Source organism: Typopeltis vanoorti, chromosome 9 (genome assembly GCF_054136105.1).
Source record: "Typopeltis vanoorti isolate ZY-2024b chromosome 9, IOZ_Tvanoo_1.0, whole genome shotgun sequence".
Taxonomy (NCBI): Eukaryota; Metazoa; Arthropoda; class Arachnida; order Uropygi; family Thelyphonidae; genus Typopeltis; species Typopeltis vanoorti.
In genome coordinates this window covers 126,097,297-126,382,410 of record NC_143557.1, presented here as the reverse complement: position 1 = coordinate 126,382,410, position 285,114 = coordinate 126,097,297, and the positions used below count along the sequence as shown (strand labels likewise).

At 35.5% G+C, this 285,114-nt stretch overlaps 2 protein-coding genes across 2 annotated transcripts; one reads left to right on the top strand and one right to left on the bottom strand.

Annotated features, from left to right (window-relative positions):
• Positions 1-103,001: 103,001 nt before the first annotated feature.
• On the bottom strand, positions 103,002-153,128 carry Pabp2 (poly(A) binding protein nuclear 1). The gene is made up of 8 exons (XM_090398255.1): positions 153,094-153,128; positions 152,760-152,929; positions 143,784-143,889; positions 143,494-143,561; positions 141,846-141,952; positions 136,004-136,091; positions 120,225-120,346; positions 103,002-103,112 (listed from the first exon to the last, which is right to left on the bottom strand). Exons 2-8 carry the CDS (start codon positions 152,904-152,906, stop codon positions 103,109-103,111), a joined length of 642 nt encoding a protein of 213 aa, XP_090254381.1. The 5' UTR covers positions 152,907-152,929; positions 153,094-153,128; the 3' UTR covers positions 103,002-103,108.
• Positions 153,129-153,224: 96 nt separating this feature from the next.
• LOC150103512 (uncharacterized) lies at positions 153,225-262,369 on the top strand. Its single transcript, XM_090398253.1, has 7 exons — positions 153,225-153,480; positions 167,917-167,993; positions 205,846-205,915; positions 226,706-226,820; positions 233,865-234,155; positions 249,065-249,169; positions 260,596-262,369. The coding sequence occupies exons 1-7, from the start codon at positions 153,415-153,417 to the stop codon at positions 261,465-261,467; spliced, it is 1,596 nt and encodes a 531-aa protein (XP_090254379.1). The 5' UTR covers positions 153,225-153,414; the 3' UTR covers positions 261,468-262,369.
• The last annotated feature ends 22,745 nt before the right edge of the window (positions 262,370-285,114 follow it).

The following is a 285,114-nucleotide window of genomic DNA, read 5'->3' as shown; positions in this document are numbered from 1 at the left end:
TCCGAGGTTTCTGACCTAATGTCCAACCTTCACGTTTCTCTGGTGCACCCTGTTTAGTATCGACATGTATACTGAACGAACGAGGATGGACTGACAGTTTGGAATTTGGCGGATCACATTGTACTATTATTAGCTTAAAATCTTAAAATTATTATTAGCAATAACCTCTGCTGTTTTAGTCAGGGAACTAGGACGAATAGTGAAAAGGCAGCCACTGACACAAACTCCACGAACTCTAAATCATCATCATCACCAGAATTCAAGATCGGCATCATCAACATAAGTGGTATCCACGGGGGAAAAAAAAAAGTGGAACTGGCAGAAAAAATTAGAAGAATCGATGTTTTTGTCTTCGTCTTAGTTTTTACTAAAGTATCAGGTCGGAATAATTAGAACAAAGAAGACAAAAACACATTGGATTGTTTAAAATTAAAGGATGTTATATTCAGACAATAGCGATCAAGGAAAGGAAGAAATAGGTACTAAATACGAGAGTAATCTCCTTGAAAGGCAGGAAATATCAATGATGTAGGCAAATCAAGATTGGGAATTGAAGTAACACTTACTCGTGCTTATGGTCACACAGAAGAAGGTTCTACTAAGGAAGAAGTGGAGGAGATTTTTAAGGCATTGGTGAAAGCAAATAACAAAAAAAAAAGATAATAAAAAGAAAGAAAGAAAAGAAAAGTGAGTCTTCATGGAATCTTAAAATAGGAAAATCAATATCAGACATATAGAAATGTTTTGATAAAACTTGGACTAATGATATGTATCTGTTGGATTTCTGTTTAGGACATGAACCAAACATTACTTACATAAAAATGTGTTCCACCATAAAAATGTGCACAAATTCGCGTGAAGAGAAGATATAAGAAATAAGAGAGTCTCACTGACGATGTTATTGTTGATAGCGATATATTCAAAGATAATTCAGGAGATTTTAAATAGGAAGTGACCACCAAGTTTTGAGAAGAATAATATCAATTTGAAAAGAAAGGTGTCTATGAAAGCTTTGCAAAGAATATAATTGAAGTTACTTTCAAAAGTACCATGGAAATAGACAAATATTATTATTTTTGAAAAATGAAAGAGTTTGAAGACAAAAAAAAAAACAATCATTGAAGACTCGTTGGCGAACGCTGAAGAAAGTATTTCTTGATTGAGTCAGGGAAGTACGTTATAAAGTTGTCTGTAAGTATAGAAAATCAGACTCCGTGGTGGACTCAAGAAGTGAAAGAGGTAGTCCTGGTAAAGAAGAAAGGATATTGAAAGTTCCTACCGTAAGTAGGTAGGTTATGGGAAGACTTTGGTAAGAGAATAAAAAGATACAGTAAATTGAATTAGAGAAGGTTAATGTCATAAAAAAATTGAAAATAAAGATATTCTTGATGTTCAGAAGCCCTTGTCACAGAATCGAATTCCAAATGATTGAAGTAGAACTCTTATAGCAAACCATTTATAAAAAGAGAAATAAAATCTGATGTGAGTATTGCAAAGGAATTTTTGGATTCGGGCTAAATAGAGATTTTCACTTTAAGATGAATAGTTGACTAATCATGGCAATATAACTAGCATTAGGTTTTCTAGATCTGTAAAAGGATACAAGAGAAAAGCTGTTCAAATCGCTACAATTATAGGACGCAAATGCTACGTTATATCAAGCAATGCACTGTCTATATCGGACTTGTAAGTCAGTAATTACAATTGAAGGAGGTAGAGGAAGATAGTTCGATGTAAAATCACGTGTGCGAATAGGGTGCACATTATTTTTACTTTTATTGATCATCTATATGGATCACTTTATGAAGGAAAGTGATCGTAAATCTGATATCAAAATTGGGGATGTTAATCGCAGCTCTTTACTTTGATGCACGCGATGTTGTACGGAAGTCTTTAGGATTCTCCAACTAAATATGGCAACTTAAATATTAGATCAATGTTATCTTATAACAAATATGTTTTTTTCTTATTGACTATCAAATAAAAATTGATGTTTGTTTGTTTTTTGTGATTTTTAATATCAAGTTGAAGACTTTTAATCAAACTTGATATACTCTACGAAAACGTGTGATATATTCTAAAAGTTCTTCTTCTTATATCTCAGGGCTGTCCAAAACACTGCCCGCGGGCCGGATGCGGCCAGCGAAACGATTTTGTGCTGCCGCCAGTGGAATTTGATTTTCATGAGCGAAAAAAAGAATTAAATAACAGTTAATCGAATGCGTATTAGATATTTTACTTCTATCACTAACCGATAATCTCGATGCTGGTAATTTTATTTGGTGTTTTTACATCACCCACGTGTTTTATAAATATTAGACGTGTCAAAGAAGCGTTCTTATACTGCTTTGTTCCAACGCGCATGCTCCGGTTAAGTTGTTCGTCTGTTCAACTATCGAGGTTGTGTCGGTGCTGCTCACCAAATTACTAGATACTCCTTATGATGCGGTCCTCGAATTATTTTTTTTTTTTCTAATGCGGCTCTCGGATTACCTAAGGTTGGTCAGCCCTGTTATATATTCTATCTTATACATTGTAAAAGTTCTTACAAGGAAGATAAGAAATCAGTCTGTGTGTTGAGGCTTAAGTACTGTGAAGAATTCATGTTGGAGGTTTAATGGAATATTAAAAGCACTGGGAAAGGATTAAAACTAATTTTAATGCTTCCAATATTTTGTCTCCATCATGGAGACATCTTCAGGGATTACAAGAACTTTTTGTAACAACACACAAATACAATACACTAGTGAGTGAAACTAAAGTCCTATCTAGGAGGTGCGCCCTCTATAGGCATTTGTAGGTGGCCTAGGATGTCAAGAGGGATCTCTGATAATTAATGTTTCCCAAATTTTCGGAAGTTTAATGCAACCATATTTGTTTAAAATAGCTTGATTCCTGAGTCCAGAAGCAGATTCAACGAACAGTCTTTCTTTTTTGAATTTACTATGGTGGAGCATAGTGGTTTTTTTCAGGAGACCCTGTGAGTTGTATTCAAAACATGGTCTGCAAGACCAGATTGACCATAATCGTGATTGCAGATGTATGACTTGTGTTCTTCTAACCGGATGGATGCTGATCTACCTACTGTCCAAAGTAAGCCAGTTTACAGGAACAAAGAACTTTATATACTCCAGGCACTGAAAGAGGAGGGAGCTGGTCTTTGGTGGAACGGATAAGGGTAGCGAGTTTACGGTAGGGGTTAAAAGCTGTATGGAGGTTGTACTTTTTTTAATGATCTGGCTATTTTTTCTGAAGTACCACGGATGTAACGAATGGGGACGGCATTTTTGAAGTCCTTCTGAAGAGATGGTCGGGGAATGGGAAACGACTTGATTGTTTTTTTTAATTCTGTAGTCACTTATTCATTATGGGCTTACTGGTTAGAGTTTTAATAATGCCATATTGCTGAGAGGGCTGGTGGTGGTGGGAGAGTTTGTGAATGTATCTACCTGTGTGAGTAAGTTTTCTATATATAGAGAAAGAAAGGCTACCATTAGGAAGGCGTGTTACTAAGGTGTCTAGGAAGGGTAAACTATTGTTATTTTCCTTTTTCCATCGTAAACTGGATTCTTGGATTTAGACTATTGAGGTGACTGAGGAAGGAATCTAATGTGTCTGGGCCATGAGGCCAAATAGAGAATACATCGTTTACATATCTTAGCCAGATAGAAGATTTTAGAGGGGGAAGAGTCTGTGGCTAGTTTTTCAAAATTTTCTATGTAAAAATTGGCAAGAGGGGGGGAACTCATGGCAGTTCCTTTTATCTGTTCGTAGATTTTGTTCTTCCAAGAAAAATAACCAGAGTTGATGGCAAAGGAAAAGAGATCTAAGAAATCAGAAGGAAAAACGTTTTTTAAGAGTGTTAAGTTGTCAATTAGGGGAATATTGGTAAACAGTGAGATGATGTCAAAGCTGACCAATATGTCTGTATAATTTAAAGTACGATTTTCAATTAAATTTTTTAAGTGGGTAGAGTTTTTTTACATAGGATGTGGTAAGACCATTGAGGGTGGTCAAAGAGTTAGCTAGCTGTTTGGATAATTTGTACCAAGGTGCATTGGTGGCATCTACTATAGGTCTTAAGGGAGAAATCAATAGGAAATGAAAGGTGTTTTTCAAAAGATTGCCAAATTTAAATAAATTTATTTAAACTACACTTTTTTTTATAACCTATATGAGTGAAGCAAAAATACTTTTCATATTCCCCGTTATCTGTAAAGAAAATGTATGGATAGGGTAATACAGCGCTATAAGCTCTGATCGTGGCAGGAGGATAATAGCAATGGCCGAGCCTCAGTTAAAACTTCATTGGTTACAGCATTGTCATCCATTACCCTCTCTGGATACCCATTTTAGTTGCCCCGTACGACATGCATGGGTTACAGCGGGCTGGTATGTAAGTAAAATCCTTTCTTAAAATTAAGACGATCCCCGGACCGCTCCTCACGAGTAGTCGAAAGATCGTCCAAATCAGCGTTGGTTCCACTCAGTGGTGGGGGGACCCATCACTGAGTTGTTCCACTCAGTGATGGGTCCGTCTCCCCACCACTGAGCAGAACCGCTCATATTCCAGGGAAAAGCATCCTCCGACAAGGCCTCTCACGGGCCACGCCGGAGAACACCCTCTCCAGAGACTCAAAATACTCTCTCGGGGGGAACCCCCCCCCCCTTACCGGGAGCAAAATTCCGGAAGAAACCTAAGAGAGCGAAACTCTGCGTCCCATTTTGTCGACTCTTACGACGTGCATGGGCTGGTATGTAAGTGAAGCCCTTTCTAAAAATTAAGACGATCTCCCGGAACCCCCCCCCCCTCCCCCGCAGTTTTTCTGTTTCGTGTGCTGTTATCCTACCATTGTCTTATTGGCAGGTGAGCTTCAGCGAGATAAAGGATTAGACCCGACAATATGGGCGATTTCCATTAGAACTACCTGTAACATTACTATAAAATAAAAATAAAAATTTTAAAATGGCGAGGTGACTGTGTTCAAGGTTTAAACGTGGCATTAAAAATTACGGAAAGAATAAAGAACAAATGTCCATTTTTTTATAATCAATAAGTATAAGTAAATTATAAAATCCACCACACGCGATGAGACGAATTGTTTTTTTAAAAAAATATTTATTTATAATATTTTAACAATAAAGATTAATGGTGTGTATTTATTAAAGTGTTTTACTAACTTTAGTACCAACATATTTTATTTATTTAATTTAGTATAAAATAAACATAAATAACCATTAATATTTTATAACCTATTTATTGATTATAAAAAATGGACATTTGTTCTTTATTCTTTTCGTAATTTTTAGTGCCAAGTTTAAGCCTTTTGTACAGTCACCTCGTCTTTTTTTTTTTTTTAATTTTTTATTTTATAGTAATGTTACAGGTAGTTCTAATGGAAATCGTCCATGTTGTCCTTTATCTCGCTGAAGGTCACCTGCCGAAGAGCTGCAGATAAGACAATGGTAGGATAGCAGCACACGAAACAGAAATACTTGGTGGGGGGTGTTCAGTAGAGCAAACTTGTAATATAAAAGAATAATTTTAAATGAAATACAAAAAATAAAACTGTATTTAAAATATATTGATAATTCCTGAAACGACGTAATGTGGTGACGTCATCATATTCATAAATAAAAACTCCATCCACAGAGAGATTAATTTTATTGATCGTGTCATCACTGCGCTCATCGAGGACTGAATAAAAATACAAAAACAAATTGTAAAAAAATATAAACCAATTGAAAAATATATAAAAGCCAAAATAAAAAAAAAATTAGATACTGCTTTTTATTTCTCAAAGAGGAGTAGGCGGGGCCGTTTATCCATATGTAACTTATGAAGGCTGGGAAGAGGGGCAGGCCACCTTTCACCCATAGGAAATCTCAGATAGCTGGCGCAAGGCTATAAGTGATTTTATTAGGTATCCGGGAGGAAATTATGGAAAAAAACTGCCTCCATATCTTAATCTCTAACCCTAATACTGAAATTATGTGAATTCTACTTTCGATTTTCATGAGTGGGATCTATATACATGCAATATTTTAATAATCTTAGCTGCAGTTCGACAGTCATATTGGTCTCAAGGTAGTTCCCGGTTAAAGTCTTCTCAGTCGGTTCCAAAGATGCCCTATAGATGGAAAGATCTTGGCTCCAATTTCGTCTGGGATAAATAAATAAAGGTACCAAAATAAAAATTATTCCATGGGAAAAAATTTGGAAACCAAAACGTTTTTGAGGATGACTGATTTTGGAGATTAAAAATATGTGTACCTATATAAACAGTTTTAACATTTTTTAAGATATATATTGAGAACTAATGCCAATGATGTGATGAAACCACCCTCCGTAGCTCAGCCGACCAATGGGTTCTTTAACTGGAAACATCTAGGTTCTAAGACTCGCACAACTTTTATAAGAAAGTGTTCAACTGAAGATGAGTAGGTAGTCTTATAGGAGATCTCTGTTTTTTTTTTTTTTTTTTTTTTTTTTTATGAAAAAGTAGGTAAAGCATCTGAAAACACACGCCATTACCACACATAATACACTGGCTTCATCATAACCTCCAACTCTTAAGATCTGAGATGCGAGCGCTTTTAGCTACATTTGAAGCAGGCCACTATCAAGCGAGAACTTATCAATCTAATATTATCCTCTTTCATTGTAAACAACATAAGGATTTTGTTTTCAATAAAAATGTTACGTACAGCTGTAATTATTCTTTAAGAGTACCTGTTTTTTGTTTGAGGTACAAACTAATTTTTTAGATAGAGTTATTGAGAGGTTGGGGTTCAAGTATTGATTGCGTTTAGATTTTATTCTAAGTAAAGGAAGCGGACTTCTCCTTCAACTTTATAGTGCTACGGCCATCTGTAGCTCATATAAAATTAATTTTGATATACTTGTAGAGAGAAATGTAATGCTATTTTTTCTTTCATTCGTTCAGTATCCTCAGAACGGACGTAGGATTTTGACATGTCAAAATCCTACGTCCGTAAAAGTAAAATAAAAATAATAATAATAATAACATACGAAAAAAAAAAATGAATGAAAGCGATGAATATTAGATTGTCTTAAAAGAATATATTTTTATTTTAATTAAAGGAACTTGTCTATAAATAAAATCACTACAACTTACAATGATTTGGAAATAATAAAAGCATACAGAAACCCGTCGAAAAGAAAATCACTGCACAAAATTGATCTTTCCGTCCTCAGTTAATATTTCAACCGGGCTCGATCCTCCATGGTGGTTACTAGATGATCATCATTGCTTTTGTTACTGGTGAAAAAGAAAAAAAAAAAAGTGTGTATATGTGTAATGGGAGTCCTCGATCTAACCGCAGCTATCAGAATGTCACTTGCCTTTGCATTTACGAAGTCTCAAACAAATAATTTTTAATATTGTAAAGATTTTTCTTTTAAGATTACTGTTTTTTATATCTTCAACCATCTTGCGACGCAGCTAAAAGATGAACAGAAATATTTTCCTCAAATGGAAATGACCTGAGTTTGAGTCTTATTATAGCTACCCCGTCATGAGGAGACTTTCGGCATTGCTTGCCATTTCAAGACCAAGTAGAGTGATGTGGGCACACACACACACACACACACACACACACACACACACACACACACACACACACACACACACACACACACACACACACACACACACACACACACACACACACACACACACACACACACTGTAATAATGGGAAGTACCTAGTGGGTTTATCTTTGGCACATGGATTAATCATTAGTAATATCAAACTCCAACATAAAAATGTGCAAAAATTCACACGGGGAGAAGATGCAAAGAAATGAGAAAGTCTCTTTGACTGTGATACTGTTGACAGCGATATCTTCATTCTACCACATATCGGCCACTGAATGAGAAACTTCGTAGAAATCCGTGGTTTCCGTTTAGGCATGCGACTGTCACTACCGATCCTCTTCAATTCCCTGCGCATATTTCGGTGAGATATGGATGGGGAACAGCCTTCAGTCAATTGCTGCACAGAGGAAGTTCTGTTTGTCATTATCAAGCGTTTTCAGACAATGAGGATCACGTTTCTGAGAGACTGTCTTAGAGCAACAGTTACGTCTCTTAGACAAGAATTTGGTTTATTTTTCCACTGATTAAACACAGGGGTTACCTCACCATCTGAGAAACTACTCAGCTCCGTTGTTTTTAAAATCTTAGCTTCAGCCAGACTGGCACCGACAATAAGCCGTTTATCGAACTCCGAAAGATCTTTTGTTTTTCCCATTGTGATCAACACTGTTGACGAATACTGATTCAGTAGCATTCGTAAATAATATCCCAGAACACGCCAAATACTTAGTGACTCCCAAGTATTTTGTGTGTAGTTCCAGATACAAGTTTTACAGAGAATTTGAAATCGGAAAGATTTATCATTTAGTTTTGAACAGGATCGTATTAAATACGATATTGAAAAGAAAACGATGTAAGAAAGTTTTTTTTAAAAAATTTAAGTCCAGATGCTTTCGGAGATGACCTGTAGGATCATATATACAAATATTATTCAAGACAAAAATGAAAGTTTGAAGACACGAATCAAACCTTGTAGACTCATTAGTAATCTCGGAAGAAAACATTGATTGACTCAGCTAGGAAAGAATATCGTCAAGTTATCTGGAAGGAGAGAAAAATCAGACCTCCATGGTGGACTCAGGAAGCTAAAGAGACAGTCCTCAAAATGAAGAAAACATACGGAAAGTTCATTGAAATTAAGTAAGTAGGTTATGGGAAAACTTTGGTAAGAATTCAAAAGATAAATATCACAAATTTCAATCATTTGCTCAACTGATGTTGGAAATGTATGAAACGAGAAGTAACAGATGAGTAAAAAAACAGTCAAGAGGAACAAATCAAGAATGATTTATCAAATATTTGTGGTATAAAAAGTCATCAAAAACTTGAAATTCCGAAAGCCGGATGGAGTAGATGAAGTTTGACCAGCAATACTCAAATATGGAGGCATAAAACTTTTACAGTGGTTGGATATTTCAAAATGCCTGGTCAGAAAGTCGAATTCCCGATGATTGGAGGAGCCCTCATGAATCCCATCGATAAAAAGGGAAATAATGCTCACTGAAAATTACAAATGAATTTTCTTACTGAGTATTTCACATAAGATTTATCATGCATATTTGAGAAGAGGCTAAGAAAAATTGTGGAAGAGAAACTTGGAGAAGAAGAAGAAGCTGGGTCCACGTTTTGTTGAGATTGTCAAGATCAGATTTTCAGTTTAGACAAATGATTCAGCAATCATGACAACATAATAAAGATCTGTATTCAAGTTTCTAGATCTGGAAAAGACATATGACAAGGTGTCAAGAGAAATGTTCAAAATGCTACAAAATTGGGAGATTAGATCGATCAGTGCATAGCCGATATGTTAATTGTAAGTCAGCAGTTAGAATTGAAGGAGATACACGGAGATGGTTTGATGTTAAGTCAAATGTGCGACAAGGGGGGTATATTATCTCCACTATTATTCATCATCTATATCGATCACATTGTGAAGGAAAGTTGTATTAAACCTGATATCAAAATTGAAGATGTTAATCTCAACTCTTTACTTCATGCTGATGATGTTATAATCATATATCAACCCAGGACAAATCTGCAGATTCCGTAACAAAAAATGGAATAATTGCTGTGATAAATATGGTATGAAAATCAGTAATAAAAAGACAAAGCCTGAAAATATTTAGAAGCACTGAAAATACGAACTGCATTCTTAGTTTTTAGTGAAGATGGCAAATTAAATACGGAAATAGAGAACAGAGCTAACAAACCTATGTGGCAGGAAGTCAACTGAATAAATTTATAATAATAATAATAATAATAATAATAATAATAATAATAATAATAATAATAATAATAATAATAATAATAAAATAATCAATGCTTTTTGGGGTGGTACGGCGTACCAGCACCTCTGTTAATCAGAGACTTTTGACACACGGATTGCGGCACATTTAGAAATTTGTAATATTCAGTAATTTTTATAGGTTTATTTATTATTCAAATAAGCTTAGTTACTTAATGAAATTTTAATTTTTACTACGCCTATTGTGAAGATATTTATTTTTAGAATTTTAAATTACTTTCATGTTTATATATTAACATGTTCACGCCAGGCTGTTTCTCGCACAAGTTACACCTCAAGTAGGACTGGGTTTTAGTGCTACAATAAAACCTTTACTACAATAATTATACTAAATACTCCAGTCACTCAATTTTTCACTAAATACAGTATACATTAATTGTATGTTGTTTTTAATGCAACAATAAAAATTTACTTTGTTTTGCTTGTATTTATGCAGTATGATGCTTTTAGAGGAGTCTCAATAAAAAAAGGATCTTGAACTGTCAAGTAAAAAATAAAAAGGATTACTAATTTCTTTTAATAAAAAATAAAAAGGATTACTAATTTCTTTTAATAAAAAATAAAAAGGATTACTAATTTTTTTTAATTTTATATCAGCTTACAATAGCAATAACCGGCTTGGATGAAAGACCATTATTAGATCGAATCAATCCACTCCCTTACTGCTATTATGGATTTTCCTGGTATCAGCCCATCAACTGTTATGGCATATGCCGTCCCTAAATTCAAGAAAACATAACAGTTTTATTTAATGGTGTAATTTGACTATATATTTTTAGAAACTTTCTTTTTAACTTAATACACTATTTTCTTTCTATTAAAAAACTAAAATTAAGATTAAATATTATTTTATAGTTAACTTAAAGTTTGCTAGAATGCATCGATTTTGGGATTCTAATTTATCAGGAGTCAGAAGAGAACAACTTATTATACAGAAATGGAGGAGAGAACTGAAAAAAAAATCAAAATTAGTAATACAACATCTTGTAATATAAAAAAAAATTTCTAAAAATACTTTCTAATTCTTCCTTAGAATTTAGGCCACTGTTAGCCAAATATTAATTTGGCAACTTAACACTTATACTAATTTCACTTCCTCGTTTTTGGAAAGAAACCCACATTTTCGTGCTATTTCACATTATTATCATTCTTGTCAAAAATATAGCACCATTAAGACTCTTGTAAATTGAGCTCGCCCTTTGTGCTCTGCTGAAGTTGCTGGTTAGAAATAAATTGCAGATATACCTTGCAGACATACCGGCCACGGAATTAAAAACTTTCATGTGGATACAGATAAACGTAAACGTCATTTCCGCAGCTTATATGCAAAACACTAGGTCACGTCCCTGTGTTCTAGGCAACTATTGAAGAATGTTGCTGGTAAGTAATTGTCAATAGTGTTGATCACAATGGAAAAACAAAAGAATCTTTCGGAGCTCGATAAAATATTTTTAAGAAACCGGTCATCACAGCTGACCGGTTTCCCAGTCATCCTTAACTGGATAAAATAATTGTATTCTCAAAGTTTTTAACTCAAAATTATTTCATTTTATTTTATTTTAAGCCTAATAGTTTGTAACCAGTGTAGCTCAGTGGAAGTGGCGCTTGCATCCTCTGTGCTAGGCCGCCCGAAGATAGACTTATAGTTCAATCTAGTCGCCGACTGGAGGAATTTTTTCTAAGCCTTTCTTCAACTGGTTCCTAAGTTAGTCAATATCTACGAAGGGACAAGCAGGTTTATTTCTCCTGGAAACTCGGGTTTTTCATTTTATAAACTCAAGAAAATCGACCGTAGAATCCACATTATTTCAGATAATAAAATATCCTGTTAGGGTTATGTATCAAGAGATGAGTGCACTTCTTTGCCTGTCTCTTCATCAGTTACCACTTATAATTACTGATAATCTTGAGTATGATTCTATATCCCACTGGTTTCATTATATAGAAAATTCCAAAAGAGTCATGTAATAATCAAGTTCAACTATCTTTGAAGTTATGCATTTCAAATGAATGCATCATTTTGATTTATTAAAATTTTGGCGCTTTTTAATAAAATCTTAGTAGCCAGTAAAGTAACTTCCTTTATTAGTTCTTCCCGAAACGTTTTTTATTGACGAAGTGTTGTTTACTGTGGAACACTTCCATTTAAAATTCTTAAGGGGAACTGCTAACTGTACTCATCAAGTCGGTACTTCTAGCGATCGATGAAGGTCTGGAGAATGATGATAAAAATAAAAATTTAATACCACTTTAGGTCATAATCAATGGAATTTGGGATGTACTACTTAAAATGTAACGAATGGTATTGTCGTATAATGCGTAATATAAAAAGAACTGAGTTGAGCTATCAAGTTAATGATTTGTTATTTTCTATCTGGAGCAAATGAAGCTGCAAACTTTTTTAAAAAATCAAAATCTTGTAAACCCCATATTACTTTATCATAATTAATTAGGTTAAGCAACTACAACTATGAAGGCAGTATACCCTAACAATTGCTGTTCTCTCCGGTGAGTTTGCCTGTTTCGCTGGCATAGAAAACTAGTTACCGAAAGAAAAAAGAGAATTGTTACCTCAATAGGAGTGAATGAACGATCCTTAGTTCAAAATTTAGCTCAACTCATTCGTCAACACAATAATTTCCAGGATAATTTTTCATTTTACGATACGAGGAATCTCATGTACAGAACGAAAAATGCGCTGCATTTTTGAAGATAATTGATAATAATCATCAAACAGAAATGTGTCCTTTTGGAAATAACTCGAATTTTCACGACAAAAGGAATTTTTGTACGGACTTTTTCAACTTAAGGTAAGTTAACATAACAGGGAAGTCGGCTACAGACAAAACTTCTATGTAGCTGACGGACAGACAGAAAATTATGTAACATAGTGTGACGTCATCTCGGACTTCAAAAAGGTATCAAATAATAATGATGTCGCAATTAAACAACAAAATGCTACGTCCTCAAACAGAAGTTTACCAATTTAGACTCAAACTCCTTTTTCCAAACATATCCTTTAACAATATCAATTAATAATGATGTCGCTATTAAACAATATCATACTTCTACCTCAAACAGAAGTTTACAAATTTAAACTCAAACTCCTTATAAGGACTGGCTTAAAGGGGCGAAGCAGAATGCTTTTCATCTTACCCGTTATCTGTAGAGGACAGTGTAGAGATAAGGTGTTATTGAGCTATTAAAGCTCTGATCATGGCAGGAGGGTATCAGCATTAGCCGAGCCTCAGTGAGAACTTCATTGGCTACAGCATTGCCATCCATTACCCTCCAATTCTAGTCTTCTCCAACTCAAATTCTTTTTACAAAACATATTCTTTAATAATACTTTTATTATAAAATTAATGGTGTGAAATTTATTTTTAAATTAAATTTTTTTATTAAAGTAAATATTCTTTTTTAAATTTATAAAGAAAGAAGTATAAATATCCAATATTATTTTATAATACAGTTGATATTTGTTTAGTGTATTCCATCTAAAATAGAATTATATGTTTCTTGTTCTTTCTTTCATAAATTTTAGTACCAAGTTGAAGCCTTTTGGATTCTTTTCCGCTGAACATATAGTTTGATTATTTTATTCCTTTATTTAAAACAGGCTTTCAACTTTTTTAAAGGTACAGCTAGTTCTAAAGGAAATCAATCTAGTTCTCAGTTATCCTAATCTCGTTGAAGTCATCCTTAAACTTCAGAGAAGACAACAGAAGATAATCAGCATATAATCCTAATTTCGTTGAAGTCAACCTTAAACTTCAGAGAAGACCACAGAAGATAATCAGCATATACAGAAATGCGAAAAGATTTAGAAAAGGAGTTTTATATATAATACATAAATAACACTCCAAGCTTGATCTAATGATCTAAGTTTAACTATTATTGAACTTATCATTATCGAATCAACGAATAAAGTTTTCGGCTTTTTTTTATATATGTTTTAATTCTTAGTATCTAACAAAGTAGCTTGTTCCTCATAGTTCTTATATAAGGTAAGGACTGGCTTAAAGGGGCGAAGCAAGAATGCTTTTCATCTTCCCCGTTATCTGTAGATACAGTGTAAGGATAAGGTGTTATTGAGCTATTAAAGCTCTGATCATGGCAGGAGGATAACAGCAATAGCCACAGCATTACCATCCATTACCCTCCAAGGGTACTGATCACCGCATCTCACGGTCGATCATCCATCCATTCAAAGTAGCTTGTTTTAATGGAAATGATAATCTTCAATAATATTTTTATTATAAAATAAATGGTGTGAAAGTCTAAAATATATTTTTTAATTGTTTGTGTAAAAAAATTTATTTTATTTAATTTAGTAATATAGCAGTATAAATATCCAATATTATTTTATAACAAATAAGCTTCTAAAAGAGCAGAAATATATTATTATTGCCTAAACAGTTCTCAAGAGAAATCCTTGTTTAGATTCATCAGTGACTAGTTCGGTTGAATTTTTTTCATTACTAGAGCATTTTTGAGTAAAAACTACTACCATAATACCACTCTTTTTTTTTTCACAAAAATTCATACTCACAAAAAACACTGACATTTAATGCGATGGTTGCACTTGAATCTGGGCAACCAGTTTCAAAATTAGTTGCTGAGTGTTTTTTTTTAAAGCCAACTTCATGTCAACTTCAAGATTCAATCTGTTTCTTGTCTTTGTTTTGAGATGTTCATCCAGTTCATCTTCAGATTCCTCTACCACACTGCAGAGTTATTCAAAAATGGCAATGTTTCCAAGATTTACTTTCCGATGCCATTTTGCAGCTTGGATACAAATGCCTGAAGATCGAATGATAATACAGCAATCCCTCGATTAGTGCGCCTAATGCGTTCTTTAAAACAAGCACATTAATCGATAACCCACTAATAGAATATAATAACCTATGGGTAAAAGTATAATTCGTTCCTCAGATTTCTTTTTTGACCCTTAATTTTTTTTATAAAAGAATTAGGGTATGTCTCAGGGCCTAGTTAATGGAAAACCATGAAGCTGAACGACAATAAAACGTATTCGGAATATAAATTTATTGTTCTGCTTCTTAACAAAGAATTGAGATAACGTAGTTTGGCGAGCATTGTTTCTTTTTTTTTTTTTCATACAACTGGCGGTATGGCCCTATTGCCTCTTCTGCAAATTTTACTGCTTTTCTCTTCACCAGGGTCAGTCTCTAAGAATTGCTGCTTAAAAACTTCGATTGTACGAAAACTATTTTCACTGACAAGCCCAAAGAGGTTTCAGTGATTACATTTTCTTCATATTCTTCAGGATCTTCCCGCTGTGTATCTAAATTTAGCAGGTTGGAATCACTCAACTTCTTATAATGAGATTTAATTAACATAGGTTCATTTGAAAAGCCTCTAAAATCATTTGCACAATGTGGAAGAATGTGCTTCCAAACGGCTCGCATATTGCTAGCAGTAATTTCATTCGACTTTGCGACTTTATAACCAGGCTGAGATTTCTCTGATTTGGCCAGAAAAATCTTGGAAGGAATTCGCTTCCAAAAAAGGTCGGTTTCATCGATATTAAATATTTGTTGATCAAAATAGTCTCCTTCTTACACCAATTCTTTTACTCATGATTAAAGGTTAGGAAAATAATTTAAAATAAAAAAAAGTAAGGAAAACAATTGCACGAGACATGATTGGCAAAATGCTATGTAAAGCAGATGACATAAATTTTGGCGGTAAATTTGGAACATAGTGTACATGGAAATAGTGTAGTATGCCATTAAAATATAACTTTGTAAAATGTTTAAAATCGGTAACTAAATTATTTCATCCTGGTTAGTGTATATAGGCACACTAATCGAATTTTAGAGGCGCGCTAATCGAAAACGCACTAATCGGGGGCGCATTAATCGAGGGATTGATGTATGTATTAACACGACAGGTCTTTGATATTTTTTAAGTATCCCCGCGGTGGACCTTAAGTCACTTCCCTTCACTTATCAAAATTCAGTGTCACAACCACTAATAGGATATTGCACTGTAGCCACATTGAAATAAATGTTGAAAACCTTCTTGGTGAAATTTCCTATAAAATAATTGCTGCTAAAAATAACCGTGGCGATCCCGTAGAAACCACTTCGTGATCCCCTTGGGGATCGCGACCTACAGGTTGGAACCCGGACCTTAGTGCGTTTCACCTTAGTATTGCACCTTAGTACGTTGGTTAGTATGTACCTTAGTATGTTGCACACTGAGACGTTGACGTTAACGTCTGTTAACAGGACTTGTTAGAATGGGCTGGGTCGTCTTGTGAGCATGCGCAGTACATACAACTAGCGCCTCTGCCTGTCAAAAGTAATATTTGAGTAACTAACTACGTCTCCTGACAGTGTTGTTGCTACTTTATTTACAACCCTCGTATTATTATTATTATTATTATTATTATTAGTTTAACAATAATAATTCAATACTACTTTAGGCTAAGAAATGGAATTTGGGATTTACAACTTAAATGTTATTGGCGTATTATACGTAATATAAACAGAGTTGGGTTTCACGGATTATACAAATCTGGCCATCAATCTTATGATTTGCTACATCTGGAGAAAATGGAGCTACCAACTTAATAATCCCCAGATTTCGAAAACTTGGAGATCACTTCATTTTGCGTTGCTATTAGTTGGTTATAATTAAAGGTATGGGGCCAGTACATTAGGCTTAACAACGGCTGTGCTCTTTAGTAGATTTGTCTATTTGTCTGGAGGGAAAAAACAGCAGTTTCATGACTCATTAATGTATATAAAAAAAGGTTTTTCGAGTTCTAGGTTGGGATTTTAACTCGGGGCTTTTCCAACTGCAAGAGAGATGATTATGTTGTCCTCAAGACTCCAAGAAGGCGCGTTCTTACATAAGCGAAAAAGAAATGAGGAATAAGATGTATTTAATTTGTAACAAGCTGTTAGTGGCGAATTATTACATATTGCCTAAAACTCTGTCTAAGCGTTTCTCGCAAAATATTCGCCCTAACCAATTCGTCAACACGATTAATTCGAGAGAAAATTTTCGCTCCACGATGGAAGAACCCGAGTGCAAATTGTGAAACTCGAAAGTTTTGCGCGTTTTCAGATGATAAATGTGTGGAGAAATAGTCCAAGTTTGAAACAGAGTGACATAAGTAATAACTGCAAGAGTACGTGCTCCCACTGACGACGTTCCATGATATATGTTGGAAAAAGCATGCACCGTCAAGCTATGTAATCTTGGAGAAAGCTCCAGAGCAAAAATCGACAACAGAAAACACAAAATATTTACGAGATGTACCTGTAAGAATGAAACTAAATTGTTCGTTGCGATGAATACACGTATTATGCAAATAACCAAGACTTTAATGACAAATCTCGTAATTATAAAGAATGCATTAAGAATATTGCAGAATTTAATCCTACGTAGTATATTACTTGCGGAAATAATTATGTGTGTGTGTGTGAGAGAGAGACGGAAATGAAATATCTTGATTTTTATCCAAAATTAACAACAACAATATTTTTGGTGTTTTTTTTTGTCTTATTTGTCTGAAATGAATATAAAGCCTTTTGTCCATTTTAGTAAGGCACAAAATTATTTGTCAATTTCAAAAAAAAATAAATAAATAATAAATGAGAAGTCGATTACATGCGGTAGAGGGCGTTATGTAAAGAACCGTGAAATCGACTTCTCTTTTATTTCTTCTATTTTTTTTTTTTTTTGAAATTGACAAATAATTTTGTGCCTTACTAAAATGGATAAAAGGCTTTATATTCATTTCAGATAAATAAGACAAAAAACACAAAAAAATTTACTATTTATCAAGAATTCTTTACAATTTTTTTCCAGAAATTCATTTTAATTATTACTATTTGACACCTCCAGGGAGTCCAAGGACTCATCGAGGGAGGACACCTGCTCTACAACTCCGTCTCTACGATTCCATCACGAACTGACCGCAACTTCATCTACCTCCTACCACCAGTATTTTCACAGATAATCATAAACATCCATGCCCACGGCGGGATTCGAACAAGCAGCCTTTTAGGTGGAGAGCGGATACGCTAACTACTCGGCCAACTAGGCAGGCGCAGTTATATATTACTTACGGTAATATATATTTATATATTATTATATATATATATATTATATATTATATATTACTTACTGTAATAATACAAAGATATATTACTTACTGAAATTAAACTATGTGTTTGCATATACAACCTCCTTCTATATACAACTTATATATATAATCTCTACATTTGGGACAAATATATTTTTGTCCATTTTGTTTATTTTTAGTATTTCGCCAACTGTCAATTGAAAAGAGAAATTCAGAACATACGAGGGGAGGGTGCAAGTCTGCTCCCGATTAACTTAGCATACTGTCAGATTTAACTGCGGTGATGTTTCATCATCCCAATGACAGTATGCAATTCCTTTAAGGCTTTTCAGGTCACTTTCCCAATTCCCAGTTACACACCCTCTGTCCCTTTTGCTGTCCAAACTGATGTGTTCATACGTTCGCTTTGGTATGCATTGTTACAGCGACTAACTTAGAATTTCCTCTGTCTATTTTCAATGGCCAAAATATGCTTTAGATTTTTTTTTTGTCAAAGTTCTATTCACGACTGCATTTTATGCAGTTTAAATATGTTTGAAAGACTAAAAAAAGAATCTAAAATTTCGTATTCTCCACAGAGAAATTCAACGACGCATGTGGGAGAAGCAAGAATGTTTATTCCCAGACTGAGCGTAGAGCTATCAATAGGATGCAAACACGAAGGATCGCTCTGGGTACCAATGCTTAATACCTTCATGTACGCGAAACCAACTGCTTATGAAACGGTATCGCAAAACTGCAGTAATTTTCAATGTTAGGGTCTCTCCGTTTCAAGTTTTGCAGCTAATCATTCGATTGATAAATCGAATAATCTAAGTTACTGGTGGTTGCTCAAATTAATTTTACTTTTTTGGTACGACTACCTGTGTAGCTCTGTGCAGATGACGTTTGGATCCATATCGCTAAGCAGACGCAAGAAAGAACGTTCTAAGTTCGATTGTAGTTGCCAACTAGAGGAATTTTTGTAAGCCTAGTTTCGACCAATTCCCGTGTTAGTCGATCTCTCGAAATAACAAATAGGTTTTCCCTCTTAGAAGGGTTTTTATTCCCATAAACTCAAAAAACTCGACTGTCGAATTCACACTATTTCAGACAATAATCTGAAATAATCTGAAATAGCTTCACACTTGTAAGAGAAAACTAAATAAGCTGTTATTTAAATATTATACAAAGTCTAACACTCACGTCTCTATTAAACGTCTATTAACTATGGTGTTAGGGTTAGGAATCACTAGATGGCGGCAGTTGTCAGTAGTAGTCTTATCCTTGGATGACAATTAACATTAAAAGGCGTTAACGGGTTTATTAATTTTTTGGTGCTGGTGGTGGTTGTAGGTCTCGCTTTTTTTAAGTGCTCAATGTGGTACAGTAGACGAATGACGGACATCAAATGTGATTCTCTGTCCTGAAAAATTTTCCCTCTTTCTTCTCTCTCTTTCTCTCTTGCATCCAAAAAACACTTCAAGAACAATGCCCAATAGATACCATTTTTAAAAAAAATGACAAATATGAATTTTAAGTAAAAGCAAAATCCCGTTTGGCTGGAAAGCCTTGGGTTTTCAATCCAGTTTAGCATGCCAAGAAACCTTTATCATGATTTTCAATTGAAGGCCAGTGTGCTGGTCTCATAACGAGTTGGAGGGATTTTTTTTTTCTGCCAAAAACTCGGGTTTTTCATCCCACAACAGTGAGGTGAATACAAATATTACATAGAAAGTGCACTTATAGGCATAATGCTGTGAACCACTTTATCCTGGAATTATGATTACGAAACACCAGAGTGCATTGGAAGATTGTGGGCCCTTAAGTGCCTATTCAAACCACTGATGATGAAAATTTTAAAAGTTGTGGCTGGGAAGAATTTTATCACTATGCAAATTTTTTAACGTGCTACTAACATTTTTATCAGTCCTTTACATTCAGTATGAACAGTTGTTTGACATATTCTACTGAAAATGTGTCTCAAGCGATATCCTTGATGCCCTTGGTCTATTGGTAGAAAGAACTAACTTCGAATTCTATCTAGGACTCGAAGATTGGTTACAATTTTATTCTCATCTAAAGGGGAATCAGCCAGTCATATACTGCTGTAGTTCTGTTTCTCCTCCCAGAAAACAGGAATTTCATCCCAGAAGAGTAGGGTGCCCTTCCGCGATGAGCCTTTGGACTCCCTGGAGGTATCACGTAATAATAATAATAATAATAATAATAATAATAACTGACCTCCGTCTCCACTGACAACCACTCCATATGGAATCTCATCCGAAAGATTGAAAACAGAAATAAACCTCTTCCCCCCCGCCTCCAAACAGATTCTGATCTCATCCACACGGATGCTGATAAAGCTGAAGCAATAGCAAATCATCTTGAAAAACAATGTAAACCTGCATACGATCACCTCGATTTTAACCATATATACAAGATCCACCGTAACGTCAGATGTTCACTCAATTCTGCTGTCACATATTCCACTCAAATTACACCCACCTCACCTGCTGAAATATATGATATTATTAAGAGGTTTAAGAACAAAATGGCTCCTGGACCTGATGGTATCTCTAACAACGTAATAAAGCTTCTACCACGTAGAGCCATTGTCCATCTGACAAATATAATTAACTCCATCCTTCACTCAAACATTTCCCTTCCTACTGGAAACTGGTGGACATAATACCAATCCATAAACCTGGAAAAGATCCCGGATTGCCTCAAAATTACAGACCAATCAGTCCCATCTCAAATCTCGGTAAAATTGCCGAGAAGGTAATTCTTACCAGACTCCAAGATTTAGTACTCCGACTAAATATCCTGCCTGAGGAGCAGTTTGGTTTCCGCCAATCTCATAGTACCACGCAACAAATACACAGATTAGTGGAACACATTATCACGGGTTTTTACTGGCGTCAATGCACTGGGGCTGTTTTCCTTGACATAGCCAGTGCATTTGACAAGGCTTGGCATTATGGTTTGCTATACAAACTGATATTATCTGGTGTACCAATCGGAATCATTCATCTTATAAAGGCATACCTCTACGATAGGCGCATGCAAGTCAGGTTGTGTGGGGTAGTCTCGACACAGAAACGCATCTTGGCTGGAGTTCCACAAGGATCCTTACTAGCACTAATCCTATTCTCCTTAGACTTGTATGATATACCACACAACCCATTATCTTCAATTAAAGCCCTATACGCTGACGATAATACAGCGATATTAGCGAGATCTTTAAAACCTCACCTAGCCATCAAGAAACTGCAAGAAAACCTATTGCTAATCGAACAATATTTCGCCGAATGGCAACTCCAAGTGAATCCCCAGAAAAGCGTTGCCGTCCTAGTCACCAGAAGATCTTTCCTTCCTAATGAAGATCTCCTCCTATTCAACACAAAAATCCCATGGCTAACTGAGATCAAATATCTTGGAGTAGTATTAGACAGAAAACTGACTTTCAGCTTCCATATCAAGACTCTCTGTGCAAACACATCAAAAACCATAGCCCAGCTCTATCCGCTAATTAACAGAAACAGTAAACTGAGCACCAGAATCAAACTACTCATATGTAAATTGATGGTTCGTCCAATACTCATCTATGCTTCACCAGCCTGGAGTCATACTGCTAATACTAATATTCGTAAGTTACAACGTGTGCAAAATAAATATCTCAGAATGATCCTGGGTGTCCCGTGGTTCATCCGAACTGTCCAGCTTCACCCGGACTCAAATGTTCCCTACATTTACACTTTCATGCAGACTATAGCAATCAAATTCTCAAAAGCATCTGTGCACCCTAACAAACTGATCCAACTGGCTGCAGATTATGACGCAATGGATTATTTCAAACATAAAAGACCTAAAGCCATCCTAAACTTCAACACTGAGGACTAATCTCCCTGCCCACTCAGGGCGAGCAATTAGCTCATAAACTTTCTCCACTCACAGTTTCTCTTAAGATGGCGGGGAATATGAAAAGCTTCTGCTTCACCCCTTATGTCAGTAAAGTTGAAAGTAATTAAAGAAACTTGAAGCCATGAAGTGAGTCTGATATCTGTGAATTTAGTTTATTCAACGGCCAATTTGTCTGTTTTGTGGAAAAGGGAACTGAGTTTCCAAAAAGAAAATTTCTGCTACATCCATCGTATAAAACTGAATGAAAAAATAAAGTCTTATGAAAGTACAATACTTTTAATCCTATTTTGCACCCCATTACTTTCCAACTAAAAAAAAAAAATAAGCGTCATTCTTCCAACTAACAGCAAACTCAGTCAATTAATATGCGACTATTTCTGGTGCAAGACGAAATATTTCAGAATATGCCTCGACTCACGATTTTTCTATTCACAGCAAACAAAATGCTCAGTCAAATCAGTCTACGTTCTGAGCTTTAGGTAGGTTTGTCTGTTTCGAATCGTGACGAGGCAGTCAACAGAAACCTCTGAGCTCATTCGGTATTGATGATTCTCTTTTGATTGAAAAGACCTAGGCTCGACTCTCGCCTTTCAGTTTCAGTTGAATTAACCAGTCTCGTACGGGTCAGAGAACAAACGCAATTAACACGTACAATATATTGGCCTCATAGCTTTAGATGCTTGCTTGAGGTGTAATTGAAACAACGACAAAGTGTTCAGAGTACGAGGCAAGTGTATTACGTCTATTATCCAGATAGAGTGGATACGCTAACTTGTGCCGGCCAGTTCGGTCTATATACTACGAAGATATGTCACTTTTATTCTACCTAAATTATGCCAGAGATAGTACTAACCTTCAGTAGGTCGTAATCATATAAGAAATAAAATAATAATAAATAGTAAAAATATAAAGCAACCGGTTTCAAGTCCTTGCTACATTCTGACAGTGCATCACACTTCCAGTTAGTCTCTTTTTCTCAGTACTTAATTAAAATGACTTTTTATAGATGACGCTATTACGTATTCTGCAGTTCCACGTGAGCTTGGTGTTAAGGAGAACCTGTGATGGAGCGAAAAGCGTTGCCACGACATTTCCGCACCTGCTTTGGCGATAATCGGATCAGGCTGTTAATTGAAGGTTAAGGAGGCCTCAGGATGAAGTTACATCCGTCTTTCAAGATTACAGTTGAAGATTTCATTTCCTAGAATTGTTAGGATGCGTCGACTAAAGAGTCGTAAATGATTTCCAGGTTGGCGATGGTACAGGGGGAAGCCAATACGTGACTTTTATCATCCCTTCCTGTCCTTGCTCTTCTGCTGCGCGGTTCCATTTCCTCTGAGACACTTTCCGTCCAGTTGAATGTAGTCTATTCTGTCGTCATGACAACCGCATCCGTTGCTCGCTCCTTATTTGTCGAATATCATACGAGCAATGCGAAGTTCGCTTTAGATTATTTCACCCTTTCGTCATCCGGTGTAACAGAGAAGCCACCAGGGGGATGATGACATTTTATACGAGGGCAGAAAAGTTTGATTACGGTGCGTGTTTTATGGTTTAGATGAGTCATTTTGCAGGAAAACCCCGATGGGTATTGCATGCAATGTTAGAATCGCAATTAGGAAATGAGAAAGAGTTTAAACGATTTGGAAATTGCGATGGAGTGATGTGATATTGAGAAATAATTTAAGAGCGTAAGAAAGGTCACGCAAAAGGTTATTAAAACTCTATTGCCTAATGTGAAACGAAGAGCAATGTGGATTAGAGATATGGAGGAAAGCCTATATAACAGAAAAATAAAAGGAAAAAATACTCACTATAATTCTTTCTTTTCTCTTCTGTTTAAATACATTTTACATAGCGTTCTGAAGTCACACACGCACACATACACTACCTAAGACTTATTTAAAGTAGTCACTCTCTATTCCTAGTCATCACAGGTTACTGGTAGTTGAATTCAGGGTCACAGACAATTTCACCACTTTGAAAGGAAATAACTGCCACCATATTGTGATCCTAAATCTTAACCGGTGTATTACTGCCTAAAATAATAAGAGTTCTATGATTGATTTTTTTTCCCTAATTAATTGGTTAAAAATCCAAATTCACGAGAGAATCCCTGCCCTTATTACCTGTCCCAAAGATGGATTAAAAAAACTGAAGTTTCTTTAGTCGGCGGCGAGAATCGACTCTATAGCGATCTTCATTCTAGCAGTTAACGATGGAAGCAAAAAGATTACCATAAGGCTACAGACGTACTCAGGTGTATTCGTATATACATATATGGGGGATATCGATCATGCTTAATTAATATTCTTTGAATTACCACAGAAGTATTGCTACTAAGAGCAGACTCATTCAGTTAATATGGAATTCACTTTCTAGACTTTATTGCAATGATTACTAATCTTTTGTTGAAATATTTTTCTCCCAACGTCTATCCTATACAGTAACTCTTTATGATTTAGAACTATACCTTCCCTTGTGCGCGAATTTTTTGAAAATATAAAACTATTTCCTATAATTCAACTTATCTTTAAATTGAACTCATTCTTAAGAATAGCCAGTCGTGTTAATCTGATTCTTTCGCTAAAAAAAAAAGTGCCTCGTGAAAATGTTTTAAAAAATCAGTTAAAAATCATAAAGGAATAGGATGTATCTTACATTTTCAGCTATTAAATCTTTAACTCCCAACTTATGTTTAGGACAGGATCCATCAACCTTCTTTTTCCCAACACGATTTACTTACTATGCTTACATCGCCTTGGAATCCTTACATGTGCAAAATGGCAAACCTCTCAGTTATTTACAGGATGGAAGAACTACGTATTTTTTTATTCCCTACCACACCAGCATCGACTCAGATATACGCATCTCCCATTCTCAGGATAAGTGTGGAGAGGAAGCGGGATTTATGAAGTTCTGATACTCAGCTGTAATGTGAAAAGAATTACAAAGAATTCCAGCTGTAATGTGAAAAGAATTACTTGTTCACAAGTAATTTCACAATTACTTGTGAACAAGTAATTCCACCTCTGGAATTACTTGTTCAAGATGAACTTTGACTTTAATTTAAATGCCCTCTCGCTTTTGTGACACAATCGATGCCTACTAGGATGGTGAATCTGTTCACATAATGCAGTTTCTCTAACTAATGATTAAAGGTGTGTTTAATGTCTTGAAATATATCTTATCGAAGGAAATTGATATTTGCAAACGTAACAGTCAAAGCAACTTCGTTGTATAACAGCATCGCGTGCCAATTCGCAACTAATCCTGTTAACATTCTCTACCTTCCTAATTGAATGGAATTTCAGTTCAGTAGAAAGCCTATTAGCAAAGCAAATAATCCAACTGAGTACTCACAAGACTGATATACCCAATCGAATTGTGCTCGCTAAGTTCAAAACATGCTTTGCTCAATTACTAGCAAACTAGCAATCCCTGAACATAAATATCGAAGTTGGTTGATTTTCTTTGATTATTTTTATTGTTATTAAAAAAACACATTTAGTACGAATGTTAAGTATTATATTGGGTCTTAAGATATGAGTGTGAAAAAAATCTTCCAAAGAACTATCGGCGAATCCAAGCGTAAGTGACCACTTGGTAGTACAACACCAAGGCAACTCGAAGCAAAGGTGGAGCAAGCGCCTTCACTATCCTCACTCTCTCCCTATTCTTCGGAATGAAACTCGTAGATCGTAGTTTTCGATCTTAGAGTTTCGCATACTGGCTGTAAAATAATAAGGGATTTTTTATCCCTTTAATTTAACTAACTTCGCCAGAAAATATAGCCGTTTGGCTTTTCATCTTAATTATGATGTACTAAGGTATTAGTTAATCCAGAAACTGCACTGGAGGAACCAACATGGAACTTTTTCAAATCACTTTAATCTCCCACTAAGATGATTAGCAGTTTTACATCGCGCTACCTCAAAATATTCCGAGATATCCATACGATTCAAACTCGCAGCGTAAAGGTCAGTGTTGAGTCGTAAGCTACTAAGGCAGTTTATCAACATCATAATCAAATTCCTTATATGTACCTCAAGGTGGTGTACAGGATATTATGTCAGTACCGCATGAAAAGTCTACAGCTTGTACAGGAGAATTTGCAAGAGTATGTCATCACGAAATATCTGATGAAAATCTCATCGCATCATCAGAGTTGAATACACAAAAATCACAGAGTTAGACGAAGCGAGAACGGAATGGCAACATTAAAGTACATTATTTCCGTTCTACTGCTCTCTGGTCAGTCACATGATACGTTTAGGAACCCGTGGGAAATTGTAAACATAGTAATCACTAAAATAAAGAGCCAAAAGTCTTCATTTCGGGATGCCGTGAATGTATTCCCTCAAGCTCTCTGGTCCACTTACGAAACTTTCATAGTTTCTACATTTGGCTTTGAAATAATGCTGGATCTAATATTCACTTGGATTATGTAAACATAGTCATTAACACAGCAATGAATTAACTTAGCCAATGGGAAAGCACCATTCGTTACAAGTATGTAAACGTACAGAGACTGTGTAAAACGAAGAATTTAGTAAATTAAAACGAAATAAATTTTTATGAAAATGAAAGTATAATATAATATTTGCGTTAAAACTGTATATAGAATATTGATGTTAAGTGAATGTAAAAAAAAAAAAAGGCTATTTTGACAATAGCCTTCAGCATTTATATTTTTTTCCGGAGGGTTTGCTATGTCCAAGTGAAATGAAACTTGAACAGTAAATCACACTGAACCCAGGAAAATTAAATTTACAAATCTAAAACCGAGAAAGGTGTCTAGCAAAATGACTAATTGTATCATATATATTATAGTTAATCATGAAATTTTTATTACAAATTTATGAAATTATTTATTAATAAATAATTATTTATTAATGACTGCAATATAATATTATTTGTTACTGTATTATTTTATATGTAGATCTGTGTTTCTTTCTCTTAACTATAACACAATAATATTATTATATGACTAAATCATTGCAACGAAACTGTCATAAGTAAGAGACATTTTTTATTTTTTTTATTTTTATTTCGGCTCGATTATTTGCCTCAGAATTTCTTTTAAAATAATAACTTCACCATACTGTAATGTATGGTGAAGTTATTATTTTAAAAGAAATTCTGAGGCAAATATAGAACCTTCAAGTAGTTCGACAAGAATTAAGGATGATTAGTGAATATTTTGTAAAACAAGAAAATTAAGTGAGATTGTATCCAGCTTGCACGCCAAACATGGAATCTTAATTCGAACAACTGCCAACAATTCTATTTTATGCATATCAATTGCAAATTAGAATCACGTGTTACTAAAGAATTTACACACTTATATATTTCTCCAATAACTGTCAGATATCTTAAAATTAATTTGTGAATAGATGTTGCACAGGAGGTGGTCAATCGACCGTGAGATGCGGTGATTGATTCATTCAATCCAATACCCTTGGAGGGTAATGGATGGCAATGCTGTAACCAATGAAGTTTAACTGAGGTTCGGCTGTTGCTGTTACCCTCCTGCCATGATCAGAGCTTTAATAGCTCAATAACACCTTATCCCTACACTGTCCGCTACAGATAACGGGGAAGATGAAAAGCATTCTTGCTTCGCCCCTTTAAGCCAGTCCTTATAAGGAATACATGTTGCACATTATGCGACAATCAGTGTCTCACAGGTGGTTGTTAAGGTATTGGAAAGGTCAGTAAAGACAGAAAAAATTAGGACTGAGTGACAAACCGACAATAAATAAATATATAAATATAAATATACCGAACCTACAGAAGTTAAAACCATTGTGGTAGCAATTACGACCAGACTAAGACTAATTGACATCTTGGTGAATTCTGTCCTTTTGCAAACCCTAGAAGGAATCGTTCCGGGATCAAGGGTTAGTGGCCGAGCTCGATTAAAATGGACTGATAACATCAAGAAATGGACAAATTCTTCCCTTTCTCAACTGACATCAAGAACAAGAGACTGAGACGACTGGAGGAGGCTAGCAAAGAGTATCACCTACCAGCCATGAATGACCCAACGGTTCAATTAGGACTATGGGAGAAGAAGAACAGAATTATGGTACTTTATAAGGGTAACATGGTTTCGTGAAGGGTAAGGCTTGCTGTAGTAATTTGCTTACTTTGTTTTTATAATAAAGTTATAAAGGGGTTGCATAAAGGTTATTCAGTGATACTGTTGAACTTTGCAAAGGCAATTGGCAGAATTTCACATAGAACTGTGTTGAATTAATTGGTACAAATGAGGATCGATATGAAGTTGTTGAGTTGGATTAGATGGTGGATAATGGACAGATATCAAAGAGTAGTTTACGGAGGAGTTGAGTTCGGGAGAAGGCAAGTGACTAGTAGTGCACTACTGGGTTTAGTTGTTGGTCGTATTCTGTTGTTTAATTTGTATATCAGTCATGTAGGAAATTATTTCACTGGAAATATTCAGTTGTTTGCTGATGATACAAAACTGGAAAGAGCAATAGTAAGTGAAGATGATGGAAAGATCCTGCAGAATGACTTAAATAGACTGACAGTATGGGAAAAATGAATGGTTACAGTTTAACGTGGCCAAGTGTAAGATGGTGCACTTTTGGAAGAGGAGATCACAACGTATACGTATTATATTGATAGAACTGAACTGCAGGAATAAACTGATGAAGTCAGAGACTTGGAAATTGATTGTGGACAAGGAGTTGAAGATCGGGGCATATAGCAAAGGTAGCCAAAACAGGACATCAAATTACATGGTTATTGAGGAACACAAGCAGGGATAGGTAGATTATTGTTTCCCTATAATGTATAAAACTTTAATAAAGTCACATCTAGGCTTCTGCACGTAAATCTCGTCACCTGGATTCCGTGGGGATGTGGAAGTAGTGTAGAGGATCCAGAGGGCGAGTGACAAGGATTGTGACCAGTCTATGGAATGCTCCTTATTTGAATAGATTGAAGGTCTATGGGCTCTCCATTAAGAGAATGGTTAGCAAAGGTGTTAGGACTACATTTTTTGCTTGGAGGATAGCGAATGGGTAGAATGTGTTGCCAGAGGTGGTTGTGGGTGCTTCATCAGTGACAGTTTAAGCAGAAATTCGATATGTGTTATGTAAATAAAGACTAGTGTGGGAATAATGGGTCTCCTACGATAAGTCTTTTCAATGGCGTTCAGAAGAAAATTTCAAAAATCGAAGAATGGATGTAATCCACACTTTTAGTCTTATTTGGATGAATGAGCCAGTATTGGAAATTAAAAATATTTCAATATTGTTATTCATTCAGATGACGCAAGCAATTTTAAGTGAGGTTAGTTCGTATATCCTGAAAAATGTTCGTAAACTGATATTCAAAATATTGATGACTCACGAATGAAAAAAAAACAACAACCGGTTTTAACGAAAAGTTCATATTTTGTAGCATTGCAACCATCTGGAATAAAGTGACCCATTTGCTGGTTTCAAAAATGAGCTGTGAACAAACAGCATTTACGTTATAATAATTACACACTCACGTGTTTCATCATTGGGTGTTTATTTATTGCGTGATGTTTTGTTTTGCTGAATTAGAATGAAATGTCTATTTTCTGTTGGTTATTTACCGAAACAATAACAATCTTAAAATATCCTTCCTTTGCTTGGTTTATTTTTCGCAGTCATTGCCATAATGACTTCTATAAACTTGGCTGACCATGAATCGTTAAGTTAGATTTTAAAAAAATATATCACGTAAAAATTATGGAAAAAAATGCATTTGAAATGTTTAATAAACTATTTTTATTAATGAGTATAATTAGTAGTATAATTTCGCTACCCAGAAATGTATTATCTTCATCCTATTGTGATTCGAATAATCATGTGACAACTTCGTTCTCAAGACTTATGGCGCCATTTTGCTAATGGTATTTTCTGTGGTATGTTTGCATATATAGCAATTTATTCAGATTAGAATAAATTATTATATACACAAAACAAAATAATAAAAAATGAACATACAGATTAGAAAGATTAATTTTTCAAAATTATTAAAAGTTATTGATTGCTAATTTTAAAAAAGCAGTGCAGTACACACCTATATATTTCTCCAATAACTCTCACTTAAGTTAACTCTTGATAGATATATCACATCACACAAAAAAAAAAAAAAAAAAAAGCTGATCCAGGGTAACAAATGGCAATGCTGTAGCCAATGAAGTTTTAACTGAGGCTCGGCTATTGCCGTTACCCAGCCATGACTAGAGATTTTTAGCTCAATAACACTCCATCCACACAGATTTACTTCATTCAGATGACGGGATAAAGAGTCAAGGACTCAGTCCATCGCCCAGTTCTTATAAGAACTATAAGATATCACATCACAAAGCCAGGAAAAGATACCACAACACAAGTGCCCCATAGGACAAGAAAACTCTGAACAAGTTGAACAACCAAGTCAGAAAAGCACTTCAACTCCACAGTAACCAGGATTGGGACAATAAATTATCATCACTCAACCCAGAAGATCACACAATATGGAAATTTCTAAAGATTCTGCGCACTAAACACAATCCCCTACCGCCCATGCAAACTGCTCAAGGAACGGCGCACACGCATAAAGAAAAAGCAGAAGCAATAGCAGAAAACCTAGAAAAACAATGCAGCCCGTCATATGATAATATAAACATCACCCACATATATAAAGTCCACCAGCAGGTCAAGCGTACCTTAAATCAGTCCGAAGACAAACCAGCCAGCATCACCCCCACTACTCCAGTTGAAATAACCAACATCATAAAACATCTAAACAACAAAAAAGCTCCAGGGCCAGATGGAATTACTATCAGAATCATCAAATTACTTCCTAGAAAGGCTATTATGCACCTGGTTAACATAACCAATGCAATATCTCTACATGGAAAACAGCAGACATCATACCAATAAAAAAGCCAGGAAACAATCCGCAACTCCCGCAAAGCTACCGTCCAATAAGCCTGCTCTCCAACCTGGGAAAGATTGCTGAAAAAATTATCCTTTCAAGACTACAAGAAAAATCAGACCAATTAGGAATAATTCCAAACGAACAATTCGGCTCCCGCCGTATGCACAGCACACACTAGTGGAGCATATCACTCAAGGATACAACTGGAACCTTCACACAGCTGCAGTTTTTTTTTTTTTTTTTTTTTTTTTTTTGGAGGGATTGATTCATTCAATCCAATACCTTTGGAGGATAACGGATGGCACTGCTGTAGCTAATGAAGTTCTAACTGAGGCTCGGCTATTGCTGTTACCTTCCTGCCATGATCAGAGCTTTAATAGCTCAATAACACCTTATCCCTACACTGTCCTCTACAGATAACGGGGAAGATGAAAAGCATTCTTGCTTCGCCCCTTTAAGCCAGTCCTTATAAGGACTAAGCTGCAGTTTTTCTGGATATTGCCAAGGCCTTTGATAAGGTATGGCATCAAGGATTACTCTATAAACTCATTCAGACCAACATTCCAACAAACCTTACCCGTCTAATAAAATCATACCTCACTGACAGATCCATGCAGATAAAAATAAATGGCACCATCTCAACTAGGCGCAAAATCCTGGCAGGATTTTGCGCCTAGTACCTCAGGGATCTCTTTTGGCTCTTTTACTTTTCACAATCTACGTGGCTGACATTCCACAGAACCTGAGGACTACCATCACAGCCCTATATGCTGACGACACAGCCATAATGACAAGATCTCTCCGCCCACACCTGGCGATCAGTCGTCTCAAGGATACTATCACAAAACTAGAGAAATGGTTCTCCGACTGGAGGATACAAGTAAACCCCGTCAAAAGCTCAGCTATACTGTTCACCAGACGCAAAGCCTTCATCCAAGATGATATTGAACTTCTCGGAAAAAAGATACCATGGCAGACAGAAGCCAAATTCCTTGGAGTACAGCTAGACAAAAAGCTAAATTTCAACAGCCATATCAAGCTCATAGGCACAAAGACATCCAGAACCATAGCCCAACTCTATCCCCTGATCAATCGCAACAGCAAATTGGATAAACGCAACAAGTGTTATTATATAAGATGGTAATTCGACCAGTAATCACATATGCATCCCCGGCATGGAGTCACACATCCAAATCTAACATCCAGAAACTACAGAGGATACAAAACAAATGCCTGCGGATGATCTTAGATGCCCCATGGTTCGTCAGAAACACGCAGATCCACAGAGAAACCGGAACCCCTGACATCCGTTCTCTCCTTCATGACCATGCCGAAAAGTTCTTCAGCAGGGCACATTCTCATCCTAATCCACTAATCAGACAAGCTTCCAGTTATAGTGAACATGACTATCAAAAACACAAAAGACCCAAGGCAATCCTGCTTTCAGCAGAACAGAGCTAACTCCATATTGACAAAGTGCGAGCATAAGTCTCACAACCTCCCCATCAAGCTTCTCCACACAGATAAAGGGGAAAATAAAAAGCATTTTATACTTCACCCAGCAAGCCAATAACGTTGTTGTTGTTGTTGTTATATCACATCACACATCAAAGTGGATTTGCCATGGATATAAACATCCCGGTACTTTTAGAGCTTCTAGGGTAGCGGATGGCAATGCTGTAGCCAATGAAGCTTTAACTGAGGTTAGACTATTGCCGTTACCCAGCCATGACTGGAGATTTTAGCTCAATTACACCTAACCACACAGATTAGGACTCAGTCCATCTCCCAGTTCTTTTAAGAACTTATCACAACGAAGCACAGGTAAGGGTACTCGGACAAATGAATCGACCGTGAGATGCAGTGATTAATACCCTCGGCAGGTAATAGACGGCAATGCTGTAGCCAATGAAGTTCTAACTGAGGCTCGGCTATTGCTATTACCCTCCTGCCATTATCAGAGCTTTAATTTAATAGCTCAATAACACCTGTCTTCTACATATAAATAATAAATAACATCTGTCCTCTACAGATAATGGGGAAGATGAAAAGCATTCTTGCGAAGCAAGAATGCTTTTCACCTTCCCATTTGTAGAGGTTGTCGTGTCCTTATAAGGACTGGTTTAAAGGGTCAAAAGCATTCTTGCGAAGCAAGAATGCTTTTCACCCTTTAAACCAGTCCTTATAAGGTCACGAAGCACAAGGATCGGTCGTGAGATGCGGTGATTAATACCTTTAGAGGATAATGGATGGCAATGCTATATCCGATATCCAATGAAATTCTAACTGAGGCTTGGCTATTGCTGTTACCCTCCTGCCATGATCAGAGCTTTAATAGCTCGATAACACCTTGTCCCTACATTGTCCTCTGCAGATACAGATAACGGGGAAGATGAAAAGAATTCTTGCTTCACCCCTTTAAGCCAGTCTTTATAAGGACAGGGAGCACAGGGGGAAAGAAGGAGGAGACGACTGGTTTAAGCCAGAAAGTCCTTTTTAGGACTTCCAGGGTAATAAATGGCAATGCTGTAGCCAATGAAGTTTTAACTGAGGCTCGGCTATTGCCGTTACCCAGCCATGACTAGAGCTACTTAGCTCAATATCACTCCATCCACACAGATTTTCTTCATTCAGATGACGGGATAAAGAGTCAAGGACTCAGTCCATCGCCCAGTTCTTTTAAGAACAGGAAGCACAGAAGCTGAGGCTCGGCTATTGCTGTTATCCTCCTGCCATGATCAGAGCTTTAACAGCTCAATAACACCTATAACACCTTATCCCTACACTATCCTCTACAGATAACGGGGAAGATGAAAAGCATTCTTGCTTCGTCCTTTTAAACCAGTACTTAAGGACAGATTAATAATATTAATATTGCTGCTATCCTCCTGCCATGATCAGAGCTTTAATAGCTCAATAACAATCCTTATCCCTACACTGTCCTCTACAGATAACGGGGAAGATGAAAAGCATTCTTGTTTCGCCCCTTTAAGCCAGCCTTTATAAGGACATGAAGCACAAATAGAGTGAACGAGAAGAGAATCGACCGTGAGATGCGGTGATTAATCCCTTAGAGGATAATGGATGGCAATGGTGTAGCCAATGAAGTCCTAACTCAGGCTCGGCTTTTGCTGGTACCTTCCTGCCATGATCAGAGCTTTAATAGCTCAATAACACCTTATCCCTACACTGTCCTCTACAGATAACGGGGAAGATGAAAAGCATTCTTCTTCGCCCTTTAAGCTAGTCCTTATGAGAACTATAAGGACAGGAAGCACACTGTAACATTTTGCTCTTCTTGGATTCGAATTATCAGTTAGTAATTTCTTTCTGTCTTTTTTTAAACTTAAGTTGTAGTTTTAAAATTGTAGATTAATATTAATAGAATCTCGTGTTCATATTTCAGGAAAAATTGGAATTGCTGTTACTTGACTGATTATTTGTTTATTTGATTTTAACAAGTAATTTTTGAGGAATAAGTCGCATTTTTATAGACACATTTTGTTGCTAACATTTTTCTAGTCAAGAAAAACTAAGACAAAAAGGACTCCGATATAAATAATATCCATTTATAGAAGATAATACAATAGCAAGTGTTTGCATTAAGAACATAATTTCAAGTAGCGTTCTGACATCACTTATATTGTTAGAAGATGAGTTCATGTTACTGTCACAAGGAACTAGACGTCCGGAAACAGAGTGTCAAGGTTTCAGTAGAGGTTGTTATCTCTCACGGGATACGTAAAGTTCTCTGAAGCCTCTTTACATCTGTCTAAAGCTGTCACAGACATCATCACCCACTTCTAGAGACAGAGGAATGATCTGACCTTGTTTGTATCGCCCCGTTTTGGCACACGTGCATTAAAAGACATGCGTCATTTAGACGAAGTAACTGGTTTAAATATATTTCGCCACGATGACCTCAATTTCAGTATAAAACGTTAGTAAACAACAGTTTTTTTTAACAATACGGAAACAAATAAACGAATGATTTATACGTGCGGTAACCAAGTAGTCTTATGTGTGTGAAATATACAAAGGTCTACTTAAAAACAACTTCTTTGGTTTAATTAATAGATTGCTATTTTATAAATGTAGACAGGGATGAATTATAGAATGTAAGTAGGGAATCTTACGCTGGTGAAACATACAGTCTATCAACCAAGATAAATTTTTAAAAACATTTTATTCGAAATTTATTGCTATTTTATAAATCTATCTATAGAATTATATTGCTTTGTATAAATAAATGAATAATAAATAAATAAAGTATTTGCATATGTCATAACAGATACTCAGTGAATTATACGGTCCATCAAAAACAGTTCATTGAGTATTTATTGCTCAATATGTTAATATATTAATATTTTTTAATCTTTTATAAATATGTGTACATATGTATATAATTAAATTGCACTTTTATAATTATATAAAAATACAGATTGATATTTAATAAATATACCAATATTTATAAATATTTAATATAATTACAAAAACACCCAAAATATAAATTTATAAATAAAATATTTATAAATTTTTATTTATTAATTAGATTGAAAACCGTATTCTGAGATCCCCTCGGTCGTTTCGCTAAGATCAAGTGTATAGTTTCTGTTCTTAACCGTTAATATCGGTACGAGTCCCATCGGGTTGCACGATATTTAACCGGAAATTTACAGAACTTCCTAACTCCCGGACTGGGGAAATATCAAAAACACTTGGTGGTGGGAATAGTTTGTCTCCCCCCATCTGATTATGCCCTCCATTCTGCCGCGTGTGCGTACCCTCGGAATTGAGGTTGACGCTACAATACCGGCAAGGGCGATGGACTGTCATAGACTGCGTCGGCGTAGAAAACATTTTTGGATTTACCCCTTACGGGGGTAAAAGATACCAGGTAGTGACCAAAAACATGGAGACCAGAGAAAAGCTTCTCCAAGGGTTTGACTGTTGTAAAGTAAAAGTATCTCCTTTTATGGTTGGGAGCATCCTGAGAACCCTTAAGATACCACGATTTCCCCTAGAATATGCAGAGAACAACGATATAATTCATAGCGTATTCTCTAAGTGGGGAGTTGTACGGGAAATCCAGGTTCACAATGACGCAGACAATCCTGAGTGGAAGTCAGGGGAGGTAACCATCTCTCTTGAAATGAGGACCGAAGCTCCTAACTTTGTCCTCATATGATCTGCCCAGGTAATGGTAAATTACCCAGGCGTCAAAAAGCAATGCTTTAGATGTGGTGCCTTCAATCATCTTGGGGCAGACTGCCCTCGCATAAAAAGCAAGAACTGCCTAAAAATTGGCCGCAACCAAGAAAAATGTGAGGCAGCCTGTTTGAAATGTGGGGTCACTGACCACAAAGTCGACACCTGCCCATCCAGAACCCCTGCAGAGAGGATGGATGGTGCAATCACATCAGCAACAAAACCAAGTAATGAAAAGGTCACAACACAGGAAGAGTTTCCGCCTCTTGAAGCCACTCCTGATCATGCCGCCATGTCTATGACAACGAAAAGGTCCCGTAAGGGAGGGAAACCTACCAGAATTGCAGAGACCAGCAATACGATCCCAACAGAAGAGACTGACAATGCAGAAACCATCATGGTAACTCCCACGGACGAAAGCGGAGCTACCACTGCCAATATAGACATCGCCAATTCAGATACAGTAGAAGAAACTGAAGTAGAGATGGAGACGAACACCAAAACTTCCAAACGGCCATTAAGTCCGCAGGAAGAAGAGCTGACAAATCTCAAAACAGCAAAAGTATCTGAAACCGAACACCCAGAAGTCCCTCATGCAAAAGCAGGGGAGACTCTAAAACATCTCCTTAGAGATATTCCCGGGTTGGCAGAAAAGTTTAAAGAGGCAATAGATAAAGTAGGAGAACCTGAACTCTTCCTCACAGGGAAATATGGACCCGACATCGTCAATGCAAAATGGGGAGACCTCTTCGTTGATGACATCAGCAAAATCACCCCTGAGCAAGTAGAGGTAGCCCTGGATATAGACGAGGAGGCAGCTTCGACGTTCTACATAGCTCTCTGCAAACTAGACATGGCCAAGGGAAGTGAGGTGGCCAAAAGAATCATAACAGCCCACAACAAAAGAAAGGAACAGTAACTACCTTGTGGATTTCTGTACTCAGCTTCACTGGTTTTTAGCTCACACAGGTGGGGGAGGACCTGAAAACCCGAGCAGCGAAGGCTTACAGCGAGGCGGTGCAGTTCCTTGTGAGCTGCATCACTCGGGCCAGATCCTTCCTCCTCCTTTAAGTTTACCTTTCCATTCCTTCTCCAGATTTATTCTCTCTTTGTTTTGTTACATGTTTCCTTTTTAGGATTTTTCCTTTTTTTTAAAGTGAAAAATCAACGACCGTTTTAGAAGCGTCCCTGGGTGGAAAACAACTAAAACAGGTCAACTGAGGCCTCTTTTACCTATTCTACCACTATGCACTCTATCTTCATTTCCTCTCCTACTATCTGCTGACTCTCAGCCTATCTTACTCTACAGGCCAATGATGAAGTTTGTTGAACTCACAAAATATATATTCCGTATGGTCGTGGAAATAGTGTAGTATGCCATTAAAAAATAACTTTGTGAAATGTTTTAAATCGGTAACTAAGTTATTTCATCCTGGTGAGTGATTTATAGCAAATGAGATATAGCAATCCCATTGCACTAGAGAGATGCAAGAAGTCCTATAAAATTATATGAATTGAGAAGTGTTTGGCGTTTCGAAACAGCTGTTTGATCTTGGGATCAGTTAGGTTGAACATCTACTTTAGGTTGCATGGGTTAAATATTGGAGTTGTTATGATTAAAACCTCGCTACTTCCTTAAATTTTCATTCATGCCGAAGTTTGGTCAAACGTACCAAAATGTTCATGGAACAAGTGCATGATTTGAAAGGTCCAATTTCCATATTTATTATTATTATTATTATTATTAGTGATGTGAAATCTGAAATACATCACCAAATAGAAAAGATGAACACGAAAAGAGTAATCATGATGGGAGACTTTAATTATCCAAATATAGATCGGGTAGCAGTAGAATCTCATGAGAAGAATGAAAATGCATTTAATGAGTTGTTGCGGGACAACTTCCTCACGCAGCACGTGACAGAAGGAACTCTATGTCAAAGAGTGCTAGATTTGATTATAGTGTCAGATGACGTTTCAGTTAAAGACGGAACTATTCTTCCTCCAGTTGGTGACAGTGATCATGCGGTACTCACTTGGGAACTGACTAAGTTTATGAATGTTCCATTCAGAAAAGATTACATACTGAACTATAAAGCAGGAAATTATGACCCACTGAGGAGTTTACTGAGTGCAGTGGAACGGGATCGGATGCTGGATGGAAAGGATATCGACAGTGTATGGGAAGCATTTAAACAATATTTAAATGATGCAATATCATAATGTGTCTCCCGAGAGTTCGAGAGATAAATAGAGTAGGAGTCAAATGGATGTGTAATCTTATTAAGCGAGAAATTCGTAAGAAAAGAACGACGTGGAAGGAATATCGGATCATGTATGTTATGAATATTATAAGCAGCAGGCCCGAAGAGTCACAACTAGTATGGAAAGCTAAATCTGAGTATGAAAAGAAACTGGCTCTGCGTGCTGAAGACAATCCACAAGAATTCTATCGATATGCTGCAAGTAAAAGAAAGAATGAATATGAAAGAATAACTACTGAATGCAGATGGTATGAGGGTCACCGATGCAGAAAAGGTTGCTCAACTAATAAGTGTACATTTTGCTAAAAACTATCAACCTGGTGTGCATAACATTGAGTTCACTGTTGCCTCTTCACTAGATGAAGAAACTCAGGTGTATGAAGAGGAGGTATTAGAGTTATTGGATAAACTGAATACGAATTCAGCAATAGGGACTGATGAGATATCAGCACGGGTGCTAAAAGAGTGTTAAGCTGAAGCAGGCTATATAATTTGAGTCTCAGAACAGGGCAGATTCCCAGGAATGAAAAGAATGTATAGTAATCCCATTGCACTAGAGAGGTGCAAGAACTGATGTATTCAACTATCGAACAATCAGAATCTCAGGAGTGGTGGTGAAGATTTACCACCGTTGTTATCAGATCACCGAACCACCGTTGTGATTCTGATACATTGGAGAGAGTGCAAAGTGGTGAGAGTGTTATCAGTGAATCTCTACTTTACAGTGAACAGCATGGGTTTACTAAGGAAAGGTCATGTTTTAGCAACTTGCTGACAATCTATAACAATGGTACCATTGAACTAGACAAGAGGAATGGATACACCGCGATACTTTTGGATTTTGCTAAGGCTTTTGAATATAGCAAGGATGAGTGTTGAATAAATTGGAGAAAATGGGCTTGGGTTATAGAATATTAGCATGGATAAGAGAATGGCTGACTGACAGATATCAAAAAGTGGTATATGGGGGGATGTGAAAAATGGGGTCTGCAAGATTTAAGGTAATTATGGCGTACCATAAGGATCAGTGCTTGGTCCACTGTTATTCAATGTGCACATTAATGATATTGGGAAGGATTTGACAAGCGACATACAGCCATTTGCTGATGATGCAAAGATAGGTAGGGTAACCAGGAAGTTCCAAATGCAGTACTTGCAGAATGATTTGAATAGATTGGAACTGTGGGCATGGGAAAATGGATGTCAGTTCAATATCAGTAAATATAAAGTCATTCACTTTGCCGTGATTAGATATCCAATGTCGTATTATATTGGTGGGATTAGGCTAGAAGAAACTGATTAGGTTAAGAATCTTGGAGTGTTAATAGATAGGTTGAAGTTCAGAGACCATGTGGCCAAGATTGCAAATACAATTCAAAAGATGATTGCAATGATGAAACGAACGTTCGCATGTAAAGATAACGATGTTATTTTGCCTCTTTACAAGGCCTCACTTGGACTATTGTGCGCAGGTCTGGTTTCCGTTGTGATTCTGGTATATTGGAGAGAGTACAAAGGAGAGGGTTAAAATGATATCAGGATTGTGGAATACTGATTATGAAGACAGATTGAGAATTTGTAGACTGCAGACACTAGCAAACAGGAGAAAGAGGGGTCACATAATTGAGACTTCCAGACTTCTGAAGGAGTCATAAAGGATTTCAATTGATGGAATTTTTCAATTTATGGAGGGTGGAGAAAGGACGAGAGGGCATCCTTGGAAGCTGAGAATGAAGGCCGCCAAGAAGGGGGTGAGGACTAGATTTTTCTCTCAGAGGGTGGTGCGTGATTGGAATGGATTAACATTGGATGTTGTATGCAAGCAGTGTGAATTCAAGAACAAGTATGATATTTTTCTCTCAGAGGGTGGTGCGTGATTGGAATGGATTAACATTGAATGTTGTATGCAAGCAGTGTGAATTCAAGAACAAGTATGATATTTTTCTCTCAGAGGGTGGTGCGTGATTGGAATGGATTAACATTGAATGTTGTATGCAAGCAGTGTGAATTCAAGAACAAGTATGATATGTATGCAAGCAGTGTGAATTCAAGAACAAGTATGATATGATATATGGTATGTGTGTCGAATGTGATCTCCCTCGATGAGTGCCTGACTCCCTGGAGGTCACTCTCTCTCTCTCTCTCTCTCTCTCTTAATCATATTAAATATTATATAAATATAATATATTATTAAATTATTGGTGTGTGTGTTCTTTTATATTGATATTTTACCTATTCACAACTCTTTCAAGAGATTAAACATCTAGCTGGTTTATTAATTAAAAATAATAATAAACATATAAGAGATAATAAGTGATATAAAATATTATCGAAATGAAAAAAAAATGTAGCAATGTTTTATAGTAAGCTATGGCGGATAAAGCGTGTAGTGGCGATTTGCAGATAATGCAAAGCCATAATTGGAAGGATAGCGAGGTGTAAAGATGTTGTATTTCTAAAGGACATATCGCAAAAGTGGCAACAATAGCACAAAGAGCCATGTAAATAATGAAGACATTTCCAAATAGAGAACGAAGTGTTTGCACCATGATTAAACTGCATATGAAACTTCTTACTCTGCACAATTAAGCCTTAGGTTTTTGAGAGATAAGAAAAGTTTTGGAAAGAGTTCAGGGTGGAGTACAATTTAGTTTTCGGTTAAAAACGGAAACAATTTATTTTTAATTACAATTTTTTTAATTTTATATGATTTTAAAATTAAAATGGCATTTTTAATTATATTAAATTTTATATTACAATTTTAAATTAAAATGTTTATTTTCTAATTAATTTTTAATTTTTTAAAAAATTGTTAACTTTTTTTTATTCATTTTTTAATTCATTATTTTAAAATATTTTTTTAATTTTTAAATTAAAAATTTTTTTTTGAATGTAAAAGATATAGATATATATATTTTTCATTTATGGAATTTGGAATTGTACATTACGAATTCGTTCCCAAAGTTTAAAAATATTGAACCAACATTTCTTTTATACTGAACCAACATTTCTATTAAGATGTTTTCTGGGGTCTACTTGAAGATGCACCGGAAACGATCCTAAACATAGGCATCGGATTTGACAGTGTAGCAACTGCTGGCTCCAAATAGCATGACTATTGTTCTGCATGTGATTTTCCTTGTTTCAAAATCCAAGTTATCATTGAAGAGGATGGTTTGACGCAATCATCCTTATTTGGGTTAGAAGTAAAGATTATCCGATATTATAATTTAAAAGAGGTGTGCGTCTTCTGCACAAAACATTGAAAACAAAGAGAAACCAATAATCTTCCTATCAAATATTTCATGGTAATTTCGAAACCAAATATGCGAAAAAAATATATAAAATAATATATAAATATTATTTTATAATAAAAAAAAAATCAGCTAACGCCTTTTTTATTCCCGTATACGGGGAGTAGGCGAGGCCATTTAGCCGTATCTAACTTTTGGAGACTGAGTGGGCAGTTCAATCTCCACTGGTACCAATCAGAGATAGATGGCCCAAGGCTATCACTAATTAAGCGGTACTCAGTGAAGTGAGACGGCTCAAATGTGCCGCCATCTCGTGGTCCCTAACCCTAACACAATATATTTAATGTCTGAGATAATGTGGGTTCTATGGTCGATTTTCTTGATTTTACAGGACGAAAAACCCGAGTTTCCGGGAGGAAAAACCTGCTTGCCCGTGCCAGAGATCGACTAACTCGGGAACCGGTCGAAAAAAGGCTTAGAAAAATTTCCTCTAGTCGCCGACTAGACTCGAAACCAAGTCTTCCTTGGTGCGGCCAAGCGCCGTGGTTGGCAAACGCCACATCCACTGAGTTACACAGGCTCTTTATTTTATAATAATATAAAATAAAAAAAATAAATAAAGAACTGAAGTGTGCCTTCGAAATATTCAATTAGCAGGTGTCAGTAACGATTGATATTTAAGCCAATTGTTATGTATTAATACTTACATTTCTCTTTTCACTAAAAGCAAAACAGGATCCCGTTATAGAATGAAGAGTGTTGATTGGGGTTTAATTCAACAAAAGTGTTAAAACAGAACAAAGCCTAAGAGATTCTAAATTTCAAGCGTTAACTGCACTTAACGAAACAGCTAGAGCATTTTGAAAACAGCCAGAGACTAAAATAATAATAATAAAAGGTGGACGGGGTCTGCTGCAAGTGAGACAGACTGAGGAAGAAGAAGAAGAAATTAGCTTAAAAAGTTACATCGACAATAGCTCTGAGCCAATGCTTCAAGCAATTACACAAGAAGGCTTTCTAAAAGCAACAGGAAACAAATCCGATTAGAAAAAAGGAACAGCAAAATCACAGACGTGATTTTGCTATTTTGTAAACCCTTGAATGGCCAATTTCTTCGAGATACTGAAGACAAAATTGACGTCAATAAGACATGGCAATGGCTACAATATGGACATATTAAAAAAAGAATGGTTTATTCTAGCAGCTCAAGAACTTGAGCTGCTAGAATAAACTTGACTGTGTATCAATTATGTGAATAAAGTAATAATAATAATAACCTTCACCGCTAAAGTCCAAGCCAGAAATTCCAAAGTGCATTGATTTCGACCAAATTTCGGATATAATTACTCTTAGATATTACAGTGTTATAATAATTTTGCCCAATAGGAAAAAATTAAAAAAAAATTAAAAATTAAAAATTAAAAAAATTAAAATTATATATATATATATATATATATATATATATATATATATATATATATATATATATATATATATATATATATATATATATATATATATATATATATATATATATATATATATATATATATATATATATATATATATATATATATATATATTATTTAATTGTATATACTCGATATATAGATATACATACTATTTAATTGTAAAAGGAAAGGACACCATAGAGATACTAACATAATTGGAGAAGAAATATACGTTCTTTCTATAGAAGCAATTAGATTTTGCTCTCTTCTATCTAAACACAATTTTTATTGTCAGTTTCCTGAATTCGCAATGACAAATCGCCAAGGAAATATTGATATTGATCGGATGCACTGGTATCTGTATTTTCCAATCTCCATTTTTTTCCAATTGGACATTTATGCACAGTTTTATTCTAGAATGCCATCACTTCCATGTACAATTTGTACATGATGGAAGCGATTTAAAGAGGTTGAAAATGAAAAGTTTCAAAAATAAATCCACATTAGATAACAGTTGAAAACTTTCTGTTCAATATCTTCATCACAGGTCCCTGTGTAATCTTCTTTATGCTAGACTTTCAGAAGAAATACTGTTATAGATGATTTCAGTAGCCTATTGCACTAACATTTTACAGCAGGTTTAATCGAACTTTGATATAAACAAATTATTATTTTTCTTTTTCTCACCTGGAAATTGATTTTTAATCTCCAACTCACACTGTTTCAACTAATCATACCAGTGCGCGTTTAGGAACACGAGTTGGCTGTAGCTGTCTGCCGTACTATCTTTCGAAAGTCTTCAAAATCATCGGTATCCATAAACTCAATTGCTGATAATGACTAAGTATGTGTGTAAACCGATTTCTAAAAATCAGTTAGGACCAAAACAGGTACACCTACTGCCTTAAGGAAAAAAAAAAGATATACGATACATAGTTTTTTTTTTTTTTAATTTCATCTTCAATATTTCATGTAATAAAAAGGAAATGTGTCCGTGGGCTTTATTAATGAAAAACCTCACAGATTCTTAGACGCTTTACTCACGTGTTCAGCAGCAAAAATGTGCTTGCCTTCGTATTCATATATTGTTGCTGATTGTGCAAAGGCAAAATAAAATGGCTGTATACCCTGCAAGTCGTAATCAAATACATGGAATTATGAACATCGGTGGTCACTTACAACTAGAATGCATGTGTTGATTTCTTTTACTTTTTTTTTTTTTTCAGTTGCTACGCAACCACTTCCTCAGTCATGTTTACAATATTGGGTTTCCATATTTTAGGAATGTCTGGCATGTTTTGATTATTCTTTTAGTGCTTTTCTACTTCGAAATTGTACAACACACAAGTAGTAAAGTTGGTGGATTACGTCTAGCAAATCACCCTTTTCTCCAATGTACCACGATAAAATTTATATCCAGAATTTCATGAGAAATTTTACTGTATACAGTGAGGAAGTATTCTTTAGCTATTGTACGTGTCCAGAATTTAGAGACCACGATTCAGAAAACTTCTTATAGACAAACATCTCCTGTTTCTTTATGGATCCCATAAATAAGAAGACTTTGTTTTAAAACTGGCAGATTTTTTTTTAAATCGAATAAAGTATATTCTCATATCCTGTGAACGAAAAAAAAAAAAAAAGGAATGATCGTAAAAACTTTATCATAAAGAAGCCTGGAATCTGTGATAAAAAGTAAAACAGAATGAATACCATTTCAATATTTTAGGGGGATAATATTTCTAGGGGGATAATTATTTCATGTTATTCTAAACTAAAGCTTACGACTATTTTAATAGTGTGCCATCTTCATACGATTCGTAGTTTTTATTATTATTATGATTGTTGTTGTTCTGGTAATAGGAATTAGTTTCCAACAGGGGCAGCTCGTGCATAGGCACTGCGGAACTGTAGCACCTCCAATTATTCTCGATATATAAATATATTTATTAATTTTTTATATTTGCTTGTAATATTTAATTTTATCATCAACAATCCTATACAATTCTCTTATTTTGTATAAAAAATAATATATATTATAAAATAAAAATATAATTTATAAAATTTAAAAAAATAATAATATAAAAATACAAAAATCCATTTTGTAGCACTTAGGAGGGTCGCTAGCAGCACTGTGTTTACCGCAGTGTCATATTGCTACGCGCGCAAGCATATGCACGTCATAGTGAGATGCGAGCTATTAGCGTAATGCGGCACTGTCCGTCGAGCAGTTCCACTGTTGTTTATGTGCAGTTTGCGCCAGTAGTAGAGTGTTCGTAGTGCTTATCGTGTTTACTCCGTCTCTTTAAATATTTGGACATTACAATTAAAGACATAACATTTGTTATAGTTTTTATTTTAGAACATTATTGGGGTTATGATAATGGATTTTATTTTTAAGTAATTTTGAATTATACCAAACTGTATAATTTTATCGATAATAAACAATATTTTTCATGTTTATTTTTTTAAAATATTAATTTGATATTTTATCCAAACATGCATGCACTGTACTTACAGTATGCATGTATATTTCGAAAGTTGCACCCCCCCCCCCACGATTTCAAGCCACGAGCCGCCACTGCTAATGATATTTTTCTGCTTCATTGGTCCGCTTAGTTGTCTAATTTAACATAACTAAAGAATTATGGAATAAAATAGAACCATTAGGGGCATTGAACTATCTTTTCCATAATCCTACAATTAAGTAATGCTGTATTGTCTTCGAAGAGTAGAATTTTTAAAATTGCATCTGTTATCATTGGAGTCAATGTTGAAGGGATATTTTTAAAGGCAATCCAACTTATTCACTGAATGCATAGTAGAACAGGTATGCGACAAGCATAACCAATGTTGTTTTAATAGCAATTCCAGGCCAATAAAAACTATAAACTATCATCAGACGTATTTCAAACCATTTAGTAATTAAAGAAATAAAAATTAATGACGATTTGAGAAATTTATTGATTAAATCGATGTTCTCACACTACCATAAATTAATTCTATGCAAGGATTAATTTTGTTTCCAATTGTATCAGACAGCGATTGTATATTTATTTTTGTTTCAGTACTGTATTATTATAAAAACAAAGAAAAGTATTGTGGTAGTGAAAATGAGCATTCGTGGCGCCATCTATTATCATTTACCAAACGTTTTTGTAATCCAGTTGAATGTGCTCGTATATATCGTATTTATAATTTCGAAAACTTCATATTGAGTCATGCAAGCTAAGCAAAAACAATTGTAAATGTTCTTTAGGGATCATAAATAGGCTGCAATCTAAGTTATTAAGAAATAGATTAGCGTTCACACTTTAAATTTCTTACAGTGCATTTATCTGTTATTTAACCTGCGATATGATGTTGTAAGTATTTTTCGTTACTAATTTGATGATGAGTTAGCGGTAATTGCATGCATTATATATATATATATTTTTTTTTTTTTTCGCAATAAAAAGGAAATGTCATTTACTTGTTTACTGTGGTTAAATTTCTGACACTGAAAATTGTAGCCATATTTCAACGAATTAATGATGTGAAATAAAATGCGACTTACGATTTCCATTAAGGGAGCGATTGTCAAGGTTTTGGTAGTGTTGGGATAAGGGGGCAGAGATTTCGAATTCAGATTTTTAGTGGGTTAGTTTTTCAGATTAGAAATGGCAGCTATACATATTTTTTTAAAAAATATTTGTCTAATTTTTGTTTAGAATTGTTTAGGTAATTAATTCATAGAATTAATATCATTGCCATGTTATAGTATGCCCACCGTTTATAGATCTCTCCTTAGCATTTTGCCAAGAATAGTCGATTCATGCTGAAGGGAAGAAAGCAATGAAGGATGTACGAATTGGTCGCCAACATGCGAAATCACGTGCTTTCTTGTCAGTCGCTGTACTAGTACTAGCTTGATTTTTGTTGTCGCTTTTTTGCATTATTTTTTTCTTATTAATTTGTATGATGGATCCAGTACAGTCAACAAGTTCTGTTGTTAAACGTTTCAGTAGCTCTTGCAAAAGAATATTGAATAATGTGCTGACATTCTGCGAAAAAAAGAATCGTCTCCTTGTTCCCCTTTCTCAAGTCATAAAACGTGCAAGTGCAATTGCGGGCGTATCGGGGTCGACTGTTAAAAGAATTCGTAGGGAATCAAAAGGTGAAGGGAAGCCAAAATTTAAATCTCCTAAAAAAAAGCGCCTGTGAAAGAAAACCATCCAAACCGTAGCCTTGAATGATTTTGATGTAAACGTTATAAGAAGAACTATTCACGAATTTTACGTGGTCGAGAAAGGAGTGCCAACAGTTCCGAAATTGATTCCTGCGCTTAAAGAAAAAATTAATTTTCCTTGGAAAAGAGAAACTTTAAGGAAAATACTTCATGAAATCGGATTTTGTTTTAAAAAGTCCCAGGATAAAAGGAAAATTATCATGGAGCGAAGTGACATTGTTTTGTCTAGAACGCAGTATTTGAGAGCAATAAGACGTTTCAGGGAGGAGAAAAGACCGATTGTGTATCTAGATGAATCTTAGATTGATAGTAATTTAACTCATGGAAAATGTTGGCAGTCTAAAGAAGAATGTGGAGTGGTACAAACCGGAAATGCCTCGCGGCACATAATAATTTTGTGTGCGGGTGGAGAAATGGGCTTTTTACCGAATTCAAACTTACTATACAAAGCCAATTACCATAGGCAAATGAATTCTACGATCTTCGAAAAGTGGGCAGAAGAAAAACTGATTCCAAACCTTCCTAAAAATGCTGTTGTTATAATTGATAACGCTTCGTATCACTCTATTCGATCAAACAAAGTTCCAAATTGGTCTAATAAGAAGCAAGTTCTTATGGATTGGCTCTCTGCAAATAACATTTCTCATTCCCCAGATATGCGAAAAATTGAATTGCTTAATTTGGTCAAAAGAAACTCGCCCACAACCAAACTATTTAAATTCGACACGATGCTCAAAGAGCATGGATTTCTAGCTTTCAGGCTACCACCATATCATTGCGATATTAATACTATCGAGTATGTTTGGGCAGAAGTGAAAAGTTTCATTCGCCATCGCAACGTAACTGGGGATATTGACATGTCGAAACTTTTTAAGCTTTCAGAACAGGCGATTGAAAGTATTACAGTTCAAACCTGGAGAAAATATTGCTTTCATGTCACCTCATTGGAAAATATGTATTGGGACAGAGACGGAATTATCGAAGAATTATGCGAACCTTTGGTGACCAGTTTAAGTGAAAGTGATGGCGATTCGGACACCGATTCAGATGACTATGAATATGAAAAGGATTTGATAATGGTATTTTTCCAACTTTTTTTGCATGGGTTTGTTAAAAGAGTCACAACAAGTCATAAATAATTAATCGGTTTAGGACATTAAAGTGTCTCAGTTCTCTCAACTGTAAGTTTAGAATATCTAAGTTCATTTGAAAAAATTTCTGTTTTTCTGTATAATTATTTTTATTTTATAGAAAACTTTCTTAAAAATAAACTTAGCTACATATTTGTTTTATGCTATACCTTTTTTAATTTTGTTAATACTCTACGTACATTTTCCCAACTGTTATACAAGCAAAATAGTTACACTTTAAAAACAATGTTCGTAAAAGAAAAGCTAAATTTTGCGACCTGTAATAATAAACTCATCCCAGAAGACGGATTGATTACCCTATTATCGGAATGGATTCTCCTTTTTTGGGACATGCGCAGAAGTGTCGGAGGATCTCTAATCGGTGGGCGAAAGATTGGAATTATGTATCCTAGTGGAATAATAATAATAATAATAATAATAATAATAATAATAATAAAACAGAAAATCTGGCAGAAGAACACATGCATTTAATAGACATAAATGCGATTATGCATTCGATAAAACAAGGCATATTCTGTGTGATTAATTACAATCTTCTTTGCATAAATACAACTGCTGATTTTGACACATTTTTCACCTTTTCTGTAAGCTGTATTACGCATTTAGAAAATGGGAATGTTGCTTGCACACCTGTGCAAGTATATACACCGCCTGTCCAAAAAGATACCGAACTTTTCGAAACTAGAAGAAACTAGTGGCGCCACCTGTTGTATCTTTTTTGTTGTCGAAAGCGGCAACCTTCATTAGTGTTGTATCAACTGTTTATGACATTTGTTTCATTAGAAGCCGAGTTGTAGTGCCAAGAGCGACAGTGTGTTTTGATGAACGGTCGGTCGTCACGATATTCATGCCGTACGCGACAAATTCTCGTTATCAATTCGTTCAAAACTTCGAGATAAAACTCACCATTGACCGTTTGGCCAGGCGGAACGAATTCTTTGTGGATAATGCCCTTGGAATCATAGAAACAAATCAGCATGGTCTTTACTTTTGACTTCTCCAAGCGACTTTTTTTTCGGATGCCCCTCTTCTGGTGGTCTCCACTCAGCACTCTGTTTCGGGCTCATACTCAAAACACCACGTTTCGTTACCAGTAACGATCGTTTCAAGAAAGTTTGAGTCCTTAAGGGCGGTTTTAATGAGGTCCTTGAAGTGTTCAATTCGATACATTTTTTGGTCATCGGTCAACTTGTGGGGAACAAATCGCGAATTCAATTTACGAAGGCCCAAACTCTCGGTCAAAATGTTGTGGACAGTTGATTTTGGAATCCCCAATTCATCTTCAATCAATCTGACGGACGATTTCGGGTTTTCTTTGATGAAATCATGCACTTTTTGGATGTTAACTTCGCTCAGTCCAGTTTTTGAACGGCCCGGCGTTTCGTCGTCCTCAAGCGTCTCACGCCCACTTTGAAATCGCTTAAACCACTCGTAAACTTGAGTACGGGATAAGCATTCATCACCGTATGCTTTTTGAAGCATTTGCTGCGTTTCGGTCAAACTTTTACCAAGTTTAACATAAAAGTCAATCGCAGCTCTCTGTTTGAAACTCATTATCCTACAGTTCGTCAAAACACCCTTGGCACTATAACTCGAATTCTAATGAAACAAATGTCGTCGTCGCTCCACTAGTTTCTTCTATTTTCGAAAAGTTCGGTTTGTTTTTGGACAGAGGATATAACGCTCGGTAAATTATACTAAACCCTACTTATCACACGAAAAATTTACCCGCCCCCAACTCCCCCTATCCACTTTTCTTAAGTGGATGGGGGGGGGGGAGTATTAGGAAGATAAAGGAGATATCCCAGGAAGTCAATGGGAGTTCCGCAAAATGGTTAACAGCGCTGTACTATCGTTGGAGAAGTTATTTCTTTTATTAAATAAAATATATTCTATTTTGTTCCAGTCTTCGGCTATTCGCATCTAGGAAAATCTACTCGAGTGGGAGGATCGAGCCTTGATGTGGTAAAATAGTGTTTTTCCGATAAGCTGAAAAAAAGACAGAAAGAGGCTAAATAAACGAAAAATTAAAAAAAAAGTTGTGGAGGGGTAGCGATGTTACCAGGGATGATCTGCTTGTTCACAGCATCTTTGCCGCGGTAACCAACCATGGCATGCAACTGTCTGTGAACAGTTCTAGTTCTGACAGATTTCCCTGCAGCATTCTCCAGATTGACTGAGAGATTGACGTGCGGGATGCTAGAACATTCCGAGACAGCTCTTCGATCTTGATCAGTGAATGTCGGTGGCCTCCTAGAGCGTTGTCGTCCTGTGGTAGAACTTCCATCTATGAAAGACAAGTACAGGTGGATTTGTCATTTCGGTTGAACGTACCATCTTCACATCGATTACAGTCCAAAACATGCAGTGCATCCTACCTTTTGTAACCTGATTTTATTACCAAGCCTACGTGTTCGGCAAATTGTTGATAAATTGACACCATCCCAGGTCAACAATCCGTGATACCACACTAAGGTGGAAGCGCAAGGAGGCAACTGCAAGTGCTGCCCACAATGGACAACCAACCACCCTCACCGGACCTAACCGTAAGGTGGTACGAATGATAATACGTAAAAAATGCCATCGTCAGCCGACACGTTGAATACGGAGTTCCAGGTATCGACTGGAACACGAATCTGCACAAAAACATTCAGAACCGATGCTAACAACGATGGGTTTCTGTGGTGGGATCGCAATATGCAAGTCCTACATTACCCTAACCAACATGCAGCGTCGTCTTCAGAGGTACAAAGAGCGTGCTAAGTGGGACGTAGAAGCTTGAAAAGTTGTGTTATGGAGCGACGAATCATGCTACAACCTCTACGGAGAAGATGGACGGGTGTGGCGGATTCCCGGTGAAAGTCTCTTTTCAGAGTGCGTAACCCCAACTATAAAATTCGGAGATGGCGGTGTGTGGTATGGTCCTGGTTATCATGGTTTGGCCTCGGATCTCTGTTTGTGGTGCACGAACATTGAACTCTGACAGGAATCTGAACATTCTGAAAATGCAATGCTTCTTACTTTATGGCATTTCTACAGAAACACCTGTGTGATGATTCCCTACCTGGAGGTAGGGAATCATTACACAGGTGTCATACCAAAATCTAGTCGAAACTTGCACTATTAAAATAATATATTTGGCTATTTTTAAATTAATGAATTAATTACAGGATTAATGCAAAAGCACATATTTTCTCACTAAATAACCCAATATTATAAATCATCGCATTTTACGATCGATCCCGTCTCAGCACTGACTTTTAGTTAGATGGCTCATCTTATAAAAGTTGTTCATAATAAAATATATGGTGTGTAATGTATTTCTTTAAATTTTTAAATAGATTTCAAACTATTTACAATTTTGAATTAGATTTTCATTTTATATATTAGAAATTCAATAATTTTTAATAAAAAATATCGCTCATTTATATTAAAATTAATATTAATAATTAGCTATTTCAATATTCACTATACAGCGACAGAAGATGCTGAATGCGAAACCACGTGTTACAAGAGGTTGACTGACTTGTAGCGACATCTATCGAAAACTATCGATATTGTTGGACAGATTTTGTGTTCAGCGGAGCATTATACTCATTGCTATTTATATTTTTTCACTTTAATAGAGGAATGGATTCACTCTAAAGAAATGTTGTAATTAAAATATTTTCACATCAACTTTTATCGTGTTTTTACAGAAAGGAATGAATAATGCAAAGTTTGAGAATTATAAACTTTGAAGACTAAAAAGTAATTGGTCTGAAAAACAGCAGGGTTCTCACCAATTCATATCATGTTTTAGTTTAGTCGAAATAGGTTCCTAATTTTCTTTATAGTACTTATATATATTATTTAATATATTTTTATACTGATGATATAATATATCTTTTCTAACAAGTTGCGAGCCAATTTTTTCAGCAAATTATCTGTTTCGGTTTAGATATAGTTTGAACAAACGAAACTGTCGAAAATGACATTAACGAATGAATTAATTTTTATTAATTAATTAATTAATTAATTAATTAATTAATTAATTATATTAATTCATTATATATTATTAATTCTATTATTTTTAGGGAACAGTTTAATAACATTTATTATTTAGTTGTCTGATCGATAAAATATATAAAATTATATTGCTATTTAATGACTGGATTATTAAATATATTGTAATAATTATATATTTCGTAATTAAGTATTCATGTAGTGGTACAGAATGGCTAACCAGCCGGCCTGGGTAGCCGAGCGGATAGAGTATACTTGCTTTTCAGCCAACAGTTTGTAGATTCGAATCGCTCCAAAGGTATGGGTGTTTGTGAAAGCTGCTCTGGACGAGTTTGTATAAGCCCCTTCAGTTTAGAAGGCGTCTCTCTCTCTCTTTTTTTTTTTTTTTTTTGTGGAGAACGTATCCACGGAAGGTTGGTCAACATACAGTACGGTAGTATTGTAGATAAGTTTGTTTGGAGTTAAACTGTCTAAGCATGTTGATTTGCACGCATTTGCAGTTACCGCACTGCGGTCATCAAAGTATTTATAGAAGATAAAAGCAACGGAAACTGAACGACAGTGCGCGGGATATATTCAATCTGTCCTTTTCTGTATAAAATCCAGTGTTTTTATGGAGCTTTTATGGGGCACTACACCCCAGATGTGAATGCAATATCCATTTATTGGGCATATTTGTGATTTGACAAAAGGGACTGTTTGGAGTTAAAGCTACGCTTCGAGCGAAAGAGAAAAACTTTAAAAAAAAAGTGCTTCGGTTTTCATCTCACAAATCTAAAACTGAACTTGAACATATTTTGGTTTTACATCCATGTATATCTCGCGTCCAAAATCCCTGGTGTCTTTTAAAGCAGAAATTATTCTTGCTCTTGGGATAGGATATGGGATGTACAATTTGGTGGTAATACCTACTACCAAACTGTACATCCCCTACACTTATAAAGACTTTTTCCCAACAAATGTTCACCTCTTGGGTGAGCTAAACTGCTGTATGAAATGAGAAAAATTTTGCAATCTACCACTAGAGCAACAGATATGCAATAGGACCGAGCTCCAGGCACAACAAAGCGTAAGCGCAAGTCTATCAATGGGTTGAAGTTTTGAAATGACTCAAAGGCACTCAGTATTCGTCCCTTTCGACGGTGTGCTTGTGTTATGAAAAATATCCTCAGCTGCAACAATTCTTACAAAATCATTTTCAATTTTAGTGTTGAGTTCCACATATTTACCTTTAAAAAAACAAAGTTAAAAGATGCTCTATACATATGTAATTTATTAATAAAATTAAAAGGTAATTTTGAAAAAGACAAAAATAAAGTAACTTTGCTCTCAAATATTTTATAATACAAAAAATTTTAACTGAATATTAAGATTACATATTTATTTCATACAAAGTTTCTCAAGTTCTATCCATTTAATTAATCTGAGATTTAAAATTCGTAAGAACCCTTAAGTATATCCACTTGTAAAGGAAAATTATTAGCTATTAATTGGAGCAAAGGTAGATCGTTAACTATTTTGATTACGCGTAAAACAAGAAAATACGCAGCCAGAAAAGCATCTCTGAATAATGTCGACTTCCCTGTTTTAATCAGAATTGATAGAAAAGCAAAAAGATAAAAAGGTGTACTCTTTTCCCCACCACCTCAGAGGTCGAGTACCAGGCGCGCTTTTTTTAACGTGGTATCCCCAGTAGGCCTAATCCACGAATTGATAAATTTAAAAAATTGTCAATTTGTTTTATGACAAAAGAGATGAATATCATTTTTAATATAAAAAAAATGATATCATTAACATCATCATCATCATCATCATCAAATTCCTGCCATGTACCCTCAAGGGGTGTACAGGATATGACAGTACTACATGAACAATTTACATCATTACTAACTTCCTATCTACAATTTTCCTCCATATCAGTCTGTTACTTGTCAAGACTCCAACATTATCAGATCTTATATTTCGATGGCGCCGTACCTTCCCGTAAAAGGGGCTTACGGCCGTTGAATCACCATACGAAATGAATGAATGAATTAAAGAAATTATTCATTTTCATATTAATGAAAAAATCTATATTACGATAAAATATTATCATAATTATGATATTTTATAAGAAGTTATAACAACAGTAATTTTTGTGTAGTTTTGTAAAAAGGCTTAAGAACTATGGGAAAATGCACATAAAGCCGGTGCTTTATGTGCATTTTCCTTTATGTCCATAAAGCCGGTGCTAAATGCACATAAAGCACCGGCTTTATGTGCATTTAGCACCGAAAAAAAAAAAAAAACTTAAACCTACACCAACTTAATGACAGATTAGGAAATAAATTAAGCAAAATAAGTATTTATAAATGCTACACCTGTGGCCTCGAAAGAAGTTTCAAAACAGGTAATACCTTCATTTGAGGAATTTAATAAGTTCATCTCAACATGTTAATTCTGTAATTCTGACTTTGGTGGAAGGAAGGACTTATACAAGGCGGGGGGGGGCTTCATTTGAATGGATTTGAGGATCAAAAGTCTTGATAAAGTGTTGTTCCTTGAGAGTATGGAAGTGCGCAGTCAGGGATGTATTATGTTTAGAAGGGGAGATGCAGGTTAGCAGCGGTCCACGCAACCTTGATATTAATAAGCGGGTGAGTGATCACATGACTAAATCATCTTCGGTCAACGAAGTCTCACTGATGCCTATAACTTTTGGCCAAATTTGGCTAACCAATGAATGAGCGTTAGTAGATAGGAAGTTGAAGTTTAGGAGCCATGTGGCAAAGATTGCAAATACAACTCAAAAGATAATTGCAATGCTGAAACGAACGTTAACATGTAAAGATAAGGATGTTATTTTGCCTCGTTACAAGGCCTTGATAAGACCTCACTTGGACAATTGTGCGCAGGTCTGGTCTCCTGGTTTCCGTTATGATTCTGATATAGTAGATTGCAAAGGAGAGTTAAAAATGGTATCAAGATTGTGGAACACAATGAATATGAAAACAGATTGAGAATTTGTGGACTGTAGACACTAGCAAAACAGGAGAAAGAGGGGTGATTGAGACTTACAAACTTCTTGAAGGGTCATACAGGATTTCAGTTAATGGAAGTTTTCAATTTATGGAGGGTGGGGAAAGGACGAGAGGACATCCTTAGAAGCTGAGAATGAAGGCCGCTAAGAAGGTGAGGGCTAGATTTTTCTCTCATAGGGTGGTGTGATTGGAATGGATTGCCATTGGATGTGGTGAGTGCAAGCAAAGTAATTAGGCCGTTATGTCTAACGACTTTCCCCTCTTCGCTGTAAAGTAGAAACAGAACTCAGATTTGTTTCCTACTGTTTCAGCTTGGTCGTGTTGTTATCACCACTGGTTATGCTCCTATTGTAGAACGACTTTTGCAGATTTTAGTTAGATTTTAATGAAAAGGTGTACTCTTTTCCACTCCACCTTTTACGCGCTTTTTAACGTGGTATCCTCGTTGGCCTAATCCAGGATTTGGCAGTAGCAGTGAATAAAATTTGAAATATATTAATTTATTTTGTGTCAAAAGAGGTGAATATCGTTTTTATATGAAGAAGAAAAAATGATATGATTAAGATAAAGGCTGATTAGCAATGGATCAAAGACTGATCCCAGGAGTCTTCTCTGGTCACCTTAAATCTGTAGAGTCACATCTCCTGTACCTCCTTTGATATCTCTACTCAGGCATCCTCATCCAAAATGGTAATTTTTTTTTCAATCCCATATTGTCCAGGAGAGATTTGTCTTGATGTCTCAGAGGTCAGATGAATCGGAATTATTGTATCAGGAAACCGCCGCTTGTTTTTAGCGTTCATAGCAAAGCGATTTCTGTTGTGACATCAATAAAGCCCATCTCATCACCTCATTCGACATTAAAAAATGCGAAAACATAGTTCATCGTAAATATCAAGCGCGTGTTGAGCAATATAATAATAAACTGAATAGCGAGAAAAACAAATCATCTCGCTGGGAAGGAAAGAAAATTACTCTTCCCAAGAAATTCTACTCTTGTTTCAATCCTTCTCTATTGAGATCACGTTCCGCAATGAAGCAGACCTTCCCTCCAAGACTCTTTCACCTAATAAATTAAGAAATGGTTTTTCCTAATTTATTACAGAGAGATTTCCTAAGAATGAGTTCGTAAATTCTTCCAATATCTTTTTCTAACTTGATTGAACCACTTCCTACGATTTCAAGGTGGGAAATGATGAAAGTAATAATTCAAATACAGTATTCATTCATTTCCGACCATTTTGGGTAAACCGCGCATATGGAAACTATCCATAACGTTCCCAGTAATTGTCTCGGTACTGAACTACTTAAACGCACGCAACCGCAAGTTTCTATTGAAATATTTTTCCACGTTGAAACTTCTTCATTTGAGTAGAATGAATTTCAAAATAATTCACTGGCTAATTCAGCAGCAAATGTAAGAACTGCTCATCCGTATGTGTCTCTGATTTATAAAGAATTGAGATCGGTTTGTTTAATTCTGAAAAACTTTTAAAAGCACTTTTCACTTTATTTGTTGATATCATCGGAGGCGGATTATATCTAGTGTATGCTGAGAAAATGAAATGGAAAATACTTAAAAAAACAAAACAAAAAACGCGTGTTGATAAGAAATATTTGGCAAACTTGAACATACTGCAAGAAGAAAGATTAATAACGAAATTCGAACCACAAACACAACTGTAGTTCAATTTAATAAATTTGCATGGTTTAGAGTTAAACACATCAATGAACCTTTTAAATAATATAATTATTTTATTAAAACATTAATAATAATAATAATAATAAATTGTATAAAACTCTTATTAAATTATTTAGAAGATTAAAATTTATTAAATAATTAGAATTTTATTAAAATTATTGAATAAAACAAATTATAATCAATACATACCAATTGTATTTTTCCATATCTTTCTTTAAAAGTTGGAGTGGAACAATCACTTGTTGCTATTTAAATGAAACTGATCTGAGCAATGCTTGCTCGGATTATAAGATTGTAATTCTCGGCCTAAGTGTGTAGTTATAAGTTCTTTTTAGGACTTCCAGGGTAACAAGTATAGTTTCTGTTCTTAACCGTTAATATCGGTACGAGTCCCATCGGGTTTCGCGATATTCAACGGGAAATTTGAAGAACTTCCTAAACCCCAGACTGGGGAAATATCAAACACTCGGTGGTGGGAATAGTTAGGCTCCCCCATCTGATCATGCCCTCCATTCTGCCACGTGTGCGTACCCTCGGAATTGAGGTTGACGCCACAATACCGGCAAGGGCGATGGCGAAAGCTATCATAGACTGCGTCGGCGCACAGAACATTTTTGGATTTTACCCCCTTATTGGGGAGGAAGATACCAGGTAGTGACCAAAAATATGGAGACCAGAGAAAAGCTTCTCAAAGGGTTTGACTGTGGCAAAGTAAAAGTATCTCCCTTCATGGTTGGAAGCATCCTTGAAGATGCTCCCAACCCTTAAGATCCTAGAACCCTTAAGATACCACGATTTCCCCTAGAATACGCAGAGAACAACGATATAATTCACAGCGTAATCTCTAAGTGGGGAGTTGTACGGGAAATCCAGGTTCACAATGACGCAGACAATCCTGAGTGGAAGTCAGGGGAGGTAACTATCTCTCTTGAAATGAGGACCGAAGTTCCTAACTTTGTCCTCATAGGATCTGCCCGGGTAATGGTAAATTACCCAGGCGTCAAAAAGCAGTGCTTTAGATGTAGTGCCTTCAATCATCTTGGGGCAGACTGCCCTCGCATAAAATGCAAGAACTGCCTAAAAATTGGCCACAACCAATAAAAATGTGAGGCAGCTTGTTTGAAATGTGGGGTCACTGACCACAAAGTCGACACCTGCCCATCCAGAACCCTCGCAGAGAGGATGGGTGGTGCAATCACATCAGCAGCGAAACCAAGTAATGAAAAGGTCACAACACAGGAAGAGTTTCCGCCTCTTGAGGCCACTATTGATCATGCCGCCATGTCTAAGACAACGAAAAGGTCCCGTAAGGGAGGGAAACCTACCAGAATTGCAGAGACCGGTCATACGATCCCAACAGAAGAGACTGACAATGCAGAAACCATCATGGTAACTCCCACGGACGAAAGCGAAGCTACCACTGCCAATATAGACATCGCCAATTCAGATACAGTAGAAGAAGCTGTAGTAGAGATGGAGACGAACACCAAAACTTCCAAACGGCCATTAAGTCCGCAGGAAGAAGAGCTGACAAATCTCAAAACAGCAAAAGTATCTGAAACCGAACACCCAGAAGTCCCTCATGCAAAAGCAGGGGAGACTCTAAAACATCTCCTTAGAGGTATGCCTGGGGTGGCAGAAAAGTTTAAAGAGGCAATAGATAAAGTAGGAGAACTTGAACTCCTCCTCACAGGGAAATATGGACCCGACATCGTCAGTGCAAAATGGGGTGACCTCTTCGTTGATGACATCAGCAAAATCACCCCTGAGCAAGTAGAGGTAGCCCTGGATATAGACGAGGAGGCAGCTTCGGCGTTCTACATTGCTCTCTGCAAACTAGACATGGTCAAGGGAAGTGAGGTGGCCAAAAGAATCATAACAGCCCACAACAAAAGAAAGGAACAGTAACCACCTTGTGGATTTCTGTACTCAGCTTCACTGGTTTTTAGTTCCCACAGGTGGGGGAGGACCTGAGAACCCGAGCGGCGAAGGCTTACAGCGAGGCGGTGCAGTTCCTTGTGAGCTGCATCACTCGGGCCAGATCCTTCCTCCACCTCTAAGTTCACCTTTCAATTTCTGCTTTTCTCTGTACTTTTTTTTTGTTTGTCTTGTTACATGTTTCCTTTTTAGGATTTTTCCTTTTTTTTTAAAGTGAAAAATCAATGTCCGTTTTAGAAACGCCCCTGGGGGACAAACAGCTAAAACAGGTCAACTGAGGCCTCTTTTACCTACTCTATCACTATGCACTCTATCTTTATTTCCTCTCCTACTATCTGCTGACTCTCAGCCTATCTTACTCTACAGGCCGATGATGAAGATTTGTTGAACTCACAAATTATTTATTATAATTTGCTCATACATATAATGAAGTCGACTTCAATCTGAAACCCATGTGATGCTTCAAGATAATATCTTCGAAAACAGGTATCATATAGAGTAGCCCTCCCTTATTCGCGGGGATACGTTCCTAGACACCCTATATTATAACATAACATAACATAACATCATTGACCAGAAGGGTGAAGCAAGATGCTTTTATTCCCCGTTGTCTGATAGGTAGGATGAATTGAAGGAAAATTCATGAGCTGAGAGCTCGCCCTGGGGGGAGGGGGGCACGGAGATTAGTCATTGTTGCAAGTATTTAGGATGGCTTTTGGCCTCTTGTATTTGAAGGGATCAGTTTCTTCATAGTTTGCTGGCTGTTTAACTAGATCGTTCGGGTGTGTAGGGATCTTTGAGAAGAATATTTTCGCTGTAGTTAGTAGGAAGGAGTAGATGTAAGGGATGTTTGTATCTCTATGCAGTTGGACGTTCCTTACAAACCACGGTGCATCCAATATCATGCGCAAACACCTATTTTGCACTCTCTGTAGCCTGAGGATGTTGGCGTTGGATGTGTGGCTCCAGGCTGGAGATGCATATGTCATCATGGGGCGGATCGTGAGTAGGTAGAGGAGAACTTTGATTCTGGTATTTAGTTTGCTTTTTCTATTTATTAGAGGGTAAAGTTGTGCAATGGTTTTAGATGCCTTCGTGCATAAGGCTTTGATGTGTGAGTTGAACGTTAACCTTTTGTTCAGAATTACTCCAAGATATTTTGTTTCTGTTTGCCAGGGGATTTTGGTGTTGAATAGATAAAGGTCCCCCATGGGAGTTACCATTCTTCTGGTGAAAAGTATCGCTACACTCTTTTGGGGATTCACTTGTAATCTCCATTTGGAGAACCATTGTTCTAGTTGGAGCAAGTTTTTTTGCAGTTTTTTAGTGACAAGATGTGGTCGTAGAGATCTGGCAAGTACTGCTGTGTCATCCGCATAAAATGCCAAGATGGATGACATTGGGTTGTGTGGGATATCTGCCATATATATCGAGAATAAGATCGGTGCCAGTAGGGAACCTTGGGGAACTCCCGCAGAGATCCGTCGCTGACTTGAAACTGTACCGTTTATTTTGACTTGTATGTGTCTGTCCTGGAGGTAAGATTTAATTAGGTGGGCGATACTTGATGGCATGCCTGCTGAAATCAGTTTGTGTAGTAATCCCAAGTGCTATATCTTGTCAAAAGCTTTCGCTATGTCAAGGAAGACTGCTCCAGTGTGCTGGTGCCAATTGTAACAGGTGGTGATGTACTCAATTATCCTATGAATTTGTTGAGTAGTACTGTGATGTTGTCTAAAGCCAAATTGTTCCTTAGGAATGATATTTAACTCATTTACTGAGGCTTGGAGTTTAGAGAGGATGATTTTTTCGGCAATTTTGCCTAAGTTTGAAATTAGGCTGATGGGTCGATAGCTTTCAGGGAGGATTTAACCATGTTCCGATTTAACTATTTCCCCAGCTATTGGAAAGTCGCTAAATCGGAACATGGCGTTGATTATGGTGGTGAGATGTGCGACAGCTCTTCGGGGCAGCAGTTTAATTATTCTATTTGATATGCCATCTGGGCCAGGGGCTTTTTTATTCTTTAACTTCTTTAGAACTTCATAAATTTCCGCTGGTGAGTTGTTTGGAGGTATGTTATTGCAGGCATCGGTGACTTTCAGTGCCTGTCTGACATGGAGGTGGATTTTATAGACATGCTTGAAGTCAAAGTTGCCGTATGTAGGACTACACTGGTTTTCTAGGTTCTTTGCTATTTCTTCAGCTTTTTCTGCTTCCGTGTGTACTGGTCCCATGTGTGACTTGAGTGGGGGAAGAGATTTGTTTTTGTTTCTGAGACTTCTTAATATGTTCCAGATAGAATGTTCGCCGGGTGATACAGAGGCTAGTTTGGCTTCCCATGTTTCGGTCCTGTGAACTTTAAGTGCTTCTCTTACTTCATTGTTAAGTTTATTGAGGATCTTTTTGTCCTGAGGTGCACAGGTGTTGTGGTACCTGTTTCTTGCTTTGTTTTTGTTCCTAATTAACTCCATGATGTCTTCTGGTAGTCGGTTTGGCTTAAGAGTGGTTTTGGTAGAGGTGACAACCTTTATGGCTGTGTTGATTTGCTGAGTCAGGCTTTTGACAGCCTTTTCAATTTCTTTTATGGATCTGATGTGAGGGACAGGTCCAATGTGCTCTGATAGAACTTCTGTTAGTTTTTTCCATAAGATAAAGGAGTGAGGAGGAGGCAGCAGTTGTTCTTGCTTTCCCAGCTGGAGCAGGATTGGGTTGTGATCAGATGTCAGCTCGTTTAAAGAGTCTAGGCTATACTGTGACTTAATATTTTGTAATATAGCAATATCAAGTATGTCGGCTGTGCCATACGTACTATGATGTGTTGGTTCTGCAGGGCCTGCCACCACTGCATAATTTGAACTGGAGTAGCTGAAGAGTGTGTAGCCGTTTCTGTTTGTGGTTTTACTGTTCCATGCCGGGTGTTTCGCGTTTAGATCACCGGCAATGATGACTTGATCTTTATTGCCTAGGACGGTATCTAGATCTGAATGTAGTAGATTCTTTGATGGAGGGTTGTAAGCTGCATAAAGTGTTAGTTACCGAACTGAGGTAGTGGGTACTACTATTCCTGTGAGCTCTAGATTTTTGGTTTAGGGGCTGGTTACAGAGTCGTGATCGATGTGGTTTTTTATGAAAATTGCGGTGCCTCCTCCTCTGTAGTTTATTCTGTCATTTCTGAGGAGGAGGTATCCTCTAACTTTGGGGTTGTCTGCTGGTCTTAAGTGGGATTCATTTATTAAGATGATGTCTGGGTTGTATCTTTGTGCAAACCCTTGGAGTTCCAGAATCTTGTTTCTAAGTCCGTTTGCGTTCCAAGCGATGATCTGTAGGGAAACTGGAGTGCTTTTATTTTTATGCATTTATGAGAGCTGCTAGGATGGATTGGGTTTCTTGTAGAAATCTTTTTCTGGAGTCCGATGTGGGATTTGATTTGCTGAAGTCTTGCAGCATAGAGAGTTTGTAATGACGGCTGCTAAATTTGGGTTGTATTGCTCCTGAGTGGTCTTTGTTGAGTGGACCACATCTGCATAGGACTTTGTCTGCCGATTGAGGTTTGCTTCGATCGGGGCTTCTGGTTGCGGCAGTTGGTTTTGTATCGTGTTTTGTCGACCTCTGGAAGGTTGAGGAGTTGGGGCTACTGGTTTTTGTAGATTAGTAGAGTGAGCAGATAGTCTGTTTTGAGGGTGTTGTATACATCCTTTGTAGTTTGCTGGATGCGGGCCCCCACAGTTTGCACATTTAGCCGGGGTGGATTTTGGCTTGGTGCAGGTACTGTATATGTGGGGTGGCTCTCCCCGCATTTTAAGCACTTGTATTCTGCTTTACATAATCTCTGGGCATGACCATATTTTTGGCACCTGTGGCACTGTCCTGATGAGGTTCTTTTTCTTAGTGGTTCTGGGCTGATTTTTAGCTCACAAATTGAAGTTAGGTCATATATGTTTTTATATGACTGGTGGATCTCTACTAAGACGAGTGGCATTGGACTTTTGTCTGCTCTGGTTATTCGGCTGACCTTGATGGGGGTAGGTCTTGGTAGCAGAGATCAGCGGCTATGTCTTCTGTATGTATGTGCTCTGATACTCCACGGAGAACCACCTTCAGGCTCCTCTCAGAGTCAAGGGTGAAGGTGTGGTAGTGCACACCTTTATTGTCTAGCTCCTTTGTGAGTCTGCGGTAGTCCATTGTAGTGGCGGGTTGGATTTTGATACTATCGTCTAAATTCTTTGCTGTAGTGTATGCTATCTGTAGACTAGTCATAGTGGCCTTTAGTTCTGTCCACCTATTCTTTTCTCTTAAGATAATTGGAAGCAATTTCTCTTTAGTGAAGGCAGGAGGGTCAGAGTTGTGTCCATCTTCCTCCATACCTTCATCTGTGGGTGGTTCTGTCGTCTGTGTTTTGCGTTTTTTTCCGCGGGTGGGTCTCTCCTTGATCCTGGGGAAGGATTGGAGACCACCAAATCCAATTTTTCTTCTGTATTAGCAGTATCCTCGCTTTCCTCATCATCTCTCGTTGTGGAGTACAGGTTCAAGTATCCTGGCCATTCCACTTTAAAGTTTTTTAGCAATTTTTTGAGCAGGCTTAGCGCCAGACCTTTGTCTAGTGTTTCTATCAGGGCGTCGGTGTTTATGTCAGTCATAATTACGTCTAGTAGGTTTTGATTCGGGGGTTGGTCAATTACTAAAACTGAGAATTAATAGCGAAACCTTACTTTTCGCTGCGTGAATCTCAATCAAAATGCACTCCTTTGTATCGAATGCAACTGGAAAAGTTTTCCACAAGTTAGCTTTTCTGCGATAGCTACCGTTAAAATCCAATGACGTATTTTCTTTTTCAGAAATCATACAATTCCTAAATTGCAACTAAATCAAAGTCTTACCTCTATATATCAATCAAATCGCATCCCTGAATTCACTGAGTACTTCACTATAGCCAGTTTTCTCCCTATATTATATATTCGCGTGAGCAGGGATACGCTCCTAGACACCCTATATTTCTACACACACACACACACACACACACACACATACATATGTGTATGTGTGTGTGTGTGTGTGTGTGTGTGTGTGTGTGTGTGTGTGTGATAACTAATAATAAAATAGAACAATTATAACAACATACTGTAATAAAAGTTATCTGAATGTGAAGGAATCTTAGGAACCTCGGCACACGTTTTTTTTAGGCTGCTCTTTGGCATATCTGAATTGCCAGCATCACTACTCTTGCACTTTGGGGCCATTATTAAGTGAAATAAGGGTTACTTGAACACAAGCACTGTGATACAGCGACAGTCGATCTGAAAACCTAAAACTACTCAGAATGGCGCGCTATCCCAGATAATCGTGATTTCCGAAAGGCTGCAAGGAGCGTGTAGCTTTCTCCACCTTTGCAACGAGTTACCCTGGTGTTGGACTACCTCTGGGACCAGTCGAAATTGCCTATTACCAAAAAGAAAGAGCCATACGGCTACATTTTGGCGATGTATTAAATGGAAAATTCCATTTAATATCTTCGGACAGGGGTTGATCGAAGATAACTGAAACCGCGGATAAGGAGGGGGGGGGGGTTACTGTATAAAGTTTATAATTCACTAAGTAGACTGGTACCATTGGTAGGCTAAGGATATTTAGATTAAATTTATACTATTTTATAGTTTTTTAATTGTTATATAAAATAAATAATATTCAAACTTACCGATTGTAGTTTTCCATATATTTTCTTAAAATATTTGGTGTTTAAAGCGATATGAGTAAGAATGAAACGTTGAAAAATATAGAGAATTGCCAGATGGTAGATGCGTGATAGCGCACTTACATGGAGTGCTCCACTCAATCAAACTTGTGGAGAAACACCTGGAGGGTGGTATAACACAGAAGAAAGAGAAGGAGGGAGATCGGATTTTGTATGGCGATTCATTAATATCAGGAGTGTTTGAGGAGATTGTGGAGAAATCGTATTTTCCTGGTGTATAATTAAGGATGGTAGTGATGACGTAAGGATGCAGAGCGTGAAGGCGGAAGAGATGTTCGTTTTGGATGGGAGAAATGACTAAGAAGGTGAGAAGACATCAGAGAGTTGCTGATTCATGCGAAAAAGAAGAACGACGAAGTAAACGGTGTGAGTCTGTTAGTTTGATATGAGGGAGGCTAACTGAGAGAAAAGCAATGATCGCGAATGAATCAGTGGCAGTTGCGCATCAGGACTTTGGAGGGGGGGATGACTTTGGGGGAAGGAAGGAGTTATACAACACGGATGGCTTCATTCGAATGGATTTGCGGTCAAAAAGTCTTGAGAAAGGGTTGTTCCGTGAGAGTTTGAAAGTGCAAAATCAGGGACAGTGGGTTGTTTAGAGGGGCGGATGGTGCAGGTTAGCAACGGTCCAAGCAACCTTGAGATTAGTAAGTGGGAGAGATCACATGACGCCAAATGTAGCGCCACAAGAACTTGGGGCGCTACAGTGAGTTGCTTAACCCTCATTATATGAGGGTTAACCAACTCTAGGTTTAAAGAAGGTTGTGGGATTAAGGAGTGTTGCAGTTTATGTATACTGAATAACTCCGTCTATCTCTCGTACTTATAAAACAAAGCTGTACCACAAATTAAATCAGAATTATTAGTAAAATATTAAAAAAAAAAGACATCTTTCAACAGTGTTACGAACCAACGACGTTCACGAAATATCCTCGATCCCAAAAGCGTGATTAGTTCTTTCTCTTTTTAAACACATTCTGTTGCTCCACTATTAAATAACATCATTTCGTTATTAATTCTGATTATTCTAGCAATGATCAGACTAATTTCAGTCTAATTTACATTCTGTTAAAAATATATCTTGAAACATACAAAAGTAAACTGTTAAAGGCGATTGCAATCATTCATTAACGTGAGAATTCTGCTAAAGAATGAAATACGTTCTTATAAAGAAGCCCATTCTGATTGAACAGAATTGGAAAATACAGAACAAGGAAATTTCACAAATAAATTAAATATATACGTCGGAGAAAACCTGCTGTATTAAAAAATAACACTCAAATTAGTATTTCTTATTCATAATGAAGAGGATTGTGGAAGTCTTCAAGCTGGTTTGTGAACAAAAAAAAAAAAAAAAAAGTCTTCAGAGCAAAATTTTTCTTAGAATATCTCCTTTAAACTGATACTGCAAAAATGCCAATATCACAGAAATGATAATATAACAGAATCATATGAAAACAAGGAATGGAAAAGATGACAAAATCGTATAAGTTAAAAAGACAATAAATGTGGAATTAATCGATTAAAAAATAATAATGGAAAAACATAACAAACGGACGTATTCAGATAAAGAAACATTTATTGAAATTTAATAGCAAACGGAGAAAATAATGTATAGCTGATTTAATTGGTTAAGAAACCATGAACTATAATGTGAAATCCATACAAATGAGAATAAATATTTTTCAATTATTTTAAACAAAATTATAAATAAATTTAAAACAAAGAATTATTTATATTTAATTCATTTTAATAAATGAAAATTTTATTAATATTTTGTCGTTGATATAGTACACCCATTTAGAAATTGAAGAGATATTTTATAACCTTCGAAAATTTTTATTTTGTGAAATATTTAAAAAAAAAAAAAAAAAAAAAAGTCCTTTATAGGACTTCTAGGGTAACAATTAGCAATGCTGAACCGAGGAAGTAAACTGAGGTTCGGCTGTTGCTGTTATCCTGGGTGTGAGTTTTTTGAGTTTGCTCCCTTAGGATTTTTGCCTTAAGGGAGCACCTTGAGTCTCCAGGGAAGGTGTTCTCCGGCACGGCCCGCTGAGGGGTTCTTGTCGGTGAATTATTTTCCTCGGAATTTGAGCGGTTCTGCTCAGTAGTCGGGGTGCTAGGACGGGGCGGCCGACACTGAGTGGAACCAACGCTGAGCGGTTCTGCTTAAACGGGGAGCCCGTCGGGGTGCTAGGACGGGGAGGCCGTCAATGAGCGGAACCAACGCCGAGACATGGACGGTCTTTCGCCCACTATGGAGTGGTCTAGAGATCGTCCGATTTTTTGAGATTTTACCCTTTACTTACTAATCAGGGTAACAAATGGCAATGCTAGCCAATGAAGTTTTAACTGAGGCTCGGCTATTGCCGTTACCCAGCCATGACTAGAGCTTTTTAGCTCAACAACACTCCATCCACACAGATTTACTTCATTCAGATGACGGGATAAAGAGTCAAGGACTCAGTCCATCGCCCAGTTCTTATAAGAACTATAAGAACTTTGTGAAATATTTGCTACTGATGCTGGTTGATCGATTTGATCTACGGGATATTTATATATAGAGGTAAGCGTTCTTCATTTTGTGAAATATTTGCTACTTATGCTGGTAGATCGATTTGATCTACGGGATATTTACATTGGGCTCTAGGACCCATTTCTCAAACTTTATTCTAATAGAGTTGTTGCCTTCTATCAGTCATGACAAAACCTCTCAATGAAAGCATATTCGAAGAAGTTTACAGAGAATTCCTAAGATTAGGAAAACTATTGAGCGGCAACTGGCCAGGGAAAGTAAAGCTGTTAGTTACATTGCCCCCTACAGCAGTCACAGAAGATAGAATGGATGATTTTAATGAAGGAAGTATGTTGACTGAACCAGAATCAAGTCACTTCACGAATATAGAGAATGCTGCATCTCTGGATAATACTCCGCAGTTTTTGGAAACCAACACAGAATTCCAAACAGTCAAAAAGAAAAGGAAAATTTCCTCTACTGCAGATACACCCAAAACAGCGGAGATAGAACCAAATAATGTAATTAAAGAAAGAGTACCCCCAGTCGTCCTAAGGGCCAAGGAGCACTGGACGTCCGTTGCATCCACGCTGAAATCTTCAGATATCACCTTCATTAAAGCCACAAACACAGAAGAAGGGATTCGCATACAACCTAAAACATCATCAGACTACAGAAAAATGACCAAACTTCTAGACAACAACAATTTGCCACACCACACTTTTGCACTCAACAGTGAGAAAAATTTAAAAGTAGTGTTAAGGGGAGTAACTGAAACATTACAAATAGAAGACCTTACTGCAGACCTCCAACTTAAGGGATTTAGCCCAATTAAAGTCAGCCGAATGCGGAGAGCTGATAAAACACCCTATCCCCTAATTCTAGTGGAAATAAGTAAAGACCAAAAACATATACACAATCTCCAAACCATCTGTGATCTAGTCATACACGTTGAGGCATTGAAACATAAATCAACTACAACCCAGTGCCATAGATGCCAGAAGATTGGGCATGCCCAACGATGCTGCAAGGCTGAATTTCGTTGCGTGAAATGTGGTGGCAAACATGCATCAAATGAATGCCATAAACCTCGTACACTTCCAGCAAAGTGTGCAAACTGCGGAGGACCACACCCTGCAAAGTATAGGGGCTGTATAGCATTTCCCCAAAACCAAAAATTACAACTCAAAACCAGTAAACCGCTTCAAGAACAAGCGTCTTCCCATCAAATCATAGTCTCCACAACGGATGGAAGATCGTATGCTGAAGTTACAAGATCAACCTTCCAAAAAGACCCAAAACCAAAGCAGTCACAGCAAACCAACAAACCTATCCTACTGAACATAACAAGCCACTTAGGTGAAATGCTTGCTGAACTCCAACAAACCAACCCAACTCAAGAAGCCAAAGATATCATCTTAAGGCATACACAATCACTCTTTATGGAAATTCTTAATGGATTAGTCTAAAAGAAAACCGAAATCGTTACAAATTGTTTCATGGAATGCAAATGGTTTATCTATCAAATTACAGGCAGATGCTTTGCTAGAGGTGGAGGCACTGCCATCTTTGTGAAAAGAAACATAAAACATAATTCAATAGCAGAACCCCAAACAGAACACATGGAAACTACAGGAATAGAAATACATATGGAAAACACAAGCAGCATTACGATATATGCAGCCTACAACCCCCCAAATAAAAAACTCCTTGAATCTGACTTAGAGGTGATACTAAATACAGGCAGAGCAGTGATTATAGCCGGAGATCTTAATGCCAAACACTCAGTCTGGAACAGCAGAAACTCAAATATTAATGGAAGAATACTCAACTCTTACACCACTTCAAGAAATATAACAGTAATAGGACCCACTGAACCCACACATTATGGAGCTACAGGACGTCCTGATGTACTAGATATAGCTATATTAAAAAACATAGCGCACAGCTATCAGATACAAGCAATCAACGACTTAAGTTCTGATCATAACCCCATCATATTACAACTAGGCACCATACAAGATATAACAGAAAACACCACCACATTTATAAATTGGAAACAACTTCCCTCAGCCTTCCAGGAAAACCTTGGTCCAATACCGCATATAACATCTGCTGAAGATGTAGAAAAAGCAGTGAAGACTCTTGAAAAACAACTGCTGACAGCTATAACACAGGTAACAAATATAACCAAATGTACACCATCAAATAAACTTCCACAGGATATAAAACGTCTTATCCAAGAGAAAAACAGATTAAGAAGACAATATCAGAGAACAATGGAGCCAGCGGATAAACAAGCAGTCAATAGAGCAACAAACCAGGTTCGATATGCCCTAAAGGACCACCGTAACCAACTCTGGAATAACAAAATTCTCCAATTAAACACAGAGGATCAATCAATATGGAAAATGATGAAATCACTCCGTTCAAAGCGTTTTACATTTCCTCCAATCCAAGGTGAATCTAATGTTGTCTACAACGACGAGGAAAAAGCTGAAGCATTTGCTGACAGTTTAGAAAAACAATGCAGCCCCAATTATATCAATACAGATATAAATTTCATAAGTAAAATTCACACCCAAGTGCGTAAAATAACTCAAAATGCCTCATTCCAATCCAATAACAAATCCGTATCACCAACAGAAGTATATGAGATTTTAAGAAAACTAAATAACAAAAAGGCTCCGGGTCCAGATGGAATAACAAACAAGGTACTCAAGTTACTTCCTCGCAAAGGGATTATGCATCTAGTAGCCATCATTAATGTCATCCTCCGGCTAAATTATTTCCCACAACGATGGAAAATTGCCGACGTTTTCCTAATTCTCAAACCTGGTAAAAATACACAGTTTCCTGAAAATTACAGACCAATCAGCCTTCTTTCATGCAGAGGTAAGATAGCCGAACGTGCTATTCTCACACGGGTTCAAGAGGCAACAGATATCAACCATATAATTCAAGATGAACAATTCGGCTTTAGGAAATATCACTCCACAACGCTACAAATTTACAGAGTTATCGAACATATAACCCAAGGGTATGAATGGCACCAACACTGGCACAGTTTTTCTAGACATCACTCAGGCATTTGATAGAGTGTGGCATCATGGACTAATTTTTAAACTACACGAAGTTGGTATTCCATTGCCACTAATGCTACTTATCAAATCATATCTACACAACAGAAAATTTAAAATAAAACTCAACGGTATCAGATCCACAGAGAGGAGAATCACGGCCGGAGTACCTCAAGGCTCTCTACTATCTCCCCTACTCTTCTCCATATACATGGCAGATCTCCCCAAACTGTCTCCAGCTATCACCGCTCTGTATGCTGACGACACAATCATTATAGCCAGATCCCTCCGTCCACACCGGCCACAATCAAGCTGCAGAGAGCAGTCAATGAATTGGAGGATTGGTACACCAAGTGGCGTATCGCAATTAAACCAAACAAAAGCTCTGTAGTACTTTTCACCAGACGTAAAGCAGAACCGAATACAAGCATACAAATGTTTGGTAAAATCATTCCTTGGCGCAATTCTACCAAATATCTGGGAATTCATCTTGATAGACGTCTAAACTTCAAGTCACATATGGATAGTGTTGCCACTAAGGCAAGTCAGACTATAGCACAGCTATATCCACTTTTGAACAGGAACAGCTTCCTAAGTATAAGCAACAAAATCCTCCTTTTCAAATCGGTAATCAGACCGCAACTAACTTATGCCTCTCCAACCTGGGGTCACACGACTAAAAGCAACATCAACAGACTTCAGATAATACAGAATAAATGCCTAAGAATGGCATTTAATGCCCCATGGTTCATCAGAAACATCCAGTTACATCAAGAAGCCAATCTTCCAGATATTAAGACCTACATGACAAGCATTGCAAAGAAATTCTTCACAATCACGGATAATCACCCAAATCAGCTAGTTCGACAGGCAGCGGACTACAAGCCCTCAGATCGTTTCAAACATAAAAAAAACCGAAATCCTCCATCGCAAGAGAAAGCTGATACAGCCTCAATGCTCACAATGAGCGGATAAATTACCCACGATAATCTCATCACCCACAATCTAAAATCCAGATGAAGGGATAAAGAGTCAAGGACTCAGTCCATCAACCAATTAAGTTCAAAGTTCAAAGTGAAGATTTTTACGTTATTTAATTGGTATAAAATTGTAAAAATATAAAATTTTAAATGCATTTATACACTTAGCGGGTTTAAATGTATAAATTTAACGTATTCATTCATACAGAAAAAAGAGTAAATCATAACACAGACACACACTCAACATTCAGATTCTGATATCATCGTTGACATCCATTCCGAAGAGGGGGGGAGGCGGATGATAAAGTTCTAAAGTTGGAGACCAGCAACACTATTCAATCAAGATGCTTTGGGGAAGAATATTTGTAAAAGGCGACTGTACGAAGACAATTTGATGCGTTTGGAAGCGAGATTGATAAAACAAAATTCACGATCAGAATGAAGTGATTTAATTAGAAAAGGGAAAATAATGGCCTATTTCATAAAATATATGGAATCTTCTAATTAGTAATTAAAAGAAAGTTAGAAGAATGAGTGATAAAATGACAGCGTTTTTATGTAATTCTAATTCTAACGCTAATGATGTCAGTGTTTGTGCGTAGCTATGGTAAATCACAACTTCCCGTGACGACGTACTGTCTCGCCATCTAGTGACGAAATAGCAGAGTTATTTTGGTTAGCGATGGAAATAGAAATGCTAAGCATAATTATTACAGTATAACAATTATAAACATCGTAATCGTATTATATATAATTAATTTTCTTAATTAATATTATAATGTTGACATTATTGTGTGAATGAATATTAAATATATAATACAATGAAATATACATTGAATATATAATGAATACATTCAAATATATAAAAAAAAATATATAATTTCCTCAGGAGAAAGAATATCCGGATTTAAATTAAAATCACTTAAACTTCTTGATTCTATTCTATCTTTAGATTATCCACAGTACTGGTCCTTGAACTCTTTTTTTTTTTTTTAATATTTACTGTTTACTGCAATAATTAACATAATCTTTATTATGTACTCGCTCATATATTCCTCTTAATAGTTCCAGTTAAGTGATTATATTCATTATTGCAAAATTAATGGTTTGTTTTTCCCACAGAAGCAATCACTGATGCAACAATCTATTCAGATTCTCTCATTTCAAATTACTAATTCAAATAAGTTCGTTATCGTTAATAGAAACAAAGATACATTTTAGAAATAAGAGATATAATGTTTAACGTACCGGGAAGTTAGCGGGAAATATTTGTTACTGTGGATATTTCCTTTCTCTTTTCCAGATAGATATGCGTGTTGCAGTTTACGGCAAAACTGTCTGAATGTCGCTAAAGCGATCGACAGCCACGAAACAATAATATCACATTTATTGAAATGTGATATTATTGTTCCAACTAATAACAATCCCTTGAATTATCTATCGACTGATTATTAAATTAGAAATAATGTTATTATTGTCCACAAATCACAGAAACCGAAATAATCAATGCCTAAATCCCATCCATAAAAAGCACCAATCAACATAAACAGTATAATTAGACCAATGAATAAAGAGGGGGGGGGGGATAAACGCTAGCGCATTGACGCAATCAACAGAGCCAACAGGAGAAGGAGAACTCATAGAGAAAGTATACATTTCGGAACAAACGGATCCACTTAAAAGTTACTAAACGGAAAAAAAAAAAAAGAAATGTTATTTCCAGATTGGAAAATGATTTTCAAAGCGAATGCAAGAAAATCACGTATAAAATGTATTAATCCGCTTAAGAAGAAAACAATAAGATCCGTCGTTGGAAGTTTTTCCCACTTGGTTATACAATACTATAAATTAAAGATACCAAGAAATGATATACGTGGTTTAATGCTTTATCCAAGTGTAAGCAAACAAAGTTTGCGCCTGAAATATAATCAGGACTGGGGAAACTCGTGTATAGAAACTAATGACTTCACATCACTTATGACCCTTCTTATAGTGCATGGTATTTACATACCCTTAAGGATATGTATAATGCTATGTTATATCCCATAATGTGCTTTGCATTATGGGATATAAGTGATTTGAAGTCATTAGTTTCTATACACGAGTTTTCCCCAGTCCTGATTATATTTCAGGCGCAAACTTTGTTTGCAGAACGGTTTCGATCTTTATTGACCTTAAATTTGGATACAAAATTAAACTAAGTATATCATTTCTTGGTATTCTTAATTTGTAGTAAAACTAATTGTAAAATCTTCCTACAACTCTCTCTAATCTAGAGTATTTTAATAATAAGTTAAAACACTTTTTAACTACTTGTATATGAAAATATGACTTCCGTATTACTTTAAGTATGGTATCACTCCCCACCACGGTGGCTGACTATGGAAATCATACAAAGGAACTGGACACTAGAGGAACTCAATATTACACATTTTCACTTGCCTCCGAAAAAAATCTGAAAGTAGTCTTACGTGGAGTCTCCGAGGATATTGACTCAGATGAAATAGTTGCTGACCTTAACCTAAAGGAACTACCCCCCATAAAGGTTACTAGAATGTTTAGATCAAATAAGACACCTATGCCTTTAGTTTTAGTAGAAATTCATAACATTTACAAAGACATTTATAATTTAAAATCAATCTGTGGACTCAAAATCACCCCAGAACCATTGAGAAAGAAATCATCTTCTGGGCAGTGCCACCGATGCCAAAAATTTGGCCATGCCCAGAAGCTATGCAAAGCTCAGTTCAAATGACTAAAATGTGGCGAGAATCACCCCACAAACACCTGCGCCAAGCCAAAATCCACCCCGGCTAAGTGCGCTAATTGTGGGGGTCCTCACCCTGCTAATTATAGAGGGTGTATACATCACCCCAAAAACAGATGGAATGATACAAGTCATCAATCTACCTCGTCATCTAGTGCGAGAGTTCCTGAAGCTCAGGCTACTCAGTTCTCCAAGAGTGAATACATGACAACAGGTGCTCGCCCATCATTAACTGAGCCCCTTAAGAAAACGAATCTTCAACATCAAGTAAAAACATATGCTGATGTGGCCCGCTCCAATCAGATAGTACAAACCCAGAACGGGAATAATCCACACTCAAATCTATCAGCTGTTATCACCTCTTCTCTTGCAAACATGCTGCAGGATTTCAGCACCTCAAATCCATCCTTAAGTGTCACAAAAAGATTCCTACAGCAAACCCAATCCATATTATCGGCACTCTCTGATGCATAGGAAAAACATCATCCCAAACTCTCTTAGGATTATCGGTTGGAATGCCAACGGTATAAAAAACAAACTGTTAGAAATCCAGGAATTTAATAATAGATACAACCCAGATATACTGCTAATTAATGAAACTCACCTGAGGCCTGCTGACACCCTGAAAATCAGAGGGTATCAGATTTACAGAAACGAAAGGCTTGGGTATAGAGGTGGAGGTACAGCCAGCCTTATCAAAAACTATATCAATCATCACTCAATAACCAACCCTACTACCAACCTCGAAATCACAGGAATCAATGTTCTCACAAACTCAATTGGAAACCTCAAAATTTTTTCTGCATACAACCCTCCATTAAAGACATTATTGACCTCAGATCTGGATGCCATCCTTGGAGTAAAAGGACCGGTCATCATTGCTGGAGACCTCAATGCAAAGCATCCTGCTTGGAACAGTAAATCTACCAACAAAAATGGTCGCATCCTTTCTAGCTACACAGGATTAAACCATGCTGTTGTGGCTGGACCTACCGAACCAACTCATCTCAGTACATCTGGTACTGCTGATATCCTGGATATAGCCATCCTGCAAGACATTAAACTACAGTACAGCCTTACATCACTAAACGAGCTGTCGTCGGATCACAACCCAATTCTACTGCAATTGGGAGAACAAGAATGCCTGTCTCCTCCTTCTCATTCAGGAATATCGTGAGAGAGATTGTCTAAAGCACTTCGGGATCAAATAGGACCCGTCCCTCACATGGGCACACCAGAAGATGTGGAATATGCAGTGACTAGCCTCACCCAACAGATTAAGTCCGCAATAATGGTTGCATCCTACCAGAAACCTGTTCCCAAGCCTGATCGTTTGCCTGAGGACATTATGGACCTGATCAGAGAGAAGAGCAGAGCTAGGAAGAGATTTCATAACACTCGCGCACCTCAGGATAAGACAGTGCTTAACAGATTGAATGGAGCAGTAAGAGATGCACTTAAAACACATAGAAACGAAGTTTGGGATAAAAAGTTAGCCTCTATCTCACCTATTGATCACTCTATCTGGGGCCTACTGAAAAATATCAAAAATAAAACCAGATCCCTCCCCCTATAATCTCAAACCAGGGCCTAGTCCACACAGATGCAGATAAGGCAGAAGCCATACTTAAAAATCTTGAGGATCAGTGCAAACCTTCTTATAACAACATTGATTTCAATCATCTGTACAAAATCCACAGACAGGTTAGGCATGCACTAAACCTCCCGGACACCAGTGCCGATCATATTGCACCCGCATCACCTGTTGAATTATATGATATTATTAAAAAACTTAAGAACAATAAAGCTCCTGGACCAGACAGCATCTCAAACAGGGTGATCAAGCTGCTGCCTCGAAAAGCTATAGTGCATCTGACCAGTATAATAAATGCAATCTTAAGACTTCACTATTTTCCTTCCACCTGGAAAATGGCTGATGTGATTCCTATACATAAGCCAGGCAAAGACCCACACTTACCGCAGAATTATCGTCCAATCAGTCTCATCTCCAATCTGGGTAAAATTGCAGAGAAGGTCATCCTACTCACGACTCCAAACCTCAGTAAATGACCTAAACATCCTCCCTAAAGAACAGTTTGGATTTCGACAACACCATAGTACTACCCAGCAAATCCACAGAATTGTGGAATATATCACCACCAGCTACAACTGGCGCCAGTGCACAGGAGCGGTATTCCTAGACCTATCTAAAGCATTTGACAAAATCTGGCATTTTGGACTCCTGCACAAACTTATCTTAGCCGGTATCTCACTAAAAATGGTTCATCTAATCCGTTCATATCTTCAGAATAGATCAGTGCAAGTTAAAATCAACGGTTCTACATCGTCCCAGCGCCATATCTTTGCTGGAGTGCCGCAGGGATCTCTACTGGCTCCATTGCTGTTTACTGTATACATGTCAGACATCCCACACAATCCGATGACTTCCATTTTAGCACTGTATGCGGACGATACGGCAATACTAACCAGATCTCTCAGACCCCACTTCGTTACCAGAAAGCTTCAAGAAAATCTTCTAAAGCTGGAGGGTTGGTTTCTCCAAGTGGAGATTGGAAGTCAACCCCCTGAAAAGCTCAGCGGTTCTCTTCTCAAAAAGGCCAATGTCTCCTGCAGGAGATGTGTTACTATTCAATACTAAAATTCCCTGGCAGAAAGAAACAAATTACCTGGGTGTGATTCTGGACAAAAAGCTATCTTTCAACCAACATATCAAGTCTGCATGTGCAAAAGATCTAAAGCCATAGCTCAGATCTACCCGCTAATTAATAGAAATAGCAAACTCAGCAACAGAATCAAATTGCAGCTATACCAGATGATGATTCGTCCTATAATCACCTATGCTTCTCCAGCCTGGAGCCACACCTCTAATACTAACATTAATAAGATACAGCGAGTGCAGAACAAGTGCTTGAGAATGATTTTGAACGGCCCGTGGTATGGTAGAAACAGCCAACTCCACAGAGACACAAATATTCCCTATATTCTCCCTTATCTACAATCCTTAGCTTCCAAATTTTTTCTAAAGACGTCCACACATCCCAACGATTTGGTTCAACAAGCTGCAGCATACGAGCCAACGGACATATTTAAATATAGAAGACCAAAAACTATATTAGCCTCCTATAGCGATACATAATCTCCATGCCCATTCAGGGCGAGCAAACTGCTCGTAAATTTTACCCTCACTGTAACCACGACAGATAGCAGGTAATATGAAAAGCATTTTGCTTCACCCTTAAAGAATAAATGTCAATTGTCAATTATGGTATCACTTGATTGTTGTTCAGCGGTCATTTCGTTACACTTGGAATAGGTAGCCATATAGACGATGAGGTGGCATCGTCGTTCTTCATTGCTCTCTCCAAATTAGACATGGTCAAGGGAAGTGAGGTGGCTAAAAGAATTATGACTGCCCATAACAAGCGACAGCCACAACACAATAACCATCCCATGGTTTCCCATCCACAGCTGTACTGTTCTCTAGTTCCTACAGGTGGGGAGGGCCTGAGAACCTGAGCAGCGAAGGCTTACAACGAGGCGGTGCAGCTCCTTCTGAGCTGCATCACTCAGGCCAGACCCTTCTCCCCACCTTTCTACTTTGTTTTCAAATCCTTTCTATTTTTTTTTTGGTTTCTCTATACTTTATGTTTTTGTTTGTTACATGTTTCCTTTTTAGGATTTTTCCTTTTTTTTTCTAAAGTGAAAAATCAACGACCGTTTTAGAAAAGCCCCTGGGGTGCAAATAGGTCAACTGAGGCCTCTTTAACCTACTTTACTACTATGCATTCTATCTTTATTTCCTCTCCTACTATCTGCTGACTCTCAGCCTATCTTACTCTACAGGCCGATGATGAAGATTTGTTGAACTCACAAATTATAAATTGAAATTAACATGAACAACAAATTTCGCGTCTCAACATTAACGGTCTGCGCTCCGTCTCCGCACAATGCGCTGTTTGGGCAAGTTTAAGATAAGACTTAATGAGAAATATTCAGTGTTGGAAAATAAATTCAGATATACTTTATATATTTATTAATTCTGCTTAGTTATTCTGTTAGAATATGACCTTTAAAAGTAAAATACAGAAAATAACCAATCAATTTGAAAAAAAAAATAATAATAATTTCGCTTGTCAGAATTCCATACTCTAACAGCAATCAGAATTCGAAACCGGAAATAACACTTACCCTAAACAAAACGGCGCATAGACTTCCCAACCAAGGTTGGGCAACAGTGGGAAAGAATTAATACAGAGAACCAATCGGATACTAAAGTAAATTAAGAGGTCCACTAGCTTTTCTGGTTATTTACAGAAATATCTTTCAACTCCTATGTTTTGTGTGTTTTGTGGTGTGAATATATGTTAGCCACAGTAACCTATAATGAAGAAGTGAAATGTCTTTTCAGACTTGTATGTTAATCAACAATTTGGAATATTCAGAAAACCTACATAGTACCAAGATGTTCCCATTCTGGGAAGATATGTAAGTTTTTTTTTTTTTTAACTTGAACATAACAATTGATAATTGTAATACAATAATCACTGTTCGTATGTTTTTTGGTAAGCGTAATTCTAATACTGAATAGTTTTTTTTTTCATAAGAATAATCATAGGATACATATTAAAATACCAACATGGTCCAATTTCTGCATATTGCATTGTAAATAATATCTGTGAAATAAAAATGTAAACTTAAAAAAATAGTGTCTTTGATGTGTTAAGTAAGAACATTTTTGAAATGTTTAAATAAGAACACTTTTGAAATCACCGTGAATACACACACGATTTGTTTATTTATTTATTTATTGAATTTTAAGATCTTAATTTTAGACAAATCAAAATATTTGGATGAATTATGAATAAAATATGAACTTGTTTAGAATATGAATATAGAAGGAAATACAGATGAGCTATGAAAAAAAAACTGTATGCTTGAGTGCCATTAGTATATATAATTAAATTATTCAGAAAAACTCGAAACACGGATGCCATCACAACTCTACTCTACTCTAAGAATTCCCACCTTTAACAAGAAAGAAAGAAATACCCCATAATGTATTGGAAATTAGTACAGTCATCTATAGACAACCAAACAAAACATGACAGATACGTGTCACCCTGGGAAAATTCCAAGGTATCTTATCTCAAAAACATCGCCCACAATTCCATAGCCAAACCAAAATACCATGTGATATCACAGAGAGAGACATATGTTCCCCAGAAATTTCCAAACACATAACGTCACGATTCTTATCTCTAAATATCATCCACAACGCAATAAACAAACCAAAAACACCATGTGATGTTGCCGACAGACAAGGGCCCCAGTGAAATTCCAAACTCAATAACAACAACAAACATTAGCGTCATGATTCCTTATCTTATCTTGATCTTGATCTTGTTTAAAATATCCACCAATCATGACACGATTCCTTATCTCTAATATATCTTCCTTTCCATTCAAAACAATAACGTCACTTATTTACAACTAACAATGACGTCACTGATATTCATCTGACAACAACAAACATTCACGTCACGATTCCTTATCTTATCTTGATCTTGTCAGAAGTGTCCCACCAATCACAACACGATTCCTTATCCACTAATATATCTCCCTTTTCCATTCAAAACAATAACGTCACTTATTTACAACTAACAAGTGACGTCACTTATCTACATCTCATAACAACAAACATTCACGTCACGATTCCTTATCTTATCTTGATCTAGATCTTGTTCAGAGTGTCCCACCAATCACAACATGAATCCTTATCTCTACCATCACCCATAATTCCATATGCGAACAAAAAACACCCACAATTCCATACGCAAACCAAAACACAAGAACTGAAGCCATTGACACATATACCCACAGGGAAATTCCAAACATTCCAGACCCATGACGTCACACACAATGACGTCATCAACCAATCACGTCACGATTCCTTATCTTATCTTGATCTTGATCTTGTTCAAATCGACGCCCCTACTACTAAGGATAGACGCAAGAACCGCAAAACTCTCGCCTCGGTGCCAACAAATGATATTGGCATGAATGAAGATGCTCCCAATACAGACTCCTCTGCCTCCCCCAATGAAAATGTCTCCCAGTCATCCTAAGGGAAAAGCAGAGATGGACAGCCTTAAGAACGATCATGGCCAACCTACAGATAAACTATTACACTTCCAAAAACATAGACGAGCGCAGCAAAACTCAGCCCGCTACTGTGACAGACTACAGAAACGTAACTAAGGAAATGGACGTCAGAGTATTCAGTATCATACGTTCTCACTTACCTCGGAAAAAAATTTGAAAGTGGTGCTCCTCAGAGTATCCGAAGACATGACCCAGATGAAATACGTAGCTTCTGACCTCAACTTGCAGGATCTGCCTCCTATAAAGGTCAACAGAATGTTAAGACCCCTGCCTCTAGTTCTTGTGGAAATCCATAATATTTATTATTATTATTATTACCGATTTTATTTATAAGCTTCCTATAATAGTACAAAATGGTGAACAATCATATGTGTAACCTAAGAGCAACAGCTCATCCAGGTTACGATATGCATGAAGTTACAAAAATTTATGTAATACATTTTCATTATACACACATATGTACATTCATATAATATACATATTACATATTATTATAATATAATTACATAATAAAATCGCAGATAAAATAAAATTTCATCATACAGAGAAAGTTGCATAAGAATTAATTAGGAACAAATTAAAACAAAGCAGTTAAATAACATTTACTCGTAGACAGGCTTATACGTTGGTTTTGCATTACTAAATCACTTAAGGAATTGACAACGTAGATAAGAATATAAATTAAATTACACTTTAATAAATATTTCATATTTCGACTACGTCACGTTGCCATCTTCAAAAGGAACTTACAAAAAAGGCACGTGCACGTAGGCACTACAAAACAGTAACTGAGAATGAAGTGATGAAGCTATTGTTCTCCTAAAAGTCCTGATGGTGCCCCCCTAGCGGGATAAGTAGGTGTTCTTGGCCATTGGGCTGAAGGTCTGCTGATGTAAGCCTCCCAAATTTGGGGCAGTCTCATACAACCAAATTTGTTGAGGTTTGGAGAGTTTCTTAGGGATGAGGCTGATTCCATGAATAGTCTTTCGAATTTGTATTTGCTACGGTGTATTACTGTAGCTTTCTTCCACCGTATTCTGTGGCGTGTATCCAGAGCATGGTCTGCAAGACCAGAGTGGCTGTACTTGTGAAAACGGATGTAGTCCTTATGTTCCTAAATTCTGATATTCGCTATCCTGTCTGTTTCCCTTAATGTTAGTTTATGTTCGTCAAGGGAGGTACAAACTGTGTTTGTGAAGTTGAGTAAAGCATGTTCTGTGCTAAACTTTTGCCTGAACCACCCAAACTGATTCTTTGAAAAGAAGTTCTTTTTATCCAAAAATTTCACGAGTCTAATTTTTACCAATTTCTCTAATATTTTCAAAAAGACCGGTAGAAGGGAGATCGGTCTGTAATTTTTCAAGTTATTTTTGTTTTCTTTTTTGTAAATAGGTACAACTACGGCTTTCTTAAAATCTGAAGGAAACGTGCCTGTCACAGAGATAAGTTAAAAATGTACATTAGGGGTTCTATGATGTACATGTGGCATTCTTTCACAATGTTTGTGTTAATACCATCGTATCCTGTTTTTAGGCTAGCTATAACATTTTTTATTTCGTTTTTCCAAGTGGAGAAAAGATGTATGGAGTTATCAAGTCTCTTGAGAGTGCAATTCTGAGGGGTGGGTTTAGCATTTTTCAGAATGCTTTCACTGACTGTGGCAAAATGGTTATTGAATTCTTCAGCTAATCCTGTCTCCATTTTCTCTATTCCTATCGATATCTTTAAGTATGGGGAGGTTTTGTTTGTGTGTATCTTTACCGATTAATTTATTCACAAACTTCCATTGTATTCTGGGGTTTCCTTGGCATTTTAGGAATTCATTTCTGTAGTACTCGTTTTTACTTTCTTTTAATTTATGATGTATCAGATTCCTTTTTTTATTTTGGGGAACCAAAATAAAAAATTATGGTACAACATGACAAAATTTCATGCCGGCTGGGGCGTCGCCCGGTTAAACAAGGCCACCGTTGTTTTCGCCAGGGAACCAGGGCGAACAGCGAAAAGTCAGCTACTGGAACAAATCTGAAAACAAACCCCAACTCAGCATCACCAGAGTTAAAGATCGGTACTATCAACGTAAGAAGCCTGAATGGCAAAGAAATGGAGCTAGCTGAGGAATTAGATAAGTACCAGATCGACATAATAGGGGTGACTGAAACAAAAAAGACCAAAACTGGTGAGATCTTTCTGAGCAATAAATACAAAATGTTATATTCAGGCAATGACAATCAAGGAAAAGAAGGAGTAGCCATAGTATTCAACACAAAATACGAGGCTAATCTTCTTGAATGGCAGTCAGTCTCAAGTAGAGTAATGTGGGCAAATATGAGAATGGGGAACTGGACAATGAGACTTATTTGTGCCTATGGTCCCACAGAAGGTTCTACTAAGGTAGAAGTGGAGGAATTTTTTCAGGCTTTAGAAAAAGCAACTGACACAATGAAAAAGGAAAAGTTGGTCCTTGTTGGGGATCTAAATAGTAGAGTAGGAAATGATTGTGAGACATACAAAAATATTTTGGGAAAATTTGGAGAAAAGAGCAAAGCTAATAATAATGGCAAATATCTGTTGGATTTCTGCTCAGGACATGGACTGGTTATTACTAACACCATGTTCCAACATAAAAATGTGCACAAATTCACATGGAGAGAAGAGGCTAGGAATAAGAAAAGTCTCATTGACTATGTTATTGTTGATAGTGATGTTTTCTCCCTGGTGCAGGACACCAGAGTGTACAGAGGATTTGAAATTGGAAGTGATCACTATTTAGTCTTGAGCAGGATAAAATTGAATTTCATATTGAAAAGAATAACATGTAAGAAAGTTTTAAAGCGAATAAAAGTTGAGCAGCTCTCAGATGTAAACTGTAGACTAAAATACAGAAATATTATTGAAAAGAAAATGAAAGAGTTTGAGAACAGGAATCAAACCTTGGAGATTCAGTGGCAAACTCTGAAGGAAACATTGATTGATTCTGCCAGAGAGGCATGTGGTGAGGTTGTGTGCAAAGATAAAAAAATCAGAACTCCCTGGTGGACACAGGAAGTTAAAGAGGCAGTGAAGGAAAAGAAGAAAGCATATCAAAAGTTCCTGGGGCAAATAAGTCAGCTTTTACTCTTACAGAATACAGAGACAAATGTAAGAAAGCTAAACAGTGTGTAAAACTAGCTAAACAAAAGTCATGGGAGGACTTTGGCAATAATATAGAAAATAAATATCAAGAAGGTGGCAAAATATTCTGGAGGTTGTTGAAGAAGCTTAGGAATGGAGGAAAGAGTGCTGTAAAAGGAATTAGAGATGATAAAGGTGAAATGAAAACAGGAGAAAAAGATATCCTTGAAGTATGGAGTAATTACTTTGAAAAACTGCTAAATGAAACAAGCAGTGATGACAGCACAGTGATAAAAAACACTGACCAGGCATGCAGTCAGGAATACATATCCATACTTGAAGTAGAAAAAGCCATCAAAGGCTTGAAATGTGGAAAGGCAGCAGGAGTAGATGATATTCGACCAGAAATGCTGAAGTATGGTGGTATAAGAGTCTTACAGTGGCTGCACTGCATAGTTCAGAAAGCCTGGACAGAGGGACGAATTCCCGATGATTGGAGTAGAGCTCTCATAGTACCCATATATAAAAAGGGAAATAAAACTGAATGTGAGAATTACAGAGGTATTTCCCTACTGAGTGTTCCTGGCAAGATCTATGCAAGTATACTTGAGAAACGGTTGAGAAGAATTGTGGAAGAAAAGCTTGGTGAAGAACAAGCTGGATTCAGGCCAAATAGAGGCTGTCAGGATCAGATCTTCACTTTACGACAAATAGTCGAGAAAGCATGGGAATATAACAAAGATCTGTATTTAAGTTTTGTCGATTTGGAAAAGGCATATGACAAGGTGCCAAGAGAGAAGCTATTCAATACGCTGCATGTATATGGTGTCAATGGGGCATTATATCAAGCAATACTTAGTCTTTATTTGAGTTGTGAGTCAGCAGTTAGAATTGAAGGAAGTACAGGAAGATGGTTTAATGTTAAATCTGGTGTGAGACAAGGATGTACATTATCCCCTCTGTTATTCATTATCTATATGGATCACATTATGAAGGAATGTGGTATTAAACCTGATATCAAAATTGGAGATGTTAATGTCAGCTCTTTGCTTTATGCGGATGATGTTATACTTCTAAATAAATCCGCTACAAGTCTGCAAGATTCTCTGACTAAATTGAATAGCTGTTGTAATAGATAAGGTATGAAGGTCAGCAATAAAAAGACAAAGACAATGAAAATAGGCAGAATCATTGAAAATGTCAACTGTGTTGTGAATGGAGAACCTGTGGAACAAGTAAAACATTTCAGCTACTTAGGCACAATTTTTACTGAAGATGGTAAACTAAATATAGAAATAGACAACAGAATCAGCAAAGCTGGTATGGTGGGAAGTCAATTGAATAAATTCATATGGAATAAGAAAGAAATTAGTCGGAACACTAAATTAGCTGTATACAAGACTGTGTTCAAACCAATTTTAACTTATGGATCTGAGAGCTGGGTCAGAAGTAAAACACTTGATCAAAGACTAGAGACCGCAGATATGAGAGTCCTGAGAAAGATTAAAGGCGTGAACAGATGGCATCAATGGCAATATCATATTAAAAATGAGGATATCAGGAAAGAACTTGACATTGTCAGCATCCAGGAATGCGTTAGCAGAGCTAATCTCAGATGGTATGGTCACTTAAATAGAATGGGAGAGGAAAGATTAGCAAAACTAGTGTTCTCTTCCAGGTTGGCAGGAAAACGACCCAGAGGAAGACCAAGATATAGGTGGATTGATACGGTACGATGTGCCTTAGACGATAGAAATATAAGATCTGATAATGTTGGAGTCTTGACAAGTAACAGACTGATTTGGAGGAAAATTGTAGATAGGAAGTTAGTAATGATGTAATTTTTTCATGTAGTACTGTCATATCCTGTACACCCCTTGAGGGTACATGGCAGGAATTTGATGATGATGATGATGATGATGATGATTCCTATACCACTTGAAATGTTCATAATATTGATTGTGTGGGTATTTTTTTAACTTTTTATACACTTTATCTCTAATTTTTTTGTATTGTCTGATTTCCTGTTTAATCCAGGGCTTTGTTTCTTTCATTTTGTCTATTGTTTTAACTTTAATCGAGTCTTGTATGTTATTGTTCAATATTGCAATAAATTTATGATAGACAGTGCTAAAGTTATGTTTTTCAATACATTTTTATAAAAACATATACAACTTGAAGTCAATCTGTGGGCTTAAAATCTCGCCAGAACCACTGAGGAAAAGAGCTTCTTCTGGGCAGTGCCACAGGTGCCAAAAATTTGGCCATGTCCAGAAGTTGTGCAAAGCTCAGTACAGATGCTTTAAATGTGGTGAGACCCACTCTATACATATATGCGCCAAGCCAAGAATCACCCTGGCTAAGTACGCTAATTGCGGCGGCCCTCACCCTGCTAACTATAGAGGGTTTATTTACCACCCCAAAAACAGGCAGACAGAGTCAATCTACCTCATTATCAAAAAGGAGAGCTCCAGAAACTCAAGCTCATCAGTCTCTCACCATTTCGAACAGGGCGACAGGTGTTCACCCATCATTAACTGAGCCCCCCCCTCCAAGAAGATATATCTTCAACATTAAACAAGGACATATGCCGACGTGGCCCTCTCCAAAAAGACAATCCATGACCAGAATCTGCCTAATCCACATTCAAATATAACAGCTGTCAATACCTCTTCTCTTGCAAATATGCTGCAGGATTTCAGTAACTCAAATCCATTACTAAGCACTACAAAAATGTTTTTACAGCAAACGCAGTCCATTTTATCAGCACTCTCTGATGTATAAGAAAAAACTCATCCCTAATTCTCAAAGGATTATTGCTTGGAAAACACAAACGGTTTCAAAAACAAAATACAGGGTGTTTCAAACAGAATGTCCCGATTTGAAAATTGTATATCTCTGCAACCACGAACCACAAATGAATGCAACTTGTACCATGTGAACGGCCTTATCCCAGAGTTTGACATGACTACCGCTAGATGCCATGTTTGTCGGTTTATAAACGAAACATTACCTCAGCTTTGAATTAGACGCACGGGACCCTACGACTTGGCACTATACTCTTGGCCTCCAAGACCTGCAGACATCACACCTTGTGACTTCTTTTTATGGAGATACGTAAAAGACTATGTTTATGTTCCTCCATTATCCACTGACTTGGATGAGTCACAGCTGCAGTAAATTTTGTGACAGAAGACGCTCTCAGACGCATTTGGGATGAATTCAGCTATCGGCTTGAAGTTGTCCGTGCGGCAGGTGGAGGGCACATTGAGCATTTGTAATTGTGGTGAATGAAACTTGAGGCCTTACTTCATACTTGGTAGTTTATTTTGTAACTGTACCACATTTTCATTATTAAATATAATTATTTAAAATCGGGTCATTCTTTTTCAAACACCCTGTACAGTACTAGAAATACAAGAATTCAATGATAGATATAATCCGGATATATTATTAATTAATGAAACTCACCTGAGACCCGCTGACAACCCCAAAATTAGAGGTACCAGCTTTATAAAAATGATAGACTCGAATATAGAGGTGGTGGTGGTACAGTCATCCTCATCAAAAATTACATCAACCATCATTCTGTATTCAACGCTACGACCACTTATCTCGAAATCACAGGTATCAATGCCATCACTAACTCCGTCGGAAACCTAAAAATCTACGCTGCTTAAAACCCATCATCAAAAACATTGCTAATCTCAGATCTGGATGCCATCCTCGGAGTTAAATTACCGGTCATTATAGCCGGAGACTTAAACGCAAAACATCATGCCTGGAGCAGCAGGTCTATAAATAGGAATGGCCGCATCCTGTTTAACTACTCAAGTTCCAATTGCGCAGCTGTGGCTGGCCTCTTAGTACCAACTCATCACAGTCCGATTGGTTCCTCCGACGTCTTGGATATAGTTGTCCTCCAGAATGTTAACTTACAGTACAACCTGGAATGACTGAACTAATTATCCTCAGACTACAACCCTATCCTGCTCTATCTGGGTAACCAGAAGGGAATGTCCCCCTTCGCCTCACACCTTCATACCTTGGGAAAAATTATCCAAAATGCTCCCAAACTGCATTGGCCCTGTTCCTCATATTAATTCCAAGGAAGAAGTCGAATCTGCAGTTAATAAACTTACTCATCAAATCAACGCAGCCTTATCATCTATCATTTCAAATTCAACTGCTTCTAAGCCCAAACACCTACCAGAAGATATCATGAACTTAATCAGGGAAAAAAATAAAACAAGAAAACGATATCATAACACCAGGGCACCCCAAGACAAAAAGTTTCTCGACAAATTGAATAGTGCAGTGAGAGATGCACTTAATGCCCACAGAAACAAATTACGGAAAGACAAATTAGCATCCATATCATCCGATGATCAAACCATCTGGAAGCTGCTGAGAAATATCAACAACAAAAATAAATCTCTTTGCCCTCTTAAATCTGATCTGGGCTTCGTTCACACAGATGCTGAAAAAGCCGAAACTGTAGTTACAAATTTAGAAAAACAGTGCAGCCCTTAATATGATAAAATAAACTTCAATCATATTTATAAAATTCACCACCACGTCAGATACGTGATAAAACTGTACCAGCCAGCCTACGCCTACTTCTCGAACTGAAATTTATGAAATTATACAGAATTTAAAGAATAAAAATGCTCCTGGACCTGAACTACATATCAAATAAAGTTATTAAACTGCAGCCCCGAAAGGCCATTCTACATCTTACAACAATAATAAATGCCATGTTCAGATTCAAGTAATTTTCCTATGCATGGAATTTGGCAGTGGTTCCTATTTATAAGCTTGGCAAGGATCCACAGCAGCCTCAAATTTATCGTCCCATAAATCTGATTTCTAATTTATGCAAAACTGCAGAAAAAGTCATCCTTTCCAGGATTCAAGTCTCTGTAAACAAGTTAAATATCCTTCCTACAGAACAGTTTGACTTTCACCAGTTTCACAGCACTACCCAACAAATCCATAGATAACTGAATTCATTACCACAAGCTACAAGTGGCACCAATACACCAGAGCAATTTTTCTTGACTTAGAAACGGCTTTTGACAAGCTATGGCACTTTGGACTACTATACAAGATGATTTCAGCCGGCATTCCATTGGATCTAGTTCACTTTATGAAGTAATTTCTTAGTGACGGACGAATGCAAGTAAAACTAACTGATGTATTATCTACCTAGCGACGAATCTTGGCAGGAGTGCCTCAAGGGTCCCTCCTGGTACCGATACTTTTCTCGATTTACACGGCGGACATACCGTACAATCCAATGTCATCTACCCACCACACTGACGACACAGCTATACTAGCCAGATCTATTAAACCGCATCTTGTCACCAAGAAACTGCAAGAAAACCTTCTGAAACTAGAGCACTGGTTCTCCAATTGGAGATTGCAGGTAAACCCTCAAAAGAGAATCGCCATGCTTTTCACTAAAAACTCCATATCTCCTAAAGAAGACATCTTCCTATTTAATATCAAGATTCCCCGAATAGCAGAAGCCAAATATCTCGGTGTACTTCTGGACAGAAAACTAACTTCAGTCCACATACAAAAGCCTCATGTCCAAAGGCATCAAAAGTTATAGCAGAGTTTTACCCTCTTATCAATAGAAATAGTAAACTGGATACCAAAATCAAATTGCTCCTCTATCAGGTGATGAATCGTGCCATTATTACTTATGCGTCCCCAGCCTGGAGCCACACTTCAAGCACAAATATCCTCAAAATGCAGAGAGTGCAAAACAAATGACTACGCATGATTTTAAATGCGCAATGGTATATCAGATATGTTCAACTTCATCGGGACACAAATATCCCTTATAGCTACACTTTCTAGTACAACAAGCAGCAAACTATGATGAATCGGATTTCTCCAAATATTGGAGACCTAAAGTCATCCTAATTCCTAACGAGGATCTATAAATCGCACCTACTCAGGCAGAGCACTTAGCTCATAAACTTTCTCCTTCACAGTAACCTTATCAAATAGCAGGGATTATAAAAGCATTTTTTCTTCATCCTTATAGAGTAACGTTTTGCGTTTTTTGCATGGTATCAACTCTAGGTCTTGCTCCCCCTCGGATAAAGGATTAAACAAAGTTAATTATAATTTCATGGTATCTTTCATTTAAAATAAAAAAAATAAAAAATCAGCTAACGCCTTTTCTTCCCTTTATAGGGAGTAGGTGAGGCCTTTATACCCTATCTAGCTTTCAGAGACTGAGTGGGTAGTTCAATCTCCATCTGTAGCCAATCATAGATAGCTGGCCCATGTCTATCATTAATTATAGCAGCCGCCGATGAAGAGGCTGGCAAGCAAGTGCTGATTTAAATCTTATTTATCACGAAATCACTTCTGAGACCGTATTCCGATCGCTATAAATAATACAAAAGAGCTCGAGAAGGTTGCGCCAATTGGGTAGAACGAAAATAAGAACATAAGGTAGATCTTATATGTATGCAGTCTTCTGTACCAAGGAAGATATAAAAGGATGGTTGTTTTGAATCCTTGAATACGGCTATGAGACGAGTGTATTATATATATAGCAATGGCATGTGTTCTTCTTCTTGCCGGTTTTCTGTTACGTGGGATGGAAAAAATCGCTAACTCCTTATGACTACATTAGTCATATTCAGTAGAAAAGTTCTTTTAATTATTTTAATTAGGCTGCTTGTTCGAATCCCACCGTAAGCACTGATTATATGTTTTTAGATAGAAGTTGAATAAAATTCAACACCAGCGATATTTTATGACGATTTCCAAATACATGTGTAAACCAAAATACATCTTAAGATACACGAACAGTTGTGCATTACCAAATATAGCACAAAGACCTAATATATTTCATGTCGAGTATTTGATGCGGTCTTGTATACATTATGGAAAATATATCTGCATATATCGGTATGTTTTATATGCTGGCCTGGTTGGCCGAGTGGTCAGCGTATCCACCCAAAAGACTGTGTGTTCGAACCCCACGTAGGCAGGGATATTTGTGATTGTCTTCTACCTTTGTACACTCATTTACTTACTTTTATTCGATTTTAATTCCTCTAATAACTGTAATGATATATTTAAGTTTCTAACTTTTCATGTCTTTCTGCGTTCACTAAAACACACACAATAATTTCATTTATAACTAAAGTAAAATAACATTTGCAATATCTTTCTTATTGTATACTTAGCTTTTCAAGTTTCTTCTTATAAAGGCGTGAAAGTAGGGATGTTTATTTTTTGTAAGAGATTAGAAAATCAGTCGGAATTTTAGATGTTTTGAATGAAGCTTCTACATATGCTGTCAAAACCACTACCTGCTTCTGACTGATTTTATGAATCTTGCTAAGAAAAAAAAAAAAATGAAGACCATCAGAAGATCACCAAATCGTCTCATTCATATATATTGATTTTAGAAAGAAATTAAATTGTAATATTGCAATGCAGTAATCGATTTATACATAACGTCCTTTCTGACTTCCAAAATATGACGAATAAATTTCATAGAAATCTATGATTTAAATTTGTAATCTTCAGAAATAGTCTCGAAAGATGTTTTGCATATATACGATTCTTATGCTATTATATTTTAAGAAAGTTCAGTTATTAGCAAAATGTTTAGCGAATGTGATTTATCTTCCATCTAATGATTAGATTCTATCTACACATTTCCAAATTGTAAAAATTTACCCGTTTAGATGCATTAAAGGAGAATGAATCGAAGCCGCAAACACGTATTCTGTTGCCAATGTGGATAATTAGAAGTTCTGAACTTGATGAATTAAAAAAACGCTACTTACAAAGTTAGAAACATTCCAGTGTTTTATCAGATCAATGCCTTCACTTAATTGATACATCTGTACATCTAAACAAGTATCAACTGTGTAGAGAATTATTCTTTCTGATATTGTTAGTAACAATCTAGTAACAATCACTAAAGAATAAGTTTGCTTATACTGAAGCATTATTACAGATCTATTGTTACATATAACTACGAAATGATGACGCATTTATCTTTTATTTTGATTTGACTCCCATTTACGAACTGTGGTAACCTACAGTGCATTGAATGGTTACATACCTATGAGAATTTTTTAATATTCGGATATCGTGCTCTAGAAAGTAAACGTGGAACTTTTTCAAGCCACTTCAGGGAGATATCTCTCGTACTAATACCACAATATCCACTTATTATGCAGATGACCCATCCATTCTGACTAGATAACTCAGTCCAAAACTAATAATTATGTGCCTACAAAATGCAACTAATGATCTTTAACTGTGTTTTAGGAAATGGAGAAAATATGTAAATGCAGAAAAAAGTGCAGCAATTCTATTTACATGAAGAAAAAAAAATTCACCTCATAGCTTAGTAAGCATATTTGACACCACCATTCCATGGAAAACAGCAACCAAATATCTGGGAATTCAACTTGATAAAAGACTATGATTTGAAACCCATACATTTTGCATTTACTCCAAATCAAATATAGTAATAGCCCAAATTTACCCACTAATCAACAAACGCAGCTGATTAAGTACAGATAATAAATTATTTATGTATAAATCAATAATCATACCAATAATGACATGTGGATCATCAGCCTGGAGTCATACATCACCTTCTAATATCAAGAAACTTCAATCTATCCAAAACAAATGCCTAAGAATGTCATTTGATGTTCCTTGGTAACTCACAACTTCATCACGATGCCAATATCCGGACATTATAGCCGCAAATCAGCGGCTGAGATTTCCCCCACCCACCTTCAACAAACTCCTAAACACCCAGCTAAAAAAGATGTTTTGGGGTTGTTTTACACAATGACGATTCAGGATTACTTGTGCCTGTTGATGGTATGATGAAAAGTGCCCAATACATACAAATCGGAGAAAAGTGGTCCCACAGATCCAGAAAGACAAAGAACTTATCTTCCAACAGGATCTTACTCCATGTCACACTTCAAAAAAAAAAGTGTGACCACATCCAATTGCTTCAGTGGCCAAGTAAATGTCCTGACATTAACTCAAAAGAAAATTTGTGGGCGAAAAAGAGACATGGAAAATTAAATTGTGATACAATCCATTATAAAAGTATGGTTTCGAGATGCCGAAATAGAAAAATGTGATCTACATTGGTAGAGTCCATGTCTAAGCGAATTTTTCAGGTCAACTTACGACTTTCATAGTTTCTACAAACATTCAGCTTTGAAATAACGTTGAATCTAATATCCACTTTGCCTATGTAATTTTACATCGCCGAAATGAAGCCGTTTAGCTTTTTCTTTTAGTAATAGACAACTCATGTTTTAAATTGCGCGCTGTTTTGAGTTCTCGGTTATCAGATCGACTGTCACAGTGTCTGTGTTCAAGTTTATTTTACTTAATAATGGCCCCAAAGCGCGAGTAGTGATGACAATTCGGATATGCCAAAGAGAAGCAGTGAAGTGCTTCCTTTTAAGTGAAAAAGGTGAAAGTTCTCTTCATAAAATAATAATAATAAAAAACGTACGCTCAGGTTGCTAAGATTTCATTCACATTCAAATAACTTCTATTACAGTATGTTGTTAATCTCTTACTGTGCCTAATTTATAAATTACACTATCATATGTATGAATAGGAAAAAAACATAGTATAAGTTAAACTCGGACTCGTGATGAATGGTAAAGCTGGTGAAAGTCTTGATCATTACGCAGAATGATGCTCGCTGAAATAACTCATAGCTCTTCTTTGCAATGCTGATGACCTATTATACTGTAGTATATATGATCTAACTAGAAAATTATATTTGCTTTCAAACACTAATGTTGTACTTATTCTTTCGCTTCGAGCACATTATAAAATGGATACCACTCAGCGGAACTTTGCTAATAACAGTCCTAAGCGTCGTCTGCTTTCGTTGTTACGACTGCCGCGCCTCCTGGCCACGAGTACACAGTTTAAAGAGAATTCGCAAGTCTTCGTGACAAAAATCTTTACAACTCCCTTTGGGGGAAGCACATCCGTCACAGGAGTGTCGATGTTGCATCTAAAAAAAAAACACTCAGGCGAGTAATTGACTCTAAAATACAAGAAATGAGGTGAGAGCTTTATGGTGCGATGCAGCTCCCACAAACAAAAAAAAAAAAAACTATATAATCATCATTAACTAAACATCAAGAAAATATATAATCATTATTAAGAAACAAGCCAATAACATTAATTAATTATATCAGTTTTTAATCTGGAAAGGGCATCGGCGTTACCATGACGACTACCCTTTCTATATGTAACGGTCATATTATAACGTTGTAGGGCTAAAGCCCATCGGGACAACTTGGCACCATGAGGGGCACTTTTAGTTAGATAGGTAAGAGGGTTATGATCTGAAATTACCTGTATTTCAGCCAAATACCCATGTGTCAAACTTTTTCAACGCCTCCAAGACGCAAAAAGCTTCCCTTTCAATGGTCGACCATTTCATTTGACAGGAATTTAGTTTCTTACTGAAGAAAGCAATGGGCCATTCTTTTCCTTGTTCGTTGTTTTGAGCTAAGCATGCGCCAATTGCTGTTGCTGATGCATCCATATACAACTGGAACGTCTTGTCGAGATCTGGAGTATGCAAAGAAGGCATTTTTATAAGCTCTTCTTTGAGTTTCGTAAAAGCTTCAACAGCATCAGTAGTCCAAGGAATATTGTTTGGGATACTTTTAATCAGATTTGTCAGTGGTACTACAATTTGGGAGAATCGTGGTATGTAGTCACGGTAGTAGCTAGCCAGCCCAAGTAGACTTCTTACTTCCTTCTTTGTCGCTGGTGTCGCTAAACCTTTTATAACCTCGACCTTCTCTGGGTCTGGGGAATGTTGACCGGATCCAACCAAATGACCTAGGAACTTCACTTGATTTTTCCCGAATTTGCATTTTTCTAGGTTTACTGTTAAACCTACCTCTCTTAATGTTTTGAAGACTTCATCTATATGGGTGAGATGTTCAGACCATGTTTTAGAAAATATAGCCAAATCGTCGATATAAGATCGGCAGTATGCCTTATAATGATCTCTGGAATGTGCTTCCAGCGTTCTTCATTCCAAACGGTAAGACGTTCCATTGATAGTGACCAGAATGTGTCACGAATGCAGTGAAGGGCTTTGCTTCCTTTTCCATAGGGATTTGCCAATATCCCTTGGCGAGGTCAACTACAGTGATAAATCTTGCTTGTCCTACCTCCAATAATAAATCTCTAGCTATTTTCATTGGATAAGCATCTGGAACAGTAAAACTATTTAGCAATCTAAAGTCAATGCATAGTCTGACACTTCCGTTTTTCTTAGCCACACAAACCACGGGATGAGCCCATTCACTGACACTTTGATCAATGAGACCCATATCTAACAGTTCTTTGATTTGACGATCTACTTCCTTCTGTAGAGTGATTGGCACCGTATAGGGTTTGAGTCTCTTAGGGGAACAGTTCTCTGTAACTTTGATGGAGTAGTCCATCAACTTTGGCATGACTAGGTTTGGAACTAAAAACATCTGCATATTTCCGGAGGATGTCAAAAAGTTCTTGTTTTTGTTCTCCCATCTAGAGAGCTTTCATATCCTCAAGGTGTTTCCTAATATCTTCAACTGATTTATTCATCTTGTCAGTGGGTGCATAGTGGAGTGTTCCGAAATCTTCATCTAGCTCGAAAACTAGACCGACATGATTAATTCTGTGAATATATGGTCGAAGCTTATTTATGTGGAGCTCCCTGATACTTTCATCCTTCATCTCAACCTTCGCAGAATGTGGTCTAGTAAGTTAGACGACCGTAGCAGGTCCTGTCCAAGTATTTAGAAGCTTATGAGAGGATGAAGGTAACAATACTAAAACCTTTTCACCAACAATGAAGGATTTTTCTTTGGAACGAAGATTATATCTGGAGGAGTATTGTTCTTGAGACCCTTTGGCGTTCTCGGATGCAATTTCATGAGCTTTTCTTAGATTTTCAAGAAGCTCTGGTAAATAATTTTCAACCGAGCGAGAGGCAGCGGTTGGGATGACTCGTCTACCAGTCCAAATTTCCTTTAACAAAGATAAGGGGCCAGGAGGTAATCTTCCATATACCAACTGGAAAGGTGATAACCCAGTAGTGCTATCTGGTACTTCTCGGTATGCGAATAGAAGATAGGGAAGATGTAAATCCCAGTTTCTTCCATGTTCCTGTATATTCTTATTCATCATCTCTTTTAAAGTTCTGTTCCAACGTTCGACAGCGCCCATACTCTCAGGGTGTCCTGGAGTGGAAAAACGTGGAGCTATGCCTAGCAGATCTTCAAAAGCTTGAGTGAGTTTAGATGTGAAATTCGTACCTTGGTCGGTACAGACCATTTTAGGAAATCCAGTCTGAGTAAAAATCCTCATCAGAACATTACATGTAGTTTTAGCACTTATTTCCTTGACAGGTATGGCTTCGGCCCATCTAGTGCATAAATCAACAGCACATATTATGAATCGATGTCCTATTCCCGATGGAGGTTCTAACGGTTCGACACAATCCACACTCCATACCTCAAACGGAGTTTCTGGTCTGACGATAGGTCGTATGGGGATTCTATCTCTATATGTAGCAGTCCTTCTCATTTGACATTCCTTGCAGCTTTCGCAATATTTTTTCACATCTTGTTTAATGGTAGGCCAAAAGAATGAGTACTTGATTCGCTGACGGGTTTTCTTTTCGCCGAGATGGCCAGCAAGAGGGATTTCATGTGCCATCTTTAAGACATTTTCTCGTTTCACACAAGGTAGTACTATTTGTCTAATATTCTCGCCACAAATATGTTCGTTATGAAGCAGAACTCCATTGTCAAACGCATAGGCATTTTTCTGCCTTTTTGCCCATTCAAAACACCTTCGAAGCGTCTCATCATCCTCTTGAAGATTGCCGAATTCGAATTTTGTTTTTTCTGGTATACATTCATTTTCTGCACCTAGTGGGGACTCTATCGTACTGACTGCTAATGCTGTACTGGTTATTTTCGAAGGCATGTCTTCGTCTTCATCATCTTCTAACCGTTTATCACTTAAATCTTTTGATTTCAGAACTGGTGTCTCCCAATGATGACTACTCTCATGTAGCTCGACGCTTTCGACCAGTATTTCATAGGCAGAGGAGCTTAGTAGCAGATCGGTAACCAGTCTTCTTGAGACGGTACATGTGACTGGAACATTACCATGTAAATTATCATCAATTTTCATTTCAAAAATTCTCAAGGGTGTTATTTCATTTTCTCCGAAAGCAGAAGATATTTCTATCTTACTTTCTCCATCATGGGGCGTATCTGCCACTAAATCTTCGTGCACTACCGATATTTGCGCTCCCGTATCTATTATTCCATTTAAAACCCTACTTCCGCATTTGATTTTGACGACCTTCAAATCATCTACGTTTCGACTAATGTCCACTGATTTGGATACTGGAATGGAAATTTTGGCAGTCAACACACCTGATTTATTGTCATCCCCAGTGGTAGACGTTTGAACTAGGTTACTGTGTGCTGTAGCAGGAGTACCTTTTGGCTGACTATTTTTCATACAAAACTTGGCGATATGACCTTCCTTTCTACAAGTAAAACAAGTTGGTTTGTAGTGAGGCTTGTATGAATCATCAATTCGCCGCGGCTGGTACCATCTCGGTAGACTTTGAGAGGGAGATAATAACTTATTCTTGAATGTTCGCTCAGCAGGTGGAGTATAAGGTCTAAACTTTTCAGTAACCTTGTCCTTCGGAATAGCTCCATTGGGCTTCCTTGATGTACTACGAACACTGTCGTATTCGTCCAATCTGTCAGCTAACTTGGTTTGAGAAACGAATTTTGCCCAGTCGTCTAAGAGATGTTCTCTCACTTCATGTGGTACTTTCTTCTTCAGTTGATCCGTAATAATTAGATCTTTTAACCCTTCAAAATCCTTGCCATCAAGGTCACCAATCCACTCTTCGAAATAATTAGTTATTTCATAACAGAAATCCCTCCAAGATTTTTCAGCAACCTTTTGGTGCATCACAAACTTTTTTCTGAAACTTTCAGGATTCAGTCTAAATCTCTTTAGTAGAATTGTTTTAATATATTCATAATCTTCGCAATTTTCTCCTGACTCTCTACCAATTAATTGGACAATCTCAAATGGTAACAAAGTCAAGAGACATGATATCCAGTCTTTAACATCTATTTTGGTTCTCTTAGCTTGTCTTTCAAACAGGGATAGGTATATCACAATGTCATCCTCTTGTAATCTAAACCTAGGCATTAGCTTAATTAGCTCAAGACAATATGGTTTATTGTCACTGGATACTGGAGTTGAGGTTGGTTGAACACGCGCTTCAATTTCCAGTTTCTTCAACTCGAACTCCATTTGTTCTCTTTTCTGTTGGGCTTCCAATTCATCTTTCCAGCATTGGGCTTCTAGTTCTTCCTTCCACCGTTAAGCTTCTAATTCTTCTTTCTTCATCAGTTCTTCCTCGAGTCTGGTACTAATAATCGTCTCCAACATCCCTTTAACAAATTCTTCTTCATAAAATTTACTTCCCGTAATAATCATTTTAAGATCTATCACTTTCATTTCAACAGTTGGCTTCTCTCCCAATTCTTCAGCCAATTTACGTAAATCTTCCTTCTACCTTTGGTTAAATAAGCCATGCTTAACAATAACTCTCTTTACTGATTTAAAAAAAAAATAGAACAAAGTAAATTTAAAACGAAAAAAAAAAAAAAAAACTATTCTGATTTATCTGGGACGAAAATATAGCTTGAACACTGGCGTGTTTTTCTTTTATCCAAACTATTGTACTACTGTTCCAGGATGGAACAAAATTTGAATACTGATGTATTCTTTCTCTGGCGAGAAATCAAAACTACTACTGTTCCAGGATGGAACTCCGAACGCCATTTTTTTTGTTTTGTATTAAAACAGACTTTCGCCCAAATAATCAAAATAGAACTCTAAAACATGGGAGCATGTATTTACATAACGAACTGCTCTCACCTTGTAGGTCCTATCGACTGCGCCAGCAAAACTCGGACTCGTGATGAATGGTAAAGCTGGTGAAAGTCTTGATCATTACGCAGAATGATGCTCGCTGAAATAACTCATAGCTCTTCTTTGCAATGCTGATGACCTATTATACCGTAGTATATGATCTAACTAGAAAATTATATTTGCTTTCAAACACTAATGTTGTACTTATTCTTTCGCTTCGAGCACTTTTTAAAATGGATACCACTCAGCGGAACTTTGCTAATAACAGTCCTAAGCGTCGTCTGCTTTCGTTGTTACGACTGCCGCGCCTCCTGGCCACGAGTACACAGTTTAAAGAGAATTCGCAAGTCTTCGTGACAAAAATCTTTACAGTATATACTGTATATGTAGGGTTCCACAGGATCTTGGAATGTATCCCCCACGGATATGGGGAGAACTACTATATTTGTCTTTTAAGGCGTTTTTACTATATCAATCCATACAGCTTGGTCTTTTCCAAGCCAAAGAACACTTGTTTTGCTAATCTTTCCTCTACCATTCTGTTTAAGTGACCATACCGATGCAATGACCTGAATGATTTCTGAGATAGCTGTGATGGAGCATGGTTTTCAAGGCCCAGTTAACAAGTGATCTTTCTGTCTGAAAAACAAAGAGAAGAGGGAGTTGGTTCTGTGTTGAGTGGATAAGGATAGCCAGTTTCAGTTAGTTATATTTCTTTAGAATTCTGGCTATTTTTTTCTGATGTAACTTGGATGTAAGAGATGGTGATAGCTATCATCTCACCAATATTCCCTTAAATAAAACCATATCATTTAAAGTTTTCTCCTGATATCATCTCTTTTCCTTGGTCATCCATTCTGGATATTTCTCTTGGAAGAACACAATTTACAAACAGATGGAGGGTACTTTTATAGGTATCTCCTTCTTACCCCCTCACCCACAGATTTAGAAAAACAAGCTCATACATACATATACGATGAGCAGCTTATTTTTCTACCCACTGCAGGGTGAAGGCCTCTTCCATCGAGGGAGATTTTGGGTCTACTACTCGTATGGTGATCCAATCCATATTGAGAGAGTGTATCTATACTTGGGTAAATGAATGTAGGAAGGTGGAAGACTACATCTAATGAACATCAGAAAAAATAGCCAGAATTTTTAAGAAATATAACCTCTGCATGGCTCTGAATTCCTTATGTACAGAGTTCATTGTTTCTGCAAGTTTATCTACTATGGATGGACAGGAAGAGCAGCCATCATCTGCTTAGAACATAAAAAATACATCTGCTGTCATGAGCAGTGGTGACGGTGCAACTTTCAATACATACACACTGTAAGTACAGTGTATGCATGTTTGGATAAAATATCAAAATTATGGTAAAAATTTAAAAAAAATAAACACGAAAAAAAATATTGTTTATTATCGATAAAATTAATTTGGTATTTCAAAATTACTTAAAAATAAAATCCATTCCTTTAATTGTAATGCAACTTTTTCGTAATATAAATACACACCGTAAGTAGTGTATACGTGTTTGGATAAAATATCAAAATTATTGTAAAAATTTTTTAAAAAAAATTAACATGGAAAAATATTGTTTACTATCGATAAAATTATAGTTTAGTATAATTCAAAATTACTTAAAAATAAAATCCATTCCTTTAATTGTAATTAAAGGAATGGATTTACAATTTCTGGACATTACAATTAAAAGATTTAATTGTAATGTCCAAATATTTAGAGACGGAGTAAACACGATAAGCACTACGAACACTCCACTACTGGTGCAAACCGCATATAAACAGTGGAACTGCTCGACGGACAGTGCCGCATTACACTAATAGCTCACATCTCACTATGATGTGCATATGCTTGCACGCATAACAATACGACACTGTGGTAAACAGTGCTGCAGCATCCTTTGCCCTCCTAAGTGCTACAAGATGGATTTTTATTTTTTATACAAAATAAGAGAATTGTATAGGATTATTGATGATAAAATTAAATATTACAAATATAAATAAATATATTTATATATATCGAGAAAAATTGGGGGTGCTGCAGTTCCATAGTGCCCATGCATGAGCCACCCCTGGTCATCACTATGATCAACTGGGCCTTGCAGACCATTCTCTAGTATGACTCACAGAATTGGAAGAAAACCAACCATGCTCCACTGCAGCAAATCTAGAACTGATTAGAATCAGCAGCTATGGTTGCATAAAAATTCCCAAACACGAAGACTTGAGATGGCAGTTTAGATCCTAGATCACCTAGTTAGGACTATTCTTTTGTCAACCTTTTGATGTTTGTATTGCCTTTGTTTCCCACCTTAATATATGACTCCTAATTTTTATGCTTGTTCAGCATTCTAGAATTAAATAACTGAGTGGTTAAATGTGTTGATACATTGAGACAACACTGAAATAGTACAGTAATCTCTCAATTATCCAACCTTCAATTAACTATATCATGAATGGGTTAGTGTCAACCTTTCCAAGCACAAGGACCGGTAAAATGCCTAAAACAATTCTAAGGAACAATAAGTTACAAAGGGGGGCAGATCTCTCCGATCTCCCCAGCTATGCTGGGGAGAACGGAGAGATCTGCCCCGAGAGGGACTTTTTTGGTGTTTAAGAAAAACCAAGATTATGTTGAATTTTTTCTTGATAATTATTCATAAGACTATTACACTTTTTTATAAAATCTTTATCAAGTAGCTTTATTTTTATCCTCCTACATGTTTCGCCAATCTGTTTCTATTGGCATCCTCAGGGAATACAAATCAGTAAGCACAAAATGAAGGTTACAGACTAGGTTATAACCGATGGTTCTAGATCATACAAAATTGGTATTGTGCGTGTCTCGTTAACGTGATGACTCATGACGTAATTGCTATGAAAGTTCATTTCTTTGATATTTAATGATCTGATAAAAGTTTTCCAAATTTCTGGTAAAATTAGACCTTGGTTCTTGTTTAGGTTTTCAGTTTTACGGACGACTGTAGCTGCTTCTTTAAAGGTTCTTGAATGGTAGTTATCTTCTATGTATGGCATAAGGCTCTTATCCCACTCAATGTGATGGTTAGTAGAGGCAAAGTGGCATGAAAGGCCTGAAATGTCTTGTCTGTTATTTCTGACATATCCTATGTGTTCTTTCTTTCTCGTTTCGAAGCTTCTAGATGTCTGACCTACGTAACTAATACCACATGAGCAAGGAATATTATATACTCCAGAGTATTTGTAGAATGGGTGAGGATCTTTCGGTGATCTTAAAAATTTCCGAATAGTATTGATTGGTTTGAACGCCACTCTGATCTTATGTGGTTTTAAAAGGTTATTTCTGACATAGGATATGTCAGAAATAACAGACAAGACATTTCAGGCCTTTCATGCCACTTTGCCTCTACTAACCATCACATTGAGTGGGATAAGAGCCTTATGCCATACACAGAAGATAACTACCATTCAAGAACCTTTAAAGAAGCAGCTACAGTCGTCCATAAAACTGAAAACCTAAACAAGAATCAAGGTCTAATTTTACCAGAAATTTGGAAAACTTTTATCAGATCATTAAATATCAAAGAAACGAACTTTCATAACAATTACGTCATGAGTCATCATGAATAAATCACGTTAACGAGACACGCACAATACCAATTTTTGTATGATTTAGAACCATCGGTTATAACCTAGTCTGTAACCTTCATTTTGAGCTTACTGATTTGTATTCCCTGAGGATGCCAATAAAAACAGATTGGCGAAACATGTAGGAGGATAAAAATAAAGCTACTTGATAAAGATTTTATAAAAAAGTGTAATAGTCTTAAAAACCAAGATTTTTTTTTTTTAAGTCTCCATTTGATTTCAATAATTTTACTTACTCATTTAAATTTCATTTGTTTTGTTTGGATAATTAAAATATATGTATTTATTTAATTAAGTCTGCCTGCAGACCACAGGTTGAGAAACACTGGGTTAGTGTATCAAATGACTTCTCCCACAGCACCACAATTATACCTTTAGTTATCCAATCCATTTATTTGATTAGCAAATTGCATTTCCACTGTAGTTGCATAATTGAGGGACTATTGTATATCAGTCATTAACTTCAGACTTTTTTTTTTGCATGACATGTTCATAGCTCATTAAATATGAAAGGGTAGTCACTCTAACCACAGCAAATACCAAAACATTTTAGATAGTCCCCTATAATCAATACTTTTCTAAAGAAATTCACTATGGTAAACCATAAACTGGTGAGAACCCTAGGTTAGTTAATTATTCCTTTGGTTCTCACAAATTTTGCAGTTTACAACTTTTCTACACTGAGAGATGACTATATTATGCTAGTGTAATGAAATGTCAATTGTTTAAATTTGCAATAAGTCATTTTATGTGGTCTGTAATACCTCAGTAAATTTCTATGTATGATAACTTAAAATCTTTAGTATATAATAAAACACCAACTTATGAACTCACATTTTTATTTAATTCTTTTTTTTTTACATTTTTTTTTTTTTTTATGTACAAAATGGTGATGAAATGGGAAACAGCTGCAGAAGTCTTTACCAAGACTACCTGGAAAAGAAGATTCTGAAAAATATCAGTAAAAGGAAAAGGGCATTTTTCCTTAATTTAAAATTCAAAATAAAACTGAAGTAAACTGAATTTATTACTGTTTTAGTCAGAACAGTATTTTCCAAATTCTCCCACTCAGAGAGGATATACCTAATATATTTTTTCTTAATATGAATGTAAATTGTAATACAAAACAAATCATTCATTTTATGCTGTAAATGGCAACTATAAAGAAAAATACCACGGAAACTAAACCAACAAAACTACATAATAAAGTGCAACAATTTGGATAAAATAAGGATATATACCTCAAGAATGATACTTCATGTATCATGGAAGTCATAGTTATGTATACTAACAATGATGCACACAATTAACAAGTTCATTCACTGGAATGATTCAATTTCTATATAAAAATAAATGTAGTTTCAGAAAAGCTAATCAAGAAAAAATGGAAGTTCATGTAATTAAACTAGTCTGCATTACGACCTATTCAATACATTCCAAACGGAAAAATCTTTGATAAGAAAGTAGATATCGAAGCTTTATGATAAGGCCACAGTACAAATTTAATTATGATGCTTATGCTAATATCATACTATTTCTACATTATGTTGCCATGTTCAAATGAAAACTAGTCAAGATCTGTTTTGCATTATTAGTTTTATGATGCACTTGAGTACATGTGATTATCCAAATATATTCGTGCTTCCCAAGGAAAATGGTAGATGTAGTTTGTTAAAAACATAGAAAAGAAAATCACAAAAAAGAAGTGGAAAAATTATATATATAGATGTATGTATATATAAAAAAATTATCAGTGTAACTGTTCCAAACTCTATATCTATACTTGGAAGAACACCAGAAGGGAAAAATGTACATTGTTTATTCTAGTTTAAATTAAAACTGAACAGCCCAGAACTCAATTTACTTCAGCTTTAGATTTGTAAGACCAAGCATTTGTGAAGCTGAGAACTAAGGAAGTAAATCAGAATATGTACAGTTAAAATGGAAACACTGTGATTGATGAATATAAACAAAATAAACATGCCAAAAGTATATTCTTCTGTAAATAGTTAAGTATCATGATGATTTATAACATTTTTTTTTCAGGTTATATTAAATCTATGGCTACCTGCAGGCAAGAAGACAGTTTTCTAGGTATTAGAATGCATGCAAGAAGCAGATTTTGGTTTCTATGAAGCAGGTAAGTAAATGATATTCCTACTTCTGTTCATCCATGAAAAAGGAGAAGAAAAAAAATCATATGCAGCTAACACTTGGGTAAATTACTAGCCAAAATTCTTCTATCCTTTCTCAGGAGACTGAGGGGTAAAAAAAGAGAAAAAAAATTATTTGTAGACTTACAGATAAGAATATTAAGTTAACATTGCCTCTTGCTCAGAAGGCCAAAAAGAGAAATTGAAAAGGCCTTATATATACTGGGGTAAATAAGTCACACCATAGTAAATTTCGGTTACACCTTTTAAAAAAAGATGTTATATCTCTTTATGGATCTGAGATGCCTTGAGAGGCTTAAAAACTCACAAAGGAGAGTTGGATGATACCTGTAGACTGCTCAACTTGATTAGCTTAGCATTAATTCAGTAGGGATAATACCAGGATCTTCTGCTTCTGCAACATGGAAAATATAGAATTACAATGTTAAACAACAAAAAACAAAACAAAAACAAACAAACCACAATCTTATCTTATATAAAGGAGTGACAAAAAATTATTTCCCATTTCTAGTTATAAGTGATTTTGCTAATTTTCTTCATTTTTTTTTCCAATTTAAAGGGAAGTGATCACCTTAAAATTATATATATACTTTTTTTTTTTCCCCAAAGTCATACCTAAATTTTGAGTGGCCCTAAACATAATAAACAATTTTCAGTATTTCGCAACTTTGTATGTAAAATTAAAGTGAAATCCAAAAGATGCATGAAAGACATCATAAAAAAAAAAAAAAAAAAAAAAAAATTAATAATTGAATGTTCCAACTAAAAGAACAATACTCAGTGATATACTCACATCACAAAGGAGTATTCATCAAGCAGGCAAAGAAGTACAAACTTCAAATATGTGCTTTTCCAGAAATGCTTGAAAAATTTACTTAAACCTAGAAATGACTGCACTATTCACAAAAATGTAATATTAGGATCATTTCCAACATCATGAAATATTAGAAATAATCAATGCTTAATCCAAAATTCTCATACTGCATTTCTTTATGTGTATGTATAATTAGTGATCACAAGTCAAATTTATAAATATTGCATCTCATGATAGAAAATTATCCTGCAAAAGCTAAAATATTTCAGTTAACTTTTGGTTACTGCAGGAGAATGGCCAGTTAAAAGTGCACACTCTTTATTTAAGCAATTTTGTTAAAATCTGAAAGATGCATGAAAGACTAACTGAAATTAATTTTATGGCTCATTACAATTAAGTCACATTTATAATAAACAAACCTTATATCAGATATTTCAGGTAACAGATTCCATTTATAAAATAGTCTGATCAACTCCTTCCACCTTTTAAATTATATTAAAGAATCTTAAGGTGAATACTTCCCATAATTTTGATATGCATGTTAATATTACAGCTTTATTAAAGAAAATTTCCCAGACCAATTATACACCTGTCCAAACACAGAAACCAAATGAGCAAAATTATCAAAAACAGTTTTTATAAACAGATCTTTGTTAAAAAATCACAGAGGAATATTCTTTTGTGCATATTTGCCAAGATTATCCTAATCGACAACATACATATGGATTACTATATAAACTAGTGATTTTTTACTGGAATTCAGCATAAAGAGTAGTATATTTGAAAATGTAGAATGATTCCATTATAGAAGAATTACTCTGCCTCTTAAATTTTTATAACCGTCTTAAATTCCCCCCCCCCCCCTCAAAATTCTATTGAGAGTATGAAGGAGTTCAGAACAAAGAGAAATAAAATTTGGAAGACAAAAATGCTTCATGTTATATCATGCATGATTATCAAGACAATATGACCATTAGTATTACCTTCTATCAAGATTTTAATGGCCTTTTGATAATCAGTCTTTCATAAATCATAGGGTAGTGGTGTTCAAAATGTTCTAGGCATTTGATATCAATATATTTTAGCACTTAAAAAAAGGAAATGCAAGAAAGGCATTGCAATGATTTCTTAAGGAAGCATGAAATTCTGATAAGAGGTCAACAAACAGGCATAAAAAATTAGATTCAGAAATACCCCCACCCCCACCTTTAAAGCCACACACATTTCAACATTTTCTAAGTACATGTTAAAGCCCCTACACTAAAGAAATCACTGGATTTCCTTTAAATGAAATTGATTTCTTTTGTAACAAATATTTATGGTTTACTTACTTTCTTACTATGAAGAAAGTACTGCAATGAAGAAGTCATTTCAACCATATATATTGTTTTTATCTATGTTTCATCTTTATAACAAACAGTTATAATTTCTCTGAACACTGTCAAGAAAGCATTATATGAGTTATTCACATCCTATCATGGATAAGATTACTTTCAATATGATAGATTTTTTTTTTTTAAAAAAAAAAAAAAAAATCCTGCCCATGAAAGATTATTTGTAAGGTAAAGTACATTTTGCACTATGGGCAGGCTAGGAATATATTTTCTATATTTTTATCAAATTTCTATATTTTACATAGTTCAGAAACCCTGCTCTAGAGACCAAACATGGAACTTTATCAAAACACTTGGTACTGACATTCATTAAGCAAGTGTATATAAAAGGAGGAGGGGGAGGAGGTGTTAAATTAATTTTGTTTTTGACTGACGGTGCCTTGATTATATCTTCCAAAGTGTATTTCGTTGGTACAATTATTTTTTTGCAACTATGCAGTCCATGTTTTTCACATGTGACAAACCATCTCATGTGGTACTCACCAGTTAGGGCAAGATACTAGAATTTGCCTTGTGCTTTCTGTTTGCATATCGGGTAGGCATGTACTTTGAAAATCAAGGCTATCTGTTTGCAGGATATGTAACTAACTGATAATTAAAATAATACCTAGAAGCACTCCTTCTTGAAAATACAGATGGATTCATTCTTATGCAGTTTGTAAACAAAAGAATGTTTATTCACCCACAATTTCAGAAGAATGAAATGAAATACATCCTCCAAAAAACTACAGATAGTAAAATAAAGATAATTTTTAGTAAATACAGTATGATCTAACAACCTACCCCAAAATAGTAATAAAATTATTCTAAGGACTTCAACAATCCCACATTCTATCCTTTCATATGAAGTAAGAAACAAAGGACTTCCACTCTCTCTTTTTGGAGTTTAAATCTGTTAAAATTATTATTTATTTTTTTGTTTTTTGTTTATGAAATAAGACACGAAGCTTCATGCAAAATCTGCTGATGTGCCCGAGACATTGACACAGAAAACTAATAATGTTTTGAAACCTTGATACTGCTATATATAGATGTAACAAATGGCATTTGTAGATCATGCAATGCCATAATTATAAAAATGAAATTTTGCCAGACATACATACTTCACTATGCACAGAAACTAAGTGATTTCTGTAATGCATAATATTTTAGAATAAATAACTGCCACCACACAACAAGCTGTTAAATAAATTGAAACAGTTGGGATCAGATAACAGACTTCTGAATTGGAGTAACAGGCTGTCAGATAGCTATCAGAAAGTTGTATATGGAGTGCTGCAGTATCCCAAAAGAGGAAGGTCACTAGTGGTGTGCTCCAGGGGTCAGTTTTGGGACCACTGTTGTTCAATTTGTATATTAATGATATTAATGGGATGGGTTTAACTGGTGGCATGCAGCTGTTTGCAGTTGATGCAAAATTGGGGAGAGCAATGCAGATGTTATGATCTTACAGGAGGACTTAAATAGATTGTGTGAATGAGCAGGTAAGTGGAACTGTTCAATGTTGCAAAGTATACACTTGGTGGGGAAACTTTAAAGGAGGTAGAGGAGATGAGAGATCTAAGAGTAGTTGTGGACAATGACCTGAAATTCAGGGGCCACATTGCACAAGTTGATGAAACCATTGGTTAATGGCAATGATGCAAAGGACCCTGGCATGCAGAAATAAAGAGAAATAATGCCACTGTATACAGCCTTGAGTATATGGATTACTGTGTACAGACTTCGCCATCAAATTTTCATGGTGACAAGGATGTGCAAGAAAGGGTCCAGAGAAGATTCACAAAAGTAGTCAGTGGTCTTTGGAATGTGGAGTATGAGGATAGATTGATAGAATGAAAATTGTAAAGCCTTGCGAATAGGAAGAGGGGATATGATTGCGACACATAAGTTAGTCAGGGGTTGTTATCAGGTTGACATGGAAGAGATTTTTCATAAAATGGGAGAGAGAGGGTAGAACAAGAGACCATCCCTGGAAAATGTATAAGGAGGGTGTGAGCAGATTCTTTACTTGGAGAATGGAATGCATTGCGTGTGATAGTGTATACTTTCCACAATAAGTTTCTGACTCCATAAAAGTCAGATGTTAATAATAAATTTCTTAAAGTGTGCATGTCTAATGCAGATGGGGTGTGATATATAGTGAAACAAATTTCTGTGTGGTGTGCAACACATGCAATGCCAACATGAACATGTTAAATGATTTCACTCCCTGATCCCACATACAATTAAATAACATTGAATTATTATATATAAAAGGCAAATCAATGCAAGCCCTAAGCATTCTTAAAAAAATCATCTTCAATAAACGCATACTAAAATGTTTAAATGCTAATTATATCCTGAGCTAAAATTTATAGCACATCCAGATATATACAAGAACACATGTAATATTATTCAACCAAACTCACTATAGTAAATGCTGTTATAACAAACTATTCATAACAAGTCTAATAGTAAGAGTACATTGTATTGTTATGTTTTATAAGTGAGCTAGTGTTCTTTGCACAATCACAATGGACTGGAAATAATGCAGTTTTGTTCCAAAATACCCTGAAGCCTAATCATAACCACTCTGCCCTGCATGTACTCATCTACTGGGTGAGTCCACTAAACAAATATATTTCAATAATGATATCATTTAATCAGACATCTCTTTAAATGCAACACAATTCATTACAATATTTGTTCTTCGATATCAAGTCATTTTTAAGTCCTTTAATTTTTGAGTATTTGCAATTTTTTAGACAAGCCACTAATAAAATTATTATTATTCATCCATATTTATGTTGAAAGAAACAGATTATATAGCAGCATGCAAATTCCAAATGTTCCTATACTAGGTGCATTAATGACAATATCACCAAATTCCTCATGTGTAACCTCAAGGTGTACAGGATATAACAGTAATGATGTAAACTTTTCATGTAGTACCAATTTCCTATGACAGTTTCCCACCAAATTAACATGATCTTACATTTCCATCTTCTCAGACACTTCTTACTGAATCATTCAGATTAGATCTTGGCTTTCTTATGAATCTTTTCTGAAACATCTTGGTAACAAACTCTTTGATCTGTTAACCTTCCTTCTTCTATTCTGTTTAAGTGACCATACCACCTTAGATTAGCTCTGCTTACACCTTTCTAAATGCTAACAATGTCAAGCTGCTTCTTAATATCCTTATTTTTTTTTGATTATTCTCTCACTGGTGCCATCTGTTCACTCCCCAATTTTTTCTCAGAACTTTCATCGAGTGTTTTATTTCTGTCCTAGCTGTTGAACCCATAAGTTAAAATTAGTTTGAACACTCATATATAGCAACTAGTGTTTTGATAATTTCTTCTTATTCCATATAAATTTATTCTGCTGACTTCCTACCATACCAGCTTGCTAATTATGCTGCCTTTCCTAAAATTTGTGCCTAAATAAGTAAAATATTTTATTCGTTCTACAGGTTCCCCATTCAGGATGCATTTGATTTTTTCGATATTTGCCTAATTTTATAGTTTGTCTTTTTATTACTGATTTTTATACCAAATTTATAATAGCAGTTATTTAATTTAGTTAGGGAATTCTGCATAAAGTATAAAGCTGAAATAAATATCTCTAATTTTGATACCAAGCCTAATGCCAACTTTGCTTCTTACCAAACAGCAAACCATCTTCAATTCTAACTGCTGATCTACATTTCAAATACAGACTATAATATTGCTCAATATAATATCCTATCTACGCCATATAATTGTAGCATTTTAACAGCCAGAATTCTTCTTTACACCTGGTCATATGTCTTTTCCGGATTTATGAAACAAAACTTAAATACAGCTTCTTGTTATATTCCGATTTCTCAACAATCTGTCTTAAAGTGAAAATATATCTCTACATTACCTTATCATATCCTGGTTCATCATTTTCTCTTTACATTTAGTTTTTTTTTTTTTTGGATCTGCTTGTCCAGAACCAGAATTGTTACCCCCCCCCCAACCTTCCTAAAGCTTTTACATTACTTTCATCATACAGATCTCTGTGGTTTTATTCCATCCATTTTCTTGTGAAAAAATTTATTATTCTTGTTATATAACTCCCCATTTAATTTCTTGGTGTCACTGAATTACTAAGTTCTTTGCAGATAAATATCCAAATGTACTTCCAAAACTGTGCTCCATGCATCTGTTGAATTCTATATGCTAATCTCAGATTATTTTGTATTATTTCCAATTTGTTGGGCATCTTTTTTCCTTATCATTCATTACTTCATTGTTACAAAAAATTTTGTACTTATAGGCATTAAGGTGTCTACTCTTTTTATTCTGATATTACAGATTTCAATACAATCCTTATATACTTTCTGAAATATTCCATGGGCAAATCTTGGAATAAGTCCATATTCTCCACTAATTTTTAGAAATGACTTATCCAAAAATGTGTGCCAAAAAAAGCACTCGTTAACAACACTAATAACTAACATTAAATTGCAAAGTAGAAAGAACTATTCTGGAAAAACAAAAGTTTGTGTCATATCCTGGAACATACTTAACTCCCTGACAGCAGATTTGAAAGTCTCATTCACAAATAAAGGCCATCAAACCTCAAAAGAAAGATAATGAACATTGGTTATTATCTTGAATATTCATGCAGTAAAGAAATTTATTGAACAGTATATAAAAAATTTTAATAATATACATTGGCTTAAATAATTACATAAATTTACTTAATATTCAATTAAACTTGATTTATTGCTATAATTTGTTGTATGACACTGGAGTATTGTAATGAAGAGTGCATGTAGGAATTAAGAAATTCCGCTAATGCAGAATTTGACAAATCAACTGCTGATAAAGTAATTCTAAAATTTTAGAAACCCCAACAATCGTCCCTCCTTCATTATGATTCAAAATTGTGTGTATTTCTAAGTTTATATATTAGCATTTGAAAAACTAACACATTCATTAAAATATTTTCTCTTTATATAATAAAAAAAAATTATCGACCAGGACTTGGAAAGATGTAATATCCCAAATCTCCCGTTTCCATGGCAACAACTGATTCTACCATGTCCCAAGAGTGGTTCAGTAAGTAGTGCATTTTTCCAGCCACCTGAATGGTGCGACATAACATTTTCATGTAAATTTGGAAAATGCAAGTAAATTTAAGGAATTACACATAAGCCTATAATAAATTATGTCATTTCATTGTGAGGATGGAGAGACAGTTATTACCAAAATATATTGAGTTTAGCATGTTGCATGGGCACTGCAACTTCTTTCCAAGAAATAGAAAATAAGAACGCTTAATTGCAAAGAAATGACTTCAATCCATTTTTTTTTTTTTTTGGTATTAAAACATTTCCAAATCTCATAAGACCCTTACACTTATTTCAGAAAATGGCAAAAATTTCTTTGGCAATAACCTGATGACTAACGCCTGTACCTGACTAAGAGTTGGAACTTAAACTTTTCTAAAAAGAACAATACACGATAAGCACAGTAAAACTTTAATGAAAGTACAGATATTTCATACTGAAAATAACAGTACGTCATTAGTATGTAGAAACAACGAGCAAATCAAAGAACAGGAATATAAGGTACATACAACAATCGGTTTACCAATTAAAAACAGTTGCCATGAGCTAGAAATTAATATTAATAAATATTAAAACTGGTTTTGTTGTTTACACATAAAATGAGAATCTACCAAAAGTGTGGGGGAAGTTTTGTTCCAATTCAGGTCAGGCTGATGTAAAAGGGCTTCAAAATTTTATTTGAAAAGGTGTACATACTTAAGACTGCTTCTGTGGAGAGGATAAACTTCATTTCACAGGATTGCATGTTTAGTGCCAATACTATGTTGTGCCAGACCAGACTAAAAAGTCTGGTCTGGCACAGCATAGTATTGGTTTCACGTATTCAATGCAGTACTGATGTTCATTAATTCCACACCCCAACAACAACAGAATGGATGGCCTGTTCAAAACATGTCAAATTACATCTGGCAAACACCAGCTAAAGATAGTTGTATGTATCTTGTATTCCCATTCTTTGATTTTCTTGTTTCTACACACTGATGATGTAGTCATTTTCAGTACAAAACATCTGCACTTTCAGTAAAGTTTATTACTGTGGCTATCATGTAATTTTGTTGTTTACAGTTATGCTATACGCACCTCAAAGATTAACCTTTCTAAATGTACTGAATGAGAAGAAAATGCAGTATAAATATTTCCATGAGTGTCAAAGAAATTCTTGCCAACACATATTAATACTAATTTCTGACACTGATAATACATATAACTGCAATTAATATTTGCATTTCTATATTTCTTTATTTCAATAACATTTTTCTGTGGCAAACTTTTGTTCAATAAATTTGGAATCCAGTCCTCTTGAAGGTTTACTTCAAGGGAACTGTATTTTCCATCATGATTTCCACGTTGTGATGACATTCACACCCTACCTATCAGAATGGAACATGACGATCAATTATAACTAGCCACTATATTATATAGCATCATAACAATTAATATTCCCTAAAATAATTGAAATTAATGAACTGGCACATGTGCAATTCTTGATGACATTCCACTCCTAAGAAGAATAGAGCAAAACTGTTATATTGCACCTTTGCATTCAGCATGCTAATTGTATTAGTCTATGAAAATAAGAGTACAGAAACAAAATAGCCAGAAATTTTCTTAATATTTCTTTTCTAACAGCTCATTTAATGGGAGATGAAACACTGTCCCCCCACCATAAAAAAAAAAAAAAAACCTTCATGCTTGAGAAGACCCCACTTTTGTCAAACCCAGGTTCTGTGTAAAAATTATGACTCGAATCTAAAAAAATCATTTTTTTTAAAAACCCAAATAATAGAAAACATGAGGTTTCTAAGTGCAGAATGGGAGGTATTGTGGAATTACAGCAGTGTTATAGGAAAATCTAACATTATTACTACATTCATCCGATTATTATGATGTATTTGGCATGCAGAGAAGAAATAGCTCTGATCTATTTTCTTTTTTTTTTTTTCTTTTTTTTTTAAAGAGTTAACAACAGGAGTTTCCAGTAAGCACAGGCTAAATCTACTAACATCACCAGAAATTACAACTCAGAAAACAGCCCCCCCCCCCCACACACACACAGTTAAAAGTGTGCAGCATGTTATATACCCAAGAGTGGTTAAAAAAGAGGAAATGCCTCTATCAATACAAGACACAAACTAGAAAATGTTATAATCATAATCAATTAACATACTTGCCACAAGAAACTATTTTATAAAGTCTCCTAGCATTGACCTCGAGTACTACGGTTTCAATGCTATTGCACTATAGCTAAGTAGCATAAATTATTTCTTTAGCCCTTTCAAGTACACAGTGTAGTAAGAGTTGATCTTAATGACATTCTCTATCCATTTAAGGATGAATCAAAATAGGGTAATGTCATATCTCTCACACACAGATCAAGGTTAGCGTATTAGAAAATTACATTTTGCACATTTTTTTCCTTAAATTTAAAACACTTAACAAAGTCAAATTAAGACTCCTGAATAAAACACTAACTTTGACATTTGATTGCATTCTTAATCTTATTCTTATAGTGAGACTGAGACAAATTATTTTTTGATTTCTGTCATTCTTATAACACTGAGCCTAAATTGATTCATGGCTGAATTAATTTCAACTGCAGTTATGTTAGTTGAATGCATTTCAACTAACATAACTGCAGTGTTAGAACATTTATGGATTTAAATTAATAAAAGAATATTAATTGAAATATCAGATAGTTTAAATATAATAAACCAACTTAAAGAACAATACCAATGATACTAAAATTTGGAATAATGTCTTGTGGATACAACACCCAATTACTTTTCCCCTATAAGAAGCATAATGCCAAAGTTATACTATATAAATTTAATGCTACAAAAATCATGAATTAATTTTTTAGACATTATTTCATAGTCAAAGCTAACATTATCAGAATGCCTTATTAAATATATTGCACGTAGTTTCCTCCCTTAAACTATTTGATGGTATTTGAGAAAATCTAGCTCATCTTGCTAGTAATTCTGTCACATTCTACAATAATGGCTGTAGAAATTAACAAGTGGTTGTTCTGTCCTGGTTATATTATTGATTTTACAAAATGCATACCTCCCATCAAAGTGAAACGCACCATCACTTCTGTCTTCTAATGAAAAACAATTCTTAGTTCAATTTTAAGGAAAGAGCGATCTTTCTATACTCAAACATTCAGAAGCATATTACACTCTGTATGAATATGAATGAACTGATGCTTACTTTTTTGTTATGTAATGAGACAGAATGCTATTCTTTCACTTCCGTTTATTTACAAATTTTATGAAACTTTCAATATTTTCTATACTTGTCATTTTTATCTGAAAGAAGAAAGCAACAGTAAGTTATAAATTTACCCACCCACACAAAAGTCAGCATCATACTTTTTCAAGCAATGTTTTGTTTCATATACTGATTAACATTCTGTCAGATGTCTGCATCTGTCTCAGTTGTTCTGTGTATCTGGAAATATGATCTGCATGAATAATATGAGGTTCAGATTATTTACTGTTGCTGAAAAACCTCTGGGTACTGTGCATAACATTTAATTGGAGAGCAATCAGTGCAGGCTGAGGTTACTTTAAATAGGCTATCAAAGCAAAGTATATTGAAATCATTGTAAGATTACATTAAAAAGTGGGCACTGTGCAAAAAGAGAGTAGCAAATAAGAAGACATTAGCTAGCAAAGTTAACAGACAGTGAGTGCTTCTGGAAAACCACAAAATATCTGGAAATTGAAATGTTAGTACTGTATGCAATCAAGATGAATGCCAATTCATTATTGCAATGTCAACAGAAGTGTGTCTGATAAGAGCACTTGAAATTGCAAGAGTTAGCTATCTGTAAGAATAACTGAATCTGTTGTTGTTGTGAACTCTTTTTTGTTAAGGATGGTCTCTAAGTCAATGAAAAAATAAATTTCCCAGTGAATGTCTAACTTATAAAACAAGATGGCATGCATATAGCAATGTCAAACAGAAACAAGGATAAAACAGCATTCCTATTTAGTGGGTCAAAGTGAGATTGCAGATCTGACACATCTACTTTGAAAAATCATCAAATTACCATAAGTTATACTTGACACTAGTAGTTATATACAATTTTATTGGAGACCTGAAGTGGATTGAAAAGCTACATGTTTGGTTTCTAGAGCAGAATTTCCAGACTATCTAAGTAAAAAATAAATAAAAGTAACCCATAGCACACTCGATAATTATGTACTATAACCTTACAGCCTTTCATGAGTATAAAAAAAAAAAAAAAAAAAAAAAAAAAAAAAAAAAAAAAAAAAAAACAGGATATAAATACTCACCATTTTAAAACCACATAAATGAAACAAAAGTTCTGAGAATTTATGGCTTGGCTTGCACTACTTAAAAGAAAGAAACGACACAGATGTCTAGGAGTCTGTATACAGAATCAGTTGAAAAAATGTGTATGAATTTATTCGACGATGTACTCTCAAAAGATGTCGTTACTCATATGAATAATAGCATCAACACGTGACCGGTTGGACAGTCAAACAAAATGGCCAAGTGCAATTGTTGTTTGAGGAACGCAAGACTATTTTAAAGTGCTATTTCAAATTTGAGAATGTTGTTAAAGTTCAACGACAATGGAGGCGTGAGTTTGCAACACAACTGACAATTGCACGTATTTGTGATAAGTACGAGACCCATGGTACCGCGTGTGATGTGTACAAGGGAAGATCCAGGAGGCTTCGCACACAGCAACATGTTCTGCTTCCTTGGCTATGGTGTTGAATGTCTGACTGTCCTACCGGTCACATGCAGATGCTAATATTCACATGAGTAATGACATATTTTGAGAGAACATCATACTACACATTGCTACTGTAATTCGATCCAACTTTGACACCTGTTAAAGTGTGCATACATTTTTTTTATGGACTCTGTATTTGCCTTTTATTAGCATGGATATTTTGCTGGCCCAACAGTTGTTTCAAACGGTTGGTTTTCACTGGAGACCAGGCAGAAACCGAACAGGGCAACAATCCTCTGTTCAATACTATAGTTCTAATTTTGCCCAGAACTCTCGTATCTACTCATCTTTGACAACTATCCTCTTCTACACTTTCAGACTCAACGGTTAAGATGAGTGTAGTGTTTTGGATTTTTTCTCTTATTTCACTGGCTCTTTCACCATACCTGGTTTGCTTTGTCAATTTTCAATATTTAATTTTCCATCTTCACTAAAAAAAAAAAAGTAAAAAAAAATGCCCAAGCTGAAATATTTTACTTCTTAAAAAATAAAATAAATAACATGGTGCTATTTTTAATCTACTTTATCCATTTTTTGCCTTTTATTTATTCATATTCTTTTTCAATTTTTTTTCTAACAGCATCAAGAGTATGCTTAAATATGACTTGACTAAATGGACCTTTCCTATCATCCTTGCTCAATAAATTAACACCATACTGAGGCAAATGCATGTCATAGCATCCTAGACCAGCTGCTTTCTGAATGAAAGCACAGAAGTTGTGCAAACTAGTGCTGACCTCACTTAAATACAACTACTTTGATGTTTACTATAATAAAACTCAATGAAATTTATTTCAATATAAAAATTTATTAATGGTGTTTGTCCAAAAAAGGAAACAGAAACTTCACTAGTACTAGGATTAAATGTTTTGATCTAGAAATTTCACAGCTATATCTTCATTCCTTCCTCTAGTTCAAGATGGGAAATTCACTTCTGCTTTTTCAAGCCATAGTCTCTATCTAGTCTGCCAATCTACAGGTGCTAGAAAGTAGCCTAGGCTTATTATTTGGTCCAAAACTGACAGGTTTTTTTTCATATATCAGCATAGATAATGGCAACAAAGGAATAAGATATACAGAAGAAAAACTGTGAGGGACTCTACCTATTTGAATGCATCCCATTTCTCTAGATAGAATACCTGATACCAAGATGAAATGGATAACTAATGAATCATTAGGTAAACAGAGATCTTGTTTCAGAGATGAATTGGCATCTCTGATTTCCACCCAATTTTGTTAAACCTACAATAACATGGGCAACACCTGCCTAATATCTATTTATAGTTCAACTGCTAACACTGCTACTATGACGTATCCCCAAAGATTAACCTGTAGCTTTCCAAAAATAAGATTATATTCATTCTCTCCTAATCCATGCTTATACATGGCACCAATTTACTATGGGTTTACCATTGAAAATGCAGTTGATGTTTTCAAAGTTTGTCTATTTTCATCATTCCAGAAATTTCTTTATATTCTATTTATGAAGTACACTTTCATCACATTTATGCTGTTCTGAATGACTTGCAGAAATAAGGGGAGGAAATAATGCTATATGTAACCACAGATACTGAGACATAAATTATAAATTCTTTAATGCCATTTCATTACCCAAAGTGAGGTTCTTTTACTTTTGAAAATTGTGAAACAGCCATCCTTAGTCACCAAAAGCTGAGTACATGCTATCAATGATTCCAGAGGAATTGGGGTGTAGTTGTTACTATCTCACAATCCAAAACCCTGAAGCACAAGGTTAAAAATGTCTGAGAGGAAAACCTTAACTTGCCTACATTAACTCAAGAGATGGCTGAAAAGGGCTTAGAAAAAGTTCTAGGCATCAACTAAAACTGAATCAACAATGGTTCTTGTTGTGTTCGAGCATATAATGTAAGAAATGCATCATAAGACTACAGCAGCATCTGTGGTATCCTTGTGGTGAAGAATTCACCACAAGGATAATACAACTGTTTCTACACACACAACATTGGGATTGTTTTAGATGTGGTTCTACATATGAAACAGTCACTCACATTAATAAGTGTTTCTCTCAGATTGAAAATAAACTGCTATCAAATCCCTGAAATATATACAAGAAAAATTATTCTGCATTTTTGCATAACAAAAAAACAGTTTCTGAATGATAGATGAACGTTCTAACAAAACTGCTAAACTTTACTTATAACCGACTTCTGGCTCATTCTTCCATATCACTCAATAATTTTGTCACTAATTCATGTAATAACAAATTAAAATCATTTCCATAAAATTAGAATTAACCCAGCTAATTTAGCCTTTCCTCTTCAGTCAAGCTTGGATAGGGGTAATAAGTTAAAATTTTCCTAAAACTTTTATTCCTGACTAGCTTTAAGTCTCATCCTCACAAAACAAAAATCATTCTATAAACACATGCACATTCGACATATATATTAAAATATGACAAAACACTAGGTGTTGAAAGCAAGTTCGCAAGTGATGATTATCAAGTGAGAAATCAGCAATTAAAATAGCAAAGGTTGTCATTCTACATCTGCTAATATATGTGTGTGTGTATAAATTCCACTCATTATGTACAGTAAACCTAGATGTAAACTCATAGCACATTAATATTTGTATTGTGAGTAGGCAAAAAGATCAGATAATCTAGAAACTTTGCATAGTGCTTTTTTAAGCCACTTCAGGATTCCAGTAAGTGAGGTGGTGGCCTCACACATAGGAATGACATTCATCTAACTAAGACACCCCAAAACATCTATACCCACAGCTAAGTGAATGGAGAGTAGGTATGCCATCCACCTGGTCAACCAGACCAATGATGGCTTTAACAAAATGAATCTCACTTCACTCATAAGAAAATGAATATCACACAGAGATGACAAATGTGAATACTTAGAAAGACAAACACAACTGAATATTTGTGATGAATTGTATGTGAAAATGAATTACAAAAATTTATATACGTGCCCCATATCCTATCCTTTAAGATTGTATTTCACCAGAACTAATGCATTCTCAGAAACATTCATCTGTTGATCTTACCTCTTCCCAGATTCTTAGAAAATTTCAGTACGGATCATTTCAATTTCCAACAGCTGAGACAGAAACCAATCTCTCTTTCACATAAAACTCCCATTGAAAAATGAACATGACATTTCATTGTAACAAAATATTGTACAATGAAATATTACTCACATTATTTTTTTTTTTTACCTCTGGGAAATGTTCAATTTTGCAGGGTGCAAATTATTCTATTAATACTCAGTGCACTCCTATAAAACTTACCCAAACATATATGGAAGACTGTCTGTCCCCATGGATACATTAAACACTGCAAATAATTGATATTCCAGCCTGAGTTATTACTATATAAATTCCTGAAGGTATCAACAGCAAGGTGAGTTTTCATTCTAAGTTTAATCATTTCTTGGTACAGTCAGCTCTCATTATAGCTAACTCACAAGTGCTGAAGAAATAGTTTATTATCGTGGAAAATCTTCTGTAGTGAAAGTCGACTGTAATAAGCAGAGATTATGTTTTATACAATTTTAACAACAAAATGATTTTAAATAGTTATTCAAGAATTTTCACAATGGATACATTAACACATGAAAAAATTGTTTTGAATTCATAATATATCTGATTATAGTCATACAACTCAAAAAAACTGAAATTCTTTCAACAATATGAGCCTCTGAAAGCTGAATTCAAATTTATTATATAAAAAAATGTAATGAGATGTAGTTTCCTCCTAGTCTTCTTTGTATATTTTCTTCTAAATGCAAAACAAAATATATACCAGAACTTACCTGAAGGCCCTTCTGACAGGCCTATATCCATAATAAGCTGTTCTATACACACGCCTAACTCTACCCCGTGGAGGTCTATTTGTTGTGCTTATACCAGGTCTATTGGTTCTTTTTGGCATGACCTATAATAAGGTACAAACTAGTTTTTTTTCACATTTAATAAAAACAAAACACATAAAAAATTAATAGCGTTTTCATGAATATGATTTAAAACATGATTTTCTTACATACACAAATCCCCTAAACCATGTTGTTACGATGTGAGGTTTTGCACACAATACAAAGTATTAAACTATAAATTACTTGCAATTCTGGCTAATAAAAATTTCAACATTAGAAATTTGAACCATAATCAATGCTTATTATATTCTCAAAACACTTAGATAAACATGGTAATATTCCAGAACCCCCTAACATGTTAATTTTTCAAATGGTTCCAATGACAAGACAGACTGAATGCAAAGCCTGTTCCATTGGAGTTATCTCTGCCAAATATACAGTGAACAATTAACCAATGTTTTTGAGTTCCTAATGAGCTATGCTCCAAGCTTCTAATGCTTAAGACACTCATGCCAGACACCAAAAAATTATATTATTATCTTTGCCCATAGGGTAGGATGTGACAAATTATTGTGTGCTTGTTGGGTATATTTATTCATATTTCTTTTTGGTTTTCAAAAAAATAATATTCCTAGTGAATCACACAATACAATACTAACCCCCACACCAACCATACTGAACAACACCTATTTTAAAATAATCAATAAATGAAATTTTTTATAAGAATTACTAATCTTTGACATTCTTTTTATTTTTTTGGAAATTACTTGGGGTAAAAAGTTCATGAAATTCCTGCCATGTACCCTCAAGGGGTGTACACGATATGATAGTACTACATGAAAAATTTGCATCATTAATATCATTATAGCTTCCTATCTACAATTTTCCTCCAAATCAGTCTGTTATTTGTCAAGACTCCAACATTATCAGATCTTATATTTCTATCATCTAAGGCACTTTGTACAGTATCAATTCACCTATATCTTGGTCTTCCTCTGGATCGTTTTCCTGCCAACCTGGCAGAGAACACTTGTTTTGCTAATCTTTCCTCGCCCATTCTTTTAAGTGACCATACCACCTGAGATTAGCTCTGCTAATGCATTCCTGGATGCTGACAATACCAAGTTCTTTCCTAATATCCTCGTTTTTAATATGATATTGCCATTGATGCCATCTGTTCACGCCTCTAATCTTTCTCAGGACTCTCATATCTGCGGTCTCTAGTCTTTGGTAAAGTGTTTTACTTCTGACCCAGCTCTCAGATCCATAAGTTAAAACTGGTTTGAACACCGTCTTGTATATAGCTAATTTAGTGTTAGAATTAATTTATTCAATTGACTTCATACCATACCAGCTTTGTTGATTCTGTTGTCTATTTCCATATTTAATTTACCATCTTCACTAAAAATCGTGCCTAAGTAGCTGAAATGTTTTACTTGTTCCACAGGTTCTCCGTTCACAACACATTTGACATTTTCAACGATTCTGCCTATTTTCATTGTCTTTTTACTGCTGGCCTTCATACCATATCTATTACAACAGTTATTCAATTTAGTCAGGGAATCTTGCAGACATATTTAGAAGTATAACATCGTCTGCATAAAGCAAAGAGATGACATTATAACCCACCAAAATACAAAATGATGGGTAAAAAGTTGGAAATAAGAAATCTGATGATATTCATATCAACATTAGCCATGATTTAGTTGACACAGAATAAGATGTCATATTGAAATTGAATCAAAGAAAGAATATGATCATTTTATAAAAGTAACATGACTGTGTGGTGTGTGTTTACACAATGTGCATTTTAACTGTAGGGTACATAAGAACTGAAATCTATTCCTCACTTTAATTTGCATTGACCACTTGTATACTAAATTATAATTGCTGTTTTGTGAATCACTAGGAAATATGCAAATTATCACCAAATGAAGAAGCTACTCATTTTATGTAGCACGATATTTTGAAAAGTAAATAGCTGATTTTTTAATAACGAATCAAGACAGCATTACTTCTGAGATTTTCTATATCATTAAGACAGTTCACAAATACTAGCTTTATATATTACCCAATATGTAAAAATGTGTCCACATGATGTGCTAGCTTTTCACAGCCTGGTGTGCATGTGTTAAGGAAATATGAGTATTACTATTAAAATATTATTATACCCTAAATAAACCAGCCGCCACAACATGCTTTACTTTTGGGTTCTAAAGTGGATATTTTAAAAAAAAATAAAAGGATGCTTACTCTATATTATAATTAATATATACAATTTAATTTCAAAGTAAGCCAAAACAAAGCAAAACCTTAAACAGCAAAATGATCTGGCATGAGGTGCCTTCAGTAAAAAATCCAGCAAAATTCATATCAACATATCAAGAAGAAACCACATCATATTCTCCTTTCAAAGAAAAGAATATAGTTTTGAATAAACTCTGTATGGCTCTAGAAGAATAATTTGTAAATATCATTTTCTGGTGCATGTCTTCATTATCTAATAGTCCAGCACGATCTTTTTGTCAGATCTCTGATCTGATTAGTTCTTATATTCTGTTCTTCTAAAGCAATGTTCCACCATTCCGATATAACCATCTTTGACAGTTATATTGGAATGGACTTTTTCTGCTAATCTCTTATCTCCAATGGTGGAATCTGTTCATTTTCCAATTTTCCTCAGAACTCTCATATATGTAGTCTCCAGTCTATGATCAAATGCTTTATTTCTAACCTGATTCACAGATCTATGAAGTTAAAAATGGTTTGAACACTGCCTTATATATTGCCAGCTTGATTACTTCCCTAACTTTATCTATCTAGGAAATAATTATAAATTACGATTCCTGTTTCACAATTAAGGAAGAAACAAACTTATATAAACAAATATATATATATACATATATATATTTATAAAACAATAGTATTTGTTTTCTTTACATTTTATCTGGTAATTAGTCCATCATGGGTGGGCTCATTATCAGATATATAAAAAATAACCTTTTCCAAGTCAGCATTCATTTTACAGAATAATTGAATAATTATTTCATTTACAATTATCAACAACTATATCATGATTTCAAACAAAAAGAATACAGTTTGCCAATAAGATTTTTTTAACTTTAAATTACTTTTCTTTAATGAGTTAAGGTTTCCGTGGCTTGATATATACATGCTGTTTTGTCTGCTGAGTATTGTAACTTTTTTTTTGTAAGATATTACTATTTAATAACTAGTTTCATACAACATTTTTGTGTACTTCTTCAGATTAAAAACAAATTTTCAACATATAGTTAAAAAAAAAAAAAAAAAAAAAAAAAAAGATCTGTGCAATGTAAGAAATGTCATAAGTACAGGAGATTTTGTACACTCCTAGTCATATAAAGAGGTGGACGAGATTGTTTAGGTGATCTTAACATCATGGATATTTTTTTATAGTGACTGAAATGTAACTTTTAGGTCAAAAGGCATCTCTCTCTCTCTCTCTCTGTGAAAATCTCTCACCCCTCCCATTTGTTTTTAATCTGAAGAACTACATGAAAATGTACAAAACTAGTTATCAAATAGTAATTTCTTATCATAAAAAGTTGCATACAGTACTCACCAGACAAAAAGCCCTTTTTTTCTTTAAATAATCATTTAATTATGTTTAACTACCCCTTTCTTTAATGATCAAAACACAAAAAAGTAGAATAATTGTTATTATTAATAACCCAACAAATGCAAACAACTTTACTGTAAATGATCACATCTGCTATAATATAAAATAGTAATATCAATTAAAAAAATAAAGGGAGGAGAGGGGAGCACCACCATAAAACACAGTCATAGCATTGGAATAATCTAAATGACTATCATCAAATTCCTTATATGCATTAATGCAGGGTGTACAAGATACTATGACAGTATACTAGATGAAATGTTTACATGCCTAACAGTTTTCTTCCAAATTAATTTGATATCTATCAGGACTCTGGCAGTGTCGAATCTTCTAAGGCAAATCTAATGCATCAATATGCCTAGATCTTGTCTTCCCATGGGTATTTTTTCTGCCAAACACCAGTTTGTTGACCTTTCCACTGCATTCTATTTAAGTGCCCATACTGAGATTAATTATTCTCAGACATTGTTGAATACTAACACCACCAAGTTCCTCCCTAATATCTTTATATTTTATGATTGATTTATTCACTTCTTTCATTGTGTTATTTCCTACCCAGCACTCATATCTAAAGGTTAAAACTGATTAACACTGTCCTGTCTCTCTGATCTGATCCTGTGGCTTCCTCTCTTAGAGAGGGTTGCAGCTGATTACTGGGAGACAATGACGCAAGGTGGTTTCCCATTGCCTTCCTTGCCGAATTTATCTCTCATTCAATACATATTAAATCAATTGGCTCCCCACCATACTAGCTTTATTTCGTTGTCTACTTGATATTTAATTTGACATCACCAAAAACTGAGCCTAAAAAGCTGAATTCTTTTATTTGTTCTACAGGTTTCCCATTAAGAACAGCTGATGTTTTCAGTGTTCCTGCTTACTGATAGTCTTTTTATTACTGATTTTCATACCAAATTTCTTAATAGCAGCAAAATTAGTTGCAGGCTTTTACTGGATTTGTTTAAGAGTATAACACCATCTGTATAAAGAGCTGACATTAACATTCCCAAGATAGTTATTTAGACTTTCCTTTAACGTAATCCATTTCTATCAATGTGATAATTTTCAATATGATGATAAATGGTGGAGCTAATGTCCACACTTGATTTTACATGAAACCATCTTTCTCCTTCAATTCTAAATTCTGACTTACTATTCAAATATAGACTATGTATTGCTCAGTAGCATTCTAAACAGATTTTCTTTTAGTACCTTGTCATGCTTTTTTTCATATGTATAAACTTAAATAAAATTCCATGTTATATTCCCATTATTTCAAATACAATACTGACAACTCCTACTTGCCCTGTTCTTTGCCAAGCTTCTTTTTAGAATTTTTCTTACCCTCTTCTCAAATAAGTTTGCATAAATATTACCTGTGGGGAAATCCCTCTAATTCTTATATGGTTTTACCTTTTTATAGATGGGACAGTTCTATCAATTACTTAGAATTCAACTTTGTGAATTATGCTACCTAGCTACTATAAAGTTTTTTCCAGTTCCATATTTAAGCATTTCTGGTAAAACATCTATTCCAGTTGACTTTCCACATTTTAGGTTTATGACTACCCCCCCCCCCCCCCGCACTGATATGTATCCTGATCACGTCCCTGACGTATTTTCTATCACTGTTCTGTCGATTCTTGTTTCATTTAGCAGCCTTGTTTAGTTACTTTAACAGCTTTCTTACATTTTTCTCTGTATTCTCTCAAAGCACATGATTAGAAATTTGCCAGAAATTTTTGACATGGTTTCTGCTTCTTTTCCATGAATGCCTCTAACTTCCTGAGTCTACCATGGGGTTATGATTATTCTATTTTTGTAGACAACTTCATCATGTGCCCCTCTAACCAAATCAATCAATGTTTTCTTTATTCTGCATTGAGTCTCCAAGTTTTGATTCTTATTTACAAATGTTTTTATTTTTTCCCAAATAAGATCTAAAAGCTGCTGAAACTTTGATTCTTCTTAAAAAACTTTTGTACTTATTTTTGTTTTCAATATGAAATTCATTTTTAATCTAGTCAAACCTAAGTGGCGATCAATTCCCATTTCAAATCCCGCGTTCTGAACTACTATAAAGACATCGCTATCAACACTGGTAATTTATTCCTGCTCTGCTGTTTAGATCTCTAATAAGAACCAACTTTTTTTTTTTTTATATCAGCTGCCTTCTCCAATTTTCCCTATTCTTCATTAATAGATTCTACTGTGGATGAGACTTGCTGGACTTATTTGTGCCAAGACTATGCACAAATAGGTACCATTGTTCAAATCCCCCATTTCGTGCTAATACCATGATTTACTTGATGTTGCATGCCATTTAAGATCTTTATATTTAGTATTGAATACTATAGCCACCCCAACCCCCTGATCATTAGCGAAAGAATATAATGTCTGTAACTGTTATGTCACTTTTAACCTCCTTTGTTTAAGTAACACCAAGGATGTTGACATGGTGCTTCTCTTAATTCTTCTTCTGCCAGTTCCATTTCTTTTCTGTTGATACTTCTTATGTTGATTGTGCCTATCTTGAATGGTGCCAATGTTGAGTTGGAATTTTTCTTCTTCTTTTTTTTTTTTTTTTTCTTTCTTGCAATTAAAATATCACCTAATGGCAACAAAATGTTAATAGAATTTACATTTTCACAACAATAATAAATTGTGCCTGTGTTCAGGAATTCCTTGTAATTTCATACCAGGGCCTATGTATTTCTGACACACCCATGTAAAACAAAACTTTCACCGCCATCATCTGGTATATACCCTCAAGAGATAAGTCAGATATTATGAGTCTAACACAATTAAGAATTCCTTGATTAAATTCTGAACTCAAAGAGTAAAGTAGGCAAATTTCAAAACCAGACATAAATACAATGTATTTAAACTTATGGTGCAACAGATCATAGGTTTAAATACATCTTCTTGTCTTATAAGTTGTATAAAGAAGTAGAATTCAAGTCATTAGAAAGGATAAGCCAATTGTTGTTTAGAACTAAACAGCACTGGCATACAGAAATATTTTGAAAATTTGGAATAGAAGGGCTAATAATAATGGCAAGCACATGCTGAATTCCTACTTAAGACATGGAATGGTCTTTACTACAACCAACATAAAAATGTACATAACATGGAGAGAGAGAGAACAAGAAGTCTTATTTATTAAGTTATTGTTGAGATTAGTCTGAGACACAAGTATATACTATACTGGAGATACTATACCAGGATAAAAATTTATGAAAAGAAGAATGTGCACTAAAAGTTTTAAAAATAATCAACTCCCACATATATATATATATATATATATATATATATGGAGTAATGACCCATATACAGTAGAGTATATGGGTCAAAACACTGACTCAAGGAAAGCATACAATGAGATTATCTGCAAATAAACAGCTAAGCTCACATGTAAAAGTGGATAAACAAAAAATCATGGGAAGAGAAGAGATCAGAGTACTGTCCTTTTCCATGCTCTTTCGCCTATTCATAAAGGACCTTATCTCACTAAACAACGAACTAGACCTGTTGTTTAAATATTCCAAAGTACAAGATTCTCCACAATCAACCTGTAACACTGATCCCTTTGCCAATTTTCAATAGAGTGAGCACAAGTGTGTCAACTTCTGTTAACAAAATAGTTTTGTCTTATTTCATGCAACATCACACTTAATCTCCACCTTTGATACCCAGATCTCCATGCAAGATCGATCTGACTCTCATTCCGGAATGACTCTTACCCAAGCCTTTCTGGAATAAGTACATCACATTAATAGCCTCTCTCCATATCCAAAAAATCTGATGTTTTCCCCCCCACTACTCAAGATACTTCTCATCAATATAGGAAAATTATTAGAATATTATTTTCCCATTTGGGATGTTGCATAAGAAATTTTAAAAATGCTTAATGCTTTCCAGTTAGCTGATGAACTTTCTATCACATGCTCACTCCAGTCATCCTCTCATGGAGATTGTTTGTCTCTCCATATACCTTATGCTCCTATATAGGTATTTTCATGGACAACGTTCTGCTGAACCAGCTGCTGACCATTCCTTTACTTTCTGCATACACACAAGTGCTTGTCAATATGTTCATCAGTTAGCTTCAAAATCTGCAGAATTAACTTCTCATTCCATCTACCTGTATTCTTTGGAAAACTTTACTTTACACTATTTTCTCCAAGGACAACAGTCTCTTCAGTTTATCAAATAAAAAAAAATACATCAATATGTTCTTTCTCTCACATAGCAGATGTGTTAGAGGTTTTGCAGCCTCTTGTATATGAAGTTGATTAAAAAAAAATCTAGAAGATCACTGCTATCTTTTACACATGTATTTATCCTGGCAGCTTAGAAAAGAACCTAAAATAAAAAATATGATATTAATATGTAATAAATATCCATATTAACAATTTTAAAACTGTTTAATTTTATAATATTAAGCCAATATGTAATTTCTATAAACGATTTTCTATTAAAAATTCAATTAAGATTTAAAATGTTAACCTTAAATATCTAAAAGAGGGGAAAGTCAAAGAAATTCTGAATATATAAATAGTATCCTCAACTTTCTGAAGCAACATCACACCAGACATGGATGTGAAACACAATCATGTAGCAACAACAAGCCACCAATTAAGGTGGCTCGTTGAATGAGTTCAATTTAGAACTCATTCAAAGTGAATGGCTGGTATAATATTTGTACACGTTATACTTATAAAATGTATATGTAAACTTCAAATGGTTCCCATTTTCCAACTTGGAAGGGGGGGCATCAATGTTCATTTGCATGGTTTTTACCTTAAAATAACCAAGTATTGTGCATTATTACAAGGTTATGGTCTGACAAGATTGGACCATAACCTCACCCAAGTTGCCATTTCTATGAAATATCCTTTAGCCATTCTCAGGTATTTTCTGTTGTCCTGATCTAAACATTTAATCCTCTTAATAACTGAAATCAAGCTCTTGAGCCAACAATAATAATTTCCACTATTAAACAATCAAAACTATAGTGGCGACACCCTCATAAACCCCAAAGATTGTAAACAGAATCCTTTCTCCTTTTTCTCAAGATAAATCTTCACTTTCTCTTACTCCTGACAGATTTCCAAACATCATCCAATTTTTCTCCTCAGGCGCTTACATCCCCAACTACTCTCAAGTTTGTATCATATTGAATTACATTGATGGTCCAGCTTTGATTAATTAATTAAAATTATTCTTGCTGGAATTTTCCCGTTTGTCAAACTGCCACTCTGAATGGACTTAAAACTTCTGGTGTAGATCAATAACAATCTTTTGCAGTTCATAGCTTGATTTAAATTTAGCTTTAATTCTTAGGAGTAGGAATCGCCAACAGGCAAGAAAAGTGAATAAAAATAATGCAACAACATAAAGTACCAGTTCTTTCTTTACATCATGTTTTAAGATGATGAATAGCAATTCATTGCGATTTCTTATCTTATAATGAGAAATTTCTAAGTTCCAAAAAAGAAAAATGATTGAGCAGGAGAGATAGTAAAGTCAGTAAATTATCCATATATTGCATCAAATTCCCAATGACAAGGTAATGTAACACACCAGTCTTTTTTTATGTCTACAATTTGTTTCAGACAGCTAAATGTATTTAAGTATGCAAGCTTAATCTTTAATTTTAGAAACATTAGTATGCGAAGAAAGTATGGTGAACAGCTTAATGAAAGATTCATATATCACACATAATAACCCCAAACACAAATATTACTAGAGTGTATACTGTTTCATAATCCTGTCTCACTCCTAGTATGTAAAGATTGTACAATATAAGCAATCCGTTTTATTCAGTTTTTTTTCACCACTTTTCATTCAATCTATTTATGCTCTGAATCATACTCAGTTATCTTAGTAGCTGATTTCAATACAGTCAAACTTGATAGCATTGTATATGCAGTATAGATAATGAATTACGAAACTTAGTGAAAGGTAATTAGTTCTGTTGATATTTACTGCATGACTTGCAACTTTTACTTAAATGTCTTTTAACGTCATATTTGTTATTAGTAATATACCATAAGGTATATTACTAATAACAAATTAGTAATATACCTTATTATTAATTTGTTATTAGTAATAAGGTATATAATTCTGCTATCACTATTACTAGCAGCATTGATATTGCATATTATCATTGTATGTGGTACATCCCTTGATGATACATATACCAGAAAATGATGAGTGTTGATTTGTTAATTTATCATTTATATGGGAAACCTAGAAAGACAAATAAATAAAGGTGAAAAATATTTTACTTAAACTAAATTTTCGCTAATGGAATTGTAGCCCATCTTCACTACAATGGTAGGTACCTCAGAAAAAAAATTAAAAATATAGAAGCATGATTACAGAATAAATTAAATATAGCAAGTGATGTGACATGGTAGCATGTACAAAATCATATGTGTACAGCAGATGGGAGAGACCTACTTTAAGTTAACCATGGTGCTAGCAAAGACAACTATGTATATAGCCTTACCAGTGAGAAATGCCTTTTGTAAAAGAGATGGCATGCTGAGAGAAATCCTAAATGCTCTGGTTCAAAGTAGAAGTGTTCTTCAATCAACTGGAAATTGGATGGACTAGAACAGGGTTTCACAAACTGTGTTCCGCAGAAGGTGAATAAGTGTTCTGCAAGAAGTTCTCCTGGAATTTGTTATAGTTTTCAATGCATTTTTCATGAATAAATATTTTATAGTGGAAATATTCTGAGGAGAATAATATTCGTGAATATGTCGAAAAGCTCAGACCCAGAATGCCTAATAACATCTGTGTAGCAAATGTTAGTGACCAAGCTGTGTATTTTTAAACGTGAAAGTATTCATGAATTATCATTAATTTTCACACATCGAAACCTTTCAACATTTGGGAAAGGGAATACTGCTGTTTATGACCGATCATAAAAATTGCCTGCAAGCAAATTATAACAATGGGCGGCATATCCTCTGTTCTCAAAACTGAAAGAAATGACATGTGTAGCAAATGTCAGTGACCATGCGGCATATTTTTAAACATGGAAATATTCATGAATTATCGCTAATTTTCACACATCCAAATCTTTCAACAATCGGAAAAGAGAATACCGCTGTTTATGACCGATCATAAAAATTGCCTGCAAGCCGATTACAACAATGGGCGGCACATCTTCTGTTCTCAAAACTGAACGAAATAACACCTGTGTTGCAAATCTTAGTGACCAATCAGCAAGGAAGTATAAAAAAAATTTTTCCACTAAAATTGAAGATCAAGGTGGTCTGTATCCAGTTCTCAAATCTAGTAATAGTGAATACTTTCTTCGCAAGTTCGTATTGTAGGGTGAAAGTTTCGAAACTGTAGTGCGTGATTTTTTTAAAAGTAATAGGCCTGCAGATTTAAATTTTAATATGAATAAGAGACAAGACTTTTTTTTAAATTTTGGTATTAAGAAATCTCTTATTGAAGGTGTTTGTGAAGCAACAGATAGTGAGTCATCCACTATCAGCCTACAAAGCAATCTCCAGGATGTATAAAAGGAGAGGAAAACTACTACACAGGAGAAAAAGTCTGCATTCACTCATAAGTACTTATAATATTATAAATTTTTGGTGATCAGAATGGGATATGTCAATGAAAATTAGCACAAATTAATTTAATGATGTTTGTTTAATTAGTTATTAATTAATGATCAATTATTAATGATAATAAAAAAATCAGGTAATTAACAATTAATTATTAATTAATACATTACAAAATAACCAAGATGTTCCGTGAAAATTTCAGGATAGTGTTCCGTTGTAGGAAAAGTTTGGGAAATACTGGTCTAGAGTATGAAAATACACAAGAACACAGGACTTGATAAATGCCAGTGTAAGATAAGCAAGACATCCACTAGATCAATGTTTCTCAAACTTCAGATATCCACGTATCCCTTCTTAACTTTTCATTATTACCAAGTATCCCCTTATCAAAATAATAATAGATCATGCCAGGATGTGAACTTCATGGCGATAGTAACTTGCAATTTTAGTAGGAGAATTCATACATAATATATAATTTATTGAGAAATATATATGTTTAAAATAATTCTTATTTTTCTTAATAATGATTCCATGCGTTAATGATGCATAGCTGAAAATTGCCACACACCCCCCTCCTGAAGACCTTTCGTTATCCCCCCCTGCATACCACGCTTTGAGAAACACTGCTTTAGATGAATCAAGGAAAGTAGTTAGTTTCCGAGTTGGGTGAGATGTTACTTGAATATATATCTATAGAGCTTAAAGCCTTCCAATAAGCTCAGAATAACTAATTCAGCTAGGAGTAGTTAAATTCTCAGTTTTGAGCCCCACTCCACACATATGCAATTGATTAATTTTATGTATGAGCTTCCATAGCCAGGCTGCATTGTCTGCAGAGGGGAGGCTGGATTTTGCCAACCTGGAAAGAGAGCAGATGCAAGTAACAGATGTAGCTGCCTAAGAGAATAGGGACAATCCTTCTTATTCCACTGTGTTTGACTTTGAATACCAGCACTGTAAATGTGGCTTGCAAATGCATGCATGCAGACACACCTACTTTACAAAAATTATAACATCAATTGAAATGAAATAATCTTTCATTTCTACAGTCCTCAGAAAAAACAATCACATGCAACACTTGTCCTCTAATAGCAATTCCTGTTGTATGTATAATACCGGGTTTGTGCATGAGATCTTTAAGTTTTCTCAGGCTCCGATGCAGATCTGTAAGTGTATAATGGGAAGGTTATTGCTAGGATTCAATTTACGATAGAAACTGTCTTCTAATCTTGAACCTCCCAATTTCACACCGGGCAGATGGTGGCTTGCAGTTCTCTGTTCACAGAAAAAGAAATTTGTTTATCATGTAAAAGAGAAGTGCCCACCTAGAATCCACTCCTCGGTCTGACTCCCACGGATGAAACGCAATAAAGGTGAAAACCTGTCTGGGTAGTGATCCTTCCCATAATGCATAGCATCATATGTGTCCGTAAGGATATGTGCTTTGCATTATGGGATACAAAGGCAAGTGATGTGAAGCAATTAGACTCTATATACAAGTTGCCCAGTCCTGAAATTACTGCAGGTGCAAACTGTTTGCTTACACTTGGATAAAGGATTAAACCAAGAATATAATTTCTTGGCATTTTTAATTTATATTATAACCAAGTGGGAAAAACTCCTGCTCAAGAAGTTATTTTACACCCCCCAACTAATAACCCTATATAAATACCGAATCTACCCATCGTTAGAATACTGTACACACCTAAAACCTCCCCAAAAATTCTTCTTGCTATCCAGAGGAGAGCAATTCAGCTCATAGATGACCCTTTCCTTACAACAAGTTCACTTCAACCTCTCATAGATTCAATGGTTCAGCTCTGTATCTCTTCTACAGGTACTTCCATGGTCACTGCTCCAGTGAAGTGGCAAACAGCATTCCTCCACAAAGAGCAGCAAACACCCAACACATCAAACTTGCTTCTCTTGTTCTTCATTTATTCCACCTACCTTAGTCCCATGGAACAGCCTTTCTCATAATGCGTTTCCTAACATCCTCAAATCTCCAGCTCTTTAAGAACTGGACAGTTCATATATATATATATATATATATATATATATATATATATATATATATATATATATATATATATATATATATATATATATATATATATATATATATATATATATATATATATATATACAGGCTAATGATTTCGCATCACTTGTCTTTTTATCCCATAAAACAATGTAAATAGATTTCTTCTTTTGCAATCCTTATCTGCACTTTACATGTGGCACTAGTGAGCTAAAGGTTCTTGTACCCCGTGTGTGTGGATAAAATTCGATATATTCCAACTAGATTGAAATGGCTGCTCACTGAGGATGATCTATTAAACTGAAATCAAAATATTTAATCAATGATTTATTATTGATGAATTAAGTAAGCCTTTTGTATTTATATCTTTTACAATCACAGCATTTCTAAATACTGCAAAACTCTTCAGTACCATGAATTTGAGAGAAAGATTTTAACAGCTCCGCAGTGTTCAATTCAGAAACTAGCTCCTTTCATAAGTTCTAAAGATAAATTACTTCTCTTATCTTATTCTGGGATTTATCTAATATCTTGTGATGATGATGTACTTTCGTTAAACTGGATAATCATTAGCATCCATCTATCTTGAAGAAGACTGAGAATCTACATGAACCAAAAAAGAAAACAACAATCGAATCTGTCTCAGCATGGTATCTTTTTCTACCCAAAGTCTAATGGAGAAAAAGTTCAGTACCATGAATTTGAAAGAAATATTTTAACAGCTCTGCAGTGTTCAATTCAGAAACTAGCTCCTTTCATAAGTTCTAAAGATAAGTGAAAAGTTTTGATATACAAACCAAACCTAAACAGTAAAATGATTGTCTCTTGTCTATCATACCCCTTGGATACAGTTTTATTAAACTTAACACAAGTAAGCTGTACTCTGTTAAAATACTTCCTGCAGTTTAGATATTGAACCTGAAATGTCAGTGAGGACCAGGCTCTATTATTTTGTATGTCATCAAGCAATGTACATTGCTCACTATTATATTTAATTTATTCTACCCACCATGCTTCCATATTTGCTTCATCTTTTTGAGTTAGCTATCACATAAAACAAAATGTTTCTCACATGTCTATCTACCCGATTTTCTAGTTTTTTCAATATTTAACTTTTACCACAGTAAAAAGAAGAAAGTTACCAGCTGCTTACTAAAGCTGAACTCATCAGGTGATTTTCATATCCAATATGAAGAACACCCAGATACTACCTAGTTTTACTGCAGGTGTGAAACAGTCTCTGGCAAGACTAGGAATGTGTGTGGAGGTCTTCATTATTCTGCAACTAAGGTTTTAAAATCTCTTTAGTTCTGTTTCTTACATAGGGTTTTGGTTCTAGTTTCATGCTACATTATGTAGCCACCAACTTTAAGCTGCTGACAAAAATATATTGATTAAAACAAATAAAACTATTTGCCAAACATTTCAATCTGAAGCTAACAGGTAATCTTCAGTAGTAGGTCAGTAAAAACAAGGTAGAACACTAACAATGGATTTTTTAAAAACGTGCCGTGTGATGGTATAATGAACAATGAGATGTGGGAGAGATGTAGTAAAACGTAACGTTTTATACATGGATGACAAAAATGTAACTTTTAATAGTTGATAAGAATGAAACTTTTGAGATTTTTGGCAAGGAGAGGTAGCTATCCAATTTAAATTAGAGCAATGCAGTAGGGCTTTAACTTTTTTTTAAATAATAGACATGGAACCTCATCTTTCTCATATATATGATCAGTGTTGTTGTAATCTCTTTTCAACACAGAATCCAGTTTATCTAAGTGTTTACTGATATGAAAAAATGTAAGCAGTAGGATGTATTTTTTTTGCCAAAAATCTGGGAATTCTTATCAGTCATCAACAGCTTCTATATCTATATAATTTACTGCATCTCATCCACATCCTGTTATTTCTACCTCATATCATGTGGATCACTTTTTTTTATTTTTAAATCCATTGTTAATATTCTACCTTTTGAATACTATGTTAGTCTCAGATCAGAACAATTAATCCTTGGGTTGGTACAATCAATATGTTTGCTTTTCAAGTTAAGAATAGAATATTGTTTTTACTTAACATTTTAGTACTATCATCTCATTAAATACTTAATTCGTTGATATGAATATACTCATCTATTTAAATTATTTTAAATAAGAAAGAAAACCTTTTGTTTTATCTTCAAAATGAAATAACATAGCTAATTAACAGTACAATTTCTGTCACATATTTGTAACAGAAATAAATACTTAAGTGAAAAATTTATTTCACTTTAAATTTTGTAAATATTTTTTCAATTCATACATATAAATCACTGTACTATGTAATTAATATATAAAGTGGAAATTTTGCTGAAAAAGGACAGCTGTTCATTTCCAGCTTACAATTAAATTCTAGACACAGCAACAATTTATATAAATCACACCTTTATTTGACGTCCCCTAAATAATGATTCATCTAGTGCCATCGCAGTCTGAACAGAGTCCTTGTCAGCAAATTCAATGTATGCAAACCTGAAATAACACAAGACATATATACTGCATATTATATAAAACACACAATAAAGAAAAATAAAATTATTCCCCCAAACATTTTAATTCATAATACTGTTTCTGCAAAGCAAGAAAAATCCTTTACTCAATAATTCAATTTTTTAAACTTAGAAACAATAACAAATCTGAGAAAATTACACAAAGATGTTGCATGTTGGTTCAGGTAATGTGGGGCTTGTATTTTGCAGTCCTGCCATTCAAACCCATGTTCTGAAGTTTTTGCAAAGATTCATGTTCCAGTTGATGCTTAGAACTCCACATTCAATGTGTGGGCCAATTAATGGCATTTTTTACATATTATCCTTCATAGCATCCTATGGTCAGTAGTCCACAATGGGATAGCACTTGCAGTTGACTCCTTACACTTCCATCTTAGTATGGTATCACCGATTGTTGACCTGTAATGTCCCAATTTTGTCAACAATTTGCTGAACAGATGGGCCTGCAACATGGCATCCTATCACAAGGCCTCTTACAAACTCCATCAGTTCCCTTCTTGCAGCCATTTTACCCAGAACACAGTTGCACTGACTTGGGAGCATCATATTCCTACAATTTATACTGGCTACAAACACGTGACATGGCATGATGCACTTTGCCCATGGGATTGTCCATTGACTTCTTCCCAAGCAGAGAGTGTGGGTGTGTTGTATTTATTATATGTATTCAAATACATTCGTAAATTTCTGTTACAACAGACTTCTATTTGTTAACCCAAAGCATATTTTTCAGTTCTTTGTTTCAGGTAAGATCAGCTGGAAAATACATGAAATATGTAGTAAAGCAGGGTTTCCCAAATTGTGTTCCGTGGAAAGTGAATAAGTGTTCCATGATGTCAGTGACCAAGCCGTGTATTTTTAAACATGGAAGTAATTCGGGAAAGGGAATACTGCTGTTTATGACTGGTCATAACAATTGCCTGCAAGCCGATTACAACAATGGGTAGCATATCCTCTGTTCTCAAAACTGAAAGAAATAACATCTGTATTGCAAATGTTAGTGACCAATCAACAAGGAAGTATAAAGAAAATTTTTCCACTGAAATTGAAGATCAAAGTAGTCTGTATCCGGTTCTCAAATCTAGTAATACTGAAAACTTTCTTTGCAAGTTTGTATTGTAGAGTGAAAGTGCCTGTTTCGAAACCAGTGCGGTGATTTTTTTTTTAAAGTAATAGGCCTACAGATTTAAATTTTAATATGAATAAGAGACAAGGGACTTTGTTTAATTTTGCTGTTAAGAAATCTCTTATTGAAGGTGTTTGTGATGCAACAGATAATGATTCATCCACCTCCAGCATACAAAGTGATCTCCAGTATGTACAAAAGGTGGGGGGAAACTACCAGTACACAGGAGAAAGTCTGCATTCACTCGTAAGTACTTATAATATAAATTTTTGGTGATCAGAATGGGATATGTCAATGAAAATCAGCACAAATTAATTTAATGATGTTGGCCTGAGGAAACTACAATATGCTACAAGATTTCATTAGTCCAGTGATGATTGATAACTGATTTAAATGTAATTTTATATTTGTCAATATGTCACAAAATATACATAAGTGTACTAATACTCTTTATGATTATGCCATAATTTTAATTATTAATACATTACAAAACACCAAGGTGTTCTGTGAAAATTTCAAGATTTGTGAAGTGTTCTATCATAGGAAAAATCTGGGAAACACTATAGTAAAGAATAATTGGCAGATGGAGAATTTCACTCTATTAACTGTAACAAAACATTCATAATCATAATCATGGTGAGATCTATTAGCAACACATTACCAAATGCTGTATGGAAACCGACTGGACAGAGAATCCTGAACAAAGAAACTCTGCTAATAACTTCCATTTTTAGATTTTCTGTAGCATACTACATTACAGCTTTACCTACAAAAGGGAAAGCATTATAATATATGCAATTTATATTCTTTAATCTCAATACACTTCAACTAAGAAAATAATCTACAATTAATGTTCCTCCTCAGGTAGTGAATGTACTATCAAGCATAAATACAAGTTTGATTTGAATGTTTTGAAATGTTTCAATATTATACCAAAGTTTTATCAGGTGGCTTTTTTCCTGCAAACAGAATGATGCATAATTATTTTTTTAAAGACATTTTTGAAGAATGAATGGCCAAATAGTATAAGCAGAGAAATGTTAAGTTCAAACCCACATGCTGAAGCTGAAGCAGTCTGAAACAATTGCAAAATGAAACATCAGGGTGATGTAAAGAAAACCAGAGCATGTAATTTCAACAATGATCAAGGCAGTGGTCTAAGGTAAATTATGCATCTTCCAAAGTTTGTCAAGTTAACAGAAAGTATCAAAATGTTCTGAATGAAATTATACAAACAAACTCAGCATTGTTTCAGTATCTTGAAAGAATTGATCATCTAATGTCTTTGGTAGATCAACATTAATAAAAAACTTGAAACTTATTAGTGTTTATTTAACAATAAAAGTTGATATGTTAGTTAAAAAAGGCAGTTCACCTAATTTGGAATGAATATGCTTTTTTTCCCTATTTTTTTTTAAATTAAAACAAGATTACAAATTAGTTGGTAACGTGCTCACAACACTAAATAACACTGATAAACTTAAGAATACTAACATACCGTATTTACTTGAATATAACTTGCAACCCCCCCCAAATAAAAAAAAAAAAAAAAGAAACAATGAGAAAGATATGCAGGGATTATCAGAAACTATAGTTTTCAGGAAAAAACTGAAAATGGGCATGACTTACCAAGAATCTTTTATTTGTTATTGCTACTTCCTTGTGTGCATCTTCAAAGTCATCTACTCAAATAGCATCATCTTCTTTTCCATTATTTAAGTAAAAATTACCAGTAATTTACAAGACTTGAGATACATAATGAATAATCCTTCATGAATGACTAATGAAAAGTGAAAGCTGAGCGCGAAACAGACAGCAATGGTAGGACAGTAGAGATAGAGCAGCTATGAAGACGTGCATGATTGGTGCAGTATTAACAAAAGATCGTGTGACCCAACAATTGCTGTGTTGAAATGCTACTTCTCTTCAACCAAATTTCATAACATCTGAAACTGCCATAACAACATCCATTATATATTTTTTAGTTTTAACAAGTTCACGATGGGGTGGTGTTGTAGCTGTTTATCATTCCGATGGAACTTCTCATTACCATTTGTGTACCGCATCTGCGTCGCACAGGAAGGCTCAACTCACACAAATTTTCAACCCTTTGGTTGCATTTTATTTGAAGTTAGCCTTTGTGATCTGTCTTAATGACATTGAAAATTGGACAATAGTTTTTAGTTAGGTACTGTGTTTGCCAGAGCAACATATGGTTTTGCTTGAGTCTATACAGCATAGTTTCTGTGAGAAGGGACATATAATTCATTAGTTAGTGCCGAAAGATGTTGAAAGTTTATTTTTTCACTTGGTTAGACTATAATAAATTTAGTTTAATCCTTTATCCAAGTGTGAGCAAACAAAGTTTGCGCCTGAAAGTATCTTCAGGACTGGGGCAAGGTAGTACAACACCGGGCAACTCGTTGCAAAGGTGGAGCAAGCTAACATCATTTCTATCTCAGTATCTCCCGTAATGCAAACCACATCTCCTTGCAGATATGTATTGTTATGCATTAAGGGAAGGGCCACTACCCAGACTAGTTTCGACCTTTATTGAGGTCTCTTCAGTGGGAGCCAGGCCCAAGTGGAGATACCAGGCAGAAGCATTAGCAAAGTCATCTCTACTGATAGGAGTTGCCAAACGGTGTGCCACCTTTTTATTAAATTACTCTGGATTTAGAGTAATTTAATGACCTTGCTAATGCTTCTGCCTGGTATCTCCACTTGGGCCTGGCTCCCACTGAAGAGACCTCAATAAAGGTCAAAACTAGTCTGGGTAGTGGCACTGCATAACAATATACATATCCGCAAGGAGATGTGTTTTGCATTATGGGAGATACTGAGATAGGAGTGATGTTATCTTGCTCCACCTTTGCAACAAGTTGCCCGGTGTTGTACTACCTTAACCCAGTCCTGAAGATACTTTCAAGCGCAAACTTTGTTTGCTCACACTTGGCTAAAGAATTAAACTAAATTTATTATAGTTAGTGCCATTTTTATCTCAGTTGTCTTTAATTGCACTATTTGTTGTGAAACATATTACACAGACTTCTAATGTCTCTGTATCTTATTCAGTGATACAATAAAACTAACTGTTTTTCTTGCATTCTGCAGTACAGTGGCTGTTGGAAGTGACTTACTATCGCCCCAACATGAACGTGTTTATTTTATTTTTTTCTTGTGCGAGGTATATGCGAAACTTTTTAATTTCTTTTTTTCTAAAGTAAAATCAGGGATGCAAGTTATACACGAGGGTGACTTATATTTGAGTAAATATAAGTCACCCTCGTGATGTTATGTAAGGTTAGCAAAGTAGTAACTTTGCTAACCTTACATGACATCAAAATGAGCACCATGAATGAAAATTAGTGACAACATTTCTGTATTCAGAATATATACTGGAATCAAGTCTGCAGACCATTTTACTCAAAAAAGCTCAGTCAGTAGCATATGAAGAATATAATTAAAATTTCATAAATAAAGCATTTAATCATTACAAGTTGCTTTTTATTTATCACGTAAAATAAATATAGGCATTCCCAGGGTTACGATCGACCTGATTTACAGCACTCCGTACTTACAAATGGGCTCCCCATTCGTAATAATTAATAATTCGGGAACTAGTTTCGTCCGTGCATGTAAACAAACCCACATGGCGTAAGTGCAGCATCTTTACAGTAGCAGCGAGCACAGGGGTATTATTATTATTACTACCATATATGCACTGTTCATCAGGGATCCGAGTTACATAAAATCGACTAAGACATTCTCAGAAACGTATCTTGCTCATACAAATAAACAATTAACAACTCAATGTTTGTGTGCATTTTAAATAAATGATATAATAGTCAACTCTCACTATAAAAAAGGTTGTAGAGATTATAGCAACAGTTTGTTATAGTGCATAGTTTTCTATGCAGTATGACAAACCATCTGCTACAGCAAATTTCCTTTAGCACAACTTATCTTGAGAGCAGGCCTGTGTAGCTCAGTGGAAGGTGTTTGCATCTACAGTGCTAGGCCACCTGTAGAGAAACTTAAGTTCAATTCTAGTCAAGGATTAGATGAACTTTTTCTAAGCCTTTCTTCAATTGGTTCCTGAGCTATTAAATTTCTGACATAGACAAGCAGTTTTTTTTTCTCCTAGAAACTCAAGAAAATGGACTGTAGAATCCACACTATTTCAGACAATAACACATTATGTTAGGGACCACAAGATAGTTGCACTTGTTTGCCATCTCTTCACACTGGATGCTGCTTAAAGTTAGTGAATCTTGGACCAGCTATCAGAAGACTGAACTGCCTATGCAATCTAGCAAAGCTAGATAGAGCTAAAACACCCTTGCCTACTCCCTAGAGAATAAAAGGTGTTAGCTGATTTTTCTATCATTATCTTCACTAGTGTGTGTGAAAGCTAGTAAGTTTATTACAGCGGCGTTTACTAGAGTGAGAGTTGACTGCATTATTAAAATATTTCTTTCTGTCTTCAATGACATTTTTGTCATTGAAAGTTAAGGAATCATATGAAACAATAAAATAAAAAATCACAATCTTATGAAAACTTTGTTACATAGAAAAACTTAAGTTTACCCTTTAGGATGGCCAGAATATTTATCACATAAAATAGTAACACGATTAATTGACCCACAGCCATGAAAATGTTGCTCCAGTTCTTCTGCAGTTGCACCATAATCTACCTATAAATATATAGAGCATTTATCACTACAAATTGCACATCTCATATACTATTGAAATCATGTTCTTGATGACACCCAGAAAGTGGAATGTCATGAATAAGTCAGCCAAGCATAATGAAAGGATAAAAGCATTATTCTAATAGATCACACTACTATAAAATGCACTGACAAGTAAAATACCCAATTTTACATGTTCGCACAAAGCTGGATTAAAGTAAAAATTAAACTATAACCAGTGTATTACCAAACACAATGAGAACCAGATGTCACAAATACTAAAGTATGACAATTATCACGGTCAAACAATTGTAATAAATAAGTTACATTCACATGTTATTTGATGGTGATATTTGAATCAACAGATTGTCATGGTCACATAACTCACCACAGATGATCCAATCCTCACTACACCACCAACTGCACAGTGTTTCTGCAAGAGGAAAAATTGAGTTGTGAGAGATGACACTGCTATCTGTCAACAATTGAAAAACCATTATAGATTTGTCGTATGACAGGATTCTAATGAATGTCTTTTCTCACCAAAGAGGAGAATGCATTTTCATTCCAATTAGACTATGGAAGCAATTAATAATAAATGCTATGATGGGCCAGTTAATCCTATCTGCCAACAAGCATGTATTCATTAAACAGATGACTTACATGTAATTATTTATTAGTAAAATTTTTGTCCATTTATCACAAGTGTGTTACCAGTACAAAATATAAAACAGAATGGTATACCTTATTGCTTTTGTGGCACACTAATTTTTTTCTCTGTTAAGTTGTATATTATTTTGTTCCATTTTTTGTAATGATGCCTATAATACATGGAAAGAAATGTTTCTAATAAATAAATGTACATAAGCAATCTGTTATTTAATGAAATTGTGCCTACTTACATTCTTATTTTAAAGCAGATATCTTGATTACATGCATTCTCTGGTTGTTGAGTTAGCTATACAACAACAGCTAACTGATCATTTGTTGAAAAGTGCTTATAAAGGTTCTTTGTGGTCTGGAAAGAATTTGAATGCAGATTTTTCAACATTTCCAGTGTGCACTGAACTACAGAGGCACCAGGGCAGAGATTAGTAGTTTTCTTTCCTGAGAAATCTTGTCTTGCAGTCAGACTAAAGTAATCAGAATTGCTACTAACCACAGGATCCCTTGGAACAATACAAAAATTCTTCATGTAAGATCTTTCAAATTTTAATTGCAATGACTACTTAAAAATGTCAAAATTTTAGTAACGATAATTTTGAACTGTAATTAATAATCATGAATATTTTTATTTTTTTTTTAGGTACATATGTGCATGTGCATCCTTCAGCTGGATGAAATGACCTTCTCAACATGATGCAAGAGATCTAGTTATATATGGTTTTTTTTCCAATTGAAGACGGGTTATCTGGTGTTCTGACATTGCACGCTTTTCCCTTTATACAGACCATACAGAAAACAATTAACAGACAAAAATATTTTAAATTAAAAAGCTTAACACTTGTGCAAAGTAAATAACCAAGAAGTAAATTGTTACTCACATTTCCTACATAGACAGAACGAGAGTCAACCTCCATTTTCTCTTCAAGTGATAAGCCTAAAAGTCCAGCTGAAAAGTGAATAAAATGCAAACTGAGTTTACTGCTTAAAAAACGGCTTTCAACATATTCATATCTATCAGTACTAAATATTAGAAGCATAAACGAGAACTACTTAATCTTCTTCCCTCGTCTTGTTCCTCTTAGAATGAACAAATCTCCATTTCAAAATCATAATATAAGTTTAACATGAAAACCATAATATGAATTAAAGCGGTGTCAAACTAGCTTACAAGGTGGACTTAACGCCATCTGTTTTTCAACTTCACTCTGCATCTGCTTTAGCTTTTCTGCTTCCTCCTCCATTTCTCTGACTCTTGCTTTGATAGCTTCCAACTCCTATTAAAAATAAAATATAATTAATTTTAAAGGTAATCTTTTATCTTCTGTGGAGAAAAGCTGTAATCAGATACATTAGTGTCCTGCTGCTAATATTACAGGGCATCCTACTACTGTCCTGACATTTACCAAACCTTAATAAATACAATTCATATACTTTAGTCTAACAGCAAGACTCGGAACCTAAATAATTTCAAATAAAATAATGCTGCAGGTACACTTCATACTTGTCATTTAAGTCATGTATAATTAATCAAAATAGGGAACAAAATCCCTAGCCTGTTCACCACACAATATACTACAGGTTTATAACCTTTGGTGGCAATCAAATTTTCCCTCCTTTTATTTCATAATAATCCTGCATAAGAAAGCATACAAAGGAGATGAATGCCATAAAAAGAAAAATAATCTGTTTTTAATTTGTGAAGAGCTGGAGGCTGTATTGTTTGGAAAAATCCTACTCGAGAAAAGTTGTTTCAGAAGTAGATGGAATGAACAAAGAAATAGTAACTAGTTCAGTTGATTTGTAAATAGATGTTGATCAGCAGCTGCTTACTTCTTGGTTTAAAAGAAAGTGAAGGGATACCAAACACATTTGTTAGAATGCTGTTCATAAAAATACCTTTATAAGAGGCACAAGATAGAAAAGAAAGTCTGTGAGAAAGTGGCTTGAATGAGCATGTCGAACTTTTTTTGTATGTCATCCCAAGGTTGAGAAGATTCTGGATTTATATAGGGTTGGCAGTTTTACAGGTAGGAAACCGTATCTTGAACAGAAAAGGATGTCAAGCTTTCTGGAAGCTGAGGAGGCTACATCTTTTTTGCCAGGAGAGACTATACCAACAGAAGAAGAGAAATGGGACAATATTATTTAAGGTCAAGGAATGAGATCTTTCTTGTAAAAAAGACAGCACTGTGTTTTCATTGAACTGAAATTGACAATGTTCTGCTCATGCAAACTGAAGAATTGGCACGATCACTGCATGGTTTCAAATGAAGAGGAATACAGAGCTCTGATATTTTGGCACTGATAAAAATTCTAAAGAAATAAATATATCCATTATGGTGAATAGTAAACTACTGAAGAACTACCCATCCATTAATTACAATGTGCAGAATAGACTATAAAAAGATAGTTTAAGTAGGCCTCTATGTAAGACCCCATCAAATAACCTTGATTACACATTTCTATACACCCTTTCATGGCTTGTACTAAGGCCACTAGATAGCACACAGAATCGAATCCAATGGTAATGAAACAAGAGGCTTCTTCAGCTAGTAAAAGTTCCTGCTGCACTTAATCTGCCAAGCTGTGCCTGGAGGAGGTCCAAGTATAGTGAAATGCAGGGGAACTGTTGAAGGCATGCAATGATCCAGAAACTGGGCGTGCTTATAGGTCCTTCATCCTACAAACCTCATAACTCTTACCTAACTTTAAACAACCAAGAGAGGCAACATAAGAAAATTTGTTAGTACTGAGTATAAAACAAAAACATGAACACAAAGAAACTTCAAAAACAAAAATAAACACTCACTGTGAAAAGGATTTATCCATTTCACCAACACATTCTCAACAAGTTTAAACAATGTGCACCATCACTTGTAGACATCAAAACTTGACCTACTATTTTGAACAGCACCCCAGCAACCTACATTTAAGACCATTCAAATAATTATCATTCCTTTGCCCTTGCCTCAGTTCTATTTAAAATAATGAAAGTCATCAGAATATATCTCCCAGCATCATGATAAAAATCTAAAGAAATAAATACATCCATTATGGTGAATAGTAAACTACTGAAGAACTACCCATCCATTAATTACAATGGGTGCAGAATAGACTATAAGAAGATAGTTTAAATAGGCCTCTATGTAAGACCCCATCAAATAACCTTGATTACACATTTCTATACACCCTTTCATGGCTTGTACTAAGGCCACTAGATAGCACACAGAATCGAATCCAATGGTAATGAAACAAGAGGCTTCTTCAGCTAGTAAAAGTTCCACCCCAAACATAAGTCATAGAAAGTCTTTCTATGACTTTCTTTGTGTTGGCATTTACAAGGTATTAGATTGTGGGTTGACAGTTTATTGCAAAGGCTATAGTCTTTGTGAGAATAGTTAGTCAAACCATCACCCCATTGTTCATCTTAAAAGCAAATAATATTGCCCAATAAAATTCAAAAGAAAATTAAAATCATTTTGATAACATTCATAGCATAGTCTCAATTCAAACTTAAATGATGTGCACTATCACTTATATATACCAAAGCTTAGTCTGTTATTTCTCAAACTGGTAGCTTCAGCAAACATAGAATCTGCTCTTTATGATCTGTTACTCCAGGTTTATATATTACAGCTAAAATGTTTCCCAACAGTGTTGTTTTAATTTGCTTGAATAATTCAACATTCACTCGGATCTCTGAAAGAACTACAGTCTAATTTATTCAAAGACAGACCATCATCCTTAGAAATCTTAGTTCATAATTCAACCTTGCTTCTCTTTTTTAACTTTGTGGATCAGGCCTGGGTAGTTGAAGTATTTTCTGTCAGAAATGATCTAACACAAATTATAGGTGTCAGGTGGCTTAGTAATCATGACCATAACCTTAGGCACATTTCCTTTTCTACAAATTCAAAATTAACAATGCTCAATCTTAGTCCAGTGTTCTCTGGCACAATCAACACTAAATGAGATGACCTGATGATTTCCATGCATCTTATTACTGCTTCTGCTCTCTCCTGGCCAAGTACCTAATCTGAGTGAAATAATTCTTCTGACTGAGGGCATTCAACTCTTTGCTATCAAAATCCTGGTTTTCCAACAAGTATAAACCATCATCCCAAATAAAATTTAGCACATTCCAAATGGCATAAGCCAAGGTCATAGCTTTACACTCAGCCTATTCTGTAGACTGCAAAATTTGTAATGTGCATAGCGACCAGACAAGGAACAAACAAACAAGTTTATTCCTCCGAGGGATTGCCTAAACAGAAATTGGAAACCAACAAATGAATAGTTCTACTAAATAGGTACAACCCAAGAATAGCACAAAAAATAGTTAACATCCAAGAGAAGAACTTCACAGGGCTTCCATATCTTACATCAAAGGCATTTCTAAACGAGCGGCAAAGATCATGAAAAGATACCAACTTATTGTCCCCTTTAAATTGACTAACCAAATTCATTATCTTGTTACCCTCTCCAAAAGACAAACTCAACAATGATGCTGCTACATGGAGTATACCAAGTACCATGTTCATGCATCTATCATACCATGGACAAACCTGAAGATCAGTCATTAAATGTATTATGAACATCAAGGAAATAAAAAATGCAAACCATAGAATACAAGAAAATACTAAACTATTGCACAGATATGAACAGTTATTCAAAGTACTGAAACCCTACTTCATCAACCAAGCCTTAATTGTAACAACTGGAACTGTTTGCTGTCAAATGATATGCGTTAGATGCTTTTTTTTTTTTGTTAACAGCTAGGCTTTTTCTTAACTAGCTCTTCCTCTTAATACACCAGTGACATTAGTTCTCCTCTTGGACTGACACCTTGTCCATGTTTTTTTTTTTTTTTTGTTAACAATAAATTTAAATTATATTCTTTTTATCTTTTACTGTAATATATCATTAATAAACGTATAAAAAAACATGTTTAAAATTTTACATTGCCTATTTCTGTTGAGCTAGACTAATTTACATATAATTATAAATTCAAATAATGCGACCACTTCATGGGATTCATTATCCGCACTAATCTAGACCTATCTATATAAGATGAATGATGATTAGGGAAAGAAAACCATAGCTATAATATTCGACATTAAACACAAAGAAAAATCTTGATTAGCAGGAAATTTCAAATAGTGATGTAGGCAAATATCAAAATGAGAAATTGGACAGTGAGACTTATTTGTGCAAGGTAGATTAAAAAAAAAGTTGATCCTTGATGGGAATCTAAACAGTAGAGCAGGAAATAAATACCAAACAAAAATGTTTCATCAAACTTGGGATGGGAAAGCAGAGGTAACTACCTGAGAGATTTCTATTTAGGGTATGGACTAGTTGATCCTTGATACAGTAGAGAGAAGACACAAGAAATAAGAAAAAAAAAATTCCGTTATTGTTGATAGTAATATCCTCATGCTGGTTCTGGACACAAGCGTATGTATGTGGGATTTGAAGTAGGAAGTGGTCATTAGTTTTGGGCATAAAAATGAATTTCATACTATATATATATATATATATATATATAAATGCTAATTAAATTAAGGGGATATTAGCTCCCACATTGTTTTAAAACCAAATAAGAAACTCAAAGATTGGAATCAGAGAGTTTCATGCCGAATATAGTATAAAAAACTATAAAAGTATCGGCAAATACTAGCGTGAGCTAAATGCAAGTAGTCCTAGTACAAACACGGGCAACTTGTTGCAAAGGTGGGGAAACTTCTGATCGCTATTCTTGGTATTTTCCATAATGTAAAAACACATTTCCTAGGAAATGTATGCTGTTATTACATTATGGTGGGAGGTCACTACCCATACCAGTTTCAGCCTTTATTGAGGCTTCATCAGTGAGTAGCTAGACCAATTAATACCAACAGGTATAGCGAAAAGAACTTATCTACTCTGTTATACGAGTTGTCCAAAAGGTGCACCGTGTTTGTACGAGGACTACTTGCATTTAGCTCACACTAGTATTCGCCGATACTTTTACAGTTTTATATACTATATTCAGCATGAAACGCTCTAATTCCAATCTTTGAGTTTCTTATTCGGTTTTAAAACGATGTGGGATCTAATATCCCCTTAATTTAATTAATATTTATATCGCCGAAATGAAGCCTGTTGGCTCTTTATATTTAAGTATATAAATGCTATTTCCACTGTTTTTCATAATCTATTAAAGAAAGTGGCATTAAACCTGATATCAATATTGGGGGTGTTAATCTCAATTCTTTATTTTATGCAGATGAGGTTTATGCTACTGTCACCTGTAGGATTGCTTAACTAAAACTGTTTGTAACAAATTTTTCATGAAAATCAAAAAGAAATAAATAAAAAGAAAGAATATCAAATTAAGCAGTAACATTAAAAACATCAGGCTGCATCCTGAATGGAGAACCAACAAAACAAACAAAACATTTCAGCTATTTAGGCATTATTTTTGATGAAGATGGCAAATTAAATCTGGAAACAAGCAACAGAATAAGCAAAACTAGTATGCTGGGTGAGTCAACTGACTAAATATACAGGGAATAATTGCAAAACTTTTTTTTTAGCAGCTCTTACTAGCTGCAATATAAGGCAGTGTTGAACCAATCTTAATTTATGGATCGAAGAACTAGGTTAGGGTAGGGGAAAAAAAAAAAAAAAAAAAAAGATAAGGACCACAGTTGCGAGTTCTGAGAAAAATTAAGAAATGAAGACATTAGGAACTTGATACTATTAGCATTCAGTAATGTGTGAGCAGAGCTAATCTAAGGAGGTATAATAACTTTCACAGAAGCAAGGTTTATTGGGCTCTTCATAGATAAGAGATTAATTTTAGGGAAAATTGTTGACTGGAAGTTATTAATAATTTAATCTTTTCATGCAGCACTATCATAGTATCCTATACATCCCCTGATGATATACAATATACTGTGACAGTACTACATGAAAGTACATATTAGGAATTTGTAAACTTTTTCACTTGCTTATAAAATAAGATATCATCTGAGTTTTGCACATGAGGTTTCTTCATGACGGCTTCTTGTATATAGAGGCTGACTTCAAATTAATTGCCTTGGTATTTCATAATTGCAAAGCACACATCTTTTGGGTGTGTGTGTTTTGCATTATGAGGATACTAAGGCAATTAATGTGAAGTCAGCCTCTATATGCACGAAGCCTAGTTGTGGCAAAACTTAACATGCATGTTTGCTTACAAGAATATAATTTCTTGGTGTTCTACTCAAATCAGGAATTTGATGAGTTATTTAAATATTTGGTATTTATTATTATTACATCAATTTTCCTGGAGTCAAAGGCTCATTGAGGGAGAGAGGTTTAACAATTAAAAATATAGGAAAAATACATTACAGTGCGAATAAGTATACATACATTACAAGAGTCCACAGACTTGCAGAAAATCTCTCCTGCCTTAACATTACTAAGCTCAAACTCGTTCACACTCTTAGCATTCACAACATAATCAGGCAATGCATTCCACTCAAGCACCACTCTCTACGTAAAAAAAAAAAAAAAAAAAAAAAAAAAAAAAAAAAAAAAAAAAAAAAAACTTCTCACCTTATTTGCCACTTCCTTGCACAATTTCCAGGGATGAATTCTCACCCCTTCCTTATTTTCCATAATCTGAAAAATCTCATATCTATCTGATAAATACCTCTCTTAAACATTTCAGTCGTATCATCCCTTCACCTTCTATCAGTCAAACTCTGCAGATTACACGACTTTAGTCTGTAGAGTTTGACTGAATGCAGAACCAACAGAACAAACACAGTCCTGAAATCATTTTTGTCAACTGCCTCTGCACCCCTCTCCAAAGTATCATCATTCCTTCTAAACTCCAGTGACCAGATTCGGGCATAATAGTCCAGATATGACCTGATCAGGGCCAACATTAAACTGGAATTCCTATTTATTTGCCCACATTTGCTGCACATTCAGATCCCCCTGAGGAGCCACTACATCAGCACTACTCTCAGTAAACTTCCCCAGCTTCAAGTCAAACAATTGATTATCTCCTTGAATTTCAGTGACAATGTCATTGATATTAAGGTTGAAAAATATCTGATAAATACCTCTCAAACATTTCAGTTGTATCACCCCTTCACCTTCTATCAGCCAAACTCTGCAGATTACATGACTTCAGTCTATCCTTATAGCTAACATTCCACAGTCCTGAAATCATTTTTGTCAACTGCCTCTGCACCCTCTCCAAAGTATCTATCTTCATTCCTTCTAAACCCCAGTGACCAGATTTAGGCATAATAGTCCAGATATGACCTGACCAAGGCCAACATTATACTTAGCAATATTAAACTGGAATTCCTATTTATCTGCCCACATTTGCAGCACATTCAGATCCTCCTGAAGAGCCACTAAATCAGCACTACTCTCAGTAATCTTCCCCAGCTTCAAGTCAAACAATTGATTATCTCCTTGAATTTCAGTGACAATGTCATTGATATCAAGGTTGAAAAGTCGTGGTCCCAGCACAGAGCCCTGTGGAACTCCATTAGTAACTTTCCTTTTCCTCAATATTGCCCCTCCATACACAACCCTTTGGTATCTATCAGACAACCAATTGCACCAACTTCATATCCAAACCCATATGTTGCAGCTTAAATATCAGTTTATCATGTGGTAGTCTGCCAAATGACTTTGCAAAATTATTTTAAAAAAAAATACAGTATATGCATTTCCCTCATCAACCACTCTTGTTATAAACCATAAAAGTTCACAAGAATGCCCTTAACAAATGCATGCTGACCTTCACAGATATAATTTCCATCTGCCCAGTTTTGTATACGAGTTCTTACCAATTTTTCTAAAACCTTAACAACCACAGAAGTGATACAAACTGGTCTATAATGCAGCCTGGTTGGCCGAGTGGTTAGCGTATTCGCTCTCCAGTCATGGGCATGGATATTTGTGATCGTCTTGAAAATACTAGTGGTAAGCAGTAGATGGCATTGGTGTAGATGATGGTAGTTTCAGTTCACTGTAGTTGGTGGATTGAGAAGCAGAGACAGAGCTGTATAGTAGTTGCTCTCCCTCAATGAGTCTTTCTCCCTCAAGGACTCCTTGAAGACGTCACGTAATATTTTGTGCCTCCATTCTCCCACCACCCTCATGCAATGGCACTATCTCATCATCCTTCCACTCCCCCAGGGACTTTTCTAGTTGCAAGGTTTTCATAAAATAGCCGTCAAGGGAGCTGTTAGTTTTCTTTACTGCATTCCCTTAAGACTCATGAAATTTCATCCACTGCTAATATTCAGAGTACTTATTACTGCAAATACATCCACTTCACTTTCTAATTCGTTAACCCTCTCCATCCTCTTTGGCATAACTCACTTCCCCAGAATGAAACACTAATAAATAAACATCAAAAAACAATATCATTCACCTTGGTCAATAGATAATATTTTTCATTTAGCAAGACTATTCATCAACAATCATTCCTTCTTTTGCTAGCCAGATAATGAAAAAAAATTCCTTTAAATTTAAATTAAAATTTTAAATACGCACACATATATATAATTGATGGCCAAGCATTTCCATTTTGTGACCAACAAGTTGATAATTGTTTTCAAATGTGCGAGACCACCAATGCTTTGCTTACTAGAGATCTGAGTGGAAAGAAAAGTTTTCAAGTCAACAGAGCAAGTTTCTCAGTATACTATAGATCTGCAAATTTTTCATTAAAAAAAAAAAAAAAATGTCTGTAGTGACATTATTATTAGCTGTAAGAGTTTACTATACGTAGGTTTACTTTTCATAGAACAAATAAAACCCCCGTAAATATTTAAGCTGTATGGATATTTTTTAAGAAAAATTACCATTATTAATGTAAACTACAGAAACTTGAGAATTAACAAAAGGGAGTATGAAGGTAAACAAAGAAAATGGCATATTCAAATTAAATAAACGAATGCAAATTACAATTTAATCGTGTACAAGTTTGAAATTATCTACACAGTGAAAAACATTAATGCTCGAAATATGTTTTGCTAATATATGAAATACGACGAATCTAATCTAAGGACAATTATGCCACGCTGATGGTGGCATGATTCGTACAAATTAATAGCAATAATATTAATATCGCTACACTTACCGGATCTTCGATAGTTTGCTCATCACCACCTTCCTCTGCCGCGTCGTGACTTTCATCGTGGTTTTCACCATTTTCTTGCAATTCTACTCCTACAAGAGTTTCGCCTTCATCAGTTTCTGCTATGGGATCTACTAAAACATCCGCCATCTTTACTCCGACTCGAAAACACGCTACACGAAATGTTTCAAAGAATTTTTTTTTTAAAAAATTAAAGGCAAATGAACGAAACTGTACTCATAAATCAGGTATTTATGTTTCAACATAAACTTCGCTGCAGTTTCTCTACAACAAAGGTATAATTTTACAAATAAAAAAAAAAAAAAAAAAAACTTACCGGCACAATTCGCAACGTCACACCTCCACCCTGCAACCTGCAATGACTCTATTTCCTATCCCATAATTCCAGCATTTTCTTTTGTCTGTTACTTTCGGGAACACTCTGCAGAGGGCGAACCGAATAAAATTCAGAAGTGTGTTAGTGCTGTTATGATATAAAATATATTAGTGGTTTATGTTACGCTTCTTTTATATTCATTCTCGTAAATAACAATATATTAGGATCTCTGTAAATTAAATAAGCACTCATATTTTTCTTAATTTTAAAGTACAATCATTAAATCGGTATATTAGTTTTGTTGTTTAGTGTATCCAAACGATGTCTGTTGCGTTCGTTCCACACCAGAAAGGAAGACCACCGCCAAACCCTGCTCAGATCCAAAAAGTAAGTAATGTGATCGAAGCTATCATATTTCAAATAGTGATGATGATGTTATTTACAAGAATTTTGTGCTGTAAAGCCTGATATTCTATTATATACTGAATTGTGTCCTGGAAGAAGTCAGCTGCATAATTATGCAACTTAGTATCATCACTTAGCAGGGACATACTGCATCCATGAAATGAATTATTTTCCTTAGAACTCTGTGGAGTCAAGAGACTGAACATGATCTGTCAAACACAACTCGGTCATCAAACTCTCAGACAGTATGCCTGTCATTTCCCAAGCAAAAAATCTGCACTTGATTTCCTTGCAGCCATTCCTTCCCCCCCTTTATATAACCTCCCTCTCTATGTTCACTGGGCATCTACAGATGCCGTATGGTCACTCCAGTGCTCGGTGATGCCGCACCAGACCTCGCCATGTAGTCCTGTTGTTTGCTTTTCTGGCGGCCTCAACTCTCTGAATGTTGGAAGTTTTTTTTTTTTTTTTTCACAGACCTCCCTTTTACAAAGCTATGCTGTCCACTATAGAATATCATATTCCTATCTGTCCATTTCTGAATTTTACTTTAACCACGACTCCAGAGATACTAATCTGTAATTTGTTAATGGAACTTTCTTACCCCCTTTCCACCTGCTTTGGAACCTTGCCAGAGCTGAGACTTAAACAACTTTGTCAGATGCACTGCCAGTTCACTTGCACATTCTCATAGCATACAAGCTGACATACGACCCAGGCCCACTGCTGTATTCACATTGATATTTTTCACTATACTGGTTTGGAGGAGAGATCCTCAGAGTAGGATGAAGGAAACTGAAACTTTTGTCTCGTCGATGAAGCCAGCCAATGACGGAGACCATACACAGAGACAAATTCTGGAAATGGAGGGTTAAGAAGGCCATAATTACTGATTATTTTATAGATGGTTTTTGTATTATAACCATTGGAATTAAAGATAGCTCTGAGAATAGACAGCTCCTTGTTCAGAAGATAATTGGTTGAACATATTTTATGAGCTCTGCTGACTAGAGATTTGACTACTCCATGTTTTTGACATGGGTGATGTGAGTTAGAATCAATGTATTTGCCAGTATAAGTCAGTTTTCTATATACTGAGAACTGTACACTGCCATTTGGTTGATGCAGATAAAAAAAAAACAAAAGAAAACAGTTATCTTCTACTTCTAGGGTAAATTATTCAGGATGCTTAAGTTGTCAGAACAAATTATACAAGCAGATATAGAAGGAATAGCTGTGGGGTTTCCATTTCGCATACTCTAGTGAATTACTTTATGGAATATTTTGAACATATTCTCAGGGATTTTTCATCTAAACTATCGATTTGGTACAGATATGTTGATGATATTTTTGCTGTATGGAACTCCTCTTTGTCCGATCTTCATGATTTCTTGGGAAAATTAATTCAGTAAATTCAAGAATCAAATTTGGCATACAAGTAGAATATAACAGTCTTCCTTTTCTATATGTTTGTATTCATCTATTGTAGATGTCATATTCATCCACGTCAGTTTGCCCTGGTTTGTGTATTTGATATAAGATTTACATTCTTCTCGAGAGATAGTGACTGTGATCTACCAGATTAACAAAAATGAGATGAGCTACAAGAGCAAGGAATCTGGTAGATACTCAGAAAGTAAGTGGAGGAAATTTTCTTGACAGGATGAAAGGACACAACAATGTTGAGAGGCTTCAGAACTTTTACAGTATATTTTGATATTCCTTTAATATACTCTTGCTTCTTTCTTTAGACAAGGAAGCTGGGAGCCTAAAAACTGTTGAAAGCTTTGATAATAAAGGACTCACTGAAACCATTTTTTAAAAGAAGCTGATTTGATGCATTTCGAATCTTGAAGTAATAAGTCCTCTGTAGAACACAAAGCTTGAGCACAATGTGATAGGATCTTCATTGTCGCAGTTTTTTTTACTTGGGTGATGTGGTTGCATTGATATAATGGTCTGTATTGTTTTACTTCAAAAACAGAGAATTGTAGACTACCATCTGTTTAACAAGGAATCAATAATTTCAGTGCAATGGTATTGGTTGCTGAATGGGAAGAATATTGACAGTGCATGGGAAGCACTTAAAAAATTCTTAAATGATGCAATATCAGAAATATATCCTGAGAGTTCGAAGAATAAATAGGGTAGGAGTAAAATGGTTGTGTAATCTTATCAAGCAAGAGATTCATAAGAAAAGGATTATGTGGAAGGAATACTGTGTCTATAAGGATGATGTCCATTATGAAAATTATAAGCAGCAGGTCAAAAGAATCAGAACTGTTGTATGGAAGGCTAAATCTGAATATGAAAAGAAACCAACTATGCTAGCTAAAGACTAAAGATAACCAAAAAATTCTATCAACATGCTGCAAGTAAAAGAAAGAATGAATATGAAAGAATAACTCTACCGAATGAAGCTGGTATGAAGAGTGACAGATGCAGAAGAGGTTGTTCAACTAATGAGTGCTCATTTTGCTAAAAGCTGTCATCCTGGTGTATGCAACATTGAGTTCAGTCTGCTACCTCTTTACTGGATGAAGAAATTCAGGTGTGAGGAGAAGGTGTTAGAACTGTTGCACAAACTGAATAAGAATTCAGCCATAGGGACTGATGGGATATCAACATGGGTGCTAAAAGAGTGTTCAGCTGAACTGGCTATTCCTTTAACCAGGCTGTATAATTTGAGTCTCAGAACAGGAAAGACTGCAGGAGTGGAAAGAATGTATGGTAATCCCATTGCACAATGATGGAGCCTTATGTATCCAACTATCGACTAATCAATATCTCAGGAGTGGTGATGAAGATTTTGGAAAAGTTGTTCAGGGGTCGTATTCGGAAATGGGTTGACAGCGAATCTCTACTTTGTAATGAAAAGCATGGGTTTACTAAGGGAAGGTAATGTTTTAGCAACTTGCTCACATTCTATAATATTGTTACTATTGAGCTAGACAAGGGGAAATGAATACACCATGATACTTTTCGATTTTGCTAAGGCTTTTGACAGATTATAGCATGGAAGACCATTGCATGAATTGGAGAGTATGGGTTTGGATTATAAAATATTAGCATGGATAAGAGGATGGCTGACTGGCAGATATCAAAAGAGGTATACAGGGGGATGTGATTGCAAAATTTAAGGTAACCAGTGGTGTACCACAAGGATCAGTCCTTGGTTCACTGTTATTCAATTTGTTTTTTTCATTAATGACATTGGAAAGGATTTGATAAGCAACATACAGCTATTTGCTGATGATGCAAAGATGAGTAAGGTAATCTGGAGTGCTGCTGATATGCAGTACTTACATGATTTGAATAGGCTGGAATTGTGAATTGTGAACATGTGAAAATGGCTGTCAGTTCACAGTTAATAAATGTAAGATCATGTACTTTGGTGTGATTAGATATCCAGTGTTGTATTATATTGGTGAGATTATGCTAGAGCTAAACTGATCAGGCTAGAGATCTTGGAGTGTTAGTATATAGGAAGTTAAAAGGTTTTTTTTCACTTGGTTATGCTATGAATTAAAAATGATAAGAAATTATATTCTTTGTTTCATCCTTTATCCAAGTATAAGCAAACAAAGTTTGCACATGAAGTCACTTCACAACTGGGTTACTTGTATATAAGAAGCTATATGACTTCACATCAATTGCTTTGGTATCCCATATTCTTACAGACATGTATAATGCTATCCATTATGGAAAGTGCCACTACTCAGGCCGGTTTTGACCTTTATCGAGGTCTCGTCAGTGTGAGTCAGATCTAGAAGTTACCAAGGTTTAAGGAAAGCAGTCCACATACTCGCAATTTCTCCTCATAATCTAAATTCCATAATTCTGATAAAATATTTCTAACTCTTCTTTATCCCCTTGAAGCCCAGTCTTATCACAGTCTTGTAAAGAGGCAAAAATTCAAGGTTTGGTTCAACATTCCTCTGAGCTCTGAATTGTATTTGCAGTTTTTTGCTATGTGACCTTTGAAGTTCAAATTCCTATCCACCATTATGCCAAGATCATTAGCTTCATCAGTTTCTTGTAGCATAACACTACTAACATAATATGCATGGGAAATCTCATCGTTCAAAAGTGCATAACTTTACACTTACTAATAAATTAATAGCCATTTTCATTTGCCCAAATTTCTAACTTATCAAATTATTCTGTAAGTATTGGATATCAGTAGCATCCCTGATTGCTTTGCCTATCTTGCAACATCATCACTAAACAGTTGAACATCTCCTGTTAGATCCTTCCCAATGTCATTGATTTATAGATAAAAACAATAGTTGAAGGACTGAATCTGGGGACCACTGATCTCTTTAAATTAAGCAGTCACTCCCACCATATACCACTTTGCATATTTAGCTGCCCTCTGATTGCTTGAACTATTTCTCTCTTTCATCCATAGTAGAACCTTCTATGAATCCATAAAATTCATTGTCTAATTTCTCACATATGAGAAGCCAGTTTTTCATTATTAACATTCATCACTTCATTTTCCTGCTTCCAGGATAGCTTGCCAATGCCTATAGCAAATAAATGCCATGTGTGTGGGGCTAAATTGACTGCCATTCAAGAAGTTAGCTTACTGTTCAGCAGTGAATACTATAGTTGTTATTACCTGTCTTGATCTCTGTTGCCCATTCTATTGTCTTAAAAACTAGTTAATTTATTATTAAGTAACTAGTTTTACAATGTAATATTGTTCATGTGAACATGTCTTAAATTTCAGTAAATATGGAAAATAACCACAAACGTTTTTTTTTTTTTTGCGGTGGGGGGGGGGGTTACTTATGAAAACACCTAAATCAATGGACAAGATGAGATTCTCATTTTGGGAAATTAGATTTATATTTTTTTGTAGGTATTTCATCTGTACGCCTATTAATTACATACAAATCCATGAAACAATTAAATATTGTTCTCACATTTATGAGCAGTCTCTGACCATTTTACTCCACTCTTTCACACAGTTTGTGGTTTCTGCAAATATTTCTGGTAACTGCTAATCAGAATTAGCATAAATAGTGATTTCACAATTGCCCAACCTTTTAATTAACCAAACATTGAATTAGGTTAGTGTGTCAACCAACTTTTGGTACAGAATAAAGCAATTGCATCTTTAGTTATCCAGCTGGTAAATTGCTCTCCTCACAGGTCAGATAATTGAGGGATTACTGTGAGACGCTTCTTTTCTCAGTCTATTAAAACTTGCTGCAACCCTTTACTGTTCAACCTCTAAATTAATGAAAAAAATTTTTCTTCTTTGGAATGGGTTCTCCCTTTTAGGTATTTCCTGAAGAGCATCATGTACAAGTCTTCAATGCTAAAGTTTCTTCTTTCAGCTCCACTTTTTGTACTATAGGTTGAAACTTCTTCTGTATGGAATCATCATGAGGGGAACTGTTCTAGTAGATCTCCGGTAAATTGGATCCTGTCCTGTCAGGTGTCTTCTCCCTCCAGGAGATTGACTACCATGTGTCTCCACCATGTCCTATTCTGTGCCTCACTGCTGCATTCCTCATATGAGAGATAGGTCCAGTCTTCTATATTTTTCATCCACTCCAGTCTTTGTCTTCCTCTCTTTCCCTCAACAGTTCCTTCGAGAAGTGTCCTTTGTAGGCAGTGATGTCTCAGAATATGTCCAAAATATCTGACTTTTCTCTTTTTAATTTCTTTCATCAGGTTCCTGTTGATGTCTGCCATCTCTAGTACCTCTTCATTTGTCTTTTTTTCTTTCCATGATATTCTCATAATTCTTTGCAGCATCCACATTTCAAAGGCCTCCAGTTTTTTCACACTCAGATTGGAGAGTGTCCATGTCTCTACTCCATATAATAATGTAGACCATATGTAGCATTTGGAGATTCTTAGTCTTGTTTTCAGATTTAATTCTCTAGATGTTAGTAGATTTTTCATACTGTTGAAAGTTGACCTTGCGATTTCAATCCTTTTTTTAATTTCATCTTCTGTCCTGCCATTCTCTGTGATCAAGTGTCCGAGGTATATGTATTTTTGCACCTGCTCTAATTTATTTCCTTTTATATCGATGCATATTTTTGGTATTTTCTTTTCTCTTGAAATTATCATGATTTTTGTCTTTTTAAAGTTGAAACTGAAGCCATACTGTTCGCTATACTTGAAGGTTTCATCTATAAGAGTTTTGAGGTCACATTTGTTTTCAGCTAGAAGAACCGTGTCATCTGCATATCTTAGGTTATTAATATTTCAGCCCCCTACAGTGATTCCTTTGAGGTTACTAATTTTATTAAATATTTCTTCTGTGTATAGGTTAAAGAGAATCAGAGAAAAGACACAGCCTTGTCTCACACCTTTCTGAACTGGGAATTCTTCTGAGGTTTCTATTTATTCTCAAAGATGTAGTCTGTTCCCAGTAAAGATTGGTTAATAGCCTAATGTCTTTCCCATCCATGCCTATTTTTGAAAGGATTTCAATTAATTGTTCATGTTGGACATTGTCGAATGCCTTTTTGTAATTTATGAAGCAGAGGTACGCATCTTTTTGTTTTTCTAGATATCTTTCTATGATGGTTCTGACATTGAAAAAATCTTCCCTTGTATCTACATTTTCCTTGAAGCCACTTTGTGTATCATTTATTTCTATGTTTATTTTTCTTTTATTTCTTTCAAGAATAACTATAGGAAGACTTTTGATACTTGACTGATGAGATGAGGCTGATTGTCCTGAACTCTTCACATCTTGTAGCTTTTGTTTTTTTTGGAATTGGAACTAAAATTGAGTGATTAATATCTTTGGGTAGAAATCCAGTCTCGTATATTTTATTGCATAATTTTGTTAGAAATTTCAGTCCTCCTTCATCGAGCCCTCAACCATTCTGCCAAGATGTTATCTATTCCTGCAGCTTTATGTGGTTTTAGTTTTCTGACGGCATTTTCAACTTCACAGAGTAAAATGGATGGTCCTCCTAAACCAGTCTGTTCAGGAATATCATTTCTTTGTTGTTCATATTATTTCCTTGTGTATTCAATCTATCTTTCCATGATTTCTTTTTTATCCATTAGAATATGGTCTCTTGAGTCTCTAATGACACTTGCATGGTTTGCTGTATTTGTCCTGCATGTCATTTCTCTGATCTTTTCATGCATTTCTCTGATCTTTTCATGCATTTCTCTGCTTCTGTGTTTTCTATATCTATACATTTATATTTAATCCATTCCTCTTTGGCTTTCCTGCATTCTTTTATTTCTTTATTCATGCTTTTATATTCAGGTTTGTTCTTTAACTTTTTTCTTTGTTCCATCAACGTCAGTATTTTTTCATTCATCCAAGGTTTATTTCTTTTCCTTTTTAATTGTGGGAGTGTATTTTTGGCTGCTTCATTGATGCTATTCTTGAATAGCATCAATTAAGAGACTTTGTGCATTCTTTTATAAAGCAGCCTTTAACTTCTTGGTTGTTAAGTGAGTCTGAATTATAAGTTTCTCTTATGAATGGTTGGCTTGGTATCTTAAGTTTTATTTTTATTTTTGCAATCACTGGATTGTGGTCCGATCCTATGTCTGCTCCAGGATATGTTTTTGTTATTGCATTTTGGAATCTTTTGCTTATTATTATATAGTCAATTTGGTTTCTATAGATGTCCCCAGGGTTTGTCCAGGTATATAGTCTTCTGGGAGGATGTTTAAACAGTGTGTTGGCAATTATTAGATCATTGGTTTCACAGAATTGAATTAACTTTCGCCTCTTTCATTTCTGATTCCAAGCCCTTGGTTTCCCATGCAAAATGAGATTTTTTCTAAGCCCACTTTTGCATTTAGGTCGCCCATCAGTATGATAACATCATCTGACTTAACACTGGAGATTGCAGTTTGGATGTTTTCATAAAATTGTTCCAACTCTTCATCTGGATGATCTTGGGTTGGTGCATATGCTTGGATAATATACAAGTTGAATGGTTGTGTAATTATTTTGGCTGTTATGATTCTGTCATTTATGGGCCAATATCCCCATAGAGATTTTGCAATTCTATTACTTAGGACAAGCGCTACTTCATTAAGGTGTAAGTCACTGCCAGAGTAGATTATAGTGTGATTTTTTCTTCTTATTATGCCTGTATCTGTCCACCTCACTTCACTGATACCTGCAATATCGGCCTTCATCACTTCTAATTCCTGGAGTAGGTTATCTAATTTTCCTGCCTCGTAGAGTGTTCTGATGTTCCATGTTACTATTTTCAAGAGATTACTCCTGATTTTCAGACAAGGGATATCTGAGAATATCCTCTCTGGAGGGTTTGGGGATATTATCTTCATACACTACCTTAGTAGTTCTTGTCTTACAATTCCCAGTTTCAAACTCTTCTTCCCTGTAGCTATAAGAGCTGATGGTTGCAGGGGTCTCAACTACATCTCTAACTTCATATTGTGACATGGTGTGTTTCATGGTTGAAATGGATAAATACGTGGTGAGGCTCCGATCTCTTCCACGACAGCTGGCCACAAGTCCCTTAGATGTCAGGAGTGTGCCCTCGATGTGCCGCACATCTTGCTATCATGCCTTTGATGCCATTGATCAGTCAGTGTTGATTCTTCTGCCATCTTGGCCATTCCAGACTCCGTACACATAAGGGGTGACATTCCCTATTTATAGCATTCTATATTGCTGATACCCTCACTTAGTTTAGTCCACCAGCCAAGACGGTTTACCAGGGTGTGGCCACTGGTGTGCACTACCAACTTCTTGGAGCCATAAGTGAGAGTTGAGTGTATGTGAGGACCAGAGCCCAACATCCTAACCCTGAGATCAGTGGCTGACATCGATACTAAGATGCTACCTCTCCATACACTCCTAAATTGGATACTCAAAGCCAAAACAACTGCTTGCTTTCATTAACTTTGACAGTTACAAAGCATTGCTTTGTAATTGTCAGTTCTTTTCTCCTGAATGTTGTATTATCTTCAGAATCTACTGGCAGCATGGAGAGCTTTTATTGCTTTTATTGCTAGCTTTTATTGCTACCAAAAAAAAACCCTCTTGACTGCTTTCTGAGTAAAAGAGATAATCATCATCATACATATCAAGGATTTAGGCCTAGTAGTTGTTCTAAAGTCTGTTCCGGCCTTAGAAGTCATCGTTGAATCGTTTAAGAGGACGTCTTGGTTTTCTTTTTCCTAATGGCTTGTACTTTAAGGCTTGTTTTGGTAATCTTTCTGTTTTCATTCTTTGAACGTGTTCCATCCATCTATGTTTATATTTTTTAATTTTTTCAATTACTGGTTCTTGGTTTAATTCTTTCATAATATCTTCGTTTCTTTTGTGATCAAATAGGGTATACTTTGCAGTTTTTATCATAAACTTCATTTCTGCTGTTGTTAATCTTTGTTTGTCTTTTTGTTTTATTGTCCAGATTTCGCTTCCATACATTAAGACCGGTAGGGTTAATGTATTGTATACTTTTAGCCTGGTTTGTTTTTGTACTAGGTTTGGTTTAAATATAGAGTTAATTACTCCTGTTATTTTTAAATATTTTGCAATTTTTATGTTTATATCTTTTTCATTTTCATAAGTGATCATACATCCTAGGTAGTTAAATGAATTCACCTGTTCTAAGATCTTGTTATCTAATACTATTTTAGTAAAAGAGATTATCCATCTAAATCTATATGTGATCTCTTAGCCTGCCTCACCCACTGCTGGATACAGGCCATGGAAAGGTTCAGAGAAACATGCTGTTCTTGACATTTCCACAGTGCATTTGATTGTGTTTGGCATCAATGCTTAATCATTAAATTGCTATACTTTGCTATAAGTTGTATTTTTGGGGAGAAGACTGTTTCGGAAGGACAGAGGTAGATGAAACGAAAGAGGATGAAGATAACTTGGTTTGGTAAAATGGGTGTTGACCAGCAGCTGTTCTCTTGGTCTTATGGTTTGGGGATTAAGTGACCTGTTCAGCAGAGTGCTGTCCATGAAAGTTTCTGTATGGGACTGGAGTTGATCTGTGAGAAAATGATCATCATTTAATTACCCTCTTCTGAATAGTGTCAAGCAGTCTTAGAGGGGATTTGGAAAATATATACACAGATTTATGTAGTGCTAGCAGTTGTACAGGTAAGAAGAGTCCTAGTGCCTTGAGCAGTAAAGTACACAGTTTTTTGGCAGCTGTAGAGGCAATGGCTAAGTGTGTTTGTGCCAGGAAAGGCTGTCAAGAAATTATATATGGGAGTGTGTTTGGAAACATTGTAGTATACAGAGTTGTCCTAAATGCAGTGTATTATAGCAAGATCAGAGTTTAGGACACCACCTCAATCCCCCCCTATTTTTAGCCGTGCTCGGCACCGGCATAGCTGACAATTCAGACCTATGGTTGGAGGGATTGTCTTAAGTATTCCTGACTGTATCCATTTGTGTTCACGGGGCCGGTTTGCCTGCTTGTGGGATGAAAAACTCCAGATAAACTGGGGGGGAAACCCTGCTGTCCATGCCCAAGACGGACTAACTTGGCTATGGCTGAGGAAGATCCTTAAGCTCCTCACGGCATCTACGGAATCGAATCTAGGACACTTTTCCCTGGGTATATGGTTGCAAAGCACAAAGCCACTGGGCTAACCGCATGGACAGAAGAGGAAATAACGATACATTGTAAGTGACCAAAATTGAAGCTGCTGATCCAGTTGCAATGGATGCACATCTTATTATAAGATGGTAGTTTACTCTGTTCCAGACCTGATCAAATACAGATGATAGCAAAAGCAAGTGATTTCACGTGCAGGCTGTGTAGAAGATAGATGTGAGTTTTTAGACATGTGGGGTATGTTTGATGGTAGAAAAGACTTGTATAGGCCTGCACTTGAATTCTTTTGGCATCAGAAGCCTGGAGAAATTACTTCTTGGTATGAGGCCTAATGCAGAGAGTCAGTGAAACTAGATCAGCAAGGGAGGAATTGGAAAAATGTCTGTGAAAGTTCAGTTATTGAATTGTTGCGAGACAACGTTCTCAAGCAGCATGTGAAAGAAGGATTTGCTCATAGTGTCGGAAGGGGTCTCTGTCAAGAATATGGCTATTTTACCACCAATTGGTGATAGTGATCATGTTGTACTTTCTTGGGAAGTATCTATTTGTATATAAAAGCTTCTCTGGTATGCAAACATGATAAAGATATGAATGCCTTCGAACATGGTTATGTACGTGGCGAAGGAGTGGAAAAATTTGCTTTAGGTTTGGACCTTTTAAGTGTGTCTGGGGAGGGAAAAGAGAAAATTCTAGAACAAGACCAAATAAATTGAATATCTAATTATAAGAATAGGCTAGGTGGTAATTTATTATGTCTATACACAAATGCCAGGAGCATTAGAAACAAATGGGTTGAGTTCGTTGCTTTATTAAATACGATGTGGCCTAAGATTGTTGGCACTAATGAAACCTGGCTATCAGAATGAGATATGGTAAGTGGGATTGAGTGTAATTTTTAGGAATGACAGAAGAAATAGGAGAGGAGGAGGAGTGCTACTAATGATATTAGATGACTTAAGTCCAGTTGAGATAGAAATACAAGAAAACAATGATGGTAACAATGTCCCATGTAGCAGTGAGTTTGAGTCTATCTGGTGTGAAGTGGGGGTTAACAGAATGAAATATATGGTGGAGTGTTTCTACAGACCTGGCAGCACAGTTGCAGAGGACAAAGAAATGCATCGCCAATTTAGCCTTATGGGTACCAAGTGAATGATCATTATGGGCGATTTTAATTTTCCAAACATTGATTGGGTAGAAGAGAATTCTCATGATAAGAAAGAAGAGGAATTTATTGAATTGTTGCAAGACAACTTTCTCAAGCAGCATGTGAAAGAAGGATTTGCTCATGGTGTCAGAAGGGGTCTCTGTCAAGAATATGGCTATTTTACCACCAATTGGTGATAGTGATCATGTTGTACTTTCTTGGGAAGTATCTGCTTGTATATTAAAGCTTCGATTAAAATGGGTTACATGCTGAACTACAAAGCTGGAAATTATGATCAACTTGGGAGAATACTATCTTTGGGCCCATGGTATCAGTTACTGAATGGGAAAAATGTCAACAATGCATGGGAATTTTTGAAAAAGTGCTTGAATGAGGCATTATCCCAATGTATCCCTAGTGTATAAAGAATAAATAGGCTGGGAATGGAATGGATGTGCAACCTTATTAAGCAAGAGAATCTACAAGAAGATGATGATGTGAAAAGAATATTGTGAGAATAAGAGTGAGAGGAGTTAGGAAATATATAAAGCTCAGGCCAGAAAAGTAATGAGTATTGTGAGCAGTGGTGAACTATAAGGGGCTCACGTGAGCCAATTGTTAAATTTTTCTCAAATTTGCGAGCCCCTTGTTTACTTTTTTATTTTTTCAAAAAAAAAAATTTTTTTTTTAAACATATTAAGTGACAAGCTCATACAGTAACCTAACAAGAATTAGTCTATTCGGTAGTGTATAGATTATTTGGAATGATTGTTTCAACTCCTCTATAACGAATGCGCCCAAGCATGCACTATCTTTACCCTTCCTTCTGGTAGCCAATCGTATGATAAAACCAGTAGCCAATCAAATGTTTAATAAAAGATTTCATTCTTATTATATTTTGATAGTTAAAAAATGTTTTTCTTATAAGATAAATTAACACAGTTGATTGTGTGCAAATATTTCATGTTTAGATTATGAAATATTTGTTTAAAAATGATAGCTTTAGAGATTGATTGTCCTCACATACTTTTTGATTGGAATTTGTACACAAGCTGTATTAATAAAAGTTTTTGTGTGAAATACGGCTTTTTTATTTTTTTTTTCCTCGACAATGCGAGCTCTTTGTTAAAATTTCCATAGCTCACCACGGAGTATGAAAACAAATTGGCCATTCAAACTAAAGGTACTCCAAAAGAATTTTATTGTTATACTGCAAGAAAAAGAAAGAGTGAATGTGGAAGAATAAGTTTATTGAATGCAGATGGTACTCGAGTGTCAGAAGCTAAGGAGATTGATCAGTTAATGAGTGATCACTTTGCTAAGATATATCAACCTGATGTATGTGGCATGGTGCACAGTGCTACTGCTACGTTGGATGAAGAGTTAAGAGGTTCATGAAAATCAGGTTGAAGAGCTGTTGCGTAACCTGGATAAGAATTTGTCAATAGTAACAGATGGAATATCAGCCCGTTTGCTAAAGGAATGTTCAGCCGAATTGGCTAGGCCTTTAACATACTTGTATAACTTTAGTCTCAAGTCAGGAATGGAAGGAATCAGTGGTGGCACATGGCTTGAAATCGTGGGGATGCTGCAACTTTCGAAATATACATACACACTGTAAGTACAGTGTATGCGTATTTGGATAAAATATCAAAATTATGGTAAGAATTTAAAAAAAAATTAAACATGAAAAAATATTGTTTATTATTGATAAAATTATACAGTTTGGTATAATTCAAAATTACTTAAAAATAAAATCCATTCCTTTAATTGTAATTAAAGGAATGGATTTTAGAAGAAGAAGAATACTACTAACCAGATTTTGGAGGTTCCTGTTTTATTATACTTTATGTTATTATTTTTTATATGCCAGGAATGTCTTGTATTTCCAGTAAAGAGAGTATAGTTACAGGTGTCTCTGTAATTTCGTTTTGTTATTAGAGTATGTATTTAGTATGATCCAATTTTGATCCAGTTCTCTCTATATCCTTCTACCTTAATTTATATCTTTCTCCTTAATATATCACCTGGTTTGGCTCCTAGGGATATTTCCTCTTCAGAAACTGGAAATTTATTAACTGCACCAGCCAGCTTCCTATAACAAGAATATAATTCAAGCTCAGGGAAATATTCCTAGGTTTTAGGCATATACGTTAATCTAGAATTCGCACACAAGTATATAGATCTCGGTATGTTGCAGTCGTGTCTTAAGATCTAATCTCAATTATATAATTATCTAAACTCCTTCCTGCTGCAGCCTTCGGCGTTATGACAGACACTTGCGGCTTAGACGTAACCATTGATCCTATTAGTCATTTCTTACCTGGCGACTTATGATTTTTAGATAGCTTAATAATACATAAATTAAGTCATTATTCCTTTAAATGAAATGCTAATCTGACATAATTCTTGATTTTAGCTTTCTGTTTGACAATAAATAATTCCAATACATTACACATACTGATATACACTTTCATATACAACAACTTAGGTGTTTCTCACCTTCCACTGGTAAGCAGGTATTATGCAGATTTCTTTGTTATTTTGTAAGGCTTACATGTTAGATCCTGAATGAATAACTTGTCAAGAAGTTCTTCATTCAATATCTAACATAGGTATTACCAAGGTTTATTGATGTACTGTATTCTAAATTTATTTATTAATTATTTTAATTGCATGTTTATTTCAAGCATTTTTTATTTTACTGTACAGATGCTTGATGAAAATAGCCAACTAATCCAAGCAATTGTTGATTATCAGAACAAAGGCAAATCTTCTGAATGCCTTCAGTAAGTATATTTTATGTTCTCATACTTTGTACTACATGTTATAGTATTTATGTTTTGTAAAATAAATGGTAACATATAGAAATATGCACACCCTTTTATGATGATTTTGTATGTAATCACCTCTCCTTATAGCAAAGTAGTAAATACTTCTATCTATCCTATTCTCTCAGCCATACGGCTGGTGGGGGTAGCTATATGCTACCATACTAGGGAGATGATTATGAGCAAGGTGGTTTCCTGTTGCCTTCCTTGCCATAGTATATTTATGACTGTAGCTGTGTGTGTTCGTGGGGCTGGTTTGCCTACTTGCGGGATGAAAAATCCCAGATAAACTGGTAGAAAAAACCCTACTGTCCACGCCCAAGACTGGCTAACTTGGCTATGGCTGAGGAAGATCCTTAAGTTCCTCACATTGTTCAACAGGAATCGAACCTAGGACACTCCTTCCCCAGGCATATGGTTGTGAAGTGCACAGCCACTAGGCTAACTGCGCAGACAAGCAAATGCTTATAGTGAACTAATTCAGTATAACCAGATGACTGTGGACAAAGTCTTAGCAGAAATTAGGCGTTACTGCTATTCTAAAAGAAATTCATTATAGTAAACTGTTCATTGAGTTCTTATAAGTATGCTATAGTAAGAGTTTTTTGTGCTGCATGTTTAGGATAAATATATGCATGCTTCCCCCCCCCCCCTTCAATCGTACTAGCAAAAGGTTAGAAGTGAAACAAGGATGTTAGGATCTTGAAACCATCCATGCTCCAAATGGAACATGGATAGTATTAGGTGATGATTCATTATTTCAACACTAGGGCAAGACCCCACTGCCTCATTACTGACAAGGATGAACTAGCTAAAGAACTCCAGTATTTAAAAAAAATTCTACAAAATAGCTATAATGAATGCATTATCTCTAGATTGCTTAACCAACATGGGATTCAAGATATTTCTAATGATGAGGAAAACAAAGGCTTCATTACTCTTCCATATATTAGCTTTATTTCCATGAAACTTGCAAATATTAAATTATTAAACAAAAATCTCAGGATGAGAGAAAGATGTAGAAAGTTTTTTACCTTGGGTATACTATATGTTAAAGTATCCAAGAAATTTCATAAACTTGGTTTTAATCTTATTTTCCCAAGTAAGCAAACAAGCAAGTATTTCAGGAGCAAACTTAGCTTACTTCTGAAAATTGGATTAAAAAGAAGTTTATAAAATTTCTTGGTTACTTTAACATATAGCATACTCAATCTACATCTTTCTCTCATCCTGAGATTTTGCAGTAAATATAAATTCTGCATTACTTCAACCTTGGTATCACCACCTCAGGGTCTGGCTACCACTGAAGAAACCTCAATAAAAGTCAAAACCGGTCTGGGTAGTGCCCCTTCCCTTAATGCATAGAATAATACATGTCTGCAAGATGTGCATTGCATTATGGGAGATACTAAGGCAAGTGATCAGAGCTTATTCCACCTTTACCACGAGTTGCCTCAGACCTGAAAATACTTTAGCTGCAAACTTAACTTACTTGCTTGTTTGCTTACTTGAGAAAATATGATTAAAATTTCTTTGTTACTTTAACTTATGGTATATCCAAGGTAAAAAACTTTCTATATATATATACATAACCAGTGACTTGCTATCCAACTTTGGCATACACAGGATCATGCCCACGTGAATGTGCCCAATAATACTATGCCATTCTGAATGCTTTCAGATGTCAGCAGTGTGTTTGCAAGTTAATTTATAGCTGTTATTCTCTTGCAATGTATATTTTTATATTTCTCTTTTTCATGTTATGCACCCGATGAAATCTTTTAAAAAGACAAAATTAATTGTGTCTTCAAATAATAAATAGTTTTTCTGTTTTGGTATCTCTCAGCTTCTAGTCATTAAATTTCTTTAATTATATATAATATAAGGTTATATTATCATTTTTGGTGTATATCTTCAAGGGATCTACAGGTATTATGATAACATATTTATAATCGAATTACTAGTATTCTATCAAGAATTTTCTTCCAAATTAATCTTATTGTAGCAACTCTTACTTAATCTTCTGAAACATTCCTGACTGCATCAGTTGGCCTATATCTTGGTCTTTCTCTGTGCCGTTTTCTTATCTATTTTTGCTTCAACCATTTGTTTTGCTAATCTCTCATCTCTCATTCTGTTCAGGTGGCTATATCACCTTTTGTTGATTCTATTTACAAAAGGTGATATAGCCATTTGAACAGAATGGGAGATGAGAGATAAGCAAAACAAATGGTTGAAGCAAAAATAGATAAGAAAAAGGCACAGAGAAAGACCAATTTATAGGCCAACTGATGCAGTCAGGAATGTTTCAGAAGATTAAGTAAGAGTTACTACAATAAAAAGAAACATATCTGAATAATAGTCATGTCAAGTTCTTTTCAGATATGTTTCTTTTTATGATTCTGCCATTAATGCCATCTACTCAGTTCTCTACTTTTTAGAATTTTTCATACCTTTGATTCACAGTTCTTTTCTAACCAGTTCTCATTTCCATATGATAAAAGTTAGCTTGATCATTGTCATGTATATGCTTGGTGTTTTGGCTGATTTCTCTCTTGTTTCATACATATCAATTCAATTAATCTTCAGTCATATTATTGGCATCTACATATACTGAAGGGGGTATACAGGATATTATGGTAGTAGTACTACATGAAAAGTTTGCATTATTATTAAACTGATTAGCACATGTAGAAAAATAGAATTTATTGAAACTCGCACGCACACACGCACACATATGGAGATAGAGATAATGCCAAGTTGACACTGTCATTCCCTCCCCTCCCCTAAAAATATAATTTATTAAAACTCGCATGCATACACACAATGGAGATAGGGATAATAGCAAGTTGATACTGTCATCCCCCCTCCCCGCACAGGGTGAAACTTACCCAAACCGAACACAGAGAGGAAATAGGCTGGCATCAGAGCTTTCCAACAGTGTATCACTATCGACAAACATAGATATTTGTGGCAATCTTAGCGACTTTGATCGTGGACGTATTATCAGCACAATACAGATGGGTCATGTGTTTGGAAGACTTTGGTAAGAACATAGAAAATAAGTATCAAGAAGGTGGCAAGATATTCTAGAGGTTGTTGTTTCCTCCACTTCCTAAAAAATGGAGGAAAGAGTGCTGTAAAAGGAATTAGAGATGATAAAGGTGACATGAAAACTGGAGAAAAAGATATAGTTGATGTATGGAATAATTACTTCGAAAAATTGCTAAATTAAACAATTAATGACAGTACAGTGGTAAAAAACACTTAACAAGCATGCAATCAGGAATAAAGTAGAAAAAGCCATCAAAAGCCTGAAATGGGGAAAGGCAGCTGGAGTAGATGATATTCGACCAGAAATGTTCAAGTATGGAGGTATAAAAATTTACAGTGGCTGCACTGCATAGTTCAGAAGGCTTGGGCAGAGGGACGAATTCCAGATGATTGGAGTAGAGCTCTCATAGTACGCTTATATAAAAAGGGAAATAAAACTGAATGTCCTGTACACCCCTTGAGGGTACATAGCAGGAATTTGATGATGATGATGATGATAAAACTGAATGCGAGAATTAGAGGTATTTCCCTACCGAGAGGTATTTGTACCGAGGTGACATGAGGGTGTGGTATCAACAACTTGAGGCCATGGCCCTGATGTGCCAGGTTGGCTCTGTTCAAGGAGGTGGTGGCTCTATGATCATTTGGGGAGCTTTCTCATGTGACATATTAGGTCCCTCAGTGTGCCTGAAGAGGTTCTTAAATGCTGCTAGCTACCAGAATGTGCTGGCTGATCACCTACACACTTTTGTGGCCTTTGCACATCCTGCAGCCGATAGTCTGTTTCAGAAGAATAATGTGCCACCCACTGAGCTGCAAAAATCCAGCTCAAGGAACAATCATCCAATTTTGGGACCATCCAGTGGCCCCAAACTCAGAGGAGTGTTCTTCTAAATTCAGTCAAATCTCTCTGGGATGCCATAGAGCAAAACATCAGGAACATCCAGCAACCCTCTGGGCATCTGGCAGAGGACCAGCCTGCTATTGGGTAGTTTGTGTGTGTGTGTGTGTGTGTGTGTGTGTGTGTGTGTGTGTGTGTGTGTGTGTGTGTGTGTGTGTGTGTGTGTGTTTTCAGTGCTATCATGAGAGAGAGAGAGAGAATTAACTCTACAAATCATGAATCACAAGTTGTTGCATAGTGTGCGTGCTTAATAGCTCGTGTTTCAGTCATGCTGAATTAGAGTTTCAAAATACATAGCTTCTGTAACTAAAAATTAACTTTGAGATTGGCATGCAGTCAAAGTGGTTGATATTCAGACATTGCCATAAGATTTTATAAGTTTTATGGAAGTTTCAAATTTAAATCTGGTGGAATGAAGAATCTTGGTTTGTTTTTGAAGAATTCTGTGTCTAGTGCTAATGGTATGGCAAGCAAGGCCACACTTCTCAGATTCTAAAAATTTAATGTAGTCTTGATGTTCATGAAATCTGTTCTTAGTAGAACACTCAGTATGTGTATCCAGGAACATCAGGACTACATTAAATTTCTGCATCTATTTAAACTATTACCTTCCAGGACACCAATATTGTCGTATCTTATATTTTAGTCTTCTAAGGCACTTCTTACTATCAGTCCACTTATATCTTGGTCTTCCTCTGGGGCTTATTCTTGCCATCTTGACAAAAAATAAAAAAATAAAAAAAAATTGTTTTGCTAACCTTTCCTCTCCCATTATGTTTTAAGTAGTGCCATCTGAAGTTAGCTTTGCTCATGCACTTCTGAATGCCAACAATATCGAGTTCCTTTTTAATATGCTTCTGCAAATGATGCCATCTCTTCACTCCCCTAATCTTTCTTAGAACTCTCATAGGATGTTAAAAGATCTAACCCGTCTCTCAGATCCATAAAATACTTGATCAAAGACTAGATACTGCATATATGAGAGTTCTAAGAAAGATTAGGGAAGTGAAGAGAGAGAGCATCATTCGCAGAAGCATATTAAAAAGGAACTTGATATTGTAAATTCAGTAAATAATAAATTCAAAAAAGAGTGTTCTTAGAATCTCCAGCAGCACTCAGAAATCAGTCGGATTTAAATAAATACATTTTACATCCTAGGCCACCTACATATGCCCATAGAGGGCACACTACCCAGATAGGACTTTAGAGTGACCCATGTGTTCACTTAGTATTGCGTTGTATTTGAGTGTGTGTTACAAGAGTTATTTGTAATCCATAGAGATGTCTTAGTGACTGAGATGAAATATTGAAACCTTTCCTAGTTTTGTAAATATTCCATTAAACCTCCAACATGATGTCCTCACAGCACTTAAGCCTCAACACACATATACAGTTTCTAAGGGATAATTCCTGAAACAGCATGTTATGGAGGGGATCAGAGGTTTGAGAGTGTTAAATTTGGTAATAGCAGCAGATGATGTATCCATAACTAAGATAGATGCTCTGCATCCAGTCAGGAAAAGTGACCATGCAGTCTTGTTCTGAGAGGTTGCTGACATGTGGAATTCCCTGTTGAGAAAGGGTTTATGTTGAACTATAAAACTGGTAATTATGACCAACTTAGGAGGCAGCTTGGAGCAGCATCGTGGCTTCTTCTTCTTCTCTTCCATCTAAGACGGGTTGAGCAGGATCTTCCAGTCTTCTCTATTCCTTGCTGTTCAAAAAAGTTCCTTATATGTTCTACATCCTGAGATGTTCTTTATTAATTTCAGCCAGGTAATTCTTGGTCTTCAGAGTCTTTTTACAGTTGGAAAAGTATTGATTAGCACGTTAGGAAGTCTGTCTGCATCCATGCGTACAGTATGGCCAAACCATCTCATTTGTTGTTTTCTAATTTTTTCTATTATTGTCTTTTTATACAATAATTCTTGTCTGACTGTGATGTTTGTTTTCTTTTCTATCCAACTTGTTCTATTTATTTTTCTTAAGCATTTCATTTCAAATGCCAGCAGTTTTTTCTCCTCTCTTTTCTTAACTGTCCATGCTTCTGCTCCATAGATGACTGTTGGTATAATTATTGCTTCATATAATTTGATTTTGGCTAGTGTGGATATCTTGTTTGTTTTCCAGATTTTCTGTAATTTTCCCATGGTGGTCCATCCTATTGCTATTCTGTGTTTGATTGTTTTGAATTCATTTATTGTTTCTGTTAGTTTTGATCCAAGATATATAAAGTTGTCTACTTGTTCTATTTGTTCTCCGTTTAGGGTGGCTGAGATGGTAGTTCCGTTCCTCGCTGTTTTCATCACTTTTGTCTTTTGTATATTTATTGCCATGTCATATGTTTTACAGGTTTTGTTTAGCTTGTTTATCAACTTTTGTAGTTCATTTGGGGTTCTTGCAATAAGGACGAGATCATCTGCATATTTCATATTATTTATGTTTAAACCATTGACATTGATTCCAGGCTCATTGTCTATTGCCTTCTTTACAACTTCTTCTAGATATATGTTAATAGGCATGGGGATAATGGACATCCTTGCATTACTCCTTTTCGGATCTCTATGGGTTCTGTTGTGAGTGTGTCCTTTTTAATCATTGCATTTGTCTTAGAGTAATATTTTATCAGAAACTGTATTATATATTTATCTATTGCTTTTTCTAGTAGAATTTTAAGAAGGATTTCTCTGTTGATGCTATCGAAAGCTTGTTTAAAGTCCACAAAACAACAATGTAGTTCTTTATGGTCTTCTGAACTCTGTTAGTTGGTGCAATGTGACAATTTGGTCTATTGTTGAATAGTTTCCTTGGAAACCAGCTTGTTCTATGCCTTATGTCTATCATTTCTTCATAGGTGTTTTTTAATCTATTTTGTATAATTCTTACGAATATTTTATAGGTGTGGGAGAGTAAATTGATTGGTCTGTAATTTCTGCAATCTCTTTTGTCTCCTTTCTTGTATATTGAGATGATCTTTCCAGTTCTCCAGTCATCTGGGATCTCTCCTGTTTTTAGTATTTTATTGAATAGGGTTGTTAAATATTCTATTGATATGCTGCCTCCATATGACCACAGTTCAGTAGGGATAGTATCAATGCCTGGTGCTTTATTGTTTTTCATCTGTTTTATTGCGTATCTAACTTCTTGTAAAATTTTTGGGTGGTCATTATTTTCTTCTATTGTTGGCATTGTAGTTTTGTTTCCTTGGTGGAAGACAGTCTTAAAATGGCTTGACCGGATTTTTCTTATATCTTCAATATTCCCGGTTTCAGTCATCTTGTTTATCATTGTTACTGCTTTTGCTGAGAATTCCTTTGTAATTTCTCTTACAGTATCATGGAAGACTTTTAGGTTGTTTTGCTGGTATACTTAGCTTTTTCTTCTAACCATTTTCTTTGGCTTTTTTGCATAGGTTATCAACTTTATTTTTTAGTGCTCTGTATTTTTCTCTATTCTCTTCATTGTTTTGTTGGTTTACAAGTATCTTGGCGTCTCTTTTCTCTTCTATTGTAGCTACGATTTCTTGGGTTATCCACTGTTTGTTTATTTTGGGTTTGGTACCTAGAGTGTCTTTTGCAATTGATAACACTGTTTCTTTTCCTTCTTCCCAGTATTTTCCACTGTTCTGGAAGATGGGGGGTTTTAATTTCAAGCACATCTGTTCTAAAAATCGACTTCTGCTTGAGCTATCTTTTAGTTTTGATAGTTGATGTTTTCTTCTTTTCTGATATTGTTTTTCCTGTTGAATTTTATCTTCACTTTGGCAGTTAATATTTTGTGGTCAGTGTCGAAATCAAAATTTCTTAATGTTCATATATTATTTACTGATCTTTTCCATTTGTTTATGATGATATAGTCTATGCAGTTCTTTATATTACCATCTGGGGATGTCCATATATATTTATTATTAGGGCGTTGATAGAACAATATGTTTGCAGTCATTAGATCGTTTGCTTTACAGAAGTGGAGTAATTGTTCTCCTCTGTCGTTAAGCTCTCTGTATCCAAATTTCCCCATCACATCTTTTTTGTCTGCTGTGAACTGTTCTATTTTAGCATTAAAATCTCCCATCACTATCATGAGTTCTCTATTTTTGGGATTATCTATTTCCTGTTGTAGTTCTTCATAGAAATTTTATATTTCTTCCTCTGAATGGTTACTGTCTGGTGCATATATTTGGATTATTTTAATTGTTTGATCTTTTTCTTTTGTTTGAAGTTTGGCTGTGATTATTCTAGGAGACACTGGTTTTATTTCAATTACTGAGTGTGTAAGTTTCTTTTCAATTAATAATACAACTCCTCTGTGTATGTTATCCTTTCTTCCTGAGAAGTATAGTCCTCCTTCTGGTAAATCCATGAATCCATCTCTGCACCAATGTGTCTCTGATAAACCTAAAATACTCCATTTCAGTCTTTAAATTTTCCTGGACTAATTGCAATTTTCCAGGTTGGTATAATGATCTTATGTTGAGGGTGGCTACATATTTCACGTCCTTGGCTGACCACATTGCTGATTTCTCACCTACTCTATGTGGTCTTTGAGTAGGCACGTCGACTGTCTCGTACGCAGTAGCACTATCTCGGTTTGTAGACTTTCTCCTGCTCATGAAAGTTACTGGCATAATAATGTAGCCGGCTTGCCATGCCTCTGCTACATCCTTTGGTCCACGGCTCTTTATTCTTTATTCAGAGCAACCCATTTAAGTTTCCCCCATCAGCCACATGGGGGACGTGCCTGATAGGAGTGTGGTCTCCCCCATCGTGGCTTAAGAAGCTACAAAGGAAGAATGTCAGTAGTGCATGAAAAGCGGAATCAGACGGCATACCTACAGTCAGAATGATAAACCAAATGGGAGTTAAGTGGATGAGTATAGCTAATAAAGCAGGAACTGCAAAAAGAGAAAATATCATGGAGGAAATATGAAGAGAAAGGTGATCAGCATACTCATGAGTAGTACAAAGTGCCTAAAGAAGGGTGAGTAGTATGGTAAGAAGGGCCAAATTAGAAAGTCTATGTAGAATTTTTTTTTTTTTTTTTGCTATATAGAGAGTAAGAAGAAGAATGATTATGAAAGTATCACTTTAATCAATGGTGAATAGGAAGGTTACAGAAACAGAAGAAATAGTTCAGTTGTGGAGCAATCAATCTGCAAGGTTGGATATTTTGCAGTTGCCAATGTGATAATTGAAGTACTCCTTAATTTGTATATTAATGACATAAGTTATTGCTCGATATGATGTCCCATGTACACCATATGATTGTAGCATTTTTAGCTATAAGCTTTCCTCTTGGCATCTTGTCATTTGCCTTTTCCAGATCTACAAAATGAATACAGATCCTTGTTATATTCCCAGTATTTCTCAGCTATTTGTCTTAAAGTGAAAATCTGACCTGGTAGCCTCTGTTTGGCCTGAACTGACCTTTCTTCTCCAATTTTCTCTTCCACGATTTTTCTGCCTTTTTTCAGATATGCATGCATAAATCTTGCAAGGAACAAAGGAAATTGTTCTGTAGTACTCATGTTTAGTTTTATTTATCTTTTTTATAGGTGGGTACTATAAGAGCTCTTATTAATGATTATTAGAAACATGTAAGCACAAGAATTAATAATTTATTACTGCAAATATTTTGCTTGGAACTATCAGGTCATGATCGGTACACAGTAGTAGCTGTCCTATCACTTTACTATCTGTTACCAGGCTAGTAGACATTTTTATATTACCCCCCCCCCACACACACACACACAACACACACATGAGAGCGTAAACTGTTGTGTATGAAGAAAATCTTTATAAGGGCTTTTCATTTGAAGGTGAGTTAGTTGATCTCATATGGAGGTCGTGGGATTTTCCCCTCCCTGAAACTTGGATTTTTCATTCTGTGGAATAATCAACTTGGTCAGAAAAATACACTGAATTAGCAGACACTGACCTTATAGCCTTCATTGCTTCAACCATAATTCCAAATAGCAATAGCAGTGAGTGGTCATGAAATACAGTGTTGTGTGGTCAAGTGGTTGTACAGAAAGAAGGAATGTGTTAATTCATTTCTTGAAGATCTTTAAGTTGTGTTGATTTGGGAAGAATGATACGGTGAAGGATGTTCCTGAGAACAGAGGTAGATAGAATGAAAGAACAAAATGGGAAATTAATTCAATAAGTATAGTACTGGACTGTGTTTGGATGTTGACCAGTGACTGTGCATTTCCTACATGATTGGAGATAAATAGAGTAACGCTGATGGCCAGTTTAGTGAAGCAGCATCCATTAACATACATTTTACGTTTAAAGGCGTTTCCAGTCGTTGCCTTGTAATCCTCTTCTCCAATGTGAACAGTCATTCCAGAAACCTTCTTGCAACCCTCTAACTTGCATTGTCTCTACAACTTCTCTCCATGTACTCCACTCCCTTTATTATAAAGATGATAGCCCTAGGACCCTGTTTCCTCAGGTCCTTATTTGATACACATGAACATACTTTCATGACTTTGATATGGTGAAGGATGTTCCTGAGAACAGAGGTAGATAGAATGAAAGAACAAAATGGGAAGTAAATTCAATAAGTATAGTGCTGGACTGTGTTTAGATGTTGTGCTTTAAAGGAATGCAGAGAACCGACCAGGGCTTCTGCCCGAATGTCCAATCCTCACCTTCTCGTGGTGCACTCTGTTGGGTATCTACCCGGATACTGAACGAACGAGGATGGGCTGGCAATTTGGGATTTAGCCGACCAAATTGTATTCTTATTGGCTTAAACCAATAGAAAATGATGGCACAACATGACAAGACATACAAAAATATTTTGGGAAGATTTGGAGAAAAGAGCAAAGCTAATAATAATGGCAAATACCTGTTGGATTTCTGCTCAGGACATGGACTGGTTATTACCAACACCATGTTCCAACATAAAAATGTGCACAAATTCACATGGAGAAAAGAGGCACGGAATAAGGAATATTGTCTAAATTTGGTAGCTTGTTGTGTCTGTGTGATTTTGGTGTAAATTCCGTAAATTAATTTAGTCTTTAACGATACGTTTCATATATTTGAATATGGCGCCAATGCGACGTAAGATAATGGCGTCCAAAAATACGACGCCATTGTTCAAAAACTATAATGTGAGAGAATTTGTCCAATGTGATGTGTGTGGAATGTATGCATTCCCGAATGAGGCTGGAGTATGGATTGAAAGTGATAGTGGTGGGAGAATGTGTAGAAAGTGTATGCAAAGTGAGGAGTCGAAGTATGTGTCAGGTTGTAAGACAGTTATGGTTGAAGAAAGCCAGAATGCGAGTGAAAATAGTGGATCGATAGGGAATTGCGGTGTACAAGATGGCAATGTGAGCGGTGATCTAAGAAAGAGCGAGAGCAATTATACAGAAAGAGAAAATGGTTTGAATGATAAAAAAAATGAGGAATTATTTGTAGGAAGTGAGATCGCTAGGCTGCGCGCAGTGATACAAGATGCGCAGCGGCAATTAGAGCACCTGCAAAACTCTTTCCAGACTGATTCGGCTAACGTAAATAAACAGCGTGGGCGAGTTTCCGAAATGAAGGAGAGAGTGTTGTATGGTGACTCGTTATTAAGAGGAGTAATAGATGGGAGTGTAACTAAATCGTATTTACCGGGTGCGAAATTTAAGGATGTAAGTGAGAGCATTAGAGTTCAAAAACAGAGGGTGAAAGAAATAACAATTGTTGCTGGTACGAATGAATTGAAAGGTGATAAATTTTTTATGAGAGAGGACTTGAAAGTATTGTTAAAGGTAGTGAAAGAAAAGAGTGACAGAGTTAGAATGGTGAGTCTGTTACCGCGGTATGACAGAGAGGAGTTTAGAAGGAGGGCCATAATCGCAAATGATATTATGCGCAGGTTATGCGGACGGTGTGGTGTGGAATTTGTGGACGTGTGGAATGAGTTTGATGGGCGAAAGGACTTATACAAGATGGATGGCCTGCATTTGAATGGACTTGGTGTGCGGAGACTGGAAAAAGTGTTGCTGAATGAAGTGAAAATGGATGTGCAGAACCAGGGAAACTAGAACTACCAAGGAGAGGGGGAAGTGGATATCCAGACATCAGTGAAACAGTTGAGTGTAAAAATGTATATAATGTACCTGAGCCAGCAAAAAGGACAAAAAATGGGAATGGGATATTTAGAATAACGCATCAAGATAGGGGTGGGACAAAGGGAACACTGCAATTCATGTATACTAATGCCAGGAGTATTAGGAACAAGAAGGAAGAATTTTTGGCCTTGATTGGCTCTTCCTGGCCACAGGTTATTGGCATTAGTGAAACATGGCTGACGGAAGATGATATAGTTAGTGGGATAGAATGTGTAGGTTATAGTATGTTTAGGAGGGACAGAGAGAATAAAATTGGGGGAGGGGTGTTATTGATGATAGCTGATGAACTGCAGCCAAGGAGAATTGAAGTATTGCAGGATAGTGAAAGGAGCTCATTTGAGGCTATTTGGTGTGAGATTGATACTGGCAGAATAAAATATACAGTTGGGTGCTGCTATAGACCAGGTGATGGAATAGATGTTGGAGATGGTATGCATAAACAAATTGATGAAATGAGTGGAAGGAGGGTAATTATTATGGGGGATTTCAACTATGGTAACATTGATTGGAAGGAGGAGAGGACACATGTGAGGAAGGAAATGGATTTTATTCAATTATTAAGGGATAACTATCTGAAACAGCATGTAATTGAAAATACTAGGGGTGTGAGAGTGCTTGACCTGGTAATAGTATCTGAGAATTTGACTGTAATGAATATGACCATGTTGCCGCCTATTGGTGAGAGTGATCATAAGGTCTTGACCTGGGAGGTGGCTAAAGGTGTAAAATTTGTGATTAAGACAGGGTATATGTGGAATTACCGTGCTGGCAAGTATGACAAGCTTAGGAGATTGCTTGGATCAGTGCCATGGCATGTACAACTGCAAGGGCTGGACGTCGATAGAGCATGGGAAATGATCAAAGAGCATTTACAGGAGGTTATGGCTGATTGTATACCTAAGGTCCGAATAGTGAAACAAGGAGGGGTTAAATGGATGAATAACACCATTAAGCTTGAGCTGCAAAAAAAGAAACAACTATGGAGGGAATTTAAAGAAAGGGGTGACCTGCAGGCACACGAACGGTATAAAGTACAGGCCAGAAGGGTAACGAGTGTGGTAAAAACAGCAAAAGCCGATTATGAAAGGAAACTAGCTATGCAAGCAAAAGAGAATCCCAAACAGTTCTTTCAATATGCTGCAAGCAAGAAAAAAACTGTACATGGCAAAATGATTTTAAGGAATGATGATGGTAAAGAGTTCACTGAACCAGTCGATATAGTGGAGTTACTGAGCGCGCACTTTGCAAAAGTATATCATCCAGGTGGTGACGTTGAAAAAATGAAGGAACCATTAGTTTATATGGGAATTGTGATGAATGAAGTGGAGGTGAATAGTCTATTACAGAACCTTAATGTGAATACATCTGTGGGATTGGATGGTATACCGGCACGGGTCTTGCATGAAGCGGCTAATGAATTATCAGTGCCCTTGACCATATTGTTTAATCTGAGTCTCGGGTCTGGCTTAGTCCCGAAGGCGTGGAAAGAGGGGAAAATAGTTTCACTGCATAAAGGAGGATCCAAGACTATGGTTGCACATTACCGACCGATCAGCATATCAGGAGTCGTTGTCAAGGTCTTGGAGAAAGTAGTCAAGGGAAAAATACAGGAATGGATTGATGAAAATGAGATACTGTACAGAGGACAGCATGGCTTTGTGAAGGGTAGATCATGCCTCAGTAACTTTCTCAAGTTTTATAACAAGGTGACGGCTGAACTGGATAAGGGAAATGGGTTTACAGTGATACTGCTGGACCTGGCAAAGGCGTTTGACAGGATACCACATGGAATTCTAATCCGTAAACTACAACATATGGGAATGGATATAGGGTTGGTGAGATGGATAGCTGGGTGGTTGATGGAGAGATATCAAAGAGTAGTTTATTCAGGAGTAGAGTCCAAAAAACGGCCTGTGACTAGTGGTGTGCCACAGGGTTCTGTTCTTGGACCACTGCTGTTTAATCTGTTCATTAACGATATAGGGAAGGGTCTAAGTGGGACAGTTCATTTGTTCGCTGATGATGCAAAGTTGGGTAGGGCGATAGTGAATGCAGAAGATGTCAAAGTCTTGCAAGATGACTTAGATAGATTGGTGTTCTGGACTAAGGAGAATGGATGTCAATTTAATGTGACAAAATGTAAGGTTATGCATTTCGGAGTGAAAAGATTAGCAGCAGTATACCACATTGGTGGAACTGTACTCCAAGAGATTGATGAGGCCAGGGACTTGGGAGTGTTGGTGGATAGGGAGATGAAGTTTAGGGGGCACATTGCGAAAGTAGCTAAATCAGCTCATCAACTCACTTGGTTGTTGAAAAATACCTTGACGAGCAGAGAAAAACAAGTTATTGTACCTCTGTACCGAGCCCTGATAAGACCTCATCTCGACTACTGTGCCCAGATTTGGTCACCTCGGTTCCTTCTTGATGGGGAGGAGGTTGAGAGGATCCAGAGGCGAGTGACTAAGATGATAGCAGGTCTATGGAATGAACCATATGAGAACAGGTTGAAGATTTGTGGGTTGCAGAAACTAGTTGATAGGCGGAAAAGGGGAGACATGATTGAGACATTCAAATTGCTAAAAGGATTCTATAGGATTAATTCAGATGATATTTTTGAGATCAGGACTGGTGGTGGGAGAACTAGGGGACACCCATGGAAGCTGGGCAAGAGCATGGTTAGCAGGGGTGTTAGAGCTGCGTTCTTTACTTTTAGAGTGGTAAATGAGTGGAATAAGCTGCCAGAGTCTGTTGTGGGTGCTATGACAGTGAGCGAGTTCAAGGCAAGGTATGATAGATACTGTGAGAATGTTGAACAGCTGCGTGAACATGATGTTTAGGGCCTCCCTCGATGAGTCTAAGGACTCCTGGAGTAGCCCGTGGTAATAATAATAATAATAATATATTATTGTTGATAGTGATGTTTTCTCACTGGTGCAGGACACCAGAGGATTTGAAATTGGACACGATCACGTTTTTGGTTTTGAGCAGGATAAAATTGAATTTCATATTGAAAGGAATAACATGTAAGAAAGTGTTAAAGCGTGTAAAAGTTGAGCATCTCTCAGATGTGAACTGTAGACTAAAATACACAAAGTTTATTGAAGAAAAAATGAAAGAGTTTGAGAACAGGAACCAAACCTTGGAGATTCAGTGGAAAGCCTTGAAGAAAACCCTGATTGATTCAGCGAGAGAGGCATGTGGTGAGGTTGTCTGCAAGGATAGAAAAATCAGAACTCCATGGTGGACACAGAAGTTAAAGAGGCAGTGAAGGAAAAGAAGAAAGCATATCAAAAGTTCCTAAATAAGTCAGCTTTTGCTCTTAGAGAATATAGAGACAAATGTAAGAAAGCGAAACACTGTGTAAAACTAGCTAAACAAAAGTCATGTGAGGACTTTGGCAAGAACATAGAAAATAAGTATCAAGAAGATAGTAAGATATTCTGGAGGATAAAATAGTTGAAGAAGCTTAGAAATGGAGGAAAGAGTGCTGTAGAAGGAGTTAGAGATGATAAAGGTGACATGAAAAACACGAGAAAAAGATATTCTTGAAGTATGGGGTACTTACTTCAAAGCATTGCTAAATGACACAAGTAGTGATAGCACAGTGGTAAAAAACACTCAACAGGTATACAGTCAGGAATACATATCCATACTTGAAGTAGAAAAAGCCATCAAAGGCTTGAAATATGGAAAGGCAGCAGGAGTAGATGATATTTGACCAGAAATGCTGAAGTGTGGTGGTATAAAAGTCTTACAGTGGCTGCACTGCATAGTTGAGAAAGCCTGGACAGAGGGACAAATTCCCAATGATTGGAGTAGAGCTCTCATAGTACCCATATATAAAAAGGGAAATAAAACTGAATGTGAGAATTACAGAGGTATTTCCCTAGTGAATGTTCCTTGCAAGATCTATGCAAGTACACTTAAGAAACGTTGAGAAGAATTGTGAAAGAAAAGCTTGGTGAAGAACAAGCTGGGTTCAGGCCAAATAGAGGCTGTCAGGATCAGATCTTCACTTTACGACAAATAGTTGAGAAAGCATGCGAAAATAACAAAGATCTGTATTTAAGTTTTGTTGATCTGAAAAAGGTATATGTCAAGGTGCCAAGAGAGAAGCTATTCAATACGCTATAGTTATATGGTGTCAATGGGGCATTATATCGAGCAATACTTAGTCTTTATTTGAGTTGCAAGTCAGCAGTTAGAATTGAAGGAAGTACAGGAAGATGATTTAGTGTTAAATCTGATGTTAGACAAGGATGTACATTATCCCCTCTGTTATTCATTATCTATATGGTTCACATTATGAAGGAAATTGGTATTAAACATGATGTAATTTTTTTGATGTAGTACTATCATATCCTGTACACCCCATGACGGTACATGGCAGGAATTTGATAATGATGATGGAGATGTTAATGTCAGCTCTTTGCTTTATGCAGATGATGTTATACTATATATAATCTGCTACAAGTTTGCAAGATTCCCTGACTAAATTGAGTAACTGTTGTAATAGATGTGGTATGAAGGTCAGCATTAAAAAGACAAAGACAATGAAAATAGGTAGAATTGTTGAAAATGTCAACTGTGTTGTGAATGGGGAACCTGTGAAACAAATCAAACATTTCAGCTACTTAGGCACGATTTTTACTGAAGATGGTAAATTAAATATGGAAATAGACAACAGAATCAACAAAGCTGGTATGGTATGGTAGATAATCAATTGAATAAATTCATATGGAATAGGAGAGAAATTAGTCGGAACACTAAATTAGCTGTATGCAAGATAGTGATCAAACCAGTTTTAACTTATGGATCTGAGAGCTGGGTCAGAAGTAAAACACTTGACCAGAGACTGCAGATATGAGAGTCCTGAGAAAGATTAGAGGCATGAACATCAATGACAATATCATATTAAAAATGAAGATATTAGGAAAGAACTTGACATTGTCAACATCCAGCAATGCATTAGCAGAGCTAATCTTAGGTGGTATGGTCACTTAAACAGAATGAAATTCTGTTAGAAACTCTTGGTTAGACTATAATAAATTTGTTTAATCTTATTATATTTACGGCTATTTGCCTGCCTCTGTTTAGGAGTGCCCCAGTTTAAATGCCATTGGCTCTTTTTTGTCACGGATTCTTAGGTGTATATGTATATTTATTGTAGAAGTATATTTATCAATAAATATATGTTGCATAGAGGATAAAAAATTTGCACGTACCTTTTTCTTGGTGTTGTGGCTCTTCTTCTTTCGTGTTTCTCCAAACTACTGTGTGTGTGGGGGGGGGGGGGATTTTGGCAAGCGGGAGAATTGAAATAACAAATGGAAAAAACCCAGGTTTTTTGAATAACATATATATATATATATATATATATATATATTATAAGGGATGGGTGGAGCGTTTTTATATTTATATGAGGTGGGAAAGGGTGAAAGGGATTGAAAACAGCAACTGATTTTTAGAGGGGGGAGGGGGTTGACGGGTTGCCGTCCTTTTTGACTATTCATGTTCGTCGTCTGAACACATGGAGGAAGTGGATGCTATGTCAGGTCGGGTAGGTGCTTCTGCTTTTGAAGTGTTTGTGTTATCGCCTATTGGTCGGGGTTGTGACCTCAATTTTATGTTGTGTAGCTTCCAATCCTCGGAGATTATGTAGGGCCTGTGTACATTGATAGAGTTCGCGTCACACTTTATGGCTATTGTTTCCGATATTCTAAGCATTGTTTCATTGTCTTGTCTGTATACTATGATGGCCTTGTCGATCTGCGGGGTATGTTTTTGTTCAAGTGCGTGGATAGCTATTTCCATTTTTCCTGTGCTTTGTATTCAATTTTTCTTTTTGATGTTGCGTTTTTAAGTATTTAAATGTTCTGGAATAGGGATGTTACAATCGCGGAAGTGTTCTTGTAGTCTTGCCCATAAAGACCTGATGGTGGAACCTATGTAGGCGATATCACAGTCTTTTTGGCAGGGAAATTTATAGACTACGTTGTGGTGTTCAAATATTTCTTTTTGTGTCTGAGATTTAGTGGGTTTTAGGAGATGCCAGTTTTTGGTTTGTGGTGAATACCAGTTTGTAGTCAGTATGTTTGAAGATGTATTTGTAGGCTTTTTGTGTGTGTTGGTGTATGGTAGTTTGATAATTTTTTGTGTAGGAAAGTTTATTTTGGTACTTGGGTTGTTTTGGCGGTTTTTGGCAGTCTTGTTTGCGTAATTTATTAGTTGTGTAGGATAGTTGCGATTTTTGAAGATCTGTGTTTAGATTACTCTGATTGGTTGAAATTTTGTACGCATTTATGAATTGTGATAAGATGACCGATTTTTTAACGGAATATGGATGGTATGAGTGGAAATGGAGGTAGTTTCCGATATGTGAGGGTTTGTGGTATACTTTCGTGGCTATTTTGTTGTGTGTTCTGGTTAGTGTCAAGTTTAATAAATTGATGGATTTGTTCTGTTCGGTTTCTATGGTGAATTTTAGTCTGTTGCTGTAACTGTTTAGGGACGCTTTTAAGGTGGTGATGTGTGTAGGATTTCCAATGCACAGAATATCCTCCACATATCTGCCATAAAATGTGATGCCGTGGGGGAGGGAAGGGTGGAGTAGGAGTGATTCTATGGAATTATGTAAATTATTTACATAATAAATAATTTATGTCAATTACGCAAATGAAAAAGTTAGAAATATTGAATGGTAGATTGGCTTTTCTTTTCTCTATATATTTCTCTATAACAGGCATATTGGTCAAAAATAAGCATGGTTGCTTAATTTAATAATTTTAATCTTGGTATCTAATGTAATAGGTTCATGAATCTTCACTGGATGCAACAGTACCCTTACTTTGAATTTATCTGCTATTATTAATAAGAATGAAATAAAATAATAATTATAAACAGTTTATAATTCACAATGACACAGCAAAAGGGAGATGCAGCAAGCAACAATTTCATAAATAAACTGATTCCTTGTATCCTGCATGTTGGATGATTCACAGCAGCATGTCACTAAAACCATCATATGAGCGAATGTAGCACTAATGAATGCATGTTGGCCATAATTGAAAATCGTTGTATGAACGAATCATACAAAGTGAAGTGAAACATTACAGGGCAGAGTCGCACTGTATTCTATGGGGGGGGGGGGTCTTGTCTCTTAAACAGCTGTGCCAATCTTGTGAACTTTGGATTTGAAGGTTTAAAGATTAATATAACTAAAACAAAATCGATGAGAAATTCAAACCAAATTGAACTACAATTATCAGATAATCTTATTGAAATTGTGGAGGACTATATTTACCTTGGTCACTTAGTTTTAAGGAAAAACAAATAAGAAATAAAAGAAGAGTCACACAAGGAAACAAAGCATTTTGGCTGTATAAAAATTATCTGTTAGGAGATCTACCTGTATGCTTAAAAAGAAAACTTATTTAGTATGTCCCTTATTCCATTGTTTAACTATGGAATTGAGAAATCTGCAACAACTAAAAAACAGGACGACATGTTGTGTGTGTGGTCTGGGAAGTCTTTAAGAGATGACTGGAGTAGAGGGTATTATGAAGTATTGTAAAGCATTTAAATAGAGATGAGCTGGCCATATTAGTAGATTGCCAGACGAAAGATGGACAAAATTAACCACTGAGTGGAAACCAAAAAAGGGAAGGTTGCCAAAGAACAAGATGGGGATGATATCTACAAAGGTTTGTCATGAGATGGTGGACATTGGCTAAAGACGGATAGAACTGGAAAGTTAAGGGGGAGGCCTGTATCCAACAGTGGATGAAAAGAGACTAAAGAAGAAGATGAAAGAGTTGTGCAGGAGAAAAGTTGTGTTTTGGACAAAAAAAAAAAAAAAAAAATTTCCATATTGAGAAGGCCATAGATTTTAATGTATTTTATGCCAGGATAGGCTATGTGCTAAAGTCATCCCAAAACCTGATCTTGACCTTTTCAATCAGAATATTATCAAAAGTAAGGAGGAGGAGAAGTGAAGCAAGATCTTTGAAAACATGGGGAATTTTATCGTACTTTTAAGCTACAAAAAATTAACATTCAGATGGACTTTTTGAAAATTGACCCTGGAGGAAGAAAAGTGAAATGAAAACAGCATAAATATAGTGAATATTCATCATTATCAACAAACAGCTGCTCCAGCAGAAATTGTCAGGTAGGTTGGATCAAATTTCTTTTTTGTAAATGTTCTCTTATCTGGTCTCTCCACCTTTTGCTTTTAGCCTTTTTTTCTCTCCAATTTTCATTTCATACATGCTTCTTGGTATTCTTTCTAAATGAATTCTCATTATATGTCCAAACCTCTTTTAAGCAGGAATCCCAAAACATTTATAATGTCCATATTTCTTACTTGTTCTTCCAGTGTACAATTTTTTATTGTGTTGTATTCGTTTGTTCGATCTTTCTCTCACTCTGTATTTATTTCCTTTATGAGTGAGTGACTATCAATTTATCTTCAGTTAGCTTTGTCACTCTATGGTATGTATAGAAATCTCAGATACCATGAGAATTCTGGAAATTTATTATTTTTTTTATGACTGCGCCACCAGGATTCTCTCGGGAGGTATTCAGGATATTCTATGGCCCCCGTAGGATATGCTATGTTCAATTAAGAATCTTAATTTCTGAGTCGTGGCTATTCTTTCAAATAGCACCTGAACATGTTTAAGTCAATAGCAATTATACAAGATAGTACACCACTATATTAAATTCCCCTTAAACCTTTCTGCCTTGAATTTTTTTTTCAAAGTGAAAAAAATTTTGTCTTTAGGTCTAAAAAAGCAAGAATATCAAGTATTTTGATGAAAAATACGTTTCAGGATAGAAATTCTGACTGACTGATTCCATATGGAATCATTATATTCTAGTAGCAAATATTCAACTTCTTAGCCTTATACTCTATAATCCAATATATGCATATTATTCTACTAAGTCATAAAAACTGATATGGGTAAGATTTATACGTATAATACATACCTATTATTATATTAAAGAAATGGAACTACGATGTACGATACCAACTGGAATCACTCGCCACGTAATATGAGCTACGAAAGCCAAGATAGATTCTTGGCTTTCGTAGCCCATATTGAAATCACTAGGGCAGAAAGGGTTAATTGCATCCTACATTACAATTTATGATATTGCAACATATATATATATATACACATATACATTCTTAATCATGCACATAAAGCCATCATTTTTAAAACTAGAGTTAAGAGTTCTACAATTCTAATTACAAGTTTCCATTTCTTGCTCAATCATACAATATTATCTCCGATTCCAGGCTTCTCAATCCGTGACAATGAAATTATCTAACTTAGCAGTGTCTTATGGATTCTCAGCCAGTCCTCTACAGATTCAATAAAAGTATGATGAAATCTACTCACAGTTTGTTATTTGCACACTTAGTTATATCAGTCCTCTATATCTTTACTGGCTCTGTCGACTGCTCTTCCGTCCTAACACTCTGTCCTGTTGTATACAGCTTCATAGTCATCGTCGTTCGGTGGCTCAATCCCAGGACTTGAAGCATACTGTTCGCCGATGGTTCAGAGTCGATCGCCGGTGTCCAGTGCACAATGCAGGCTCATTCACTTGCAGTGCATGCTGGTACGTCGCTCTGCTCCTTCGGTGCTTCTCCTGCCCACGGGCCACATTCTGTCCCCTTTTTTCTTTCTTAGAAGGCTTCCTATATACGACTGAGAGTTCCTGGACTAAGGTTGGAGACCCCAAATATTCCCGTGCAAGCGGTTTTGATCTTCATTGATGGTGGTGGGAATTCAAAATTTGGATGACCTTCATCACTAATTGTTCATTCTCAAATCGCACTGACAACACATCATAATCCTGTTAACTGAAAATGGAACCACTTCAGTACTATGCCACTTTTTATGACATTGCCCTTGAATTATACATCTGGCTGAGATAGAGAACAACTAGAAGCACTTTTATTATGTTTACAATCTCTGAACAATAAAATGTCATTCTCTTTAAGTTCTCTACCCACATGGGTTTTTTTTACAAAAAATATGCAGCTCCAAATAGTCGTACACAATTTACATTTTATTTACAAGATTTGTGACCTCTGTAAAAGTCGATGCAAAAGGAAAGAATACCTTCTACTGCATCGAATTTTACACCAGCACTGTCTTCAAAACTTTTGATTCCATTTTTGTATTCTATTTATGGCTTGTTTTTGTTAGTTTTCAGCTTAAGACAAAATGGGTAAAAAGTAACTTCTGTTCATTAAAAGTAGGACTGCATTCCAAAGTAAACTACCTTCACTTCTAAAAAAAAACTTTGCCCAAGTGAAATCCTCCTGGATATCTCCTGATTTAAACTTCCTTCACCAGGAAGTACACTTCTCAAATATTATTAACATTTGACCTCCAGTGAAGGAAAAGAAGAAAGCATATCAGAGTTCCTGGCAAATAAGTCAGCTTGTCCTCTTAGGGAATACAGAGACAAATGCAAGAAAGCTAAACGCTGTGTAAAACTAGCTAAACAAAAGTCATGGGAAGATTTCGGTAAGAACATAGAAAATAAATATCAAGAAGGTGGCAAGATATTTTGAAGGTTATTGAAGAAGCTCACAAATGGAGAAAAGAGTGCTGTTGTTGTGTCCCCCTTTCTTAAATTTTATTAATATATGTACTATACGCTGGGTCCTTCCTAAGGAGTCACATGGTGCCCTCTAAAACACAAAGGAATTGCCTCAGGGTCGAGCCAAAAGCAGTGTGGCAAAGTATTTGAAATCTCACTTCTCTTAAAGTATTAGGAATATTTATATTTTTTTGCTGCACCACCTAAGCCATTAGATTAAGTTAAACATGTCTTAATCAAGTAGTGATCACAAATGTGTACTATAATGACTACTGATTTGCAATCGTGACCTATAACATAATCTATTTTCTCCCGCTTAGATTCGTATCTTTTTGCAAGTGGTGCATCGGATTCTAAAACTCAGACACTCGGATTAAAGATAGCAAGTTTTATTTGACACATTAATATAATTTACAATACAAAGAAACTCAATCCAAAACTTCAATGTTAATCAGAGAAATTTATAGGTATCCTTATTAAGTAAGCATATCAAGAAGCAACATCAACATGTTATTTCACAAACTGACAAACTTGACTGCAATATTCACATTAATCCTTATGTCATATCAAATTACTCAGACTAAACCTTCTTAATACTTTCAAAAACATACACGTTAGTTTAACTGTATAGGAGTTACCTCACTATGTGTTTTAATATTAAGGTGCTACAGTCCTGTCTTAATTATATGAAAGTCCTCAATTTCCCTTAATCTCATTTATAACATCTTAATTTTCTTATACATATTATATAGACAAAGAATTTTCAATGTTCCTTCATATTTGTTCCTTCAACTTCTGACTGCTGTTCTCTGATCGATCTCCCTTCCAATTCATTTAGTCGGTGCTATGGTATTGATTTCTCCGGTCAAAGGTAAGTCCACACGATCCCAGCATAAATAGCCCACTCCAGATATAACGATGGCTTAAGGCGATTCTGCTTCCGTGTGGCCTGTTGCCTAGATGCTGAGCCCTTTCCATAGATTGCCCATCAGTCAAACAGAGATGTGTTCTTTCTTCGTACAATTAGGAGTGCGTGATCCTTCCAGCTCGTAAGCGGCATATCCTATTACCGCCCTCGGGATTCCTAATAGAACTCTTCGCTGATCCTTCGTCCGAGCCCTCCTGGACAGAGACGCTAATCTGTGCAACTGTCTATCTACCCACTAGAATACACGATACTACCAGCAGCCAAGAGAGAAGAGAAAAAAAAGCCTTGTGTGTGTGTGGGGGGGGGGGGGGTTCCTAACCCGTTTATAACATCTCCCCTATCAGCAATCACCGTAACTCACGTAGCTGGCCCAACGTGTATAATTTCTCCCATGTGGGTTTCATTTCATATCGTTTGTTTTTTCTCACCACTCGCTTCTGCACGTGCCGTGGGCACGTGACTGCCTAGGGACAACCTTTCCTTCCGTCGGCGTGCCTGCACACTTTGAACTTTAGCCCACAGCAGCTTAATGTGAGTCATACTACAAAACATTGTATTATCAATTCTAACAAAATATTATTAATTTATAACGTATCACTGGCATTATACAATCAAGTAAGTATTCCTTCCTTGAAATATTCACAATCTTTTTTCCTTTATAATAATGTAATCTATATTTTACCAGTTGCATACAGCACATACCTAGAAGCAAGCATGTTCCCTACAAGGTTTTTCCTGTTAAACGATGAAGCACAGTGATAAAAAAACACTCAACAGGGATGCAGTCAAGAATACATATCCATACTTGAAGTAGAGAAAGCCATGAAAGGCCTGAAATGTGGAAAGTCAGCAGGAATAGATGATATCCAACCAGAAATGCTCAAGTATGGAGGTATATAAAAGTCTTACAGTGGCTGCACTGCATAGTTCAGAAGGCCTGGACAGAGGGGCGAATTCCATATGATTGGAGTAGAGTTCTTATAATAGCCATATATAAAAAGTGAAATAAAACTGAATGTGAGAATTACAGAGGCATTTCCGTACTGAGTGCGTTCCTGGTAAGATTTATTCAAATATACTTGAGAAAGACTGTGGAAGGGAAACTTGGTGAAGAACAACCTGGATTTAGGCCAAATAAAGGCTATCAGGATCAAATTTTCACTTAACGACAAATAGTTGCTAAATTGTGGAAATATAACAGAGATCTGTATTTAAGTTTTGTAGCTCTCGAAAGGCATATGACAAGATGCCAAGAGAGAAGCTATTCGAAATGCTACAGTTATATGGTGTCAATGGGGCATTATATCAAGCATACTTAGTCTTTATTTGAGTTGTAAGCCAGCAGTTAGAATTGAAGGAAGTACAGGAAGATGGTTTAATGCTAAATCTGGTGTCAGACAAGGATGTACATTATCCCCTCTGTTATTCATTATATGGATCACATTATGAAGGAAAGTGGTATTGAACTTGATATCAAAATTGAGGCTGTTAATCTCAGCTCTTTGCTTTATGCAGATGACGTTATACTTCTAAATAAATCTGCTACAAGTCTGCAAGATTCCCTAACTAAATTGAATAACTGTTGTAATAGATATGGTATGAAGGTCAACAATAACAAGACAAAGACAGAAAATAGGCAGAAGCATTGAAAATATCAACTGCATTGTGAATGGAGAACCTATAGAACATGTAAAACACTTCAACTACTTAGGCATGGTGTTTTAGTGAAGAAGGCAAATTAAATATGGAAATAGACAACAGAATCAACAAAACTGGTATGGTAGGAAATCAGTTGAATACATTTATATGGAATAAGAGAGAAATTAGTCAAAACACTAAATTAGCTATATACACCACAGTGTTCAAGCCAATTTTAACTCATAGATCTAAGAGTGGGGTCAGAAGTAAAACACTTGACCAAAGACTAGAGACAGCAGATATGAGAGCCCTGAGAAAAATTAGGGTCATGAAGAGATGGCATCAATGGCAATATCATATTAAAAACGAGGATATTGGGAAAGAACTTGACATTGTCAGCATCAACGAATGTGTTAGCAGAGCTAATCTAAGGTGGTCACTTAAACAGAATGGGAGAGGAAAGATTAACAAAACAAGTGTTCTTTGCCAGGTTGGCAGGAAAAGATTCAGAGAGGACCAAGTTATAGGTGGAATGATATGGTAAAAAGTGCCTTAGGAGATAGAAATATAAGATCTGCTAATGTTGCAATCTTGACAGGTAACAGACTGAAATGGAGGAAAATTGTAGATAGGAAGTTAATAATGATGTAAATTTCATGTAGTACTATCATATCCTGTACACTCCCTTGAGGGTACATGGCATGAATTTGATGATGATGATGACATTTGACCTCCATGGAGTCAGAGACTTATTGAGGGAGGTACACACTATTGCATAGAATACTCATCCAACTGTGCTTTAAACTGATTCAATGTGTCTACACCCACAACACACTCAGGCAATGCATTCCACTCCCCATGCAAAGAACCTACTCCTCACTCCTCTGCTCACACTCTTGTTATACAGTTTCCAGCGATGGCCTGCTATTCTACTTTCATCTCCCATTCTATGAAAAATCTCTTCCACGTTGACTTGATAACAACCCCTGATTAGCTTATATGTCTCAGTCATATCCCTCGTCCTCCTATTCACGAACCTTTGCAACTTGCATTGTCTGAATCTGTCCTCGTACTCCACATTCTAAAGATCACTGACTACCTTTGTGAATTTTCTGTGGACCCTTTCCAACATATCCTCATCACCGTGAAATCCTGGCAACCGAATCTGTGCACAATAATCCATATAAGGCCTGATCAAAGCCTTATACAGTGGAATCATAACTTCTCTATTTCTGCATGTTATGATCCTCCACATCATTGCCATTATCCGATGTGACATCTTCACCACTTGTACAATGTGGCCCCTGAATTTCAGGTCCTGTCCATTATCATTCCAAGATCTCTCATCTCCTCTACTTCTGTTAAAGTTCCCCACCAAATGTATACTTTGCACCCCATCGTTGCTTACCGAATCTCAAAACCTTACGCTTTGCAACATTGAACTGATGTTTCCACTTACCTGCCCATTCATGCAATCTATTCAAATCCTCTTGTAAAGCCATAACATCTGCTCGACTCTGCATTGCTCTCCCCCAGTTGTGCATCATCTGCAAACAGCTTCATATCATTAACATACAAATTGAACAACAATGGCCCTAAAACTGATCCCTTCAGCATACCACTAGCGAACTTTCTCTTTCAGGATACAAACCCCCCCCGTATATAACTCTCTGATATCTATCCGACAGCCAGTCACTGATCCAACTCAGACGTCTGTTATCCAATCCTACCTGTTTCCAATTTAGTTAAGAGCTTGTCATGTGGCAGTCTATCAAAAGCCTCTGCAAAATCTAAGTAACACCACTGTATATGCACGCCGCCTTCTTCTTACGCTTCTTCATACATTGAAGAGGTAGCAGTGAGCAAAATATTACATACTTCTTCTTTGGCACTACAGCCCCATGTAGGGCATTGGCCTCCCATTTTTCGGTTTCATAACTCACTACGAGGTGGGGTTGTTACCCCCAACCTCAGCCATGTGTAATTGTCTGTGAAGCATTGTGCTCTTAAGACTGGTTTGCCTGCTTTGCAGGAGGAAGAAATCCAAGATAAACCTGGGAGAAAAACCCTGCAGTCCATGCTCAAGACCGGCTAACTTGGCTATGTCTGAGAAAGATCCTTAGCTCCTCACGTCAGCGACGAGAATCGAACGCAGGATACTCCTTTCCCAGGCATATGGTTGTGGAGCGTGTAACCACTCGACTAACTGCCAGACTCAACATTACACACACCAGGTTGATATCTTTTAGCAAAATGGGCACTCGTTAGTTATTATTATGTGACACCTCCAGGAAGTCCAAAGACTCATCGAGGGAGAATGTGCCAACACCATCGAATGATAGGTTCCCTTCTAACTACTAACCGCGCTCAAACCTGCTTAAATTTTTGTGAGCCATTAGTAGCAGAGGCTCTTCCAATTGACCAACCTCTTCTGCATTTGTCACCTGTATACTTATATAAACTTAGCCACTTCCCAAGTCAGTACTACATGATCAATGTCACCAACTGTATGCAGAATAGTTAGGTCTTCTTTCACTCTTTGATCCAGCATTCCTTCTGTCACTTGCTGCTTGAGAGAGTTGTCTTGCAATAAATTCAGTAAATTCACTTTCATTCCATTATCTTTCTTTTTTGGTTGAAGATGAAGAGTGGCATGGAGTGAGCAGTTCTTGGTCAAGTGGGGAGGAAGTTTACCTTAGTCATCAATGCAAGCTGCCAATAGGTGTGCTGTGTTACTATAGTACTATCCAGATGTGAGAACTGTGGACACAATACACCTACTGGTATTAAGTTGTGCTCAGTGGTCTTTTTGCAGTTGTAGCATATTGCAATGTAGGCTGAGTGTGATGTTGGGGGTTGCCATTGAGCTGGTCGTGGTATTCTGATTTTTGTTTTTTGTTTTATTTATTTTTTTTGCTTCTGTTCTCTTGATCCAAACACCTTCTTAGACTGAAGTCAGACCATTGAAAGGAGAAGTAGGAATAAAACTGATTTGTTGGCTGAGGGTTGTTCCAATGAGAAAGAAACTTGAATGAGGTCATCAGTTCTTCTCTTGATAATTCAGTCCCTGTGTATTTGGAAGGGAAACTTATTAAGAAGAGATTGAGGATGTGGGTAGCATGATGAGGGTTGTTCTAGTAGGTGGATGGACTCAAGAAAGTTGTTCTCACTTTTTGGATATTTTTACCTGCCAGAAAATAAAACTTTAGAGATAAATAAGTCAAATGGGTCAGTTATCATATGCCAGGTTGGTGCAGGAGATGTACAGAAATGTTAAGACAAGAGTTCGGACCTGTCTGGGACAGACAGAAAGTTTTCAAGTAACAGTTGTCTTGCATCAAGGGTCAGCATTAAGTTCGTTTCTGTTTAATATTGCGACGGAGGAGGTGAGAGAAGTCATGCTTTGGACAATGTTGTATGCAGGTGACATCGTGCTTTGTGCAGATTCAAGAGAAGAAGTGGCAGCTAAACTGGAAAGATGGAGGAAAGTACTGGAAGAGAGAGGTATGAGACTGAGCAGAAGTAAGGCAGAGTATATGTAATGCACAGTGGACAGCGGCCAGGAGACAGATCTGGAGCTGGAAGGAAATGTCATCAGGAAGGTGAGGGACTTTAGATACTTAGGTTCAACAGTGGAAGAAGATGGAGGGGCTGAGAAGATGTGCTTTGGACAATGTTGTATGCAGGTGACATCTTGCTGTGTGCAGATTCAAGAGAAGTGGCAGCTAAACTGGAAAGATGCAGGAAAGTACTGGAAGAGAGAGGTATGAGACTGAGCAGAAGTAAGACAGAATATATGTGTTGCACAGCGGCCATGAAACAGATTTGGAGCTGGATGGAAATGTCATCAGGAAGGTGAGGGACTTTAGATACTTAGGTTTAACAGTGGAAGAAGATGGAGGGGCTGAGAAGAAAGTGGGATGCAGGATACAAGCGAGTTGGAGGAACGGGAGAGAGATGGCTGGAGTGCTATGCTATAAGAGGGTGCCGATCAATCTGAAAGGCAAAATCTATAGGACAGTAATGAGGCAGCTATGACGTATTCTATGGAAACTATGGCCCTGAGGAAAAATAACATCAGCAGGATGGAGGTAGCAGAGATGAGAATGCTTAGGTGGATGTGCAGTGTGACCAGAAAGGATCGTCTGAGAAATGACTATGTGAGGGGAACAGTGAAAGTTACCAACTTAGGAGCGAAGATACAGGAGGCAAGGTTGAGATGGTTTGGTCATGTGATGAGGAGGGAGGACGAATATGTGGGAAGAAAGGTCATGCAGATGGATGTGCAAGGAAAGAGAGAAGCGTGGGCAGCCAAAGAAGAGATGGAGGGAACTGGTAGAAGAGGACTTGAGGATGAAGAACTTGGATGTGGTGACAGCCCAAGACAGGAGGATCTGGAGGAGACTCATCATTAACAGCAACCCCACTTAAATGGGAAAAGCTGCAGAAGTAGAATCACACTTTGGAGAGGGATATTCATAGTGAATGAATGAAACATGGTTTGGTAGGAAAATTTTGAGCCAAAGTCAACCAAAAGGGAGATTTTAGATCTGGTATACTACTACATATTTTGCATTCTTTGGCATGAGTGTCAATTGTGATGGATGCACGAGTGCCACCCTTATGGCAGATGGAGCTCAAATTGTAGTTTGGGCAGCTGATAGATTCAAACCAGACTCCTAACAGAATCTCCTCTGGAGATTCTGTTAGGAGTCTGGTTTGGTAGATGACTGTATGTGGTGATGTACATAATTTATTTTGATTTAAGGCCATGAATATTGGTAAAGCAGATACAAAACTTTTTTTTTTTAAATAAGAATTATTAATGTTTTTTATTGTTGTTGTTGTTGGAGCTTTGTAATAACAATTCCAAAAAAAGGTGATGACTTTTTTTTTTGGAATTTTTATTAAGTTTATCTTAATTATATGTGAGGAGGAAGAGATAAATAAAGAATAGAGATTTGCGGACATACTGCCTATGCAAAGCGAATCCAGTTTCCTGTCCATGTATTGCCTCAATTGCACTCCCTGGATACTACCATATATGGACTCAGTCTTATTACTATACCTTCAAATGGAGGGAGGGTTAAGGTCTCTAAAGTGTGATTGGCATACTCTTGAAGGTATTACCTGCACTGCTCATGAGATGAGAAGGGAGGTGGGGACAAAAACCATATATTAATTTTAAAGAAACATAAATTGGAAAATCACCAGGAGAAGATAACTTAAGCTCTTGATGAGGTTTAATGGTTTCACTATTTTGTTAGTCACTGACATCATTGGGAATACAATATGAAAATTGCAATGATGCACATAAACAACACAAAAAAACAAGTGAAAAATATTAGACCAAGCCTAAAGTCTTAAGAAGGGTGCTGGTAGCCAGTCTTGGCTATTGATTGGGAAGTCTAAGAATTTACTGTTTCCCAATCTTGGGAGGTTTTGCATAGCCATATTTATTAAGATGTTTATTTAATGTACTACTGTGAAGCATAGTGATCTTTTTCCATTTAATTCTGCAAAAGGTATCCAAGGCATGGTCAGCCAGACCCTACTGATCATAATTTCAGCAGCAGATATATTTCTTGTGTTTTCTAGTCATAGCAGATTTTCAAGTTTGACCATAATAAGACAAACTGCAAAAATAAGGACCTTGTATACATCTGGAACTGAGAGGGAAGGGAGAGCAGATAAAGGCAGCTAGCTTCAAGTTTGAAAGCAGTATAGATATTATATTTCTTTAAAGATCTTTTGTGTGTGTGTGTGTGTGGTTTTCACATAGAGAGAAATTCATAGGTTTAATATCCACAATTAATGGTTCAAAGTCTGTGCATTCCATCTTTGGATATGAAATGCTAATTTTGCTCTCTCCTGTGCATCTTTTTTAGGTTAACCATATCCTGATTAGCTGGTTACTTTGCCATTACATCTGATGTTCTGTAACCTAGGACATTGTAGTAAGATGAAACATCATTTTGTTACATATTCATGGAAATATGACTTTTATCATTGAACTTTCTCTCAGTATCAGCATGGGTCTAGCTCCACTAATTGGAATACTTGAGAGTTGTCTGACAGAATGATATAAGAGTAGAATTGTTTCCCCTCTGTCCACTGGCTTAAGCACAGCATTGTCTGGCAGAACTAACACAGAGACCAACTCTCCTGATTTAAAAAGATCACACTAAATCTTGATTTAGAGTGATCTTTTTAAATTACCATTTTACTTATGGTTTTTGGAATCCCTAGGACCTTTATGAACAAATAGTAAGTTAGTAAAGGTTGAAACCTGTCTGGATAGTGAACTTCCCATAATGCACAGCATTGTACACACTTGTCTGGTGTGTACAGCATTGAACACACCTGAAAAGTTTGCAGTGCACAATGGGATACAAGAGCAACTTGATGTGAAGTCAACTGCCTCATGGGAAAGCAGACGACTCCACTGCCACTCGCCATCTCCATTTTTTTTTTTTTTTAATGGAGAGCCCATCCATGAGAGGTTGATTAACCTATAGTATGTTAGTACCATGGATGGGTGATAAGGAAGTTATTCACATTTCATTTTAAAAGCTGTGGGTTGTATACTTTGGGAAATACGTGGTGGAAGACTGTTCCAGAGGGTAGCAGTGGAATGGATAAACAAAGAAGAGGAGAAATTTGTTCTGTGGGTTTGGAGTTGAACTGTGAGAGAGTGCTGGTTAGCTGCTGCATGCATTTGGGCAGATTTGTGAGGGGATGGGGGAATTATTGATGCCAATTCTGATGAACAGCAGCCATAGAAGTATTTATAGAATATGCAGGCTGCAGAGACTGAATTCCTGTGCAAAAGTGAGTGGAGTATATTAGTGAGAGAGGGGTTGTCAATCAATCTAACTGCTCTTTTTGGTATTGAATCCATTACTTTCATGGAACATTTAGGGACACCACCCCAGATATGAGAGAAGTATTCAATAGTCAGGCAATGAAATATATATACTTGTGCCAAGAAGATTCAAGGTTAGAGTTATTCCAAGAAGTTGAATCTCATCTTGAATAGAGATTTGAGTGTTGTCAAGGGTAAGATTGGAAAAACTGAATTATTTTTTGTCATAATGCAGAGATGTGTTTTGCTGGCATTGAAGTTGATAATGTTATCCAGACTCCCATGGATGAATGCTTTGAAGATTGGAATTTAAGGTAGTAGAGATTAGATTTCTGGAGGTTATAGTGATTTGTGCTTTGCGAGGTTTGTCAAACAAAGGAGGAGGATTGTATTATGCTGTCATCAGCAAAACTGTGTACTGGATTGGCAGTAATTGGCAGATCTCCAGCTTACTCTTAAGCTGGAGTAGATCATTTATATATAGAAGGAAGAAAGTGGGTGAGAGAACAGAGCCTTGTGGAACCCCAGATTTAGTTGTATAGATAGAAGATAAGGAGCCATCCACCATCACTTGAAGTGAGCATGCGGCCAGAAAGCTGGTTACCCAATTGCAGAAGTCAGGGGACAGACTGAATGATGGGAGTTTTCCTAATAGACCTTTATATTTATAGGGCCAAACTCGGTCAAAAGCTTTGGAGATGTTAAGAGCAACCATTCGAGATTTGCCAAGCCTTTCCAAGGTGTTTGTCCAGAGATAATTAAAAATGTTAGTAGAATCCCTGTTGATTGACAGTGACAGCATCCATACTGTCAGTCATTTATTACATGATAGTCTTCAAGATAGTGTATGAGTTGCCTATTCATGGTTATTTTTTCTATTACTTTAGAAATAATTAATCCTCCAGACTACATTGTGTTCAAAAAGAAACCGAACTTTTCAAATATAGGAGAAACTGGTGGCGCCACCTGTTGTATCTTTTTGTTGTTGAAAGCAGCAATCTTCATTAGTGTTGTGTCAACTGTTTATGAGATTTATTTCATTAGAAGCCGAGTTATAGTGCCAAGAGTGACAGTGTATTTTGACGAACGGTCGGAAAATGAGTTTCAAACAGAGATCTGCGATTGACTTTTGTGTTAATTTTGTGTTTGAAGCATACGGTGATGAATGCTTATCCCATACTCGAGTTTACAAGTGGTTTAAGCCAGCGTTCTTCAACCTTTTTACACCTGTAGACTGGGGAAAATAGGAGAAATATTTTGCGGACCGGCTGATGGCTAAGACAGAAACATAAACCGATGTAGATAGTATTTTATTTATTAAATCCTATGTTATAAAATTATAATTTTTAGCTAGTGCGACATCTGCTGCTGCTTAGAGGTTATAAAATTTGATATACATGGCTGGAGCGTTGTTTCTGAGAGACAAAGTGCTGCAATAACATCCATTCGATGTCTCTGTTTGGTTTTTATTACTGACATGGCTGAAAAAAGTCTTTTCACACAAATAGGAAGTTGAAAAAATGACCAACAATTTGATAGCTTTATAACTCAGAGATTCTTTTTCGAGTGATATCCAAAATTGAGACAATGATTGCATTTTATGTCTGGACATCAGATGACAACTCGATCAGCTTTTCTTTTTCACGAGGATCAAGTGCGCATGATTTTATATCTTCCAAGAAGGGATTATTAATCCATAGACTACCTTTACGAGGATCCTCATTTTCAGGGAAATAATTATTAAAGTTTTCAGCTAACACCCTTAAATGTTGACTTATTATGTTGATTATGACTTTCTTGTTGACATCAGCAGCAATCAAAAATTCTCCAAATGTGGAAACATTTCTATATCTTCCTCTTGTACATGACTATCTCAAAGAGCCAGCTTCTTTTTGAATGCATCCAATTTATTTCTCAGTGTAAAAATATTTGTACAAGACCCTTGAAGAGAAATATTAAGTTTGTTAAGAAGGCTAAATATGTCCGCCATGTACGCAGGCTTAGCCATCCATTCCTCATTCAACAAAGGCTCTACTAGTTCAGATTTTTACTCTCGCAGCAACTGCTTTACTTCTTCCCTTAGTTCAAAAAGGCATGCAAGAACCCTTCCTCTCGATAATCACCTCACTTCTGCGTGGAGAAGGAGATGTTGGTGGTGTGAGTCCATACTCTCACACAGTGTCGTGAACAGCCTGGAGTTCATAGCTCGACTACAAATTTCATTAATGTTCATCACAGTGTTTAGTTCAGTAGAAAGCGTCTTTGCAGCTAGGTGCTACCGGTGGATCATACAGTGAGTGGACAGAACTTCTGGGTGTTTGACTTCCTTTATTTCACAACTACTTCTGAGTGATGAATAGTCATGCTCGCAGCACCGTCTGTACACACTCCGATGCATTTGCTCCAGTCTAAGCCCTGTGCATGAAAAATACCTGTCAAGAGCATTAAATATCTCTGAACTAGTGGTCCGTCCAGGTAAGTCAAGGTAACAAAGAGATTCTTCCCTTAAGTCATCATCTTCACTATACCTCACGAAGCAAAGTAGGATAGCATGGTTACTCACGTCAGTTGATTCATCATTGAATTGTGAAACATCTCGATTTCTTTATCCCCTCTACAACTTGCTTTTCAATATCAGTGGCCATATCAATAATTCTCCTCTAATGGTGGTGTCTGAAAGCGATATAGCCTCCAGTTTTTTAGTGGCTTGAGGACCCAAAATTTCTCGTGCGACATCTAAGATGCAAAGCTTTACTAACTCCTCACCAATAGTAAACGGTTTTTTCATTTTAGCTATTCGAAAGGCAACTAAATAAGATGCTCGAAGCAGCGACTTGTCACTAGTCATCATCATTTTCATTTCACTTTTCTGACTTTTCATCTGCTCACATAATGTTTGAAAAAAGTCCACTGATGTTACATCAAATCATCTTCCTGTATTTCCTTCAATTCCAACTGCAGACTTACAACTTAAATATAGACTATTTACTCTATACCCATTCCATTTATCCATTATAATTGTAGTGTTTTGAAAAGCTTATCTCTAGACACCTTGTTGTATGCCTTTTTCAGATCAACAAAAATTAGTACAGATCCTTTTCATAATCCCATGATTTCTTAACTATTTTTCATGAAGAAAAAATCTAATTTTGACAATCTTTATTTAGTGCGAACCCAACTTGTTCTTCTCCAAGTTTCTTTTCTACAATTTTTCTCAGTCTCTTTTCAGAATGCTTGCATAAATTTTACCTGGAAGACTTGGTAGACAAATGCCTCTGTAATTCAGCTTTATTTACTTTTTTTATAAATGACAGTTATGAGAGCTCTAATAAAATCATCTGGAATTCCAGACTAGGTTCTCTGAATTGTGCAGTGTAGCCCTGCAAAACTTTTATACTTCCATATTTAAGTATTTCTGGTTGAATATCACTACTCCAGCTGCCTTTTAGCATTTCAAGTTTTTGATGGCTTTTTCTACCTCAAGTATTGATAACTTTCCAATTTGTATTCCTCTTGAAATTTTTTTACCATGGTTCTGCCACTGCTTGTTTTGTTTAACAGTCTTTCAAAGTAATTGCTCCAGACATCTAGGATATGCTTATCTTCAGTTTTAGTGTGAGTTTTATCATCTTTGATTTCTTTTACTTTTAAATTTTTCAATAGCCTCCAAAACATTTTGCCACCTTCCTGATATATATTTTCTATATTCTTACCAGTCTTCCCATGACTTTTGTTTAGCTCCATTTACATATAGCTTTGCTCTCTTACATTTTTTTTTTCTTTTTAATTCTTTTAGAGGTTTCTGTTGACTTATTTGCTAGTAACTTTTGGTATGCTTTCTTTTTTTTTTTGAGGACTTCTTCTTTAACATCTTGTGTCTGCTGTGGTGTGTTGAATCATTCAATGTTTTCTTCAGTTTGCCATTAACACACCAAAGTTTGGTTCTTGTTTTCAAACTGTTTTATTTTTTCTTCAGTCACATTTCAATGTGTAGTTGAGTCTACAGTTTACCTGTAAAAGCTGCTCAACTTTAATTTTTTAAAAAAACTTTGTTACATTCTGTTGTTTTCAATGTGGTATTCATTTTTATCCCACTAAGCATTAAGTGATGTCACTTACGATTTTAAATCCTCTGTACGTTCTTGTATCCTGAAAACCGGCAGGAAAATATCACTATTGACAATGACATAGTCAATGAGGCTTTTCTTATTCTTGCATCTTCTTTCTGTGTAAAGTTGTGCACATCTTTATGATGTGTATGGTGCTAGTAATGTCTAGTCCATATCCTGAAAGAACAATGAAACACAAATATGTTTCATTGTCCATTTCCATATAAGTCTACTTGTAACTGCCTTCCAATCAAGAAGTTTATCTTCATATTTGGTGTTGAATGCTATCACTACTCCTTCCATTCCTTGATCGTTATTGCCTGAATATCACATCCTGTATTTATTATTTAGTAAGATCTCACCTATTTCTGTCTTCTTTGTCTTAATAATGCCAAGTATGTCCACATGGTACTTTTCTAGTTCTTCTGCATGTTCGATTTCTTTTTCATTAATACTTTCTTATATTGATGGTTCGTATTTTCAGTTCTTATAAATGTTGAGTGAGAGTTTGTTCCAGTAGCTGACTTTTCACTGTTTGCTCTGGTTCTGATGAAAACAACCAGGATCTTTAACTGGCCAATCCTCATCTGGCATAAAATCTCATCTACCAATAGAGAGTACAATTTGGTCAGCTAAGTTGCGTTTGTTTAGTACTCAGTGGATACCTGGTAATGGGGTGCACTATGTGAAGGTGAGGATTGGTCATAAGGTCAGAAGTTCCAGTTAGTTCTCTACATTCCTTAAATGTTTATTTGATTTTGATTCCTAAGCAACCCCAGGTCATACCTGGAATAGTAAGTTGGTGTGTAATGAGAATTAGCTTCCTATTAACTTTTTTTTTTTTTTCCCTAAATTAATCTTAGTCCAATATTTCAGAACTTATATTTTGGTCTTTTTCTGGCATGAAACACCTGTTTTACTGACCATATCTCTCCTGTTCTGTTAAAGTTATGTAGTTTAATGGACATATCACTTAAATAGTAAAATGGGATAATTCTTCTGTGGGTGATATCTGTTCACTCTCCCAATTTTTCTGCAGAATTTTTATATTTGCAATCTACTTTAAGTAGCGATTTGATTTTTATCCCAACTTTCACATTTTTAAGTTAAAACTGGTTTGAACTTGTCTTGTTGGTTGTTTAAATGAACTTCTTATTCTAAATATTTAATCAGCTGGTTCCCCACCATACTAGCTTTGCTTATATTATTTATCGGGCAACTAAAATCATTTATCACATTAAGATCACTATTAAAATTTACCAAATCATTTCATATTGATCATTTAATGACAGAATTAGAAAAAACAAAATTATTAGTACGGTATAGTACATAAATGCCAGAAACACCTATTTTCTGTAATTGTAATTAAAAAATGTACCTTTATGATTGTCTACAATAATTTCCTAACTTTTTTTTGTGTTATAAAAACTGTAATCGAAATATTTAGGGTTGATATGATTTACTGAATGGCACAGTAAATCTTCTTCTTTGTCAGATAGATTTACATATTAATTTTTATTCGTTATTGTAGTTTTAACGTTTTTGTTTTCCATTTCAGATATCAGCAAATTCTTCATCGGAATCTTGTGTATTTAGCATCAATTGCTGATGCTCCAAGCATTTTACCTGTAAGCACTCTTAATTCTATATATATTTTATTTAGTTCTTTTCATTCTTAACAGAATGATGTTCTAAAGAATAGCAAGATCATTTTCAACCCCTTTATGAGAATATATTTGAGTTAATTAAAAAAAAAAAAGAAAGATAACAGATTAATAGAATTACAATTTCAGGTTGATTACCAATTAATATCACCAGAGCAAGGTGGATAGATACTTTGTAATCTTGTCGTTTGAATATTCAGGGAAACTAATTTAGCAGCCAAAGTCCTCATTTCATGGGGATTGTATTAGCATAACTGTTGAGATGCCAGAGAATCTCTGCTCATTCAGTTTCAATGAATGAACTACAGACTAACCATTACCAGGATTTTTCAGTTAGAGACAAGTTAGCCAGTCTCATATGAAGGTGGCAGGGTTTTTTCTTCCTGAAAAACATTTTTCAGAAGTTTGTGCATTAATCAGGTTTTGCCAAGCCAAGCTAATTGCTTCTGAAAGACACCTTTGATGCTAACACTAGAGATAATAGATATATGTCAGAAACATAACTGCTATTTTGATGTTCATGTAAAAAAAATTGTATGTGTGTTGGGGGGGGGGGGAGGCTGCTGATTATGCTATAAGAGCTTTAAATTTCTAGAGTTTTTACAGTTCACACAAGTTAGTCCTTAGTCCTTGGATAAGATATTTTTATTGAGAGAGACCTCTAGAGAGTACAAGGACTTGTCAAGGAGACCACATATCACGTGCACCAGCTGTCATACATCAATTTCCTGATGTGTACCCTCAAGGAGCATTCAGGTTACTATGACAGCACTACATGATTAAAAGTTTACATTATTATTAATCCCTTATCAATAATTTACTTCCAGATCAGGCTATTACTTACAAGCAATCCAATATTATCATATCTAATCATTTTGTGCTTCTAAGCCACTTCTAACTAAATCAATCCGCCTTCACCTTGGTCTTCCTCTGGGTCTCTTTCCGGCTATCTTGGCATCAAACATTATTAATGCTAATAATGTCAAGTTCCTTTCTAATATATTCATTTTTAATACGATTCTGCCATTGATGCCATTGGCTCACTCATTCTTTTAATTTTTCTCAGAACCATCATGTCTGTGGTCTCTAGTCTATGATCAAGTGCTTTATTTCTAATTCAACACTCAGATCCATAACTTGAAACAGGCTTGAACACTGTCTTTTATATTGCTAGTTTCATGTTTTGGCTAATTTCTCTCTTATTCTTTATAAATTTATTCAGCTGGCTACCCACCATACCAGCTTTGCTTATTATGTTGTCTATTTCCAGATTTAACCTGCCATATATACTAAAACTTTGCCTAAATAGCTGAAATAGTTTGCTTGTTTTTATTGGATCTCCACTCAGAATGCAGCTGAAGTTTTCTATGCTCCTTATTTTCATAGTTTCGGTCTTTTTATTGCTGATTTTCATGCGAAATTTGCTAGCTGTTAGAGAATCTTGGAGACTTGCACTAGATGTGCTTAGGACTACAACATCATCTGCATAAAGCAGTGAGCTAAGTTTGACATCTCAAATTCTAATCCTAATGCCACTTTCATAATGTGCATCCTTGTCTTATTTCTGATTTTACATAAAACGATCTTCCTGTGTTTCTTCAATTCAAACTACTGATTGACAACTTAAATATAGACTATGTATAATGTTCTATTCAACCCATACAATCTTCACTACCTGAGATTTGCTAACACATGCCTGAATGCTAATAATGTCAAGTTCTTTCCTAATATTCTCGTTTTTAATATTGATGCCATATGTTCAGTCCCCTAATCTTTCTCAGAACTCTCATATCTATGGTCTCCAGTCTTTGATCAATAGTTTTATTTCTAACCCAACTCTCAGATCCATAAGTTAAAATTAGTTTGAACATTGTCTTGTATAGAACTAATTCAGCATTTTGATGACTAATCTCTGTCTTTTCCCATATAAATTTATTCAGTCGACTTTCTGCCATACAGCTTTTCTAATTCTGTTGTCTGTTTCGATATTTAATTTGCCATCTCCACTAAAGAAGTGTGCCTAAATAGCTGAAATGTTTTATTTGTTCAGTAACTTCTCCATTCAGGATGAAGTCGATGTTTTCAGTGTTCCTGCTTATTTTCGTTGTCTTTTTCTCTCTTATGCTGATTTTCATACCGAATTTATTACAGCAATTTGGTCAGGGAATCCTGCAAACTTGACCTGGATTTATTTAAAAGTATAACATCATCTGCATAAAGTAAAGAGCTGAGATTATCTCCAATTTTGATATCAGGCTTAATACCACTTTCCTTCAGAATGTGATCCATATAGATGATGAATACAGGAGATAATAATATAAGACTTATTATTATTTATGTGACCATAGGTTTTTTTAATTACTATATATGTTTATATAATAATGCCTACCAGTTTTGCTAGCAACTGTCTAGCTTTCTCAAGGCTTGAACGGTAAGTAAACGCAAAAAAAATGATAAATGCACAGAGTATAAAGAATACAAAACCGTTAGTAACTATAAGGTAGCTAAGTTGATACGTTCGCGTGACAATGTCAGCATGTATTGCGAATCTTTAGTCCATGTCCTGAACACACTTTTCATGAGCACGTGTTATATGATTGTTGGCATACTGTAGTTCCATCAAACTGAGTGAATTTATTAAATTTTTCCAAGTCTCATTCAATATGGCACCTTGATTCCTGTTTAGGTTGCTGCCTGTTCGTAGGACTACTGTTGCTTCTTTGAATAATCGGTGTCTGAAATCATCGTCTATGTAGGGCATAGAACTATTTTGCCAGTCTATAGAATGGTTACAAGTCGAAAAGTGATGTGCTAAACCGGAGGTGATCATCCTGTTATGATTGACATCTCCAACATGTTCTTTCTGTCTGATTTCGAGGCTTCTTGAAGTTTGTCCAATGTAATAAGAAAAACTGGTAGGCGTTATTATATGAACATATATAGGAGATAATAATGTTCACCCTTGTAACACACCTTGCTTATCATCAAACTATCTTCTTCTACCCCCTTCAATTCCTAAATGCTGATTTACAACTCAAATAGAGACTATGTATTGCTTGATACAATGTCTCATTTATACCATATAATTGGAGCGTTTTGAACAGCTTTCCTCCTGGCATCTTATCAAATACCTTTTCCAGATCTACAAAACTTAAATACAGATCCTTGTTATATTCCCATGATTTCTCAGCTATTTGTCTTAAAGTGAAAATCTGATCCTGACAACCTGTGTTTGGCCTGAACGTAGCTTGTTCTTCTCCAAGCTTCTCCTTACAATTTTTCTTAGCTGTTTCTCAATAGTACTTGCATAAATCTTACCAGGAAAACACAGTAAGGAAATTCCTCTGTAATTCTCACATTCAGTTTTATTCCCTTTTACATAAATGGTTACCATGAGCAGCCTACTCCAATTAGTTGGAACTCGACCCTCTGACACCATTCTTTCTGAATTATGCAGCGTAACCACTGTAAAACTTTTATATCTCTATATTTTAACATTTTTTCTCAAATATTATTAATTATTATTATTATTATTACCTGACACCTCCAAGGAATCCAAAGACTCATTGAGGGAGGGCACCTACTCTGCAATTCTCTCTCTCCGCCACTCAATCCACCAACCAGCGAACCATCATCATCTACACCAATGCCATTTACCATCTACCACCACCAATAGTATTTTCACAGACAATCGCAAACGTCCATGCCCGCTGTGGGATTCGAACCTCCAGTCTTTTGGCTGGAGAGCAGATACGCTAACCTCGGTTAGTAAATATCATCTACTCCAGCTGCCTTTTCAAATTCCAGGTTTGTGATAGCTTTTTTATACTTCAAGTACAGATATATATATATATTCCAGATGGCATTCCTGTAGAGGGTTTTCTACCACCATGCTGTTACTGCTTGTTTCATTTAGCGATCTTTCAAATTATACGTTCACAACACAATTGACATTTTCAACAATTCTACCTATTTTCATTGTCTTTGTCTTTTTAATGCTGACCTTCATACCATATCTATTACAACAGTTATTCAATTTAGTCAGGGACTCTTGCAAACTTGTAGCGGATTTATTTAGAAGTATAACATCATCTGCATAAAGCATAGAGTTGACATTAATATCTCCAATTCTGATATCATGTTTAATACCACTTTCCTTCATAATGTGATCCATATAGATAATGAATAACAGAGGGGATAATGTACATCCTTGTCTCACACCAGATTTAACATTAAACCATCTTCCTGTACTTCCTTCAATTCTAACTGCCGACTTACAACTCAAATATAGACTAAGTATTGCTTGATATAATGCCCCATTGACACCACATAACTGTAGCGTATTGAATAGCTTCTCTCTTGGCACCTTGTCATATGCCTTTTCCAGATCGACAAAACTTAAATACAGAACTTTGTTATATTCCCCTGCTTTCTCAACTATTTGTCGTAAAGTGAAGATTTGATCCTGACAGCCTCTATTTGGCCTGAATCCAGCTTGTTCTTCACCAAACTTTTCTTCCACAATTCTTCTCAACCGTTTCTCAAGTATGCTTGCATAGATCTTGCCAGGAACACTCAGTAGGGAAACACCTCTGTAATTCTCACATTCAGTTTTATTTCCATTTTGATATATGGGTACTATTAGAGCTCTACTCCAATCATCGGGAATTCGTCCCTCTGTCCAGGCTTTCTGAACTATGCAGTGCAGCCACTGTAAGACATTTATACTGCCATATTTCAGCATTTTGGGTCGACTAAGGTAGAAGTGGAGGAATTTTTTGATGCTTTAGAAAAAAACTGACACAATGAAAAAGGAAAAGTTGGTCCTTGTTGGGGACCTGAATAGCAGAGTAGGAAATGATTGTCAGACATACAAAAATATTTTGGGAAAATTTGGAGAAAAGAGCAAAGCTAATAGTAATGGCAAATATTTATTGTATTTCTGCTGAGGACATGGACTGGTTATTACTAATACCATGTTCCAACATAGAAATGTGCACAAATTCACATGGACAGAAGAGGCAAGGAATAAGAAAGTCCCATTGACTATGTTATTGTTGATAGTGATGTTTTCTCTATGGTGCAGGACACCAGAGTGTACAAAGGATTTGAAATTGGAAGCGATCACTATTTAGTCTTGAGCAGGATAAAAGTGAATTTCGTATTGAAAATAATAACATGTAAGAAAGTTTTAAAGCGAATAAAAGTCGAGCAGCTCTTAGATGTGAACTGTAGACTAAAATACACAAAGATTATTGAAGAAAAAATGAAAGAGTTTGAGAACAGGAATCAAACCTTGGCGATTCATTTGGCAAGCCTTGAAGAAAATCCTGATTGATTCAGCCAGAGAGGCATGTGGTGAGGTTATCTGCAAGGATCAGCTTGTGCTCTTAGAGAATATAGAGACAAATGTAAGAAAGCGAAACACTGTGTAAAACTAGCTAAACAAAAGTCATGGGAGGATATTGGCAAGAACATAGAAAATAAATATCTAGAAGGTGGTAAGATATTTTGGAGGTTGTTGAAGAAGCTTAGAAATGGAGGAAAGAGTGCTGTAAAAGGAGTTCTAGATGATAAAGGTGACATGAAAACTGGAGAAAAAGATATCCTTGAAGTATGGATTAATTACTTCGAAAAATTGCTAAATGAAACAAGCAGTGATAGCACAGTGGTAAAAAACACTCAACAGGCATACAATCAGGAATACATATCCATACTTGAAGTAGAAAAAGCCATCAAAGGGTTGAAATGTGGAAAGGCAGCAGGAGTAGATGATATTCGACCAGAAATGCTGAATTATGGTGGTATAAAAGTCTTACAGTGGCTGCACTACATAGTTCAGAAAGCCTGGACAGAGGGACGAATTCCCGATGATTTTGGTAGAGCTCTAATAGTACCCATATATAAAAAGGGAACTAAATCTGAATGTGAGAATTACAGAGGTATTTCCCTATAGTGTGTTCCTGGCAAGATTTATGCAAGTATACTTGAGAAAAGATTCTGAAGAATTGTGGAAGAAAAGCTTGGTGAAGAACAAGCTGGATTCAGGCCAAATAGAGGCTGTCAGGATCAGATCTTCACTTTACGACAAATAGTTGAGAAAGAATGGGGAATATAACAAAGTTCTGTATTTAAGTTTTGTCGAACTGGAAAAGGCATATGACAAAAGGTGCCAAACTATTCAATACGCTACAGTTATATAGTGTCAATGTGGCATTATATCAAGCAATACTTAGTCTGAGTTGTAAGTCGGCAGTTAGAATTGAAGGAAGTACAGGAAGATGGTTTAATGTTAAATCTGGTGTGAGACAAGGATGTACATTATCCCCTCTGTTATTCATTATCTATATGGATCACATTATGAAGGAAAGTGGTATTAAGCATGATATCAGAATTGGAGATGTTAATGTCAGCTCTTTGCTTTATGCGGATGATGTTATACTTCTAAATAAATCCGCTACAAGTTTGCAAGAGTCCCTGACTAAATTGAATAACTGTTGTAATAGATATGGTATGAAGGTCACCATTAAAAGGACAAAGACAATGAAAATAGGTAGAATTGTTGAAAATGTCAATTGTGTTGTGAACTGGGAACCTGTGGAACAAGTAAAACATTTCAGCTACTTAGGCATGAATTTTACTGAAGATGGTAAATTAAATATGGAAATAGACAACAGAATCAACAAAGCTGGTATGGTAGAAAGTGAATTGAATAAGTTCATATGGAATAAGAGAGAAATTAGTTGGAACACTAAATTAGCTGTATACAAGACAGTGTTCAAACCAGTTTTAACGTATGGATCTGAGAGCTGGGTCAGAAGTAAAACACTTGACCAAAGACTAGAGACCGCAGAAATGAGAGTCCTGAGAAAAATTAGAGGTGTGAACAGATGGCATCAATGGCAATATCATATTAAAAACGAGGATATTAGGAAAGAACTTGACATTGTCGGCATGCAGGAATGCATTAGCAGAGCTAATCTCAGGTGGTATGGTCACTTGAACAGAATGGGCGAGGAAAGATTAGCAAAACAAGTGTTCTCTGCCAGGTTGGCAGCAAAACGATCTAGAGGAAGACCAAGATATAGGTGGATTGATACGGTGCAAAGTGCTTTAGACGATAGAAATATAAGTTCTGAAAATGATAATATTGGAGTCTTGACAAGTAATAGACTAATTTGGAGGAAAATTGTAGGTAGGAAGTTAGTAATGATGTAAATTTTTCATGTAGTACCAGCTTATCCTGTACATCCCTTGAGGGTACATGTCAGGAATGTGTTGATGATTTCTTTTACAGTATTTTCCTCCATTTCTGAGCTTCTTCAATAGCCTCCAGATATATTACCTTCCTGATATTTATTTTCTGTTCTTGCCAAAGCATGACTTGTGGTGTGATTTTTACTTAGATTTTGGTGTATTGTCCTATCTACCTATCAGCATGAATAACAGACCTTCATGCACATGATTGTCCTTGTTAATTGGGTCATTTTGTTTTATGTCTTCACTGAATGTGTTGTGTTAAATTGTCTCTGATAATACTACAATGCTTTGCTTTCTTATATTATTCTCTGTATTTCCTAAGAGCACAAGGTGTCTTTCTTGCTAGAAACTTGCAATATGCTTTCTTCTTTTCCTTGGCTGCCTATTTAACTTCCTGAGTCAACCATGGAGTTCTGATTTTTCTATCTGTGCAGATTACCTCACCACATCCCTCTCTGGCTGAATCAATCAGTTTTCTTTAGGGTTTGCCATTGAATCTCCAAGGTTTGGTTCTTTAAAATTCATTGTTGACAATAGCATAGTCAATGAGACTTTCCTTATTCCTTGCTTCTCTCCAAGTGAATTTGGTAACATTTTTATGTTGGAACATGGTGTTAGTAATTACCATTATTATTAGCTATTTATCAGCTGTCTTAAAGTGAAAATCTGATCTTGACAACCTCTGTTTGGTAGAAGAACCCACTTTGTTCTTCAAGTTTCACTTCCACAATCTTTCTCAACCTCTTTTCAAGTATGCTTATGTAAATCTTATCTGGAATGTTTAGTAGAGAAAATTCTTTGTAATTCTTACATTCAGCCTTATTCTTTTTTTATAGATGGGTACTATGAGAGCTCTACTCTAATCATCAGAAATTCAACCTTCTGACCAGGCCCTCTGAATTATGCAGTATATCCCTGCAAAACTTTTATACTTCCATTTTTAAGCATTTCTGGTTGAATATCATCTAGTCTGGCTGCCTTTCCACATAAGTTTTTTGATGGCTTGTGTACACTTTATCTGTAAAAGTTGCTCAACCTTAATTCTCTTTAAAATTTTCTTACATACTATTCTTTTCAATATGATATCCATTTTATCCTACTTAGTAGTAAGTAATGGTCACTTCCAATTTCAAATCCTCTATAAACTTTTTTATCCTGAACCAGCATGATGATATCAATATGAAAAATGATGTAGTCCATGATGCTTTTCTTATTTCTTGTGTCTACTCTCCATGTGAGCTTATGCACATCTTTATGTTGAAACATGGTGTTAGTAATGACCAGTCCATGTCCTGAGCAAAAGTCCAGTAAACACTTATCATTATTATTAGCTTTGCTCTTTTCTCCATATTTTCCCAAAATGTTCCTATATGCCTGGTGGGATTCATTTCCTACTCTGCTGCTAAGATCTCCAACAAGGAACCACTTTTTCCACTTCCTTTATGTCTGCTGCCTCTTCTAATAACTCAAAAAAAACTCCTCCATTTCTTCTTAGAATCCTCTGTTGGATTCTTCCATTTCCCCATTTTGAAATTTGCCCTACATAACTACTTGAAACTGCCTTTCAATCAAGAAGTTCATCTTCATGTTTGGTGTTGAATGCTATTGCTATTTCTTCCTTTGAGCATTATTGCCTGAAAATGACATTCTGTACTTATTATTTAGTAAGATCTCACCTGTTTTTGTCACAGTAATGCCAATTATGTCCAAGTGGTACTTTTCCAATTCTGCAAGTTTGATTTCTTTCCCTTCATTTCTTGTTGATGTTGGATTTATTCTTGTTCTTCTAGATGTTGAGTTGGGGCTTGTTCCAGTAGCTGTCATTTCCCTGGTTTCCCGATGAAAACATCAGGGGCCTTGTTTGACCGGGCAGTGCCCTAGCTGGCATGAAATCTCATATCAATGTCATACCTTTTCTTGAATTCATTCATACTACCTGCCCTCACCATCTCCAGAGCCAATTGATTCCAATCATGTGCCACTGCAAAAGAGAAAATTCTTGCTTTTGCCGTCTTCTTGACTGCATTCATTCTCAAGTTCCACAGATATCTTCTTGTCCTTTTCCTGCTCTCCATGAAATCAAAAATTCCATCTACTGATGTGCTTTATGACCCTTTCAGAACTTTGTAAGTTTCAATCATATCACTTCTTTTTCCTGTTTGCTAGTCCACAAATTCTGCATCTGTCTTCATAATATGTTTCCACCATCCTGATATCATCGTTTCAGCATCATGATGGAAACCAGGACACCAGACTTACACAATAGTCCAGTGTGCTCATGACAAGATTCGTTTCAGCATCCATTCTTCCCTTGAACTTCAACTTCCAATCTGTTAAAACTCCAAGATCCCTCACCTGATCAATTTCTTCTAACATGATCACACCAAAATGCATAACTTAACATTCCAAGACTCCCCAGTGAATAGTACTGAACCCTACATTATTATTATTATTATTGAGAGAGACCTCCAGGGAGTCAGGGACTCATCGAGGGAGGCCACATACTACACACACCAGCTATCCTACTTATTCTTGAATTCATTCACACTGCTTGCAAGTGTGAATGAATTCAATTCAATCAATCCATGATATATATATATATATATATATATATATATATATATATATACACACCATGAATAGTCTGAACTCTATATATACTATGTTTTTTCCTATACATACATATCTATGATAAATTTTCATTTATGAATTAGGCACAGTATGAAATTAACAACAATAACTAATAATAAAGTAGAACATTATACTGTAATAAAAGTGATGTGAATGGAATCTTAGCAATCTCAACATACAATTTTTGTTCTTTCCTTATGAAGTCAAGAAATTTCACCTTTTCACTTAAAGAAAGCACTTTACGGCTTCTCTTTGGCAATCTGAATTGCCAACATCACTACTTTTGCGCTTTGGGCCATTATTAAGTAAAATAAAGGTTCCTTGAATACAAGCACTGCAATACTGCAACATTCGATCTGATAAATAAGACAACTACTAAGTGACTAACAAGCTGTTAGCGTATACAGCACAGCATGGATACACTAGACAAAGGGATGATTCACATTCCAGGCCAGGTGGCATGAGATTTCATCACACTACTCAGAACAGTGCACAATTTAAAACTTATGAATTGTTTATTTCGGGAATTTTCCATTTAATATTTTCAGACTGAGTTGACTGGAGGTAACCAAAACCACAGAAAGCGAACCTGCAGATAAGGAGAAACTACTGTAATGTAAAATTCAATAACAATGGACTAAGAAGTGATCCCTGTGGTACACTACTGAAATACTGCAGATTCTCATTCCCTATTTACCACTTTTTGATATCTGTAAATCAGCCATACTCTTATCTACATTAATATTTTATAATTTTAGGGCCATTACTATTTAACTTGTATATTAATGATATTGGCGAAGATTTGGATGGAGATATTCAGTTGTTTGCAGATGATGCAAAGTTGGGACGAACCATAAAGAGTAGTGAAGATGTTGTGGCCTTGCAAGAAGACTTGAATAAATTGAGTGATTGGGCAAGCAAATGGGGATGTGAGTTCAATGTTGCAAAATGTAAGGTTTTAAAATTTGGAAAACAAAGATGGGATGCAGAATTTATGCTTGGTGAGAATATATTGTTGGAAGTAGAGGAAATAAGAGATCTGGGAGTGATAGTGGATAAGGATCTAAAATTTAGGGGACACATCACCAAAATTGTGAAGACAACACAAAGACTTCTGGGAATGATGAGGAGGACACTGACGTGTAGAAGTAGGGAGATTCTTGTTCCATTGTATAAGGCTTTGATTAGGCCACACATGGACTATTGTGCCCAGATTTGGTCACCTGGTTTTCAGAAGGATGAAGAGATGTTGGAAAGGGTCCAAAGGCGACTGACTAAGGTAGTTTCTGACCTCTGGAATGTCGAGTATGAGGAAAGATTGAAAAGATGTAATTTGCAGAGTCTAGTGGAGAGAAGGAAGAGGGGAGATATGATAGAGACCTACAAGTTGGTAAGGGGTTGTTATAGGATCAATGGTGGAGAAGTTCTACAGAGAATAATGGGAGATCAGGGGAGAACCAGAGGTCATCCCTGGAAACTGTATAAAGAGGGGAGTGAGTGAGAGGCAGGTTTTTTTCGTGCAGAGTTTTGAATGATTGGAATGCCTTGCCTGAGAGTGTGGTGTCTGCAAGGAGTTTGAATGTGTTTAAGACCCGGTATGATGAGATGTGTGTGAGATAAAAGGACCTCCTAGATGAGTCTTTGACTCCATGAGGTCTTGTTTAATAATAATAATAATAATAATTTAGTCCCATATTCTCCAATTTATGCATGCCTCCATGATGTATTTTATCAAAAACCTTAGCAGAGCCCAAAAGTATCATGCATCCATTCCCTTGTCTTACTCAACAGTAATGTTATAAAACATGACCCTCCTTAATAAACCAGTTTTGTTCATTGGCAAGTATATCTCTGTCAAACCATTTCTGTATTCAAGCCCTAACCAACTTTTCCAAAATCTTTGCAACCACTCCAGTAATACTGATAAGTCACTAGTTACATATATCAGTCTTTGCATCACTCTTGTGCAGTGGCATTATTGCACTTTCCACAAGAGTAGAAAGTGCAATAATGAGATTAGATCATGGATACTGACAATGTCAAGTTCTTTCTTAATATCCTCGGTTTTAATATATTGCCATCAATGGCAATATCATTCCATCTGTTCACGCCTCTAATCTTTCTCAGGACTCTCATATCTGCGGTTTCTATTCTTTGGTCAAGTGTTTTACTTCTGACCCAGCTCTCATATCCATAAGTTAAAACTGGTTTGAACACTGTCTTGTATATAGCTAACTTAGTGTTCCCATTAATTTTTCTGTTATTCCATATGAATTTATTCACTTGACTTCCTACCATAAAGTGAAGATCTAATTCTGACAGTCTCTATTTGGCCTTCGTTGATTCTGTTGTCATCATCATCATCATCAAATTCCTGTTATGTACCCTCAAGGGGTGTACAGGATATGATAGTACTACATGAAAAAATTACATCATTATTAATTTCCTATCTACAATTTTCCTCCAAATCAGTCTGTTACTTGTCAAGACTCCAACATTATCAGATCTTATATTTCTATCGTCTAAAGCACTTTGTACAGTATCAATCCACCTATATCTTGGTCTTCCTCTAGGTCGTTTTGCTGCCAACCTGGCAGAAAACACTTGTTTCGCTAATCTTTCCTCGCCCATTCTGTTTAAGTGACCATACCACCTGAGATTAGCTCTGCTAACACATTCCTGGATGCTGACAATTTTAAGTTCTTTCCTAATATCCTCATTTTTAATATGATATTGCCATTGATGCCATCTGTTCACGCCTATAATCTTTCTCAGGACTCTCATATCTGTGGTCTCTAGTCTTTGGTCAAGTGCTTTACTTCTGACCCAGCTCTCAGATCCATAAGTTAAAACTGGTTTGAACACTGTCTTGTACACAGCTAATTTAGTGTTCCGACTAATTTCTTTCTTATTCCATATGAATTTATTCAATTGACTTCCCACCATACCAGCTTTGCTTATTCTGTTGTCTATTTCTATATTTAATTTACCATCTTCAGTAAAAATCGTGCCTAAATAGCTGAAATGTTTTACTTGTTCCACAGGTTCTCCATTCACAACACAGTTGACATTTTCAATGACTCTGCCTATTTTCATTGTCTTTGTCTTTTTATTGCTGACCTTCATACCATATCTATTACAACAGCTATTCAATTTAGTCAGAGAATCTTGCAGACTTGTAGCGGATTTATTTAGCAGTATAACATCATCCGCATAAAGCAAAGAGCTGACATTAACATCTCCAATTCTGATATCATGTTCAATACCACTTTCCTTCATAATGTGATCCATATAGATAATGAATAACAGAGGGGATAATGTACATCCTTGTCTCACACCAGATTTAACATTAAACCATCTTCCTGTACTTCCTTCAATTCTAACTGCTAACTTACAACTCAAATAAAGACTAAGTATTGCTTGATATAATGCCCCATTGACACCATATAACTGCAGCGTATTGAATAGCTTCTCTCTTGGCACCTTGTCATATGCCTTTTCCAGATCGACAAAACTTAAATACAGATCTTTGTTATATTCCCATGCTTTCTCGACTATTTGTCGCAAAGTGACGATCTGATCCTGACAGCCTCTATTTGGCCTGAATCCAGCTTGTTCTTCACCAAGCTTTTCTTCCACAATTCTTTTCAACCGTTTCTCAAGTATACTTGCATAGATCTTGCCAGGAACACTCAGTAGGGAAACACCTCTGTAATTCTCACATGCAGTTTTATTTCCCTTTTTATATATAGGTACTATGAGAGCTCTACTCCAGTCATCGGGAATTCGTTCCTCTGTCCAGGCTTTCTGAACTATGCAGTGCAGCCACTGTAAGACTCTTATACCACCATACTTCAGCATTTCTGGTCGAATATCATCTACTTCTGCTGCCTTTCCACATTTCAAGCCTTTGATGGCTTTTTCTACTTCAAGTATGGATATGTATTCCTGACTGCATGCATGGTCAGTGTTTTTTATCACTGTGCTGTCATCACTGCTTGTTTCATTTAGCAGTTTTTCAAAGTAATTACTCCATACTTCAAGGATATCTTTTTCTCCCGTTTTCATGTCACCTTTATCATCTCTAATTCCTTTTATAGCACTCTTTCCTCCATTCTTCAGCTTCAACAACCTCCAGAATATTTTGCCACCTTCTTGATATTTATTTTCTATATTCTTGCCAAAGTCCTCCCATGACTTTTGTTTAGCTAGTTTTACACAGTGTTTAGCATTCTTGCATTTGTCTCTATATTCTCTAAGAGCACAAGCTGACTTATTTGACAGGAACTTTTGGTATGCTTTCTTCTTTTCCTTCACTGCCTCTTTAACTTCCTGTGTCCACCAGGGAGTTCTGATTTTTTTATCCTTACAGATAACCTCACCACATGCCTCTCTGGCAGAATCAATCAATGTTTTCTTCAGAGTTTGCCACTGAATCTCCAAGGTTTGATTCCTGTTCTCAAATTCTTTCATTTTTTCTTCAATAATCTTTGTGTATTTTAGCCTACAGCTCACATCTGAGAGCTGCTCAACTTTTATTCGCTTTAAAACTTTCTTACATGTTCTTCTTTTCAATATGAAATTCAATTTTATCCTGCTCAAGACTAAATAGTGATCACTTCCAATTTCAAATCCTCTGTACACTCTGGTGTCCTGCACCAGGGAGAAAACATCACTATCAACAATAACATAGTCAATGAGACTTTTCTTATTCCTAGCCTCTTCTCTCCATGTGAATTTGTGCACATTTTTATGTTGGAACATGGTGTTAGTAATAACCAGTCCATGTCCTGAGCAGAAATCCAACAGATATTTGCCATTATTATTAGCTTTGCTCTTTTCTCCAAATTTTCCCAAAATATTTTTGTATGTCTCACAATCATTTCCTACTCTGCTATTTAGATCCCCAACAAGGACCAACTTTTCATTTTTCATTGTGTCAGTTGCTTTTTCTAAAGCCTCAAAAAATTCCTCCACTTCTACCTTAGTAGAACCTTCTGTGGGACCATAGGCACAAATAAGTCTCATTGTCCAGTTCCCCATTCTCATATTTGCCCACATTACTCTACTTGAGACTGACTGCCATTCAAGAATATTAGCCTCGTATTTTGTGTTGAATACTATGGCTACTCCTTCTTTTCCTTTATTGTCATTGCCTGAATATAACAGTTTGTATTTATTGCTCAGAAAGATCTCACCAGTTTTGGTCTTTTTTGTTTCAGTCACCCCTATTATGTCGATCTGGTACTTATCTAATTCCTCAGCTAGCTCCATTTCTTTGCCATTCAGGCTTCTTACGTTGATAGTACCGATCTTTAACTCTGGTGATGTTGAGTTGGGGTTTATTTTCAGATTTGTTCCAGTAGCTGACTTTTCGCTGTTCGCCCTGGTTCCCTGGTGAAAACAACGGGGGCCTTGTTTAACCGGGCGACGCCCCAGCCAGCATGAAATTTTGTCATGTTGTACCATCATTCTATATTTTGGTTTAACCAATAAGAATACAATTTGGTCGGCTAAATCCCAAATTGCCAGCCCATCCTCGTCCGTTCAGTATCAAAGTAGATACCCAACAGGGTGCACCACGAGAAGGTGAGGATTGGACATTAGGTCAGAAGCCCTGGTCGGTTCTCCGCATTCCTTTAAAGGCTATGTGGAGGTCTCCTCTCAGTTATACAGTTTGACCCTTAAGCACCCCGATTCTGTTGTCTATTTCCATATTTAATAAGAACCCATATAAAGAACCTGTGGAACAAGTAAAACATTTCAGCTACTTAGGCACGATTTTTAGTGAAGATGGTAAATTAAATATGGATTCTGTTGTCTATTTCCATATTTAATTTACCATCTTCACTAAAAATCGTGCCTAAGTAGCTGAAATGTTTTACTTGTTCCACAGGTTCTCCATTCACAATGCAGTTGACATTTTCAACGATTCTACCTATTTTCATTGTCTTTGTTTTTTTATTGCAGGCCTTCATACCATATCTATTACAACAGTTATTCAATTTAGGCAGGGAATCTTGCAAACTTATAGCGGATTTATTTAAAAGTATAACATTGTTCGGATAAAGTAATGAATAACAGAGGTGAATAAATCTGATGTGAGACAAGGATGTACATCCTTGTCTCACACCAGATTTAACATTAAACCATCTTTCTGTACTTCCTTCAATTCTAACTGCTGACTTACAACTCAAATAAAGACTAAGTATTGCTTGATATAATGCCCATTGACAACATATAACTGTAGCATATTGAATAGCTTCTCTCTTGGTACCTTGTCATATGCCTTTTCAGATCGACAAAACTTAAATACAGATCTTTGTTATATTCCCGTGCTTTCTCAGCTATTTCTCGTAAAGTGAAGATCTAATCCTGACAGTCTCTATTTGGCCTTAATCCAGCTTGTTCTTCATCAAGCTTTTTTTCCACAATTCTTCTCAATCTTTTCTCAAGTATACTTGCATAAATCTTGCCAGGAACACTCTGTAGGGAAATACCTCTGTAATTCTCACATTCAGATTTATTTCCCTTTTTATATATGGGTACTATTAGAGCTCTACTAAAATCATCGGGAATTCGTCCCTCTGTCCAGGCTTTCTAGCTGAACTATGCAGTGCAGCTACTGTAAGACTTTTATACCACCATACTTCAGCATTTCTGGTCGAATATCATCTACTCCTGCTGCCTTTCCACATGTCAAGCCTTTGATAGCTTTTTCTACTTCAAGTAAGGATATGTATTCCTGACTGTATACCTCTTGAGTGTTTTTTACCACTGTGCTATCACTGCTTGTTTCATTTAGCAATTTTTCGAAGTAATTAATCCATACTTCCAGGATATCTTTTTCTCCTGTTTTCATCACCTTTATCATCTCGAACTCCTTTTACAGCACTCTTTCCTCCATTTCCAAACTTCTTCAACAACCTCCAAAATATCTTTCCATCTTCTTGATATTTATTGTCTATGTTCTTGCCAAAGTCCTGCAATGACTTTTGTTTAGCTAGTTTTATACAGTGTTTTGCTTTCTTACATTTGTCTCTATATTCTCTAAGAGCACAAGCTGACTTATTTACCAGGAACTTTTGATATGCTTTCTTCTTTTTCTTCACTGCCTCTTTAACTTCCTGTGTCCACCATGGAGTTCTGATTTTTCTATCCTTGCAAACAACCTCACCACTTGCCTCTCTGGCTGAATCAATCAGGGTTTTCTTCAAGGCTTGCCACTAAATCTCCAAGGTGTGGTTCCTGTTCTCAAACTCTTTCATTTTAGATTCAATAATCTTTGTGTATTTTAGTCTACAGTTCACATCTGAGAGCTGCTCCACTTTTATTCGCTTTAAAACTTTCTTACATGTTATTCTTTTCAATATGAAATTCAGTTTTATCATGCTGAAGACTAAATAATGATCACTTCCAATTTCAAATCCTCTGTACACTCTGGTGTCCTGCACCATAGAGAAAACATCACTATCAACAATAACATAGTCAATGAGACCTTTTGTTATTCCTTGCCTCTTCACTCCATGTGAATTTGTGCACATTTTTATGTTGGAACATGGTGTTAATAATAACCAGTCCATGTCCTGAGCAGAAATCCAACAGGTATTTGCCATTATTATTAGCTTTGCTCTTTACTCCAAATATTCCCAAAATATTTTTATATGTCTGACAATCATTTCCTACTCTGCTATTTAGATCCCAACAAGGACCAACTTTTCCTCTTTCATTGTGTCAGTTGCTTTCTCTAAAGCATCAAATAATTCCTCCACTTCTACTCTAGTAGAATCTTCTGTGGGACCATAGGCACAAATAAGTCTCATTGTCCAATTCTCCATTCTGATATTTGCCGACATCACTCTACCTGAGACTGCCTGCCATTCAAGAAGATTAGCCTCATATTTTGTGTTGAATACTATGGCTACTCCTTTTCCCTTGATTGTCATTTCCTGAATATAACATTTTTTATTTATTGCTTAGAAAGATCTCACCAGTTTTTGTCTTTTTTTGTTTCAGTCACCCCATTATGTCGATCTGGTACTTATGTTATTCATCAGCTAGCTCCATTTATTTGCCATTCATTCATTCTTATGTTGATAGTACCGATCTTTAATTCTGGTGATGTTGAGTTGGGGTGTGTTTTAGGATTTGTTCCAGTAGCTGACTTTTTGCTGTTTGCCATGGTTCCCTGGCAAAAACAATGGGGACCTTGTTTAACCTGGCGATGCCCCAGCCGGCATGAAATTTTGTTGTTGTACCATCGTTTTGTATATTGGTTTAAGCCAATAAGAATACAATTTTGTTGGCTATATCCCAAAGCCCATCGTCGTTCGTTCAGTATCCAAGTAGATACCCAACAGGTTGCACCACGAGTAGGTGAGGATTGGACATTAGGTCAGAAGCCCTGGTTGGTTCTCCGCATTCCTTTCAAGGCTATGCAGAGGTCTCCTATCAGTTATACAGCTTTGACCCTTATGCATATAAATCTATAATATAACAAATTATATAGAATTTATTAAAAAACTCCAACATATTTCATCCAACATTACATGGATATCGTTGATGAACCACATTCAAAAGATGAATCAAATAATGAGTCATAAAACGTTTGTATATTAGCTCCTGTCTCAATCGCAGCTGAAGTAGATGATATTACACTATTAGAGTTCAATGGGAAAATTGTAGTGAGTTGAATAGATTAAAACAAATTAAAATAATTATTAATTTAAAATAGTAATATGACCAATTAATGGTGATTACTTCCCAAAACTTGGATATTGGCATATAGCTTGATCATTTCGTATTCAGACGATTTCTTAGCATTTCACGTGTGCCAAGGGGGAAGAAATGTTTTTTAATATAATCTATGCAACTTGCTACAATTGTTCCTTTGAACTCTAATAGCGTAATATATATTATTCAGCTGTGACCGAGACGAGCTAATATATGCATGATTTGTGACTCATTATTTGATTAATCTTTTTAATGTAGTTAACGGTTTATCTCCCTGATGATGTCCACGTAATGTCAGATGAAATATGTTGGAGTTTTTGAATAAATTCTGTACAGTTTTTGTTACATGTGTAAGCCACGAAATTTACTTTAATATATCTAGTGTGCACGTTTCATTAAAGTTATTAATTAATAAGCTAACTAATTAATAAGTAAGATTGACATATATTCCCATAATTTGAGAAAGATGGAATTAAACATTTTAGCTTTACTGTCTTCCATAATGAAACTTTCTAGAAGCTCAATAGTGCAGAGCTCTGCATTATGCCTGCTTTAAGAAACTAAAAATTTTCTGCCTGAGACATATCTCAAGGAAATTTTTTACTTTTTTCTTAGTACGGAGAGAGTTTTGTTTATATAGATGTTAATGAAGAGAGAAGATATGTCAAAACTAATAAAACATCATTGGTGTATGTAGAGCATCGTACTTCTTTTATTTCATTGATATTTATCCATTTAAAAGTTAGATACATTAAATACTATAGTTAATTATTTTAAAAAATAGGTATAGCTTATATACAAGAAGCTGTGCTTTTAAGCTGGTAAGAATAATAAGTCAATAAATTGCTAGCCTTGGTTGACTGAATGGCTAATAAGTATATTAGTTCTCTAACTAACAGACTGTGGGTTAAACTCTCACTGTTGGGCTTGGATGTTTGTGAATGTCTTGAAGTAGGAGATGAATTTCATCACCTGGTGTAAGACTACTGCCCTAACTTATTGAAGTCTTGTAGTGATTTGAAAGTTTGTATTTGGTCTCTAAGAATGGATTTCAGATTATATAAAAAAATTCAAAAAAATATATATAAATATAATTTAAACAAATTTATTTACCTGTTCATGGTCGGTTTACAACCTTTTGTAGGTGGGAGTTATAAAAAAAAATTCTTTGTTCATCACACCAAGCTTTATTACACATCTCGAAATGTTGATATGTAGTAGTGATATTTTATACTGTTAGATGTTAGTATTTAAAATTCTACAAGTACTGCAAAATACTATAAGTGGTTAATGAAGCTAGAAGCTTTATTAACCACTTATAGTAGGGGAGGTAAAGCAGATTTTTAGGTGCTATATTATTAACATGATTATCACATTGCATAAGTGCACTGTTGGAGAGAACTAACTTGTTGTAATAAGGTTATTTTTCCCCATAAAAGCTTTCATAACACCACATGTTGACTCCATGCTCAGATATAGCCATCTTGGTTCAAAGAAGATGAGAATGAAATTGATAAACAGCCAACAGAGATATATGATAAACTGGTAAATTTGTAAGTCACTTGATCATTAAGATATTTTACATATAAACTTTGTTTGCTCACACTTGGGTAAAGGATTAAAACAAGAATATAATTTTTGTTATAATTTACAGATGATATCTTGCCTTTGACAGAATGTGATGGAATGTGGGCATCAGAGTTTGAATAATAGCCAGATGATAGAAGCATATAACTTGTTTTCTTAATCATTTTGAGTCAAATTGTATATTTCAAAAATGCTTGCTTACAGTGGCTTTTATAGAAATGAATTTTTGTCATTCTTTTACTTGAACATGTAGTTCCAGTCTACACTTACATGTAGACTTGAACTACATGTAAGTCAAATTAGATATTTGAGCAATTGCATACAACTGTTTTTGTGAAAGTGAATTTTAGAAATTTTTTACCTCTCTTGAAAGATTGTGTGTAATTTCTGGACATTAATTCACAGTTTCAGTTATAGTAACTTTATTTCTGAGGATATTTTCAAATCATAAAATAAATATGAAACCTAGATTTTGCTCACATTAAAAATTTTATTATTATTTCTTTTTCAGTGTAGAAATAACGGTTTTAACTCTTCCTTTAGCCACCTCCATCACAGAGCCACTTGGCTCCTTCAGCTCAACAAGGGCAACCGCTTGATGCTTCTTCAATGTCCCAGAACCATCAAAATCAAGCACCACCCAGTAATATGAATCAAGGTAGCTATATTGCTTATAAAAAAATCAATTTTACATTTATTTTTATCCCCTGAGTTAAACACTTTAGTATGAAGTTAGTGTTATGCTAGAAAGATTTTCACATGTTGTGTGCATGTACACACACGTCAGATTTCTAAGTAAGTCTAAATATTGTAAACCATATTGAGATAATGGAAGTTTATTTTGCACTTGGTTAGACTATAATAAATTTAGTTTAATCCTTTATCTAAGTGTAAGCAAACAAAGTTTGCACCTGAAAATATCTTCAGGACTGAGATAAGGTGGTACAACAATTTTTATTGCACCACCTATGTTGTACCACCTTACCTCAGTCCTGAAGATATTTTCAGGTGCAAACTTTGTTTGCTTACACTTGGATAAAGGATTAAACTAAATTTATCATATTCAAATAAAATACTAATTCTCATCTCTGTTACAATTCACATCTTTGGACTCTTGAATTTATTCATAATGTTCATTATGAATAAATGTGCATATAGGTTGATATAAGAAGTATCATTCTTTCATGTTTTCAGACTAGTTCAGTTCACTACTCCATTTCTCAGATATTTAATACAAAACTCAGCACTGACAAACATAATTATTATATAATAATCATCAGCCTTCCACTATGAGACTTAAGTTTATCTAAAACTGTGATTTCCAAACTGAGTTCTGGGAACTCTCTTCAGGAGTTCTACAAGAATTATATAGGAACAAAAATTGCAACAAAATATTTTTATATTGTGTTAAGCACAAACAAATTTCATTTAAAAAAAAAAAAAAAAATCTGTCAGCTATTTTTTGAAAAAGAAGTTTTGGTTATTCCAACACTGATTTATGGGCACAGCATGACAGCCATGCCTACAAGTATCACATGACATGCATATCACACATTTTTTGACTGAGAGCATGGATGAACCACTTGTATTTTAACATTGAAAAAACAAACTGCTACCATTCTGTTCTTGGCATTATTTGTGAACTAAAGTGAAGAAATTGTGCTTATATGAAAACTATTTTTCTGTGGTAAAATAGTCATTTATTAGTGATCCATGGAGAAGTCGTGAAATGTTTGAAAAGTTTTTGTATGTCAGTGAAGCAGATAATGGTGAAGATTAAGATGTACAGTTATCAGAGACAAGTACAAGTTAGGTAAGGAGAGAGGTGACCACGACTGAAAAGCACAGTCTTTACAATAAACCAAGTTTTTTTTTTTTATTATTATGATTATTTATTTTGGCCATGAACTGGAGGACAAAACTGTCGTCCTCCATTGTGTATTGTTTGTATGGCAAAAAAAAAAAAAGCAAGCTTTTTCATGGCCGACAAATATTAAGATTTAAGTAAGGAAATCATTTATTGACTGTCAGTGAAAATCTGCAAGTGTTTATGAACAATTAGGCCAAATATATTTAACAATTGTGGGAGGTGAGACAGGCTGATTCATCATATTGAAGATAATCTTTAATTTGGTTTTCATTATAAATATTTTTTATTTTGGATTTTAAATTTTTGTTGAAAAAGGATTCATATGTTGTAAATGAACATATATATGTTTACATAAAAATTGAGGATTCTTTGTATATGAAAAAAATATTTTAGGGGTTCTGTCATAATAAAAAGTCTGGGAATAACAAATCTAAAGTAATAGTGCTACAAACTATTCAGATTCATATTTATACCTTAATAAACATATAACTACTACCAGATGCATTGGAGGACAGGTTTAATGTTTTGGAGGAAGAAATTGGAATACCAGAGAAAAATCAACATTACAGCTGCAGTTAGGAACTAACCAAAGCGATACTGGGGAGGGGACACAGCATGTCACTCATATACTGAGTATTTAGTTCTCTTTACAACTCTGTGTTTAGTGCAGATAGCATGCTAAGCCAGGCTATTCAGGCTCATGATATTTAACATAAGATTTGTGCTCTTCCAGATGAATAAAAGCTAATCTTCCAGTTATCATGAAACTGAACAGTCTGACTTGTTGAGCATGCTGTCTGTTCTAAACATAGAGTTCAATGACAAGAGTCCTTCATATAAGTCATTTCCTCATAGAACATCCATCTCTATAAAAAAACATGTGAAACATCACTCCATTGTTCTAAGTTAAACAGATATATCTATTCCCTTGATGAGAGGTAATACTTTTTAAATCTGCTAATCTTCCTAACTAAGTTGAAAATTATTCACCATTTTATTTGTGTTAGTAACCAAAGTGACACCTTTTAGTATTGTCTGTTATTGTTTTATTGCCATTCTGTACTGATGATGCCTATGACACTTAGGCAAAAATTCTTCAGTTAATAAGTTTTAACATGAGTTTTCCTTCCTTTTAGTTATTATTATGCCAACTCATTGTATTCCTATATTGAAACAAATCTTGATGGATTGATACAGTTAGAAGTGCCCTAGAAGACAAAAATATAAGATCTGATAATGTTTCATTCTTGACAGATAATAGATTAATTTGGAGGGAAATCATTGATAGGAAGTCAGTAATGATTTAACTTTTTCATTTACTCGTATCACTGTCATAATATCCTGTGCACTTCCTGAGGATACATGTCAGGAATTGCGTTTTTTCATGTCTTTTCTATTTCAAATATTGATATATATTCCTGCTGATCTACCATTTTCTACCATTGTGCTTGTTTTATTTTTCGATCTTTCAAAGTAATCACTCCAGACATCAAGAACAGGGCTGTCCAAAGCACTGCCCATGGGCCACATGCGGCCTGCAGTGCGATTTTGTGCAGCCCTCTTGTGGGTTTTGATTTTCATGAGCGAAAAAATAAAAGAATTTGAATCGAGTGCATATTAGATATTTTAATTCTGTCACTAATCGATAATCTCGATGTTGGTAATTTTATTTGGTGTTTTTACATCACTATATATCCATGTGTTTTTCAAATATTAGATGTGCCAAAGAAACTGTTCAAATATTAGATGTTCATAAAAGTTTGCTAACAGGAAAATATACCTGTGGAGTGGAGGGAAAGTACTCTTGTCCCCATTTAAAAGGGTAAAGGGAATGCACAAGACTGTAAGAATTACAGAGGAATAAAGTTGATGTCCCACACAATGAAAATCCTAGAAAGAAGGTGGAGATTGCAAAAGAACAATTTGGTTTCATGCCTGATCGATCAGATGCTATTTTTGAGTTACGGCAAATGATGAGAAGTTTTGAGAGAAACAATGGGAGCTACATCTGGTGTTTAAGGATCTGGAGAAAGTGTATGATAGAGTGTCAAGGCAAGAAGTCTGAGGGAGAAGGTACTAGAGAATGTCAGGTTGGTGCAGGAGATGTACAGAAATGTGAAGACAAGAGTTCAGACCTGCCTAGGACAGACAGAAAGTTTTCAAATGACAGTTGGCTTGCATCAAGGTCAGCATTAAGTCCGTTCCTGTTTATTATTGTGGTGGTAGAGGAGCTGAGAGAAGATGCGTCTTGGACAATGTTGTATGCTGATGACATCTTGCTGTGTGCAGAATCAAGAGAAGCAGCAGCAGCTAAACTGGAAAGATGGAGAAAAGTATTGGAATATAGGTATGAGACTGAGCAGAAGTAAGACAGAGTATATGTGTAGCAAAGTGGATGGCAGCCAGGAGACAGATCTGGAGCTGGAAAGAAATGTCATCAGGAAGGTTAGGGACTTTAGATCATTAGGTTCAACAGTGGAAGAGTATAGAGAGGCTAAGAAGGAAGTGGGATGGAGGAATTGGAGAGAGAGATGGCTGGAGTGCTATGCAATAAGCGGGTGCTGATCAATCTATAAGGCAAAATCTATAGGACAGTAGTGAGTCCAGCTATGACGTATGCTATGGAAACTGTGGCCCTGAGGAAAAATAACATCAGCAGGATGGAGGTAGTGGAGATGAGAATGCATAGGTGGGCGGTCAGTGTGACTAGAAGGGATCGTCTGAGGAATGACTATGTGAGGGGAATGGTGAAAGTTATGAACTTAGGAGCGAAGATACAGGAGGCAAGGTTGAGATAGTTTTGGTCATGTGATGAGAGAGAGGAAGTGTGGGGATCAAAGAAGAGATGGAGGAAGCTGGTTGAGGATGACTTGAGGGTGAAGAACTTGGATGTGGTTACAGCCCAAGATTGGAGGATGTGGAGGAGACTCACAAAAAACAGTGACCCGACCTAAGTGGGACAAGCTACAGAAGAAGAAGAGATTGAATGTGACAAAGTGCATTCTTGGAATGCATCTAATATTGACGAAGTAGATATTCATCATGCTATACAGCTCCAAGCACTTATGCTCAAAAGTGGATTGCATTGGTTCTCCCATGTGCCACCTCATTAAGTTTCTATCAAATCAATATTGAAAATATAACACATTTGCTATTTTTTACTGTGAATCGGGGTGAAACTGAACATTCAGTTACTGGGACAAACTCAACCTGTGCAGAATTGCAGGTAGATACTAGAATATCACTGGAAAAGAATGTAACTTGCAAATGAATTAGACTCGTGTCATGTTGACAATCATAACTGTAAGATGTTTATATTCAGGCCGTTAATCATCTTAGCAAAGAGGATTAGGTATGGAATTCGACATTACCATTCAGACAGAGATGGCAGGAAGTTTTTTCAAGTAGAGTGATGTAGAATATCAGAATGAAAAACTGACAATGAAATTTGCTTGTGCCTATGGTCCCACAGAAGATTCTAGTAGAGAACTCATAAAGGAAATTATGGAGTCACCAAAGAAGGAGTTGAGAAATTGAATAGTTATATTTATTTGTGTGTATTGTCCCATAGAATAATTTACTGTAAAAGTTTTGTTATTTATTAATAAAACTGTGCTATTTTGTAAACTCGTAAATTTGTTCTTATATTTCCTTATGTTATCTTTCCATTGACTATGCCAGTTTAAAGATAAACTTTGTTTATGATATTTTAGTTCACTAAGCTTCTCTATCTTAAAGTTTTGTTCCCCCCCCCCCTTTTCTGCCCTTGTCCTTTGTTTTTATCTCACGTAAAGCAGACTCTAATTCTAGCTATCGTCAGCTATACAATTGTAGTATATTCAATTTCTTGCACTCTTCGACCTGACAAATTTATTTGATTTACGACTGCGCTAGTCAGGAAGAGTAATAGAGAGTAAGAAGTTAAAGAAATAGAATAAAGGTAAAATCTAGTCAAAATTTTCTTAACCATATAGCAAGTCAAGGCAATATCTAATTAACACACACAGGTCCGTAATTTTTTTAGTACATTGGCAATGATCAGATCAAATTGTTGTTCAAACAAAGCATTTTATTCTAACTAAAAATATTGAGATTACAAACTAGACGAATAGTGGAGAATAACTATATCACGAACTGTTTTTCCCAGCATAGCTAACTTCAGAAAATATATTACACAATTAAAACATGCACATTTTGCGTTCACGCAACCCTAACACACTACTTAATATTATACAATACACACTAGACAATTAGTGGGGAATAACTGATTCTCCCAGCATCGCTAACTTCAGAAATTTACCTTGTACAAATATAACATACATTTACGCCACTCTGACATTCTACTCAGTATTTTATAAAAATACTGAGTAGAATGACACATTAATATAATTGTATATAGATGTTAAGACACTTGCTTAACATCTATATACAATTTTTACATATCTACAATCCAGGAAACATCGATATGATGTACTTACTCACAGTTTTTCTCTTTATAAACAGTCCTTTATCACGAACAAAGTTTCCATTGGGACATTTCGAATCTTTGCCTTGATCTGGATATTTCTTTCTTTAACTTGGACATTTCTGTACTCTGTATACCGTCGCGGTTGTGTTGGCCTGAGTAGCAAACAACATTCTTCCTTCTTTCTTCCTTGGCTGGTGGCTGCCAGTTGATTACACTAGTAGGCATATGGAGAAGCTCTGATTTTATCTTTGACGTTTATCCATAGGACCCCGAATAGTCGTTCTTGACTTTGCGGGAGAGTGCAGTCTGCCATACGGTGGGATACATCAGTGGACGTGTCTTGGAAACTACCCGGAAAATTTCAGGGAAACTCACCGTTGATGAAATTTTGACAATAAGCCATCAGGGTCAAGAGGTACGTATTACCAAACTTCCAGCCACACGCTCCTAGTCATCTTCTCTTCTCTTCCCGTACAGATTGTTTGGTATGACACCCTTGTAAAATTGAGCTTGACAAGTTAACTAAATTAACTTATCATGTGAAATTTTACACTACAATTTCTAAGGAAAACTAAGGAAGAAGTAGATGAGTTTTCAAATCATTGGAGACAACATCGGATATGAAGAAACAGGAAAGCTGACTTTTATTCAAAGTAGAAAATGAATACCACACACATAGAATTGTTTGGAAAAATTTGGAGAAAAGGACAAAGCTTATAATAATGGCAATTACCTGCAGGATTTCTGTTCTGACATGGACTAGTCATTATGAACATGTTCCAGCATAAAGATGCTTGGCGTGGCTATCCGAAGACTGCCAAATCTCAACTTTCTGCTATCCAACTGTTCTGAATGTTTTTTTTTTTTTTTTTTTTTTTTTTTTTTTTTTTTTTTTTTTTTTATTCTACTAGTATCCTGAAATCATGCACACCATTATGAAATTTGTAATGGTGTAAATGATACTAACAATATTTTAGACATGGAATATATGTTTTGTGTCAAATTTATTTTAGCGATAAGAAGTGATATTTTATAATAACAGGCAAAAAAAGAAAAGAGAACCAGTGGATGACATTATTGTCTAAGAACAAAGTAATTAAAGTATAAACAGTACACTATTAAAACTTTCTGAAGAGTTTCTTCTGGTTGCATGTTTCATTTCTGTACACTGTTCAATTTTTAAAATAAATTTAGGCTTCTTCACCATAGTGTCTTAGTACCTATTCAGTTATTGCTTTAAGTTTTTTCTCCCTTGAAACTGCTTTTGTAGAAAAAAAAAAAAGTTAAACTCCGAAAATATTTTATCTCTTATGAGACTTTGCTTATTTCTCAGGTATTAATCTTATGTGCCATTTTTGTTTTAGGTAACTCAATGCCTTCAACAGTTAACAACACCTCACTTCCCATGAGTGGCTCACCACATCCAAGTTATAGCTCAGGTATTTCAGTAGGTCAGTCTCCACAACAGCAGCAACAGTCTCAAGTTCAGCAGTCTCCGACTCAGCAACCAAGCCAACCACAGCAATCACAACAGCAGCAACAGTCGTCAGCACAGCCTCCACACCAGCCACAACAAAATCCACAGCAACAGCATCAGTCATTAAATTATTCTCGTTCTTCTATGATGCAGCAACAGCAATATAACATCTCACAAAGTGAGTTCTGTATGCAATTTGCATGCATGCCAAGCAGATTATTTCCTACCACTTGAATAAATAACATGTGATTTTTAAAATAAATAAATAATAATAGTAGTTCACTCAACTTCCACTATAGCAAAAGTCCCATAGGCACAATACTGTTATAAAATTCATTAAAACAAACTGTCAGCTGTAATGAAGTAGTCTGTGAGTTTGCTAATATGAGAATCAACTACATCATCTTAATAGTATGTTACACCTTTTCCATTTTTACATGTTTGCAAATTATTGTTCTTGATTGGTGGATATTTGTGTTCTCTCATTATATTGGTATTTAAGTACTCAGATAAAGTGTTTTTTTATAGTGCTATTTCATATAAATTTGAATATAATGATGACTAACTTTAAAACCATTTGTCCTTCTAGAAAAATGTTTTTTTTTTTTTTTTTAAACTGATGCACATCTTAATTGAGAGTAAGATGTGCATTTTATTGTCCAGTATTGATAGAATTACTGTTTAACACCTTCTGAAGGAACATTTCCATAATGACTAATAGTTTCAGAGGGCAATCAACATAGATATTGAAATTGCTCATGCGAAACTGCATAAAATGTGTTGAGTAGTATTTGAGCTATGGAGTTAGCCCGGTGGCTGTGCGCTTCGCAACCATATGCCTGGGGAAGGAGTGTCCTAGGTTCGATTCCCGTCGGAGATGTGAGGAGCTGAAGGATCTTCCTCATCCATAGCCAAGTTAGCCAGTCTTGGGCGTGGATAGTAGGTTCCCCCCCCCCCCCCCCCCCCAGTTTATCCTGGGGTTTTTCATCCTGCAAAGCAGGCAAACCAGCCTTGAGAACTCAACACTACGGACATAGGATACACCGGGGCGTATGGCTGACCACCTTATCCTGTGAACGGTTTGAGGTCCGATGATTAATAAACCCTCGACACCGCAAGATAAAAGAGGGTAAAAGGAAGATGAGATATTATATTAATATATAGTAGAGTATGGGGTGGTGGGAAGAAACATGAAAGAGCAACTCGAGTAATGATAGTATTGCAACTATAGTTGCAATAATGATATGTAAGTATATAAGAGAACAGGTACAAGAATATAATTATTCAAGCAGAATACATTTAAAACTAAGGAAAGGAAGGAAAATATTAAATATTATTAGTGTTATATATAAAAGTGGTTCAGAAGAAGGGAAACATCAAAGTTACAAATAGAAGATTTTTATGAAGACCTACAAATTATATTACACAAAATAAATAAATTAAAAAAAAAGAATATGTAATAACGATTGGAAATTTAAATGCAAGAATTGGCAGTGATTTAATGAAGAAATAATATATTCTTTAATCATAAAATACAACATAAGAGAATATTTGAAGGCAAAATTCTGTAATTGATTACATTATAATCATCATCAAATCCCTGATATGTACTCCCAAGAAGTTTACAGGATATTATGGCAGTACTACATGATTAAGTTTGCATTATCACTAATGTCCTATCAACAATTTAAATTCAAATTAGTCTTATCTGTCAGGACTCCAATATTGCCAGATCTTATAGTTCCGTCTTCTAAGGCACATTTAACTGCATCATCCATCTACATCTTGGTCTTCCTGTGGGTTCTTTGCTGACATTTATCAATTAAACACCTGTTTTGCTTACTTTTCCTCCCCATTTTCTTTAGGTAAAAATATCACTGAAGCTTAACTCTGCTCGCATGTTCCTGAATGCTAACAATGTCAAGTTCCTTTTTGATATCTCCTTCATTTTTAATGATTCTGCAATGGATGCTATCTGTACAAGCCCCTAATTTTTCTCAGAACTCTCATTTCTGTACTTTTCAGTCTTGGATCATATATTTGATTTTTAACCCAATTCTTAGATCAATAAGATAACATTGGTTTGAACACTGTTTTGTATACAGTCAGTTTAGTGTTTTGACAGATTTCTCTAATATTCCAAACAAATTCATTCAGTTGATTCTCAACCATCCCAGCTTTGCTAATTTTGTTGTCTGTATCCATATTTAATTTGTTATCTTCCCTAAAAATTGTGCCTATAGAACACATAAAACATTTTAACTCTTCAGGCACAATTTTATATAAAGTAACAATCAAAGTTGAATATCTCCAATCTTGATATATGGCATGAAGCCACTATCCTTTATAATATGATCCATATAAAGAATGAATAACAGTGGGGGATAATGTGCACCCATCTCACATCTGATTTAACATCAAGCTATATTCCTCTACCTCCTTCAATTCTTGCTCATTTACAACTCAAATATGGACTGTATTGCTTAGTGTAAATGGGACAAATATGTCCCATTTACACTAAGCACCTTGTCATATGCCTTTTCCAGATCTACAAAACTTAAATTCAGATACTTGTTATATTTCTATGATTTCTAAACTGTTAGTCTGAAAGTGAAAATTAGATCCTTTTAGAATTAGAACAGACTTATTTGGAATTAAATTGCAGATAGGAAGTTAATAATGATGTAAATTTTTCATGTAGTACAATCATATCCTTTACACTTCCTTGAGGATACATGGCAGGAATTTGATGATGATAGAATTAGAACACGATTTCTATGGTATTCAAAAAAGAAGAATCTGGAGAATAGTACAAACTCCAAAGAAAGAACTAAATAAAACTAACAAATATTGGATTAGATAAACAGAAAGATTATTTTCAAAATTTATACACAGAAAAGAATAACTGAAGATAATCATGTTTATGAAGAGGACAACATAACTTTGGAAATAACAGGAAAGAAAAATATTGAAAAATCTGTAATGAATCAAAAAATTGCAAATCTACTGGAATTCATAAAATAGAGAATGAGCTATTAAAATATGAAGGGAAGCAATTAGCACAGAAAGTGTGTGATATTCTAAATATAGTAATTTATAAAAAAAAAAAAAAAAAAAAAAAAAAAAGACCAATACAAAATGACTTTTTAGATTCTTACAATACAAGTTTTCAAAGATAGACACAGGACATTTGTTTTTCTGTACTTCAAAAGTACAGAACAGTAAATATCCTTTGCACAAATTAAAGTTATGCTCAAAAATAATTGAAAATACAATAAATAATTTGAGTAAATTATCTTATGAGCAACAAGAATTTAGTTAAAACAGATCAACAATAGTTGCAGTGTTTATATTATAGCAAATGATAGAGAAATCATTAAAATACAGTAAACTCTTTACTGTGTTTCATCATCATCATCATGAAATTCCTGCCATGTACCCTCAAGGGGTGTACAGGATATGATAGTACTACATGAAAAAATTTACATCATTACTAACTTCCTATTTACAATTTTCTTTCAAATCAGTCTGTTACTTGTCAAGACTCCAACATTATCAGATCTTATATTTCTATCGTCTAAGGCACTTTGTACCTTATCAATCCACGTATATCTTGGTCTTCCTCTGGCTTGTTTTGCTGCCAAACTGGTAGAGGACACTTGTTTTGCTAATCTTTCTTTGCCCATTCTGTTTAAGTGACCATAACACCTGAGATTAGCTCTGCTAACGCATTCCTGGATGCTGACAATGCCAAGTTCTTTCCTAATATAATCGTTTTTAATATGATATTGCCATTGATGCCATCTCTTCATAACCCTAATTTTTCTCAGGACTCTCATATCTGCGGTCTCTAGTCTTTGGTCAAATGTTTAACTTCTGACCCAGCTCTGAGATCCATAAGTTAAAACTGGTTTGAACACAGTCTTGTATACAGCTAATTTAGTGTTCCGACTAATTTCTCTCTTATTCCATATGAATTTATTCAATTGACTTCCCACCATACCAGCTTTGCTGATTCTGTTGTCTATTTCTATATTTAATTTACCATCTTCGGTAAAAATCTTGCCTAAATAGCTGAAATGTTTTACTTGTTCCACAGGTTCTCCATTCACAACACAGTTGACATTTTCAATGATTCTGCCTATTTTCATTGTCTTTTTATTGCTGACCTTCATACCATATCTATTACAACAGTTATTCAATTTAGTCAGAGAATCTTGCAGACTTGTAGCGGATTTATTTAGAAGTATCATCCGCATAAAGCAAAGAGCTGACATTAACATCTCCAATTTTGATATCATGTTTAATACCACTTTCCTTCATAATGTGATCCATATAGATAATGAATAACATAGGGGATAATGCACATCCTTGTCTCACACCAGATTTAACATTAAACCATCTTCCTGTACTTCCTTCAATTCTAACTGCTGACTTACAACTCAAATAAAGACTAAGTATTGCTTGATATAATGCCCCATTGACACCATATAACTGCAGTGTATTGAATAGCTTCTCTCTTGGCACCTTGTCATATGCCTTTTCCAAATCGACAAAACTTAAATACAGATCTTTGTTATATTCCCATGCTTTCTCGACTATTTGTCGTAAAGTGAAGATCTGATCCTGACAGCCTCTATTCGGCCTGAATCCAGCTTGTTCTTCACCAAGCTTTTCTTCCACAATTCTTCTCAACCGTTTCTCAAGTATACTTGCATAGATCTTGCCGGGAACACTCAGTAGGGAAATACCTCTGTAATTCTCACATTCAGTTTTATTTCCCTTTTTATATATGGGTACTATAAGAGCTCTACTCCAATCATCAGGAATTCGTCCCTCTGTCCAAGCTTTCTGAACTATGCAGTGCAGCCACTGTAAGACTCTTATACCACCATACTTCAGCATTTCTGGTCGAATATCATCTACTCCTGCTGCCTTTCCAGATTTCAAGTCTTTGATGGCTTTTTCTACTTCAAGTATGGATATGTATTCCTGACTGTATGCCTGTTGACTGCTCTTTACCACTGTGCTATCACTGCTTGTTTCATTTAGCAATTTTTTGAAGTAATTACTCCATACTTCAAGAATATCTTTTTCTCTTGTTTTCATGTCACCTTTATCATCTCTAATTCCTTTTACAGTACTTTTTCCTCCATTCCTAAGCTTCTTCAACAACCTCCAGAATATTTTGCCACCTTCTTGATATTTATTTTCTATATTCTTGCCAAAGTCCTCCCATGACTTTTGTTTAGCTAGTTTCACACAGTGTTTAGCATTCTTGCATTTGTCTCTATATTCTCTAAGAGCACAAGCTGACTTATTTGACAGGAACTTTTGATATGCTTTCTTCTTTTCCTTCACTGCCCCTTTAACTTCCTGTGTCCACCAGGGAGTTCTGATTTTTTTATCCTTACAGACAACCTCGCCACATGCCTCTCTGGCAGAATCAATCAATGTTTTCTTCAGAGTTTGCCACTTAATCTCCAAGGTTTGATTCCTGTTCTCAAACTCTTTCATTTTTTCTTCAATAATCTTTGTGTATTTTAGTCTACAGTTCACATCTGAGAGCTGTTCAACTTTTATTCGCTTTAAAACGTTCTTACATGTTATTCTTTTCAATATGAAATTCAATTTTATTCTTCTCAAGACTAAATAGTGATCACTTCCAATTTCAAATCCTCTGTACATTCTGGTGTCCTGCACCAGGGAGAAAATATCACTATCAACAATAACATAGTCAATGAGACTTTTCTTATTCCTAGCCTCTTCTCTCTATGTGAATTTGTGCACATTTTTATGTTGGAACATGGTGTTAGTAATAACCAGTCCATGTCCTGAGCAGAAATCCAACAGGTATTTGCCATTATTATTAGCTTTGCTCTTTTCTCCAAATTTTCCCAAAATATTTTTGTATGTCTCACAATCATTTCCTACTCTGCTATTTAGATCCCCAACATGGACCAATTTTTCATTGTGTCAGTTGCTTTTTCTAAAGCCTCAAAAAATTCCTCCACTTCTACCTTAGTAGAACCTTCTGTGGGACCATAGGCACAAATAAGTCTCATTGTCCAGTTCCCGATTCTCATATTTACCCACATTACTCTACTTGAGACTGACTGCCATTCAAGAAGATTAGCCTCATATTTTGTGTTGAATACTATGGCTACTCCTTCTTTTCCTTGATTGTCATTGCCTGCATATAACATTTTGTATTTATTGCTCAGAAAGATCTCACCAGTTTTGGTCTTTTTTGTTTCAATCACCCCTATTACGTCGATCTGGTACTTATCTAATTCCTCAGCTAGCTCCATTTCTTTGCCATTCAGGCTTCTTACGTTAATAGTACTGATCTTTAACTCTGGTGATGTTGAGTTGGGGTTTGTTTTCAGATTTGTTCCAGTAGCTGACTTTTCGCTGTTCGCCCTGGTTCCGTGGCGAAAACAACGGGGACCTTGTTTAACCGGGCGACGCCCCAGCCGGCATGAAATTTTGTCATGTTGTACCATCATTTTTTATTTTGGTTTAACCAATAAGAATACAATTTGGTCAGCTAAATCCCAAATTGCCAGCCGATCCTCGTTCGTTCAGTATCCAAGTAGATATCCAACAGGGAGCACCACGAGAAGGTGAGGATTGGACATTAGGTCAGAAGCCCTGGTCGGTTCTCCGCATTCCTTTAAAGGCTATGTGGAGGTCTCCTCTCAGTTATACAGCTTTGACCCTTAAGCACCCCTTGGAGTTTTTTGTGGGTGATTTTTTTTTTTTTTTTTTTTTTTTTTTTTTTTTTTTTTGCATCTATTTATCGCTTGAGTATAAGCTCTAAAGGAGGATGGAGTTCTTGATTTGAGCCAGTTGTGGTATGTTTGGTTTTTCATTTATATAGCATTGCCACATATTTTGGAGAACCAGGGTTTAGTTGGGGAATGACAGTTCAAAGTAGTGTGTGTGTGGGGGGGGGGGGTATGTTTCTATTCTGGTGAGGATTACTTTGGTGATAAATTCAGTGGATATGTTTGGTTGAAAGGCCAGGAGTCCTTATTCGAGGCTTAAAATACGGAAAATGACAGCATTTAAACCACTATGCTGAACTGACCCAATAGAGTTTTTGCACCCGGTTAAAGTGTTTTAGAAAATCAGTTTGCTTCAAAAGTCACTGTTTCATCTTTTCACATTCTGCAAATCCAAATGCTCATGAACTTTTGCTTTGCATTAATATACGTGAATAAATCCTCAAAAGTTTATAGTTACATTCATAGTGAGCATATGACTATGAAGATTTGAAATTATAGCTGGATCAGCATCCAAAACTATGAAGCAAGTATAGTATGTCTGTTAATTGTGTGCTTTCTGGATAGTCAGTGCATGTGGGGGGAGACAGCCAGGGCTGTACTTATGCACGAGGCTCTAGCTGGAGGGGCCCCAGAGCACTCTAGTGCCTCAGGCCCTGCACACCTTGGGAGATCTGAATCCACCAGCAAGCTGTGGATTCAGATCTTGCATTGGGCATGATTGTCATGGTTATCTAAGTGGAAGATGAATTTCATTGCTCCATGTGAGACTACCATTCTGCTTATTGGAGGCCTGGAGTGGCTTGAACAAAATTTCAATATTTGATGTAAAGTAGGGTTCCTGGATTATGTAATATATATATATTTATATATATATATATATAATATAAAAAACAAAAGTTAATCCTTAGCCCACTTTCAGTGCTATAGTTCTACAACCTTTCATGGATGAGAATTATGTAAAAAAAATGTAACAAGCACAGATTATTCAGGAATAGATCCAAGAAGAATAAGGTTAATGTACCATGCTTCTTTTGCGTTCTGTGAAAGTAATGAACAAAATATGGTCCTCTAGAGCAATGATTTTAACTATACTGTGTGCAACTCAGATTTGAGTTCGACTCTTTTGGCAGCATATAAATTTTTCCCAGCCTGGTTGGCCAGGTATATGGTATCTAACCATCAGGCTGCGGTTTCGAATTCTACTGTGAGCATGGATGTTTGTAAATGCTTTGGTGGTGGATGAACTTTATTTTCCAGTTTGAGATTACTCTTCTGCATTTTGGAGGCCTGTGGTTGCCTAAAAGCATTTGTATTTGGACTCTGCAGCAGGCTTTCTCAATTACCTAACCCCTTATCCACCCATAGTGCTGATGTACAATATGCTTACAACTTATTGTGGATAGGATTCACATTAAAAGAACAACAATTATATATTTAAACATGACAAAAATAATTTCAGTTGTAGTGTAGTATTTCTGTGATGTGCATCCTGTTCTGGATAACTAATAAAATCATGACTCCAGTTTAAGATTATAGTGAAATTATAATCATCATTAGGTCTCTTGGTGGAAGGCACAGTGGTGTATTTAGGTATTTCCTTCCCCTAGGCCCGCAGAAAGTGCTGCCCCTCATATTTAATGAACATGTTGATTTACATGCATAACCTATTTATATCGTAAATTCGTAATATAAATACAGTATTTATACAGTATTGTGGATAGGATTCACATTAAAAGAACAACAATTATATATTTAAACATGACAAAAATAATTTCAGTTGTAGTGTAGTATTTCTGTGATGTGCATCCTGTTCTGGATAACTAATAAAATCATGAATCCAGTTTAAGATTATAGTGAAATTATAATCATCATTAGGTCTCTTGGTGGAAGGCACAGTGGTGTATATATATATATATATATATATATATATATAATGACTCACCCAAAATGCCCTAGAATATTCTACGTCTTGCTGCTCTCTCGGCGAAGGTATTTATCACGTCCTCATAGTCCCAAGTTGCTCAGCCTTTCTTCTGTCATAGTTGTTCTATGGTAGTCCTTCAATCTTTTGTGGGCTGAAAACAATAATTTAGCTGAGCAATTTGTTGCTATCTTACACAGAAAAATCATAACAGCAGTGTCCAGATTGGGATATATACACTGTAGGGCTTCCAGTCGAATTTTCTGTGAAAGTTCTAGGCCACTTGATTTCAGGTGCTCTCTGAAGTGCAGACATTCGTTTACAAATTCAGGTTCAATATCAGTTGAAAAAGTGTTCTTAAACTTTTTTTTGCCCCTTTTATGACGTCCTTTTTACATATCACGTGCATTGTTGTGAGAAACCGGAATTCCTTCGAGAAATTTTCATAAGACACTTTTCTTCAATTCATTTTGAATGAGAGACTGTGCAAAATTGTGTCATAAGTATCAGTTTTGAAACTGACTGATGGATTGTACTCGTCTTCATTTTAGTTACTTTCATCTGCGCTTCGTCAAAAAACCTGGTGGGCTTTTTCTTCCTCTTTTTCTCTTCCTAATACAAGCCACTAAGTTTCTTGCCTTGTTCTTTGAAATATTCTTCAGGAGACCTGTACAGTTCACACACATACAGTTCTTATATCAATGTTTACACTTTGTAATTTCTTGCTTGAGGCATTCATTCTTGGGAGAATATCACTCCATAGGCAGGTCATGATCCCAACACCTCCAGTGACTGAAGTTGCCGTAGAATCCCACTTGCTTTAAATAGCGTAAATTTCTTCTGGGTGCTGTCATTTTCAATTTCAGACAAAGTGGAAATTATTTCCTTCCATCCCTCACGAAGACTCCGACAGGCATCATCACGAGCTGACCAACAAGTAGGTGAAGAACACTTGATTACTTTTGCAGAAGTTTCCAGGTACTTTCTTAGAACACTTCACCGATGTGTTGAAGATGTGAAAAATACATACAGTTTCTGAAGGACATCAAAAAATGCGGAAGAGTACCGACAGGATTCGGCAGCACAAGTACCAATTAGAGACAGAGAATGTCCAGTGCACGGTGTGAATTCTGCCAATGGATTTATTTCAAGAATTCTTGCTTGCAGTCCTGTGTACTTGTCTGACATGTTACCAACATTATCATATGCCTGCCCTCTGCAATTTGCTACATCAATTCCAAGCTCATTTAGTGAAGTCAAAACCGTCTCTTGTAACTCTTCAGATTTGTGACTTACGTTAGGAATAAAATGCAAGAAACGCTTCACAGGAGTTCCATGTTCTTTCACATATTGTATAATGAACGACAGCTGATCAACACGAGACAAGTCTGGTGTTGAGTCAACACTCATGGAATAGTACTTAGCTATTTTAAGTTCTTCCACAATAAATTTGATTACTTTCTCGCCCATTATTTTAATAAATTCCTCATACATGGCAAAGGGAAGATAGGAAATGAAACCTTTTCCTTTTTTCCCACTTTTGGCTATGTGCTCAGCAAGAAAGGGATCAAATTCACTAATTAACTCTAGACACATCATTACATTTCCATTATGCACAAAACCAAAAATGTCATCCTTTCCCCTCAAAGCAAGTCCTCTACTGGCCAATGTTTTTACAACTGCAACTACTCGTTTTAACACCACCTTCCAATACTTAATTTCTTCTTCTAGTTGCTGAGTTATTTGTAAGTCAATTCTCCCTGCAAGATTTGCTCTTTGTTTCAGAGCTATCAGACAGTTCATACGACTTTTGCTTTCTCTTGATAACTCACTCATTCCTCTGCATTTTTCTGGTCATTAAATCCACTGACAAAGTGACTATCGTCAGCTCCCCCTCCACCAAAAAAGGCGACAACGCGCACAGAAGATCTTTCCGATGCTAGGAGAGTAAACAAGAAAATCTGTTATAATTTTTTGCCATTAATCAGATTCCTCTCAATGAGTTTCTTAGAAACATGTCTTACTTTGTCAGGATAAGCTCTTTGTGATTTTGAAAGAGCACTGTCTAAATTTTGTGGAAATCCATTAACTGTGATATATTCATGTGTTATGTCATTTAGAATCTACTCAGCTGGTCATTACTCACTATCACCTGTGCTGCCAAATTGTTGGGATTTGTTGGGTATGTCATTTGAAACAGATTCAATTTCCATCTCTCAACCACTTCTTGTTCTTTTTCCAAATCACAATTACTATTAGCAGATACCAACGCAAAAAAACTGTCCAGTTTTCTTGTCTTTGATACTACTTCATTAATTTTTGCTTCCTTTTCTTTTCTCCTCTTCTTATATTCACTACCACTAAGTTGCTTTCTACCGTCACTCATGTTTTAAATTTTAAATATAATTTAAAACACGCAGGAAGTATCAGAATGATTTATACAATTTATAACTTTTTAAAAGCAAAACAATAAAACAGTATTACCTCCACTCTGATGACAAGGGCACTGAAAATTCTAAAAATAATTTCAGATTTAGCACGTCTTAACTGCCACAAAGATATCGGGATACTGAACTAAAGAGTTGAAGGAAGGGCAACAATTAACAATCTTCATTTGAATTCGAAATAATAAAGAAGGGGGTGGTGCTTAAGGGTTAAAGCTGTATAACTGAGAGGAGACCTCCACATAGCCTTTAAAGGAATGTGGAGAACTGACCAGGGCTTCTGACCTAATGTCCAATCCTCACCTTCTTGTGGTGCACCCTGTTGGGTATCTACTTGGATACTGAACGAATGAGGATATGTGGCAATTTGGGATTTAGCCAACCAAATTGTATTCTTATTGGTTAAACCAAAATAAAAAATGATGGTACGATATGACAAAATTTCATGCCGGCTGGGGCATCGCCCAGTTAAACAAGGCCCACGTTTTTTTTCGCCAGTGAACCAGGGCGAACAGCGAAAAGTCAGCTACCGGAACAAATCTGAAAACACACCCCAACTCAACATTACCAGAGTTAAGGATCGGTACTATCAACGTAAGAAGCCTGAATGGCAAAGAAATGGAGCTAGCTGAGGAATTAGATTGAGTACCAGATCGACATAATAGGTGTGACTGAAACAAAAAAGACAAAAACTGGTGAGATCTTTCTGGGCAATAAATACAAAATGTTATATTTAGGAAATGAAATCAAGGGAAAGAAAGAGTAGCCATAGTATTCAACACAAAATACGAGGCTAATCTTCTTGAATGGCAGTCAGTCTCGAGTAGAGTAATGTGGGCAAATATGAGAATGGTGAACTGGACAATGAGACTTATTAGTGCCTATGGTCCCACAGAAGGTTCTACTAAGTAGAAGTGGAGGAATTTTTTGAGGCTTTAGAAAAAGCAACTGACACAATGAAAAAGGAAAAATTGGTCCATGTTGGGGATCTAAATAGCAGAGTAGGAAATGATTCTGAGACTTACAAAAATATTTTGGGAAAATTTGGAGAAAAGAGCAAAGCTAATAGTAATGGCAAATATTTATTGGATTTCTGCTCAGGACATGGACTTATTATTACTAATACCATGTTCCAACATAAAAATGTGCACAAATTCACATGGAGAGAAGAGGCATGGAATAAGAAAGGTCTCATTGACTATGTTATTGTTGATAGTGATGTTTTCTCTGCGGTGCAGGACACCAGAGTGTACAGAGGATTTGAAATTGGAAGTGATCACTATTTAGTCTTGAGCAGGATAAAATTGAATTTCATATTGAAAAGAATAACATGTAAGAAAGTTTTAAAGCGAATAAAAGTTGAGCAGCTCTCAGATGTAAACTGTAGACTAAAATACAGAAATATTATTGAAAAGAAAATGAAAGAGTTTGAGAACAGGAACCAAACCTTGGAGATTTAGTGGCAAGCCTTGAAGAAAACCCTGATTGATTCAGCCAGAGAGGCATGTGGTGAAGTTGTCTGCAAGGACAGAAAAATTAGAACTCCATGGTGGACACAGGAAGTTAAAGAGGCAAGAAGAAAGCATATCAAAAGTTCCTGGCAAATAAGTCAGCTTGTGCTCTTAGACAATACAGAGACAAATGCAAAATGATAAACACTGTGTAAAACTAGCTAAACAAAAGTCATGGGAGGACTTTGGCAAGAATATAGAAAATAAATATCAAGAAGGTAGCAAAATATTCTGGAGGTTGTTGAAGAAGCTTAGGAATGGAGGAAAGAGTGCTGTAAAAGGAGTTAGCGATGATAAAGGTGACATGAAAACGGCAGAACAAGATATTCTTGAAGTTTGGAGTAATTACTTTGAAAAGCTGCTAAATGAAACAAGCAATGATGACAGCACAGTGGTAAAAAAACACTGACCAGGCATGCAGTCAGGAATACATATCCATACTTGAAGTAGAAAAAGCTTTCAGAGGCTTGAAATGCGGAAAAGCAGCAGGAGTGGTTTATATTTGAGCAGAAATGCTGAAGTATAGTGGCATAAAAGTGTTACAGTGGCTGCACTGCATAGTTCAGAAATCCCGATGATTGGAGTAGAGCTCTCATAGTACCCATATATAAAAGGGGAAATAAAACTGAATGTGAGAATTACAGAGGTATTTCCCTACTGAGTGTTCCTGGCAAGATCTATGCAAGTATACTTGAGAAATGGTTGAGAAGAATTGTGGAAGAAAAGCTGGGTGAACAACAAGCTGGATTCAGGCTAAATAGAGGCTGTCAGAATCAGATCTTCACTTTATGACAAATAGTCGAGAAAGCATGGGAATATAAGAAAGATCTGTATTTCAGTTTTGTCCATTTGGAAAAGCCATATGACAAGGTGCCAAGAGAGAAGCTATTCAATACGCTACAGTTATATGGTGTCAATGGGCATTATACCAAGCAATACTTAGTCTTTATTTGAGTTGTAAGTCAGTAGTTAGAATTGAAGGAAGTATTAGATGGTTTAATGTTAAATTTGGTGTGAGACAAGAATGTACATTTTCCCTTCTGTTATTCATTATCTATATGGATCACATTATGAAGGACAGTGGTATTAAACATGATATGAAAATTGGAGATGTTAATGTCAACTCTTTGCTTTATGCAGATGATGTTATACTTCTAAATAAATCTGCTACAAGTCTGCAAGATTCTCTGACTAAATTGAATAACTGTTGTAATAGATATGGTATGAAGGTCAGCAATAGGCAGAATCATTGAAAATGTCAACTGTGTTGTGAATGGAGAACCTGTGGAACAAGTAAAACATTTCAGCTACGTACGATTTTTAGTGAAGATGGTGAATTAAATATGGAAATAGACAACAGAATCAACAAAGGTGGTATGGTAGGAAGTCAAGTGAATAAATTCATATGGAATAACAGAGAAATTAGTGTTAGCTAATTAGAGAAATTAGAAGTTAGCTGTATACAAGACAGTGTTCAAACTAGTTTTAACTTATGGATCTGAGAGCTGGGTCAGAAGTAAAACACTTGACCAAACACTAGAGACCACAGATATGAGAGTCCTGAGAAAGATTAGAGGCGTGAACAGATGGAATGATATTGCTATTGATGGCAATATCATATTAAAAACGAGGATATTAAGAAAGAACTTGACATTGTCAGCATCCAGGAATCTGTTAGCAGAGCTAATCTCAGGTGTTATGGTCACTTAAACAGAATGGGCGAAGAAAGATTAGCAAAACAAGTGTTCTCTGCCAGGTTAGCAGCAAAACGACCTAGAGGAAGACCAAGATATAGGTGGATTGATACGGTGCAAAGTGCCTTAGACGATAGAAATATAAAATCTGATAATGTTGGTGTCTTGACAAGTAACAGACTGATTTGGAGGAAAATGGTAGATAGGAAGTTAGTAATGATGTAAATTTTTCATGTAGTACTATCATATCCTGTACACCCCTTGAGGGTACATGGCAGGAATTTGATGATAATAAAGAAAGAAAAGTTATTATAGTTAGTAAGAATAATACCGACACAAAATTAATTAGCATCAATCTCTCTCGACTGCGATCCCTATTGCCTTTGTGTCAAGTTACTGACAACAATACGGTCGGTAACTTGACACAAAGCTTTCCGTGCACGTGTCTCGCTCTATATAGTTATGCAGAATATTATTACATGCCAATATGCTTGCAGACTAAACTTACAATGAGGAAAAGAAAAATATTTCTCTACTTGTGAGTAGATGCGGCATATAAGGAACGTGTTATAATTACAAAAATGCGAGATTTTGAAGGGCAGCAAAAATTTCTGCCGGCGCTCTAGGCCTGGGCCTATACCTAAATACGCCACTGGGTTGGCAGAAATAATAATACTTACTATATGATCTTGAATGTTTTCCTAATATAATATTCTACTTTTATAGGCCAAATGATGTCTCCTCAAGCTCTAAATGCTAACCAGCATTCACCTGTTACATCACATCCCCAGAACTTTTCTTCGGGACAGCAGACAACTGTTGGACAAACTGGTAGGCATATGATGTAGAAACTTTACTTACTGACATGGCAACATAATGCAAACAACTCAGATGTTTGAATAAATATACTTGTAATTTTAAATCATTATCTTTTGTAATGGTTTTTCTATAAAAAGAGTTTTTCAGTAATTCATTTTTTATGTGGTCCAGAAAACCTGCTATAGACCAAGCATGAAAATTTTTCAAGCCGCTTCAAGTCTCCAAGGATCAATAAACAAACCTTTTTTTTTAATGATTCTCGAATGGCTAATTATGTAGTATAATGCCATATAATTGTACCTTCAGTTATCTGATCTGCAGATTATCTTTAATTTTCAACTTTATCATCTCTGATTCCTTTTACAGTACAGGCATACCCCAATCATAAGACACATTAGGTTCCAGACTACTGTTGCATAGTGATTTTTTCCCTCTAAATCCCACTTGTAAAGCATTAATTTACATCAGTTATGCAAGTTAGAAATTTACGATAATTTTTGCAAACAAAAAAGTTATTCTGAATAGCTTGGCTTAAGTGAATATGCTGAGTAGCTAACGCATTCCTGGATGCTGACAATGTCAAGTTCTTTCCTAATATCCTCGTTTTTAGTATGATATTGCCATTGATGCCATCTGTTCATGCACCTAATCTTTCTCAGGACTCTCACACCTGCAGTCTATAGTCTCTGGTCAAGTGTTTTACTTCTAACTCAACTCTCAGATCCATAAGTTAAAATTGGCTTGAATACTGTCTTGTATATAGCTGTTTTAGTGTTTTGGCTAATTTCTCTCTTATTCCATATAAATTTATTCAGTTGACTTCCTACTATACCAGCTTTGTTGATTCTGTTGTCTATTTCCATATTTAATTTACCATCTTCGTTAAAAATCATATCTAAGTAGCTGAAATATTTTACTTGTTCTATAGGTTCTCCATTCACAATGCAATTGATATTTTCAATGTTTCAGTCTATTTTCATTGTCTTTGTCTTTTTAATGCTGACCTTCATACCATATCTATTACAGCAGTTATTCACTTTAGTTAGGGAATCTTGTAGCGGATTTATTTAGAAGTATAATATCATCCGCATAAAGCAAAGAGCTGACATTAACTTCTCCAATTTTGATATCAGGTTTAATACCACTTTCCTTCATAATGTGATCCATATAGATAATGAATAAGAGAGGAGATAAAGTACATCCTTGGCTGACACCAGATTTAATATTAAACCATCTTCCTGTACTTCCTTCAATTTTAACTTCAATTTTAACTCAAATAAAGACTAAATATTGCTTGATATAATGCCCCATCGACATAGTGTTTCTGGAAAAGGCATATCACCTTGTGATATGCCTTTTCCAGATCTACAAAACTTAAATACAGAGCTTTGTTATATTCTCATGATTTCTCAACTATCTGTCGTACAGTGAAAATCTGATCCTGACAGCTTCTATTTGGTCTAAATCCAGCTTGTTCTTCACCAAGCTTCTCTTCCACAAATCTTCTCAACCGTTTCTCAAGTATACTGTATATATCTTACCAGGAACACTCACATTCAGTTTTATTTCCCGTTTTATATATGGGTACTATGAGAGCTCTACTCCAATCATCTGGAATTCGTACCTCTGTCCAGGCCTTCTGAACTATGCAATGCAGCCACTGTAAGACTTTTATACCTCCATACTTGAGCATTTCTGGTTGAATATCATCTACTCCTTCTGTCTTTCCACATTTCAGTCTTTTTCTGCTTCAAGTATGGATATGTATTCCTGTCTGCATGCCTGGTCAGTTTTTTACCACTGTGCTGTCATCACTGTTTGTTTCATTTAGCAATTTTTCGAAATAATTACTCCATACATCTCTAATTCCTATTACAACATTCTTTTTCCATTTCTGAGCTGCATCAATAACCTCCAGATATCTTGCCACCTTCTTGATATTTATTTTCTATGTTCTTATCAAAGTCCTCCCATGAATTTTGTTTAGCCATTTTTGCACAGTGTTTAGGTTTCTTACATTTTTCTCTGTATTCTCTAAGAGCACAAACTGCCAGGGACTTTCAATATGCTTTCTTCTTTTCTTTTACTGCCTCTTTAACTTCCTGTATCCACCATGGAGTTATCATTTTTCTATACTTACAGACAACCTTACCACATGCTACTCTGGCTGAATGAATCAGTGTTTTCTTCAGAGCTTGCCACTGAATCTCCAAAGTTTAGTTTCGTTTCTCAAACTCTCATTTTTTCTTCAATCATGTTTTGTGTATTTTAGTCTACAGTTCACATCTGAGAGCTGCTCAACTTTTATTCACTTTAAAACTTTCTTACATGTTGTTCTTTCAATATGTTCTTGAGTTATAAGTTCTGTTCTTGAGTTATAAGTTTTTTTTTTTTTTTTAAAACTTATAACTCCAGAACAGATTATTGACCGATTTTGATGGTTTCTTTGCCAGTAGAGGATGTTCCAAAGATGGTTTATGTTCCTTTTCATCGATGTACACCTCCAGATTATGGAGCAGTGGATTTTTTTTTTTTTTTTTTTTCCTCCACAGACCATACTACAGTTTAACAATATCTGTTGCTAAACTATAAAAAATAGAATTTAACAATATTGCTAAATTCTATTATTAGATATTGTGACAGGCCAGGTATTGTTAAATTTTTTAGATGATGTTAGATGCCTTGACGAAGAGCAAGTTCTATAAGTCGCTCATCTCCTGCAGCAAGGCGTCTGAGACTAAATGGAGAGAATGAAATTATTGAATTTCTTGGAATAGCCTGTTTTCTCATACTCATTTTTTCCCTTCACAGACCATACTACAGTTTAACAATATCTGTTGTTAAACTATAAAAAATAGAATTTAACAATATTGTTAAATTCTATTATTAGATATTGTGACAGGCCAGGTATTGTTAAATTTTTTAGATGGTGTTAGATGCCATGACGAAGAGCAAGTTCTATAAGTCGCTCATCTCCTGCAGCAAGGCATCTGAGACTAAATGGAGAGAATGAAATTATTAAATTTCTTGGAATAGCCTGTTTTCTCATACAATTGTAATATAAGATATATCACTGATCCGACGGTTGTGACTGGTACTATGACTGCATTATGTCAGCACAGTAAAGCACTCGAATACACACAAGAATATCTCCCAGATAGTGTTGTTTGAATGAAAAGATGAAACTAAATGAAAGTACAACTCCTCCTGAACCATTATGAGACTTGAATCAATTATTAAGTCAATAAATAACAAAAGTGTTAAATATTTCAGTCTTATGATACTGAACAATCCTTTGCCTCTAGATCAGTGTTTCTCAATGTGGGGGCGTATGCCCCATGGGGGGGTTTGAATATTTTGGGGGGCAATTAGAAAATGATGTTGCATTCATCATAGATCTCACTGATATACTCAAAACACTCACCATTGTCGGTGAGGGGGGGGGGGGCATCAAAATCTTTGAGGTGTTGAGGTGGAGCATAATCCAAAAAACGTTGGGAAATACTGTTCTAGATACAGATTTATTCTGGGAGACCTCATACAATTTCAGTGAACTTCAGGATTTATTAAGTCAGCATGAACAATCACTAACTTTAGATCAAGCTGAAGTTTTTTACAATGTTTTAACAATCAGGAAAACTGTTCTTCTGATGTTCCATGTGGTAGTACTAGGAAAACTTTTTTACACTAAATTTATTAGCTAAGCTTGAGAGGCCAAGGTAAAATTGCTCTGGCAGTGGCATCCTCAGGTATAGCAGCTATTGCAAGGTGGTCAAACTGCTCATTCTACTTTTGAAGTACTACTTAGAAATGCGAATGATACACCTTTGTGCAATATATTAGAACAAAGTAATTTTTTGAGATTATTACAAAAGGTTTCTTTGATTGTTTGGGATGAATGTACAATGTCCCATAAAACATCTGTTGAAACAGTCGATAGAACACCGAGGGATATTAGATCAGACGACTGAAGAATGGGTGGAATAACTTTTTTTTACCGGTGATTTTGACAAACAATTCCTGTCGTGTCCCATCCATGGAACCAGGGATGACGAAGTGAATGTCTGCCTTAAGAAATTGTCACTATGGCATGATATAGAGAAGTTTTCTCTCAAAACCAATATATGTGTTCACCTACATGGAGAATCTCATGCACATTACTTCTCCTCAAAAAAATTGGCAATGGTGAAGTACAGCAAAGAGACAGAAAAATTATATTAACACACCTAAATATTGGGAAAATTATCTGAACTGCTGACGAACTGTTGTGCAGTGTCTACCAGTGTATTGAGAAAATAACAGAAAAGTCACCTTCTTGAACTGCATCATCCACATGAGTAGATACTCATGTGGTTGATGCAGTTCATTTTCCCATGGAATTTTTAAATTCGCTTAATCCACCTGGATTGCTTGATCATGAAATTAAATTAAAATAGGTATTCCTATTATGTTGTTCCAAAATCTGCACTCCCCAAATTTTTGTAACAGATCTAGTAAGACTTCGAGTAAAATCTTAAACAGAATACGATAAATGCTGTGATATTTACAGTTCCTGGTATTGAAGAAATTGTCTTCATTCCTCGGATAACCCTCATTCCTTCAGACTATCCATTTACATTCAAATGGTTACAATTTCCAGTAAGAGTTTGCTTTGTAATGGTGATTAATAAAGCCCAAAGACAGACCCTTTGATATGCAGTTTAGATTTAAGAGATGAATGTTTCAGACATGGGCAGTTATATGTAGCATGTTCTCGAGTTAGCAGTCCTGAGAATTTAATTATTTTTGTCGAGAAACTTCTAATGTTGTTTACAAAGAAGTGTTATAATGCTCACAATTCTATACCATGACAAAAGCACTGGCACAAAATACTTGAGTCATAAATAACCTGAAGTGAACTGCTGGCAGTATAAGTTCACCTTGGTGAAGTGGGTGGGCTCAGCTAGTAATTTATAGTTCATAGTGAAACACTCAAACACAGATGTAGTTAGCAACTACATCATAAATAAATTGAGTTCATGAATACTACACATCATTGATTAATGGTAGCATCATGTCACTAAAACCATTGTATAAATGGGCATTGGTCATAATTGAAGTGTCATAAGGCAGGATATTACTGTATACTCTTTCCTCCGTTTCTAAGCTTTTTCAATCGCCTGCACAACATTCTGTCACCTTCATGTGACTTTTGTTTACCACTTATACTCATTGCTTCTCTTGTTACATTTTTCACTTTAAGTTTTCAGAGCACATGCTGACTTACTTGCCAGCTATTTTTGATATCCTTTCCTCTTTTCCATTGACTGCCTCTTTAACTGGCCTGGTTGGCTGAGTGGTTAGCGTATCTGCTCTCCAGCCAAAAGGCTGCAGGTTCAAATCCAGCCGTGGACATGGATGTTTGTGATTGTGTGTGAAAATACTAGTTGTGGTGGGCGGTTGATGTCATTGGTGTAGATTATGGTAGTTGCGGTTTGTTATAGTTGGTGGATTGAGTGGCGGAGGTAGAGAGCTGTAGAGTAGGGGTCATGTAATAATAATAATCAACTTCTTGAGTTCACCATCTGGCTGAATCAGTCAGTGATTTCTTTAGAAACCAAACTTTCTTATACACTTTCTTTTCAGTTTGATATTGAATTTTATCCTGCTCAAAACTACATGGTGATCACTTCCTATTTCAAATCTCATGAAGATATTCATGTCAACAATTCATTACCATAGTCAATGAAACTTTTCTTACATCTTCTCTTCATGTGAATCTGTGGGCATCTTTATGTTAGAGCATAGTGTTAGTAATGAGTAGTCCATTTCTAGTAGGTACTTACCATTATTATTAGCTTTGCTCTTTTCTCCAGATTTTCCCAATCTGTACTATATATATGTCTTGCATTAATTTCCTATTGTGCTGTTTAGACAAGGATCAATGTTTTCTTTGTGGCAGCTACTTTCTGTAATGCCTGGAAAAATTCCTTCAGTTCTTCCTTATTATAACTTTTTTTGGGACTATAAGCATAAATAAATTTCATTGTTCAGTTCTCCATTTTGATGTTTGCTTACATCACTCTACTGGATATTGCTTGCTATTCAAGAAATTATCCTTATATTTAGTTTTGAATACCATAGCTACTTTTTCCATTTCTTGGTTATTATTGCCTGAATATAACATCTTGTATTTGTTATTTAGAGGAATCTCATCTGCTTTTGTTTCAACACGTATTATGTTGACCTGGTAGTACTTCTCCAATTCTTTTTCCATTTCTACTTCTTTTCTGTTAATGGTGCTGATCTTGAATTTTGCTGGTATTGCTTTGAAGTTTCATTCCAGTAGCTGACTTTTCCGTGTTCACCCTGATTCCATGACAAAAAAAAAAGGGAGAGATCTTATTTAACTGGTCAACTCCCCCAATTGACATGAAATCCTGTCATGTTGTACTATCATTTTATTTGGTTTAAACCATTAAGAATGCATTTGGCTAAATTCCTACTAACAGGATGCACAAAGAGAAGGTGAGAATGTCAGAAGCCCTGGTCAGTTGGAGAACTGACCAGGACTTCTGGATGTGGAGGGGGATAAATAACTCCATTTTTTTAAAGTATAAATTTGTGTAATATTTAAAAAAAACTCTTCTGAATTTCTCTATAAGTTGCATAAAAGTGCATCTGTTGTTATAGTTCTAAATCTTATTAGCACAATGCCACCCTCCATTTCTTAATTTACTTTTCAGTTACTGAAGTATTGCATTGATAGTATTGTGTATTTATATACAACTGTATATAAACTTGGAAATTTATCTAGACATAAAATGAGAGGTTAATGGATTATCATAGCACACCAGCTAAAAAAAAAAAAGCAAATGCTTTATTGTTAATGATTTTCTCTCTCTGTTTACTAAGTAATGTTCATGGTAAGAAACCTTAAGAGAGCAAAACTCTCATGCAGTACTAAAGAAATCCAGTGTCAGAGAAATGTATTTTTCATAAGTGAACTCTTGGTGGGCGTGTAAAAATAATAACAAAACAAGACCCATATAGCTTCATTTCATTGATTTAATGAAATGAAGCTGTATGGGTCTGTATGTAATGAAATTTACTTCATTTCAGTGATGTAAATTACATAGAAATAGTGGATAATAAAAATCCAACATTATTATTAAAAGCGAATGTTTGCAGAAACTATGATTACGAAATTATGAAACTTTCATAGTTTCTGCAAACATTTGGCTTCAAATAATGTTGGATCTCTAACTTCTACTATTTCTATGTAATTTGCATTGCTGAAATGAAATCAAATGGCTCTCTTTATTAATGACTTTATTCTGTTTTAAAGTTGTAGGATTTGTCAATTAATTGATATGTAATATAATCTCTTAAGAGAGTTATTTATTTTGTAATAGGATGAACATTAATACTTAAAATGTTTTCCTTATAGACTATCACAGTAACTTTTCTTTCTCATAGAGATCTATTAGTGTTCATTGTTTCTCAGCCATAAGATTACTCTGGAAGACTTTGCTGTTGCTAAAATATGGGCTTCATTAAAGCAAATATTCGTGAATTTGATGGATAATTTTTAAATAGTTGACTAGAACTGTCTTTTTAGTCAGGTGGTATATCTTGTCATTTTTCTGTTTGTCAAATATCTCCTATTTTTTTCATTAATTTGAATTTAATTTGGTTGAACATTTTCTTGGTTGAGTGATTAGACACACTCAAGTAATGTTGTCCACTATTCTGTATGGATAGAAAAGAACTCATTCTGTGATTCACCAGTATTTTTATTTATATTTTAACAAGTTCTAGCTGTGTGGCTCCTGTCTGTTCTGGGATATGACTGTTATTTTATGTATCGCTAGTACTTTTGCTGAATGGAATTTTGACTGAACAAACAGAATACCAAAACCATATATTTAATGACATTTCTCCAGAAGCGAAAAGCTATTTCGAGAATCAGCAGATGCCCTGCAGAACTCCTATAATTTAAATAAATTTAGCTGGAAGAGGAACGGCAAAAAATTAGATTAAAAGTAATAACAAAACCAGCAACCCTTGATGACACCTAGAGGACCTAGTTCAGGTCATTAGGACACCAGCTTGAATATCTTGTGCACTTTTTCTGTTCTGTATTGTGCATTATACATGCCTATCTGATCATACTGTGATTGCTCTAACTTGAGAACATCTCAGTAACTGAAAGTGAAATATTGGTAATGAAGTATTTGCTTCTTTTACATGGTATGTTGTAATAATGCATTAAACTCTCATAATAAAAATATGATGTTAGTGTAACGAAAGTAGTGTTTAGTGCATTTCGCAAAATGCATAAAAACTTGAAGAGTTATTTTGCCTGTCGGTGATGGGACTCTGACTGGACAAAGTTTATTTAAATTCTGTATTTGGAATTCATGCGAAAATTTGAGTCATTTCAATTTTTGTATTAGTTTGGACCATTTTCAAAGGAAAAATATGTTAAAATGTTTTTTGCAATAACTTTCTCTCAAAATTGGATGAAATTTAATAAAATTTGAGATTTAGGATACACTTAAGAAGATACCTTTGTGGTTCAGTTTTGATTATGGCCAATTCGTTTTTTATTGTCAAAATGATTTTTCTTGTGAAAAAATTAGAACAAAATTATATATGCAGTATGCAGACCAAAAAAAAAAGTGTTGAAGTTCAGTGAAGTGTATGTATTATTAGGTTTTGTTGTAAATCTTGTTCTAGGTTCAAAACAGTATAAAAATATAAAGTTTTTTCTTTATTTTCTATAAGTGATCCATTTTTATTCACAAAAATATGAAATGTTAAACAACAAATTACACAATAACCACAGTAATTAACTTTAATCAAAGTACAGATATTTTGTACCGAAAATAACAGTACATACAACAGTTGGTTTACAATTAAAAACAGTTGCCTAGAAATTAATAAATAATGTTAATACTATTTTTGATGGTTACATTAAATGAGAATCTCCCAAACTTTTTTTTTTGGCAGGGGGGGGGTCGTTCTAATTCAGGTTGGGCCAATGTAAAAGGGCTTCACAACTTTCTTTGAAAAGGCATTCATGTTTAAAGCTGCTTCTCTGGAGAAGACGAGCTTCATCCCACCAGATACTGTTTGGTGTCAATGCACAGACTTCATGTATTCAGTATAATATTGATGTTCATTAAATGTTTTTTTTTTCACAAAACATACTTTGGGCAGACAGGCTGTTCTGAGGGCAGATAATTCTTCAGGCCAGATAATTTCACCCACTGATGATAGTGTTCTCCACTCATCATAAGACCAGATCACTGTTCTTTGACTGGCTCTTTACTTCTAGCCTTTTCTGGCACAATGATATTTCTTTTGTAGATCCTCATATTCCAAAAAAAAAAATGTGTATTTTTCCCCTCAAGACATTGCTTTTCATCTGACCACTTACTTGCTTATTTACTCTGTACAAATCCAAAACCTGCCTAACTTAGCAGTGATGTTTTTTGGGGTGATTCACCTAAATTGTCTGAAACTGCTTGATGCTGTTGAGAGGAGAGCAGTTCAGTTGATTTACAATTCCCCTCTGTCTCATACAACTCTTTGGCCACTATTTCATAGACAGTCAGTTTCAATATTGTTTCTTATAGATATTGCCATGTCTGCTGTTCAGCAGAACTAGCATCTGTTATGCCCTCCGTTTCTGCTAAACCTCCAGCAACATGAGCAACAACTGTCCAGTATCCTTTTGCAGTTTGTACTGCTGACTTACCAAATCTGCTACTGCTACTCATGTTTCATTTCTTCCCATGAAGTATTCCCCATGGACTATAATCCAACTCTTCAAGAGGAATATCAACAGCAGTGCAAAAGACCTGCTGTGGTACTGGGGCAGTTGCCTAGGATGCCAGTGATAGGATTTACCAGTTGTCAAACTTAGTGTTATTAAGGAAGAACCACATAAAACTTTTAAGAAAGAATAATGTTTAATTACTAGTTTTGTATTATGCATCATATCATGTATATCTTCAGATTGAAGGCAAAGAGGTTAGTAAAATGATAGTTTCCAACCCAGTGTAATAAAAACCAAGATCTTAAAACTAACTTTGGTCAGCATATATTGAAAGACCGAAGTATTAATGAATTAAGGTATGCAGAGAAGTTGCACAGCACACGACAGCAATAAGCCATATGTCTGACATTTGATGCTGTATTCACCATCTGATTTATGCTCGTTCAAAGTATAGTAGTGTTGTTAATTTGAAAATCTCTATTAATACCTTTTTTTCCTGTTTGTATTCAATCTGAAGATATATGCGACATGATATTGTTCTTTCTGAAAACGTTTTACATGGTTCTCACCTGAGTAACACTGATTACGAAACGCTTCAAGTCAGGCAAACCTGAACTCAGTTATCACACTCGCCACACTTAAAAGAGATGTGTAGCTATGAATTTGCCAAGGGTCACCTGAACTTAGCTACACTTGCTGATCAGCAGATTACTTTGCCCACTCAAACTATAGTCCACACACTCACGTAACATTTATTTGCTGTGGGTCTTGTAGCTTTTTATGTGGGAGTGAATATATATTTAAAAAAAAAAAACTATGAAAATGGCAAACCACCAAATCATATGTTGACAGAAGGATCCTGAAATATTACAGGAGACACTTCATGCCTGGTGTTATAATTTCCTTTAGAGTTCCCTTCAGGATAATCTATGGAGTATGAACAGGATGGGAACAGGTAGAAATGGATACATATGTAATTTAGTATATGGTATTCTTGTGAGTTGCCAAAATACCTGGTGTTTTACATTGGTGTTATGAAATGCTACGCCAGATTTTTGCACCTGCTATTTTGTTTACATCTTTCATGTGCATCTCTCCTGATCTGATGCCACAATCCACGGAAAAGTTTGTATACTACTAGTTTTAAGTGTTGAATGAGGCTGTTTAGGTGACCCTCAGCATCTGGAAACTTGTGTCATTGGTGTGAAGGCAACTTTTATGTGTTACTGGTTGAGCCTTGGTTACAGATAAGTGGACTGTACATTGAAGCCACTGCAAAACTTTCATACCACCATATTTCAGTGTCTCGGGTCAAATCTCATCTACTCCAGCTGCCTTTCCACGGTTAAGTTTCTAGTGTCTTTCTACCTGATGTATTGATATATACTCTTCATTATATTTCTCATTGATATTTTCTTCATTTTCTATTTATTACCTTTTTGATCATAGGAATAGATTGAGAGAATATTATAAATTAAAATTGACATCTTCAGAAAATGTACAATTTTTAATTTCTTTTACGTAAAAGAAACAGTGATATATATTTTCATGTCAGTTCAGATTTTAATTTTGATTCAGATATTTTTACCACTAGATTACTTTGGACATTAGATAATTATTATTTCCAATACTATAGTTTTTTTTTTTTTTTTTTTTTTTTTTTTTGTAATAGGTGCACAGCAGTATCAACAAGGTGGTTATCCTCCATCCCAAAGTGCCACTCAGCAACAGCAGCATCCACAGTATAGTAATACTCCCACACAAAATAATTACACTTCACAGCCTCATTCTGCATCCACCTATCAGAGCACTGGGGGTCCTCAAACATATTCTGCATCAGTTTCACAGACCCAAGCATATGCAGCCACACCATCAAGTCAACCTCAGACCCAGAATAGTTATTCTACCCAATCAACTTCTCAATCCCAAGGATACACCCAGGCAGCAGCACCTACACCACAAACTCAGGCTTATACTTCTCAAACATCTCAGCCACAGAGTTACGCACAGCAAAATCAAAATTATGGCACTCCTTCATCTAATTCTCAATCACAGTGGTATCCACCTCAAAATTCCCAGGCATATTCATCATCTTCAACATCACAAACAAATTATGCCAATCCACCAATGACTCAAGGATATATACCACATTCTCAAACAACTTATTCTTCTTCTTCTACCTCTCAGGCAAATTATGGGCCTCCAACTACTCAAACAGGATATGGTCCCCAGTCTAATTCACAACCAGTTTATGCTCATTCTGCTTCTAGCCCAGCAGCCCAAGGTTCAACTCCGCCACCTCCAACTCCTCAGCAGTCCCGTTATCCACCTGGCTATGGTCAGCAGGGCTATGCTCACTATCGTCCCCAGACACAGTCAAGTCAAATTGCTCATACTTCAATACCACAAGGATCAATCACACCTCAGATGACAGCTTCAAATGCAAGTGGAATACATAGTCCGATGACTCCTGGTGCTTCAGCACAAAACCAACCTTATACCTATGAACAAAATCAGAATTATTCTGCCTACCAGGCCCAGTAACTTTAAAGGTTTTCATTATGGTTTTGGTATAATAAAAAATGTGATAATTATGTCACACTTTAGCTTATCTTTTAATATGTTTGTTATAATTTGTTTTCATAACTTGAAAACATACACACACAGTGTGACAAAACATTATAGTATGTAACAGTACCATTTATTTTTTCTTAAATTGTGTAGTGTAATTGTAGTATAAATGCTGTTATTGCTTTGATGTTCCATGAAGCTTTTAGTTAGATATTTATGATATGAAAATATGAAAGTTTATTCTTTTCAGGAAGAGAACTAAAATATAATATAGGCATTGGGTAATTTCACATTTAAGGAACATAAATAATATTATTTGTCTATATTCTTGAACAGTTCATAGTAGAAGGTTACTTTTTATTATTAATGTAGGCACCAGGTATGACAACACAAAAAACAGCTTTAATCTTTTTTTCTCGTACTTTAAACCTTTTGTCATTCTTTATCTCATCCTAGCGACGTTAAACTTGATAGTATGAATTTTATGGTGGCAGTGATTAATTTTTTATACACCATGAAAAAGTTAATTCTTTTTAATATGTATTATGAAATTGATAGTTTAATTCATGTTTTCACATATATATCTGACTTATTTTAATTCCTGCTATATATTATGTGCATTTTTTTTTTAAAAAAACTTATTCGTGTGACACCCTGTTATTGTCTGTATACTATGCTTTATTTTTTCCTAAAAAAATGATTTAATGTAAAAAAAAAGTAATTTACTAAGTCAGTCTTTCCCTTCCTCTGAATTATACCTCACTGGTGTGATGCAGTTGGTTCATAATTCTAAATGCATATAAGGATATATTTTCTCTTTTTTTATATATATGATTCTTTAAAATCATATAGAAAATAAAGTACTTATTATTGAATGATTTTTTTTTTTTGCTTGTCACCAAATATTGTACATTGCATTTCCAGAATAATACTGTCGCAGTTGAAAAAATTATGTGAAAACATAATCTGAAAGAATTAAAGATTATGTTAATGAAAAGTTTGAATACAGAGTAAGCTGAGTAACATAGAACTAGACCAATATGTCTTAGCTGCCTTACTGATAATCCTAAACAATCTACCCACAACATGACCTGTTGACCTATAGCTACTATATACCTGTTTGATATGTATTGTGATCCAATCAGCACTGTTTCACGTTTATAATGAATTACTTAAAATGATTAGTGATGCAGTTTATTGCTGTTGGAATAGAAATTAGTGTGCCTTTCTTGAGGCATGGAATGAAGATATCCCATATGAAATCTTTACAAAGAAAGATTAAAATATTGCTTTCTAATAATGATTCATACCTTTTGGTTAATTATGATAATTTTGCAGTTTTTCAAAAAGTAATTGGCATTTGCTACAAATTCTTATGAGTCAAAATTTAAATTAAAGATGCAAAGAATGTATTGAAGCCTCGGTATTATTTCTAGATATTTGAATCTTTTTCAAATACCACGGGGGGGGGGGGGACTATGATACTGATGGGATTAAATGGTTTAATTTTACTGCATCTTATCAGCTATAAATGTGATGAAGATAATTCTTATTATAGCTTCCATATGAACCACAATTCATCAAAAAAAAAAAAAAGAGGCCATTGAATTGTTACTCAGATTACTTAACAAATCTGCTGCATTAAAATGTTATTCTTAAAAAAAAAATGCAGTTATAAACTGCAACACTTCTCTGAAATTCTTTATTGAAGTAATCATTGATTTACTCAGTGGTAAATCAGTGGCAGTTAAAGTATTGCTAGACAGTATTTAGAGCATTCCTTTATTAATTCATTAGGCCTTACTGTAATTCATAAGGCCTGGTCAGATGGTTGAACTCTGGATGATTGGAGCAGAGCTCTCATGGTATAAAAAAAAAAAGAAAATGAAACTGTTCTCCATGGAGCATTCCTGATAAAATGTATGTAAGTATACTTCAGAAACAGCTAAGAACAATTGTGGAAGGGAAGCTTGGTGAAGAATAAGCTGGATTCAGGCCAAATAGAGGTTGTCATGATCAAATTTTCACTTTAAGACAAATAGTTTAGAAATCTTGGGAATATAACAAGAATTTGTATTTAAGTTTTGTTGATCTAGAAAAGGCATATCACAGGGTGCTAAGAGGAAAGTTCTTCAGAATGCTACAGTTATATCGTGTAAATGAGACATAATATTTAGCACTTCATAGTCTCTATTTAAGCTGTAAGCAAGCACTTAGAATTGAAAGAGGTACAGGAAGATGGTTTGGTGTTAAATCAGGTGTTCACAAGGATACACATTATCTCCACTGTTATTCATTATCTATATGGATCACATTATGAAGGAAAGTGGTATTAAATCTGATATCAAAATTGGCAATGTTGATCTTTGCTCTTTACTTTATGCAGATGATGTTATACTTCTGAATAAATCCAGCACAAGTCTGCAAGATTTCCTGACTAAATTGAATAACTGTTGTAAATTTGATATGAAAATCAGCAAAAATAAGCCAGAAATGGAAACTATTTCAGCTATTTAGGTGTAGTTTTTTATTGAAGATGGTAAATTAAATATGGAAATAGACAACACGGTTATTAAAGCTGGTATGGTAGGAAGTCAGCTGAAGAAATTTGTATACGAAATAAGAAAGAAATTAGTCAAAACACTAAATTAGCTGTATACAAGATGGTGTTCAAACCAATGAGGATTTTTAGAAGGGACTAAATGGAAGTGAGCGAATCATTCTTCATATAAATACTCCAAGAAGTCTTTGTTCAAATCCATAAGTTCCTACCCAGGAACTTATGGATTTGATAGCTAGGTTACAAATAAAACATTTCATCAAAGACTGGAGACCTCTAATATGAGAGTTGTAAGAAAGATTAGTGGAGTGAAGTGACAGATGGCATCAATGGCAGTATTGCATTAAAAATGAGGATATTAGGAAGGAACTTGTCATTGTTAGCATTTAGGAGTGTGTTAGTAGAGCTGATCTCAGGTGATATGGTCACTTAAATAGAATGGGAGAGGATAGATCAGCAAAACTAGTGTTCTTTGCCTGGTTAGCAGGAAAAAGATCTCAAGGAAAACCAAGATGTATAGGATTGATACAGTAAAAAGTGCCTTAAAAGACAGAAATATTAAGATTTCATAATATTCGAGTCTTGACAAAGAACAGATTAATTTGGAGGAAAATTGTTGATCAGAAGTTAGTAATGGTGTAACTTTTTTCATCTAGTACTATCATAATTATCTGTATACCCCCCCCCCCCCCCCCGTCTTTCCCAAGGGTATATATCAGGAATTTGATGGTGATGATATAGGCTTTACCTCACACCTGTGAATGTACCTCTGCATTTGTGAGGTAAGAATATGCATGTGCACAGCAAGGAGATCTTTATTCTTGGGTTGATGATCTCATAATAACATTCTCCCATATTTTTGGGAGCATTCCAAAAACAGTCTTCAATTTAAATTTGCATCTGTATAATATTTTATTTATTTTTATTTATTTATTGCTGAATGTGATGATCAAGTTATATGCATGGACTGCTAACATTTCTCTAGATGAAGCAGGAAAAAAAAAATAAAATAAATAAAATTTACACTTCCTCAAGGGTTACAGAACTTCCTGAAGTAGGTCAGTTTGCATGAACAGGGATATCCAGTCGATGCAAAGATGGTTTAAGTAATGGAGAGAGAGAGAGTGTGTCTTTAGTGGATGGATAAGGTGTGGTTCTGGCTCTGTTGGATAATGCTTTAATACAATTATACAGTTGGGAAGGGTGAGGGTGTGAAAGATGGGTGTACTTACCAGTAGGTAGGTAGGTTTCTTATAGACATTTTGAAGTGGATAAGGATCTGTTGGATTGATGAGTGGCTAGCAGTTCGAGGTAAGACAGGCATTGTTTTGAATTTGCAAATCAAATTCATATCAAATATTAGTACATCATGATTTAAAAAATTGACTTATGTGAATGTGTTTAGTAGTAACACTTCACTTTTGTTGATGCATTTCACTAATAATACAAAATGTGGAGTGGGATGGGGAGGTAAACAATCTGAAGAGTATCTGTATGTTCATTTTCAGCACAGTGCAAATGATGGGAAAGCATTCGTATGTTATATGTCTAGCACATGCCCCTATTTAGTAAAGCCAATATAGCATTATTAAAAAAATTTTGGACATCATATCCAAAATAAGTTGGGTAATGATATTTTTGTCAGCATGAAAATGAGAAATTCAGTTTGTATCATATGGATATAAAAAAAATTCATTTATGTTTTTGTTATTACTTAACAGTTTCCTTGTTTTAAATTAAAGATGTCAAGAAATTATATTCTTGGTTTCATCCTCTATCCAAGCGTAACAAATAAAGTTTACTTGTGAAGTAACTTTATGCGCAAACTTTGTTTACTTATGCTTGGATAAAGGATGAAACCAAGAATATAATTTCTTGGCATCTTTAATTTATAGTATAATCAAGTGAAAAAACTTTCAATATTTTTGTTATTTGTTATTCCCATAAACTCTTTAGCATTTAACATCATTTAACATTTATCATGTTAAAAGGATAATAGATATATTGACTACAAACTATATGTAATAAGTCCCTTCATTCCTTCTTCCCTCCCTCTCTCCTTCAGCATCCATACATACACACTCATCTTTGGTTAGCTCAAGCTTTCTTGGATATAATTGCATGATACTCACATGACAACCTTGGTTAGTTTAAAATGCCACAAGTTGTCTCTAAGCTAATATAGTATAGCACTACAACATTCAGATGTGCCTAATTTTGTGAGTGTATATTTATTATTAGATTAACCATTCAGTTTACTTGCAATAGACAAGAATTTATATTTTTATGCTGTACTAATGTAATTGTCATGAATCTCAAGTGGTAGGATTTCCTACTGATACTTTAACTCAAAAATCCTCTCTCTCTCGTGTGTGTGTGTGTGTGTGTGTGAGAGAGAGAGAGAGAGAATTTGAGTATACTTGTTTGGTTGAATATGTTTGATCATATATGTTATATGTTCTAACTGCTGTGTAGAACTGATTATTGAGTTTCAGAAAATTAGTGACAGATGGAAATAACTTGTTTACCATCTATAAACAAATATAGGCAGCATTTGGAAATGGAGAGTAGAATGAAAAGGCTGTTGTAAAAACAGTAGGATTATTTTTTGTCTAATGAATAATAAATAATAATGAAACAGAAGTAAACTTTGATAGCTCATCAGCATTAGTTTAGGTTATTTTGAATAGACTATGAACAAACCATTACATGCTACAAAACACTAATCAAAATGCAATTGAATGGAATGTGTGATTGTTGCAAGGGAAATATTAGCCAAAAAATAAAAGTGACCATTAGCTGAAAGTCTGTTTTGTTGTTAGTAAATGGCTATTATTTTGTGAATAGTTTTCCCATCAAAAACATAAAATTGACCTAAAACACATTTTTGTGTGATACCATACATTTAGCATACAGTAGGAATTCAGTAATTTGTAGAGTTCAGACTACTGCAATATTAGATTGACTGACTTCTGGTTGAATGCAAGGTTTAAATATGAAAAAAAAAAAAAAAAAATGTGGTACAAGTATACAAACATAGTACAATTTGGAATCTTTGCTTTTCATTTTTTTTTCTTTCTTGTTTTTTGTGTTGTAACATAAAAATATGTTTATCTGAGTACCAGAAAAGTTGTCATTAATTGCTCCAAAAGTATGACAAACATTCAAATCCTCGAACCTTCAGTATCAGTAATTAAACAAAGTGTTAAGGAAGCCATTTGTGTGTGTGTGTGCAGTAATCCAAGTGACTGAATCAGTGCCTGATATGGAGATAGTACTTTCTTATTCTACTGGTCAGTGTTCTTATCATCATTAATTATAAATCCTTTCTGATTGTTTAACAATTCCCAAGGGCTGATTTATTTGCTTCAATCTATTAATATATCTTTTACTTTATATCTGTGTTGCCCCTTAATAATATTAGAAAATCTTAAACCCTAACTTACTAAAGTGCATAAACTTATATGCCAAAACTGAAACCTTCATTTAAGAACTCACAATCTAAGAACATTCAAATCAGACTGAAGCACAATATTGTTATCAGCACTCTTCCTGTTTTAACATTATTTGCACACATCATCCTGATTCTACCATAAGCCACTCCCTATACTTTAAGCTAGCTAATTTATCACCCTTGCCAACCTCCTGTCATCTCTACCATCCAGAAGACACAATATAACCATATCTCAGCTCCAAGACTTGTAATCTCATAAAACAAGCAGATATATAAAATACAACTTAGCTTGAATAAATCCATGCCAAACTTCAGATATCTCATAGTGCGGCTTTAGCAAGTCCTCTATGTAGTAAACATCCACCTTTTCTGAGCTATAAACCTAAACAAAAATACTCAAAAAAATAATCTTTGGTGTTTCATACCCTCATTTCTCAGTCAAAAATACTTGTTTGTTTGTTATTTGTAACCTCCCTTCCCAAACTGAACTAAAAAGATGAATTAGCCAGTCTCATACTGAAGACTCGGGGGTTTTATTTCAGGAAAATCAGATTTTTACTCGGTCTACCTTATTAAAAATCTGTATTGACTGTAATTACACCAAAGCAACTAATACTAGGCAAATATGTTGTTTCAGAATTGCATGTGTTCTTCAGTCAGACTTACGTAATATTAGTGCAGTCTCTGAATGCCATACAGTCACGCTCGTACCTCATAGTGTTTTGGGAGTGAAATGGCTGCTAGAAGAAATGTAAAGCTGCAGCTCCCATTTCACATAGAATTAGTAAAACAATCACAAACATCCATAGCTGGATTTGAACCTATAGCCTGTTGGTTGGAGAATGGGTATGCTATCCACCCAGCCAACTAGGCTAGCCTACTTTTAAAACATGATCTGAAATGGATATTTTTTAACATAAGAACTTCACTTGCTAAATCACCTGATTTACTATAATAAGTAAGATCTGTAGTTTTGACTATACTGTACTGCTTGCTATCTTTGGGATGGTGCTAATACATTGCTTTGTCTGCTGTAAAAATTTTTAATCATGGTTTGGATAGAGAAGTAACTTGTTGGTGTCCAAGATTACCAAGGCGGACAAGCAATAAGGTATTGTTAAGGCTGTTAGTCTTACTTTAAAGTATTCTTATGTTGAAAAATATCATTTCTTCTGCAAAACATGGAGCTTAATTTCAGATATCATTTATTTGATATAATTTCTATGCCTAATCCATAAAATACTACCTGTTATGCAATGCATGTTTCTGAGCTCTGTATAGGGAAAGAAATAGTTTTTTTGTCTATTTGGTGGTGATTGTTCATCAACAAATTTCTCTTATGCTATTTTTAAAGATGGTATCATCATCTGTATATGGTAATAAACATTACTTATTGTATAATAGACCTCAAAAATCTGTTCAGAAACTTTATTAAATCCAAGATCTAGTATGCACTCAGTGGATGCTTTATTTAGAAATATCTTATGCTGGATAATACCTCCCTTTAACTTCTTTTGCTGTATATTGTTTTGGCATTGACTGCACCACACTGTGCTGCCTTCATGCTAAATCATGAAGTGTGGTGCAGTATTCCTGAATGAATGTTGTGTTTATTTTAGGACTTCACTGTATATACACTTTATTCATGCATTCTTGTGTTTATAAAAAAAAATTTTAAGCTGCGATATAATTTATACTTATGATTTTGGATATAAAGAGAATTGGCATGTAGAAGGTATCCAGGTGAGTGACAGTTTGAGTTTTTTTCCCCCTTGGATGCTAGGAAAATAGTATGAGAAGTGTCTCAATCATAACCGCCAGTGATGGTCACTTACAGGACATGGAGCAGCTTATCTGCGTCATAGTCTTCTCTTTAATGAGTATTTGCTGGGCAGCAGAAAAACTTCACTCAGTAAGCTTAAGAATTGTACTATCTTAGTGTTTTAAAAAAGAATGCAGCAGAGAATCAATGGACGTAGTATTCAGGTATTTCAATGTTTGTTCCTTTTGGTGTTAGTTCAGAAGACAAAGATACAAAAGTTCTAAGAGGATGCATTTTTTATTTTAATGGTATATGACTTAAAGATTTTGTAGCTATCAGAAAATTTGGATTTTTTGTTTTTCCATTTTCCTTAAGGAGATTGTAGTCGTTGAATCTGTTGCAAAAATTAAGGTATTATAGTGAATGATATTAGTAGTGGTGAATGGACATATAATGCATGCTGAAAATAAAAGTTTAATGACTGACAACAGAAGAAAAACATTTTGAGAATAGGAATTTGGAAGCTTGCCAATTTAATTATGAGCATGAATTAAGCTAACACTACAGTAGGCTTCCTGCTTTCATGACATGTATAAATTTTCTATTATGATTGTGTGAAATGCTGGAGTGCAGAAGGAAAGTGGTCAGGATTCATGTCCTTGTGCTGCAGGTTGCCATCGTACAACTTAAACTATTTTATACATATTTGAGTTTTTAAGAAACTGAAATAGTATGTAGACTACCTCCCACAATTAGTCCTTGGATGCCAGGAGGTATCACCTAATAATAATACTATTGTAATAATAATAATAATAAAATGTCACTATGTTCGAATTGCATCACAGGCACACAGAAGAAAATTAGTCTGCTGCTTTCAGTTGAAGTAGACCATTATGAGTTGCCTTTCTCTTTATTTATTGTCAGTTGAATTTAAAATTATTAACTGTATAGTGAATATGTGTGCTCTCAAAAATATCCAGAAAGAGTAAAAGTGAATTTGAGAATTTACAATCCTCACAGAATGGGAAAACAATGATATTAGAAAAGAAATATGAATCTGGAATGAAAGTGATGGAACTTACCTCCGAGTTGTCTTTTATACGACTTGTTTCATTATATGATAAACTCTATCTTAAAGAGTGTGATGAAAAGCGCTGGGCCATTTGCAGTAAAGTACTATTAAAAAGGGGGAAGACTTAATTCCTGAAGTTGAAAAATTGTAATTGCTTGGATCAGTCATCAGATTCAAATTGTACATATATGCCATTAAACTAAACTATAATTTGGCAAAGGCATTGTTTATCTTCAATATGTTAACAAATCAGTGTGGCATGAAATCAGGGAAAGACTTTTAATGCAAGTGAAGGCTGGTTTAACCATTTTAAAAGAAGAGTTAGCTGGCATAACATAAAAATTCAAGGTGAGGCTGTAAAAGATTTCCCAGAAAAATGGGCTGAGATTATTGAATGTAGACAAAACAGAAGTTTTTTAGAACTGGATGCCTTCACAAACTTAAGTTACAAAAGAAGAAATTGATGTCCGACTTATAAAGATCAAATTGATATCATTGTTGGGTGCAATTCAGGAGGCAACTGTAAATTGATGTTCTTGTTTGATTTATCATGCTGATAATCTGAGAACACTAAAGGGAATAAACAACACAACTCTGCCAGTGATTTTTCTTTTAAAGTTTTGCTACTTTTGGGTCATGCTTTGATCATTAAACACACTCATCCTAACAAAGATAATTTTCTTTTATCAATCACTTGACCAATGTGTTATTGCTTCCTTCAAAGTACATTATCTTTGCTGAACATAAAAGCTAATCAAGGATAAAAGAGATACAGGCAGTTGATGCAGAAGATAGCCCATAGATTCAAGATTATGGCAAAAATTCAGCATTTTGGACACTGTAAAATTCATTAGAGATGTCTGCAATGAAGTCAGAGAATCCAACATGAAGGGAGTTTGGAAAAAAAACTTTGCTCACAGTGAATTAAAGACTGAAGAATGAATCTTCTCTGGAAAAAACAACAGTTACTGTAGTTAAGATAGCATGGAATACAATAAAATTGTATTTCAATACAATTTTATTAGCAATGAAATACAAGAATAATGTTAAGCATTATTTGAAGACCCACTACCCAGAATGGTTTCAACCTTTATTGAGGTCTCATCAGTGAGAGCCACAACCAGAAGTGATACCAAAGTTGAAATAATGCAGATATCATGTTTTCCCTTTACAAGTTGTGAAAAGTTGTCTCACCTTATTATTAAAATACTCTAGATCAGACTGACACCCACTCACATTTTTACCTGTCCAGCAATTACAGCAGCCTTGCAAGCAATAGACCCTAATCCTGAACAACAGTTCTACACAAACAAAATCACTGACATAGCCAAAGCAGTTCAAGGAGCACATGGAAAAGGACAAGACAACAACAACTCTAGATCAGAGGTAGTTATTGAAAGTTTTTTTCACTTGGTTATAAATTAAATTAAACGAGTAGCTTAGTCCTGATGATATTTCACCACAAACTTTGTTTACTTACACTTGGATAAAGGATAAGTCAAGAATATAATTTTTGGCATCTTATAATTTATTTATAACCAAGTGAAAAAACATTCTACAATTACCTCTGATCCAGAATAAGGTGTGACAACTTTTCACTACTTGTAAAGGGGAGATATATGACTTCTGCATCACTTAGATCTGGCTCCCACTAATGAGACCTCAATAAAGGTCAGTAAGGATATGTGTTCTGCATATGGGATACTAATGCAAGTGATGTGAAGTCTTAGCCTCTATATATGAGTTGCCCTGTTGTGAAGTTACTTCACATGCAAACTTTGTTTGCTTACACTTGGATAAAGGATGAAACCAAGAATATAACTTCTTGATATCTTTAATTTATACTTATTAAAAAATGCAAGGATACCTGTGTCCAAGGGAATATTGCAGTGCGTATATAGTAATGGCAGAATCATCTCAAACAAATTTGAAAAGTTTTTAGCCATTGTTCAGTTTGACTTGGCCAAAGATTAGAGGCATTAGTGAAACTTAAGAGGAAACTGTCACAGGAATAGAATGTAAGGATATTGTATTTTTAGGAAGGACAGACAGAACAGGACAGGAAGAGCATTGCTAATGATAGAAGAATTATAACTAGTCAGTAGAAGTTTAGTATGAAAATAGGATTGAGGGAAGCAGTGCATATTAAGCTATCTGGCATAAGATAAAGATCCAACAAGACTAAATATGTGGTTAGTTGTTATAGGCTAGAAGTTGAACAGGAGATGTGAATGATATGCATCAGCAAATTAGCTCGATGAGCAAATTGGATGAATGATTATTATAGAGGACCTCAATTATGAGGGCATAAATTGGAAGGAGAAAAGAAAATGGAATTTATGTAACTACTAGAAATAGTTATCTAAAACAGTATATGTTGGAAAGGAAGCCAACCCTCTCAAAATACCCATTTTGAGAGGGTTGGATCTGTTGATCATTCAAAAAACTTGTCTATAACCATATTTGCCTCTACGGGCAAGACTAATCATGCAGTCTTGACTTGGAAGGTGGGTGAGCATGAGGAATTTTTTTTTCATTTAAGGAAGGAGTATATGTGGAACTACAAAGCTAATAATTGACAAATGCATCGGCATGTGAAATGGTCAAGGAGTATTTAAAGGAAAGCAGTATCAGATTGCATACCCATAGTCAGTGGGATAAATCAGGTGGGAGTTAATGGATGAGTTGAATTATTATGTTGGAGCTGCAAAAAAAAAAATATAGAGGATATAAGACTCATGAGAAGCACAAAGGACAGGCAAGAAGAATGACCAGAATGCTGGTTGTATAGAGATGACAGAAGCAGAAGAAATAATTGATTGTTCTAAGTGACACACTTTGTGTGTGTGTGGATCATCCAGGTAAAGATAATGCAAGTGACTGGTGTGACAAGGATTGATATAAAAAATAGAAATAGGTGAATGAGGAGGTATTTAGGATATTAAGAAATCTCAATGTGAATACAGCCTTGAGATTGAATAAGACATCATCCATGTGTTAAAGTGCAAGAAAAATGGCAGTGTCCATAACTAAGCTATGTAGTTTTAAGTCTTAGCGCTGGCAGAGTTCAGGGAAATGGAAAGAGAGCAGGATTGTTCTGAAGAAGGATATAGAAGTGGCAAATTCCAGACCAATTAGTATCTCAGGAGTTGTTGTTAAGGTATTAGAAAAGCTGGTTTGAAGGTAGTATTTGGAACAGGTAGATATGATTATGATACTTGAGGGAAGATATTATGGATTTGTGAAGATTGGATCTTCACAGAAGATCCAACCTTCACTTTCATAATAAAAATATTACTAGACATTGCAATATCCTACTGCTTACTGCCTGTTAAGGAAAGACACTGGACATTGCAGAGCTATTGATAGGATTCTGCACAGAACTTATGTAATTTGGAGCAAATAGAGATGGACACGAAGGTTGTTACATGGATAAGGTGCTGGCTGATGGACAGACATCAGAGTAGTATATGTAGAGTTGAATTAAAGAGAAGACAGTGGCCAGTGTTGTCACTTTGATTTTGCCCATTTAGTTTGTACATTAATGATAATCAAAATGATACGAGGGTCATATCCATTGCATGCTAATAATGCTGTCCTTGTATTATAAATAAATCCCCTTGTGCTATACCAAACACTTCACACACAGTGCCTTCCATAATCTGTCAGTTTCTACGTGGAATTTCACAAGAAATTCCACGTAGCCTGAATATTGTAAGTCATCTTTGGGCTGTATATTTCATGTGGTGGCATGTGTTCCAAACCTTCCTTTGCCTTAAACTGTATCTAACCAGCTACTTACTGTAATCTCATTTCTTACAAAATAATGGATAAATGTATACTAACAGGTAACTTCTTGCACTGTCTGGAAGGTGTTGCAGAGGCCCACATCCTGCATAACCACAATTGATCACTATTATGGATTTTAGCAGCCAACAACTTATGCCACTTACTTTTGGAAAATTTTGGAGAAGCTGAGGTTGTTGCTTTTGACACAGAATAACATGATAATCTTATTCTGTGACCTTTCACAAGGATATTTAATTAGCCATTAATTTTGAAACTTACACCTACTACTTTTGTCACCCATAAAACTGGTGGCTTCATCAGGGCCTAATAAAAATAAAAAAAATATATAAATAGATAACAAAGTTGTCCAAACATTGAAAAACTGTTGCTAAACAGTTTTTTTCAGTTTATGGGTGAGCAAAATTAATGTAAGTTTCAATCTTAATGACTGATATCCTTATTATTATCACATACTCTTTAATCATAAAACATTTCTTCTTAAATCCAGTTTCTTTGTTACTCACTTACGGCATGTGAGTTTGGATGGTCTTAAATTAAGAAGAGATTGGCTTCATTGGAATAAAAGTACAGATTACTTCTGGTATAAACGCAAGACATCTGAATCTCTTACCATTCAGAAATATGGGTCTTCTGTTATAGATAGTTATTTGCTTTGTTAGAAAGTAACTTATACCAGAAAAGAAATCATCTTAACTGATCACCGTTCTCTCGACCATCCCCCGATGCAACATTTATTTATTAGGCCTTGCAGCTTCCGTGTGTGGGAATGATATTAAAAAAAAAAAAAGCGTAAGCAAACAAAAGTTTCTGCATGAAGTATCACAACTGTGCTATTAGTATATAGAGGATATTGACTTTACACCAATTGCATCAGCATTCCACAATGCATAGCATGTTTCCTTTTGGGTATATATATTGTTGTGCTTTATAAGAAAAATTTTGACCTTTATTGAGATATCATTAGCAATTGAACCTGTGGAGATACTAAAAGGTAAATCAATAAAGAACTCATATTTTCCATATACAAGCAGCAAAATGTATCACCATATTATTAAAATACTCTGGAAATAGTTGTAGGAAGTTTTATTTTTTATTGGTTTTGGTACAGAGGCAATTAATGTGAGGTCCAATAGTCTCCATATATAAGTAACCTAGTCATGAAAATACCTTATGTACAAAATTTTGTTTGCTTATGCTGGGAAAGAAAAAAAATTAAAACAAGGACATGATTTCTTGTCAAGTTCATACTTTCTAGTCAAGTGAAAAAAACATTCTGCAGTTGTAGAACATTTTTTTTCTCGGCCACCCAATCTTGTCTGGTTGGTTGAGTGGTTAGCGTATCTGCTCTCCAGCCAAAAGGCTGCGAGTTCGAATTCCGCCGTGGGCATGAATATTTGTGAATGTCTGTGAAAAATACTAGTGGTGGTAGTGGTGTAGATGATCCGTTTGGTGGATGAGGTTGAGTGGTGGAGACGGAGAGCTGTAGAGTAGGTGTCCTCCCTTGATGAGTCTTTGGACTCCCTGGAGGTGTCAAATAATAATAATAATAATAATCTTTGATCCCAAGTATATTAATAATATGATGATATGCCATTTTGCTGCTTCTATATGGAAAATATTGACTGCATTGATTTACCTTTAAATATCTCCACATGTCCAGCTGCCTATACTGATGAGACCTCACTAAAAGTTGAAACATGGTCTGGATGTGACCTCACCATAATACATACCAATATACACATCCAGAAGGAAGTATACTGTGCATTATGAGATATTGTGGGCAGTTGATGTGAAGTCGGCAACTTCTATATACAAGTAATCTAGTCATAAAGATACTTCATTTGTTTGCTTATGCTTCTCTAATATAATGTGGTTCCAGATGCTACTTTTTCACATAAGCAAATACAACAAATTCTATCCACTCAGCAGTGGACTGTTGCTCCCCTATGTGTGTTCATTAAAATTCTAGTTAATGTTCAGCAAGGCTGATAAACAAAAACCTACTTTTACTGATTCAGAAAACCTGATTCATTCTGAATGTGTATATTGGTATGCATTATGATTCATTCCCCTCCAGCAGCAGATACTCTCTGTGTTAGACTCTGCTGGACGCTCATGTACTGTCGCTCTCTACTCAGGCGTTGTGAACTTAAGCAACAATGAGTTGCCATCAGTTTTCAGTGTAGTTTCAAACTTTTTGTGCTGATTACTCTTCCCCTTCATATATCCTCATTACCATTTTCCTGTGGAACAGCTTATCTCCATCAATATAGCCTGGCAGCTACAATACAGAGTTGTTTAAAAGGAACATTTTTTTTCCCCTTTTCTACATAAAAACTTAGTTAATCTCAGTATCATTGGAGCATGTTCATGGAACTATTCCACCATGGCATATTATTCTGCTGACAGTAGCCATCATAGGATGAGTAAATAGCACATAAAGATGTTGCAGTCAGAAATCTGACTTCATACTTTTTTTTTTTTTTTTTTTTTTCAGGATGATTCAGCTGGTATCAGGAAACTAAATGTGTTCCAGAAAGGTTTATCCGAAACCATTACAATATTTTTGCCAATTTACTATTCCTCTGAAAGCGAATACATAAATTTGTGTTTTTTTTCTTCTTCTCATAACTTGGTCATCCCTCAACAACATAGTACAGCTAGAATATGAATTTTTTGGACAGAGTGACTTTTACCATTTATCAACTAACCAAATTCAATGTTTTTTTCCACTGTTGACACACCTCTTGTTTTATTTTGTTTTGAAATGATTATTTGAGAGGAGTTACTGCTGTTATAGCCTAAATGAACAAGAATACCATATACACAATCCAGTATATTGCTTTATTAATTATTGTATTGAGATGTTATTGGAACCGGCATTGCATTTGGCTATTCAGTTGTACAATGTGCTACATCCTCCATTGGCATGGTGCAGCAAATTAGAAAATGTGATCTGGAAAACATCAGCTGATGTTTTCCAGTTAATGTGATTTGCCTGCTGATTCACCCCCCCCCCCCACACACACACTTTATTTTTATTATTATTATTATTTTTTTAGCAGTTTCCTTTGTGAAACCAACCACAGTTTCTATTTTCATAATATGACAATCACACTATGTTTAAAATCTTTTAAATAATTTTTATCTATCATCTGAAAAAAAAAAAAAAACCATTTCAGTGTTTCAGAAGTCTGTAATATAGTGTTTTGTATGCTTTGGCAATGTAATGTCATAAAAGTTGATACTTTCCCATTGTACATTCCTAATAAACTGGATACCAAGTAGATTTTGAGAGCAGTAAATAATTTATTTACTAGCTAATGAGTGTTAAATATCAATGCATACTGCACTTGTAGATGTTCTCTCTCCTTCCTGCACACACTTTTGCATACAGGTGCAGGTACAATACCATATGTGATTTTATTTGGAGCTGCATCAGAGCTCATTGATCTCTTTGAATCTGTAGATTTAAGGATCTTCAAAATGATGCTTTTTTTGAACGCACATTTGTGAAAAAACGTGAACAGATTGTAGTGGATGAAATTAACTTTGCTGCTCTTGGCTATATGCAAAGTTTAGTTTGGTTAGTTTGTTTGTTTGGAAGAGATTAGTTTGGACTATATAATAGCCAATACTGGAATACTAAACACACCCTTGGTTGTTCACAGTTTGGAATATTAATTAACTGCCTTTTCATGGTATTAAGGATTGAGAATGTCACTTTTGCAGAAAATAAATTGGAATTGGATGTCAATAGTTTATAATTTAATCCCAATTCATGCAACAATCTTCCATGCTGTGTTCTGTCAAAAGCCTTAGCAAAATCCAAAAGTATCATGGTATATCCATTCCCCCTGTCTAACTCAGTGGTAACATTTTATAGAATATGAGCAGTTTGCTAAAACATGAATTTCCTTAGTAAATCCATGCTGTTTATTGCAAAGTAGAGATTCTCTATCAACCAATTTCTGAATGCAAGCCCTAACAACATTTTTCAAACTCTTCACCACCACTCCGGAGATACTGATTGGTCTATAGTTGGATACATCGGTCTTTGCACCACTCTTGTGCAATGAGATTATCATACATTCTTTCCACTCCTGTGAAATCTTGCTTGTTCTGAGACTGAAATTATATAGCCTGGTCAAACGAATAGCCAGTTCAGCTGTACACTCTTTTAGTAGCTGTGCTAATATCCCATCAGTTCTTATTCAGTTTGTGCAACAGATCTAGTACTTCCTCTTCATACAAATGAGTTTCTTCATATAGTGAAGAGGTATAGGTGAGTTGATAGCTTTTAGCAAAATGGCTACTCGTCAGTTAAACAATCTCTTCTGCATCAGTCACCTGCATACCATCTGCATTCATTCTTTCTTTTACTTGCAGCATAATGATAGAATTCTTTTGGATTGTCTTTAACTTGCAGAACCAGTTTCTTTTCATATTCAGACTTAGCTTTCTGTACAACACTTATGACTCTTCTGGCCTGCTGCTTATAATTATCATAACTGACATCATTCTTATGCACACAGTATTCCTTCCACATTGTCTTTTTCTTATGAATCTCTTGCTTAATTAGATTGCACATCCATATCACTCCTGCTGCATTTATTCTTCAAACTTTAGGGACATGTTCTGATATTGCATCATTTAAGTATATTTTAAACACTTCCCACACACTGTTGATATCCTTCCCATTCAACAACTGGTACCATTGCACAAAACCCATCATACTTCTCATGTGGTCATAATTTTTATTTTTTAGAATTGTAAAAAATTATAGACAACAGAATCAACAAAGCTGGTATGGTAGGAAGTCAATTGAATAAATTCATGGAATAAGAGAGAAACTAGTTGGAACACTAAATTAGCTGTATACAAGACAGTGTTCAAACCAGTTTTAACTTATGGATCTGAGAGCTGGGTCAGAAGTAAAACACTTGACCAAAGACTAGAGACCACAGATATGAGAGTCCTGAGAAAGATTAGAAGCGTGAACAGATGGCATCAATGGCAATATCATATTAAAAACGAGGATATTAGGAAAGAACTTGACATTGTCGGCATCCAGGAATGCATTAGCAGAGCTAATCTCAGGTAGTATGGTCACTTAAACAGAATGGGTGAGGAAAGATTAGCAAAACAAGTGTTCTCTGCCAAGTTGGCAGGAAAACGACCCAGAAGAAGACCAAGATATAGGTGGATTGATACGGTACAATGTGCCTTAGACGATAGAAATATAAGATCTGATAATGATATTAATGGAGTCTTTTCAAGTAACAGACTGATTTGGAGGAAAATTGTAGATAGGAAGTTAGTAATGATGTAAATTTTTCATGTAGTACTATCATATCCTGTACACCCCTCGAGGGTACATGTCAGGAATTTGATGATGATGAATAATCTTTAATACATATATACAGCTGAATGAGTTCAAGAGATAAATAATTAACACAGATTTATGCAAGAAAATACTAATTAAAATTTAAAAGAATAACAAGAACTCAAGGGCAGTTTTCTGGTAATCATAGAGAATTCCTTCAGATCTATTTCTTGGCATACTTTTGATTCATCTTCTTGGCATGCTTGTGATGAATCATAAGTTCTTCAGAGGACTTGTAGTCTCTGATATCTCCTTTTCATTCTTCTCCATTTCATATCATCTTATGTCAAATCAATCACTTCTATATGTTTTACGTGACTTATTAAATTAATAATATCTTCATTAAGGAACTGCCCCTGAAGAGAAATGTCCCACTAATTCCAAAGATATTTCATTCTTATACTCCCAACCTTCATGCTGCTTCCTCAGATGAGCGCAATGGCATACATTTTGACCATCAGGTTGACAAATTAATTTAGAAAGTATTTTGTGTGCTGTGTTATGCATTCTGAAATGTATTTATTGCTAACAAATGTGAAGTTATTTATATTGTGTTGTCATATGTTTAGAATCATATAAAATATTCTCTAATATTAAGGCATTGCATCTTATAATGCTTTAGCTGCACTTTCAGCTTGCAGCTATTAACACCCTTCCCCCCCCCAACTTCCATCATTCTCACTCTTGAAAGGTTGAGGACTTATACAGACCCACACTATACAAGTTCACTCACTATTACAAACAATGCTGTGCTAAAAGAAATTCACTATAGCAAACTATCTAATAAAACAAACAATTCCTGTGGTACCCCCCCCCCCATGAGTTTGCAATAGTGAGAGTTGACAGTAGTATACTGATACCATCGGTGGAAAAGTGTTAGGAAGACAAAATTCTTTGTTTTAATGCTTTTACATTATAGTGCTGGAAAACCTTGATTGTGTCTGTAGTCCATTTACAAGATGGCCATATTGAGAATGGGGTAGTTGGTGCAGTGGATTTGATGCTGGACTGTGGGAGTTTTGGAAGTATCTCTACAAACATCAGAGCATTATTTCATTGCTGAGCAAATCTAAAAGAGTTGCTTAAGAGAAAAATATCATCTGAAGTGGTGGAGGAGGGACCCTGAGTGGAATCAGTTGAGGGAGATACTTTGGATAAAAAAATCGTGAAGAGATTTAGTATGAAAAACAAAAACATCTGAATTTACATTCCATCAAGGATATGAAGAATAGTTACTTGATATTTTCAAAATTACAGCCAAAATAGTTGATCTGCTTTGAAGAAAAATCCTAGAAAAGTGCATTCAGTTAAGCATATTCTTAGTTACTCTAATGTGACCTGTTTTTATTTTATTTATTTTTTCTATGTGTCAGTTTATTTTCATTATGTTCTCTCAAAAATTATGGAGAAGCTCAACAACAATCAACTCAAACCATTCTGCCACTCGTGATCTCCAACTGATCTTGTTTTCACCACAGACCTATGGACTAATGCTATGGAGAAATTTGGAGAAACTCGTGTGATTCTCCTCAACATTTCAAGGGCATTTGATCGGGTTTGTCATAGGGGTCAACTCACCAAACTGCCATCCTATTGTCTGCCTACCTCACTCTGCATCTGGATTGCCAGCTTTCTCACCGTCGCACATGGTGGATGGCTTGCTCTCAGATTTCCCCACCAATGCAGGAGTACCCAAGGGTTCTGTTCTTTCACCCACTCTCTTCCTCTTGTATATAAACAAACAACTCTCACAGACTTCCAATCCTATCCATAGCTTTGCTGATGACAGTACACTCCTCCTTTTCATTCAACAAACCTGTTAGTGCTCGAGTATTAGCATCCTCAAGATCTACCAGGGACCTGAATTTGGATCTCCTAGCTATATCCTAATGGGGCAAGGACAACCTTGTAAACTTCAATGCCATCAAAACTCAGTTCTGTCTGATCTCTTGCAAGAAAGAGCTTGCATCTCCCCCACCCTTTCAATAATAATGAGATATCCAAACACGATCAGATTTCTCTTCTTGGACTCACTTGCACCTCTGATCTTTCCTGACACAACCAGTATCTCACCTGTAGCTCCTTCAGCTGCCAAAAAAAAAAAAAAAAAAAAAAAAAAAAAAAAAAAAACACCTCTGTGTACTTTTTTGCAGAAGTCACTACTTAATACCTTAACAGCTGCTAACTCGATACAAAGCCCAAACCCACCCAGCCGTGGAATATTGCTTCCATATTTGTACCAAAATCCTTTCTAAGATTGCTCGATTCTATCCAGAAGAGGGAAATCCAGCTAATTGATGATCCCTCTCTCACAGACCCACTTCAGTCCCTCTCTCATAGACATTCAGTTTCTGCCTCTTCTGCAGATATTTTCATGGACAGTGCCCTTCTGAATTGGCCACTATTATACCTCCAAAATCATTAAAACAAGAGCCACTGCTAACCAACACCTTTTTTACAGTCCATCTTAAAACTTACCTATCCAACTTCACTGCCTTCTCTTTTATTCCATCTACTTCTGTCCTTTAGAACAGTCTTCCCCAAAGATTACATTCCTCAGCTGTTCAAGCGACTCCTCCTTTTTTTTATTCCTCTTGTCCACACATGGCACTGGTGTGCTAAGGTCTTGTGGCCTTTCGTGTGTAGATCATATATATAAAAAAAAATGTTAATTTCGAGGCAACTTCTGCCAAATTACGAGCTAGATCTCTGGCATTGGAAATTGGTTTGGTCAGTTATCAGTGAAAAACAGATAACCACATGTTTCATTAATAAATTTCACCAATAATTGCTTTTATTTTTATATTATTACATCTCAACAGGCAAATTTATTTATTGCCTAATGTGCCAATAGTTAACTTCTGAAATATAACTGTACTTAATCCACAGAACTAATCACCATTACTAGACAGGTACATTCTAAGTGGATGCCAGAGTATGTTCAACATCCTACAAGATTATTCCAGTCATCAGATTTCCAGCAGCTGCTAGACTGTGGATTGAACATATATCATTAACACAATATACTAGTTTTTTATTTTTGGCTTAATTGATTACTAAAAAGAATGCTCAAGGTATTGAAGAGAAACAGGTCATTATTCTTCAAAAAAAAAAAAAAAAAAAGCACAAATAAAATGTATTATGAAGTTTTAACTTTCTGTAAATTTTTCTGATCTAACACAGGTGATAGAAGATTGCTAATACAAAGATAGCTAGAAAATGAAACTCATTTGTAAATAAATTAATACCCTGAATTGTAAATATTCAGAAATGTGATAACCAAGCTTTATTAATTAAATAGGAATAGAAAAGCTGCATAGTAATCTTGAAATGAGGTCATATGATCAGGCTTCTTTCAAGAGAATGTGCAGATTTTGGTGAGTACATGCTTGAAATATTGTAAATGTTTAATACATCCTATTTCATGATTTACTTTAGATTGTATATTTTGTAAGCTAGTATAATAATAAAACAATAATTTATTATTATGGTATGGTTTTATTCTTAGTATATTTTTATACTTATTTTTAATACAACTTTTAGAACAGCTTAATTTAATGAGCAATTAATGCATATTAAAAGTTAACTTACTTTGTTTCTGATGATAAACACATTTGAAGAATTTGCACTTAAGCATTAGTGTGAAGTGCTCTTATTTCTTCAGAGATGTCCGTTTTTTTTTATATATAGAAAATGGTGCTATTATATCCTGTAATTTTTACCATCTAACAAACTTTAGTTTTTATGCCTCCAAATGTATACAAAGACTGAACTGTAATACTAGTTGAAAATAATAATGAACTTATATCAACTAACATATGGTTCTGATTTTTTTCATTAATTTTGCCATTAATTTATGTTTTTAATTTTGCATCTTGTTGTAGTGTAATTGTAGCAGCATTGTTGATATCTATGAGCATTCATAAATAATTTCCAACCTAAGTAAAAACTTTTGTTTTTATATTACTTAATGTATGTATAAATTGATATGCTGCAGCCTTCTGTATTCATGATATTGACCAGGAAAATTAAATTTCCTATATCTGTTTAAATGATTACATGCAGCATGCTTTTTTCCCCCTACTCACATAAAGTTTTTGTATGCAGATTTCACAAAGGTGTGCCAAGTACCATAATACGAGTGAACTGGAGGTCCTGAAGTATGTCCATAGATCATATCAAAAGAATACAAAACATCTCATTTTTGGGTAGTAGAATATAACACATTACACATTAGCTTAAAAAAATAGCCATATCCACCCTAATTTTTCAAAGTGTAGAACAGCAGCAACAACATTCAAAAAACTTAAGAAACAAAGAGGGGTGTTGTTTGATTAGTAAACTCTATACAAAAAAAATTTATTTACTCCTATAAATTCTTTTGACTTATTGTGGGAAATGTGATGCTTTTCCAAATAAATGTAAAACTTCCATTCTGTTTTTTTAACAAAAAAAAGATTGAATCCTACTTACAAAAGATTATCTACTATTGATTTATTTGTATCATGAGTGGGATTAAATCCAGAAACCTTATTTTAGGGATAGAATATACTTTTTCAAGCCACTTCAGTTAACAGATTAGCAGTCTGATACTGGATAGGGAGGCAGTGTACATTAAGATATATGATAATGAAGATTAAGCCTAACATTGAACCTGACAAGTTTTAGTATTATAAATTCACACATTCCTTAATTGATAGAAATGCTAATTAGACCTCTAGGCAGTGGATGACTTTCATCATCTGGTGAGACACCATGTTGCTATGAGGTCTGAAATGACTGTTTCTATGTTTGGGCTCCAGTTTACTGTCCATCTCTTTATGTAATGCTACATGACACCCTTCAAGAGTATTTCACAGATTGCAGAGATATGTAACTCATCTCATTCATGTTTGCAGCAGTAAAACAGTTCCACTGGCCTGACTAGATGTATGACAAAACATGATGTTTGCCTGGCTAGCCGAGTGGTTATGCGCTTTGCAACCATATGCCTGGGAAAGGAGTGTCCTGGGTTTGATTCCTGTCATTGACATGAGGAGCTTAAGGATCTTTTTCAGACACAGCCAAGTCTTGGGCGTGGACAGTGGGGTTTTCCTCCTGCAAGCAGGCAAACCTGCCCTTGAACACACACACACACGGATTACAGTCAGGAATACTTAAGACCCATCCATAGGCCTGATAATACTTAAGACCCATCAGCTATGCCAGTCATGAGCCCGGATAAATTTGGGGGGATTGAGATGGTGCAGTACTTCCCCGTAAAAGGGGCCTCACGGCCGTTATATCATCATATGAATAAATAACAAAACATGGTGATGAAGCAAATAATCCTGCTGTCTCGTATGTCAGAATATAGTTGCATGCAGGGAAGGCGGAGGGCACTATTAAGGCTATATGTAGGTTCCTTCTTAATGAGCAATATTGATGAGTCTTTAACCTTTCTGCTTATGCTAATTCTTCTGCATGAACTAGAAAAGGCAACATCAGTTCTGCAAATGAAAGGAGGAATCATGGAAAAGAGCCAAATGGGATTACTTTTAGGTAATCTCATTTAGCTCTTTTCAATGCTGTGATAT

What these genes read in the sequence shown, in the direction of transcription:
- Pabp2 (XM_090398255.1), bottom strand. Translation starts at nt 152,906, where the DNA reads ATGGCGGATGTTTTAGTAGATCCCATAGCAGAAACTGATGAAGGCGAA. An exon ending in GTTCTGTCTATGTAGGAAAT is followed by an intron (nt 141,953 to 143,493) that starts GTGAGTAACAAT and finishes ATATATTTATAG; the next exon opens with GTAGATTATGGTGCAACTGC. An exon ending in TATTCTGGCCATCCTAAAGG is followed by an intron (nt 136,092 to 141,845) that starts GTAAACTTAAGT and finishes GTGTTATTTCAG; the next exon opens with GTTTGCATACATTGAATTTG.
- LOC150103512 (XM_090398253.1), top strand. Translation starts at nt 153,415, where the DNA reads ATGTCTGTTGCGTTCGTTCCACACCAGAAAGGAAGACCACCGCCAAAC. An exon ending in ACCCTGCTCAGATCCAAAAA is followed by an intron (nt 153,481 to 167,916) that starts GTAAGTAATGTG and finishes TTTACTGTACAG; the next exon opens with ATGCTTGATGAAAATAGCCA. An exon ending in ACCCAGTAATATGAATCAAG is followed by an intron (nt 226,821 to 233,864) that starts GTAGCTATATTG and finishes TTTTTGTTTTAG; the next exon opens with GTAACTCAATGCCTTCAACA.